This window comes from Alligator mississippiensis, chromosome 6 (assembly GCF_030867095.1).
Source record: "Alligator mississippiensis isolate rAllMis1 chromosome 6, rAllMis1, whole genome shotgun sequence".
Classification (NCBI taxonomy): domain Eukaryota; kingdom Metazoa; phylum Chordata; order Crocodylia; family Alligatoridae; genus Alligator; species Alligator mississippiensis.
In genome coordinates this window covers 17,935,971-18,157,156 of record NC_081829.1, presented here as the reverse complement: position 1 = coordinate 18,157,156, position 221,186 = coordinate 17,935,971, and the positions used below count along the sequence as shown (strand labels likewise).

General features: G+C 45.1%; 2 protein-coding genes across 8 annotated transcripts; one reads left to right on the top strand and one right to left on the bottom strand.

Moving 5' to 3' along the window:
- Positions 1-5,865: 5,865 nt before the first annotated feature.
- GBF1 (golgi brefeldin A resistant guanine nucleotide exchange factor 1) lies at positions 5,866-157,953 on the bottom strand. 7 transcript variants are annotated; one of them, XM_059729675.1, is made up of 41 exons: positions 157,722-157,920; positions 147,318-147,423; positions 145,928-145,994; positions 72,219-72,350; positions 62,295-62,413; positions 61,280-61,388; positions 60,847-60,907; positions 59,093-59,147; positions 56,831-56,929; positions 50,639-50,774; positions 42,745-42,971; positions 41,715-41,883; positions 41,304-41,515; positions 40,257-40,355; positions 39,089-39,283; positions 38,472-38,658; positions 37,497-37,637; positions 35,255-35,343; positions 32,173-32,375; positions 31,476-31,599; positions 31,057-31,182; positions 29,884-29,966; positions 25,262-25,498; positions 23,491-23,584; positions 20,069-20,245; positions 19,492-19,556; positions 19,245-19,368; positions 17,197-17,268; positions 16,505-16,599; positions 15,380-15,533; positions 14,945-15,167; positions 13,073-13,236; positions 12,566-12,812; positions 11,577-11,776; positions 10,475-10,625; positions 9,994-10,124; positions 9,453-9,554; positions 8,702-8,815; positions 8,293-8,470; positions 7,896-8,033; positions 5,866-7,529 (listed from the first exon to the last, which is right to left on the bottom strand). In XM_059729675.1, exons 1-41 carry the CDS (start codon positions 157,727-157,729, stop codon positions 7,249-7,251), a joined length of 5,694 nt encoding a protein of 1,897 aa, XP_059585658.1. In that variant the 5' UTR covers positions 157,730-157,920; the 3' UTR covers positions 5,866-7,248. The 7 variants fall into 7 exon arrangements, with proteins under 7 accessions (XP_059585658.1, XP_059585657.1, XP_019344905.1 ...); XM_059729674.1 differs by lacking the exons at positions 56,831-56,929; positions 157,722-157,920 and adding an exon at positions 157,937-157,953 and having other exon boundaries at positions 42,745-42,974; XM_019489360.2 differs by lacking the exon at positions 56,831-56,929 and having other exon boundaries at positions 42,745-42,974; positions 157,722-157,919.
- A 9,909-nt stretch (positions 157,954-167,862) lies between these two features.
- Positions 167,863-201,875, top strand: PITX3 (paired like homeodomain 3). The gene is made up of 4 exons (XM_014605053.3): positions 167,863-168,132; positions 184,009-184,158; positions 196,192-196,397; positions 199,826-201,875. Exons 2-4 carry the CDS (start codon positions 184,050-184,052, stop codon positions 200,387-200,389), a joined length of 879 nt encoding a protein of 292 aa, XP_014460539.1. The 5' UTR covers positions 167,863-168,132; positions 184,009-184,049; the 3' UTR covers positions 200,390-201,875.
- Positions 201,876-221,186: the final 19,311 nt, after the last annotated feature.

Genomic DNA, 221,186 nt, shown 5'->3' with positions numbered 1-221,186 from the left:
CCTATATTGGGGCTCCATGGATAATTATGCAGCTGCTGATGGATGCAGCATCCTTTGTTGGGGGCTACATTGTTTACAGACAATAGGAAGAACAGTGCAAACTGACCAAGCCTGGTTTTGAAGACGTTAAGGCTTTTATTTGCATGCCCAGGTGGTCTGCAAGAGCTTGGGGTCAGATTTTCAAGATAACTCAGCCCCTATAATTAGAGCCAGATTTTTTTCCAAAAGACCACAGTGGGAGCTACTGGGCAGAGTGCCTTTGAAAATCCCCTCCTGCCCTACCTTGTCCCCAAATTCATGTATACAGAGTGCTTAAATCTAGTCTTACACATAGCATTTTTGTATTAAACATTTTTATGACTACTGCATTCAACTGCCAAAACCCACTGTAGTTAGAGATGCAGTTTTGATTTTATAATAAGCAAAATAGTTTCAGAGCTCTGCAAGTGCTCCTGAGTTCCCACACCTAATTTGATGTGGCAACTGCATTTCAAAGAGGGGCCTCTCCCTCTCCTCCCCTGTGCTATTGGAGGCCAACACTGACAGACAAACAGACTCTATGTGTTGTTAAATCTACAGGCAAAACTAAAAATAATATTTTTTACTATTTCTGTCCTGCTAAATGTTACCTGGACCAACAGTAGGTTGAAAAATTCAAATGCCATTTTAATGCCCTGTGCAGTAATGCTGAGTTTGTAATAAAACTAAGGCCAATACAGTCCAGCCTGAAAAAAATCTATGGTCTGATACTAGTTTGGGTCCTGAATCCTGTTGGTAGCAGCAGCAGACAGCATGCTGTGTTCAGTTTTGCTGTTAGTAAAGCAAAGAACAGTGTGTACAAGTAAACAAAGTACTGGTGCAATGAAGTCACTAGTGTGGCTTCCAACTGATTGCTTTTAAATTGGCCCTTGGACTTCTCCGTGTTTAGACAAATGGCCCAGTTGCAGTGGCGTGTTTCCCACCCTAGATTGTTTTAAAGCAAAATTCCATAAGCCAAGCAGAAAGGATGCAGATATTTTTTCACCTCACTACCATTTGCAATTGTATTCTGAAACAGTTTAAAGCAAGGGCATCACATTCACTTTGTGCTCCAGGCTGGATCCAGACCCTGGGGCTCCTTGCAGGCCAGATTCAGACTGGGACATGAGGAACATGCAGTAGCGGGAGCAGCTCTGGCACCTACCTGGAGCATGCGGTAGCTCCAATTCCAACTTGGCAGCAGCTCCAGCCCCCACTTCATGCCCTGTTGGAGCCAAAGTGGCTGCTGCTGAATGCCCTGTGCTGCGCCAGCAGCTCCAGCTCTGTCTCTGATACGGCGCATACAGTAGGAGCCAGTGGCTGGAGAGGTAAGGCCACAGCAGCACACATGGGCAAATCAGCTAGTGGGTGACCAGGACTGGTGTCAGCCCTTGCTCATGCCACCAATTGCTATGTCTACTGGGGACCTGGATTCTGTAGCAGGTTGTTCCCCCACTGGCCATGCTGGTAATCTAATGGGCCAGACAGAGAAGCTCAATGGGCTAGACTAGAGCCAGCCTGTAAGGACATGTTTAACATCCCTGGTTTAAAGTGTTATTGTTCTCTGTGGACAGAGTTGCATTCAGAATCTCTCCCTTTGGTCTCTTTTTCCATGATCTTTGCAGTCTTGGGTCCATATTGTTTTGTATCCTTATTGTCTGAGTTGAAATATAAAGACCAGAAGAGGGATCAGGTTTATAAAGCACTGCTTAGATTGTAGTGTCCCATAAAGAATAATTCTGAAGTAGCTGGGGAAACAGCAAGGCCACTGGCCTATCATCATTTCAAACAGAAAAATGAATGCACCAAGGCCCACAGGGCAGAAATGCTGAAAGTACTTAAAGACTCCAGGATGATATTCAGGGAGTTCACAGTGTGAATCAAACAAGGCTGCAATGAGGAGTTTGAGAAGATGTGAGAGTGGAGGGGTGGGGGGAGAAAAGCTGAAGACCAGAAGCTGGGACACGATATGGGAAAAAAAATGGGTAGCCAGATTTGGATTGACCAGTGATTCTCAACCAGGCCTTGAAATCCTCTCAAGGGTGCTGCACAAGGTTAGGAGGATCTATGAATCTATATGGTACAACAACCAAGATTTCAAATGGGAAGTTATGGCGTAAACACATTCTTGTGGACTTTCAGTTCTTTGCAACAGAAGAATAGCTCTAGTATTTTTCTGTAATCAAAAAACACAAGTGAAAATGAAGAGCTGGCATATTCGGACAGGTGCCTCAAGCCTAATGAAGGGTGCTTTGAGTCTAAAGAGGTTAAGAACCATTGGATTCAGCGAGAGAGTGGTGAAAAATTTTAGAGGCCATGGTTGGGTGTGAAGTGACTGGGGCATGACCAGAGCTTATAGGCAGGAGGGACAGGGCAGAAAAAGTGGACTTTTATGCCTGTTTTAAAGGAAGAACCAGAAGTACTTGGTAATGGGACTTCTCTGTCCCAATGATCTGAGTTCTCTTCCCCATGTATTCCTCCAGGGTTTCCAAGGCAACATCTACCATTACTCATATCTGGACACACAACTAGTTGTAGGACCTTTCAGGGACCCAAAAGCATCCCGGGCTCCCATCCGTGTGCTGTGAAATTTGCAGGACGTATGTTCCTCCACAGCAGTCCACACTCTTGATCCAAGCTATGAATAGCTGTGTCCTAAACAAGAGGCCAGGAGGAGCTTTCCAGACTCAAAAGTAAGCGTCTTCTCCGACAGATAAAATCTAATGTCAGGAGCCATTTCTCCTTATCCTCTTTACTGGCATTCTCCACTGCAGCCTCTGTCTCAGACAAAATGAGCAGTATCCTTTGGAAGGCTTATTTCTCCAAGGAGAATAGGGCCTCCAATGGCAGGCTTAGTTGCCTATACACTAATGCCAGAAGCATGGGAAACAAGTAGGAGGAACTGGCCCTCCTGCTAGCTAACAACTAATACGACCTAACAGAGATTACGGAGACCTGGTGGGACTCCACCTATGACTGGACCACAGGCATAGAGGGATACACCCCGTATAGGAGGGATTGCACTGGGAAGAAGGGCAGAGGATGGGGAGTTGCTGTCTACATGAAGTAACATTACAACTCCCTAGAAGCGAAGACTGGAAACAAAGAAGGGCAACTTGAGACCCTCTGGGTCAAGAAAATACAGGGAGAGCACAGGGAACTGGATATGACCATAGGAGTTTACTCCAAACCAAGAGGAAAAACTCGACTGGGAAGTCTCTGGAGAACTGGCAGAGGCTGCATGGTCTCAGAGCATGGTCGTCATGGGTGACTTCAGCTACCCAGACATCTTGTGGGATGAGCACTCAGCAAGATCTGGTTGCTCACAAAGCTTCCTCAATTGCATTGAGGAGCTCTGTCTAGCTCAAGAAGTCTATGGGCCAACCAGGGGCAAGGCACTACTAGACTTGGTTCTGGCCAAAGGGGACAACCTAGTGAGCAATGAGGATCAAAGGGAAACTGGGCGACAGTGACCATGAGATGATCACTTTCTCTATCCACTGTAAGTCAGGAAAATCAGTCAGTAGGGCAGAAATCCTTGATTTTATGAAAGCTGAGCTTCACAAGCTCAGGAGATTGATTGGCAAGGCCCTGCAGGACCATGGTCTGATGAAGAAGGGAGTGCAAGGAGAGTGGTCATTCCTCAAGGAAGCGATCCTAAAAGCTCAAAGGAAGTCCATTACCATCATGAAAATAAGAAAGGCAGCAAAAGGGGTGGGAGACTCCCTTGGCTCAATAGGGAAGTCAAGGACCTCTTGAAATCAAAACGAGACGCCTACAAGGGGTGGAAGTCAGGATTAGCTGCCAAAGAGGAGTGCACAGCAATAGCCCGCAGCTGTAGGGAGCTGATCAGGACAGCAAAAGCACAAACAATAAACATTGGCAACCAGAATCAAGGACAACACAAAGTCCTTCTTTAGATGTGTAGGGAGTGGGAGAAATAATAAGGGAAGCATAGGGCCCCTCATGAATGAAATGGGATGGCTGATAACTGACACTCAGGGCAGAGCTGAATTCCTGAATGAATATTTCACATTGGTACTCCACTAATCCAAGAGTGTTAGCCTGCTTAACAGGATACAGGATGATCATGGTGGGGGTGACCACCCTCCCATAGTTGATGTAGATCTTGTGGGGGACTACCTACAAAGACTAAATATTTACAAATCAGCAGGACCAGATGAACTACACCCAAGAATGCTAAAAGAACTGACTGATGTCATCACGCAACCTATGGACAAGTTATTTGAGGATTCATGGCACTCAGGAGAGGTTCCAGAAAACTGGAAGAAGGTCAGTGTGGTGTCTATCTTTAAGAAAGGGAGAAAGGAAGACCCTGGGAATTCCAGGCCAATCAGTTTGACCTCAATCCCAGGTAAAATCCTGGAAAAAATGATCAGAGTCCATCACTAACAGGCTAACAGAAGGTAGTATTCTGAAGGATAGCCAACATGGCTTTGTTACGGGCAGGTCATGCCAGACCAACCTCATCTTCTACCATCAGGTAACTCGGCACCTGCATAGGGGAAATGAGGTTGATGACGTACTTCGATTTCAAAAAGGCCTTCTACCTGGTCTCCCATGATGTCCTCATAGTTAAACTGTAAAAATGTGGCCTCAACTACTTTATGGTCTGGTGGCTAGGTAACTGGCTCCGTGGCAGGACCCAGAGAGTACTGATAGATGGGACTGAGTCATCATGGCGGGAGGTGATCAGTGGTGTCCCTTAGGGCTCAGTACTCAAACCAGTGCTTTTCAACATGTTAATCAGCAATTTGGATTCAGGTATTAAAAGCAAACTGGCAAAGTTCGTTGACAACACCAAACTATGGGAGAGCGTGGCCATGCTCCAGGACAGGCTAGCACTACAGGCTGACCTGGACAGGCTTGCGAGGTGGGCAGACCTCAGCCTGATTGCATTTCTCTGTATTAAATGACAAGTGATCCATCTGGGGAGAAATAACCCACAACACACTTACAGGCTCAGTAGTGCTACGCTTGCTGGCACCACAACTGAAAGAGACCTGGGTGCCATGATAGACAGCAAAATGAACATGAGACACTAATGCGAAGCCGTAGTTGGCAGAACTAATCAAACACTGGGATGCATCTACCAAGGCATCTTGAGCAAGGCTAAAGATGTCATCCTCCCGCTCTACTGGGCCTTTGTGAGACTGCAGCTGGAACACTACATCCAATTCCGGGTGCTGAACTTCAGGAAGGATGTGGAGAAGCTCAAGAGAGTTCAAAGGAGGGCCATGTGCATGATTAGAGGCCTAGAGACCAGGTCATATGAGGAGAGGCTGAATGACTTGGGACTGTTCAGCCTGGAGATAAGAAGACTCAGAGGAGACTTGGTGGCAGCCTGTAAGTATATCAAGGGAGTACATCAGGGCCTGGGGGAGCAACTATTCACCAAGGCCCCCCAGGGGAGGACTAAAAATAATGGGCTGATTGAAGATCACTTCAGACTAGACATAAGGAAAAACTTCTTTACAAGTTGAATACTGAGGGTTTAGAACAGGCTCCCCTCAGAGGTGGTACAGTCACCCACCCTGGCAATCTTCAGAAAGCCTCTTGACAGCCATCTTGCTGTGGTCAGCTGACCACAGCCATCTTTCCTGCCCAAGTGGAGGGAGGCTGGACTCGATGATCTTTAAGGTCCCTTCCAGCCCCTAACAACTATGAAACTATGAATGGGTACCTTACCATAGTGCCTGCTAGGCAGGGACATACCCTTGCTGTCTTGAACAATGGGCAGCACCCTCACAATTATCCCTTATTCTCCCCAAAGCTCACGTATCAGAATCACTGACCCCTGAGAGAAAAGGAACTGCCAGACCACAGTTCATTTATAGGACATTTATTACATAGTAAAAAGTCCATTGGATTTGTAGTCATTTATTCTCTATATACATCACCTGCCCTCTGCAGCTCTCCCACCTGCTCAGTCTGGGTTTCCTGACAATACAGTACAAGCCAGATTGGAGTTGTCCCCCAGTTGCCAATGGGGTTTCTGCAATCAGCATGAAGAATTTATAAAACTAATTCAGAAAATAGGAAGAACTGAGATATGGTATGTTCCAACCAGCTGGCTCTGCTTCGGGCCAGAGGGGATGGCAGAGAAGGGTATTGGCATCCTTGGTGCAGGGAAGAAGCAAAGTGAAACACACTATCAAGGGCTCTGCTCCAAGACTGCAGGGCAGGGAAGGAGGGAAGCTGTGTGCCTTGACTCCTTACAACTAGAATTTGCAATGGGGTGTAGTCTCTGGGGGAGCTCCCAGCAGCAAGGCCACCACAGCACAGCAGAGGTGCTCAGAGCTAGCACTAAGTGCCAGTCATTTCCCAGGTCCTCTTGAAAGCTAGGAAGGACTGTCCAGCCCTAGATGGCTGGAGGAGGCAGCACCTGGTGGTGCTTGGATCAAAAGCCATTTGAACTCAGGGGAAGTAGCTTTGCCGCAGCTACTTTGGAATAGACATCTCTGGGGTCCTGCCCTCAACCGCTTCCTTTTTGCGCTGGCTTCTACCTAGTCTGCCCACCCAGAGATGTCAACCCAGAAAGATTTGGCTATGTATTATGTACAGAGGGAGAAAGGCAGGGTGGCCCCTTCCTCAGCAGTCTTGCCAGACTTTCCCACTTGTTCTGGGGGAGTGCAGTGATGCACTGTACTCCACAGCCCGCTGAGGCAGCCTGCACCTCATAGGCAACAAATTGAGAGGCACAGGGTGGGTGCTGTACATTTCTGAGCAGAGAAATGGAAGTCACAACCCTGCCCTGCTGGGTATGCCCAGGGGCCAGCCAGGCAGTGTGCCAAGACACATGGACAGGAAAACCAGCAGAGAACTGTCTTGGGACCCTGCTGCACTGAATAATCAGAGAACTTGCCCTTTGCTCTCCCAGTGGAGAACTACCATCTTCAACTGCTTGCTCCCTGGTGGCTGAGAGTAAGTTCTGCCTAGCCCCTGAAACTGCAAAGGCAGAAAGGAGATTGGGCAGCAACAGTGATGAACCTCTAAAGAAAGAAAGCCAGGGACTCCTGGGCACAGCCACAAGAAGGGAGCAGAGCCTGACACGGGCCGGGAGGGCGTTAGCAGCTGCCTTGCCAAGTGCCCTGCCACCCTTCCACTCAAACATCTTCTACAGCAAATATGGCAACTACCAGGGAATGTTTGGCCAGCACCCTGCACCTGCAAGCCTTCCTCAGCCAACAGTTCTTGCATGTCTTCAGCCTAGTTGACTTCGGAGGTTGTCATGGGGTCACTAGGTCGTGGAGTAGCCAGGAGAGGAACAGGAGAAGTGGCCTCTATTAGGGCTGGGTTCAGAATGATTGGTAGAGACATAGGCGGCACGCCGACCTGTAGTGGGGAGGCCAGAGGTTGCAGGATGAGTGGTGGCTGTGCTGTAGAAGGTGGTATGTCTGTGACAGGGCTCGTCTTCACTGATACCGGTGTAGAGAAAGAAGGGGATCCAGGGGTGCCAATAATGGCTGGTCCTGGGACTCTCTCAGAATCTGTGGAGGGAAAAAACAGGACACTATTTTACAGTGGCCCTGCCTAAGTCCCTGTACTGTTCCTGTCACTCAGCCAAGAGGGGACTGCAGAGCATCCCCCAGTGCCTTCTTCCAAATACTTAGCTTCCTGAACCAATAGGTGACCTCAGGGCCTTCCTCAGATACTCTCCCTGCTTCCTCCCCACCCTTCTCTCACCTCCCCCCAGCCAAGGTAAGCAAGGGTCAATCACAGGAATTTTCCCCATGGCACAGAGCCTGCCATGGAAGACCCAAAGACTACAGACTAGTTCAGGTTGAGGCCACAAGTGGATCAATTCTACCTAACTGAACCAGTGGGGTGAATGCTTGAGCGTACTGGGGACTCACCACTGGCCCCCAGCTCAGAGGGCTTCTCTGAGGGTACTGGGTGAGCAGCTGGTCTTGCATCCCCCACAGGTGAAACAGGTACAGTGGGGGCCACTGGCTTCTGAGGATGTTGCTCTGCTGACACACTGGGGACAGGGTCTAGACACAAAGAACAAGCAGTGTATTTGCACGCTTCCCCACAACAACATAAAGCCTGCTCCTTCCACCCAGCCTGCCCTGCTCCCAAAACTGCCTTCATGACTTGGGCAAAAGGAGCACCCCACCCCTGGCCTTCAGTCCCATCAACATCCAGGCACATCACTGCCTGGAAGAGGCACTGTCACTGGGGAGCAAAGGACTGGGCCACAATGCAGGGAGTCAGTGCAATGGCAAGGCCATAGCTCAGAGCCCTGCCTACCTTGGATGACTGTCTGCTTGAAGAGCTCGTCCCGCAACCTAGGCAGGAAGCAGTCGATGCGTTCCCAGGTGATCTCCCAGAGATCAGAGTACCCAGTCCGCGAATCGGCACTATGGAATATTCCAGCTGTGTCCATCACAAGCAGCATGTTCTTCAGAGATTCTGGGATGGCCTCCAGCTGCAATAAGAGACACTCCTTATAGCAGAGAGCTGGAGCTGGCAGCGATGGAGCCTCAGACTAGCTAGAGGAAGTTCTTGAAGGACAAGGGAAGACAGGGAGACTGGGGAACATGAGGATCTATTTCATGGCAAGCAAGGGGGGGCGGAAGGAGGAGCACAGGCTAGTTGAGGGAAGCAGCAGCAGCAAATAACACAGAAGAAACATTGTGGAACCCCCTGAGCACATTACCAGCAAGTCACTGGAGCCAGCATGCATGTACTTGTCCATGAAATCCAGGATCGTCAGCCACAGGGCAGCAAATGTTGTCAGTGAGAGGAGGGGGGAGAGATGCTGCAAGAACACCTGAGGCAGAGCAGAACCACAAGTCAAGAGGCCCTGTGAGGTCACAGAACTACCACTCTCAGCCCTGGGGTAAAACCCTCAAGGTGGGAGCCCATCCTTTTCTAGCAGGCTTGGGACAAGTAGGCTTCCAGGCACACAGATCCCCTGCACAAGGAGTCCTGAGCCTGCCCTTCCCCAGGCTTTGAAGGGTTGAACCTAATTTCCTGAAGGTCTCCAGCACAATGGCCCACAATCCTAAACCTTCCTCTCTCCTGGACCTTCAATGCCCACTGTCCCTTGGACACGGACCAAAAGCAGACAGAAGCCTTATCACTTATCAGTGTAAGGAGAGCACCTTGAACTATCCTGCCAATATTCAGAACACTGAGATGAGGGAGAAGGGCCTGAAAAGGACACACTAAAACAGGTGCAGCACATACTGCAGGGGAAATGCCTGATGTCCAGCTCTGAACCTGGCCATAACAGACATGGTAGTCAAACCTCCAAGACCACATCCCTCGGCATCAAATTTGGTCAAAATTCCAGAACAACTTTCATAGCTCTTCCTACAACATACAGAGATGTCCTGAGCCTAGCCCAAGAGGACTTAGAAAATACCCAAACAGAGATAGGATGGAACCACACAATGAACCCTCACCTTGGAGAGCAGTGTTGAGGCTCTCATCCTGGTCTCCTCCATCCCACCAACGTCAGCTGGGCTGATGTTCTCCAGGAGCTTTGTCAGCAAAGGAAACAGTACCTGCAGGAGCAACATCAGAGTGCTTGGAGCTCAAGGAATGTCTGTGGTGATACACAAAGTTCATCTGAGCCTGTCAACCCCACAGGTGTGGGCTGGCTCCCAGTGCTTTGGGAACCAACTTCTAAGCCAGGAAGTACAAAACCAAGCACAGGAAACACTGGAGAAATGGACCCATTTGATATCTGAAAGATACAGCAGAGGGTGGAGGGGGGAACTGGCAAAGAAGTTTCTTTTTCAGAGGGACACAGACTGGAGGCAACAATACCACTCACCCCTCCCAGAGTGGGAGCTGCATATCTGGGGTGCCCCAAGGGAGGACTGCATGAGAAGCCAGTGCCCTCCACCCCCAGATAGCTGAGGGTCTTTGACACTCCCCTCCCCCAACAAGAGCATAGCTAATGTGCCAGCTCCCAAAGGCAGAGCCTAGCTGGAAAGGTACCTTATTGAAACAAGACTCCCATTCGAGAGCATCCAGGGCCTGCAGGTCATGAACCAGGAGAGCACGCTGCAAGTAGGTGAGTGCCTGCATCCGCACTTGGCGCCGGGCATCACAGCACAGCCAAGCAATACCTGCATGTGGAGAGAAGGTTAGAGTTCAACCCCTGCCCGATATGACATCTCTTTCCCCCACTCCCCAGAGACAACTGGAAACCACATGATAATGACAAGCAGCATTTTGCCAAGGTATACAGAGCCTTGGGTGACAAGGACTATAGACAGACAGATGCTAGCCCATCCTCATTCCCTCTTTGCAGCAGAGATATTGGACTTGGGGAACAAAAGTCCTAATGAGCCAAGTCCTAATGAGCTATCCTCCCTCTGCCCTCTAAGAAGCTAATCGATATACCTTTAGTGATTGCTCCAAGCCCCACCTTGACCTTGGAAGTATCCCTCCCATTACCAGCAGCTGGTAGCTTTACCCTGGAGCAAGGGACACCAGCAGTTGGACCACAGTGTGCGGGAGTCGGCTTTAATTTTCTTCCCTGCAGCCTCTAGATGGCGCTGCTCCTCTGCCCAGGAGCTGTAGATGGTGGCTGCTCGGGTGTGCAGGGTGTGCATGAGATCCAGTAACTGCAATTAAAGGCACCAGTCAGTGACATGCACGATGGAGTTCTCAAAGTGATTCTGTCCCTGCCTCCTCTCGCCCTCCCCAGTATGGTTGAAACTCCCACAATGCAGCCCAGTGCATAAATAAGTGGGGGAGAGTGGGAACCACACCCTAAGTGCTAAAGATATCTGCATACTCCATCAGACAGCCTCTCAAGACACAAAGGAAGGAGGACCAAGGCAAGGAAGAGTTGGTCAGGTAGGAAAGAAGGGAGCCATTTCCTGGAACAAAGGAAAGGCATCTCCCATGGTACAAGGAGAAAACTGGAGTTTCAGAGCAGTTGAGCTGAGAAGGGACAACCTGATCTTACCTAAGTGACACCTGTAATGAAGCTCTTGAGCTGTAACATTTGTAAAGGAACTTAAGGTTCTAATAATTCATTCAGTGACTGAACTCCGGGTCTGTGGCCCAATGTTTTTAAATACAACAGTAGGGTTTGAATGGTGTTATAACTGTAAGGGTCCAGGAAATATGAAAGAAGCAAAGTTTTTGGTGATACTTTTTACTGAACCAACAGTATAGTTGGAAGAGATGTCAAACAAGCTTTCAGGCACAAAATGCCCTTCTCTTTTGTAACTCCCTGCTAGCACTCCACATTCCTCCTCACCTCAGCTTCCTTCTCCCTTCCCTCTTCAGTAACTCCAACAAACCCAGATACATTTTAACCTTCTTTATTAAAGAGACCCACCTCCCAGGCCTTCTCTCTCCTGGTCACAGATTCTTTCATAGGCACATCCCACCTTCCCCATAGGTCAGAAACTAACACTAAACACCTGTATCATTGCTAGGTAGCCACTAAGCTGAAGTGTAGCTCAATCCCTTCCACGGGAGTGCCACAGGTATTTCCCCATCAAGGATGGGTGTTGGGGCCCCAAGTATGGGAAAGGAGAGGAGGAAATCCTTGCTATACTTACGTCCTGACTAACCTGTAAAGACACAGTGTGGTAGCTGGCAGGGATGCTCTCATCCTCCTCCTCATCGCTATGGGCATGAGACTGGTGCTGGCTTGAGACCCGCGAACGCCGCGTAGAGTTTTCTTTTGGCTTCTTCTTGAACCGATTGGATTTGCTATCATATTTATGGCTCTTACCCCGCTTCTCCTGGGATTTGTACCCTAGAAAGCAAAGGACAGTAACATACCCTGCTACATGCCACCTATACATACTTACCCACCTGCGGACGTAGTTGTCCTTACTGCAGAGGTTCTCAACTGGGGTGCCATGGCGTGGGCACTGCTGCTGCGGTCAAGTGAAACTGCCCCAACATGCCTCAAGAGAATCCAGGTTAGGAAGCAACTACAGCAGGAGCAAATGTCCCTGCCTGCATTAGGTTTAGCTGGTAACATACTGGGCTTCCAGTGTGAAGAAGGCAAGCAAAGGTTGTGGGCTCAAGTCCTACCAGTCAGATTTCCTACAAATATTTCAATTTTAAACCAGGTAGTAGAATAAAAGTAGTAGAGGGTTCCCTTCCTGCACAAATAATCTCATCTATCTTTTTAAGTGCAGGTTAGACAAACACTTGGCTGGGATGGTTTAGATTGGATGTTCCAAACTTGAGCAGGGGGGGTTGGACTAGATGGCCTGCCAAGGTCTCTCCCAGCCCTGTTCTCCATGATTTGATGCTGACCATACTTCCCTTTCTCCACACCAGACATTCTGCTCCCCTCAAACCCAAGGATAAGGGACAGGAAAGAGCAAGGGAAAGATGTCATAGCTAGCCTGTCACTCCAGCAACCAGTGCAGGACTGTCCCCTACTGAGCCACTTTCCACTGGGCCGAATCTAGTAGAACATCCTCCCCTCTTTCCATAGGAGACAACTGCACAGCCCCAGGCTCATTCACTGCTGTTACTCCATGCACTGTAGCCAAGGCCTCAGCCGTGGTAGTGCCCAATGCCAGCTCACCTCCATTCAGGCTTGCCTCCACAAAGATGCGGATGGTTTTGACACAGAGCTCGAAGTTCTCTGGTGTGACATGGGCAGCATCTCGCACGATGAATGACAAAGACTCCACGCACTTCATGAGAGATTTTGTGTCATGTGGGCCAAGATCCAGTCCCACAGTCAGGCTGTACTGGTTCACAAGAGGAGATGGGCCCTGCCTGTTGAGCACCATGGCAGATTTGGGACTGTCAATGTCATCCTTCCCCACCTGCAGTGCAAAGGAAGAGTAGCATAAGGGCAACATCTTGGCTTGGCACAGAGCACATCATGTGGACCTTAGCCCTTCCCAATGCCTACAGAAGAGCCTTTCCTCTACAGCCATCAGGAGATGTTGCTTTGCTAAGACCCTATTTTGTTTTGTTTTTACCTATCCTTGTCCTGTTCTCCCTTCAACCACTATCCAAACCTTCTGTTACCAGCCTTCCCCACCCTGTGCAGAGGGAAGCAGGGAGTCCTTGCATTACTCACCACCAGCCAGCCACTGTTCACCATGTCCACATCAGTCACTGAGCGGTGCATCTTGCCTTGTTTGTTGTGATCTGTGTACACCTCCGAATCAGAAGTGTAGCCCCGGTCCAGATTCATGTCACTTGGATGGTAGGAGGAGGAGACCTCGCTGTCAGACTGAGCACCTTCATTAAGCAGGACAAGGAAATTAGCTAGAGCCAGAGCAAAACAAGGTCACCAAAGGAAACAGCAGCTGAGAGGCAGTGGCCAGACTAATCTGAGGAAGTCAGAGAGCACCAACTACCGGGGGTGGAGGGCAAGCAAGCAGATCTTTGTAACCATCTCTCCCCTGGAACAGGACTATTGTGCTCTCCTAATACAGGTAGGAATGCCTGCCTATGCCACAGCCACTTCCCATTCAGGCTCCACACTCAGCGTAAGGTGTACAGGGCACTTCTACCTAGCTGCCACAACACTGGCAGCACGCCTGTTGAGAACCAGTGAGGTAGGCTGAGGCACTGCAAAAGCGGTTCTGCTAAATTCAGAAAAGTTATGGAGGCTGCTTGGAGTCTAAAAAGGTTGAGAACCACTGCTCCAGAGGGTACAGAAATTGGCCCCACTCTTTAGGGGAAGGGGGCACGTGACTGAAGTTGTAGTATGAGTATTGTGGATACTAGAGTTAGGAAGAGCAGACCTGTCAACACATTAGAGAATTACATGGGCTAGGTGTGAAGTATTCATCCAGCACCCCTCAGTACAGACTTTATTCTCCACACAGAGAGCAGCCTACATTAGCATGGTGCATTGGGTCAGAAGAACTCCCTTCCCAGCATTCTAGATATTCCACATATTCCAAGTTGAGCAATTCTTGCTAAGGCAGCATTTACAGTCCATTGGGATATTGTTTATTTATAAGCAACCACTAAGTTTTCTCTAGCATCTATCACTGAGTAGACTCCAGCCAGCAGGGATGTAGGTAGAGCCCTGCTGTGAATGAGTGGCTGAACACATGTTTCCTAGAAGATCTGTATCCCCATCACAGATTTCTCATGCAACAAACAGAGAGAAGAACTAGAAAAGAAACTGGAGAGCAGGCCTAAACTGACTGCAGCAAAAGGACAGGGCAAAACAAAACCTGTATTAGATCTCATTCTCCAATTTCTATGAATCTAGGATAATGGAACTTGTCATATCAATGCACACAAACCCCAAGGTCCTACCAAGCAAAATCCAGGGATACAGAGGAGAAAACAAAGCTACTACCTGGAAGGCCTTTTAGGTGGCCCCTTTAAGGCCTATGGCAGCAAACCTGTGAAGGCATAGTCGCATAGGTGGAGGATGACTAACTGGCTTTATCCAACTGGGATGCTCTCTACCATGATTAGGAGTAGTAGTGTAGATGGCGAGGAACCAGTGGGCAGGTTTTGAGAGAGGGCCTAGTGCCCTCCAAACCTAGACAGCTTCAGGTCTGGTTGCAATTTTCCTACACAACACACTGGAACCAGCTAGAAAGGAGCCAGTTACTCTACTTTCCTACCAACTCCTTCAGGTAAGACATAGAAAACAGCTGGGTTTACACTGTACCCCCTGAGAAGGATTAAGCTTATTGCCCAAGACATGAGGCCACAACCAGCAGGAAACGGTTCCAAGAACACAGCAGAGACCCTCAAGCAGCTGTGCCTGCTCAGGGAGCAGAGAGGGAGAGCAAAGCAGAGAAAGGGACAGAGCAGGAGTAAGAGTGAACACCAGGTGCTGGTTTTTAATCTTGCTAATGTAGTTTAATATCAGCTTTGTTTTTCTACAGTCCCCTTTGCTAATTGAAAAGCCTAAGGAAGCAGCTGCTTATCTGGCAAGCAGGCATCAGATTTCCTAGCAGCAGCCGGCCTGTCTTACCTGTGTCATTATCTGCCCTTGTGGTAACCTGCAGGGCTGGGGGCGGCTTCACCCCTGACCCGATACACTCCAAGAGGGTGAAGAGTGTGTACCAGTCATTCCCAGAGTGAATATTAGCAGCGTTGGTTTTCAGGAGCTCATGGAGACCATAGGCAACCTGGTGGCTAACTCTGGACAGCACATTGGACTTCATCATCAACAGGATACGTAGTGAAAGGAGTACCTGGCCAGGGAAGGTGATAGTGAGCACACAAAATCCAGGTATTCCCACTCTCAGCTCTTACCAGAGTCCTTCTCTCCCACTTAGCACTACTTACAGCTGTGGCTTCAGCAGTCAAGGCAAAGCAAGGGATTACAAGGTGAACCCAGCCTTCAGGCAACAGCAGCAGTTCTCTCCCAGGCTGGTGACAGCAGAAACCCCACCTTTCTGCTCACCTGTGCACTGATCTCCTCTCGGCGTAGGAGCCGGATAGCCAGCCTCAGCAACCCCACTACTGCTCTCTCAACAAGGAAGCAGAACTCCACAGCATGGACACACAGGTGGTAGAGGTGGTCTCGCACTGTCTGCCAGACACAGGTTACACGATCCCTGGACAATACGAGAGGGGGAATGGTCAGGATGAAGGCAAATGCCCAATAGGGCCAAAACACTGATTCCAGCACTGTGGAGATCCTGTCATCTCACTGCTTCAAATAAGAAGCTCCTGCAAGAAGATGTGAAGAGCAGATACTCAAGGCAAGGGTGGTCCAGCATCTCAACACTTATTCACAAGCAGTCGGCTGAAGAACAGAACACCTGAAGCTCTGCCTCAGAAGTTTCCATGGGTCCTCCATGCCCCTTTGCATATTCAGCAAACCCCTTCCCCTTCTTCAGTATTCCAGATGCCTGTGGGTTCCCCATACTCCTGCCAAGCCTTGCAACAGCCTCATGCCAAATGTAGGAACAGGCTACCCCACCTCACTCTCTAAATGGGGAATGACCTGTTTGACAGGCATGCCACAAATGAGCCTCACACCTTTTCCAAGTGCTATGCCAATCCCCTTCCCTTGTCTGATCTGCTGCTCTGCTGTCTGCTTCCTTTCCTAGGCTCCCCTGCCTATTTGCTGCTTTACTTTCTGCTTCCTGCCCTATCTGCCCCTGTGCTGCCTGTCCCCTCCCTGATCTGCCATGCGCTACACACAAGTTGCTCCCCATGCCACTTGTGGCACCCGTGCCGCAGTTTGGCCAAGCCTGCTCTAGGAGATGTGTAGGAAGGGTACTTGTTGATTGCAAAGCAAGCTGGTGCTGCAAAACTGTTGCCAACCCCACCTCAGCCAGGTTCCACCTCCCCATCTATTTGGGGTTTCATTTTAGTCAGAGTCCTCCAAGTCTTACTGTACTAAGCAGGGACCTACAGGTGTATGATCCTGCTGCTTAGATACTTCAGTACAACTGCTAAGCCCTACAATTGCATCTACTTGCTACTTCTTGGGGGAAAACCAAGCTTCGAAGGAACTAGGCAGCAGCTACAGTCATCACTGAAGCAGCACAGAACATCTGCATGAATCTCAAGGTCTCACCTGTTCTCCAGCACAATCCTCAGGAGCATCTCTAAGCAGAAGGCAGCATCCTCCTCATCATATGTCTCATCATCAGGTGTCACAGAGATCAGAGCCTGAAAGAGCCAAGAACCAGCTTCAGAAGTCACCACTGGAACAAGATGTGCACCAACCCCTTTTAGAAAGAGGAGTTCATTGGGACCCAGCAACAAACAGATCAACACCTTCACCTCATCAGGAGCTCTGCCTCTCTGTAATGTCTTGTCTTTAAGATACACAGTTCTATACAACTTCTGCCCCTGGTTCAGTAGTTTTAGGAAAGCACAACCACTGGGCTTTCTTCTGACACCTTCATGAGTGCACAACTCTAGCAGGTATTCAGGCACAGTGTATCAATGGGAGGAGAGAAGGCTCCAGGGCAGGGCTACAAGAGTTTGCAGAGCTTTGACAAAAACCCTGCCCCCAAGGTCTTTTAGCAAATCAGTGAACAAATCAACACCTTCCTCTGCTACTACAAAAGCCCTTGCTCAGTTTCTCATTGTTCCTGAAATGCAAATTATAACACAAAAACTAAACTGAGGACTCTTCTTAAACAACCTCAAGACAAAATCACCTAGAGAAGGATCTACAAGGGACATCTATCACAGTATGGGGTAATTTCACATACAGTACACCCCCCTCCAACACAACAATCTGCCTGCAATGGCCCTCACCTTCATGAGCTCCTGCAGGGACTCAAGTTGAAGGAACTTGCTCTCAGTGATCAGCTTCTCAGGGTCACAATGCTGAAGAAAGTCGCAAAGGGGAGAGCATGCTGTTAGTGAGGCCACATGCCAGAGAAACAGTTCATGACTGCCCACCCATGCAGTTATGACCTTGGCTTAAACAGAGTGAATGTGAAGGGAGGTTCAATCCCATTTACACAGCCTCTCTCAAACCAAGGTATTTAACTGAAGACCATTCCTTCCAATGAACCCAGTCTCCCCAACCCGATTTTAGGGGAGAGAATAATTGTCTTACTATCCAACCTGAGCAAGTCAAGTTGTGACAAGGGCAGGTACGAGATTATCAGTCTGGTGTTATAATTTCAAAGGTACTTCTCAGTTCCCCAAGGGCAATGGTGGGCAATTACTTTGGCTGGAGGGCCAAGTAATGACTTTTGGTGAGCTGTCAAGGGCTGCAAGGGTAGCTCTGCCCCTTGACAGTTGCCCCACCCCCCAATTGCCATCTTGGGACTGAAGTCCCACCCCTAACCCTTGCCATCAGAAGTCCCTCCCCTTGCCCCTAGAAGTACTCCGGGGGGGGGGGGGGGGGGGGGGGGGGGGGAGAGGAGAAGGTGCCATCTTGGAATTGGAAAAAAACCCATATCATATACTAAAAATCAAACATCTACTATAACATATTTTAATTTCATTTCAAAAATTATTTTTGTCCTGATTTACGTGTGTGTGCATAGTATATATAGAGGTGATTGCATAATAGCTCAAAATAGTCTTATGCATGTATATTGTGTGTGAGGTTTAGCTGGGGGATAGCTGGGGGGGGAGGAGTGTGCGTAAGATCTGTGGGGGAGGTGTGCATGTGGGGGGGGGTTGTGAAGGGATGTGGAGGGCTCGGATGTGTGAGTGGGCGGGTTTTGGGTTTGTGGGGGGGATAGGTGTGGGAGTGGATGGGGGGGCACCAAATGCCCCATGGAGCACAGCCCCCGCCAGCAGTGGCAGCAGGTGACGAGTCCTCAGGGCACTCATGGCCTCCAGCAGGCAGACCCCCTGGCAGCATGTGGCTCTGTCCTGTGAGCACACACCTTCCAGCAGAACTGGGCTAATTCGCAGCACTGCACGTGGGGGCACCACCGAGCCAGGCCAGGCCAGCTATGTTTCTCCATGTGGAGCTTCCAGCACTCCAGTGGGAAGCCGCACGTCAAGTCATGGAGTCCATCCAGCCTGATGGCGCATGACTCCCCACGACTCCTGGTCCACCTGCCATCAGGCCAGGCAGACTCTGTGCCTCTATGTGTGGCTCTCCACTGGAGTGCTAGAACCCCCACATGGAGGCAGGGAGCCAGCCCAACCCAGCCCAATGGTATGCGGCTCCCACCTGCAGTGCCAGGAGCCCAACGTGATGGCACAGAGCCAGCCCAGTCCAGCTCGGAGGTGCACACCAGCAGGCCGGGCAGGCTCTGTGCTGACATGTTCCCAGGATTCAGCCAGAGCTGCACACTGCCAGAGTGCGCTGCCTGCTGCAAACCATGAGCATCCCAAGGGCCCACTGCCTGCTGGTACTGCTGCTGCCACTGATGGGGGCTATGCACTATGAAGGGGAGCATGAAGGGGGGGGGCCATACCCACCCACAAACCACCCCCCTGCAGGCAGGAGCTCCCCTCCCTATTCATCAGCTGTCCAGTCGCACACCATCATGCTTGGTGCTTCCATGTGGGGCTCCCAGTTGGAACGCGGGGAGCCCCACAGAGGTGGAAGCACAGAGCCCTCCCAGTCCAATGGCACTCAACCTCTGAAAGCGCACCTCACTCCAGTTCCCTATTGTTCGGAACACAATGGGTTTGTTGCTGTCTGCCATTACCAAGCCCTTTGGATCTCTTGTTACCATCAAAGGGGTTTCCCATTCCCATGCATGCATTTATAGGCATGACTCCATTTCCTATTACCTGTGCAGCACTGCCCTTATACACGCACCATCCACACTGCCCCATACTCAATGGACTGTTCTCTGTGTCAGACATTTTTGGGTCCTGTGAATTACCTTAATACATTCCAGAGCCATTCGCTTTGCTTCCTGGTTCTCTGTAGATGGCCCCCTTATGCCAGATTGTTCTGTACCACTGAGGGTGAGCCAGCTAACAAAACTCAGAACTGTGGACTCACCACTACAAACAAAAGATGCACGCATCAGCCAGAGAAGAAACCACACAAACTAAAAAAAAAAAAAAAGGATTTACTGGGTCCTACAAAGAGTCCAGTGGAGAGTGTGATCCTTCCACATCACTCACCGGTTAGATGGTGTCTCCTCACGCTGTAAAGAGATTTTGCCATTGGGATCTACAAAGTCTTCAACCTGGAAGATGAAGAGAGTGTATGTCCCACTGTTCACTTCCTTACACATTCATCCTTCTTCACATCTGTCCTACTTTCCCCCTATCCCTATTATACTGCCCCAGAACACCTACTTACCCTCATATATGGTCCTCCTGCCCTCATCCTCCATTCACACATAACTAATATAATAGAAATGGGCCTTCCTTATTTTTGTGCTGCTCATCCAATACTGTCTTCCCCCATGCCCACCCCCATATGCCTTGCATTTTATTTTAGCAGATGTTTGAGTGTTACAATGTATCAAATACAATAAAAATTAATACCTCCCCCCCACCTAATAAGCTTCAGGTAGCCAGTGTGCTAAGCCCTGCAAGGACCTGGTGGCTGTATATGTACTCAAACATAGTCACTCCTTTGCTAAAAATGCTCCCTTCCTTCCCTTTGAACTGGTACTTTGCAAATCTAGCCCCAGTGTGTGTGTCCCGTCCCCCACCCTCCACCTTTAATTAGCCAGAAGCTGGCTGTCATTACCTCCACCATGGCCTTGGGCAGCAGCTCTGCTCGGAAAAGTTGCAGCATGGCCTCCATGATGTTTTTCCAGCCTTCCCGCAAAATATCACCATGGCGGTGAGCCAAGTGAAACACAGTCTTTGCTGCAATGTGGGCCTTGGGGTTACTTCCAAAAACAGCAGGCAGATTTTCTATAGACTGCAAGTGAGAAGCGGGGCAGTTAGTCAGCAAGAGACATCTTCCTTTCAGTACAGTCCAGGAGAGGCTATTTTGGAACTAGCAGAGGACAGTCACTAGCTCTGGGTAAGAGGCTGTGGAGAAGCTACTGCTCCTCAGTTAGCATTCACTTTGGAAGGACGGGGAGAAGCTGACTTCTCCAATACTTGCTGATTCCTGACGGAATATTTAGACACACTCTTCAAGAGGTACACACAGTTACAGGGAGAGGCTTGCTGAAGATCTGCTAGTGCTAATTAACATGAACTACAGAATCAAAGCTCTTCACAAATACAACATTTAATGTGACCACTACTTCGGGAGGCAAGAATTCTTACATGGTCCTGTTAGGGAGGAAACTTGAGGTACTGAGAAGTCACATGTTTAAAGGTCCCACTTCAACAGTGGCAAGGCTGGGAAGAGAACCCATACATCCCAGGCACTAATCACCAGATCCTAGCCTCTTCATAATGGCAATCCATTCAATATAGACAGTGTTTTTCAAGCACAGATGGGATCTCTTACCACACTTTCTAACTGACCACACGCTGCAAAGTGGAGTAGCTGGGAAAAGCATTACAGCAGCCATATCAGTTGAGATTAAAAAAAAAAAAAAGTCCAATGATTTTTGTGGAGCCTCTGAAACTCACAAAAGCAGCAACAGTACACCAAGAAACTAGCTTTGCTGTTTTTGGTTCACACAGACGAGAGGTGTGTCTAATCCCACTACTATGAGATATACAGAGAAAATAAGGACAGAAGTAGAGCTCACACCTGAAGTCCAATAAAACTGATTTATGTCCATCATTCAACAAATGTCCACTTAAGAACACTAGTACTTGCTTCAGGCTAGGTGCCCTCAAATGCTAGTGACTACAACAGATCTTCGATTCAGAGCTGTGTTGCATTAGCAGTTCTATGCTGGAAATCATAGCACAAATGTTTCAGCTGCCTTTGTTCCATTTCCTATGCCAGGCTCTCTGTTGCTGTGACAGAACCACAGGAACAAACATGTCAGTGAGCTCTTGTCATAATCAGAACTTTGTTATCAGTGCTGGCTTCCTCAGTGCGCTGACAAGCCACATCTAGCTGATCCCAGCAACCTGGAACAGCAAAACACTCAGTGGCTGAACATCTAATTATCAAGATAGTCCACGTAGGTCATACTACTGGAGCCACTGAAATGCAGGGCAGCGTAACTAATTAACTGTTTCCAGAATCCCTTTCCATCTCTTCAGTCCCTGATGCTCTCCAACTTGACCATATGTTTTCCAAAGCACTGCAATCACTATGTACCTTATTACTTCCCTTATCTGTCCAGGGAAATGGCTAACAGATACATTAAAACAAAAACGTTCCCATCCTTACTTTCTAACTGTTGCTCTTTCTTTTGTCTTCAAGGGTTGAGAAGACAACTTCTCCCCACTCAACTATACTGTTCTCAAATATTTGTTCAGTTGTCTTATTGTCTCCAAGCTTTATGGGAATTTAGAACAGCAGAATGTAATTGGTACAGTTGGAATTTAGCCAAAGATAAGAATCATAGTACTTGATTTTACACAACCCAAAGATGCACTTGCTTAGCTAGAATAGAGCTGGGGCTGTTCCACATGCCAGTTTTACAACTAGAAGGGATGCAGCTAGTAATAGCTGGTGACCCTAAGAGCTCAGGTCTAGTAAGCCCAGAGCTCTAAAGCCTGCAATGAAGATCTACACAGCAGCAGCATTTCTTTCAGGGTAGACATTCCACTGTCTGCCTTACCCAGTGATACTTGCAAGGTCTGGTGTGCTTGGAGGATAGCACGTGTTCTGTATTTGTGAAAGAGGATGGAGTCTCAAAGCAACCAGTCAGAACTTTTCTGCCTCTCTAATAACCAAATTGGTAAGGCATCATTGCTACCTCTGCCATGACAGAAGTGCCTCAAACACTTAATCCAACACTTACTCTCCACAAAGATTTATTTTGCCAGGAGGCTGTAATCTCAGTTGTCACACCACTTCTTACTGCAATCCTTCCAGGATGTAGTATTCTGATTGACCCTGCTAATAGCACTTGTGTAGACTTTCTAGGGATTTTGAATTCCAGTTCTAATATTTCTCAAAGGTTTGGGTTTTTTTTAATTTTGTAATTGTTTAAGGCCTTTGTCCCAATTTCAAGCAGCCTAGCCAATCTTCAGCCACAACTCTGTTTTCAGTTGCTCATGCATAAGGTATCCAATCCAAAAATCAGTTCCTTTTCTCAGCTGGAAGACCACTGACAATCCATGAAGCCAAAATTCATTTATTTGCATTAATGCCAGTCACCACACAACAGGATTTCAGAGATCACTGAGATTTGCTCAGTTTCCTAAATTCTTAAATAACTTTCTCCCTCTTTTTATCTGAGCACTCTTCTTTCTGGCGCAGGAAATACATGGGTTCTCAAAGCGGTCTTCATGAGCCTTTTTTTAATATTTTTGTTCCTGGTACTTGAGAAGAAATAAGCTATGACTTCCTTCTTAGCATCCTGGACAGCCTGCCTCTCAAACACAGGATTCCTTGGAAAAACTACAGGGTGAGGCTGCACTGGGCAAGCAGCGATTTTGATTCATGTTATGCTTTGAATGTGAATGGTTTCCTTTATACACCTCCCAATCAGTGGCTTTAGCACTTGCAAATGTTGGGCTGATTCTCCTGATCTTGTCAGACTGTCATCAAGGGACAGTTCAAAGCATACTCACCCATTCCCTTATATTGGGTGGATGCAGAGCCTCTGCCACAGTCCTAAGGCATTTTGGAAATTACTGGGCATTCTTGGCACTAGACTAAGCCTGTATTTTATTTTATTTTGTCAGTTTCACAGTTGCAGGGTCTACTCTAGTTTGGAACTCAGAAGCATCACTTTGTTGATCTAGCCCATATAAAAGGGAAAAAAAAGACTATCATAGGTGGCCCCTTCCTATCCCTCATGAAATACCACATGATTTATGCTTAGAAGTACTCAGTGGGGTAATGGGATATAATGTAATGTGGTAACCTATTTTTTAACGTGGAAATCACATTTCTCCATTCATTTCCCCTTAAGAATTCACCCCAGAGAGCCCTGGACTTGGCCGGTGTGACAGGAAATATAATATGTATCCATAGGTATTATCATCGCTTAAAAGTTAATCTTGTTATACCAGAGACACAGAGACAAACAAAACACACCAGAAGTCTACTTCCTGAACCTCCCTATAAAAACTCACCTCACTGCTGAGAGCTGTAAACTTGCAGAGAGAAATTATGAGATTGTCGAACACATCACTCAGGCCATAGTGAGCAGAAATCATTGCACATTTCCTGAAAGAAAAACAAAAAAACCCAGAAAACGTAACCAAGAGTATAAAACAGGGATTGTCAACCCCCGGCATGCATGCTAGAACATGGCATGTGAGGCCATTTTGCTTGGCATGCCAGAGCCTGGGCCGGCTGTGACAGCTGGCTGGGAGGCTGCAAGGTGATGCACCAAGGTCTGTGGAGCTCCTGCCCAGCTTGTTGCTGGCGGTAGGTCCATGCGTGCCTCCAGGCACAGTGCGGGAGGGGCTGGGGTTGCGCTGCCCAGACCCTTTCCTCACCAGGCACTCCCAGGCACATGTATAGCTGCCACTGATCATGAAGCCAGGGCTCTGGACTCTGGTGCAGCTTTTTGCAGCCTGCCTGCCACCTGCTGCGAGCAGCCTGGATTCTGTGGATGATAGCACCTACATGCAAACCTAGGGGTGTGTGGGAGGGAAGGGACTGGGGCAGCACAACCCAGGCCTCTCCCACGCCATCTGCCCAGAGGCATGTCCACCTGTTGCCAGCAACAAGGATCAGGTCCCTTGCAGCTCCATTGCCATCTGCCCCTGGCACACCAAGTCAAGGCGTGAGTCAAGGTTGGGGTGTTTTTGGCTCTAGCCAAAATCGTTGTCAAACCCTAGTATAGAAAGCTCCCTGTAGAGGACCACATATATGGTTCTCTCTTGGCTGAGACTGTAGGAACTCCTCCCCACATTCACCCTCCCACCATTTTACAGTATAAGCCAATATTCAGAAACCTACTTCTGTCCCTCAGGAAATCAACTCTCTAGCCTACAGTTTCACAGAATGCTGAAACACCATTATTTCCTGGGCTGAGCTAGAAATAAAACCTAGGTAAAAATCCAGGCAGACAAGACTCCTGCACTTGTGTCAAGGTTGCCCGTTCAAAGCTTGGCATGAGGTACAGCTGCTAAAGTTCATTCATAATGTTGAAGGCACAGTTTGAAAAAGACTTTGGCTATAATGGTATAATAAAAGAGCTTTAAAATATGTTTAAATATGGCCTGAACTCAACTGTAACTCACCAGAGCTGGGCCTGGTCTAGGGAAGACCTTCTGCCAAGGCATGGTATTTTGAGACTGGATGGCTTAAAAGCACTCTAGGACTCTCTTCAGCCCCAACTAAGATTTCCTCTGCACCAGAAAAATTTGTTGATGCAGCAATAAATTTAGGGGAGACAGCTTTCAACTAGCAAAAAAAGCTCTTCTGCTGGTATAGCTTCTAAGTCCCTAAACAAAACATTGCTACCCCAGCCAAAGGACTTTCCTGTTAGCAAAACTGTCTACACTTTTTTTTTTTGCCAGAACAGTCAGAAGTATGATTTCTCTCCCCGCTCTACCCCCACTCTTGACAATATCTGTCCCAGAAAAAAAAAAATGAAAAGCGGTATAAATCAGACCTAAATTTAAACTATGCTTAAGCACTTGAACTTATTGTAACATTGCAGACGAGCCACAAATTCATTCAGTGGTACCAACAGAGGACTAAATTAAGGTAAGCCCAAAGAAAAAACATCAGCCAGCAATATGGAAGAGCAGGTTGAGAGTAAAACTCCTCTAATTTTCCAGGAAAGGCAACAGCCATGTTTCCTCCAAGACAAGAGAATAGCCAAAACAAAGATGGTTTACACATGGACTGAAACCCAAGCAGCCCTCTGTGGGAGCAGAAGAGCGTTACCTGAAGCCACAGATAGCCTTCTGGATGATTGTTTCCTCTAAGCTCTTGTCAAAAACATAAGAAAGGGCTGCAATGGTGGGGCCCCAGGTCATGGTGAAGAGATCGTGATCATAGCTGCCAGTAAGCACGTGTAGGAAGATGCCTTCCTCAGTGGCACCACGATGCAATAACACATTCCATACGTAGTTTTCCTTCACCAGGCCTGTCTGCTCATCTGGCATCACTATCTCATCATTTCTAACAGGGATAGAGATGGAAAGGTTAGATTTTTCATTCTACGCCAAACCTAACATTTATATAAGGCCTTTCATTATAAGGGTCCCTAAGCACACACAGTGGGGACACTTGGTTAGCTACTGAAATGAATGCCCCTCACCTTGGAGGCAGAACACAGCATCTGTTAACAGTGCTCAGTGGTGCTATATAACAGCATAGGTCAGGTAGGAAAGAAACCATATGCAACCATACACAAGGGGAATGTAGGGCATACTGCTGTCACCAGACTGGAGTTTTGGCCTGTGTACGATAAGGAACAACACCAAGCAGCCTCCTTTTCCCTATAAAACCCTGTTCATCTTTCACTCAGATAGTTCAAGCATTCCCAACTACAATACTAAATTAATATCCTAGCACAACTGAGATGAGATGCAAGTAATCTAGGGTAAAAAATATTAGAGATAATGTAAGTACACAAAGACCAAGCCTTTTTAACCTCAATTTTGAATTTTTGCATTTAATTTAAGATATCTGAACAGGTTAAGACTTTCAAAACTCTTCTTCAGCCCTGTAATGAGATCATGGAGTAATCATACAATCACAACATGTGTATTGATATAAATCTACAATCCCAAATTAAAAATTAAATGGAGAACAATGGGAGATAGTCCCCATTCTCAAAAGGACCACCTAACTGAAGACAAACTATGGCCATAGTCCTTTTGGGATTTGAGGAGGGAAGCCATTTTGAGTGGAGTCCTCTGAAGAATATTTTTCATATGTAAAAATTTCTTCTTCAGCAGCTAAAGATCAGCAACAAAAAGGGACCATTTAAAAACTATTAAAATGGCCTACATATAAACCATTATTTCCCTTGGTTTCAAATGCATGGAAAGCTTGAAAAGATTAGGGTTGACTGAGATTATTCAGGGGACAAAGGTTTGACACCAAATGATACACTTCTTAAAACTAATAAAAAAAAATGAGTGCTTTAAGACAAATGAACTATTGAATTTTACTTCAAAATTCTCAGTAATTTAGCTTGTGTACCTAGAATAAGCACTGTGATTTTCAAGAGGCCATGTGACATTCACTGTATGTGACAGTTTGAATACCTGTTTTAAAGGCAAGAAATGCCACAAAATTTATAGCAGGGGTGTCAAATATACAGTCCACAGAGCCCTGCTATCCAGCCCTCAGTGCTGCCCCTTGGTCTGATCAGACCCACATGGGGCATGGTACACACCCATGGTGCAGAGCCAGTCCATGGGCTGGATTGGACCCAAGGACCCCCCTCTCCTTCCCCCTTGTTCTTTCCCAGCATACCTGATCTGGCAATCTGAGACTCGTGATGCATGCAACATGGATCCCAGAAAGGCTGGAACAGGTACCACATGTGGCACATTCTGATCAGAGTGGCAGCCACCCTGCATGCAGTACCTGCCCCAGCCGGCCTGTGCAGCACCTGGTGCTTGCTCTGGAACATGTGCTGCATACTGCACCCGCTCCAGGTGGTCTTGGACCCAAGGTGCATGTAGTGTTTGCAGGCACCACATGCAATGCAGTCTCAGAGCTGCTGGGAGTGCCAGCATTGCTGGAGTGCCCACCAGATGAGGTATGCTGAGCGGGAAGGGGAAGAGGAGGGGGTCAGTGGGCCTGATCCAATCTGCAGACTGGTCCCACAGGGCCAAACAAGTTTGACACCCGTGCCTCAGAGTACAAGCATATATAACAACTGCCTCAATATCAAATGATACTGGTATAAACTGTTTACATTGCAATTGTCATAGCTGCATGTAGTAGCCTTAAGAGAGTACCAATCCTTTACAACTTTAATCCTGAATGCAGCTGTTTTAAAAATACCGGGATTTAGCTCATCTGTATCACTATAGGACCATGCAGATTTAACAATCCCATTGTAACAGTATTCACACTCCCAAACTGCTTTGGTGGGGGTGTGGAGCTGCAGTTTGGGAGTGTGAATGCTATTACACAGGGCTGTCATGTCCATCCATGCACACACACATTTAAGTGGCCAGCAATACAGCCAGGCAGTGTGGTGAAGAGCAGCTCCGGCAGCTCCCTGCAGGTGTCTCTGGTGGGGGCATAGGCAACATGTAGGGAAGCAGCCGGAAACATAGGTAACATGTAGGGGGTCACAACTTATGGAAAGACTGAGGTAGCAGCAGCGGCATGATAAGGGAAGGAGTGGGGCAGTGTTGGCAGTTGGGGCTGAGGGCACTGTGCAGCCAAAGTGATGCCGGGGCCAGACCAGGAAGGAACGTGCAGCTGTAGGGCCCTGGCTAGGGACAGAGCCACGGGCAGCTTGTTCCTGGGGTGAAGAGCAGGGAAGCTGGGGAGGGGTTGGATCCACAGGTGATGCATTGGAGGGGCATGTCCACCCAAAGATTTCTGTACCCACAGCAGGGCATGGGGCTGCAGCCTGGCCAGACTGGCACCAGGCAGGAGCTGCCTCCATGGCCCAGTGAGTGAGACCCAGTGGGAGGGTGAAGCAGGGTGGGGAGGTTCAGTGCTGCCACTGGGAGCACAGGGTCATCATGGCAGCCAAGATGAGGCACCGTCACCATAGCGCGAAGTTGTGCCCCCGCCATGTGGTGGCGGGCAGTGGACATGGCACCAAGCTTCCCCATTCCACTCCACTCTCCTGTGGCTGGTCCCACCAGGAAGGCCACAGAGGGGGCTGCTGCCGGTTCCAGTCTAGCCAGGCTGCAGCCCTGTGCCCTCTGGTGGGTGCAGAAATTGTGGGGAAGGCACATGCCCACTCATTCCCCACCAGTGCATCACCTATAGTGTTGCCTATGCCCATATACCCATCCCACACACACAAACCCTGCCCTACATCCCCCTCCCTCACATACCTTCCCCACTTCCCCACACACTGTGGGGCTAGGGCCTGGGGGTTAGGGTACAGAGGCACTGGCAGGGAGGGAGGGAGGGGCTGCAGGTTGGGAGTGAGGGGCAATGGCAGAGGCAGAGCACCAGCATATCAGGGCTGCTCAGCACCACAAAGCAGCAAGGGGCACAGCCACAGCTGAACCCATGTCCTGGTGAGCAAAGGGGCCATGGGGAGCTCTGATTTTCCATGATTAAAAAAACCAAAATCAAAACCCAAAATATATAGGTATTTAGAATTTATTTTATTATAATGATTGAGGCACTGATAGGCTTCCAAATAGCTTTAAAATTGTAAATATATCATAAAACATTGTGTTCAACTGATATACACACACACACATGTATACATATAGTGGTGTTTCATCTTAATTGTGGAAAAACACAGATTTGGGGAGTTTAAATCAGAGAATTTTGGATCTTTTTAATCAGAGAAATCTAGGATCCATGGTTATAAGGTACATTTGCCCATAGCCTTAACTGTGGTGCTGATAGCATCTTTGTAAATAAGAGGCCAGGTATCTTGGCACAGACACAAGACTAGGCTATGGACTGACCACATCAGATGATCCATTGGGGGGGGGGGGGGGTGTTGGAGTTTGGATAGAGGCACTATAGAACAAAAATGCTGAGTAGATTGTCAGAACCCCATCTGAAGCACTGAGAATGCCATTAGGGAAGAATTACTGATGGAAACTACTGAGCTCTCTGGAGGAACTAGGTGCTTAGCCTAGGTGACAACCTGACTCTTTCTAGAGGAGGCTTGAAAGGGAACTCAGCTCTGCTTGCAGACATGTTGCCTGCAACTATGGATTGAAGCCAGCTAAGGATCAGAGCTGCCTCCTCAGGCTGTAATCCCCCTCTGCTTCAAAATGCCTGGGCCTGGATTTACTGAATATGATAGACTTCTAAGCTATTATTAAAACTCTCCACCCACAGCCAGTTATGTGAACAAAAGAGCCCCAACAGTCAGGAATCCCCCCAAGCAGTGGTTTATGGGCCAAGAGCCCTAAGGATAGCAGACCTGATTACTTCATTTGACAAAATAAAGGAAAGGGTCCAAAAGCAGAATTCATGTCCCGGATTGGCCATGCTATCTTGGAATGCCAATGGAGTCTCTGGCATTACTTATATGTTCTAATGTAGTCCCAACCTGACCCAGAGGAAAGAGGTTTCTCAGCTACAACATTTCACACATGCTGCACTCACTCTGCCATTCCTTTGCATGTTGATAGAAGCCATGTATTTTTTTTGTTTACTTTATCTTAAGTTTTGTGAATTAAAATACCATGGCCAGGATCAAAAGATATAAATTTGCAGCAATCATTCTTAAGAGCTCGTTACCATAGTCCCAGGCAGAGCTGGAAGGTAGTCTGAGGCAAACTGGCATCAGATCAGTGAATGGGTCTTGCACTGTCCTCCAAAGGTCTCAGAGAACAAACAACTCTGCTTTGGTCTGAGTACAAGGAGGTGAGAAAGGGCTGAATACTTACTTGATGGCATGATACATGTCTTCCAGAATGTCCTGCTCAAAGTCTTTTCCTCCATTCACCCCCTTCAGGTTCTTCCGGAATTCCTAGAAACATGGCAGTTAGCACCAAAGTGGTTCCCTTAATATGTTAAAAGACCTACCTACCTTGTGTGGGAGTTGCCAACTTAGGAACCCACAAGTTTGCAGACTCATTGGATCTGGATCAATATTCTGCTTGCCTTTCTTGGGACATGCAAGAAACTCTGACCACCATAGTGTTTTCTCTGTGCTGATCAACGTAGCATAACAAGGTGCACTAAATAATCTTATTGGTAGCATAGCTGTGTCCAGCAACCTTCAGCTCACCTGCCAGTGAAAGGGGTCACAGGTGACATTACAAGGGGCTATCACGCTGATGTTATAAGTGATTTATTGCAACCAGACTGGACATCAGGGTGACAAATGTCTTAATTCAATGTCAGGACACAGAGGCTGCTTGCAGACATTAAAAAAAACAAATGGCATTTTGCTTTAAACTTAGCATACTCTTGTGCTGAGCCCAGCACATACCCAGAAGAGGCAGCACCTTAGTTGGACCCAGCTCATCTGACATCTGTATAGATTAGGCTTTTAAGTGGGGCTTGTTTGGCACTTTTATCTAATAGCTAATTGTCTCAGCTTTAGATAAAAGTGCCAAAAAGCCCTGCTGAAGCACCCAATCTATACAGATGCTGTGAAGCCCAAAGTAACACACTGCTTCTCCCAGTAAAGCATGTTTTTTTTAATATTTGCAAGCAGTCAGAGGCATGATTTGAGCTCCCCAACTTACCACCTCTTTATAGGATTGGCATCATTTATTAAATCAATTCATTCTATTTTGCTTCTTTTATTAGGTCTTATGATGACAATATAGGAAGTAAAGAAGTTGTACAAGAGCAACAGTAACTCAAACCTTTGTGCCCAACCCTACATGTTACTACTTAGCTTTCATTTCTTCACACTTCCTCTCTCTTGCATGTATTCAATCTCAAACACTGCTAAGGTATACTAGACAGTGAAGAAGAAAGAGAAAGACAAAATGGAGGAAGGACAGAAAAGCAGAAAGAGCAAGCTGGAAAGATAAAAACAGTTCTTGTTGCTACTAAAAATGGAGAAAAGAAAGGCAATGTAACAGCTTCTGGGAATCGACTCTCACCTCCAGGGTCATTGGGACATTCTGCTTGCGGACATTATGGTTGTGCTGGTCAGTGTTCAGCATAATAACTGCATAGGCCAGTGCAAAGCAGGCATCACTATTAGCAAATGGGGAACCATTTGATTTCTGAAAGTCAAAGGAAATACAATTCAGATCCACTGGGAATATGGACATTCATGACCTGACAAGATCGACTGTCATGCTAGCATTAGACCAATCCATGGGCAAACTGAAAAGAGAACACCAAGCCCCAGGTTATACTGCAGAAATCCCAACTCCTGCCCAACACAGAGGAGAAGCTGATGCACAGCTGCTGTCTGAAGAACACCACAAGCTCTAACACACTCTGTGATGTGGCATGCCAGAGATGGCAGACAACTGTAAAGGATGAAACACAGAGCCTGTTTTCCCATACACACCCGCCAATGTTCTGTGAAGGCTTCTAATAGTCTCTGGATCACAGGTGCCTCTCCTGGTAACCGGAAGGCTTCTAGGTAAAGTCGTAATGCTTCATCCAGTCTTAAACCTTGGAAACTGAAAGTCCTGCAGCAAGAGTGAAAAGCAATGAGAAACCGAAAGGCATGAAGGAGGAGGCAAGAGAAAACAAACAAGACACTGGTGTACTTCACAGACTTACTGACTGGCTGAATGTACGGGAATGAGCCATGCTTACAAGCACAGAGCAGTTAAACAAAGGCCCCCCATTTACTGGGCGGTATGGTGACAAGGAAGGAGGTGATCATACTAGCTGGTGACGCACCTGATCTCCGGAGCCTTTGCCAATATGTTTAAAGAGAAAGCACAGATTGGGGATGATCCCCAGTTCACCAGTATGAATGCCTTTGTGGCAGCACTACTACCCTGAAGGACAGTTCTCCTCTTAGAGGGCCCCTATGGTATGATTACGACTGTCACACAGTTTTAGGCACACATCTCTACAGTAAGTGGGACCTATATGCTACTGACTCTGTCATTCATAACACTGTGAAATCCAAGCAGGTCATATTCAATGGACTATTCTTCCATTTCCCTTAGATATAACAAATCTCCTGACCTAGTTCATCTTTGTGCCCTATACAAGGAACTGAAGGCAGGTGTAAAACAAACAAACCTCACCCCACAAAGCTCTCCAGTAAGTCTATGTTCTTGCGGTCACTCACAAACTCCCCAATCATTTTCTTGTCCAGCCGAGGATTTTCCCGCAGCCACTTGGCCACCTCATTGTTGTCCATGGGGGTAGCCAGAAGGTTTTTCTCCTGCAGGAACTGTATTCCTTTCTTTGGCTTCTGGTTGAACTGTTCTGTGCCAGTTATCAGGAGCTGAAAGAGACACGCTAATGGCTACCAATTTGGCTAACAAACCCTATACACTGAGAACCTCTCTCTATGGAAATGCACTTCCACTTTTACTTAGGTTTGCTTTTGGAATTCAAGAGCCACAGTAAAAAAATCTTTCAAAACACACTGAGCAAAATGAGACTAAATACAGGACAGAACAAAGCTGTTTTCCTTGTGGGATCTCGCAAGAACTCGCATCCAGAGCTAGACCTGCAGCCCCCTGGTCGTAGACACACTAGCCAAAAGAGGACACTAAAAACAGAGCAAGTATAAGCACAAATAGTTTTATAATAACTTTATGTCTCACACAGCATTTCAACTCAGATTCCACGGGGAACCCAGCTCTGCCCTGGTTATGTTATTCAGTGAGAGCAGAGGAAGATGAACTCCAAATGTCGAGCAGGAAATCAGATCTCCTTAGCTACAATAGTAGCTAGGAGATGGAACCACTTTCATCCCATTCTTGGACTATTAGGTATCTTACTCTTTGCTACCAACAGAAGCAGAAGCAACAAGCAGCCTCAGCACTTACAAAGCAGGCACAAGCCAAAGGCACTTTGAGAGCTTACTGGAAAAAAGAACCAGAAAACATTCAGCAGGTGGGCCACAGCAACATGACCATGAAATGCTCCAGCAGGGCAAGATGGGTAAATTGGGTTGAGATTGGTAAAAAATAAAAAGCCTATTACTTTAAAGAGATAATTCAGCTGTTTATACTTATATGATTCTTGTTTTAAGGTATTAAATTATGCAATGTCTACTGTTCAATAAATGCACTTGGTGAAGGAAGGGTTAACTGAAGGTTTCATTTGTGTTAAAAAAACCAAAAGCACAAACAGCTACATGAACTTTACTAAAGCACCAGAATAAATGTCAGTTGCCTGTTAGTTCCCATCACCATGAAACTGCCAGTGATGACCTGTGAACTAAATTTGTGACCATCATGATACTAGCTCCCATGATACTAGCTCAGAGCACACCTCCTCTTTCCTCTCCACTCATAACTGTGCCAGTGTATACTTTCTCAGTGTGCAATGGAACAGGCTGATCCTGCAATGTGGGGTGCAGGGAGGATAAAAATCTAGTGATGTGTCTGCGCACTTCAGAAGCAGTGAAGGGCAAGCACATCCCTACATGGACTAATGCAAAAAAATATTTATAAAGTATTTGGATAAACAGAACAAAAAATAAAAAGGGGGAAAGCGGGAGAGAAGCCTACTATAACCCCAGGAACCCTTGACAGTTAAAAAAATTAAATAAATAAAAAAGGCAAAAGGCTGACTCTTTGATGCACAGCCAATTACATCTCCTAGCAAAAGGGACATGAGCCACCCTTCCTAAAATACTAATCAGTAAAACCAACATTTCCACACCACTAGCCTCCATAAAGAACAGCTGTACAGCAAGATGGGAAGGTCAATACATTTGATTATTCTTAGAGATGAGCAAATTCTAAAGCTGCAGGGTCCTTACAGAGAACATGCTGCCAACAATTCCCTTTCCAATAGTGGAGCAGCACAGTTATATGGGGAAGAAATGGGGATCTGAGCTATTGCATGGTCCATGCCATTTAATGCTTCCTAGGTGAAAAGCAATCCCATAAATTCCACTCAAATCTGTAGGCCACAAAGAGCAGTTTTAACAAGCTACTTACAAGATATTCTGCAAACCTATGTTCTTCAATAGTTTTGAACTCAATTTGGTTCTGAGCAAATTTGAAATATCCCCAGAAAAGCACAGTATTATAACAACAGTGGTATGAACTGTAGGAATGACAGCTGCAGAGAAAAAACATTAGTCTTCTAAATGGAAACTGGAAAAAACCATATTTGGCTACCACTGAAAGCAAACCTCCCAACACAAGTTACAAATACATGCTTCAAGAAATATATTTTCAGCTAATCTGGCTGATTTTCCTGAACTATTATCATTGCCCCTCTTTCACCTGACAGGGACAATTACCCTCAGGTTGAAACTTCTCAGGACATGCTTTCTCATTGGGCCTCTTCACTGACTTGCATACATACTAAGCAAGAGGGAGATGATGGAACCCTCACAGCTCCACTTGACAACATTTCTGAAAGAGGACCACTTGCCCCACACTACCTGTTAGGATCTCTCAGACAGCAGCTTTACCTGGTTTCTAGTTTCCAGTCAACAAGCCTATCAATACCATCTTGTATTTGGTATTGGACAACTTGACAGATCTAACACCTACATGGACATTCAGTCTTCCTCCAGCACTAAATAATGAAACTGATGTAGTCTCTGCACAAAACTAACAGATTAGAATTCAGATTAACAACAGTCAAGAAAACAGAGGTATTTAGTCACTGTAACTGTGGCCTGAACACTATGTTTTCAAACCATAAAGCAAAAGGAGAAGTTAAACACATAATTGGCCAGACTGTCATGTTCAAATGGTGGCTTCTTGAATTAGCTTCACCAACAGCTTTGGTAAAAGTAATAGACAACCTTCGCCTTCACGGGATGTGCTGACCCACTGAGTCCAGTGATTCCCCCAATGGCCTCTTCCAGCCAGGAATGCCATGAACCTCAGAGTCAAGGACAACAACACTATGAGCCCCAAAGTAAGAGTTGTGGCATGAAATTTCCCCAGCATCTCCAGTAATTCAGAACTCAGCCAAACAGAAGGTCAAGTAAATCTCCCTTAAATCACTGCCTCCCTTTATCAGATACAGCTTGGTCTTCAACAAACAACTCCTCAGCTCATACGCACAAAGTTCTGAACTGAACATTCAAACGCTGGAAAGAATCGTGGCAAGCCCAAATGTAAGTAAGTTAGGGAGGAGGAAGAAAGATGTCCAAGCACCCATTTACAGTATGTGAACACCACATACCTTCTTTTTGTTCTTAATTTCCATCAGTTCTTGAGGGCTTGGCAGGAGACAGGAAAAGCGTGTAGGCTTCCTCAAGACATTCTTCTCAGCTATGAAGGAAAGTGACAGCATCATTATAGCCACCCTGTTCTGCACAACACTATACGGTACAAACATTCTCAGTGACATGCTATCCCCTGCCATCAAAGCCCCCTCTAAGTGGAATGATCATGTCTCCTCATTTCACTACCTGACCAGTAGGGCTGTGCCAAGCTTCGGGTGGCGATTCGATTAGGAGGAGGTTCAGCCCAATTCGGTGGCCGAATCTCCGAATCCAAATCGAATGAGGGGATCAATTTAAAAGTCTGAATTGCTTCAAAACTCTCCCAATCTTCAGAAAAAATTTGGAGAGCTCTGATGATTCGGGCAGTCCCTGGTGGCTGCAGCAGGGAGCTGCAGCTGACTCTGAGCTGGTAAGTAGGACTGTGAGAAATTTCGCCAGCCATTTCATTTCAACACTGTTTCAACCAATTTCGAGGTCAAAACATCAAAATTGGAACGAAACGAAGGCCATCAAAATAGCCTCAAAATAAAATGAAGCTGGTCGAAATATTGCGACCATAGGCTGGAGATGGGAAGTCAGTCCAGCTAAGCTAACTTTCCATCCCTAGCACAAGATCTGGTAGGGGGTGGCGAGGCAGCCCAGCTAGGCTGCTGCCCCATCCCCCATGATAGATCACGCAGGGGGCGGGAGGCAGCCCAGGTGGGCTGCATCCCACCCCCAGCACAATCTAGTGGGGATAGAGAAGCAGCCCAGCTGGGCTGCCTTCTGCCCCAGCATGATCTAGTGCGGGGGATGGGACAGCAGCCTAGCTGGGCTGTCTCCTGCCCCCGGTGCTATCCAGCACTGGGGATGGAAAGTCAGCCCAGCTGGGCTGATTCCCCATCCCAAGCGAAACATCGAAACAGTGTCGAAACAGCCTTTATGTTCCAACAGAACGGTATGGAACAGCTGTTTCAACTTGAAATGAAATTCGATACGAAACACTGTTCCATCAAAACATCAAAACTCAAGGCAAAACGGAACGGTGTCATTTTGCACAGCCCTACTGGTAAGTACTAGGGGTAGGGAAGGGGGAGCTGGGGGAGGGGACCATGGGGGGGGACCCCTGCCAGCCCCCCTGACCGCCCTCCACTTCCCTAGCCCCACCATGGCTGCCCCCCATCCACCCCAGCTCGGTACTTTAAAAAAAGCCCCAGTGCTCACCAGCTGCTGCCCGGGGGGTGGGGATCCCCACTGCCTCACACTCCTCATGAGGTGGCCTCAGGGCTTTGGGGGCTCGTGCAGAGCCGCCCCCCACATGGTGCGGGGAAGTGAAGGGCAGCAGGGATTGCCCCCTGCTGGCAGGAGCAGTGAGTCTGGGGGGCTTTTCAGGGTTTTTTTTCTTAACGGGCCGGAGCTGGGCCAGGCGGGACACCCATGGGGGGGGGGGCTGGGAGATTGGGGGAGGGGTTGGGGGGGCTCATGCAGAGCCCCCCACACAGCATGGGCCAGTGGCAGGCAGCAAGGATCACCCCCCGCCTGGCAGCACATGGTGAGTGGCGGCTTTTTTTTTTTTTTTAAGCAAGTGCCAGGAGCTGGGGTGGGCAGGGCAGCCATTGCCGGGGTGGGAGAGCAGGCGGAGGATGGGCCTGGCCTAGCTGATTCGGAGATTCAGATGCTGTCGAATCTCCAAATCAGATTCAGCTGAATCGAACTGGGACAGTGATTCAAAGCACCAAATCTAATTGCTGTCCCCGAATTGGATCAATCCAAAGCGAATACTAGCCGCTTTGCAAAGGTCTACCGACCAGTTGAACACTCCCACTGCTTTCCTGCTTCTCAATGTTCTGTAGCCTCAAGAGCACTTAGACAAACAAAAGCTTTCATCAGCCCTGCTAATTTCACATTTGCAAAGATTTAAAAATTTCTGGCTCCATTTTGCCTATTAAAATCTGAGTGTGAAGATCCCCATGACAGTCCCAGGCAACCTTGGACCATCTACTGAAAATGCTACTTTACAGACAAATCTCATGCATTTTTGTTATTCCATCAAGTCCAGCCCCCTTCCCAGATACAAACACATTTATAGTAGCCATGCTTTGTCATATATAGTACATCTAAAATAATGGAGCATCACTAAGGTGGTAATACCAAATTAAGTCTGAACCACCCCCCCCGCACACACACGTTCTGCAAGAGATGAGGTTCTGCTGTGTTTACCTGCATCACTTCCTCCCTCCAAATCCAAACAACCCTGCTTCATTTGGTCAGCCATAAGGCACCCAGTGGTAGGTGGACAGGCCCCAGATGGTTCATTGGCTGTGCTGGGGGGTTTCCCTTCATTTGGCAATCTGTCATTGTCTGCAGAGAGAGGGGGAAAAATAAATAAAGCAAGCAAGCTAAGTTACCGAAAGATGACAATGAATTATTCTGAAGCTTTTCTCAAACATTAGCTGTTCTTTTTTCTGAGGCCTTTTTTTAACAAGAATCCAGTTGCCCTCTCTCTACCATAACTGCTTGTCTTCAAAGAACACTGAAACTCACAGGAGGGACAGGTTTTAAACACCAAAAATTTGGCTTTTGCCTTTATTGTTGCAGCTACTGAATGGTATGGGGGAAATATACACACGGGGGGGGATCTAGTGTAAAACTAAGTACAGTACCTCACTGTGATTACTGCTACTACTACTGGCACAGTACCCAGAGAAACAGACTGACACTGCAGGGGCTCCATACAGCTGCCATGGGCTCAAAGAAACAACTGAAGGGCAGCTGGACAAGCTCTGCCCTTTACTTATGCACACACAAGTTTTAAGAGAAAATTGTATTTTGTTCTGAAGGATGTCACAGCATCTATGGGGCAGGAAATCACTGCAGAGATGCATCTAGACAGCCTAGTCGATAAGGCCATACCTCCTGTCATCTCCAAATTTTATCTGGGGACAAGCAGTAGGCTTACTCCACTGAACTCACTTGCCATAAAGAAGACTGAGTCCCTCTGATACACTGGTTTTATACCACATTTTTTAGATGCCAAGAGGTGCCTAGCAGAATAGAATAAAGTAGAATAGCATAGCATGTGCCTGGGAGAATAGAAATATACTTTTAAGTTAAGAGAGCTACAAAAAGAAGGCATTAGGTAGCTTTAGCACAAAACTAGGACAGACACGGAGATGTTGAAAGGGATGGTCTTACTATTGCATAGCTCTTTGGTGCTAATGGCAGTTTCTGCACTGGGTTTGGCCACCTCCTTCTCCTGCTGGTGGATGCTGCTCAGCACTTTGGCCTGGCAGTGTGCTTCAGTGCTATCAATCACTGTCAGCAATGCTTCGAGAGACAACAGGTGGGTCGTGTATAGTTGTCCAGAAACTGGAAAGGCATTCTGGGAAATCAAACAACTGAATATAAGATTATTTCAGTTATAAACACCTCCCCAGCCCTGAGGAAAAGTTTCTCTCACTGCTCTGGAAACCCTGACATGCAGCAGCACTCCCCATGACTTTCCATACAAAACTTCCTCACAACCTTTTTTTTTAATCCCTCCTGCACGCTCTGCCAGCATTGTGCAATCTCTTTGACTTTCCCTTAAACTTCCAAATTAAGTGGCCTTCCTTAACTATTTAAATCTATTTAAGGCCAGCCTTTTATCATCCCATGTCAAGACTGGCATTTGCTCCTCTCTCCTTCATACAGACTTAAGAGCCATCCCTTTCCATTTCCCAACTTACACCTCCCTCCCAGTCCTGTTCAATTCCAAGTTCTGGAGTTTACATCCCCAACTGAAAGTGAGGACAAATTAGAGATTTCAGGACCTTGGAGAGCAGCTTAGTGAGGTCCTCAAAGAGGTTAGAGCAGTAGTAGTCACAGTCATAGTTTATATAGAGCTCGGTGACAAAACTGGGGATTCTCCACAGCTGAACAACAGCCTCCAGGGCCATCTCCTTCATCTCATAGGGCATCTTGGGGTTCTCCACAGTGATCATCTCCATCAGCTTCTTTATGTACATCTGGCAGAAACATAGAACAGCTCAGTTTATGGCAAAGAGGAAAGAAAGGACAACAACTAGCTTTCAACAGATGTAGGAGCTCAATGCTCCCACGTGGTTCACAGCATAAAACAGTCCGTATTTAGCAAAGGCTTGCTCTGATGGAAAAATTTATTGTATGTTTCAATAGTATAAGCCAAAAGATGCCTTTTTTGGGGGGGGGCAAAGTAAATCATAGTTCAGAGGTATAACTGGCAAGTATTGTGCCCTGGGCAGCCCTCCATCTCCCCTTCATACTGCACTTGCCCCTTCTCTGCAGTGGTTGCAGCTCTAGCTCAACTGCCAGCAATGAAGCAGTAGTGGTATGCACTGCCAAAGCAACTTAAGCAGCAACTGGCAGTTTTCTGATACTGGGAGAGTTCACATGACCTCCTTTTTTAACTGCTGACATGTCAAGCAGCCAAAACCCGATTTTCAGTGACAAAAAAAGGGGACATGACCTCCTTCAGGAGCAAAAACAACACTTCCTAGAATGCCTCTCACTCTCACAATCCTGAGCTGACACTGCTACTGCTGTTCTGCTCTCCCTTCCTGCTGGCCAGGGCTGCTGCAAGAAAGTTGAGAGAGCAGGGGAGGGAAGAAGAGTATAGGAGGATAAGGCACCTGCCTCACTCCCTCCCAGTGCCTCCTCCCAGCAAAGCAGTGCCTGAGGCTCATGCCCCCTCACCCACCCATCCTTATGCTACTGTCCCAGTGTACTGAACAATGAAACAAATGTAAGAGGAAGGCAAGGCATCAATTCCAAAGGCGTTTTACTATTCTATGGAGACAGGGTTCTAAAGAAGCCCCAAGAATTCCCATACCGCTATTCATGCCTTGCTAGTCAATATCTGGACTGCATCCTATTGAATCAGTCTATACTTCTATCTTCTTTGGCACATCCACAACTCCAGCTGTGTTTTACCGGGGGAATAAGTAATATACGAACACTCACCTCTAGTTGGAATTTCAGATGTTCCCGCATGCTCTCAAAGAGAAGGAAGCATACCCTTAGGGAGGCTGCATACAGATTGAGCCTTTCCACACTCAGCAGCTGAACAAGGAACAAAAATGCAAGGACTGAGAGGTTCAGGTACTCTATTTACATAAGCAGGTGGTGTTATGGCTGCACCAGCCCCCCCACAATTGAAGGGGGAGCTTCCACATAGTGGTTTTAATATTGGAAGAAGCCTTCTGCACTGCCACCAGGCCTTTACTCCTGTATGCATGGACTGCTCCTGGGCAGTACTAATTTGTCCTGAAACTGCTGTACCTGTAGGAAGTAAAGGGCTCTCCCTGTGACTAGAATTCTAGGTGAGACATTGCTTCCAAGCACGGCACTTACAGAATGACTTACTGGTTACTCCCAAGCCTTTGCACGGCTTGTCACTTATAATCTTGAGGAAGACTGGGTTTCTGATAAATCTCTAAGTCAAGACATGAGAGTTGCTATACAGCTTCTGACACACTAGGACAATCCAGTTGCACATTAAAATCACTTCCTCCCTTTCCTCCTTGGTGAAAGGCAACTAAAAGGTTTCCATCTATCAGACTAAGGGAGAGCAAAAGTCAGGGGCCAAGGAAGAAGGGGTTTAAACTTCAGCCTCATTTGGGAGACTGTTGAAGAGAAGTGGGCAGGGCAGTTTAGTGCCTAATCAGGAGTTTGTGGGAAAGGATGAACTAGTAGTGACATCTACTGAATAACTGGGAAAAAGATGGATGACAGTGAATGAACATGTACAGATATCATCCCCTCCCACATGCAAGCAGTAACCTGAGAGATACTTGCATAGATTCTTATAGAGGCCTCTTTCTACCTGACACTCTCTACTCCCACTGCTCTATGGAGCAGCCAGATCTGTGATCCTGGGTGACAACTAACATCACTTCCCCTTCCAAAATGGCAGATCTCAGGGACAATGTACTGGTTATCAAAATTTACACCTGGCACATGGGGAAACTCACTGGCAGCACACGCAGGGGCTCTAGAGGCCAGACTCACTTGAAACAGGTGCCGACATAATTCTTCCTTCACAAGCCCCAGCAGAGATTGACAGTTTGCCACAGGAGCTGACTCCAGAGCAACAGTGAGCAGCTGCAACCCCATGTGGATCATCACCTCCGAGTTATGGCGGTCATGAGGGTTGGTTAGGGAGATAAGGAAGCGGAAGAGCTCACGGATACAAGGCAGACCATAGGGGACCAGTGCTGTTCCTGAAGGGAAAAATAACAGCCAGTGAGACATTAAGAGCCCTCAGTTCTGCTCCCATCTTTTGCAGATACCCATTAGGTAGCAAAGACCAAACCATTACAGATAGTAGTTCAGGAAAAGAAGCTCATTTCCCTCCAGACAAGGGATGAAGTAGGGTAGAGAGACACAGATAAGGACTTGGCAGCATTTCACAACTCTCACCTTCCTTCTGGGAGGACTGTGTAAAACGTACACCTCGGGGATTGACGTAGTCCATGTCATGAACAGAGGCAGAGTCAGAGTGTTCTGCCACAGAGGTGCACTCCTCTAGTACCTCAGGGATAGATTCCACAGAGGCTGATTGGGTCTTCTCCACCCTGAGACTTTCATCCTTCAGTCATACCAGTCATTTGGGAAGCAAGAAATAAAATCAAAGCAAGTGTAAGATAACAGTGCACCAGCAACATGACAGACTCATTCAGTCATTCAGATGGTCATACTGACAACGTGTGAGGGAGCTGAACAGGAGTCAAGACAGAAGAGATGATTTCAGCCATTTGTACTCCATTTCCTCCTAACCAATGCATGCCTCAACCTGGTTTTAAAGCCCTGCCACTGAGGGCATTATAAGAGCTTTACTTGGGAAACGCTTCTGCAGTCTAACAACTCTTACTCCTTGTAAGTTTTTCATATTTATCATATCAGTTCCTACCACATCAGGTCTAGTCATCTGCTCTTGGACTACATTAAACAATTCTTGTCCATCTCTGGCATTGACACCCTGCACAGTATTTGTAGTCTCTCGTCCTCCTACCAGCTTTTTAGTTTCAATGTCATGCTTCCTCAAATCAACCCATCTACTCCTTTGGTTATTTTTATGCCTTAGAGGTACTGAAAACAATAAGCAAGAGATCCTCAGACCACAGTCATGTTTGTCTTTATTAGCTACTCCTTTAATTAAGGCTGCTGTAATGGAAATACTGGAAGTAACAGAGTTTCACAGGAATTGTTGTATTAGACCACAGTTATCCTCTGACAGTGCTAATGACAAATAGTCTTGAAGAAAGCATGAAGACATGATTGTACCAAAATTGTGTAACCCTATACTAAGAAGGAAAATTCTTAAGCTTTCCTTAAGCTCTTTCTTTACCATTGCACAAAGGAAAGCTGCAAAAATAGACACAAGATCTTCAGCAAGAGACCAAACAGCTTGGTTTGGACTTGTCATATCTGCATGGGATTCTGCACATACCTGGGGTTCAGCCTGGGGTAGAAGATCAATGGCCTTGGGATCACCCAAAGGCATGGCAGCGCTAAGTCCCAAAGAGCTGACCTGGTCCAAATCTGTAAGGTCTTCCTTGGATGTGGCCTGGGAAGACAACTCCATGCCACTGTCTGTAGCAGGGCTGACGGCAGATGAGGTATTTTCTGAACTTCCAGAAGAGATGGGAGAAGGAGCATCAATGAAAGTAACTCCAGCTGCTGATGAAAAACAGCAGCAGAGTTAGCATTACTCTTTCCCCCTTTCTCAAGATCAGACAGAGCAGCAAAGAACTCCTTTCACGCTAGTTAGCCTGCAGCACAAACTAACAAATGAACTCCCTTAAAACATCCTAAGATGCACACTGGGGAATTATGCAATTATGTGCCCATGCAATTTTGTGCATAAGATGTATTACCCCGCATAATTGCATAATTTTGCATAGTTTAATCCGGGCAGGCTCTGTACCTCTATCTTTGCAGGGTTCCTGGCACTCCAGCTAGGAGCCTTATCTGGAGGCACTGAGTGTGATGGCACATGACTGGACAGCTGTTGAGTCGAGAGGGGAGCTCCTGCCTGCAATAGGAGGGAATGGGTGGTGGCATGTGGGCTCCCCTGCCACGTGTCCATGCCCCACCTGCCATGGTGCACAGCCCATGCCATCACTGGCGGCAGCAGCTACAGGCAGCTGGCCTTTGGGGTGCTCATGGCCATGGCAGGCAGAGCCCCTGGCAGTGCACAGCTCTGGCTGAGTCTCGGGGGCTGCACATGATGATAGGGAGCTGGCCAGATAGGCTCTGTGCCTCCACCTGGGACTACCAGCATTCCAGTGGGAAACCACACATGGAGGCACGGAGCTGCCTGGCCCAGTGGTGTGTGGCTCCTGCCTGCAGTGCCGTAAGCCCCATGTGCTGGCATGGAGCTAGCCTGGTCTGATCTGAAAGTACATGCCAGTGGGCCAGGTTGGGCTGGCTCCATGCCACCATGTGCAGCCCCAGGCTCAACCAGAGCCACACACTGCCAGGGAGCTCTGTCTGCCACGGCTATGAGCACCCCAAGGGCCCGCTGCCTGCTCCTGACGTCAGCAGCAGGGACTGTGCGCCATGGGAGGGAGGGGGCAAGTGTGGCAGGTGGGCCCACATCCACCCACAAACCCTACACCCACCCAGATGGGGGTTTTGGCACAGATATTAAGGATATAAGATGAAATATAAAAAAAAATAATAATAATTTTGCATAATTTTGATTTTTTCTGCACATAAGTCCCTGGAGTGTACTAAGGCGGCAAAAAATGCAGACCAAAGAACGTTCTGTTTTCCTCCTATCAATAAGCCAAATAGATCAAAGGAAAACAGAGATTAGCAGTTCCTATTATCACATAGTAGCCAGAATTTTACACATCCAGAGACTGGATGAAAAATTAATTCAGGAGAGAATTCGTATACTTAAATAAAAAGGGAGAAAGCAGGCAGGAGTGACTGACAGAATCAGGAAAAAAATGAGACAGAGCAGACAAAACTGCTGATTCTCTGTATGGTATCTGGGGGGGGTTAGAAAAGGACAAAGAATATCACTGTACGTCGAGATCCAAAGTGTTTGGGAGATGGCTGCCTAGCAGCATGTGGTAGGGAAAGGAAAGGTGATAATGGCCATCAGTTGATCTGAGAACCAGAACGGAAGTCATACAAAAACATCTTAGACACACCATGGGTTAGGTAATTAATCCTTTACATTGAAATTCTCTGCTCCCCTGTCCCTTCAGGTCAATGAATGATTACAGTAATTCAACAGTTGGAGAGTTCTCCAGTAAACCTAAATTCAAAGAAACAGAGATTACATGAACTTCAGAAAACAATCCTTTCCCTTTACCTCAAAGCAGTAGTCAGCAACCTTTTCAGGTTTCAGACTGGAATTACCAGGCTGGGACAGAGGCAAGCAGGCACAAGGATCCACTGATTGCCCACCACCCCTTCACAGGGAGAACTCCTGCAGCAGTACAGACAGCAAACACCACCAAAGCCCTGCTGCCAAACACTGCTGCCTCATGTTCATGGGCCAGATCACATGGCTCCACAGGCTGGATCTGGCCTATAGGCTATAAGTTACTAACCCCTGCTTAAGACATCTCAAGTAGTTACAAACAACCTTGCAGAGAGCCAGGGCAGTGAAGACAAATACAACATGTCACAATACAAGGGGTAAATCAAGAGAAGATCCAATTTTAAAGGGTTCAGATGTAGTACGATGACTGACCACAAGCAGAATAACTTCTTCAAAGTATTCTAGAACACCAATAAACTATAAAGAAAAGATTTGCCGGCCTGTCCAGCAAAAGGAAGAAGAAATGTTGACAGTACTAAAGAAGACTGAACAATTAAAAATTAGAGGACTATAAAAGGAGACAAGAACAATATATTAGTATTTTACCAAATGCATATTATATATATGATTATGCAGACAGACATGCTAACTATCCATGCAACAGAAGACCCTGGAGAAGAACTGGACATCCTCATCATTTTCAGCAGTCAAAGAATCATAGAAAATGAGGGTTGGAAGGGATCTCAGGAGGTCATCTAATCCAAAACTCTGCTCAAAGCAAAACCATCCCCAACTAGGTCATTCCAGCCAGAGTTTTGTCAAGCCGACCCTTAAAAACCTCCAAAGATGGAGATTCCACCACCTCTCTACATAACTTGTTCCACTGCTTCACCACCCTCCCAGTGAAAAAGTTTTTCCTAATATTCAACATAAACTTCCCTTGCTGCAACTTCAGACCACTGCTCCTTGTTCTGTTATCTGACACCACTGAGAACAGTCCAGCTCCATCCTCTTTGGACCCACCCTTCAGGTAGTTAAAGGCTGCTATCAAATCCCCTCTCAGTCTTTTCTTCTCCAAACTAAATAAACCCAGTTTCCTCAGCCTCTCCTCATAAGTCATGTGCCCCAGCCCCCTAACCATTTTTGCTGTTCTCCGCTGGACTCTCTCCAAATTGTCCACATCCTTTCTGTAGTGGTGGGCCCAAAACTAGACACAGTACTCCAGATGTGGCCTCACCAGTGCAGAATAGAGCAGAATAATTACTTCCCTCGATCTGCTGGCAACGCTCCTACTAATGCAACCAGTATATGCTGTTAGCTTTCTTGGCAACAAGGGCACACTGTTGGTTTGTATCTAGTTTATTGTCCACTGTAACCCCCAGGTCCTTTTCTGCAGAGCTGCTTAGCCAGTTGGTCCCAACCCTGTAGCGGTGCATTGGATTGTTCCATCCACAGTGCAGGACTTTGCACTTTTTCTTAACAAATCTCGTGAGATTTCTTTTGGTCCAATCCTACAATTTGTCTAGGTCACTCTGCATCCTAGCCCTACCCTCCAGCATAGTTACTACTTCCCCCAGCTTGGTGTCATCCGTGAGCATGCTGAGGGTGCATTCCATCCCATCTTCCAGCTTGTTAATAAAGATATTGAAGAAAACCGGCCCCAGGACTGAGCCCTGGGGCACTCCACTTGATACCAGCTGCCAACTAGACATCAAGCCATTGATTACTACCTGTTAAGCCCAATGATCCAACTAGTTTTCTCTCCATCTTTCAGTCCATTCATCCAACCCCTACTTCCTTAGCTTGCTTGCAAGAATGTTGTGGGAGGCTGTAATCCTTGCTCCATGTTCAGAGAAACTGAACCCCTGCTGACAACATCACCTATGCAGCCATGCACTGATCTGTAGGACATATCCACTCCTGCTGCCCAGCCCTTTCCCCTTAACCGGAAAGATCGAGAACATCACCTGTGCACCCCCATTCCCTTCACCCTTGCACCCAGAGCCTTGTAGTTGATCTGCTCAGGGTCACCCTTGGCAGTACTGTTGGTGCCCACATGGATGAGCAGCATGGGGTAGTAGTCAAATGTTTGGATGAGTCTCGGTAAACCTTCTGTGATATCTTGGATGTGGGCTCCAGGCAAGCAGCAGTCTTCCTGGGTCATCAGGTCAGGCCAGCAGATGGATCCCTCTTGTCCCCCACAGAAGGAAGTCTCCAACCACCACCATCTGTTGCTGCTTCTTTGTGGCAGTGGTCTCATCCTCGCCACTTCGGGGATTCCTGGCCTGGCCTCTTACCAATGGAATTCACTTCTCCTCCTCTGTTGCTAGGTCTCCATATCTGTTCTCCAGGCAAACTGCTGCAGGTGGGGATGACAACTTCTCTATGCTGCCAGAAGTCACAAGCTTCCAGCTTCCACCTTCCTGGGAGTCCATGCCCTCTTCCTTTTCTAGCACCTCCTCTGGCAGTCCTCCTCCACAGTCCCAGAGATTTCTTCCAGCATGGAATCAATAATATTCTCATGGCAGAGGATGCTTTGGAGCCTTGCTACCTCCTCCGGTAGCTCTCTTGCCTGCTCCCTGAGGTACACAATACAAGGATGACAAAAAGCCTGGACAACAGAATCAGGACAAGAAGCAGATAAAACAGATAGGAGGATAAAAAGGAAGAATTAATTTTCATCTTGCTCCACAGGTTCTATAAGATCCTGCAGACATCTCCAACCTTAATGACGTACATTTGCATTGTGAGAAAACTAAGTAGTTTCTTGATTACATGTTTCTATAAATATAAAAAGTTACACCTCATCTGATAAAATATCCTCCTCACCATCAGACTGGGTAGGCAATGGTTGGTACAGATTAAAGCAGTAGTTCTCATGCAACAGCTAAGAAGTGGAAGCAAGTAGAAAAGCAGTGCCTCCACTTTTTTCAGGGCTGGTATTCAGGGCTGTTCATTTGGGGGGTGTGAAATAAATTTGTTGCAGATAGCCTGTTGGTCTAATAAGAGATATCAGATTTACTGAAATAAACTTGTCTGCCTTAGACCTTAGTCTCCTTAGACCAACATGGTTACAACCTATACCACCCTTGTAGATAGTCTGTACACCCAAAAAACAACATCTATGACAACAGATCTAGTACTGCAGTTTATCAACCACTACAAGACTCATGGGCCACATCCACGCAAGTGTGGATGTTTGTTTCCCTGGGGACAACTAGCAGTGGGACATCTTGTGCCACTACTACTTGTCCCCAGGGAACACCTGTGCCACACGCCCTCTGGTGTGTGGCCAGTTACCCCAGATAGGGTAGAGGAGGCTGGGGCCAGCACTGGGCTGGCTAGCACCAGCAGCCTTACCTCAGGTCCTGGGGGCCTCCTGGGGCTGCAGCAGCAGCAGCAATCCTGCCACTCAGAGCCCAGCTGGTAGCTCAAATGTGGCTCCAGCTGGCCAGGCTCCAGTTTTGGGTCATGTGCACCACCCTGCTTTTTTTTTTTTGCACAGGTTTTTTTGACCCCAAGATAAGAGTGATTACATATGAGGCAACTGTAACCACAACACTGCCCTACCAGGCTGGATGTTGGGTGGTCACTTCAAGACTCTTGCTGCATGTTCAAAGCATCTTATCCATGTCTTAAAATATGGATTTGAGAAAAATGGCTGTTTCACTTGGATCTTGATAATTCCTCACTGTGCATAAAGTAAAAGATGTCTACGTTTTTGGATCGTGGTAGAGTCTGTAGTGGTGCAACAGTTAAGCCTGTATTGAGATTTTCATTTAAAGCGGGACTAAGCCCCCTGGTTTAATACTTTGATGGAATACACACCTGAAAGAACAACCACATTTAAGGAAATTTCTTCAATAAATATTTAATCAAAAATTTTGAAAGAGGAATTATTTCAAGGATAAAGGGGAAGTAAATAGAATTATTCTTGTATTTTCTCCTAACCAAAATGAGTTTTAGCAGAAGACAAATGAACATGGAACAGATTCATGGGCACTTATCTCTTATTGTTAGATGCTCCAGAATCTAAACTTTCATTTAAGAGAACCCTACACATTCATAGACCATGCAGTTAAGAAAACCTTGTAAAGATGAAGCTATTACCTAGAGAAAAAAAAAAAAAAAAATCACATTGAGGACATATTATGAATTCACACATTAACCTTTGCTTTGTTTAGTGCTGTGTATTACAGAACTGATAAAACTTTCTGGAAGCCAAAAGGCAAGTTTTGTAAGAAAAGCAACTGAACATGCAAATAATTCTGCATTTCTCCCATCTAGTATGTCAGAAAGCAATACAATTCAAAGTGTGTGCATACACATGCACATAGGGTTATAGCACTGAACTGAAAAGCAATGTTAGAAGGTATTAGCCTGTTGATATAACAAGCATCGTGCTGGGAGCAGGATAAAATCTGGATGTTTGTATATTGGACGTGATATATTTTAACTTCTTATTTCCTTGGCACTGGTATGAGAAAACACCAGGACATCCTCAACGCTAAACCAGATCTCTTTCTTTTGCACACAATATTCATTAAAAGTGTGTACAGTACACAGCTAGTATATCAACCTTCCTGTCCAGTTCCTTCTGTTGTTATTGTTTCTGTCTGTCCCATCAAAATGTAAAGCATCTACAAGAAGAAAGCATACTCCACACCAACAAAACTGATGTACCCAAAATGAAGGTAACAAAAGGTAATCATGCAGTCTATTTTTGTATACCTATGGGCTCTTCTACTTCTCCAGCTCTACTTAGATAAGAGCTTCTAGTATCACAGTACTAGAATGTTACACACACAGTGGTAGCTTCCAAAGGCTGGGCACACAGCATACACCAGGAGCTCCCTCCATTCCTCCAGTTAGGTCCCTATGCACAACTCTCACATCCCTCCTTCATATATTCTCTACCACCCCTTCATCTTCTTCCACATGCCAGAATCTACTTATGTCCCTCATAGGCCCTTTGCCCTATTCCATTACCCACTAGCAGTATTGCCCTCACTCCCTAACCCAACAACAGGGACAGACCCACTTACTTATAGCCTACATGCCCAGTATTTGATCTTGGTGTGCCCCTATCTCCTCATTTCCTGCATTTCCCTTTCCATCTCCATTTCCCCATTCAATATCTCTGTTTTCACACCAACTCACTTGGTCCCAGCCTTCCACATCCCTTATTACCACTACCTCCACCAACCACTGCCTGATAGACTATCACAACAAAGGACTAAAAGAAACCTCTTAGGCAGAGTCCAGTCTCATGCTAATGCAGGCAACCATGTCACATCCCCAGTCCCTGCTTCCTCTTTTCCATTTCCTTCCCATTTTGCCCATTACCACTGCCCCATCCATGGTGCCCTGCTGCTTTTTCCACCCATTTGACTCACCCACCACATTAGATCCCCCAATTCCCTCTCTACAAGCCATCCCTGGAAGATCTATTGAAAACAAGCAGACAAATAGCGTAAAGCTATTGAGATGACAGTGAGGCAGAGGCGTAAATGGCTAGTACCATGCTCTGGGTGACAGTGGTGCACAGTAGCTGGGTTTGCTGCTGCAGGACTGGGGGGTGTCACTTCCTTTTTTGTGGCACCAACATGCATGTCAAGTGGCCAAAAAACCCACCAATTTTTAGCAGCAAAAACAGGAGGTGACATCCCCCACATAGCAGTGAACCTCTGGCTGCTGCTTTTATACTATGTGCCACTGCTGCTGCAGAAAAGGCACACAGGGTGGGGATGGGAGGATGGCAGAGGTAAAGGGGGGGGGCAGGTAAGGTGCCATGCCAGCTCCATTCTGGTGGCCATCTTGAGGTAGTGACCAGGGCTCATGTCCTGCTCATGCAAACTTTGTTACACTACTATAGGACCTTGCTTCACTCAGGTCAACAAGTATTCCCTTCTCCTCACACACTTCCTTCTGGACTTGCAGAGCAGTAGTATGTGTGTTGCTAACATCAACATTTAATACAGAAAACACAAGCGAGAAAAATGAAAAAAAGCAACCAAGTGCAAGATGGACAAGGTCTGTCCTTTGAAAACAGGTTCCTACCTACCTGTGATGTTACTACCATTGGTGGTTGGTGGTTCTGTTCCTGGAGAGACCTTGGTTACATGGCGAGGAGGCCTTGGTGATCTCTTCTGCTTTTTCCATTTCGATGAATCACTCATTCCTCCTGCTCTCATTTTCAACTGAAAATCATAAACACTGAGAATGTCAGCCCAGTAACATTGTACAGAACAGACCACACAGAAACAGCTCAGAAAGTCTCTCTCAGTCAAATGAGACAGCCAACAGTGTCCACAGAATCACACAAACTAACCAGCACCTGAAAATCATGCAAGTTAGCCCCACAGCACCCTACTCCAAGACCCACACTACCCCAGACCCCCTCTTCTGAAATCAGCAGAGTATGAATTTGGCACTCTGCTTTGCATCAATAAATACACAAGCATGAGTCCCACACCCCCATCTGTATTTCCTTGCTTTACACAAAGATCAGTATTCCCTAAGACTGCCCTGAGGGTGCATTTCAGACTCCTTCCATTTTGTTGGAAAGCACAAAGTAATGTTTTAAGTAGCTCTTTAGCAACTCTAGAAAGACACTCAAGTATACATCAATTAAGCTTTCCATTCAAACATTTTAAGGAAATTTCCACAAAAATGACACTGTAGGGTTTAGAATTAAGATCTGGTCATGTACACAATGCCATACAGCTTGCTGTTCTGCTCACCACATCATTACCACTAAGATCTTACTTAACCTGAACTTGAAGCTCTTCTCTCTTTCTGCCTTTGGGAGTCTGGTCCATTATCCAACTGTTTAGTAAGCATTTTACTATCTTATGCGTCCTTATAATTTTTCTAGTTCTTATATTTTTCTACACTGCACAGATCAGGATCTGTAACATTTTACTATTACTTTGGTAGTACTGGAGTGATCCACCTAAACTATGCATTGCATTCAAGAGCTTGTCTAAGTCTATCCCAACCATGCAGTTGATCCAATAAAAGATAATCACCCATGCAAATCCTTGGCTGTCTTACTACTACCTTGCTACTGTAACATTCACTTCACAAACATACATGCTCTAGCACTTCTTCAGCAGCAACATCATACCATGAATGACATTTAGCATGGCCCTAGACAAGTTTCAAAGCAGCTGTTTTCCAAATGAGTGCTCCCCCTTTAGGACAGCCATTTTCTCTAACTGGGCACAGGATTTGCTACTTGTTGGACCAATTTTTTTGTTGTAGTTAATCTTCCAGGTTCTCCAGATCCCTTTACAACTGTGGATCTTTCTGTGCCCAGATTTGGGTGAGCAGGGTATTTTCTCTGTCTCCTGGAAACTATGTAACAAGTCTTAGCAGTGACCCATACATCTCACCATTAATATTTGCCTTCCATCAACAGTACTTTGTAGTATGTTTGTATGCACTTTGTCTATTTATAGTACAGTAGTCTAGTTGAATACCTTATTGAAATGTGAATGAAATCTATCCCACAAAAACCTAAGCCAAGAAAGGTGGGTTTCTGGTTGTAGTTGTGTTGGTCTGAAGACATATCACAGCTACCCAAAGAACCTTGCCTGCATATTTTTTATTAGACCAACAAAGTAGCTGGAATAAAGGTCTTTGCAAGCTTTTGGGAGCAATCACCCTTCTTCAGGCCTACTCTGTTGGTCTAATAAAATATTTCATATCTACCTAAAGAACTTTGCCTGCCTTAGCCAAGAAATGCACTTCAGCAACTCCACTGCTAACACCAGTTACCAATTCAAGGAAATGGTGGGTTGAGGCAGAGAAGCATTGGAACAAAACATGATTGCAATATTTACCACCTGACTGCTAGAATACCCAAGCCACTTGGACTCTTCAACTCTGCAAATACTTTGTCAATGCCAAAGCAGTCAGGTTTTCTAAATTATACCCAGTCATTGTAGAGATCAACCAGAAGCCTGCATAAAGCTCATTACATCATTTGGCAAAATTCTATGACCTGTGAGTAGCAGAAGCAGGCAAAATAGTCTGATTAGTGCTTTCTAACTTTAAAAATAAAGCAATAACGTATGACTCCTAACTATGACTTTTGTCACAATTAGGATCTCTCACCAAATGTTGTATGCGCAAAACCATTTACATATTTAACCTGAGGTTAATGCAACTAAGTTTTAAATAAATCAGATGCATTCATTATGGGTTTCAGTATCTGTATTTTATCAATGGCATGAAAAATCTGGTCTCAGCAGCCCAGGACAGCTGTAGCAACTAGTTTTTCTTCAGTATAAACATCCCTCTGAAATTTGCTGATTCAATGTTACCATCCTTTTGCTTTTTATAAAGTATTCTTACTCTTATACTTAGCCTCCCTTATTTCAAGTTTAAGCTCTTCAATAGCCATCATAGGTCTACTCCTGCCCCCACCCCAACTGCCACAAACAGACAGACACATTTGCTATGTTTTTGCTTCCTATACATTCTTTCTGGGGTGTTCTTTCACCACCCATACATTCAGGGGGGTTTTAACTGTATTTTTGATATAGCATTTAGCCCTGAAGATCCCAGTATTGTTTTCCAATATATCCTCTTCTGTTTCCAAACAAGGCCATAGCCCATATAAATTTCTCATTTCAACAAAGCTTGTGAAAATGTTGTGTCCCAATGTGGTAAACCATTTGTGTAATTTCCCCTTGCACCACAAAGTATTCCTTTGGGAGCTAATCTTCAAGTTTTAGATATGTTATCATTTCCTTTGAGCTAGTTAATTGATAACAGATTCAGAACTGTGTTATCCCCTGCTATTTCTTCTAGTTTTTAGAATAGAGAACTGGCCTTTATGATCCAACTATTTCTTGGATGACAAAAAACAGATCTACAACATGAAATTGAAAAGATCTAATTTTTTTAAAAAGCTCACTTTTAAAAAGATTTTAAAACATTACATTTCTTGTATTCAGTCATTCTGTTTGATCTCATGCTTTGTTTCCAGTTCAGAAAAATAAAATGCTCATCATCTTCCTTGCTGGTTAGTCCTCATGTATTTGTCTGTACTCCAAAACTCAAATACATACTAATGGTGCATTCTGTTACACCTACTCTTGATCTTATCAATAAGACTGAGGTGAGACAATCTCCTCAATGCTGGCCCTCTTCCACCAAGGAATAAAAGGATCCAGGTCTATAGGAAACCTCTGGGTTTCAATGTATAGGGTTTCAAAGAAGTGGCTGGATCAGAAAGAGTACTAGGCACTCTGGAAAACTATAGAACATGAATGAAACATCCTGCTAAGGTCAATTACCTATTTTCAAGGAATAAGCAATGCTTTCCACTAAATTCTCTCTCTCCTGTTCAGGTCACCAACAGAAACATGTACACTGCCATTATTCAAGCCAGCCTGCATCATTCACCAGGATTCACTCTCACTGATCATATGCAAGTAGGTAGCCAGAGAGCCAGGAATACAAAGTTCTCAAAGGGGTTTCTTTAAGATTTAGCTTGACCTCTCAGTCAAGCTTAACAAAAAATAACCCCACAAGCAAGGCACATTTTAAAACTGTTTTAAATAGGGGCACACTGATAGAGATTTTGGGGGCCGATACCAATAGTCAATTTTTAAGGAGGGATATTGGCCAATACCAATCCAATTTCTGATACAGCTGCATGCAGCTGATAAGTCTGTTGTGGTGAAAAGGGAGTGAGGAGGGAAGGGACGTGGGGGGGGGGGTGCAGATCAAGGCCCCTGTGATGGGGGAGAGAGTGGGGCTGAGGCAGGCACTGACCAGGCGGAGCAGGGCAGGGCATGGGACAGAGCTGCGGCTCATCTGGGAGGGACGGCTCTTGCTGCTGCGCACACCCTGGGACGGCACAGGGGGGACAGAGGGGAAGGAGGGGGAGAGGCGTGTGCCCCAGATCTGTGCGGGGCACAGGCTGCAGCTGTGGGCTGGAGCTGGCACCACGGTGGCACTCGGCGGTGCTGGGAGGGGGCTACAGGGGAGGGCTGCAGCCACCCCAAAAAATAGCCATAGCTGCCCCACAGCCAGCCTCCCAGCACCACAGCTGCCTGCCCTGCACAGATCCAAGGGCACATGCCCCCCCGGACAAGCAGTAGGAACAGCAGCAGGAGCCACCGAACAAGCTGCGCACAGCGGTGGGAGCCACCCCCTCCCTTTCCCACTCCCCCCAGACGAGCCACAGCTCCGTCTCATGCCTCACCCCCTGCCCCAGCTGGGCAGCACCTGCCCACCCCAGCCCCACACTCTCCTCACCATGGGAGGCCTTGATCTGCCCTCCAGCACACCCCTCCCCTTTGAACGTTTCAGATTTTCTTTCCACTTAGTGGAAGTCCCATTATATTTCAAATGCATAAGAATTCTTCATTTTAAACAGCAGCTAAAATTCTCTTTTTCTTCAGCTTTCAGTCTCCTGTGAGGTTTTTCCAAACACGAATACCTTTCAAACAGACCAGCCCTGTACTTCTATGGTAAAAGTCAGCAAAATCTGGTCTCTGAAAGGCTTTCCTTATTAAATGAAGAGAAGAGGGTACACAGTCATTTTTTCCCTAATTGGAAGTCAGGCTTCAGACTTGCTGGTTACATTTAGCTGACATCAGGACAGAAGAACTTCCATAAATAAGTGGATTTATTACATCTGGATTTTTATGAAAATCAGGTTTGCTCCCTCCTCCTGCTTTGCCTTCATAGCCACATTCTACATCAGTGCCAGAAATGAGTGTTCAAAGGAGTTCTCTTTGCATAAAGAGAATAAGTGTGTATGCTAAACAGTATCAAAGACCACAAGGTTCCTGCTCCCCCCACTTTGAACTATGAGGCTTTACCGGTAATATCCCAACTCAGGGTTAAGGGTAGGAGGAAGGACAATACTACAAGATTCTACTTAAAGGGTCTGAGAGATCCCATCATTCAGCATGTCACCTTACCTGAACTCGTTTGTTTTTCCATAAGATATTGTAAGCCTCAAGAGAAAAGCGGAGGGCCCAATGATTAGTAACTAATGCAATTAAACTAGCAGGTGAGCTCATTCTAGATGCAGCATGAAACTGGTCAGCACACCAAGTGGCGTTCAAGACACAACAGCATGCAGAGAGAATGCAGCCCATGGTAGAAATCCTTCCCCGCTGGAGACACCAATTGGGTCAGTCATCTCACTTACCCATCCCTTGTAAGGCCTGACAGAAACTGAATTAGGCAACCTTGTCTACACCTTTCAGGCACCCAAGAGCACTTCACCACTTCCTCAATCCTTGGAAAACTCAGAAACAAAGCCATTCCCATTGCTTCTTCAGTGAAGTTCAACTACAATACCCCTTAGCCAGGAGAAAAAGGAATTTGCCTAGTTTCCATTCCTGTACAATTCGATATAAATCCTTCATACACAGAAGGATCTGAAGTCACAGCCTTTCCAAAACATCCTGGTCACAGACCCAAGCTAGGAAATTCTGAAAACCTTTATGTTTTTCCTTTCCATCTCTCTGGCATGAAAGAAGATAGGGCAGACAAACTCATTCTACATAATCTGAGTTTGGACACCTGTAAGGGACTCCAGCTAATACTATTTTTAATGACATGGGGGACCTGTATGGATAAAAGCAAAAGTGCAGACTGGCACTACTTATAAAAAACACTCTTCAAAGAAGAGTATAGGCACTATTTTTTATAATAGTTTGGCCCCACACACATCCAAATGACAGATCAGGTTAGCAGCTGTCATGCTAAATAGGATTCCAAACCCCATTCTTGCATCAATGGAGATAAGGCCAAAGACAGACAATGGCTAATCATGCCCTCCAAATATCTGAAAAATAGATTAATTCAGCATTCCAGAGAATGGTAATGGCTGCTACTACATGGAAAACTTGACTTCAGAGAGCTTACCCAGACTGGAAAACAGAAGGAACCTCTTGCCAACACTGGCAATTGAGAGGATTCATCTCTTGCCCACATCCTCCCATTTCTTTCCTTCATATAACTCAGTGACAGCGTCCTGAATCCTACTTGCCAAGTCATTTAATCCTGTTCAGTGACAACAAGACCATCTCCCCCCAACCAATTCTGTCCTAGGCAGACCCACAACACTGCAAAGCAATTGCTGCATGCATTCTCCCCAAAAGCCATGCTGTGTCAGAAATGGGAGAAGGGGAGATTTGCTATATACAACATAACTATCTCCCAGGTGTTTAAAGAAGGGAAGGAAGGAGGGAGTGAGGGAGGGAGGAAGGGAGAGAGAGACCTTCAAGTTTTTAAAGAGCAGTACCCTCTCTAACTGGTTGAGGGCTTTGGGCTGTTCCCCACTACTTAGTTCCAGTTTGCTGAGGAGACATGGAGAGATCTGTGAAAGACAGGCAAATGCATGGTTTCAACAAAACAAAATAAACCCAAAGAGAAAGAATAACTTGGCAGAGTGCAAGGCCATGGGGGAGAATAAAGGCATGCACAGTGAACAGACAGGACAGAGTGGCTGTATGCATCAGACACTGGACAAGCAGCATTGCCTTAATGAGCTGGGTGCAGCTATTTCCTGGTCACTGGAAAGCTCTGGGGAAGCTTTTTTTTTTTTTTTTTTTTTTTTTTTTTTTTTTTACACAGAAAGCTTCAGTTTCTTTATGGGAGCTTCAGGAGTTCTGGCACTTGCATTATGCCACAGACATACCTCTAACCTTCCCTCTCTTCACTGCCCATCCTACGCTAAGCTAACATCTTGGTTTTCTCTCTATCAGTGGAGGCAGCATGCAAGAACAGCATCATCATGGAGTACAGTGGAAGAAACAGAGCCCCATTTGGTTCAGACCCCTATAACAAACTCAGTGGGAACAGCTTTCTCAGGAAACTGGTCTGTAAAGATCAGTACTGAGAATGAGAGAGCAAGGGAGAAAGAGAGCATGAGAGTATGTGTGTGCACATGTGTATACATGCACATGTGAGAGCATATCCATAAAAGTGTGAGTGAGCAAGTGTGCAAGTATGTATGAGTGAGCACAAGTGCATGTGAGTGCAAGTGAGAGAGAATCTTTGCAATTCTCCATACATCATCCAGAAAAAGGGACGAAAAGATGCATGAAATCTACAAGTCTAGCTTCCTAACATGGGGTGCATCTCTTTTCTGCCCCACTCTATGCCTCTCATCACTAGGACCCCCTATCTTTGATAGTATTCTTTAGACCCCATTCTAGAGTTCAAGTTGTGCCCTCGCCACACAACATTCTTAAACCTAAAAGAGTACCGTACTTTCTTGCATGTCCCCAAGATATGCACCTGGTTTTGGGAAAGGCAGAATGAAGAAAAAAAGATTTTGTTCCTAGAGTTATGGTTAGACAGAGCAAGGACAGAGTTAAACTTCAGTTCACTCACCCTCCCTTTCCTGGTTAATCACAAGCTGAAACCCTAACTGCTGCTAAAGACTGATTTCCACGGGTGGATTTACGATTTTGAAAAGAACTTAAAACAGCCTGCAAGGCTGTGAAATAAGGGAAGAGAGACCAGGAGTAGTTTAAAGACAGTAAAAATACCAGAAGGAGGGTTATCTTGATTAGTGGAACATCAAGACCATTAAAAAGGAGACATGATCATTAACACTTGCAGCATAAACAACAGAGACATTAAGTCAACTGACTCCCTCAGCTGCCTGAATAGAAATGCCACTCTTGCCTTAAGCATGAAACAAAATGAGGGGTTTCTTTTCTGCGCAGCAAATCAGCTTCCCTACTTAAGATACGCACCCCAATACTAGGGGCTGATTTAAAGGAAAAGATGTGTATGATATGCAAGTAAATATGGTATGTTTATGGAATCCACATGCTGAAAATTCACTGGAAAAGCAACTGCCTGTGCAACATGATGCCAAGGAACACACAAAGGCCCTATGGCCTCCTTCAATTCTACAAGCATGTGGAACAGAGGGAGAGAAAGAACATTCTCATGGTTTGGTTACTAACATCCAGGACAGAAGTCCACCTCTGTATTCTGACTTTTATCATAAAAGTTCTCTTCCCTGAAAGCCACCAAAAGCATGTCCACAACAGCAAATCTGAATGGTGGTTACACATTGTCACACCTACCTCATAGAAAGGCTTCCTTTCTAGGCCGGGAGAGCAGGAATAATATTCACTGGGAAAGCAATATTGGCTAATGTAGTGCAAGAAAGGATGAAAAAGAAGCTGAAGAGATGTTAAAAAGAGGGTGCTGGTTTTGAAAGCATCACCATCAGATTCCCAGAGCCTGCAGAAGCTTTTTAGACGAGGAGCAGGTGATTGCTGTTCCAGTCAGACTTCTTAGGCAACAGCGCAACAGACAAAACTCCTAGCTGAATATGCCAGCATAATTCCTTTTAGTTCAATAAACAATGACAGATTGAGTTCTCTTAAGTGTGCTCCTTCACTGATCTAGGGACTTCCAGGAATAAATATAGCCACAGAATGTGAAAGCAAAGAACACAGATGTAAGCAAGCAAGGGGAAGAGAAGGAAGCAGAACAGTGGACACCATACTGGTCTTACCTTCTTCATGTTAGTTCCCATGTAGCTCTTAGGTTCTTCCTTAAACTGAGGCAATCTGAAAAATGAAGAACATGCAGGAATGAATAAAGCCTCCTCAGGATTGGTGGGGAAAGGAGAGAATGACTTCTGGTCTGGCAGCAAACACCAAGGATGAAGGACCCCTAAGAACCCAGACCTCCTCTATGAACTGGCCCTCCACCAATTTCCTTCTCTTCAAGAAAAGAGGATGAGTCTGTTGCTATTCACAAGAGTTCAGTGACAAGGAGTTTACCAGTCTAAATGGCCCTTTGCCTCCAGCAGCCAATTAGACTTGTTCTGAAGAGGTTTTAACTAACACCAAGATTCCCAGCATTGAGATGCAGTTTAGTGCTAGCAGTCTTTTCTCTCACAAACTGTAAGTCAGTTATGGTGGCCCCTCCTGTAAGGTTTTCCCAGTGGGCCATCTGGAAGCTATGTTGTTACTGTCCATGAACTACAGAACTACATTGTCATGAGTCTTCCAGTTTCAGCCATCAGCCACATGCCTTTCACTAAAGAACCCTATCTTTAAGGAAAAGTAGATAGACACCTTTAAACTGAACTTCCAAATGATCTCTGGATTTTACAACTTTATCCCTCCTTTGCTGTTATACTCCTGCCTTCAGCTTCTCAGGGAGGTGCAAGTCTGTGCCACAACTTTGTCTACTTCTCTTTCTGCAAAGCAGGAAGACAGTACTCAAAAGGAAAGGCAAATGAAGAATAAGACCAGTACACCAGAAGCCATCTTTGGATTACTCCTGCATCATTAGTCTCCATAGGCACATACACGTTCATCTGCCTTCTCTCAAAACAGAAAGCAGCGCTTCCAAGGCAAACCGAAAAAAAGTGAGGAGGTGCAGGGAGGGGAAGAGGAGGCACAATGAAATTTGTGACCCACCCACACAGATACACTCACCATAGGGTGTCACCTGCTCTTTGCCTAAAAGAATACAGTTCTCTACCTGCTGGAGACTATAGGTTGGGGAGAGAATCCTAAAGAGGCCACCAGGGATGCAAATAGAGGTGGAAGGATGTGCACATGGGAACAGAGTGTCAAAAGAAATCAGAGGTACTGTATTCCCTAGTCAGTAAGTCTGATTATTGTGGATTTACAACAGTCCTCCTTCCTCAGAATCTCTCTGCCACCCTTTGTTATTTCACTAGTCAGAAAAGACATTTTAGAAATTCTTGGAATAATTAATTCAGTACTGATTTTCAGGAGACAGAGCCCTAATTTCCCACCTCAGAAGATGCTAGATAGGGCATAATATTCATCCAAATTACAAAATGATCCCAATGGCCCAATGACAGTTTACAGTCCCTTCTAGATGAACCCTCTACTAAAATTAAGCATGTGACTATTTTAGATGGTATTTATTTCCTTTTTCAAGGACATTAATTTTTTTAAAGAAATTAAATGGATTCATTCTGTTCTTTGAAGGGAATCTTCCTTCTCTGTCCTGTCAAAGAACTATTCCTTCCTTTAAATCTCCTCACTGCCTGGCTATGAAATTGCCCCAAAGGCCACCTAAAACCATACAACCCAGCCTGCCCCTCTCTCTCACAGCTTTGGTGAGACAGCCCAAGAGAGAAGGGCCAAATGCTCCCGTCTCCACCACCCTTAAATCGTAGTCATATCAGACAGATTTTCAGTAGGCCCCTAAGTGGAATTGTGGAATCTTCCTGTCCTTGGAGGGCCATCTCAGCAATGCTGAGGCAAACACAAGCAGGTTTACCTTGTGAAGAGCAGCTGCACCATGTCGACCAGAGTGTGCTCTGCAGATTTTCTCAATAACTCTGTGAAGACAAAAACAAATAACACAGGTGTCATTACTCAGTCTGATATTATCAAGAGGCTTCTCCAAGCAGACTCCCCTCCGAGCCTTGTTTACAGAGATTACAGCAAATTTATTAAAACCAGCTCCAACTCTGCCTGGCTGCAAAATGGACACATACTCAGAAGGTGGCACCACAGAGCTGGGGAGCCATTGAGCAGAAAGTTGTGCAGTGAATATCAGGCAAAGTTCCAATGAAGCACTGAAGTGCATAATGCAAGGTCAGCATCTTCCCTCAGTTGGATCTCCCACAATGGACACAGATAAAGAGGCCTGGAGAGTCCAGACTGTCTATTAGGAACAACCATCACAGAAACAGGGAGAACAAACTTACCGCTGAGCCTCATTTCAAAACATATACGGAAACAGGACTGCATGATCTCACACACCGATTCATTGGTGAGATGGGCTCCTACTGGAGTGAGCAACAGGGTCCTCAAAACCTGCAAAGAACATGTACATGTCACCTGTAACATGTCACTTTTTTTTTTTTTTTTTTTTTTTTAATATATTCATGTTCCAGGTCAAATCAGCGAAATCATACTGATTGAGCAGAACTCAATCGTTCCAAAAAACATATCAATTGAGCAGGCAAAACTAAACACCGTGTATGGTGCTACAACTAGCAAGCATCCTCCGCCCCAGGCTCTCACCCTAGCACTTCAGATACTCTTAAATTTATCGGCAGGCATCCTACGTGCAGGCCCAAGCCTGGAGGTCTTGGGGTTTGGATGCCCCCACCGAGACACTTGATCTGATCCAAAAGGCCACACAGCACCTATGCCATCCACCTGGGTCAGGGGGTTTCATGGAAGGCCTGCCTGGAACCCAGGCACTGCTACAGGCTTTCCCAATAACTGAGAGTTGTGCTTAAGGGCAGGAAGGTTGGAGAGAAAATAAAAAGGGAGGTGATTTCTTCCTCTCGTCCCACCTAACCTTTGAATACTGCCCAGTGCTTGGGTTTTCTTAGAACCCTCTGCCGAAAAGTAGATGAAGAGAATAAAACCCTGTATTTGCCTCGATGAAGAACTCTCTTCCTTCAAAATAACCTTGTGCAAGCAATATGCTCAGCTTCTCTTTCATTAGCTAAGACTGTGCACAAGCTGGAATTATCAAGGCCACAGTGCATCAAGAACCCAATTTAAAATCAATTCATTTAAGCTTTCAATTATTTTCATTTGGAAAAGCTTTTACCACAGGTACATGAGCCATCTGTTTAAAAATAAAGTCTGTCACTAAGCTCCTGCAGAGTCAAAACACTGTTCTCTCTCCCCTCCACTCCATGTAACAAAATACCCTCCGCACCAGGCAGCACTCATTATGGTAATTACCACTTATTCTCCACTTACCTGCAGGATTTTCATCAAGACAACCTCATCGCTCGCGGGATCAGTGCCCACAAATCGGGCATGCGTGACAGCATCCGCCATGTTCTCCATTCCCTCAGCTGTGCCCTCATGGCTGGGATCTGCGGAACAGAATGCATTCAGTGACAGGGAAAAGCCTTCTGCATCACGTAGCCTCTGCCGAGAGACACTGGCCCAGAGCTGCTTTGCCTACACCTGCAGTCTTTGTTTGCATGGCTCAGGATGCATGCCTCTCGCTATGAACACCAATCAGTATTTTATTCATTGCTAGGAGTTTTCAGATAGGCATGCTGTGTTAGAAAACTAGCTTAGGTTTGTCTCGTTTAAATATCGGCTTCTTGGAAAAGGAAAGAGAAAGAGAAAGGAGTAAGCAATTAAGTTGGTTACTGGCCCCATTTGGTCATTTTTTGTTGGTAAATTATAAGATTACCCTTTTTTCCTCAGTGGTGTAGCCATAATCAGTTGCCAATTGCAAATGGATCTCCTTCTCAGTCAGGAGAGAAGTTTCTAATGCAAAAACCTAAATTCACAGTACAGGGAGACAATTCCAGCCTGGGATTCTCCTAGACAGGACAGGAAGTTGCCCTTTGCCTGCATTCCCTCCCAAGGAGCAGGGAAGAGGGAAGGAAAGGGGCCAGCAAGAATTCCCAGGGGAGAAAGGTGGACACAGACAGGACCATGATTTAGACAGCAGAGCTTCAGGCCTTCCTCTTCAATCATTCATCAAGGCTCCTCTCTCCATTTCAATCTTTTGTAGCTACAAACACGGATGCAGCTGAGAGTTAAAGGCAGGATTGTTGCCAGTAACCATATCTGGTGGCACATTACAGTGGCTTTGGGAAAGCTGCCTCTGGCTTTGATTTCATTCTCACTTAAACAATACTGCACCAAGCAAGAATCTTGTTACCTTCTTAACTAAACAGTCGTTAGAAAAGAAAGGAGATAAACTAAACACTGGTTAATACCTCATTAATTGAGGATGGGGCCCCTTGAACTCCAGTAAAACACCAAGTGACAGGGAAACCCAGTGAAGAGGCCTCATTCTTTGCAAAAAAGCTTTTACAGAGTCCTTCTTGAACTCCAGTTGTGTTCACACCTTAAGGGCTAAGGCTAAGGCTGAGGTACTGAAGGAAATTGCCCTCATTGTGCTCCAGGCCCCAGCACAGAGAGCAACCTCATCATGTTCTGCAGATTTGTACGGACAGTTCCTCACAGAGCTACACAGGGAAGAAATAGCACCACGGTACATAAATGGCCTGTCATTCAGTTGGGCACGAAGGGCAGCAGAGTTTCTCCCTCCCACCGCACATCACAACCTCCCCCAACATGAGCGCAGCCTTAACTTGGGCAGAACTGACCCACCTCTGAAGTCTACCTTTTATATATTTAGCAACTCCTGCATGTTAGTGAAGAATTGTGAGAATCTATCTGGGGAGTTTTGATTGGTTACTTCTAACTCTGACAATTAGTCACATGGGGCAGCACCAGAAAACCTATGCTGAAGGAAGTATGACCTAAAAATAGAATTTCATTTCTTAGGATTATAATGGCTTCTAATCTAACATCTGGACTATGTCTACACTAGCTACTTTGCCCTCCCATTTCCCTGTTATTGCCGCTACCTACTCATCTCTATCACTGGAAAACTAGTAGACAATGTGGCAGCCACTCCAGGGCCATCTTTACACATGCTTGGAGAGGGGGGGCAGACATGGAATACACAAGACTGCAGAGGCTGCGTGCTAATTAGCATGCACCAGCAGACTCAATTAATCCAGTCTGCTCTGCCATGTGTTAATTAGCAGGCATTGGAGCAGGCACTGGGCATGTGTATAGGTGCCCTAGGTGTCTTTTTTCATAGATTCATAGATGTTAGGGCCGGAAGGGACCTCAATAGATCTTCGAGTCCAACCCCCTGCATAGGCAGGAAAGAGTGCTGGGTCTAGATGACCCCAGCTAGATGGTTATCTAACCTCCTCTTGAAGACCCCCCAGGGTAGGGGAGAGCACCACCTCCCTTGGGAGCCCGTTCCAGACCTTGGCCACTCGAACTGTGAAGAAGTTCCTCCTAATGTCCAATCTAAATCTGCTCTTTGCTAGCTTGTGGCCATTATTTCTTGTAACCCCCGGGGGCGCCTTGGTGAATAAATACTCACCAATTCCCTTCTGTGCCCCCGTGATGAACTTATAGGCAGCCACAAGGTCGCCTCTCAACCTTCTCTTGCGGAGGCTGAAAAGGTCCAGGTTCTCTAGTCTCTCCTTGTAGGGCTTGGTCTGCAGGCCCTTAACCATACGAGTGGCCCTTCTCTGGACCCTCTCCAGGTTATCCGCATCCCTCTTGAATTGCGGCGCCCAGAATTGCACGCAGTACTTCAACTGCGGTCTGACCAGCGCCCAATAGAGGGGAAGTATCACCTCCTTGGACCTATTTGTCATGCATCTGCTGATGCACGATAAAGTGCCATTGGCTTTTCTGATGGCTTCGCCACACTGCCGACTCGTGTTCGTCTTGGAGTCCACTAGGACTCCAAGATCCCTTTCCACTTCCGTGCCACCCAGCAGGTCATTCCCTAGGCTGTAGGTGTGCTGGACATTTTTTCTCCCTAGGTGCAGCACTTTGCATTTCTCCTTGTTGAACTGCATTCTGTTGTTTTCTGCCCACTTGTCCAACCTGTCCAGGTCTGCTTGCAGCTGTTCCCTGCCCTCCGGCGTGTCCACTTTTCCCCATAGCTTTGTCTCATCTGCAAACTTGGACAGAGTACATTTGACTCCCTCGTCCAAGTCACTGATGAAGACATTAAAGAGTATCGGTCCAAGGACCGAGCCCTGCGGGACCCCACTGCCCACACCCTTCCAGGTCAAAGCCGACCCATCCACCACAACTCTCTGGGTGCGACCCTCCAGCCAATTTGCCACCCACCGGACTGTGTAGTCATCCAAGTCACAGCCTCTTAACTTGTTCACCAGTATGGGGTGGGATACCGTATCGAAGGCCTTCCTGAAGTCTAAGTATACGACATCCACCCCTCCTCCTGTGTCCAGGGGTTTCATCTACATCAGCATGACAATACAGAAAACAGAGCTGGTTATATCAAGGATGGGAGGAAAATGTCTGCTATAGACAAGACCATCATTTACATTCAATAATCATAATAATTGAGTTACTTCTCAGTTTAACAACCACCTGCAGCAGTCTTAACCTGCTCTGGACTGAGAATACTTTTAAAAATAAGTTGGGAACAAGTTGCCTCTGTGAAAAATAAAGACTATTAGCACTGCCCAGAAACAGATATTGTGCAAAAAGGATGCAATTATGCTTGCCTACGTAGCTGTACCAGTGTCCTTCCATTGCACCCCGTAGGTCACTTGTTACTTTAGGTCTGGATTCTACCCACATCACAGATAGTCTACTTCAGTCCTAATACGCAGCACCTTCAGCTACTTTCATCTTCACTCCCTATCACAGCTCTACCGATTCACCTCAAAACTTGTCATCACAGCTTGTCAGGCCTTGAGTTCAATATTTAAAAATAAAGCAACATGCCCTTTCATAGTAGAAAACCAAGAGGGAGATTAAAGAATATAATGGTTCCTTTTTCCATTTAGATCAGAATTCAAGAGGCTGGGAAGTAGACTGGGGAATAAAGCCACTAATGTCTGCTCTTTTTGATAGAAGGGAAACTGAAGTGAGCAGTAGCTCTGAAAACAGTCACCTGCAACTAACAGAGACTTGGAAACTTAGCATTAAACAGCAAAGATGTCATTACAGGGGCTTCCCTGGCACAGCAGGAAGGAAAGCCAAGGAAAGGGACGCAGAGAATTCAGGCTCTTCATCTTCTGAGGATACTCCTTTGTTGTTGGTACCACTCAGCAAGAATTAAGGGAAATGAAATAAATCAGAACAAGGAGACAGGGATAGAAGAAGGAAAAACAAGCTCAGGCACTGCCAGTAATCCAGCTCTCCTGCTGAAAGAAAAGAAAAAAAAACCCCAAACCAAGCTACAAAAAGGCATGGTTTAAAAGCAAAAGCAAAACTGCAAAATCTGGTAGAAAGTCCACAATACAGTTGCCCTTTTGACTCATCCCCTCCACTGGCGAAAGAATGTGAAAATAGGAACATAATTAGGTTGGCTTTTATTCAGAAAACATGAAAAGCCTGCAGGTAGAGTAGAGCTAAGATCAGGAGAAAAAGCCCCAATGTGTGTCTTATGTGTAGAAAGAAAAGTCCAGCATGCAGTGAGCATGTACCCCAGGACTTGGCTAATTACCAAGTATCATATTTACTTGAATATAAGAGGACTGTGAATATAAGATAACCCCCATTAAATCTATATATAAAAATGTATAAATGGGTTATAAATTTCCAGGTGTAGAATCTAATTATTGGAGGGCTGTCTTGAATTCATCCCTCTTCTACTGCTACAGCAAGAAAAATAGTTTGGGGAGAAAGAGTCAGGTGGCCCCCTTGCTCTACTTCTTCCCCCTGCAGCCTTCCTTCTCCCCCTCTTACTGTCAGATCCTCCCTGAGCAAAACATGGAAAAGAGTGAACTGTACAAGACCATAAGGGGAGAGTGGGGAACACAGGGGAGACCAAAAGCTGCAGGCAACAAGCAGAAGAGTACAGGAGACTGTTGTGGGTCTGGGTCTGACTCTGGCCCTGACTCAGACTCAGAGCCAGAGTCAATACCACAGCAGTTACCTGCTCCCCACCCCGCACCCCCATCCCTCCTTGGTAGTTTGCAATGTCAGGAACTAAAAAATGCTGATTCCACAATAAACATACCCATAGTAATTTGCATATATGCAAGTTACTATGGGTAATTTCATTCAGAATTGATACATTTTAAGTTGCTGCAAACTGCTACAAGTTTTAGCACAGGTATTCCATAAACACACTTCTGAGCTGCAGTTTTGTGCTTGCTTATACATAGTACACACTATGCATGATACTAGTTCAGAGCCAAAAGGTCCATGACTTATCTTACAGTTTAGTGGTACTCTACCTTTTTGGCTGATGGACCAGATAGGCAGTGCCCAGGCCATCCCCGGGTCAGATCAGGGTGATGATCCCAACCCAGCATGAGGCAGTCACAGCACAGCCCCATCCAGCTGCGCAGAGGGGATCAAGGGGCATTCCAGCTCCAACCTGGCCCTGCAGGGGAAGGGAGGGGCTGTGGCCCAGCCTCAAGTGGGAGAATGGGGCTTGAGTGGCCCCAACCCAGCCCCGTGAGGGAAAGGTGGTATAGCCCAGTCCCATCCAGCTCTGAGAGGAAGGGTGTAGCCCAGCCTCCCAGCCATGGGGGTGGGGGAAAAGAGCATGACCAAACCCCAACCTGCTGCATGGGGCCCAGGGTCTGGGATTTTGTTAGCCACCCTCCCCTGCCAACAAATCTCCCAATCCATGGGAAGCCCCATGGGCTGGATACATACGGCTCTGCAGGCCACATTTGGCCCGCAGGCTGGAGGTTGAGTACCCCTGATATAGTTCACTGAGCTGGGCCCCAGCAGAGTCAACAACATTTCAAGCCATGGTGGCCCCACAGCCCAACACTGTTCAGTACAGGCATGTCGCATCTTACACGGGGGTTACGCTCTAAAGGCCGCGCATAAGGCGAAAACCGCGTATAGTAAAATCGCATATTACCGTGCCAGTGGTGACTGCCTCTGCCTCCAAAACCTCCCGCCGCTGCTGCGGAGCCACGCTTAGAGCTGTGCGGGCAGTGGCACAGCACGGGGTGGTGGTGGGGATGGTTGCATGCCACCTGGCCACCACCGCACCCAGTGGCCAGCCACACAGCTCCGGGCACGGCTCCATGGCGGTGGCGGGAGGTTTTGGAGGCAGAGGCAGTCACTGCTGGCAGCATGGTGGTGGCCAGGCCTCCAGGTAAGCGGCAGTGCCGCGTGCAGACTCAAGCCCCGCCCCCCCCCCGCACATAGTTGAATTTGCGCAAGTTAAATGCGCATATGACGCGACATGCCTGTATGTGTTTGTACTCCAGATCCCCTCCACAAAGGATCCATATGCTAATTAGCCCCCACCTGTGTTTTGGAGGGACACTCCAAAAATTTATATGCAGATGAGGCTGCCTGGTCCGTCTCCACCCTATAAAGGGCTGAGCCACATTAATCACATGTGACAGGTTGAAAGAGGAGGCCACAGTCTCTTAGCTACAAAAAAGTTTGATGATATTTGCCAGACATTTAAGTCTCATGAAGAAACAGGAATCAATGGAAATATTCAGCTGTGGGAGTGAAGAGGATGTCAAAATATATTTGATGTAGGGGCTCACCATGACTAGAAAAAGAGTTGGTGCTGAGGGGGACTGAGCACAATGGGCACACTACTTCTCAGATGGACTGCACTAACCTAGCCCGGTAGGAGACTCCTCCCTAGCTTGCTCAGGCAGCCATATGGCTGAGGGCAAGCAAAACTTGGGGCATCCAAACCCCAAGTCTCTGGCTTAGGCCTGCATGTAGGATGCCTGCCAAAAGATCTAGAAGCATCTGAAACCCCGGGGGGTGGAAGATGTTTGCCGGTAATAGGGGTACATTCAGTTCTTGGAATTTGGAATTGATTTGGCTGATTGGACTTGGAACAGACACAAATTTCCTTAAAAAAAAAAGGAATGTGTTTTATGGGCACACTTAGCATGGGCTGCATTCACTCAACTGCATAGCTGGTTTCCATGACTGAGCACATGCTGCTTCTAACAGTAGTTTAATGATAGACAATGTATTTAACTGCAGGGAGGGTGGTTTCCCCCATGCTGATTAGGAGGAAAGCCTTGTTTTGTATTTGAATAAATATGATATTTATTACTGGTCAGACTATTATGCAGGGCTTGCAGCAGCACACTTTTACAATGGAAGAAGAAATTGAACAGAACCTGATCAGAAATGAGGAAATCTTATTGCTACCACAACATAAAAACCAATATAAATCAGTTCCACTATTACAGGAGGCATATATTCCTTCAATCTACACAAAACACACATCATTGGTACATCATGCTGACAGAGCTAAAAGTTGTGGAAGTGTGGACAGTAACTACAGGCATGCTGAGCCTGATGCCTTGAATAGTAAAAATTAGCCTGGCAAGCTGAAATCCAGAGAGCTGCTATGAGCACAATGAAAACAGTGAACTGAGTAAAGCAGATAACATTGCAAACACCAGTCATACCACATTTCTCCATAGTGTGTGTCCTGAAATCATTTCTGCTTCTCTCTGTTTACCCTGTAATAGGCTCACATATTAAGTACAGTGTTAAATTGTACTTATTTTTAGAAACCACCTAGATACTTCTCTGAAGCAGTGGAGCTAAGTTAATATTACAAAATGTAAGGTAAGAATGACAGGGCGTTACTTCAACAATACAGCCCTAGCCAGACATTCAATCAGCACCGTTAATCCCAGCCTTGCTGATGTCTGGAGCAGCACAAAAGGAAGGCCCTTGTGAATGCCACCTAAAGCAACTGCTGAGGATTTAGATTACAGGTCTTGTTCCAAAACAAAATCCAAAAGATGCCCATCTGCTTGAACAGCACATGATGGGTTTCTGCACATACATACACACAAATGTTCATACATGCTATTTTGGGGGCAACCTCCTGCCAAGGGTATCATAATTAGCTGCAGGTCACACAGGAAATTAGCTTTTCATAATTTTCTGTTCAGCTTTTTTGTTTTATTAAAACAAAAAAACACAAACCAAATGTCTTTAGCCATTCATGCAGTCATTCTGCTGATTAAAACTGAGCATGCAGGCTTATTGCTTGTATGTTACGACACAAAGACAGACATTCTGGTCCTACTTCCTAGTTCACAGTCACACACAGGAAGACATCATACTCGTTTCCTACCAGGATGGAACATACTAGCATTGTTGTTTATACATTCAGAGAGGAAGTGTTACAGGGTTCATCTGTTGCTAACGTTTCACTATCACATTAAATTACATTCATATTTTGTATGGTTTCAATCATGTAATCAATGTACTATACACACACACACACACACACACCTTTGCTCAGTAATCACTTCCTCAATACATGAAGGTTACAATCAGACCCATTCAAGGCCTCTCCTACAAGCTCTCTTTCACACTTTGGTTCCAACACACCTCTATTTTCCACATCACTACAATTCATGTGCACACAGCTGTCTAGCTTCCACCAAGTTTATGTTTACCTCCAAAGAAGAAAGAGTTGATAAGGGCAACCGGGTAAAAGCTTCTCAATGCTCATCTTAAGAAAAGAAAAGAACAAGGACCCTAAATGGGACCAGAAAGAAAGATGAGAGAGTCCTGTAGGTGGTGCTAAGCACAAGCACCGGTAGCAACAAACCTCTGCAATCACAGAGTTGTCTTGAAGACTTGTTTAGAAAGTAGCAACAAAGGATTTACACAGAGGAATCAAGGACTACTCCCAACAGAAAGGTACCAACTGCCAGGTCACAAAGATCCAAATAAGCTTAGTGTTTCTTTTCTTAACCCAGGGGATGTGTTTCTTGTGAAACTGAAGTGATTAGAGTTCTCTGTGTGGAAACAAAGCTTTCTAGTTGCATTTTCCTTAAAACAGGAACTGCCATCTGAAGCTCTCACCAGTTTCAGCTGCAGCATATGTGATAGGAGCCCTCAGCCCCACCACTGAATCAAGGTGCAAATTCTTCCAGCTTGAAGCCATCCGTTACCATCTCTCAGAACACACAACTTAGTACATTTAACCACAAGGGGGTGCTACAGAACAATACAAAGCACTACCCTCTACCCCCAAATCCAGTGATGTTCCCAGATCCTACTAGCACATTTTCAGGTCCAAAATGGATTGCCCTTACTCTTCCTAAAGAATACTAGAAATTTACAGATTTAAAACAAACAAAAAAAACCACAGCAACACAACCTGCCCTGCCACATCAACTGAAACACGTTTTCCAAGAGCACAGGATGGGCACCCACCCACCTCAGAATCCAGTCATGGAAATAAAATTATTTGGGAAGTTGTTGAGTTCTATTATGCCCCTTGTGTGCAATCCTATTATCATAACCCTTGTTCCTGTTTGCCATCCCCCACTCCTTTTCTTATGCTCTACCCAGTGCATGCACTAAGCAGTCCAAGGCACAATTTACCTTTATTTTTAAATGCCCTGAAGGGCATATAAAGGTTAACAGAGACTGAAAGCGATAGGGCTATTACTAGGGTGACCATACGTCCCAATTTGGCCTGTTGCAGATTTCATAGGCTAGTCCCAGCCAGCTGGTGAAAACTGGAACAAAAGTGCTGAAATAACATGGGTGTGGGATGCAATCCAGCAGGGAGGCGGAACAGCATAGTGCACCAGGCAGGTGGGCGATCAGGCACCACTGCTGCTGTAAGGGACCAAGGTGGGTAGACTGGAGCAGACACCACCCTGCCCACATGTGCCTGGCCTGGCTCCTCCTGAGCAGCAGTTGAAGGCAGGGAACAGGTTGGGCTTGGCACCACTCCAGTCCACCCATCTTGCTCCCTCACAGAAAAAGTGGTGCCTGTCCACCTGTCAGCCTGGTGAACCATGCTTCTCTGCCTCTCCACTGGACTGCACCCCACATCCTTGTCCACCTGCCTCTGCCTGCAGCAGCGACTGGGGAGGGGGGAGAGACTGGTCAGTGTCCCAGATTTCCTTAAAAATAATATGGTCAACCTAACTATTACTATCCACAACCAGCATACAAAAGTAGTTGTATGGTAATCCCTCTTCCCCTGTTTCCCAAGCATTAAATCAGGATTCTGCCATTCCACATCGCACCACTGCTCAAGGTAGGCTTCAAAACAAAGAAGATCACCAATACATATTACAGCCCTAAACATGCCACTTCAAGAAGATATATCTGGCCACATTTTGGAAGAGGCCAGTGCTCAATATTCCATACCTATTAGTGCATATGAAAGGAACTTGTTCACAGACGTCAGGGCTAACCCAGTAATGGGACCTGTAGTGTCCTCAGACCGGATGACCTCCAGAAAGGGTCGGAGAAAGACATTGGGCTCAATTTCTGTAAGCTCTGTAATAAAACAAACAAAAGTCATCATTAGAGATCTAGCTCACCAACTGCCAGGATACACAAGTAAAAAGCAGTTCCTGTGAATCAAAACCAGTGATTAATAATAAGATTGCCAAGTCTGTGGAACCCTGATGTACAGCTCTGGCCATCTCTTCTTTGATTGGCAGCATGTTTTGCATGTGTAATATTATCTAGCACACCACTGGAGTTTACAAATCACATTAAGTGCTCACATTGCCAATATGCTCATTACATTATAGTCTCATTCATTAGCTTTCATTTAATTTTCCTCTAAGAATCTGCCTCAGCTTAGTCTCCAAGGAAGCCCTGCAAGTTCATTATTTATTTCAGAAGACTAGTGGAAAAGTGGGGGCGTTTCTCTGAAAAAGAGGAGTATGGTAGAGCAAGGAAGGGTTTATGAAGCTCCTTAATTCTTATGCAAATGTAGTGATCTTCCAAACAGCCTTCTGGAGCCTCCTGAATGAGCTCCCATTGTAAGAGCACTATGTAAACACCACAGAGCTGCTGCTCCTTAGATTAATGCTTTAATTAATTGGCAGATATTGCAGCATTTTCCTAGGATGCCTATAAATGAGATCACGTTTGCTGTATTGAAGCAGGATCATTTTCTCCCATACCCCCACAATATCCACTCTTTGTATACAGCATACCCATCCACATGGATAGTGCAAACACATGGACAGTTTTGGTGGTATGTCTGAAGTATTTATATTGAAGCTCAGGTTCTAGACAACCTTCATTCTGTTGGGCAAAACAGAAACTGAGCCAAACAATTTAAAAAGCCTCCTAACTTAAGGGGAAAATAGCAAATTTTTCATTTCCACTTACTGGAGAGACTGACAGACACACAGATCATTTTAAGAAAGAACTTGCAAGTGTTTTACAATGATCAGTGCTAACAGAGAAGAGTAGATAAAACCAAAATGCAGACCAAAATTATGAGGATAGTATATAAGTAAGGAGAGAAGCAAGAACTAGGGAAAAATTTACATACCAAAACAAAACAGAATCAACCATACAGCTCAAGGTACTACAGTTTGAAGTGCTGGAAGAAAAGCCATAAAAGCCAAGGGGGAACACCAGACAATTGGGATTGGTGACATGGATGATCAGGGCACTAGAATTTAATTCAGGTTAACAAACTGAAAGTAAGGCCCCAGCAATACTACACACCACCTCTCCTCCCCGTCAAAATACAGAGACTTGTCTTAAAATTCCTGTACTTTCCAAAACCTCCTTTTTACATTTAGTGAAAGTTAACACAACTAATGGCTCAGCATCACATGAACACTGGCACTCACCTTCCTGCTGATTTGGTATTTTACACATTTGTAATATGAGCTTCTTCAGAAAGAAGATATATCTCTGCAGCCTGAGACAAAGTCTCAGTTTTTATCCTGGCAAGATTTCTGTATAACTTTTCTTCAAGGAAACTGACAGTATGACAAATGAGCGAGATCTAACATAATGACAACTCAAATACAAAGATCAGAAACTAATACGGCTCTAAGTGTGCTAATATAATAGTGAAAATTAATATACATATAAATGTGTGTGTGCATGTGCATCTGTGCACATGCACACACACTTTAAAAAGCAATACAAATCCATGTAAGCCATTACAAAGTGAAACTGAAGCAACTTTTAATTAAATTTTAATCTATTGCCTCCAATAAATATAATTACAAAGGAAACTAACTATGGAGACTGTTACTTCATGTACAGTCTTTTATCTTTAGGCCACCAGTTCAAATCAGGCCAGTACAACTAAAGACGAAGAGCAGTTAAAAGGAACGTGATGATTCAACTTTTTGGCTCAAGGACAAACTCCCCCAGCTTGTCAGATAATATTCTGGTATGACATTACAACTGTGTCACCTCTCACTAACTCATGGAAATGTAGAGATCATGAGACATGCTTTCATCAATGTTTATTTAAGCTTGCTTAACAGAGCACTTATCCATAGCTATAGGCACTTGTACATGTGTGTGTGTGTGCGCGCACACGCAGAAATATTCAGAAATTTTACCATTGTCCCCGAAGCTGATCCAATCTATCAAAGTAGTCAAGCATTTTAAGCAAACCATTGTATACCTGCCAAACCACCTAGCCTTCTTTCAACCCACTCCCTCAAGATCCTTGAAAGACAGATGAGCCCTGCTTTGACTGTTAATCAATGTAGGCGTTATCAGCTATATGTGTATTAAGAGCTCCAGCCTGAGGAACTTTCACAGGAATAATCCTCTTCTACTTCTTTGAAACCAGGGACTGACCACTTAAAATGTTGTTTTCACAAATGCCACAGTATAACACTGAAGAAAAGCTGGTGTCTTAGGAAGCTAGGTTCCATACCACTTAGGCCTCTTAAATTTAGTCTTTTCAACAGAGATAAAAATATTATTCCTGTCCAGTTCAAGAGATGGTCAGGACTTGACCAACCCCAGACCAAGAACCTGAATACACAGGCACCGCCTCAGGACTTGTATAAATCTCTGCCATTTTCCCCATACCTGTCAAGCATCCTCAACATTACTTGAACTGAGCTTTAGTCAGAGATCAATTTAACCATAACAAAACAAGATAAAGAACAGTAGTATTCAACATACTGATGCACCAGTCCATTCTAATATTATAAAAGCCTTTGTCTGTCTGTCTGTCTGTAATGCTTTATTCACACTCTGGCTGTTTCAGACAACCAATCAATCAGAGTGCTCCAACAGCATTCCAGATAGGGGGTGGCGGCAGCAGCATGGCAGAGCACCACCATGACAGCAGGGATGGAGCAGGGTGGGGCCAGGCCAGCGGTGCTGGTCTCGCTCTGTCCCTCCAGCCCTGAGCCCTGCAGGTGGCGACAGCATGGGGTGCTGGCTGAGGGGGACAGAGGGGACAGCAGGGCAAGCTCCCCCTCCCCCCCCCCACACTCCTGGAAGGCGGTGGCAGCGCAGCGTGGTGGGTGGCAGCATTCTGTCCCCACCCGCCCACCCCACCCTCCCATCATTCCTGAAAGGCAGTTGGCTAGTCTCGCTATAAAGAGCTCTAGTATACCTTCCCAGTCTAAATAGGAAAGATGAGTGGACAGAACCACTATGTGCTTGAACAGTGGTATCCAACTTTGCTGGGCCCACAGACTGGATGAGTGGCAAAGGGCCAATCTGTGGGCTGGATCCAGAGTACATCATCTGACCGGCAGGGCTGGATTTTGGTGATAGCTTTGTTAACTGCTGCAGTTTCTGGAGCTACAGCACCTGCCACTCCTCCCACCACCAATTTTTCAGCCCCACGCTGCCACCGCCTACAAAGCTCCATAATCCAGATCCAGCTCATGAGGCTCTCCATGGGCCTGGAAATCTGACACCAGGACAAACAGAGGAAGCATTAATTGCAGCAGCTTCCAGAGCCATGTCAATTGAATGCTACCACCATTCACGACACCACCAAATTTCTGGACCCATGGAGAACCCCATAGGCCAGATGATGTGGCTCCCTTTAGCCCACGTGCTGTATTTTGGTCATTCCCATGCTAGAACATATTACGAGGGTATCATATTACATAGGGTCTTTATCACCCAGTTGGTGTCTGAGCTACATGCGTCTCATCTTCAATTAGGGAAAAAAGTGTCTTTTTACTGATAGTTAAAACCCTTACAAGGACAAGGTAATTTGTAATACGATGCAGTTAAAGACTAGGATTCCCCAAAGTCAAAACTGGCCATCAAGCTGAACAGCCCTGGTACTTCAGTTTATACTTTTAGATCCAGAAGACCCCCACAAACAAGAAAAGAAGTTACATTCACATAATAATACCTGTGGATGGAGGATTCAGACTCTTGGAGACATCTTTGAAAGCACAATTGTTTGTGAACAACTACATCCCTTCCTCCTAGGGACACATTAGTGCCACTGTAGTCTTGATGGTCCAAGAAATATGCAAGAAGTAAGATTTGTGTGGCAATACCTTTATTGGACCAAGTGCATAGATGGGAGAGATTTTAGCCATAATTTTGGGCACATGATGCCCTTCCTCAGGTCCAGTTCGGGACAGCAGACATTTCCAAGAATGCCATAGAATCAATAGCACTACAGGCAGCTGATAGATGAAGGGAGGCAGTGCTACCACCTTTTATAATAAAGGTTTACCCTAGCGTGGTCTGCAAGGTCATGATAAGTGGTCCAAAGATCACCCTGGGACTCCCACAAGCACTTTTCAATGAAAGGCTTGATAAGAATACATGGTAAAAAGGTTTGTGCATTAACAGGGCTCCCCTGGTTCAAAGAAACTGGTAATCGCTTGTTTCAAGCAGTTCTTCAGATGACTAAATGAAATATGTAAGGTTTGAAATTTTGCCTAACTGTATTTATTCAAATCTAAGACAAGATTTTTTTCTCCATTCAGTGGGGTGGGGGCTTCTTGTTAGATCTGAGTACATGCCAGGCAAGCAGCTGCTGCAGCTCCAGACAGAACCAGGGTGGCTCATGTAGCAGATAGGGGGGTGCATGGAGTGAGGGCGAGTATGGGAGAAAGGGGCATGTGGTGCTGGGGAGAGACAGAGCCAGAGCAGCTGCAAAAGGTAAATGGTGGGGATGGGGGGAGAGCAGGCACAAATGGCAGGAGGGACAGCACGAGGTAGGGACAGGACAGACAGCAGGGGGCAGGCATGGGGATGGGGCAGCTGGCAAGGATTATAGAGCAGGCTGCTTGCTCCCCAGCTGCTGCTTTCCTTGTGGTGGGGGTGGGGAAGAGGAGGCTAAATTTAAGAGGACCCTCAAACAACTAGATTCTAGACAGGGAAAATTAATTTCCCATGTCTAGAAGCTAATAAGGGGGGGGGGGGGGGAGGAGTTGTCTTAAATTCAAAATCATCTTGGATTTGGGTAAATATGATAAAAACCCTAATGGTCAGACCATTGTTAAAAACATCATGGAAAATGTGTATGTTCACATGCCTCGGCTCTTTCTTTGCTGGGGTCAGACATCACAACTTTCCAGCAAGGTAGTCATCACTAGCTAGAGGCTTACAAATGTTGATGAGAAGCCTCTCCCAGTACACTTCTCAGGAAAAGATACTTTCCAGTGCACAGGCTCTCAAACACTGGAGGCTCCTCTGTGTAGGCACCTGACTTCACACATGCACTAGAAGCTACAATATCCCCTGTGCCTATGCGTATACACACAGAGGGTGCATCTGCATGAGACAATACTGCACAGTCATTACTGCATGTTTATTTAGTAGTTGTATTAGCAAGTACTAAATAAATGCGCAGTAACTGGTGTTACTGCACAGCAGCCCCAGTGAACATATTTTAAGTGACACTACTGCGCAGTAGCCTACTAATACTGCAGAGTAGCATATTAGCACTGTCCATGCTGTGACACGCTATTGCACAGTATTTTTCAGCTACTGCGCAATCAGCATCTTGTGTAGACATGCCCCCCACACACACTGTAGCAAGCAAGGAGAAAGCAGATCAAAAGATCATCAATGCCTCCCCACCATTTAAGTGCTCTTTCTGTTCAAACTGCTCAAAATGGGGGAAACAATAGTGAACTGGTTTCTAATGATTCATGGAAGGCTTGGGTTTCTTTGGGAAACAGCTTCAGGATACCTCCCCCTCTTCCTCAACAGAAAGTTGGGAGTCCCTCTAATGCAATTACAAGAAAGCAAAACATCAATCATAACAACACAGAGTTAAGCTTCAATGATCCAAAACAGTGCATGGGGGCTAAAGTAGTAGAAAGGGAATATCCTTAATCATTTCAGCAATATATTAGGAAACCAGCTCTTCTGGATTGACTATATTAGCACAAAACTAATTCCTATGATCATTGCTGTTTCACATCCAGGTTATCTGGGCTGCAGTTGCTGATATCCAGATCCACTTACAGATTAAGGCACCTAAATCCCATTGACTTCAAATAGGAATTAGTCACCTAAATCTTTTTGTGAATATGGGCCACGGGCCTTTGAGTTGTAAGCTGTGTTTTTACAGGGCTATAGCCTACTACCCACTCTCTGCAATAGCCACAGAACTAAAGATGCTTATTCCTTGCTGAAAACCGAAATAAAAGCACTTTAATCTCTTCGACTAGAAAAACTAGGAACTACCCCCACCACCATGCAACAGCTAATCAAGATGCGACTGTCCCAGCAGCAATCCCACTCAGCTGCACCCAAAGCCAAGCTGGTAGAAACTGCATCTTAGCAAACAAGGTACATATTATGCTGCTCATTCCCCTTTACTTTTGGTGCATGAGATTGGATCCCTCTCTGAAGAGATTTTATTGCTGATATGCTGTTCGCACATTCCTGATCTAAAATGCTCACATAAGCTGCTTTCCCTGGTAGTTAAACACTTCACTCCTGAGTGACTCTTATCAGGGTCGGCTATGCGTTCCGAATCAGATTAAATGAATGAGAAAAAATTGTTTATGACAAGTTATTTCAACATCATTTGTCCCCAGGACAGGCAACTGCAACTCAAACCACATGACCTGGCCTACTCTTATGCGGCAGCTGTTGCCCTTTGACTCCCAGTCTTAGGGAAGACTGTTTAAACATTATTACACGCATCTCACTGTAACACACACCAACCAATTCAGGGAGCAATGTTTCAAGCATATGATACACCTTTCCCAATTAAGTACTGAATGACATTCAAACAAGCCTTCCACTTTCTTATTTAACTAAGCAACAGATAAAAGCAGCAATATTTGGGACACATACAAAAACCTGTGTCAAAGAAAAGCATTGCCAGGCTCTCCTATGGAAGCTATTTCAATGGAATGCTTTTTTTTTTTCCTTCAGCTAACCCTCAATATTTCAACCACATTCACACAGGCAGCTTTCCTTCTACCTTCATACTACACCAGCACAGTGCAAACTCAGTTCTGTCCTCTCTTGAAATGGTGGGGCATTGCTAGAGGCACATCACTCCCACAGCAAGCTAAAATGTCGCAACAAATAGGATGTTTTTAAAAGAGTCCATTTTATTTGAAAGCAGAGATTTTTTTTTTGTCTGTAATATTCTCTCAACTTTTCAAACACATTACTTATTCTTAAACCTATACAATGTGCTATGACAAACTCAACCAGACAGACATGCAACATGATAATCAGATACAAGCATGGAGTCCTTAAAAATGGTCTGTTGGTTAATTCAGAGATGACTCTAGCAGAACCAGAGTATCTTACTCCACTTTAAATATTCTGCAAAATGTGGATTAGTTTCTGAAGCCAATGATCAGAGCCAAAGAGGTTTAAAAAAAGAGAGAAACTAACAGCCAATGAATTACCATATAGTTGTTCCCGGGCCCCTAACAATACTGACACTTTACAGGACTTCCAGTCAATGGACCAAAATAGCTGAAAGCTTTCCATTTTTTAATCACCTCTGAACACCGGTCACCCAGGCTAACTGTATCTTGTATTTCCAAGTTGCAGAATGACACAAGAGACAAGAAAGTTGTTCCTCATGGGCTTCATCTAAAAGTTGTCTCAAATAACTCCAGCTCCCAGATTCTTAAAGCTAAACCAAAAACACTCCGCATCTAATGGCTCCAGGACATACGTTTTTCCAAGTTGTGCTGCATACCAAGTCTCAGCCACAGGGAAAGAATATCCCAGAACAAATGGGTGTGAAGCATCTGGATTAGCAAATTCAAATTACAAATGTGCCAAAACTTTAGATCTAGAAAAGGCTCCTGAAATCCAAAAAGGCTACTATTTTTATACAGACTGGCTCCCACCTGGCTGCTGCTCCCCTCATCGCTTCAGACAGTGCTGCAGCTGGGGTCTCCAGGCTCCCCCAATTCTCTTTCCAGGGGGCAGGGCAAGGCAGCACAGTGCAGCACAGCCTGGAGTGCAGGGAGAGCCCACAATAAGGAGGTAATGGACTGCCCACCTGTGTATACAATGCAGCATGAGGGGAGCACTCTGCCCACATGGTGCCAGGGGTGTTTGCAGTGAAGGTGAGGTGAGGCTATAACCCCTACTAGTGCTGCCCCCACAGTGTGCAGCCCCTGGCCATTAATAAATTGGACAGTCCTAAACTTGATATTAGTCTGGTCACATAATCCATTAGCCCCAAATGCCTGAAAACAAACAGCAGCAGATCCCAGGTGTACAGCCACCATGTCCAGTCTATCAAGTGTAACTCAAAAAGTTTATAATACAAATCACCATCCCTAACAATTCCCACAAGTTTCCAAACAGGCTCAAGTCTAGCAAAGTGTGCCTTGAGTCTATCAAGGGGTACCCTGAGTCTAAAAAGGTTGAAAAGCACCAGTTTAAAGTCTCTAAAACTGATGCTTTACATTAATACATAGTGACAAAACAGCAGGTTTGTATGAGACGGAGTTAAATGTGGGTCAAAAAAAAAGAAGGCAGTCCCTCCTAATGAGAAAGAGCCAAGAGGTTAATTACCAGTCCTTTTCAGTAAGTCTCTAAAATATACTCTTCAAGACTAATTCCCTGTGAATTAAGTGCAAGCATTCAGGGGCCCTGCCCATGTTACTGAAAGGAAAACAGTGCCATTCACAGCCACACATGAATGCAGAGTTACAATTACAAATGCATTTTGACAGGGGGAACCCAGAGCTGTCAAGCCTGTTCTGTTTGCCTAATTTCATTACAATGGCACAAATGCCTTCATTTGTCACACTGCAGCTTCACATGTTTATCTCCCTTTCACTAAACATGACTTTAACAAATGATTGCTTCATTGTGCTGGGATCTCAAGAGCCACTCAGAACTGAGATTTTATTTTGGGGAGGACAACATAAGGTACATACTGAGAGTCAAACTCCTGATCTGGTCAAGACATCGTTAGCTCATTTAAGGCCCTGACTCCATTATTGAAGCCTGCCACCCTTGCTGAACCATTGCTACAGCTTCACCAGTGTTAACAATTAACAGATTTTAGCTGCTCTGTGTGGCCAGTAGAAAATCCTTTGATATTTCTCCTGATCAAGCATTTGATCAGGTGTCCACAGCCAAAATACCAACACCACTCTCACGGTTATTCAATGTGCCTGCAGTGCTCGACTGCAGAGTTGGACATATTTCAATAGCTACCCTTTTGGAAGGAAAGTAAATATATTAACATCAACAAGCACACTGATGACCAATAACAAATATTCATGGTTCATACTCCAAGGGCTTACAAACACAGGAGGCAAAAGATTAGCAATGCATTTGGAGACCAAGGTGATACAACCACTCATGTCTTTAGATTTGAAGGAGGGAAGTTGGGTGGAACAAACAAGAAATGTGTGTAGGCCATATGGAATCCGTGGGCAATTTTACATGTGCTTGGCGCAAAGGGGGGGGGGGGGGAGGGAGGCTTTCATTAGAGTGGCTCAGAGCCATTTTAATTAATGCCCCCAGAGCATCTCACGTATCAGTGTCCCCGTACTTCAAAATGGCAATGGCGGCACTTCAGCTGAAGTTTGTTGAACAAGCTTTAAACAAAGCACCGACCATCATTTTGAAGCACGAAGACACTGATACACACGAGATGCGGCATTAAAGGAAACTTGATTTGATTCCAGTCTGATAACTCTTCCCCAAATTATAATTAACATTAATTTATTAGTTGGAGGTTATGCCCAACAGGTTCTTCCCCAGAACCAGTGCAGCACTAAAACTCAACTAAATTAAGCAGCTATTTGGCATGGGAAGGTTAAAGGTATTCAGGAAAAAGAATTAATCCTAGACAACTCACTCTCACCCTGTAACCTGAATGCTTCTTCAGCAAGTTACAAGGTTTTCTTCAAGTCAATAATCAATTGCTCCACACTGCATTTGTTCAGTAACGATCTACTAATATCATATAGCAGTGATTCTCAACCAGGGTGCCACGGCCCTGTTAGGTTTGAAAACATGATTCCCAACATAAACCCAGAAGTTTCTAAAAGAAATCTATAGTTATGGTCTTTGAGTTCCCAGCAGCAAAAAACATGCTCTATTATTTTTATACAGTCAAAACAAAAGTGAAAACTAAGAGCTGGCATTTTCCAAAGGCGCCTCGAGGCTAAAAAGGCTGAAAACCGCTGCCATATAGTTTCCATTTTAGACTCCAAGCGGAAAATTTAGAACCTCTAGGGAGCTGCAGTACCTACCCTTCTTAGAATTCAGTTTAAATGTTGACCAAAGATAATTTCCAGAAACCTCCATTACATGCCACATACAGAAAAGAAGCTGTGCATTAAAGCAACTTTCCATAGGACCAATGTAGTTCAAACGTGTTTGACTGGGATACAATGCTGAAAATCTTCATAGACACTCATTGCATACTACTCTACAGACTTCTCAACATCAGTCGTGGAGCTTGTTCCCCAGCAAAAGAAAAGAATTTGGCCAAGCTGATCTTTAAATGTCTGGAGGGCAGCTTGTTTCCTTGCTTTTTCTAAGACTCTACCAACTTTCTATTCTTCAGTTCCCATGGCTCTGGAAAGGCCTTATACCTCATACCCTACTTATGAAGATGGCTTGAAACCTGAACTCCAGGAAACCTTTTTGAAGAACTTTTCTTCAAAGGAGGAAGCTATTTGATAGATTTAAAACTAACCATAGAGTTATAATCATACAGCAGTTCTCAGATCTTACTGTATAAGCCAGTTCCTAAAGTGGGTTCATTACTACTCTCAAAAATAGCCATTTAAGTACAAACTACAGCAGGAGAATTTGCCATGATTAAATATGCTACTTCCTTTGGTTTCACTGTGGTATGTTCTACTGTTATGTATAAAAAGAGCACTGCAATCATATCAAATAGGGTATCACCACACAGCCCATCTATTCTGTTTTATGAGTTATTAATTCAGCCCCAATCTTCTGAAAAAAAACACATCTGTATAAAAATGGAGACCTCAAGAATATTGAGATCTAGAATCCAGACCCTTCAGACAGTAAAAAGAGTAAGTCAGAGGGGGCATCACACCCAAAGCAATTTAGGGCAGTACAACTTTGGAGAGATGACAGCTCTTCAAGTGATTCAGGCTGGTTACCATAAAAGCATCAAGCTGTTTATGCTTCAGGTCTGCAAAATGATCAAGTGAATTACAATCCTCTCAGTACCCTGGTGTCGATGACCCAGATGCACCCATGTCTGTGGGTTTACTTCCATGTTAAAAAAACAAAACAAAGGCCAACTTAAGGGCTCAAATGTGTTAGAGAAACAGCAACTTCAGTTCTCTCAATTAGCTCAGTTAAAGTTCAGAAAAAATTAAAGTAATTATTTAAAAGTAATTATTTAAAATAATTATTTTACTAGTAAAAATAACTAAAGCTACAGGCTCCCACTGATGCATGTCAGTATAATTCACAAGAACCACTGTTGTTTGGTCCAGGGGATAACCATCTCAGCAGTCACGCTGGAATAAGCTGACTGTGATACACAACAATCACAAACACACCTTAAGAGATTTCTAGCAGCTGTTTAAGAGTTCTCTACTCCTTCACCCAAGGACTACAATCAACAGTCACACTAGGTCAATAATGCACATTACTAAAAGGAAAAAAAGCAACATTTTGTAAACTGATTTTCATAAATCGGTACTGAAGACATCCGTAAAGCCTGGTTAAAGCGCACCAAAAGCACAGATAAGCTTCACATTTTGTCTCTACTTCTAACTAACAGAATGTTTTGGGAGATTTCTTTCACAAAATCAACAAACACAAGACAACGGCCAGCCCCTGAGCTGAACTTCCACCAGCTCTAAGCTCCAGTGCCCATGGGCAACCAATCCCCTCTGAGGCAATGACTTTCAACTCCAAATGAAATTACTAAATCAAACTAAATCAAAGCAAAAGCAGCCACCCCATGACAAATTCATCTGTCCATGACCAAACACTGATAGTTATTGATCTTGCTGCTGTTGTGAATTAGGGCCAGGTTTCCCAAGGTTCCCTTCTAATACGAGAACAAGAGAGCGGCCGCTCTAACAAGGCCGGCTGGGCTAAATGAAACCCATAGGGAACTGAATCGCACGCTGCCAAGTCCAGACGATGGACTGATCTGTCCGTCTTACTGACAGCACAAGTTTGATGTGTGTCAACTTTAAGCACTCTTTTTTTCCTTTCTAAAAGAAATTGGCACATGTCGAAGAAAGAGCAATTAGGTTGTAACACACTACAGAACTCTATTCGGTCACCGTACTTACTCCATGGTGGTATTTTATATATGCCTTGAACAAAACCAGGTCCAAACTAAGCAGACAATTTAAAAGCCCAAGAGAAATTAAAAGTTCTTCTGCAGTACTTTAAAGCACAGTAATTCTCCACAGCTTTTTGCAGCTAGCACACTATGAATACCACTCTCATTGCAAATTCACCACGTTTTCAAAAGGAAAGCTCCATTGTTCTTGAGAGTCTGGAGAAAGAGAATTACAGTTTTATCATCAATTAGCTTTCTGGCTGTTAGCCTGTGCTGTTTACCCTCTTCCTCAGGGGAAGCCCTTGAGTGCCGAGGGGGAAAATTAAAGAGAAACAAATCCCAAAAAAGCCATGAAGCTTTCTACTACCAGAGAATCCAAAAAGTATCAGTGAGGAAAACAAAACCCAGAGAGGGGTGTAAGAAAAATGTGATGGTCTCAGAAAGTATCAAGAGACCCCCAGTTTATTTCAGACTCATCACCTTCCTCTGGAAGCTGAATGCACCTTATTGTTACAACTTTCACAAATGTATCATGTATTAATCTACCAGCATACATTCTATATGTTAACTCCTTAAATGACAATTATTATTATAATGAAAATTAAATCCTCCATTACACAATTTCTCCTGTACACCCCCCCCCAGAGAGGTCCTGTGAATCCCCAGGGGTACACGTGCCACAGTTTGGGAGCCCCTAATCTAGCAGGCAGCAACTTGTACACTCCTAAAGCAATATTAAAATTATAAAAGAGTTCAAGAGTCATAGATCACCAGTGATTATTAGTAACCCAGGCATGAAAGAAGGGAAGCAATTCTCATTTTGATTAGATGAAGTGGAGGGTCAGATCAACAGAGCAGTACACTGGTGATCTCTCCATTATTTACTCTTACAATGAAGGACTGCTCCAATGTGTGACCACTTGCATGCTCAGGTCTAGAGACTTCCTTGAAAAAAAAAAAAAAAAAAAAAACTAAAAAAAAAAACCCACAGTTTTCATGGAAGATGGATTACCATTGTATGCTTCACACAGAGGAGCCCAAGGTCAAGGACAACTAAGACTTTAAGTCTTAGTTAAGCCATTTTCTCAGGCAGCTCACCACTGCATGTATCCGATAAATGAAAATACATATCTGGGACAATGTGGTCAAGTTGATCAAGCACTGGGCACCAGCGACTTTGGTTCTATTCCCAGCTTTGCCAATGATAAGCTGTGTGACCTTGAACAAGTTTTGCTCCCACTGTTAGTACTGTCTACTTTCACAGATTCATAGATGTTAGGGTCGGAAGGGACCTCAATAGATCATCAAGTCCGACCCCCTGCATAAGCAGGAAAGAGTGCTGGGTCTAGATGACCCCAGCTAGATACTCGTCTAACCTCCTCCTGAAGACCCCCAGGGTAGGGGAGAGCACCACCTCCCTTGGGAGCCCGTTCCAGACCTTGGCCACTCGAACTGTGAAGAAGTTCCTCCTAATGTCCAATCTAAATCTGCTCTCTGCTAGCTTGTGGCCATTGTTTCTTGTAACCCCCGGGGGCGCCTTGGTGAATAAATCCTCACCAATTCCCTTCTGTGCCCCCGTGATGAACTTATAGGCAGCCACAAGGTCGCCTCTCAACCTTCTCTTGCGGAGGCTGAAAAGGTCCAGTTTCTCTAGTCTCTCCTCGTAGGGCTTGGTCTGCAGGCCCTTGACCATACGAGTTGCCCTTCGCTGTACCCTCTCCAGGTTATCCGCATCCTTCTTGAAGTGTGGCGCCCAGAACTGCACGCAGTACTCCAACTGCGGTCTGACCAACGCCCTATAGAGGGGAAGTATCACCTCCCTGGACCTATTTGTCATGCATCTGCTGATGCACGATAAAGTGCCACTGGCTTTTCTGATGGCTTCGTCACACTGCCGGCTCATGTTCAACTTGGAGTCCACTAGGACTCCAAGATCCCTTTCCACCTCTGTGCCACCCAGCAGGTCATTCCCTAGGCTGTAGGTGTGCTGGACATTTTTCCTCCCTAGGTGCAGCACTTTGCATTTCTCCTTGTTGAACTGCATCCTGTTGTTTTCTGCCCACTTGTCCAGCCTATCCAGGTCTGCCTGCAGCTGTTCCCTGCCCTCCGGCGTGTCCACTTCTCCCCATAGCTTTGTGTCATCTGCAAACTTGGACAGAGTACATTTCACTCCCACGTCCAAGTCGCTGATGAAGACATTAAAGAGTATCGGTCCAAGGACCGAACCCCGCGGGACCCCACTGCCCACACCCTTCCAGGTCGAGACCGACCCATCTACCACGACTCTTTGGGTGCGACCCTCTAGCCAATTCGCCACCCACCGGACTGTGTAGTCATCCACATCACAGCCTCTTAATTTGTTCACCAGTATGGGGTGGGATACCGTATCGAAGGCCTTCCTGAAGTCCAAGTATACGACATCCACCCCTCCTCCTGTGTCCAGGCGTTTCGTAACCTGGTCATAACTTTGTCAGCGATCTCCAGGGCAGGACTAGTACGTACACTCGTAGAATGCCCAGATCTCTTTTGGAGCCTGTAATCACCAATACAACAAAGATAATAAGTGTTCAGGTAGGAAACAGCCCATGTGATCCTACGATACTGTTCCCCCACATCATCAGCTTAATTGGGCAAGCAGGTTCACGTCAGGAATCAGAAAAGCCATCCCATATCTCGTATAACCTAGAGAAAATATATTTGATTAGAAATAATGGTTTAAAAAACAATCACTGTGGGCCACATCTGTTAGGATGCCTTTTTCTGGCTTTATTAAGATCACCACTGGCTGCATAGCACACAATGAGCCTGACCTAAAAGTGACAGCACAGCACAAATTCAGTCACACAAACAAGACCTGTTTATTCAAGCCATCTCCTGATTCACACTTAACATTCCCTTCCCTCTGGGCATGAAGCAGCCTAGCCCTCAAAACACACATTTACCAGACCAACACATACAACACTCTGCTTTAACCTCTCAACCCCAACATTTCTGGTACCACAACCTCAGCTTTAACTTCAACTGACAATTCTTTTCAAATTCTAGTTTAGCCAAAGCCACGAGAGTTTCTAGATTTTTAAGCAAGACACTATAAAACTTTGACTCCAACAGCAATGAAGCTCCTATACAGGAAAGACCTGCAAGACACTGACATGCTTCAGTTCAGGGACTTCAAAATCAGGAACTGGTTGTAGTAGAATCTACCACTTCAACTTCCCACATGATCTTAGGGAGGTCATTTCAATTCTGCTCATTTCCCATGTGAAAAATAAAGACAATTGTCACTGTTAAGTGACCCAGTCAATGAAGTCAGACCAAAATCACCAATTCACTGCTGAGACTACACTGCAGGCTGTCTGAAGAAGCATCCAGGAGCTTGTCCTTAGGTCACCCAGAAACACTTTGGAAGGCATAAAAAATGCTCAACTTTAGCATCTGTTTTTATCTTACTTTTCCCCAACCCTCAGCTTCCTAACTCCAATTTGCTATGTAGTGGGCACATCTACGAGGTGTTACTGCGCAGTGGTTGCTGCGCATTTCTCTCATACTTGTATAAAGCAAATACTAAATAAATGCGCAGTAACTCAAGTTACTGCACAGTAGAGCTGGTGAACACCTTTGTGACGCTACTGCAGAGTAGCCTAATACTACTGCACAGTAGCGTCATGGCAGTTTTTGCCACATGATGCTACTGTGCAGTAGTATCAAGCTAGTGCACAGTCAATGTCTCATGTTTTGCACCCAGTGTTTTGGAAATTTCATATTCAAATTAGGTAAGCACACATGCATTGTAGATTAATTTAACACACAAATACGGCTGAAGCCAATAAAAATCCCAAACCCAGACAAAAAGCCTTTTTAACTTTGAGCTTACTGGAGTGTTTCCAGTCAACAAGATCACCAGGACTTTAATACTTTGGCCACAGAAGAGAAAGATCAAGAAATAACCTGCTTGAGTTTAGCTACTTGCCTTTATAATGTCACCAACCAAACGTGAAAGTACAAAACATTTTTGGTAGGAATAATCTTATATTAAAGAGCAGTAGTCAAATGCTGACAAGCTCTTCTGTCACTGTCACTCTAGAACCTGTGACTTAATTATTTGATTCAACAAATTAATTATTTTAGAATATATTTTTTTCCTATTAGACCCATCCTTAGTGTGGCGGTGAGGCACCCCCACAGGCTCTCGAGGGGGAGAGAGAAGACCCTGCGGGGCCCAGACCCCGAGAGCAAGTCCCAGAAGGGCTAATGTACCTCCCGCAGAGCAGCCGGAGCACGAGCTGCGCCTGCGGCCGCAGTCACACAGACCAGCGTTACACCGGCTGTTTAATCAGCTGTTTCTGGCGCAGGGAACAGCTGAGCCAATCCCAGCGGCTGTACCGGCCTCTGCGGGAAAGTTTAAAAGCCCCGCCGGAGCTAGGGTGGGGGGAGAGCCAGAGAGAGAGAGCATGGGCTGGAAGCGCGTGAGGCGGGCTCCAGCATGGGGAGGAGGTAACCCAGCCTGTGTGGCTTAAGCAGGCAGCACAGGGGAAAGCTTTAAGCCTCCTGCAGGAGGCAAAGCAGGAGCACCCACACAGCCACCGGAAGAAGCTGACACCAAGGAGGCAAGGGAGCTCCCTGCTTACGGTAGGGGAGAGGAGGCATCTGAGACCCCGAGAGGGCGCTGGGATAAGGGAGGCAGCTCTGCAGCCCCTTCTTACTCAGAGGAATATTTTCTTTGAAGTAAAAACTACCCCAAGAGGGGGAAAAGAGTGACTGGAACCTGGTAGACAGGTCCTCGGCCGTCATACAGGGCCAGAAAACATCGTTAATGCATCACCAACCGGCTGGCGAGTGGACAGGGTGTAGGGGAGGCGGAGCCCCATAGAACATCACATCGGACGATCGTAAGTACCGCCATCTATGGGGATGCCTACCCGGGAAAGATCTCCACTGCAGACCCCTCTTAAAGTATGTTTAACATCAAAGTCGTGGCAGGCGAGTTAAAGGGAGGGGCCACACCCCGATAGGCTGGGCGGCCACAGGGGCGCAAGCCCCACGCTTAGACTTCCAAACATAGAATGCATTAAACAGTACTGTCACCGAGACAAGTTCTCCACAAACTCACTGTTTTCTTCCTGGACTGGAAATACTTTTCTTACACTGACTGGCAACACTACTGCTAGGAGATGCGGTCCATTCACCATTCTTTACCTAGTCAAAGAATTGTGCACATAATCAGGGAAGAACAGGGACAAGGAAAAAGGGCAAAGTTTCTTGGGAGTTTTTTCATAGCATGCCCTGTCTTTTCACAATGGATCAACTTGACCTGTATCTAGCTATACCAACTGTTTCAATAATCCAAACTTAACATACTCCCATCACATCCTCAGACTTGCTCTCCAACCACTTCAGTAGGAAATACATACTGAAAAAATGCATTTCAACATTGACTCTAAGCTACTAGCTAAAAGAAAGAATGGGAACAAAAGCAGGAACTAGTCATCCATTTCAATACAGAATTTCTAGTGTTAAAGCATTAAAGCTTAAGATAAGGATGATGACAACATTGACGGAGACAACCATGACCACGATGGCAGTTACAATTAGTGATGAGTCACAGGATTGGGAAATCAGGAGGGGAAGTTGGAAGGGAGGTGGGAGAGATGCGAAGGAGATGCGGAAGTGGTCCTTTGTATGACTGCAACAATTAAAGGTGAAGGTGATGGGCAAGTGGATTCATGGGAGTATGGATGTACAATATGATCACTGTAAAGGGAATAAGGATGGTATAATAATAAAGGTATGTTTTGGACTGTCAAGTGACACACAGGAGTCACAAGAGGTTTGTAGGGACATGGGGGTGTGTGGTGTGTGTGCGCATATTTACTTCTAATTGTGTGTCTATATTTTGCAAAAAAAGAAGTCCTTCAAAAAGACACAAAACTAAAAAGTGGCAAAGGTAAACAAGTGTCAACTGTGGAAACATGAGATCTATAGGAGAGATGGACCTGAACTACTGAGATCACCCATCTCTTTACATAAGCAGCTTGAGTACCAGGTTAAAATGCAGTGCCATACTCTGTTAGGAACAACATGTATAGAGAAGTCAATCTCAGAAAGGGTTTTACTTAGTTTAGGGGCCACTTGCTTAAGCAGAAAGACTGTCTATAGGTAACAGAAGGACTTTGAGGGCCCTTGCAGAAACTTGGGATAATATCCCAAAGCTCTGGAAGAGAAGGCTCAGCACCTGTTTTCCTGAACAGCCCCCTTTTTTTTTTTATGCTGCATACTTTACACAGAAGCTGCATTATTCTGGCAAAGCTGCATTCCAGCCAGAAGTGCACAGTTAATGTTTTTTGCAGCCCCCAGCCTCCCAATGATGGATGACCATTTTATAATGAAATACTTTATGCTCAATCAACTTACAAATAACGGATGTTTTATCACACTGAATTAATCCCCCACCCCTTAGGAAAAAAAGTCACAGACAAGAGGATCAGTGATGAGTAGAAGCAAGAGCTACTCCTGGTAGGAGTGGAAGAGGCATCGCAAGTGATAGTTCACTTTAACTCTTTCTTTGTTTCCCTGTGTTGCCAAAATATTATCCAATACTCCTTAGGAAGGTACCCACCGCTCAATCCTGGTTCACATTAATCTGACACACAAATATGCCACAGATGCACAAGAGCTTTGGTCTATAAGGCGAGGCATCCTAAAAGAAACTTCTGCATCATTCCTAAAAGCTAAAACAAATGACAAGAACCACAAAAAATAAATAAAACCTTCAACAAGATACTTTAAATCTCTTACTCCTTCATCCAGTGCAGCCTCACAAAATCATGGGTTCTCTCCTCCTAAGACTGCACCCATCTTTCACCATTCAGGGATAAAGTGGAAAAACGGAATCACTGCTCACAAAACACTGTCCCATTCTTCCAATTGGTTCAATTTCTAATTACCCCCCCCAAAAAAAATCAGCATTTGTTTGTGAACAATAGTAGTATATGTTCCAGATGGAGAAACCCCACTGATCTAAGATGCAGGGGTTTAGGTTGTAGCCGTGTTGGTCTAAGGACATAGGCAGACAAGGTTCCTTGGGTGAATTTGATATCTTTTATTAGACCAACCCAAATGGTTGGAGAATAGTTATTAAGCAAGCTTTCGGGTTCAAAAACCCTTCATCAAGCTAAGGAAGCGTCAGCAGTTGGTGTGTGCTCTTCCTGGATGGAATGAAAAGTAAACAAGCCAGATCTAAAATCACATTCTCAACCCATCAGTAGTCTCAAACAAGCCTCCAAAAAGCACCCAGTATGTTTTCATACCCCAGAGCAGACCAGTAAAGCCTATCTGGATCCAAGAGAGCCCAGCCAAGGTTGAGATTACAAATTGACTTTCTACCTCCTATTCAGGAGGGTCTTTTCCAACAGGAAGGGAGAGACTGAGGTTCTTTCAATTCTACTCATGCCAGAATTAAAAAGATTTGTGGCACTTTACATAAACAGTGTGGTCATTAGATTATTCACTGAAGTATTTCCCTTCTTGGCCCTATTACTGGTCAATGCCATAAGTGATAAAGTACTAATTTTCCAGCACCACTATCAGAAAGTCATAGTTTTTTAGCAGAACTCCTAAATGTAAGTACCAAACTAACAAAGGATCAAACTTCCCCCAAACCAAGAACCACGCAGGCAGCTTCCCAGACCATGAGGGCTTTGCGATAACTAGGATGAACATGGAGCAAATTGCCTGTGCTCTCATCTTCGAGATGCTGCCTGCAGATATTAGGATCCCCAATGTATAATGTTTCATTCTTGAGTCATGTATCCATGTGTCTACATGCAAGAAGGTGCCATAAAAGAATGTCCACCTGAACTACAAGAAAATTCAATACCATCATCAACTTGTGGAATCTTTATTCTATATTGTGTAAGAGGAATTACAAATATTAACTAGTTCAAGATTTTACTAACAAACATCCCCCACACACTCCTCAGCTGAAGTCTAGCACTCCCTGACTCAGACCAAAGGGAGAATAGGGTTTCCAGCACCTGCTTCTGTTTTTAAGTGTCCGATTCAAACTGCTGCAATCTGGCAGCAGGCAGCTTGATGATGTAGGTTCCCTGCTCTACAAAGGACTGAATGTGAAACAAAAAAGAAGCCAAATGGAGAAATGAGTGAAAAGACCAACAGCAGATAAAGTAGGCCACATGACCTAGCTCCTCCACACAGCTGGGGGAGAGGGATGGGAAACACTGAAGAAGAAAGTACAAACTACAAAATAGCAAGACCCCTCTACAACTCAGTATGTACTCCCTCAGTCCACAGCAGTTTGACAGTGGACGCCACTGAATAAATACTAGTTTCCACACTGGTGATAGCTGCATTGCAACAGCTGGGGAAAGGATTTCTGATTGTGGTTTGTGAAATCACTCTGGAATTTTTCAAAATGGAATGGATCGCCTATGAGGTGTTACTAAGATGGTTTAAGTTAAGTCTGTCTTCCCCAAGAACTATATGGTTCAAACTGAAAGAGACAAATGACATTCCCTCTTCAAGTTTAACATTAGAGAGCAGGGTTATCCCAGCTCTTAATGAAAAGTCCATCCAACACAAATGACTACACTGGTAACACAAAAAACACCTGCCATAAAAAATGCCTTCTCTAAACACACACACCCCCAAAAAATCCCAAAAAACAAACAACCACATTCATGCCTCACTATCAGATGCTTAGCAAGTTACAAAACATCTGTCTGCATCAAATGACAGAAAACGTTACTCTTAGTACAAGGATCCTAACTTCAAGGAGATGCAATGCAAATTCCTTAGCCCTAATCTACATATGGCTTTTATGCCCACCCCCTTTAATGAACTAGTTATAATGGTACAACTACTGTGGACACAGTTATACAGATATAAGCACCTCCATACCAGCATAATGGCATTCACACTATATTTCACTTATAACTACAGCTGTGAAACTACAGCCGTTCTACTTCACAAGCAGTCCAACTTGTGTTTAGACAAGCCCTTAATGTAGGGACAAATGGAAGGCTATAAAAATATGGTACATTATGGTTTACAGAAAGGGAGGGAAAGATGGGAAGGGGAAGAAAAATGTCCATTATTTGAAGAAAATTAAGATTACTTCTAAATTAAGAGGTGCCACCATACCTGTTAAACAACTGTCCACCCACCCCTTAGCCTTCTCCATTTCTTCCAGTATGATAACTGAACTTTAAGCTTCGTTTCTCAAAGCTCCTTTTTGCTTCAGCAGTTTCCCTGACTTGCCCAAATGTCCTGAACTCTCAAAAGAGACACAGAATGCAGAATAGGGAAAGGGTTAATCCACAGCTGGGGAAAGAGTTTCCCTGGAAAATTGGAACACATGCTGTGGCTGTGACTAAATTTCACACTAGTTCTGCTGAGTACAAACATCCACAACTGTGTGCATTTGAGAGAGACAGAAAAAAAGAAAGAAAGAAAAAAAAAGAAGTAGTGATCCTTATGCATTTGCTTCACCTGCTGAGTTCCTTCAGATACATAATGACATGCTCTAGGGAACGACAGAATTCTTCATACTCATTCCACATTTCTTGTAGAGACGGGGTGCCAGAGAAAGGGAGAGAAATGAATGGGGGAAAAATAGATTGCTGCACAATCTTCCTGCAACATATTGTAAAGCCAGTCCTAAAATCTGGAAGAATTTTCACTGGTTAAGATTAATGCCAGGAAAGAAGCTACTGGAGCCAAGGTTAAGGACACACATGTTCCACCCAAGCACATTAAAAGATAACTACCTGGCGAGACAAAGACTGCATCTTGAGTAAGCAAGCAGGTCATATATTTTAAAACAGGTTGATATTTAAAATACTAAACTTAAATGGGTTAACAACGTTTAGCAATTTTAAAAAAAAGTAAGGTGGTTGTGAGAAAAGCCTCTGGATGACCAAGATTGACTAAATAGGGACACAAATTCATGAAACATTCCATATTTTCTCTAACATCTCTCCCAAAGATGTGGTTGATCCAATCAAAGTGAACACCAAAAGAATCCTTGCAAAATTGACTAGCGCTTTTAAACAGGTCACAGCTGCAAGATGGAAATGTTTGAGAATGCTTGGTAGCAAAAGGAGAAGAGGTGACATGCAGAAGAGGAGCCTTAATGATTTATGAGGAGCGGGGAATGGTTACACTCTGCTTTCACCCTCTCTACAGCACACAGGAAAATGACTAGTGCTCGCAGGCAGGATACTTCCACATCTAGAGACCAATGGTTGTAAAGAGGACTACTAGCTTCTCATGAGTTTGGGGCTAAAAGCCACACTATTCACCCTTGTAGGAGACATTTGTTTTCTATCAGTGAGTGGCAGAGAAAGAACTTTAAAAAAACACCCCAAAACAGAGAAACCAAGATGTTTCTCTACATCATAGGACAAGTGAAATCACAAGAGGACAGAAGTATCCCAAGAACTTCCTTGGTTTTCGGTAAGAAATAAAACTATTAAATATAAAAAATAAACTTCCTCTAGCTAACATTATCCACCAAAACACACAGTGGCAGCAGGAAAGCAGGTAGCTTACAGTTCAACATGGAAGCACCATTTCTACCTTTCTATATTTCCAGCATAGCTAAAGCTGTACTGAGAAATGGTCCACGTACTTGCCCTCTGCTCTCTTCGCAGGAAGTTACTATAACTACCCAAACAAGAAAGCTCCTCACCCCCCACCAAAAATATATGTATATTTTAAAAGCAAAGCACATACTAACTCAAATGCAGTCCATCTTAAAGATATCATTTTTAATGACTTGATAGACATTCTTGCAACAAAAAAGCTACTCCCTCCCCCCACTGGATTGCATTTCCCAGACCTCACAAGCCTATTGTCAGATTCATATCCTCTTCTCTGGTGTGCAATGCCAAGGCCAAAATTTGCCTAAACAGCTTATAAATACACTGACGGCATCCAAGTAAATTCCAGCTCTCACTCGCTATCTTAATTTCCTAAATTAGGTTAAAGAGTAGCCTTCACTTTTGCACACCAATACCTAGGCCATCTTTCCCCAACTCCCTCCATCCAGATTATACTATTCAATTGACTTTCATACTCCAAACTCCTACTGATATCCCCTTAGGTTTGCCAGCCTTTTTAATTTCTCCGTTTTCCTAATACATTCCACCACTGGGGAAAATATGACTAAGGAGTAAAATAGACATGATCTATACCCAAGTTACAACAAAATAAAGAGTACTCTGTGGGCTGGTTTCTATTTGCTGGCCAATAAACATTCATTATTTATGCCTATATATTAAGCATTCTGGTAGCAACCTGGGCTATGCATATCAAACACTACGACAACACTCAAGCAACTGTTAGGCACATATTTATAGCTAGCTTTCAAATCTCAACTAAAGAGTACTGAACCAGCTACTGAGAAACTCCCGTGCCTCTCATTCCTTCCTACCTCAAGCAGGAAAGGCTGCTTGTCTTGTACTTCAAGAGGCATTCTCATGCAGGATACTGGGTCTAGAACATCATTTACCAACTAAGGAGCTACTAAACAGTATGTAGTAAGAAAAGATATATATAGTTTTAACGAAAACAATTATACGCTGCCACAAATCCAAAAGAAAGCTCCACTGAAAAATAAACTGAAAAACAAAATCACCATAAATTCTTAAAGAGTCCAAAGAACCACTTTTATTGCACCAACTACCACACACCACATTAGACTCCTTTTGTCTAACTTGCCCTTCAGTAGAAAACTTTAAGTCAGTAACCCTAATTTAATCAACTTATGTGTGTCTGTAGAAAAAGCAAAGTCAGTACTCCACGATACTCCAGGCAAAATTCTGATGAATTGGATATGCAGTGCTGTTGGTGACATGGGTTTTCCAGCAAAGGAGAGAGTTTTGGAGCACTGAGGAAAGGCGACATCCCAGCCCTTCTCCTTTCTAGATCTCCCAGGATTTTAGATTCCCAGCATTTACAGCTCCCTTCGAAACAATGCAAGTGCCTGATCTCCACTTACCCTCAAAACATAGATGTCTGCCAGATCCTTGTGGACAAGTCTTCAAATCAGACCCAATCCAGAGTCATACACAAAGCCTAGCCTGAGAGGTAAGGAGGCTGACAGGCAGTATTAGAATTCCAACTTCCACAATTTTGTTACAAAGACTTGCTACATAAGGTGTATGCCTTTTGTTTGTTTTTTACTTCCAGGTGATATGTGGTGCCTATGCAGAGCTCAACTTTCTATTAGGACTTGATAACCCTCATGTGTGTGGAAGAAAGCCTAAAAACAGGAATCCTAAAGGTTCAAATTAAAAGAACTCACTATTGAAAAAAAGCATCACAATTGAAAAATATCACAATAGAAGATTTCATGTGTGACTCATGATTTTTGAATGCTTGAGGTCAGCATCATTGGAAACAATGGAGCCAGAGAGCTCACTCAGCTGTTCTTGCTGAAGCTACTTAATGTTATGACCTGGTAGGGAAATCTTATCAAATGCTACACTGAAATATGCAGCGTTTAGTGTAGTGTTCATACACATGCATTCTGACCACCAGCTTAGCATAGTAACTTAGCCAGAGCAATCTGAAAAGAAGTTAGATGATTCAGCTGTTAAGATGTTCTCATTTATTAATGTTTCCTGGGGGGGGGAGGGGGGGGGATTTGTAAATTAAGTAGTTAACTGGGTTGAAAGTTAGATGTGGAAGCTACGATGTGAGAGGGAATTTATTTATGCTTCAACTAAAAATCTGAATTGTAAACTTGGAGCTGGTATTAGCACTTCAATGAAGTGCCGCCCCCCCGCCATTCTCTCAATCACTACCATAAGGTGGGAGGCTGCCACTTAAAAAATAAGTTGCACCCTATATTTTCCAGTTGCCCCATTTTAAAGACAAAGCAGATATCCTACATAAAAGGATATTAATGCCCTCAGACTAATAATCTTGGTCCCCAACCCACATTTTGTGAGATAAGAAAAGGTCTGCTTGTTTTCTATCCTTTCCTTTATTTTAGCTGATGTAGTTGGAAAACAAATTACTGCCTGATGACAGACTTCCTGTGCCACACTTTTACTACTTGAGCCTTTGAGAAGGATCAGATCCCCATTCTACTTGGTGCTTTACAAACTGCTAACATAAAGACAGCCTGTCAGAATTCAGTCTACAGTCAGATCTATTGTAACTATACTGATGTGTTACAGTTATCTGCTGGATAGCAAGCAATTTAAAGCCTCCACATGTCATTTTATTTGTTGCAAGATACTCCAAGTTTGATATTAAACTCTGTTCCCAAAGGAATACTTTATTAGAAGACAGGAGAATTCAGGAGTTCTTAATTCCCACTCTCACAGAACCATCATTAGCATATGCAAAATATCAGATACCAGGAAAACATGTGATTGGTGAGGAATGAAACAGTGTCCTTTACAGATTGGAAAGCTCAGAGATATCATCTCATTTAGGCTGAATTTGCAGGGGTGAGCACCTATTTCAGAAAATACTTCTTCGCTAAAGTGCAAGCAATAACCAGTTAAACTGAGAAAAGGGCCTTGCCCTCCAATTTGTTCCTAAGGTGGCTTAGTTTCCACAGTTTCTTTCATCTTGTTCTGCTTTGGTTTAACATTTTTTAAACTGCCCAAAAGTATACCCTATCTAGTTTCTTTATAGATTAGCAGGCTTCCAAATTAGGTGCAAAGCCAGACTAAAGCAGGCTTCAAATGATGCAAAGGACCCTCCTACAGAACAATTGAAAAATTCACTCAGCCAGCTATGTCATGGCATTCTCAGCCTGATCAAGCAGAAAATTATTAATTTACTAACCTCTGAAAACTTGGAAAAGCAAGGGGCATACTGTAAAGTTCCAAAAGCCAATATGGAGTACAGGGCCTGCCCTTGATAAGACCCCATAGATAGATAAATTTAAAAATGCCAGATAAGTTGCCAGATCATTAGTCCTTTGCAGCAAATATCAATGGAAAATCATAACATTTTATATCTGACCACATTTTTTTCTTAACTATTATAACAGAAAGACACCAAAACTACGATGTTGCAGTAAGTTTCACGTCTAGCATATTTTGAATTTCCTTGGCTACAACCAGCTTTGGCCTATCAGAAATTTTATATGGTCTCTGAAGAACTGGTGCATGACCTTGTATAACTTATGAGAAGTCTCAGCTGTATTCCCACATTGACTGATAAAGACAACTGAACAGTAGTGCAAAAAGGCCCATCCTGTTCAAAATGGGCTACATTTCCTTTCACTCATCTCGTTCCTGGAAAATGATATCCACATACCATTGTAACAGAGCTTTTCTAGCTTTCTATTGCTTTCTTCAATACAAAATATTCCATAACTGAACAGTCAGGCAGCTATAAGTCACTGCTCTACCTGACTTTGGGATAACCTAATGTTGTCAGTCTGGTAAGAAGATCCCTCACTGGCAGCCACCTGGAGAGGGATATTAATCTTATGATAAATTTTAAGCACCCCAAAAACATCTCTCAAAAACACTTTAAAATTGAAGATTCAATCCCCCTTTTGTGTCTGTTTTGCCAGAGCTCTGCCCAGGACTGAAGAAAATTATGGGGATGTTGTTTTACTGGTAACAGGAAAAGGATTTAAATTGAAGCAAAGCAGATTTAAGAAGCTTTCCTTCAAATCTGATCTGCCAGAACTGAATTACAATGGAACAGGCTACAGAAGGAAGACAAGGCAACTCCTTGGAGGTTTTCATGAAAAGGCTGAAGAGGTATCTGTCTGGGATAGTTTGGAACAGCAAGCCCTACACCTGTGTGCATGGGGTTGCGTTACACAAACCCTGAGTTCCAACCAGCGTTCCCTTTAAGTTGTGTGGTGTGCGCAGCCATGCAGGCGCGCCTGGCAGCATGGAGTAAGCGTGCCTGCACAGCCGTGCACGCCACACAGCTAAGAGGGAACACTGGTTCCAATACTATGATTTTGAAAAATCAGTTTCAAGTATTTATCTATTGTAGTACAGACAGAGAGGGAAAGCTAGCACATCTGTCATTAGCCTTCCATAAAATAAAACAAGAAGCAGGAAGAATTATAGCCAGCTAACGCCATACATGTATAATAAAACAAGTTGAGATCCAAGGCACACTGCACTTTGACAGCTACCTTATGAACCCTCAGATAGCATCAGTCAAGAGTCTACAAGTATTTCCATGAACAGAAATTCAACCTGAAGAACTATGAACTCTCAAAAAAAAAAAAAAGTATGAATTCTAAAGTTGACCATTATTGCCTTCCATCTGTTCTTGGACTATAAATATAAGCCAGTACCACACAAAACCAGATTCCTACAGTGCAAAAAAAACTTGTCTCCATAATTCCCAAGGCAACAAAAGTGTGCACTCCAGGATTTCACCCAAATACTCCATGAAAATTAAACAAGTATTAATAAAGAAAAGACAAGTTTTATTATACTCTTGTTATTTTATGCTTTTTAATTTTATAATTTTTATTAATAAAGACAACATTTTAAGCTACTTGCAGTCAAAATGCTCATAGATTCTACATACTTTGGTTTTATAAAATATGGATTCTGAAATTTGTTCCTAAACAATTTGTTCCTAGAGACTTTGAAAAGAGCAGTTTCACAGTAGAGCAAGGAGCATGAAAGCCAACCTGGAGGGAATCACAGATTGAGCTAGGTGACAAGAACTGAGGCAGAATGTGCACAAACTTTGGGGTCTAGAGCACAGTGTAAAATCATCTAGGTTTCATTCACTTATTTCTTGTGCCAAGGATTCAGAAATAGTCTAATCTAAGAAGTTTGTTTCTGTACAGAGCCCTCCACCTAAATTGAGCCCTTGAGCCATACAACTTCCTACAAACACAGTCACTACTATTACACCAGAAAAGGTAGATCCTACTGAATTCTGTCATGAGCATCCCTTCCACCCCTGCTTCTTCCCAGCCTGTCCTCCAATTGTGTCCCAATCTGTCAGCATTAACACAAATACACAGAGGTATTTATTTGATGCCTATTCCACCAAGCTGTATTCAGACTAAATCCTCCATGTGTATTTAATAAATCACACTAGTTAGGTGGGCAGGATTAGTTCCAAGTCACCTAATGACTATATCATGAGCTGCAGTATTAAAGGGATTAATATTAATCTTAGCCGTTTCAATTCACCAAGAGAGGCCAGTCCCTGCTCCAACACGAACTGCAGCAGGCAGCACGAGAAATCCTAAACAACAGCAAGAAGATTAACAAGGGTTTCCTCATTCTGCCAGCAGGTCTTCGCCACCAGCATACAGGGCAGTGAATCCCCGGCAAAGACAGGCTCGTAAATAAACACACCACCACAAATATGCTGGACAGCTGAGCCCAGCATAGAGTTGTTTTCACTTACTATCTACTTGGTCTGTAACTCACACCTCTGAGCACACTCTAAAATTTGAAAGGCCTCCACAATACGTTGGCTTGCTTTCTTTCGCATACAAGCAAACACCTCATAAATTAAACATTTTTAAATGGTCTCATTTCTGGAAATAAACTGCTGCAATGAGTAATCAGTACTCAGGGAAAGCTACGGGCCCCTGCTTTGAGTGCAGACATTAAACAGAGCTATGGAATGCGTAGGGACACCTGTGAGTGAGGTTCACTGTACACAGGTTAAAATAATGCTCATACTCCAAGTGATCTGATCCATGTTACTCTCTGCAAGTACAAACATTCAGAGGAGGATGAGGTTTTTTAAAAAACAGTAGCTTTTCCTATGCATTACAGCACCAGAAGGGTAAAACTGCGGCAATTATGAGACTGGCTGTCTATCTGGACAAAGTGTTACTTTTCACTGTAAATTTAGTCCCAGCAAAGCTCCTAGACAAAAGCAAGCTCAGTGATCTGCTAATACCTAATGACATCAGCAGACTGTTTTAGCAGAATTCCTGGTTTATTTACAGACTCAAATATACTCTAGTCTAAGATTATCATACATCCAGGCTTTTCTGGACATGTCCTCTTTTTGGATCCTCCCATCTCTGTCCAGGTGGTTTTTTAAAATATCAACACATGTCCAGGATTTCGCTCTGCTCAGCATGGAAGTTTTTCCCGGCACTTCCTGGCTTGCCCTAACAAGGAGCTGCTTGGGGCTGGGAGGAGCAGGTAGAGAGCGATTGGAGGCAGGGGGCATCACGTGCATCTGTGTGCACACATGCATGCGGCTGGCATGCAGCCAGCCAGGATGGTGGGAGCAGCCCCAACAGCTTGGTGCAGGTAAGTCTATGGGAGGTGGGGGCTGGAGGGTAAGGGCGTGCGTGTGTGTGTGCGTGCGTGTCAGGGGTGTGCAGAGGGGATGGGTATGAGGGAGCAGGTGCCTGCTGGCACTAGAGGAAGCTGTTTGGGCTCTGGACTGTAGCAGGGCGGGGGAGGTAGGGAAGGTACCTGCCCCTCCAGCGAGGGAAGAGGGTTGGGGGGCCTTTGGGGCCAGCAGGGAGCTGCGTGGCCAGGAGATACCGCAGGGCTGGGGAGAGCAGGGGGCTGCAGGTTGTGATTGAGGGGCAGGGGCCTGCAGATTGGGAGTGAGGGGCACTGGGGGACGGGGACGAGGGACGGGACAGGACTGTAGGTTAGGAGCACAGGGCACAGGCAGTGCCAGGGGGCTATGGGTAGGAAGTGAGAGGCACCACTGTGGTCTGGGGGTGGGGGTACTGTGGCTTAGGAGTGAGGGGCAGCAGCAGGGCTGGGGGGTTGGCGGGGCTGTGGCTTGGGAGCGAAGGACAAAAGCAGGGCATGGGCATATCACTGCCCACCCCCCATAATCATAATACACCCTGCCTCCCAACAGGTGTCCTCTATTTAGAAACTGGAAATACAGTAACCCTACTCTAGTCTTGAGGAAGGAGTTAATTTTTAATTCAGTGGGGTAAACTGCAAGAGTTCCTTTGGAAAGACAAGCAGCTGCGTCCTAAGGAAACACTGGGGAAAATTCAAAGAGACAGGAGTTAAACATACAACATTCCCAGCTTTGACTGCAAAACTCAGGCCCTCAATGAAGTCAGAGATGAGATTAAACTGAAGCACAGGCCCACGAAAATCCATTAACAACTCAACAGGTCTTCTCTGCACACCAGAAACCACAGACATTCAGCATGGATATAATATGAAGGTGAATACAGCATATTCACTTTGCAAACTTGTGGCTTACAGCCAATGGAATAAGAAAAAGACTACTACATTAAATAGGACAGAATAAAGTCTTGAACTTTTGTTACACTAACATGTAAGTGATATGAGGGACTGGTGCCAATTTATCTGAATTTATAAACTAACCACCAGCAAACAGGCTGAGAGTAGAGCTGCATCACACACAGCTGAACAGATGGGAAGGGATCCATTAAGTGCATTATCCAACAGTCCTAGAAACAGAGTAAAGAAGAGATGGAATTGACATTTTCTGTATTTGTAAACATTCTACTGCACTTTCACATGAGAAATATCTGGCAGCAAGGAAGGGGCATGGCTCAGAAATTTACCCACTCCTCAACTCTTGCCTTAAAATAGAAAAACTGTATTTTCATCTATGATGCTTGCAACTGCATGCATATGTGGCTGCTGCATGTGCACACAACCGTACAAGTGCAGTAATATAGTCAATTAGTGATGATTTAGCTACTTTAATGCTTTCCCTACTGTTAGCCCTATTCCCACAGGCCCAGCTGCATGGAGATTTGTGAAACCCAAAGTGCATCTGGTCCAGTCTTGTCACAGCCATGATCCTGTCTCACTGAGGCAAGGAATATTAGCTAAAGATCAAAATACACCATCCAGGTTCTCTGGTGCTAAGCAACCGAAACAGTTTCAAACACTTGGGATAACTTTTTGCTTAACTGTTCTTAAACCAAGTTCTGTGGATCAGCCATTCCAGTAGTCAATGTAGCATGTTACATTTGGATCATATGTTATGACATAAGCAGCTCTCAAGAAATTTTCTTCTTTACATAGTCCCAAACTAGGAATAATACAGCTAGCCACAGAAGTAATGTTAACGAGATTCAGCACCACTACTGTTAAGTTAAACAACACAAATCTTGAGGAAGGCCCCAAAAATCACAGGATTATTAATTCTTTTGAATCCCATGATTAAAGATGATGAATGGCACAACCAGGGAGAAGGGGAAGAGGAAGACTAAAGATAGAGAGAGATAATAGTGGAGAGGGACATGAGAGAGGAGTTGGAAGAAGATACGTACGACCAAAGCTGGTGGAGAGCTAGCATCTGCAACAGCAAGCCTGTTTAGACAAGACAAGCAAGGGAAGAAGATGATTGAAGATGACAGTGTCTTGTACTGTCTTCTAGTTAGAGTCTTTATAGAGTTCATTTTAAGCTTTTTCAAAACCATGAGGGCTAGTTTAATAGTAGTATTTTGCCCTCCTCTAATGCCCGTTATTTTGCAAGATACTGGAGTGCTTTTCACACTTATTCATGTAGTTACGCACAAGTATGGGACAGCCAGACAAAGCATTATTAGAGCAGAAGAGGAGGCAACATAGTACATGGTGCAAAGAAGAAAGGAGCTTTGGCCAATGGCTCCAGGGCAGAGTTGTTTATAGCTTCTCTCCATCTCCACATTTACTTTACACAATTCATTCTATTTCAATTCAAAAACATAAGAAAAAGCTCTACAGTAGAGGATGTTTTGAAATTTATTGATGGGTTCTTTTAAAGGCAAAAAGGTTATAAACCAACAATCTTCATCAGATCTCTCAGAGGAACTGAGTAAAAGACACACTCTGTCAAGAGAGTACACTACGCCACTGAGAGAAACTGAACAAGACTAATTATAGTTTCTAATTTTTAAAGACTAAAAATGTGAACTCTTACTTTAGCATTCTTGATCACAACGTTGTATACAATTTCAGCAGGACTACATTTCCTTTTACCTATTCTATTTCAGTGCATTATGTAAAGATATTTTGTTGTATGGCACTCTACAAGAACAAAATAGATTTAAATAGTTTCTACACAGTTGACTTTTTGTAATCCTTGTGATGAAGGCACCACAACTCAGTCCCCCTCACTCTCTGTCCTTAACACTCCTGGGAAACAATCAGCAACATTCACTGTCCTGAACATAAACTAGTGGCTCTTGTCCTTTTTAGACTTGAGACACCCCTCAAAAAAATGCCAGCTCTTCGTTTTCACTGTTGGTTTTTTTTGGTTACAAAAAAATAACACAGCAAATCTTCTGTTGCAAAGAAATCAGAAAGATCACAACATTTCAGAATGTTTTTAATACTATGAATTTGTACTTGAAATTTTTGGGTTTTATCTTGTGAATCATGTTTGAACACTAAAAGCGCATCCAGACGAGCACGGATATTTGTTTCCCCAGGGACCTTGTGCCACTGCTACTTGTTCCCAGGGAATGCTCATGCCATGCACACTCCAGCACACAGGAGGTTACCCTGGGTAGAGTAGGGAAGACTGGGATCAGCAACTGTGCTGGCCCCAGCAGCCTTACCTAGGGTTCTGGGGGGCTTCCGGACCTGCAGCTGTGGCAAGAAGCTTGGCTGGCAACTAGAGTGTGGCTCTGGCCAGCCAAGCTCCTGTTTTGGGCAGCACGGACTGTCACCACATGCGCCACCCCACTTTTTCTGGTGTGGGTTTTTTTGACCCCAGGATCTCCCAGGGTCAAAACCCCACCCCCATGTTACAAAGCAGCAGTGTGGGGAATGCCTGCATGTGAGACATGTGGTGCCGCAGAGTCTGTGGCACCACATAGCACATGTCTGCGCTCATCTGGACATGCCCTAAGAATGCTAACATTGTGTAGCACCCTGCAAAGGATTTCAAGGCACCCTTGGGTGCCACAGCACCCTGGTTATGAATTACTGCATAAACAATATAGCAAAGCCTGCTTACAACTTCAGAAGAGGGGTGGATGGTGGGGGTATTTATAGCATTCTGGCAGAGACAGTTCAGTACCAGACATTCTTGCACTGCTAACAGGCTGCAAAACCCTCATAGGAAAGATGCTATTCAGACTGTATAAATATAGGCGTATGTGAGAACTATTTCTGTGCACGATAGCAAATTTTTCCTCCCCATAAAGTGCTCTATAGATGAAACCATTCTGCCTGCTGCTGTGTCCACAGTCCATTCTGCACACAAGGTCAGGCCCATCCAGTGGGGCTGCATCAGTCTCCTGGAATGCTGAAGTCCACATATTTGCCATTCAACGTGAAAACTGCTTTTCAAGTTCAATCAGCTATAAATGTTGCTTTGTTTTAATTTTCCACTGAACTTCCTGGAACCTATTATCAGACTGTCAGTGATGTATATTTAGCAATGGCAACACAGCCTCTTTGCCACTGCCCCACTGCTCATGTCACCTCCAATAAACAGAAAAACAATCCCCCGGCAAATGACTTCTCTCTCTTTTTTTTTTTTTTTGCAGGCTGTTTACGGCCAGCCATGGATATTGTGTGAAATAGGAAATGCAGAAGGGAGCCCTCATTCCCTCTCCTTTCCACTGCCTCCTATGGAAAAGTGCAACAGAAATAGCAAAGTCGCCTTTTCCTCTTCAGTCCTCAACTGACTAGAGCTGAGGTATGACACAGCATCCAGGCACTTTTAGGCCTAAAAGTGAAAAACTGACTCAGGATAGCAAGAGGCATGCTTCTGGCTTCTAAAACACTTCACATCTCAGAGAGTTCCTTATATTGTCTCAAGTGGGAAAAGGCAAAAGGACAATTTTTACTTCTGGCACATGCTTTTGAGAAGACAGACATACATCATGTGTCTACATTTACAGAAGGGATTCCTGCCCCACAGCATAGAACTGTTTCACTGACAGATCTGTTTGAACAAAGGAGTCAGAAAATGATGTACAATGATAGTAAAATGCAACAAAAGTGAGGTGCAAGTTCTTCCCATAGGTATTTTATGCTGCCACAACAGAAAGGTCATTCATGCTCTTGTGAAAGCTTTACCCTTGTAGAAATGACTTATTTCTAAACGTAACAGGAAACGTCTGTTTGAAAGGATTCTGGTGCGGCATTAGAAAGAAGCCAGTAAACAGTAAGCAGAGTTGACCAGATTCAAGCAAATATAAATGTAACTTTTCCCTCTAAGAAAAAAATAGCAAAGGCAGCTTAAATGATTCAAAATGAAAAAGAAACCTCCCTCTTGCCTCACTTGGGCTAGGAACAGAAGTTACACATAAACCTGTATAAGTGATGAGAAACCAGTTCAAATCTGCAACACAACAGAAGTTCAGTACACATAAACCGCTTTCAAAATGACCAAAACCAGTAAGATAAACCTGGATTCAACTGATTTAGGTTACATCGGTTTATTGAACTTCTGTCCCAGATCCCCTCCAGATTCAAGTTAACTCACAGTCCCCCAGCATCCCAAGATGCTTTGCACCTGTTCGCAACCACCACTTCCACCCTGCAGGATGGGGGGGCGGGCTAGCCTTGGCCCAAGCTGCCTGCTCCAACTGAGCAGGGAGGCATGCTCCAGCACCCCCCACCCTCTGGCCTGGGCAACTGCAGGCATGTGGCTGCATTCCCAGAATCAAAAAGTGAATGTCTCTTCACTTGCTTATTAGTTCAATCTATGCAGCTTAGACTAACCTGCAAAGATTGAATCGATTCACCCTCGGGCTTTTTGACTGTCTGTACTTAGCCTTTTAGTCCCAGGTAGCAACTCTCATGCACGTAGGTAGATTGTTGAAAACCCCCATATAACCAGCAACAACACACAACTAACTGGAGTTTGAATCATCAACTTCACGCTTCTTTCTTCTGTTTATAGCAAATCTTCATCTAAAGCCCAACAGAAACACTGCCTGAAACTTTTGGAGTTTTAGAAACTCAAGCTTCTGGAACCAGCAGTTTAATTTCTATGCTGCTAGAAATTCCTGTCCTCAGACTTTAAGAAATGTAAAGGACATACAAGCCACTAGCAATTTATGTATAACTCCAAGTTTGCCTGGAAACTATAATCTGAATCAAGGGAAAGGTAATAAAAAAAAACTAGAGCCTGACTGAGAAACTCCAACCTCTCTACAAGAAATTAGTATAGTTTGAACAGTGCATTAGTGCACAGATAAATCAAAATCCCTATGGTATTTGGTAAACTTGTTGAATTATGGCTGTAATTGTTGTATTAAGATCCTGAAACAAATTGATTCCTACATAAGTTTATTAATGGAATCTTTCCGAAATAAATTTCCTTCTGACATGCTTTCACTAGTGTTACAAATATTCATGCACTAAAAGGCACATAGCAAGGAGAGGCCATCTGTGCTCAGAAAGAACAAACATGCCCCTCTCATCTCTCCTCCCTCCCTTTCATTTACTGTATATGCCTTCCTCAGGGATCGAGAGTCAGAGAGAGGGGCATGCATTAGCTCTTATTTTGCCTGGGCAGTAGGGACATGTGACAAACTGAAAGAAAAAAAGTTTCAAGTCAAAAGACCAGAGTGAAAAAATGCAAGAGAGAACCAGCTCCCAAGCCTTCAGCCTTCTCAGGAAAAGCCAACTGCAAGACTTAGCTAGTAGCTGTAGCACAAGGACTAGCAAAAGTTTTCCACTATGATGAACCGTAACTAGCTACAAAACTACTTGTCCCTGCTAGCTGAAAAGTAAGCTGTTTTCCTGTTTAGGTTTCCTTCAAACCACAAGACAATTCAATTAGCAAGATAAGGTAGTCATACACAGAAGAGCTTGGTGCAAAATTACGACTTAATGAATTTGAACAGGCATAGCCACTGAATATAGCTTCTGTTCTGTTCTGTTCCTGTGCACTAGCAGTTCCTAAGGTTGCCTATGAACAATTTGGAGTCAGTTGACACTCCCTATTTGTTAACTAGCTTTTCAAAAGAATGAATGGAAACAGCAAACATGAATTCTTGACAATAAGGAAATCAAGAGGGCTCAGCAATGCAAGAAACTAAACTGATCAAAGAATTAAAAAAGAGCTGCAACTTAAAAAATGTACCAGGTAAACTAAGAAGCCAATTAACACTTAAAGACTGAACAGAAAGCTTCTCTGTTTTAGTAATGTTGAAATCCACCTTACTGGAGGCCCATTTCTGTGACCCCCTACAAGAAACTACACAACAAAGTAATTTGTATGTGTTCAGTGGTGTTATCTTCTGATGCAACTGCTTATTTATGCCGAGGGAAGAAACTGAATGCTGTGCCTATGAAACTGCAACTCCAGCTGAATACTGCTGGGGAAGGTGAGGGCACTGAAGAGTGGAGAGGGATTTAGTACTGAATTTTTTCTTACAAAGTGTGTAACTAACAAGATATGAACCTGTGCCACATCCCCTCTCCTCTACCCTTCACACTAGATAATTTAAAAAGACAGTCCCCATTTCCATTTTTGGAAAATATGCATAGTACAACAGAACTACCATAATAGTGCACTCATGATTTTGTATAAAGTTGAAGTAACTCAAAAGACAGAAGGTAGCTAGAGGAAGCATCCTGGTATTATTTATTAATTTTGAAAGATTACTCAGGGTTTAGAGTATATCCCATTGACTTCAGTAGAACTAGTCACATGCTTAACATCGAGTATAAACCCTTCATGGCAGGGCCTATGGCTTTCTTTTGTTTATATAGCACCCAGCAAATGGGGCTTTGATTCTGACTGCAGCAGCATTCAGAGATCCCAATTTAAATACTAGATGCATCCATCAAAAATAACCCAGCATGGTGCACAAAGAACCTAGTAAACATTCAGATCTTGTGTAGCCAGATTAGTAAATGGAAATTCTACATGAACTCGGAGTGGAATCTCTTTCCACCTTTCAAATAATTTATAGCTTAATGTCAGCTAAATATAGTAACTAATCCCACTTGTCCACTGAAAGTAAATTCTTGGCTGCTCTTCCAACGTCATTACAGACATTGTTGTCAATCCCCAAAATGTGGTCTGTCCAATCAAAGTGTCAGCACTTACCTGCTGCTCAACACTATGGACACATGGACTGTCATATCATTCAGTGACTGATCAGGCACAGAAATTAGATAGAACCTTCTCTTGACACCCAGATTTGATTAGAGTCCAAGGCATGCATCAGTCTGAAGACTTAAATGCAGCCCACATTAGCAAAAAGCAGCTTGACTGTTTGTACTGTGAGCTGCTATTAACTTTGCAAACAGTTGGGGAAGCCAGACTAGGGAGAACAGAGACAGTCACAGCAGCCTGAAACAGGCTATTTTAATGCATGTGAAATATGTCCCAGAAACTGAATTCCTCCAAAAATTCACAGAACAGGTAAAAGATAAGCAGAGGCTTGTGTGTGAGAAGCTTGCCCATATCCCACTAAGGAGTCCTTTCTGGAATCAGAAAGATAACTGAGTCTTCCTTCCCACTTTAGTCCCTGTGCTAAGAGGCAAAATGGTACATCAGCTGAAAACCTACAACAGAAATGGGATTTATGACTACTCACTCCAGTTAGGCCACTAAATAGATGATAGGTTAACTTTCAGTAACTTCTGACTTGATCAAGATTCACATCAGAACCTCAGAGCTTAGACTTCACACCTATTTTACAATACTAGCTCCTGAAACCGCTTATTACCAGTTGTTCTTTTTCACATTAGTCGACAGAAAAACAGGCTAAAGGGCAAGGGAGCATGTGCCACTTTCAACTACTCTTTCACTGGTTTCCTTCATATTCAGCATCCCACCTTATATTCCCCAATCTTTACCTGGAGCCACATCCAATAACTTAACACTATATGTTTAAATATATTCAGCATCATGTGTATTATGTACTCCTTTACATGTGCAAAACGAACACCCCAGGGTAGTCATATATATGATACATCCAGTAGAAAGGAGTCACGGCTCTTTTTTCAATCTTGTTGAAAAACGAACCATTGAATTTCTCACTCTCCCGTAGGCCCAAAAGCCTACATAAATGTAAACTAGAAAGTATTATGTGCAGCCACTGCTGATCTAAACCAATTATAGCAAGCAGCACAGCCTCAAGAAAATGGAACAAACTTTATCTGTGTTATGTCAAAGTTTTGCTTCCAAACCTCCTCTTCCTCCCATGAACACAAGCCAATGCCAGGCTGACCTTAGATTTATTTTAGCTTATGAGTCAAGTTTGCCCACTGGTGTCATCTTCTAATACAGCGCATGAGGTTGGCAGCAGGAAATGGCTCTAAAAGCCACAGCTGTTGCAAAGCCCAGTCTTCATCTTCCAGATATGGGAACCACTTTATTTCCTTCTTTGATCAATATGCCCAATGAATCAGAACTAACCTACTAGAAGCAAAAGGAGTTGCTTACAGCCAACCCCAGGAAGCAGAAAACAAGGAAACCTACCTCCCGTACAGCTAAAACCTCCATAGTTTACACACAGACTATAACGGCAAGGGAGAATCAACACCTACCCACCCTCCGGAGAACTTCAAGTGCTCAGCTAACCAGATTTCTCTAGAACCACAGATTCACTGAGCACCAGCAAAACATGCCAAGCCATCCAAAATGCTTATGATAGTACAGACAGCACAAACCACCACAATACAGGAAAGAACCAAGACTGTTCTTGAGAGATGAAACACTTCACACAAGTTACCAATGACTCGCTGTGAAAGAACCAACACTGAACATCCACACTGAAAGATTGATCACATTGGTTTCAAGCCTTCATGGCATCTGAAGTAGCAAAGCCTAATGTCTTGCATATGTATGATCTTTTTGCTCAGTATTCCAAAAAGGGGTATTAAATTCCCCAGCCTATCCTCAGTTCCTTTGTCTATGCTAGTAACTCTCAACCGGGGTGCTACAGCCTTTTAAGGGTGCTGCGCAATGTTAGCCCTGTTAGGTATGCAAACACCTACAAATGATTCTCACAAGAAACTCAGAGATGTCTCATAGGAATCCATAGTGTCAAAAACATTCTCACCTGCTGTGGCCTTTTGGAGTTCTTTGCCACAGAAGAATAGCTCTATTGTTTTTTCATAGTCAAAAAATGAGTGAAAGCTAAGAGCTGCCATTTCCCAAGAGGAGTCTAAGGGAGTTGAGAACCATGTGTTTATGCGGACAAGAGATCACAAACTCAGGGGCTTTCATGGAGTTAGCATGCACCCCTGAAATTCCTGTAAAAGTCTATGCAAGGAAGAAAGTTAAAACACTGTGGGCAAAAAACAGTGGAGAAATCCTTCTGCAATCTGGAATCCATGTGAAAATATCCACTACAAAATAGTAAAGCTAGTCTCGCAGATATGGCATTGGATTAGACACCAGGAGTCCTGAATGCAATTCCTCTGTGACACAGAGCTCCTGCTGAACATTAAGCAGGTTAGTTAACACCTGTACCTTGATTCCCAATCTGCAAACTGAGGGAATAGAATTTCCTCTCTCCTACCCTTTATCTTGTCTATTAAAAGTTACAACCTTTGTGTGTATTTGCTACTTTCAAGCAATGGGCCTCATCCCAAAAAGAACTCTAAGCACTACAAATATTCTTGCATAGCCAATACATTCTCCCTTCTCTAAAAGCAAAATGTGCCGAGGAAGAAATAGTTCTTCAACTATTAACTGACAAATAGTAACCCATGGCCCTTTTTGAGCCCTCAATTCTGGAACCTTGAAGTTAACATAATATGCAAGTTCACACTATGGGCATAAAGGAGAACCTGCAAGCCATAATGTACGCTAAAATGAATTACATACATGGTACTTGTAATTTAGACACCACAGTTATGGGGGAGATGGTGTGTGTGTTGTTGTTTTGATGCTTCACAACTCTACAGGTCTGGGGACATAAGAAATAAACAGATTTGATGCTACCTGGAACATCTAAGACTACATATCTGCATCAAGTTTTCACAGATCTCCCAGAACACAAACCCATTTTTGGCCAGGTATTCTGTCCAAGACCATTTCAAAGCATACTGGGAAGGGCTTGGCCAATGGGCAGTGGGAAAACAGAGGGATCCTTTTCCCAGGAGAAACAGAGTCCCAAACAAAAAAGAAGTGACATCCCAGCTAACACAAGCGTTTTTTGTTCTTTTTTTTCCTCTCTCCATACAAAAGCTAGGAAACAAGGTCTACTTCCATCTTACTGGAACCACAGGGAAAAACCTCAAGGAGAACCAAGAGATGATCCATATCTTCCCCCCAACCTCCATTGTTGAATGATCTGAATCCCTCCTTCTTGCTGTTGGGGAAAGACTAATTGGACGTTCCCAAATCACTGCACTGAGGGGAGCAGGATGAAAGCAGCACACAACTAGCAAAACCACTGCACTCAATATTAGGCTGTCCAACCAAAACATAATTGCAACAGCCAGTCCTCATTAACTTACCATAGCACTACACCTTAGCAACAATTTCCACTCAAGGATCTTAAGCACGTAGGAACTTCTTGACTACGTAAAAGAGGCAGAACAGATTCAGTTACTACTGTCCCTTCACATCAAAAGAAAGGATATATTTTGGACCCTTCATAAACAGAACAGAAATCAGAAGACAGCATTAAGGCTTAGTTCTGCCAAAAGAGTTATAACAGTGAGGGATGTGAAAAGAGCATGGCCTTCAGCCAACATAGCTATACCAGGAAGTCTTTGCCTGGGCACAGCTCTGCCAGAAGAAGACTTACCAACAGAGTTTTATTTGCCCAGAGGACTGGGCGAAAAAAACTCCTTCTACTAGCAAAACTGCATCTACACCAGGGGGCGCTGCTACCATGTTATGGTGACAGCTGCCCTGCAATCGAGATTAAGGCAAAAATACATAAATACTGATGCACAGATCCTTTTCTGTGACCACTGTTTTAAAACTAAGAGGGGAAGAGAACAGAATGGAGAATGAACATGAATGGAGACTATAATATTCCTTGGGGCTTGTCCGCTCATGAAGTTATTCAGGAATAACATTCAGAATGGATTAAGGTAGGTTGTAAATTCAGAGCCCAGTAGTTATTCCTGGATAGCTGTTTATGGTAGGTCATATTACAGAATATGAGTTTCTTATTTGTGTAAGAAACTCATAATAAGAAACTCATATTCTGTAATATGACCTACCATAAACAGCTATCCAAGAATAACTACTGGGCTCTGAATTCACAACCTACCTTAATCCAAATTAACGTTCAAATGCAGACAAGCCTTTACACTGACCACAACACTTGCTTGTAGAAGGACAGAGGGTGAAAGGATGAGACTACCAATAATGCTGCAATAGCACAAAGGTGGTAGGAAGCTGAGGCAGTCTAGATTCTGACAATCTAGGAGCTTGTGGAAGGCTTTAAAACTTCTACCCTTAATTTGCAACACCATGGGACTAAAATCAAAACTGCATTCCACTTTTTTTTGCTGCATGCAGGCAAACCCTCAATTTTGCCAGGCAAAAGCAAAATTAGGAAGGCAACCTTAATCAGTTACAGAATTGCTGGCCCCAACCTCTCCTTTCCTCCACTACACTATGGGTATTATCTAACTGAAAAGGAAAGCATTGATCCTAATGGTTTCTGACACCTGACCAAAAAAAGATACACAAAAGGACCTGGTGATGCATTATTTAACGCATGATTGTTTTAATAGGGCTGTCTAACTTTGTGAAGTACAGAGCCCTCATCCAGTGCCTCTCACAGCAACCCATCAGCTATTTGCCACATTCCATTCAACACATCACATGACTGGGTTATTGGCAGTTCCTGAAGGTTAGTTTAATCAGATTTTAATATACAATAGTTTCCTGGGACAGAAAAGGTTAATTAGTAGTATGACAGATCACTTAATTTGATTTATAGCAACATTATGATTAGGTTGTTCACAAATAGTTCAACCTGCAGTAGCATTAAGGTTTCAATGAAACTAACACATAGCCCTGGATTGGCACTTTTCATCCACAGATCTCAGAGGAGTTTACAGAGGTGGATAAGCATCTCTGGTCTAATTTTACAGATGCAAAAATTAAGACATGCTTAGAAATGAAGCAATTTATCCCGCTTCCCTGGGCAAGATAACAGAAAATCCTCTAACATCACAAAATGCAGATTTAAGGACATGCCTAAATGAGAAAGTTCTAATTTAAAACTGTTTGTTTTTAAATCATGCTTTCAGTTTAAAAAAATCAGTATAAACTCCTGTGTGTGGACATTTATTTTGCTTTAAGACTGACTTAATTTCAGTTTGACTTTGTTTGCAAAAAAAGGTTACACTTTTCATTAAACATACACATCTTGGTTAGAACACAATGTAAGGCTTTAACATTTTTCTTCATCCACATTCCTAGATATCTGACCATGTTAATGAATGATCTGCCTAATTTTAATACATATGGAAGAAGGAATGAATAGAGGAGCAGAAACATATAGCGTAGACCTAAAAAGTCGCTGAATTCTACCCTGTAGTGACATCATGAATGGAAAATAGGAAAAAATAAGTTTTCCAATTTAGGTACACAAACACAAATTATTTTTATTGCAGTTGTGTAAAAGTATTGCATGACATCACTGAAGGGTAGAATTAGGGTTATTGGAATGCTTTAACTCGTCTGGATTTCTTTAAGTGTAACTAGAATTTCCTCAATCTGTAATACTTAGTTTAGGAATAGTTATTTGTTAAATTTACCTTTCAGTTACTGACATATACTGTCAAGTTCCACTGTCTTAATTCAGCTTGTTCAAGAATTTCTTTGGAGATTTCATGTACAACTATAATGTTTAAAAACTGAATACAAATCCCAAGGCATGCCAGACCCTAGGATATTTCAAATTAATTGAAGATATGCATTATCAACTTCAAAATCTTGTTTAATTTTAACTGATAAGAAAAGAGTCATCAGCACACATGTGCAAGGTAAAGCAGCGTAAGGGTACCGGCGAGTCATGCATTTAATTTCTAGTCAATGTATTTGTTTGCAGCATTGTTACAAAAATTAATTTGATCTTAAAGAGAGCATAGGGACCCCACAGGGCAGTGGCAGCCAAACTCTTTGGCAGAAGTGCCACAAATTAAGCCTTGCAAGCCTCCCTAAAGTGCCCCTCCAATCCCCTTCCCCTGCTCAATCTGCTGCTCTGCTTTTCTGCTCCCTGCCCCATTTGCTACTGTGTTCCCTGCTCCCTCCCAAACTGCTGAGTGCCCCATGCAGAGGCTGCCTGTGCTATTTGTGGCGCTCGGACTGCAGGTTAGCCACCTCTGCCACAGGATGTAGGAACCCCTGGGTTCAAGTCTCAAAGCCTGTGCACTTCAAAAGCTCCTGCTTCAGATCCTCCAGAAATGCTGTGCAATGAAGCAGAGACTGCAGTGTTAAAATACCAGTACGTGTCTCAGCTAGAACACAGTAAGAAAGCAATGTATGAGAAAACACAGACTGAATCTCACCTTTTGCGTGAAGTCTGCCCTTATTTAAGGAGTCATAACTGGTACCACCATCATTAAAAACTGAAATTGTAGTTATAGCTGTTTACATGAAAAATCTGGTGAGTCCAAGTCAGGACCAAAACCCGCGGGCAAGAACTTAGAGATGCTGTCATGGCTACTGTCCTTGTCCTGTAGCAAAGGAACTGATTCTGGTTTTAGGGCAGTCAATTTGGCACCTCACATCACCATTAAGTTCACCTCTGACCTACCCTCAAGCCATCTTAATTCAGCCTTCTAGTAACATGGCCAGTAGACGGCACCTGTGCTATTACAATCTCAGACCTCTCAAGCAGAGACTATGATGAATTGCCTGGTAGTTTCCAGGGAAAATCAAAGCATCCCACGGGGACCAGGGCTAGCCCAAGATTTTTCAGCATTGTGGCCCTGCCTTTTTGCTGAAATCCCACATGGTAATCCTGCAGTCTCAGTTTCTCTAGACATTCCTTTCCTGAGGATGAGGAAGAAGAAACAAGACTAACACTAACAGCTGGGAGGTTGCTGTTCCACCAGTATGCCAACACCTATCTCCTTTTTAAGTAGAGGGATTACTTTATCTTGAATGTCATACATAGGACAGCTAAAGTGTGCTACAAGAAAACACAATCCTTATTTCACCATTGCCTCATCTGCCCAAGCATGGATTATGACCATTTTTATAAAAACGACCAAGCTAATGGTCAAGTGCCTGGTGCTCACCCTTTGCAAGCCCTACTGGTCAAGTTAATCCAGAGATACATGGCTGCAGTTGAGCTTGGTTTTGTAAGCGTCTTACACAATGTTTCTGTCAGCACATCAGAGACCCCGAGCTGATTAATTACACTTGTCTGGGACCCACCATGCACTCAGCACATTGTTGAAAGCTGTTGAAGCAGGGCAACAGTTGCACCCTTCTTCACACCAGGCGTAAGCCAAAGCTGTCATTCCCCATTTAAAGCACCATTAACCGGCCAGATTTACAGCTCCTAACCAGCAGCTCATTGTAATGGTTTCTATTAATCACTACAATTCACCCCCAAGCCAGGTGGAGACTTGCATTCTCTTGCTCCTTCCAGTCAGCACTCCTACTGGGTGATGCACACATCAGGACCTTTCCTCCCTGAAGCCAAGTTCACTGCCTAGCCACAAGGTGCCTTAGAGGCCATACAGGCACCAGCACTTGAACATTTGTCTCTGCTTCTAGTAATATGAGCAGCAACAGGAATTCCACTACAATTCCAACCACTTGATTTACACATAGATACACAATATTCGGGCATGTACAAAACTGCACAGACCAATTTTGACAGTGTGACCTTCAACATTACACCAGCAGCTTTCCATTTCAAAGAAACCTCACTACTACCCCTCTTTTACAAAATAATTTCCCTGTTCTGGAAGCCAGAAGCATCACCCTTTTAAAGCTGCACGTCATATAGTGAGAATCTGCTAAATTCTTCTTGTTCACAGGAACTTATTTCTACCAGTAGATGTAGTGACCAAACATAATAAAATGAATAAGCCAGGATGTTCTTCAACTCCTTCCACTGTAGATCAGCTACAGAGAGAGCCATGAGAATGGAACAGGATGAAGCTGATGTGGTAGGCAAGAAATACTCCTCAGCCACTGCCAGTACACCGTTGTGTCAGAACTCCCAGAAAGATATAGCTCGCCTTTCACAAGGTCATACCAACCTGTTATCATTGAGCAATGAACAGCCAAATTGATTTATGAAAGATAAATCAGTGCATGCAATATTCAAATAATCCCATCCCACTTTTTACTGAAGTAAGAGGCTAATCCCTCATGCTTTCACCTAGCAAGATCTCCACGCAGTGATCTCTCTCACAGTTTACTTCAGCCAACATCTGGCCTGCATTATCAGCACAATCAGGATTCGTCAGACCAGGTTACACACACAAAAGGCAATTACCCCTTGTTTTGTTTTAATTTTATTCATGTTTTTTTGGTTAGCTGTTACCTCTGTGCCCTCAAAATGCCCTCCTCCACCAGTTGTCTGAGTCTCCAGGAAGTTGGGTGGAACACATTTAAACTGAACATTCAAAAGGAAAAGAGCAACTAAGATACCAAAGTCTCTTAATGCAATCACCAAAAAGGACAAACTCTGTACGCTTTACTTCCCTTCTCTCTCCAGTTCTGACTGATTAGCCACGACCTTATGTTTAAAATTGCCACGCGGGTCAAACCGTTCTGAAGGCCTGGCTCGTCTAAAAAGCACCAAGGTTAATCTTCAACAGATTCCATTACAGCCCATTCAGCTATTCCAGCAATGCTGTTTGAATGCACTTCCTCCACAAAGCAGGTCTTTTTCCAAGATGGTGTTAGCTGTCTTGTTATTTTGAGAAAGCAGACTGTGTTCTTCACTCCAGCCCCCCTATCCACCCCTGTTGTCCTGGACAATATGGAGCCCAAGGCAGGTTTTCCCACCCCAAGAATGAAGAGTATAAACACAGGCGGTACAGTTACTCAGCACAATGACAAGCAAGCTTCCTTTTGCTGGCGTCAAGCTCAATCTGTCCTTGACTACCGCATTTTTTCGCTCTGCAACTACAAACCTGTTTGCACAGGAGAGGCGATGAGTAACACATTAATACAAGTGGTTGTCAAAATGGAACTTCATTATCCAGCCTTCAAAAGGACCTAATTTGGCGGGCACAGAGAAGACTAAAATAAACCTCATCTTGGGACCACTGCATTTCTATTTCAGAGCATCAAGTTTGAAAGTGGAATTGTATTCCAGCCTTTTGGGGCCAGCGGAATCAAAACCCATGATTTGTTTTGCTAAACAGAAGCCATCAGCCGTGGATCAAGGCCTCACCTTTCTTCAGTCAGTCAACACAAGGTTTGCAAGCAACAGTTGGTCAGTTTGACTGCATGGGCAAGAAGTTTTCTGAGAGTTCACCAACAAACCTTCAGTCTTGTTAGCCAATTCCAGCCTAAAATCAGGAAATCTGAATGACAGGAACATTTGGTAGTTCCAGAATATCTTCAGAAGTCTCTCTGTGACAGCAAAAACTGAAGGGACACATTCCACTTTTAACTTGCTTTAAAAATAAATATTTACTTGCTCACTTAAAAAAAAAAAATTCACATTAGCATTAGTGCTGGTTCAGCTAAATTTCTTAGCTCTGGCAGTAGCCATGCTGCAGACAGAATTCCAGCTGCTTCTGATACTTAGCAGAGTTAAACCTTGTAAACTGGACAAGCAGCATAGATGTTCCCCAACAATGTGTCAGTATATACTGCCCTAGATGGGGGCATAAATCTGTAGTATAAAGCCTTAGTCCAGTGATTCTCAACCTGGGCGTTACTACACCCTGAGGTGCTTTAAGATTCTTTCAACAAAGGTGCTGTGGGGTGCTATGCAACATAAGCACTGTTAGGTGTGCAAACATGGTTCACAAGATAAACTCAAGATATTTTGTATAGGAATCCATAGCATTAAAAACATTTCTGACCTGTTGTAACCTTTCCAAGTTCTTTACAACAAAATAATTGCTCTATTATTTTTCTGTAGTTAAAAAACTGACTGAAAACTAAGAGCTAGTATTTTCCTAGGGGTGCCTCAAGTCTATCAAGTAGTGCCTGGAGTCTAAAAAGGTCTTTAAAAAGGCAATTTTGTACAAAAACAGTCTGAAGGAAGCAAAACAGAAGATGTCCTCACAGAAAATCACAATTTCAGGGTTTAATCCTGAATGAAGTCTATCAGCCTCCCCTCCTATAATCTTCAATGGGAAGGGAGGGGTGTCACCACCCAGCCCTAAGAACAGGCAAGTCTTTAGGCGCTTACCAAAGGTCAAGCTGCACTCCATGTTGCAGAGTAACAGATGCATATAATTGCATTAAGCCAAAATAAAAAAAGTCTACTACAAAATGTGCTGCTTGGAAACTCTTTACTTCACTGACTGGACACAAACAGGCAAGAGGATCAAAAGAAAGTAGCTTGCTGTTTCACAGTGAAGGATCAGAGTTAGAGGAGAGAATGCGTTATACCCAGCTAGGACAACTTGTCTAGCTCAAGCCCTAGCCAGTGAGCCTTCAGACAATATTCAGACTATGCCTATAACTTTTTGGTACTATTTGAATGTCCATTGCTCTGCTAAGCAAACCAACAAATGCATACATGGGAAGGGGTTAATTCTGATTATCCACATCACTCACAAGAGATACCTGCTACCCACCCCTTCCCAGTACAGTCAATAGTTAAAATTCAGATGGCAGATTCAGCCCCAAAGAGATGTGCCTCTGAACTGAATTTAAGTTCACAAGGCCTGTGTTGAGGTTGATCTCCCCCTGAATCCTGGAGTGACTCTTGCTCACTAAACGCCGATATTTGTATGAATAAAAATGAAGGGATTTAGCAAATCTTGTTCCTGCACACAGTTGTCAAAAAATTTGACCTTTACAACAGGAAAAAGAGGGGAGATTTAAAGCTTTAAAGAAGAGACAGTGACTGCCTGATGTATAACAAACCTTTGAAAAATTATGAAGCAGTGAAAATCCCCTACAGGTCCCAACAAAATGTGTCCAATTTGCATTCCGGCAAGTCTTCCATACACACCACTCGGCTCTTGTGTGTACACAGTCAAATAAATCCCTAGGAATAATACAACTGGGACCTGAATCTGATCTCCGATATATTACTGCTCCAGAGCTCCATTCCTGCTTTCACAAACTGACTTTTTTGTTCCAGATAACTAAATCAAAGCAGTCCTGATAAGCTTTCAAAGCAGGGAATGTGAGGAATGGTTTAATGAATGTTACAACTCAACCTATTATAGGCTACAAAGTATTACAGGAGAAGGGAGTAAAAAAAAAAAAAAAAAAAAAAAAAAAAAACCCTTAAGAAAACCACAAAACACTCCATGGCTGAAAGACTGCTAAGTTCAAATTCAGAAGTACCTGCTTCTTCATATAAAGTTCAGCAAAAACTCAGTGCTGACTATGCACAAGAATGCTTAGGATGGGATGAGGCAAGAACCATGTTAGAAAGAAACACAGCATTTGCAACTGAAGAAAATGTTCATGGCTTGGCTGAGTTTAAGCATGAAGGATAGTGAATGAGAACTCATTTCCAAAAAAATTAGGGAGAGATCAGAAGAGAATTAAGGTTATAGGATACAAAATAGCCAAAAAAAAAAACAATTTCTAGGAAAGACTTTCCCTTTTGTGAAGCAAGCTCCATGGAGCTAACAAAGCATGAGCGTACTGAGTCTTCCAAATTGGAACACAAATGCTGTACAATCTATAAAAGAAGTTGAGGCAATTTTGCAATGACTTAAATGTAGAAGTCTGCTCTACATTTTAGAAGAATGGTCTTTCCCCCAAATTTCTGAGCTTTTCCTTAGCCTGCTTTGTTTCCCAGCAACCCCCTCTGCATTTCCTGAGAAAAAAAAAAAGTATGTTGCATTTTCCTATAGCCAGGAACTTTAACCATAGATGGCTTCAATGAACTGCAAAACTGTATTAAGAAAATATCCCAAGTGTTTTTCACAAACAGAATGTAACTGTAATTTGAAAGCAGCAGATATTGTTGAAAAGACTAATGTGACTATCTACTGACTCTTTTATGTCCCCTCTCTGTGACAGCTACTGCCCAGAATTATACCAATAAAAATGATAAGGGATAAAAAATGAACTGGCTGAACCAGACAAATGGAATTTCAACAAGCTGTTCTTCCTTGTGCTGAGCTCTACCTTAAAAGTCTGCTGTTCCAATGTCTGTCCCAGAATTAGTGTTACAGTTATTCTTTTCACTGTAGGCTAAAGCCAAGTCTACATAACAGCATACCAACACAGTTTGACCAGAACAGGCTACTTTCCTCTATGACGTCTGGACAGCTTCTTCATATGGACCAGGGGTAGGCAACATGCAGCCCGCGGGCCAGATGCAGCCTGCCAGGCCATTCTATCCGTCCCACGGGGCCCCTACAAAATTTGGAAAATTAATATTTATCTGCCCCTGGCTGCCTGTCATGTGGCCCTCGATGACCTGCCAAAACTCAGTAAGCAGCCCTCCGCACAAAATAATTGTCCATCCCTGATATGGACAGTATCACAGCATATCAGGTTACTTTTACTCTGGAATAAACGTCCACACAAAGACCTATTCTAGAACAATTGTAGCAGAATAACTTATTCCACTCTGCTGTTCACCTGATAAACAAGACCTAAGAAAACTGAATCTGTTCCAGAACAGCTGAACTCTATATAAAAAGCATAAAGAGTAAATTCCCCCAACCCATCCCTGTTGGAAGGTACATAGCTATACTCCCCCTCTCATCTCACATAGTAAAAATGATCCCCTTTTGCCCACTGCTGAAGCCCTGGCTCCAATGTTTTTCAGCCTCTGATCTATTCAGCTATTATAGAAGAACAGAGGAGCCAACTTTTTTGGCAGGTGCGCCACAAATTAGCCCCATACTCTCCCCAAGTGCCACTCCAACCACCTTTCCCTGCTCAATCTCCTTCTCTCCTTTTTGCTTCGTGCCCATGCTCCCTACCCAATCTGCTGCTCTTCTTCCTGCCCCATCTGCTGCTGTACTGCCTGTCCTGTCCTTGGTCTGCTACATACCACACACAGAGGCTGCCAATGTCACTTGTAGCATACACATGCGCCACAAATTTGCATTACGTGTAATAGAATAAGCCAGGTAAGCACAATTTTAAATCATGGCATACCTTCTATATTTACTGCCCCTTTTACACATCCACTCATCTTGTTGGTTAACAAATTAAAGATGGATGCCTAATTGTACAGTCAATGGATGCTTGGCCATTCTTCTCATCAGTCATGTTCAGAGTCCATTAGTGTTTCTGGGAAATTTAGACTTTGCTAATGTACTGACCTCAGTTGATACAGGTTAGCAACCCCCAAGACTATTTACTGTAGAAAAACTACAATATATACCATTTAGACAGTATATAACAATGGGGAAAGCCTGACTGCCTGTAATATTTCATATATTCTACTGGATTTTGGTTGTGTCAACGATTATTTCAAAAGGGTTAATTCCAGCAGAAGTTGCAGAAAATACATAGGAAAACACAAGTACAGTTAATGACAGGTGAGCAGCAGAGATGGCCAAGAAGCAGACTGAACCTCAGTCCCCAGAGGCTGGGACATACGAGATAAACTAGGCCTGCCTAAGCCATTAGTAAATTAAATGAGTAGACATTGTGTCATGTTGTATTAATGCTACACATTATTCGTACTGTAGGCATTCAACAATCATGTTTGGAAGAGTCTGCTCCTATTTCAAAGGGAAAGAAATGCAGGTGGCCCAACCAGGTCAAAGCTGCTGAGCATTTAAGGTTGGTATACTGGGCACTGAAACCTGCATTTGGTCTAGGAGTAGATGAAGTATGAGATACCTCCAGGACAGGGTTACCATCCAGAGATGGCACTCTGGACTCCGAAGATGACCAGATGTGCACTGAGCCCTAATGTGAGAAAAGCTAAGAAGCTCTGCCAGTCCTTCAAGGTTTTTGTAAGTTTTTACACCTGAGGTTTAGATTTTTGGAGTTCCTAGATGACATAAGCCTGTTACAGCTGTGTACTGTTCCTAGGTAATCACCAGTCCAATTCTGCCTCACTCTTTAGCTTGTTATAACTATTCCCCCTCCCATGGGCGTGTCCAGACAAGCGCACACGTGCCTCTTGCCCAGTCTCAAACCCCTTTGAGGCACGTGCGGGAATGAAAAACTGTTCCCCGTACTGTGACACTGAGGTGTCAAACTCATCTGATTCCACTGACCAGGAACAGTATACAGCTGTAACAGGCAGATGGGCCAGTCTGTGGGGTGGACCAGGACCAGCCCCCTGTGCCATGTTCATGGTGCTGGATCCAGCCAGCATAACGCACGCAGCACATGCTGACTTCAGGGCCTGCTGTGCACGTCAGGCCAGCACAGAGAGTGCACTGCCCACACGGCATGCATGGGCTGGACCCAGCACTGCAGGCAGCACAGGTGGTTGGTCACGGGTGCCATATACACCCTGCACTCCAGGTCCCTGTGCCAGGTGCAGGACTGGGTCCAGCCCACACACCACGGGTAGCAGATGCCCCATGCTGGTGATGCCAGCCCTAAGGCCAGCACATGTTGCACTTAGCACAAGGGGATGGACTGGCTGCACGTGCTGCAAGCAGCACATGGGGCCAGCATGGCCTGATCTGGACCAGCCCTGGAGACAGCGGACAGGACTGGTCCAACGGGACATTGTAGGCAGCATGCACCCAGGACCAAACCTGTGCTGTGTGTAACGCATACAGCGCTGGGTCCAGGCCACGCACCACATGCAGCACACAGAGCCCATGCCAGGGCTGGCATGTGGGGTCAGGCCAGTGACTCAAGGGCTATATATATGACACCAATGGTAACACATGACAATGTTCAACACTTTCTTATGGGGGAGGAGGTAGAGCCAACCATTACTGGTACTGAAGCACACTTATTAGCTTCATTTATCTCCAGGTTTTATTGCTCCACCAGTCAGCAGTATATTGTTACTTTGCTTTCTGTGGCTCACACCTATTAGACTTCACCTTATCATTACAAATTAGAAGCCTATTTTAAAAAAACTAAAATTGGAAGTAGGCTTTTAAATGTCATTTGTTTGGTTGGTAGGATGAACTTGCATTAGGTTTCAAGTTTCTTTCTGTAATTATGATGGCTAAAAACTTAATCTGTTTTCAACAAAAGTGGAAAATTCTCACATATTCCCATAATTCCACATGCTGGAGCTTTGGGAAACAAAAATATTTGGAGGTTCACAATACATGTTAGTAACGCATGATTTTATGATCTCACCAATTAACACTGTCTATGTCAGTGGTGTCGAACCTTCTGGCCCCGCAGGCCAGATGACTGGTGTAGGGCTAGTCTGTGGGCTAGATGGAGCCCTGCACACCAGGATTAGGCTCTGGATCCAGGCACTACTTCCTTCCTGCCCCACAAGACAGGATTGGGCCCCAGAAGCCTACCATTACCCCTCCCACCGCCAAATGCTTGGATTGAGCCCCAGGGGCCTGGCGTTACCCCGCCCATGCCTGCATGCCAGGATCAGGCACCCAATCCACCACGCAGGATCCAAGGCTCCCCGCAGGTCCAGAAAGTTGGCAGCAGGACGGTAGTGCCACCACTTCCCTGCCACCAAATTTCCAGACCTGTGGGGAGCATCATGGGCCAGATGACATGGTGCCACAGGCCAGATCTGGCCTGCAGACTGAGGATTGAGCACTTGTGGTCAATGCAATTAACCTATTCAAGACAATAATGCATCACTACCATCCCCACATCTTAGCTTAATCAAAGGATCTCAACAATTCATTCAACACAGCATGAATCTTCCTCAGACTCCCAATTTCCTCCCACCCTATCAGCTCTCAAACACTTATTGCATACCACTGATTCACCATTTGACACTTTCTTATATCAGCTTTGCAATAATGTTCCCATTATCTTGTTTAATTTTATTATTTTTCCCCATTTGTTCACCCAGCAAGAGCTGCTTTTGTCTTCTTTCAATTAAATGCAAACTAGAATGAAATAACATCAGCATTAATTAAATACCATGGAGTTTTCCAATGCCAGTCCACTTTATCTTGGATCATTCCTACCATATTGAAATGCTCTTATTGATTCCACTACCAATCCCAATCACAGTGGCAAACAGCAACACGTAGAACGTGGTGAGTATGCCAGCCCCTGCCAACTCCTTTTTCATATCAAAAGAAAGAGAAAGTCCCAGAAGTGTAGGAAATTGTTATTTGGATGAGACAGACAACACTTCCTTTCCCAGAACAATCTGTCTCCAGCTCCGACATCCTGTTCCTGCTATATTTACCCAGCCAAAATTTGCCAGTGCTATGCTTCCAGCTGCACTCCAGACACATGTCCCTGTCAATCAGCCTGAGCACAGAGGAATCTGAATAGAGAACAGCTCCTAGCAGTCATTACGTGCTAATCCATTCTTCCTTTGCTGCTTGCCTTTGGAGTAAAAGGAGATAAAATGTGTAAAGCCTTACTCCCTGTTGACTTTGAAAGCAGTTGTGGGGACAAGAGACACTTCATCTGATACAGCTGTTTAGTTCAACTGCTTTCTTGGTGGCCAAAAGGGACACCTGAACAATGAAAAATCTGAAGTATGCATTTAAAAATAACTGGCTGCCCAAATTCATTAATACTAGTTGTCTAGAAAGCATCTCATTCCCCACTACCCAAACCAAGGAGGCTGGACACTCCTGCATTATTCTGTCAAGACAGGACCAACTCTAAAGGCCACTGAGACCCCTGGCACACACTGTAGTTATGGTGTGATTAATGGATTAATAGTAAGTGCCTGATAGCACCATATGTAGGAAGCACTACATGTTCAACCAGTTTATGGCATCATAAAGTGGCAAACCAGACACAAAGCTATTCCCCACTCCCATCCCTCCACAAAAAACCTCACCAAAAAACAAACTTTGGAACATCTCTGTGGCTCATCTGTATGACACCATAAACTGAACATCCATTTTCCCCATGACAATGCTAACAATCAGCTGATTGTCACCATCAGCATAGGAATATGGGGTCAACATCAGGACCAGGATAGCTGTGATCCTGATGCCAAAAAGTCAGCTGCTAGGAGAGTAGGCTGCAAATTATCCAAATTGCACCATTGTTTGAATGCCTGCCAGAGGCCTGAGAAACATATTCAGAAAGTTGCCACCCTAACTGGTGAGAAGAAGCACAGGCCAAACTACAAAGAGCTCTACACGATAGGCAGTTTGAGTTAAACATACAGAGCAGATAAATTTTGAAGTGATGAATCTGATCATACTGCTGCACTTGGTTTTTCTTGTAGTTATTCTCCCTCTAGTTCATCTCCCTCACTGTAGTCAAGATATAACTATTGCTCTTATTCTGAAAAGTTATTTTAGAAAACAGCAGTAACCTTGGCTTACTGCTACAAGCCAGCAATAACTATGGTATTCCATCCTGTTAATTTTTTCCCCCTCATTATGTTTTAAAAGATGCTCTGTAGAAAGGCCTGCCACTGTGGGGCTCCATTCCTGACCTAGATCTTTGGACAGAGCTGCAACTTTTGTTTTTTTTAAGTTAAAACTTTGATATTTCTCTGGGTCCTACTAGGAAGAGGATCACCTTTAGATCCCACTGGAAACTGGTCTAGGGTAGGGATGTGCAAGGTTAAATGATTCATCATTTAACAGGTTGTACTCAAACTGGCGAGATGTGAGCAGTGGGGCTCGGTCCTCGGGCCCGCATTGTTCAACATCTTCATCAGCGACTTGGATGAGGGGGTGGAAAGCACGCTGTCCAAGTTTCCTGATGACACTAAGATGTGGGGCAAGGTGGACACACTTGAAGGGAGAGAAAGGCTGCAACTAGATTTAGACAGACTACAAAAGTGGGCAAATGAGAATAGGATGGGGTTCAACGTAGAAAATGCAGGGTGCTGCACCTTGGGAGAAGGAATCCACAGCATACATACAGGCTGGGGAGTTCCCTTCTTGAAAGCACAGAGGCGGAAAGGGATCTTGGAGTCATCATTGACTCCAAGATCAACATCAGCCGCCAATGTCAGACTGCAGCCAGCAAGGCCAGCCATACCTTGTCATGCATCCAAAGGTGCATCTCAAGCCGATCCAGAGAGGTGATACCCCCCCTCTATGCGATTTTGGTCAGACTGCAGTTGGAGTACTGCATCCAGTACTGGGCGCCGCACTTCAAAAGGGATGTGGCCAGCCTGGAGAGGGATCAGAGGAGGGCCACCCACTTTGTGAGAGGGCAGCAAGACAGGCCCTCCAAGGGGAGTCTGAGGGACCTGAACCTGTTCAGCCTCAGCAAGAGGAGACTGAGAGGAACCTGGTGGCTGCCTACAAGCTCATCAGGGGAGATCAACAGCAAATAGGTAGATCCCTTTTCTCCCCAGCACCACCTGGGGTGACAAGGAACAATAGTAATAAGCTGATGAAGAATACGCTTAGGTTAGAGATCAGAAGGCAATATTTTACAGTTAGGGTGGCCAAAATCTGGAACCAACTTCCCAGGGAAGTGGTCCTCGCCCCTACCTTGGGCAAATTGAAGAGGAGGTTGGATGATCACCTATCTGGGGCCTTGTAAACCCAGCATTCATTCCTGCCTGTGGCAGGGGGTCAGGCTAGATGACCTGTTCAGGTCCCTCCTGACCCTAGCTACTATGAAACTATGAAGTTAGGTTAAGTACAGCGATAACCAGTTAGCTTACCAATTATCCTTTAGCTCGCAGAGGGGCACTGTCTGGCAGGAAAGAGGGGGGAGGGGAGGGGGGAAGGGAAGCCCCAGCAAAAACCAGAAGGCAGCAAGGCAGGCAGGAGGGAGGGAGGGAGAAGGGGGACTAGTACTCATAGCCTAAGAGGAAAACAGCTAAGCAATTTGCTGCTCTTTCACAGGTGCTCCCTCCCTCCCAGGGCAGGGCTTCATGTGGACTGCACTGTCTGGCTGTGCTTGCCTCCTCCACCCCGCCCTCAGTCAAAGGACCCCAGAAGCCTGAAGCAGCTCCTAGCAGCAGCTATGTGTGAGCTGCTGCATTACCCCTTAATTGTTTAACTGGTATCATTGGAAGAGGTTAAATGAATATTTTTTTTTAACAATACTTGTATCCCTAGTCTAGAGAACCCAAAAAAGGTCTTTCCAGTCACCATGAGAGGTGGGAGAGTGATGCATCAGAAAAGAAAGGCAGAAGGAAAAAGAAACAGGAAAAATGGCAAAGAAAAGGAAGGGTTTTCAATTCTAACCTTTCTTCCTTTGGCTCCCTCCTGCCTTCTCCAGCAGACAGGCAGTTTCAACCTTTCTAGTTTATTTAACAAGCTTAACTGAGAGGTCCACTTTTTATTTAAAAAGCTTAATTGTGAGCTGTAAGAAGTTGAAATCAGCTGTGGGTAAATAAAATTAAGGAAAAAAACCCACTCACTGCTAGACAAATTTTATTATTCAAGATGGAGTTAAAAGTCATTGCAACCTTCTTGTAATAGCCTATTGGTCTAACATGGCATCTCCTGTTACTTAGCTGCAAGTGAGTGACACAGAAGGCCATTCTTAACTGTCCTTTGTAACAAAGGACATTCTACTTTTTAAACAAAAATGTTCTTCTGGACCAGAAACATAGTATTTTTAGATTTTAAGTTACCTGCATCATTGTTAAGTCAAGAAAAACAACTGAAGTTAATGCTAAAGAAATTATTCCCTTTTCCTTAAAACCTCCTGCACCATTAGTTTTTCTGGTGTTCTTTTGGCTTTGTCTCACACTAGAACACTAGGCTCACATCCGATTTCTGTAAACCTGAAAACTGCATCATGTGTGGGGAGGCTGGAGTCCACCTCATGCTGGTGCTGAGGAGGGTCAAGCAAAATGTGGTGCAAATTATGAACTGCGTTGCATTTTATAATTTCATAGTGGTCTCCTACAGCTGCTCAAATTCAGGCATCTACTACAGAGATCTGAACAGCTGGTATCGTCACCTGCTGTTCCTATGAAGGGAGAGCTAGCATGCACTGCAGTGGAAGGTCACACAGCACTGGTGTATGCGAACAAGTACCAAGATGGGTTGTGAAACCCAGTACGATTAACAGCAGCTACACAAAAGACAAACTGTAAAACTGAAGGCAGCTGACAGGAGTCTCAAAGTAAAGGTTTTTCAAATGGATTATTAGTAGCATATGAAGGAAAAAAATAACTTGCGACTGTAGTTGATGGTGCCTCTAATGCACAAGAAGTTAATGGTCAATTTCTAAATGACTGCAATAAACATCCCAGAATGCCAGGATAATGGTTGCCCACCATTATGAAATTGGGGGTGCAGGGGGAGTTGTCCAATTATCTATTCCAGTGTAATCTATGTTTCCTGGGCAAATTTCACCTGGATTTCTAGACAATTTAAAAATATTTTTCATGAACTTCCACAAGATTTGTGTAAGTTAACTTGAATGAATTCCTAAGTAATTCAATTCAAGTAAGAACAGGATCATATTAACTCCAGAGTGACTGCCTTGCCAGCTGATCGGCTGAGCTAACTCTAGCTGTAGCCTATATTCCACTGTGCCCCACTAACAAGCCAGTCAACGTGAAAGCAGCATCATGTTTAAGATGGGGAAGAGGGAGGTGGAAGGTATTAGGGGCAACATACATTATAGCTGAATTTAACTCTGTAGTGAAGGCAAGGCTTTAGAGACCTATTAAAGGCATATTCCAGATGGATACGCTTTAATTCACTGATGTAGGTTCCAAATGCCCTGCTGTCAGGACATGTGATTGCAGCACATGTAGACATACCCCAAGTTAGCTTCAATCCAGTTGATCTAGGTACCACTAGTAGCATAACTGTGACAGTGTAGTAGGGCCTGCTGCACAGGCATACCCAGGACCCTGGATAAGCACTTGGGTATCTAGCTCAAGTTAAATTCTGTTCTAGGACTGTAGGTATATAGGTATACTCCCTAGACAGGTCAGTCACAGGTTATCTTGGGCAGTAAACTCCAACCGCTGACTGTAAAAAAGAAGGCAGGGTATATTAGCACCTTATAAACTAGCTAGTCTGCGAGATACAAATTTACCCTGTCTTCTGCCTGACTTTAGCCTAAAACAGCTAACCACGTCTCTCTGAGTATAAGAAAGCCATAGAACAATTTGTTTAGTTCTGAGAGGGGAAAAAAAAAAAACTGGCACGACAGAAGTGTTTGGAAGTTCTCATGGTTTTCCATTTCCTTTCAACGAACACACAGATGCAAGAGAAGCTAGGTTTATTTTGCCTGACTGTAGCAATTTCAGTACCTAGCAACTACCTTCTAAGTCAAGTAATTTTACTGAATGGTGCTTCTGAATTTTCATAGGTTCACAGATGTAGGGTCGAAAGGGACCTGAGCAGATCATTAAGTCCAACCCTCTGCCCTGGGCAGGAATGAATACTGGGCTCATATGACCCCTGGTAAGCTTAAGCTCATATGACCCCAGCTATGTAATCATCAAGCCTCCTTTTAAAGACTCCTAAGGTAAGAGCCAGCATCACTTCCCTTGAAAGTTGGTTCCAGATCCTGGCTGCCCTGACTGTGAAGTAGTGCCTCCTGATGTCTAGCCTGAACCTACTCTCAAATCAAATTGTGGCCATTATTCCTTTTTATTCCGGGAGGTGCTCGGGGGAACAGGGTCTAACCCATTCCCCCTCTGGTCCCCCCTGGTAAGTTTATAGATGGCCACTAGATCCACCCTCAGCCTTCTCTTGTGAAAGCTGAACAAGTTCAGGTCCCATAGCCTCTCTTCGTAGGGTCTGCCCTGCTGCCTTCCGATCATGCAAGTGGCCTTCCTCTGGACCCTCTCACTGCTGGCCACATCCCTCCTGAAGTGCGGCACCCAGAACTGGATGCAGTACTCCAACTGTGGCCTGACCAGTGTTGCAAAGAGGGGGAGAATCACCTCCTTGGACCTGCTCATGATGCGTCTGTGGATACAAGACAAGGTGCAGTTAGCCTTACTGACCGCATCCTAACACTGGCAGCCCATGTTCATTTTAGAATTGATAATGACTCCAAGATCTCTTTCTGCCACTGTGTTTTCAAGAAGGGAGTTCCCCAGCCTATAGGTATGCTTCTGGTTCTTTCTGACCAAGTGCAGTACCCTGTACTTGTCAGTATTGAATCCCATCCTATTCACATTCGCCCAACCCTGTAACCTGTTCAGGTCCAGTTGCATCCTGTCCCTCCCTTCTAGCGTGCCCACCTCGCCCCAAATCTTGGTGTCGTCAGCGAATCTGAACAGGGTGCTAGTCACCCCCTCGTCCTAGTCGCTAATAAAGAAATTGAACAGTAGGGGCCTGAGGACACACATGCTTGCATGAAGCTTTTAAACCCACTTCAATAATAGCTAAGACTTTATTCTGGAGTACTTGTGACCAGTTGCATTTGATCTGCTGCCCTCAGTTTGCATAATATTGCTCACAAAGGCCCCAAGCTTGTGCTGAAATCTGCCCAAGCAGACCCCTGTACACCTGTGGGGACCCCTGGGTCAGCCTAGCCTTGTGTTGCATCTTCCCTGTTATTAACCCAGTTGATTGTGCCTTAGGCTAAACATCATGCTAGCCTATCCTGGGTTCAAACACTCTCACTGGAAAACAGCTGCCAGCATTACATCTTTACTGTTTCCATACTCTCCTATATCTGCCTGGAATCATACCCTGGCTTTCTTTCTGCTGAAATACCCTACAATTCTTTCCCAGTAACCTTAGGACAACCTGTCTGCCCTCTGGGGATAACTGAAAAGAGTACTAGATAACTATTAGCACAGGTGGCTTAACTTGGGTCCCCAAAGCAAAGGCGATAGGTTCTAGCCCAACAGCCAAGTAAACTATCCAGAGTTTAAAGCATATACAAACATATACCTGGGTTTGGGTTTTTTTTTGCAGACAGCCGTGGGAGTTGGGGCTCAAACCCAGGTACCCATCATTAACCCATTAGCCTAAGTTAATGATGCAGCAAAAGACACTCTTGTGCCAGTACAGCCACATCAATAGCGCAGATGACAATCGCAGTCATAGCTGTGCCCCCACTCCCCCAAAATGCCATTAAGTAGATAAGTAAAACAGTCCTTTAACGAGTCGTGTTTATAACATTTGTATCACTGGTATACACTATACTCATACATTCAATGCTTTGCCAGTGTAGACTACATCTCTATTTCAGGATTAGGTCTATATTCCTAGACCAATAACTCCGTTTCAGTGTAGCCAACACCCCAGCAATTTCAAAGGGGCACTAACTGAGCCACAAGAGGTCTTCACACAGATTAAATTAAGAAGAGTCCAAGTTATCAACTCTCACCATCCTTTCCTAGAAGACATTAAAAAGCCACAGTCTTGTCTGTCCTCGCAATAATTGCTGGTAAGGGTGGGGAAGAGAGAGAGACCAAGAGAGGAAAAGCATCACAAATTACATATGAAAGCATCACTAAAGCATCTAGCATGAGATAGATTAGGAGGGAGAATTCACTTAAAAAAAAAAAAAAAAAAAAGTATTTCATTTGAAATGGCAGAAAAAAGGGAACAGAGAGAAATGGTTAGTATCTTGCATTTTGTTTTAACATTTTCTTACATCTTCCAAGTCTGGAAGTCTCACTTTGAGGGACCAAAATAATAGCCATGTCTTTTATTATGTTATTCTGTTTTTTTATTATGTTATTCCAGTGTTGCTGGCATCCTCTGAAGAATAAAAAGGCAACATCCATTTCCCTATCAAGATGCTCCTTTTCCATTTAGCAAACATTGATATTTCTTCCCCTGTGTTACTAATGGAGCAGAAGCCAACAAGACAGGTTTTGCTTAGTTCTCCATTTGTGTAGAGCATCACTGACTAAGTCAACAGAAGCAAGTATGGCTCCAGGGAAAGTGATGTTCCACAGTCCGACTCCTGTTCTACAATGAAAGATTTCCTTGTTATTGGAAATCCTCAAAAAAGGTGCTTTTTCTTCGGTTTCTAAGTGGGACTAGAATCTCTTTAAAAAAAAAAAACCAGCTAACTCCTAAATTTAGCTATCTGCTCTTTTAATGCTACTAAATAGCTGCATAAGTTTATTAAATAGTGTCCCTACTACTAAGCATCAATGTCACTGGAATGGGCAATTCCCAGGATCATCACTTCACTTTTCCTCGGATAAAGTGATGATTTTAGATCTGAAGCATGAATTAACTTTGTGACAAGTTATTCCACTCAGCAAAGGAAAGGCATTTTTGAAGAGAGAAGTGCATTAGAGAGAATTTTTGGAATATTTGCTGCATCCCAGTGCTGAGTAAACATATCTGCACCTCAGACCAAGAAATCTCAGCTGTCTTGTATGCAAGTTGTTAAGTGTTACCAGAAAGAAACAGACTACCCATAAATGACTAATGTAAGAATCTCAGACCAGAGTGGATAATCAACCAGGGACGTCTCCTCCCTTGGTGCCACTGCACCCAGTTCATTTCTAACAGAGTTGAATAATCATAGGCCAATATAAACTGTCTAATCCAGCCCTGAAGAATAGCCAGTCTGGTAAGTGCAGTTAATGAAGCTGCTTACATAAACACTTCTTGTATGATCTAAATGCAGTCAGCTGGGTATTGCCACCACCACTCCTTCAATTTCCAGAGGAAAGCTCCTCCCAGTGCCATACCCAAACCTAGTGGACTCCACACTTTCAGCAGGATCTGGTTAGACCTCAGGGACAGAAGCAGCCATACCTCTGAACTCCATATTCTGTGGTTTAAGAACTTTGTAAACATGAGGTATTGTTTAAATATTAGCCACTTAAGTTCTTTAAAACCGCTAATAAAACAAAAGAATGAGAGCTAAATGGAACCTAATTTTACAGCTTTTTGACAAGCTTCCCCTTGTTATGCATGTCACAAAAAAGACGTTTTCCTGTAACTTCCTAGGACACACACAAAAGTAGCAAACTTCAAAAGATAAACTCCAATGGGATCAAAGGTGAGAAGCACTGGTTTGATAAAGGAAGATACTGTACAGGTTATTTCTTAAGAAGTGTTTAGGATTATGCAAGTGCTTGCACCGCTATGCTGAGCAAAGCAGACAGCTTCTGAAGACTGCTCTGTTTTGTTACTATATCCTAGCAATGTTGACACTGTGGCCTAGGCACAGCACTGGGAACCAGGACCTCTCAAGTGTTAATTTATACTCTGATATATTTCTTGATTACTTTAGGGCTTCAGAGTGAGAGTTAGTTACTTCTACATTAAAAGCAAAGTGTCTAAGCATATGGAATAATATTAGATACCCCTGCTGGTCTCTGACCTTCTGAGGAAAAAATACCTTTTTTCTGAAATAACTGTTCCAATGACAGTACACTCCACTTATGTGTGTACCAGAGAAGTGCCTAATTCACTAAACTGCTACCACAACTCCAATCCTAATTCATGGCCTCGTTCTTACATTGTAATATATTCCATTTATGTATCTGTGGAGGGGTTAAATGCATAAATTGCTTAAGTATGTAGCATCTTTCAGCCCCACTGACTACTTTGTAATTTAAATTTCACTCTGCTTAACACTACAGTAACTAACTCTGCCTAGCACAATAGTAACTAACTGTAACTCTTTTTTTGTAACAAATTATACTCCCTTTAACTACACCAGAAATGCATACAAGAGAAGAAAGAGTCACAGGACTGCCATTAGAAGCCTTCAAAATGGCTGAAGCCAGTCAGTTTCAGGGCTGGTATCTCCCCTCATTCTTAAGGCTTCTAAAAGCCTAAAACCAAGTATTAGAAGCCTTAAAAAGGAAAAGTGCTAGTCAGCTTCAGATCTGCTAATACCACAGCACCGACAAGGCTGGAAACTGCTTGTTCAGTATGCAGCACTGTAGCACTAACATATCCGAGTGTGACTAGCTCCCCTTATTTTCAATTTCTAACAGTAATCTTAGGGGCAGCTATTAAAAGTCTTGCACAGTTTCAGGGATGCTAAAACCACAAGCACTGATAACCTTGCTGACTTACTGATTAGTTACATTAAGTTGAAATACGCATGTACTTTGGGTAAGGCATTCATGGTCTTTGTTCAGTCCCAAGGTTCTGCAGTTTAAACTCAAAAAATGTATATCAAGTGCTCAGGTAGAAATGTATTTTATTCCATGCACTTTTCCATTTCAGTGTATTTACCTACTGCATGGATGTCAAGCTCAACTGGCACACCTCCCCCCGCCCCAACCTCCAGCCAGATCCAGACCACAGGGCTCCTTGCATCCCCAACAGGGCTCTATACACAGGAATTTAGTGGTGGGCCCTGACCCCACTTGCCCTCCTCTGAATTCCTAGCCCTTCCAGGAGCCTACTGGTTCATGTGAAACAGTTACATGGATCTTTAACATCCCTCATCTAGGGCCCCTATGTTAGTTACATGCAGCATCTAATTCAAGGCTTACTGCTCCTTACCGTATTAACACAGCCACAGACTGTGTGTGTATTCCCTAATGCCATTTCCCAACAGATATCTGTAGGAGCACTGGAAAAATATCAGTGTACCTCCCATTTGTCTGCCCTAATGCTGCACTGCCCATCAGAATCGCCTCTCTTCCACCAATAGTCACCCCTATCATACTGCACCATCAGTCCCCACCTTTAAACCACATTACAAAGTGCAAGATGTGCCCAAGACCTGCCATTCTGTGCACCACTTGGAACTCCTGCAAGAGAGGCAGTTTGTTGGAGATACAAGTTATCCTTTCACCAGCTGGGATGCAGTTAGAAAATCATCATCCAGCTGCCTGCTTCCTAGACACAACTCAGGTGGGTTCCTTGTGATCTGTGGCCTGAAAATTATGCAAATGAAATAGACAATCAAGCCAGGAAGTGTTTACAAACTCATCCTGAGGAGGTCTGGTATTCTCTGGAAAGAAATCTCTTTGGGCCCTGCCATTCCCAGGCTATAATTGCAGACTTGGACAACAGACGGGCAAAAAGTCTTGTGAAAATCTACTTCCATCTGTTTAATTAATGATCTCTTGGCTCTTTACATCCAGCTGGCTTTCAACTCACCTCTGAGTCTTTTCCCATTTCTGCCCTCCCTGCTAGCTTGCTCTTGTCTTAGGTAATACATTAGTAGTGATGTAGGGACAACATCCTATCTCAACACTTTCTTTCAGGCTGCCTTTGAACATGGATCACTCTCCTTGGACTGGTCATTAATCCCCTTACCTTTTCCTTTCAAATCCCTCCTCCAAACCCACTTCCTGTTTCAGTCCATGTTAGGGATGAGGCAATGACAGCTAAGTTTAGGGGCTAATAGGATTAACCATTACAAATTCTGAGCATGTATAAGAATTTCATATATTTAACCATTTCTCTCTGCTTCCATCTTTTTTAAGCTATGACCTCTGTATGTTGGTATGGAATGTGGCACAAACAGGGAAAAAATCTTGACTACAACTTCTGGGCTGTATTGAATATACTATGTCCATTTCTGTTAATACAGAGATGTACCTGCAGAAAATCCTTACCTGTGTTACCTGACAGAAGTGTTTCTTCTCAAACTAGTTATCTTTGAATATTTAGGGAAGGGGGGGGGAGGAGGCAGAGTTGAAATTACAAGGGGAGAGTTATGTATTCAATGAACCCCTATTCAAATATTAGGCAATTTCATTAATGTTTCTACTTCTAGAGCATCATAGGTTTCCCCCTGAAGCCTCCTAATCAACCCAAGTCCCATTTAACATCAGCCTCAAGTGATCAAGACAAAGACAGAATGGTCACAAACACCTGAAATAAACCCTCCACTGATGATCTGAGAGGAACCTTTACTTCAGCAGCACATCTGGCACTGCCTTTCTACCAAATCAAACTGCAATTTATTGCCTTCTAATGTACTGTACATTAGGCCATTTCCTTTACGGCCCCCCTTCACAAAGAAGCAGTAACTGAAGGAAATAATGGAGTGCCCAACAAGTGGGCAAGTAATCGCTCAACAAGCGTGGAACAAGGGAGGGTCAGTTGCTTGCTGTGCACATGTGGCAGCTCTTCAGAGGCCAGTCCTATCATGGTAACAGAAGGCTGGTGTTACAGAACAAGCACACTGTGGGAACGCTGCCAAGAAACAGGCAGGAGTGCTTGTCCATCTAAATCCAGAGGGCCCCTAGGGACTAGACGGCAGGAAGCAACCCCCTTCCAACAGCACCACCTCCTGCCTATACCTGCCAGACATTAGGCATGCTTAAATGGAGAAGCAAGAGACAGCAGGGTTAACCCACAGCCACCACTCTTAATTACATCAAATAAAAACCTACATTAAAATAACGACAGACTGGCAAGTCAAAAGCACAAGTTAGAAAAGGCCCAGTGGAAGGCAGCCCGTACAACCTGAGTTCACCTCTTTGTACAATCATTCTTTGTTTACATAATCTTGCACTGTTTAAACTATTTTTCCCAGAGGAGTCCTACCTCAGTGCATAGGATAGAAGCACTCACTAAATGAGCTGCAACCCAATGGATCTGTTTATCTGCATCATTTGATATGGCTCATGCCACATGCCTTTCAAATTCTGCACTAAGGACCAAGTGTTTTTCTTAAGGAGCTTTTTCTTTTTGGTGCTCACTATAGCTTAGAGAGCTTCAATAGCATTAAGGTAGATAAATTCATAATGCCTTCATGAGGTAGGAAGGGAATTCTCCATCTGAAAGATGGGGAGAAAATAGTGGACACTTGACAAGTGTGACATAAGTTGTGGGTACCCTACCTGTGACACTCAAGATCTTGTGTTCCCAAAAGGACTTAGCAGTTGAATGGCTTTTCACACATTCAAGCAGTCTTTACTGACCTCAGGTGGAACTGCAAGTGCTCAACATTTCTAAAAGCCAGACCCCAGGTGTTTCAGGTTGGCTACTCAGAAAACAAGGAATACAGTTAGGGCCCCCTGTGAAGAGTCTGTTCTGCAATTTGCTCACATAGGAGGTCAGAGACACAGGCAGGGACAGAATGCAATTCCCCAGTGCGATATACTATTGCTTTAACCACACCACCATTCTGTCCTGCTGCAACCATTGGCATTATTCATTACAGTAACTGCACCTTTGCAAAAAATGATACAGGGATCACCCAGACAACAGCCTGCTTCACTTTGCAACCCTCATTTGTATTCTGAGCTACATCCATCCTGTATAGCAAAGAAGGAAGAAGGGAGTGTAATGTGGTCAAGTAATTAAGAACACTGAAAAGTATTTCCCTCTCAGGGGAGAGGGCACCATGAATTACTAGCACTGCTCCCACTTTTCCTGTAAGTAGGGTACTCTCATCTGGATGCTACAGAAGTGACACTATCAAACAGTGAAATCTTTCCACAGACCCACGCCATAAAGCAGAGAGTGATTCAGCTGCAAGCCTGCAATCCACAGAATATTTACAATGTGGCACAAGGATTAACACCCACACATTTTACATCTATTAACTTCTCTGGATCTGTCTCTAACTCTTCTACATCAAAATTGTCAAACTCCTTTGGTAGATGGAACAAAATTCCACTTTTCGTTATGCTCTGTGGGCTGGCAGATTAGATTAGTTTAGATTACCCTACTGTATTCACAGCAAAATGTTCACTGACAGCAGTGGGATGTTTGCCAAAAAAAAAAAAAAGAGAGAGAGAGAGTCAGGAGTGAAATATGTGGGCTTTACACAGTATGCAAACTTTGACTTACCATTAAGTACTTTGTCTCATTCAATATCACTGAGCAAGAAGATATGCACCACCTTTGGGCCATCACTTTGTTACTCCCCCCCCACTCCCTTTCTTTTACCATTATTTTTCCATTATTTGCTTCCTTCTTTGCATTTTTTTTCTTTCCTACAACAGTTTCCAGAAGCGTCTTTTCCAGGCTCATCCCCATTCCATTTGCTAGCTGATGCTTGCTCCATGGCGACATGGGAGCTCAGATCTCTTCAAGACATTCTTGGACTAAACTGAATGGGTATTTAGACAATTATTTCTAACCGTTTCGACTCGAAACATATTTTTAAACGTAAGCAACTACTGCTAAATACATCAAGTAATATCATATGGGCTGGACCCAGCTTGTAGCAGGTACATGTGACAACCCTGAATGATATATTTTCAATTACAAGGTAACCCAAAAATATGTAGAAACACACGAAAGAACCACCCCTCTCTGCTGTACTGCAGGGACTTAGTAACAGACTAAACTGTACTACCATCCAAAGTGGGCAGAATTAAGAGAAGGTATTACCTGACTTTCAAGTACTTATCTTTACATTCTTAGCATTCCCTTTAAAATTTCTACACAAAATATAAAACAAAGCAAAGGACTAACCAGGGCCCCTTTTCAAAACAGCTTTTCATCTTCCATCTTCCAGGGTTAACATGTCTTATCCCCTGCTACTCAAAAAAGCAAGTCAGTTTTCACTTGAGGAAAACCCTCAATAGCTAAATGACTGCACTCATCAACAAACCACTCTAATGGAGCTTCCCTCCTGAAATGGACATAAAAAAAAGTAAATGGCTGGGGCTTCACTGGTACTTTAGAACCCATACTCCAAATACTCTAGTACAGAAGTTTAATACAAATAAAGAGAAAAGCACCCCAGCTCACAGGTTAACAGAGACCTGTCATTCAGAAAGAAGTCCAGTCACCTTCAGTGGAAGGTCAAGCTTTAAAACAGTAACAGAATGAGAACTCGCTTGTAACTACAGACTGAAGCCACAACATCAAAAACGCAGCAAGGCCCTAGGAGAGACCATTCATGTAGTCATGTGACCTAATTGCCTAACTCCTACCAGGGTCTCTCTTGCCAATATCTATCACTTCCAACATGCTACAGGTAGCTGCCCATTTTCTGTTTTACAATCCTCCTGCTGTATCAGATATAAAAATAATTTATGGCACAGATCTACATACCCTACTTTTACTGAAGCTGACATTATAGAAAGCATTGTGAAATTCATTCTGAACCAAAATAAGATTCCTACATTGTTTGACATGTACCTCTCTGATCTTCCCCTCACATGTAGGCATTTATGAGTTGCAATGAGAAATGAGCGTGCAGTCAAGTTTCAGAACCAGAAAACTGAGGGCTATGACCACAAATCTACTAGATTAGCACAATATACTGGGAAAAGGGTTTTTATGGTTACAGTCCTTTGACTTTTCAACAGCTCTTAACTGCACCCAGCTAAACCTCTGAAAATAGATATTTTTCAATACCTTCCCTGAAATAAGCTATTAAGTGATTCTTCTGAACTCAGACACGCATTCATTTAAAACGTCATGAATGTGCATGAAGGCAAGAGTGCTTCTTATAGTTTATTTACTGCCTCTGTTTGAATCCCCAGAGAATAACTCACACCTCCCACCACAACACTCCTGGACCTAAAATCCACACAGGCACCTCTTCACAGGTGTGTTTACCCAGTAAAAATATGATGTAAATAGACTCTTGACATACACACTTTCTATAGGCACCTGCTTCTCTCACTTTAGCGCTGACATGCGCACAGTTCTTCAGGGTATCGGAGGTGCACGGAGTCAATTTCTCTCCTAAAGGCATCATCCACTCCATTAGTGTTCCCAGTGCCGTAGCAATTAACACTGCCACCGCTCCCCCATGGGGAACCTCATGGTTCAGATAACATGACTTCATGTATTGAATATCGACAGCAAGCAGGGTGAGATCTAATCCAAAGGGCCAGGCTGGGATGCCAGATCGGACCCACTGACCAACCACATGTGCAGACCCTGGGCTGGATCAAACCCACAAACCAACCCTACATGTGGGATTGGGCCTGAGGTATCAAAAATGCTGATCAGTGGTGCTCAAACATGGGCAGCAAGTCAGGTCATGAAGATCTTGGCTTACTTTGATTTTGGAGGGGCTAAACAAAGCATAGGGACAAGCAAAGCTTTAACATTCAATTTTCCTTGAAGGCCTATAGCTACTCCTGTAGATCAAAGACAATACCATTACTAGGGGAAATCATGCTTCATTTAAACAGAGAAAACATAATACAGAAGCTCCTGCTCTGACTCTGCACAGATGTCACACCTATCACAAGAGTCAACAACTTCAACATACACAGAAGTTGCAGAATAATTAAAATCTTGCTAAAAGAAATTGTACACAAATCTAAGAATGTGTTTTAACGATTCCATTTCCAACTCACTGCAGTTGTGAAAAACCTTTTCATACAGACAACCCTGAATCAACCCAGTGACAAATACTGGCAGCTGGACACCACAGTTCTTAAGTGAGTGCACTGTTCTACTCAGCTCAGGGTTTTAATTTTTACGTCTCCCCAATGCAGACAAGACCTTAAGTTGTCTTTGGGATTTCAAAGAAAAGCCTCCACTAGCTGAGCTGAACCCATGTTAGAATATGCAAGAACCATAGTGTAAACAAGGGTTCAGAATCTGGACACAAAATTTACCAAGGCAGATCTAATTTCAGTTGTGGTACAGCACTCAGAAGCCTTGTCAATACCAGGGCTGACATGCACTCTAACACTCTTCTAGTGCATAGCTTGCTTTTAATTTTGTTAGCATGAAGCAGCCATATGTCACTGTTTACATGATTACTGGTTCAGGACAGAGACCTTGATTATGGCTGCAGTACCTAGAAAACTCAAGGTTCTAACACAGACAAGGATTTATATGAGCATTAATATTTTGTTGGCAATTTTAGTAGAAATATTTAGCTGATTTATCTTACGGTGAACTGCCACTCACATTTCCTCACATGTCAAAAGCCCTGAATGACACTTTCCCACACTTCCAAAACCATTAGTTTCCCTCCCACTTCTTTTGATAGACTTGGGCACCACCACAAAAATCTGACACACCGAACACCAAAAATTAAAACTGAAGCACAAGAACAGCATAAAATGGAATAGTGCAAACACCTCAGGTTCTCTTTTATTCGCTCTCAAATATTAACATTTAAATGAAGCTTTTCGAAAACATAAATGAAATTACCAGAGAATTCATGTTTCAGCACCAGAGCACTGACCACAGAGAATCAGTCCAAAGAGCATGCAGATCATTCACAGAAGAACTTACAGACTTCAGGGGAACACCCCCCCTGCCAACACCAACAAATTCTATTTCCCATTTCACAAATGATCAAGGAGGACTTCTAGAGATGCTGCCACCTAAAGTCTACCTAGACACTGTTCCATCTGAAACTGGTCACCTCAGGAACAGATGGGCTACCACAAATAAAACAGGCAAAGATTTAACTATTTTTGTTGACTTAATGTTATTATGCATTTTACTTACCCCTGAAGGGCAACCCTTTGAAATGAAAATCTTTAGCTGTAGGAGGCAGTACAGTGCATCTTTATACCCCTGACCAGGGTACTTAAGCATTACAGTCATGACAGAGTTAAATACCCACCAGCTCAGAGGAGAACAAAAGGTACTCCACTGCAACATGCCTAACATTTACATTGCCTCTCTCTGCTCATTAAACAGGTTTTGGTTAAATAATGAACAAACTGTATTACAGACTCCGATGAGAATTCCAAAATTATAAATCAACTGGTAAAGCCCAGAGGAGATCGAAGGGAGTGGGAGGGAAGGAAGGATAATATTGACTAATATAAAGGGCGCAGCTTGACAGTGGATATTCCTGCCACACCTGATCAAACATGTTCCATGGGGGGGAGGGGAAAGAGAGAGAAAGAAGGGAGATGGGACAAGGCAGCCTGAAATTTGCATCCGGAACAGATTAAAATGGATTCTTGGGGGATTGAGAAAATACATAATATATATTACTATAAATGCAAAACTGTACTAAAAGCTAACTCAAATGTCAAAGATTACAGCTTGAATAAATTTAAATACAAAAGCTATGTGCTTCCATGAGTTAATGAAAGAGACATGAAAGCAAGGTTTAGGCAAGAACTAAGCTCAGGCCTCACACTGGAAGATGGAGGGCTCAGCAGAGTGGACATCATCCAGCAGGCTCCACAATGTTACAAGATATTGCTTGAGTATCCTTGCATGCCCAAAGCTAAAAGATTAGACACCTCATCTGCCTCCTATTCCAAGAACTTAATTTATAAAGAGCAGTCACAGGGATGAAATTGCCTGCTTACAACAGCACCATGCTTTGGAAACAATGCTCTCCTGTCACACACAACACGGACAACCACTAGGCCATATTCACATAATGATCCTGGAGTTCACAGGATGCTCCTGGATTGCTCAGCACATGGAATTCTCTATGCCATAAGCAGATAGTTTGGTTGCAGTCATTCCAGAGAGCTCTAACCGTAAGTGCTCATTGGCTAGTAAGCTAATGAGCATGCTTACACTGTGTTACTTGAAAGTAGAATCATGAACCTCCAATTGACTTGCTATTGCTTAACACATTTATTTGTCTATATCTTTCACCCTGCCAAGTTCAGGGAAGACCTTCTGGAAGCCCACTGCAGAAGGAATCCCAGTCTCCTTCAAGAGAAAACCACAGCATTAATAAGGTCCAATAAGAGACAATACCTTAAAAAAATATGCTTGCCTCTCACATATTTCCTTGACCATGACAGCTACAACACCACTCCAACAGCTTGGTTCTTACAACCAAGGGATGCCTGAAGCAAGCCTGTCCTTTCAGATGCTAGACATAAAGAAATCCAGGGAACAGTCCCTCCCAAGGCACTTCAAAGGTAGGGCACAGGTACTCTGGGCAAAGAATAACAGAGGTAGAAACCCCTAAAACACAATCTCCTAAGGATCTTGGGGCCAGAGATAGTGCCCCAGATCAAGAAAGTGCCCAGAAGTATACTGTGAAAAAACTACCTATCTAGAGAGAAAGTACTATAATCTGATATGAGATTCCCATTTAAAGCCAAGGAACATTCCCTTGGCATGGAGAAGAACCTGCAGCTAGATAGGAAAAAAGGAAGGAATTACGGCTCTTGGCTGCCATACACTCCAATAACCTCTCTCCAGCGCCAGCAGATAGTGCTCCTGGGGTTTTAACAAACACTACTGTTACATAATTCCCAGCTCAGCACCTACAGGGCAGTGGGCATGGCCAACAAGTGGGAAAGTACAGAGATGACCTTAAATGAGCTGAACTGTTTGTGCTGTTGAACAGTTAGTGCTGGTGCACAGGAATTCAAGGAGCATCACTGCATAATATATAAAAGTGTGTTTCCCTGTGTTCTGTTCAGCCATGAAACACTGAGATCTCATAGGATCTAGCAATGCAACACAGACTTTGGCACAAGGCTTTCCCTCTAACACATGTCCAGCATAGAGTAAGTAGGGTTTGGAATGTTGTTGTTGCCATAAAGACATGAAAAAGGATGCTTTGTCTAACATCTGTTCTAACTATACTGTTGATCCAACAAGAGATACCACCAAAACAAAAAAACCCTTGCTTCTAGAACAGAGTAAAACAGCCATACCCAATGTACCAGAGAAGGCTTCTTTTTTTTTTTGGAGGAAATTATCAAGGGTCCATACTACACAAGGGTGCTGGACAATTTAGTGTGTGCGTAAGATGTGATATTAAATTCAAACCAATCATAATAGGCTATGATTTCTACGTAGCATAGTAACATACAGGTCCCCTCATAAACTAAGGGGAAAAATACTCCATGTAACTTCACATCTAAAAAGTGTGTTGAACAACAGTGAAGGCCTACCAATCATTGCAAGAACATCTGTCACAGCTGCTGCCCTAGAAGACAAGCCTGCCTCCCTTCAGCACAGCCTTGGCACCTAACAAAGAGTTTCATTTCTGAGCCCAAGAGATTTGTATGGAAATTGCAGGCTGGTTTTCATTAGTATCTGACAGCAGGTGACCAAACTGACAAGTCAAAGAGATGGGAGAAATAAGATAGTAGGAGGCTGCTTTCCAAACAGTATTTTCCCATCATTCATGACCCTGATGACATAAACAAAATACATACTGGAGCTTGAACAGAAGGCTGAAATTTCTCCATGCATTGATTCAATGTAATACTACAAACTGTGTTACACTGTAGAGAGAAATCAGGCTGAAAGCAGAGACAGGAAAGGTTTTAATAGAATGCAAAAGTAAGTATAAAGTATTATGAAAACTATGGACAGAGGCAACGTTATGGGCCAGAGGTTCAGAGTATACAAGACAACATTTCCCAGGGACTGTGCAGCCAATGTTAAAGTGTAAAAACAATACCAGTACTTAGGACAAGCAAATACACAATTCACCAAAATTTTTCAGATAGATGAAAATCTAACAATATAGACAGGATGTTTATGTGACTGGTAGAAGCAGATCAATGGCATGCAGTTGTACAGGGAATGGCACATGCATGTGTATAGACAAAAGTCATTACTTCCACTTATGCACTGAATAAGTATATACATTACTTGTGCTTTCACACACAGTATATGTTCTTTACATAAAAAGCACGTGACCAAAAAATGTCACTTCATGCATGGGCACCAAGATACACCACATTTACACATTCTGTTGGATATACATGTGAGCTTACCTGTTATATTATTTAGGACTTCTTTCAAGAGGCTAAAGCTGTGCAGCAGGGGATCCCGTTCTTCATCCTACATGTTTGCACACACAAAGAATGTCATTAATGAGTTCAGTAAATTCCTAAAGGCATACACTAAAAAAAGGGTCCACAAAGGTTTTACCTTTTCAATAGAAACTAAAGAGGGGATGGTAAGTAGGTTAAATTAATTTATTTTAGTCCCCCTCAAGTCCATCAAGAACAAAAGGATGCATTTATGTTGCAAACTTTCTCTGGTCATTCTCTTTGGGGCTATCTATCCTTAGAAGTACTTCTGGCTTGCCTTCCACTGCTCCATAAAATTCAGAGTAGATCTATTTTATGCCACATTTAACACCCATAACAAATCCTTATAAACCAATTTAATCTTCAGAACAATTTAAAGCAGGAAGAGAACTACAAGTGATAGTTGGCACTATTACAATAATTTGAAGAAAGACCCAGTGTGACAAAATTATAAGATTCACTGCACTCTTTATTTTTTGTCTATTTCCAATTCGTCACAAACAGTGTTTCCTCAGAGCTGTGTGCATATGTAGTCACACCTCCCACTGGGAGGCACCCCACACTAATGAAGGAATGCTTGTTAGAAGGGAAAAGAGCCCTGCCCTTTGACAGATTGAAGCCATTTGTGTTGGATTAGAGCCATCTGTGTTTCATGTGCCATTTTGCAGTGTGCCACAGATACACATTAATTACACTGTTGTATGGATAAACCATCCAAGCTGGCTGAGACATCATATGACCTACAAATGTTGCATTAGTGCCTTTAACAAATCAGATTTGACCTATTATCTTGTTTCAGCCAACAGAATAGTTTAAAGGCACATGACAGCCCTAAAACAGCCCCTGTACCACAAAGAGTGAAAGATACCCTGTACATTAGCTTACTCGGTTCCCCAAACTTTCCCTTCCTGGCTTTTCAGATTGTATGACTATCACAGGCAGTAAGACAAAAATACATATAAAACTCATGCTGAAATGAAAGAGACAACACTTTCCAACTCCCTGTGACATCCAAGGTTATTCCCAGACAGGCCTGAATAAAGTGGTAAGGTGAATGCGAGGGTATTTAATAATATCCCCAGGTCAGTTGCTTCTTAACTCAGGGGGGCAACAGATTTCCAACTTCAAATCTCAACACCAGCTAATATTACACATTTGCTTACAAGAGCACACAGTTAAAAGGTCAAAGCTGCTTAGAATAATATACCATGGCAAATTATTCCAATGTTACCTAGAAAGCTATTATAGGGTGCCTTGTTATGAAGGAAGGGAACAGATTGAATCTCCTGAAGGGAACAGTTTCTGCAATCACAATGCCACACACAGATATTGCCTATTCAAGCACACTTACCAAATGAGTATGGGTGCTCCATCGGGCATTGCGCTTTATGGCACCCACCACTGTATTGATTTCACCTTGAACAATGTAAATATTCTTATCCACCATCCTGACAGTCCTAAGAAGAAAGAGAATCCATTAATAATCAGTTGTCCAAAATAAGTACCTTCAATCTGGCCCAGGTCAGGGAAGGAGCCTGTAGCAACAAATATTTTTAGACCATATGTTAGCTAAAGGAGACTTCCCAGTAGAACCATTTAGGAATATTATCTTGTTTTGTGCGTGAAAACAGACAACTCTACCATGAGATAAAGGCTTCACTTTTCCATAAGAAAAGCATTCAAAAGCAACTAGTTATTGAATGTATGTCATGTTATAACAAACAGAAGAAGGGAGCCCCATGCCTTCTCTTCTTTCCCTGGACATTTAAGCAAGGAAACAAAGTATTACAGCAGAATCCAAGGTATTTGTATGAACAAGTGTACCAACTGTACACAATGGGAGGAAGAGTGAGAGCAGATAAAAGCAGAGATGAAGACCAGATTAGCCTGATGCAGTACAGGGCACTGAATGCAAAAGCATTCAATTCAAAGCTATAATTCAATGTACTGAGATAGAAAGCAGAAGAGGGAAAGTATTATGTATATGGTTGGAGCAGCAGCACTTTAAGGCTGTAGCAACAGACAGAAACAAAGCAGCAGGGAGTAGGCAGGGCAGTCTTATAGATATCAGTGCTAGAGGTGACCCAGACCTTGACAAAAATAGAGAAACAGGCATGGAAAGGAACAAGCAAACTGATTATGCCTATGAAAAACAAGAACAGGTAGACTAATATCAGAGAACATCATGTAACAAAACAAGGAAGACTAGAAAGTGTGATGGTAACAATGAAAACTTACAGAAAAACGGAAAGGAAAAAAGAGAGAGGAGTTATATTTGAAAACAGTTGAGTTTGAGATGGCAGCAGAACTTCTACAACAGGATGAGACTCTGAGAAGAGAAGTAAATCTGAGCATTAACAAAGAAACAGAGGAGAAATAGAGGCAGCACTGAACATGAGAACATCAGTGGAGGTGCAACTAGCTACCAAAGGAAGAGGTGAAAGTAGTTTTGGTATAGTCATCCAAAGTTTCAGTCACATTCACACATGTGTAAACCTGGAACAAGAATCCTGTAGACACTAAACCACACTAAGTAACTAAACATGCAAAGGCACTCATATTCAGGAGTCAGGAAAAGCCTATCTTGCTTTAGAGAGACATAATTTTGCAAAAGTAAAATACTGTCATAATCTGCCCAATCAGAAGAAAGTGACAAATTCCATGAGTTTACAGTGTCTGCAATTTGATGAACTCTATAATTAGCTATACCACTGACAGATAAGGGATAATTAAATATATTGAGTGACTTCCTAAATGTTATAGAACAAGTTAATAGCAGAGCTATGAATACAGGGGCATTGCCATATCAGATTAGGCAGATCAACAGTTTATCACACTCAGCATCTTATGTGAAAGTGACTGGTACTAGATATTCCAGAAAAAACACGCACCAAAACTCAGGTTTTGCTTATGTCCTGAAGTACAAAGCTTCATACCCTTATTTGATCTTACACTATGTAATTGTGGATTGTGGATGTCTTATCCTACTTATCCATATGCATAATCTTTTAAGTTCGTCCAGTCTTCTTCAGTACCTTAGGGCAATAAAATCCACGTTAGCCCCGAGTTACTAAATAATTCTTTTTACCGCTATTTTGAGTATATCATGAGTTCATCATGCTTGCTTTGTCCTGATATTACAAGAGGTAAACTACCAGTTTACCATTTGTTATTCTGAGAGTCTATCATATTCCCATTTTGCTAATCTCTTTTCTCAGAAATCCCAATCTTTTCAATTTCTCTACACTGGAAGTCAGAGGTTCCAAGTATATGGTCTATCTGATGCACTTTTGGAGACAGCATGGTATATACAAGTTGTGCAGAACCTAAACTTTCCTTTTTTAGAAGTTTTATTTTTGCTCTTATCATTATAAGGATCACCTTGAGGCTGTAAACTAATGTAGTAATGTCTCAGTCTGCCAAAAACCTGAAATGACAACTAATGTAGAAATACCAAAACACACAGCACACAGATCAAACATGTGGAAGACAAGTAATCACATGATATATACCATGAACCAATGGCTCGGACAACTTTTAAAGCAGGGTGGTCCAACTTTGAAGCAGCCGGGGCCGCATACCAGGCAGACTGCATACCTTGTAGACAAGCCCCTGCTACACCATGTGCCCTTGCCCCCAATGCCCTGCTGCACTACATACCCATGCAGATACCCTGCCCCCACACCGCTGTACAGTACAGCCATGACACCCCCCACCTCCCCACCCACTGCCCCCAGGCTCACCCCATGAACTCAATGTTTTACCTCATTGCATCACACTGTCCCTTCAGGCAGGCCTGGAAAAAAACAGCCTGAGGAGGGAGAGGAAGACCAGAGACTCTGGGGAAGAGCAATGAGTGTGTGTGTGGGGGGGGGGGGGAGGGGAAGAGGGAGGGAAGGGAATCAGCCAGGAAGAAGCCTGGGGTCTGCAACTTAACCCCTTGCAGGACACATGTGGCCCATGGGCTGCCATTTGGACAGCTCTGTTTTAAATCATTGCCTGGGTTCAGCCACCAGGGGCGCAGCTATAAGCTGTGTAGGACAATAGTTTTCAACCTTTGTCATTTGCAGACCCCTATAGAAAGCTTGAATGGAGGTGCGGACCCCTTTGAATGGTAAGTCTGGGTAGTCATATACTTTTAATTGATCACAGTCATCTTTCACAGAGCCCTCAGACAATCTGCAGACCCCCAGAGGTCTGCAGACCACAGGTTGAAAACCACTGGTCTAGGAGTATCTCCAGATCATATTACCTAACATGTTGAGCTAATAGCCAACTGCTCCACATAGGTAATATGATCAAAAGATTCTGGTGTGGTAGGGCTAGTGTGGTGCTGGGTGGGACCAAGACCAGCTGTTTGCTGGTCTCAGCCCCAGGACCACGTCAGAGCCATGAATGGCTCCTATGCTGCGGGGTCTGGGACCAACAAACAGTTGTCACCCACAGTCCCTGCAAGACACAAGGGCCATTCAAGGCTCTTGTGCAATGTTGGGGCTGTTTCTCTGTCCCAGACCCACCCCCACCACCCATCCTCACCCCACCGGAGTCTCCCAATTGTATTATTTTCATGGAGCCCCTGTTAGCTCAATACGTGTTAAGTAATACAAAGTGGCGATAATGGCCACTAGAAAAGTCCTAAATTTGCTACACTAGAATGGCACTTAGCAGATGTTTTACTGCTTGAATGCTCAGATACTAGCATTTTAAGTGCAGTTAATGCATCCTACCAAACTCAAGCCCACTAGGTGCAGGCATTCAAGCTCAAGAGCACTGGTGAAAAGGGGGTCCAGGAAGGGTGGTCATTCCTCAAGGGAGCAATACTATGGGCACAGAAGGAGACAATCCCATTGTGCATAAAAGGGGGCATAGGGGCCAAGAAGCCCTCTTGGCTGAATGGGGAAGTCCAGGAAAGCCTAAGGGCAAAGAAAGAGGTTTACAGGCCGTGGAAACAGGGAGTAGCTACCAAGGAGGAGTACACCTCCCTGACTCGCACTTGCAGGAAAGCAGTTAGGAAGACAGACCAGGATTAGCACTTAGGCTGGTGACAAAAAGTAAGGACAACAAAAAGTCTTTCTTCAGGCATATAGAGAGCAAAAGGAAGACACCGGGGTAGCCTAGGACCCCTACAGGACAAACTAGGGCAATGGGTGACAGAGAGCGGGGGCAAAGCAAAGCTCTGTAATTTGTTCTTTGTATCTGTATTCCTAGACACAGACCAAGACAAATCTCTGAGTTGGATCATAGACAGACACAAGAGGGACACCAGCCCACTAACTGTTAGTGCAGACTTAGTGAAGGGGCACTTGGAAGGGCTGGATGTGTTCAAATCAGCGGGCTCAGATGAACTTCATCCAAGGGTACTGAAGGAATTGGCCAGTGTCATAGCCGAGCCACTATCACAGCTGTTCAAGCACTCATGGTGCTCTGGTCAGGTCCCAGAGGACTGGGAAAAGGCCAATATGGTCCCTATTTTCAAGAAAGGGAGGAGGGAGGAACCTGGAAACTATAAGCCAGTTAGACTCGCCTCTATCCTTGGGAAAACTCTGGAAAAAATCATTAAGGATCACATTTGTGGGAGCCCAGCAGAGGAAATAATGCTGAAAGGAAATCAGCATGGATTCACTGCAGGTAGATCCTGCCTGACTAACCTTGTTTCTTTTTATGACCAGGTCACAAAGTGCTTAGACTCAGGAGTGAAGTTAGATGCCATCTACCTAGACTTTAAGAAGACTTTTGATACAGTATCTCATTCTCTTCTCATAAATAAACTGACAAGCTGTGATGTAGATGATTACACAGTCAGGTGGGTGGCAAACTGGCTTAGGGGTCACACCCAGAGAGTAGTGATGGCCGGGTTGATATTGACCTGGAAAGACGTGGGCAATGGAGTCCTGCAAGACTCAGTCCTTGGACTGGTGCTATTGAATGTCTTCATCAGTGACTTGGGAGACGGCGTGGAGAGCACCTTGTCCAAATTCGAGATAATTCCAAATTATGGGGCAAGTTAACACACTACAGGGTAGGGAGCAGATCCAGGCAGATATGGACAGGTAGGAAAAAATGGGCAGAATGAAATAGGATGCAGTTCAACAAAGACAAGCGCGAAGTGCTGCACCTGGGCAAAAAGAACCATCAACATGCTTACAGGCTGGGGGATGACCTTCTCAGCAGCACAGCAGCGGAAAGGATCTTGTAATCATAGCTGACTCCAAAATGAACATGAGTCATCAGCATAACGAAGTGATCAACAAGGCTAACTGCACTTTATCATGCATTAGCAGGTACATGATGAATAGGTACAAGGAGGTGATGCTTCCCCTCTATGCAGCACTGGTTAGGCCACAGTTGGAGTACTGCGTCCAGTTTGGGGCACTGCACTTCAAGAGGGATGTGGAGAATCTTGAGAGGGTTCAGAGGAGGGCCACTTGTATGGTCAGAGGCCTGCAGGCAAGGCCCTATGAGGAAAGACTGAGGGACCTAGATCTCTTTAACTTTCACAAGAGTAGTCTGAGGTGATCCTGTGGCTGCCTATAAATTCATCAGGGGAGGGCAGAAGCAAATAGGAGATGCTCTATTTACTAGGGCACCTCCTGGAGTAACTAGGAATGGTGGTCACAAATTGACGGAGAGCAGATTCAGATTGGACATTAGAAAGAACTTCTTCACAGTAAGGGTTGTTAGAACCTGGAATGGGCTTCCAAGGGAGGTGGTGCTCTCCCCTACATTGGGGGTCTTCAAGAGGAGACTGGATAAGCACCTAGCTGGGGTTGTCTGACCCCAGTGCTCTTTCCTGCCCAAGGCAGGGGGTTGAGCTCAATGACCTACTGAGGTCCCTTCCGACCCAAACATCTATGAGAGTCCCCAGTGCTCAGCCTTTCCAAACAAGGATGGCTCCATTCATTTAGCAATACAAGAAAGGGGCAGGCACAGAAACCTGAGACACCTGGTATTCCCCCAGGCTGAAATCTGAACTAGAGGACCCATTAAGGCCATGGTGCAAAACATCCACCCTGGTTTATTCAAACCATGCAGAATCTAAGCTTCCTTTTCTTAAGTAAGTTTTCTAGTTTCTAGCATGATTAGCCATTTCATATCTGGAGAGTTCACAATCCAAATGTTTCTTTCCAAGTCTACAGACAACCTTACCCAGTAAGAAAGGGGAACTCCTCTGCCACTCAGTATCTTTGAGATGCCAAGGATAAAACTTAAGGAAAAGACATAAGCAATAACCATTTCACTCACTATGATTTATTCTAGCAGACTTATTGAGATTGTTCATTTTCACCTTGTCCAGTCCCCATAGGACAGGAGTGGGCAATTATCTGGGCCTGGGAGCCACATGGGGAATTTTGATGAGTTATCATAGGCTGGGTCAGCACCCACACCTCCCCCACACAACTCACTAAAACTCCCTATGTGGGATGGGGCTGTGGGTGGGCAGGAAGCAGTGTTTAGGAGCAGGATGGGTGGGCAAGGCCAGGATCACAGGGCAGGGTCGTGGGGTGTTAACAGTGTGGGGCCCGGGCCCGGACCAGAGCCACAATCTAATGCCCAGACGCCCCTGTAATAGGAGGAGGTTCCGCAGGCAAAGGCATACAAGAAGTGGATCGTGGCTCTGCCCTGACCCTGTGCTGTCACTACCTCAAGATCCCAGACCCCGGCCCTGGAGGCAGCTCCCCACCTAGCAATGCACCCTGTTCTTGTGGCTCGCAGCTGGTCTTCACAGAAACCTCAGGATCATGGGGTGGGGACAGCATGGGACTAGGATTGGGATAGAGCCCTGGTTCCATGGGTAGGGATGTGCAGGGCCGGACCAAGGGCCTGGAGCAGAGATGCAATCCACTCCCTGCATGGCCCCGGCCAGGGCAGGGGGAGGAAGGGAGGGGGAATATGCATGTTGAGTGGGGGAACTGCTTAGGTGCTAGGTCCTGGGAGCCAGCTGTGGGGTAGGGAATGGAGGAGAGGACAGGAAGCACGTGCAACAGAGCTTGCCCAGAAAGTGCAGTCTATGGCTGCCCCTGTGGTGCTCAACATGGTGTCAAGCCCCTCCTACTCTCCCCAGTTTCCCTCATTTGCATTCCCTGCAACCTACCCCACTGAATAGATTTTCCACTTGCATACCTTCAACTCTGTTTGGAGTGCAAAACAGACAACTGTTTACACTTCTGATCTTGGTCTAGCTCAGTAGTTCTAAATTGGGTACACATGCCACAGGTGCCACATCGGCTGCACTGTCTCAGGGTAACAGTGGCCCGCATTCCTCTTTTCAGGAGGTAAGTCAGACACGTACTGAGAAGCAGCTGCAGCAGAAAGGCACACCTGTCTGCATTACATTATAAAGGCAGGCACACAGTTTCTGCTTCAGCCATCCCAGTTTTGCACCTCTGTTTTCAGGCGACACTGGGCAGGCTCAGACTGGGAAGGGCTGCAGCAAGAGCACACACTCCCACCACAGCCATTTCCTGATCTGGCTCTGGAAGCAGTGTGTGACAGTTGCACCTGACCACCATGGTGGTAGAAGTGGGATGAATATAATATATTGATCTAAGCTATTAATGACTAATTAATAATATAATTATAAGTTTTGTATCATAATGTTCTTAATATATTTATAATAGTTTTGAAATGGGATATCACTAAATTTTGAAAAGTTTTGAAGGGGTTCCCTAAGTCTCAAAAGGTTGAGAAACACTGGTCTAGTTGCTTCTGTGTAGCAGAAAAAGCTAGTACAAGAACTACAGTAATGTTTGGAAGTTGCAGTGAACAAGTAGTTTAAAAATCTAGAAACACTGTCAGATCAACTGTTAGGTGACACAAGAGGCAATTAAAGAGCTTAATAGACTGGCCAGGATTGGCAGTCAAGTCAAAATGTGAAAGATTTGTCCTACTGAAAAGTGGTTGAAGTTACACCGTCTGAGGTTACAAGAGTACAAATGTTGTATTCTTCTGGAGACACCTCCAAGACTCGGTAGCTGTAGGAAAAGTTTGCAGAACTTGTAACAGTGGACACTGGAACAAGCTATTATAGTGGAGCCACGGTTTCTTAAAGGTTCTGAATCAAGACTGATGCCTTTCTGAAAAATATGCTTTAGTCCAACACATGTTTTAGAGTTTACTACAGGAATGATTGAGTGAAAGTCAATGTTCTGTGCTATACAGAATGTCAGACTAGAAATCTAATGGTTCTTCCTGTACTTACAAATCTAGGAAACCACAAACATTTCATCTGTTTATTTTCAGTTATGTTTAAGCAGCCAAGTTCCTTGTACACAAAGTTAATCCTGCACAAATACATGTATTTCTTTCTGATGAAGGGTTTAGCTGCCTGCTTGAATCTGCAGCCCACTCCACTGTTCCTGCTCCTTCCACAAGCAGCACATTAAAACTTTTCAGAACCCTATAGACAACAGCAAAACTGTTAAGACTCATAACCATATAGAAGAACCCAACATTGAGGATAAGTAGAAAGAAGCATAAGACTGCCTAAGTCAATAAGCTAGGAAGTGGGCAGGGAGGAAAAGATGGAAAAATCCATCCAACTGTTCATACATTGTCTGTATCACTGCAGTACCTGAGTATCAAACTAGATGCTAATTAAATATGTAAAAGAAAGCCTTTGTGTAAAGTACAAGAACAACCTAGCAAAAATCTCCCCCCATACTCCACAACAAGTAATTTGCTTTCCATCCCAGGATGCCACCCTATGTTTTAATCATGCTCTTTACTTTCTTTTTGTATCAACTTCTGGCTACTATATTTAAGTGCCATAGTTTGAATAGATCTGAAATTTTCCACAGGTTTAATGTTACATATTCTTGTCTGCCAAATCCTTACACCAATGGGAAACTTCAGCAACATTCGGTAGCTGCCAACAATCACAAGCCCCAATATGTTGAAAACACTTCAGCGACGTGAAATCAAACATATATGCCATCATCTCACACCTAGACACAACCCTATGCTGCTCAGCAGGGAAGAAGAGCTGCCCAACAGGATATGCAAGTGCACACACAACTACCTATTCCCTGTGAACAGGCATCAAGAGTCATGGGTACTATTATGAGAAATGGCTGTGAATCATTTTGGGAAACTAACTAGCTTTGGAATGTAACGAGCTAATACCAACCTCTTCTAAGCTTTCAGACAGACTCCAAATGAGCTGCTTTTTTTCCAACATCATTTTTGGCCTTCAACAAATACTAATGACCACCACAGACCCAATCCCAAATGAACCCATCAGACCCAAGAGAAATCATGAAAAGGGACATATTCACTATTCAAGCTGCACTCAAAGAAGGAGATCTACTTTGAAAGACAGAATGCTGCTGAGCAGGGCCATCCCTAGTGGGGGAGCGAATTGGGGCAACTGCTCTGGGCCCACACTATGGGAGGCCCCACAGAGCCAGGTAGAGAGGCCACACAGCTGCAGTTTAGCCCAGCCGCCCACCTGGTGGGGTGGACAGCTCTACTTGTTCTGGCCAGAAGTTCCAGCTGTATCTGGTGTGCCAGGACTTTCACTCCCTGGTTAAATGTGCTGTGGGATGGGGAAGGGGGCCCCGCACCCTGCTGGGATTGTCTCTGCTGCATTCACAAGAAAGGAGCAATGTGAAAAGTTTCTGAACTAGATAGCATCATACAAGTTCTACCGCAGCTACACTGACATCAGCATATGGGGCCTCTCGGTCCACAGACCTCAACAAGAACTGCCTTCTTCACAATCAGCCAAGCTACCAAAAAACTTAGTTACTAGTGATAACTCCTGTGCTTGCCTTTCAGTCACCACGGAGGAAGCACGTGAACCTTGATTCCGAGGTGTGATCTGCTTGGACACGTTACATAAATACAACTGAACTGTCACAAGCACATGAAACAGGAAGCTGAAAGAACTCCTCTAAAGGTGAGTTCCCTAAGGATAGACAAAATAAACCAGAAAAATAACCTTATTATGAATCCAAAAAAGCACTGGTTATTATTAACCCAGCTTGACACTACCACCTGCAGCAGTTACATTCCCGAGGCAGCTTTGGGGAGCTCTCAGATGCAAGCAGCAGTCGCACACTATGGTGCAGCCCAGACACCAGAGAAGGAAGACTCCTCCACAGAGATGGGCAGCATCTGAGAAGCAGGAATTTAAGCCGACTCCCACCAGATTCAACTGTCTACTCTGAATAAAATGGACAACTCGCAACACGGCCTGAATATGGGGAAGGAACTTTTCCCCCCTATCTATTAAAACTGAAACATGGGATGTGTTGATGTGCCGCTCTTAATAAGGCCGCAGCACTGGATGCCTCCACCTCCAGCGCTGGCTCTGGATGCGGGCAGTGCTCTTCACTCCCGTTTTCCCTCCATGTTACCGGGAAATGCCAGAAGCTGAGGGCCCCTGGCAGCCCGGTCCCACCCGACTTAGCCAACGCCCCCCGCCACGTGGCTCGCACGGGCTTTCCTAGGGGCAACCTCTGCAATCGCGTAGGCGAGGGGGCACGGGAACGGGACAGGAACCGGCCCACGGTCCGCCCTGCGTCCTCCCTCCCCTGAGCGCCCCCCGCCCGCTCTCAGCCGGGCTGCCCCCCCGCGCGCCGAGCCGCGCTCTGTCCCGGCCCCCCCCTGCTTCTTCCGCCTTGCGGGCGCGGGGGGAGCCGCGAGGAGACCCAAGCCCCGGCGGCAGGGGGGGGTGCTTGGGCCCGAGCCCGCCTCAGCCCCTGCCCGGGCCCCGCGACCGCATCGCGATAGGGTCGCTCCGCCCGTCACTGACCGCCGCATCCAAAATGGCGGCGCCTGCTCCCAGAGGCGGCTGCCGCTTCACATAGCGGGCAGGGGGCGGCGCTGCGAGCCGGGCGCCCGCGGAGGAAGCGCCCCGGGCGGCGGCAGACGCAGTGCGGGTGCAGGGCCGGGACAGCCGCGTCCGGCCGGGAGCGGGCGACAGAAACCGGCTCCACTCCGCTCCCACTGACGTGGAGACAGCCTCACCTGAACCCGCTGCCTGGTTACTGTGCTGACGGGCATGCCCGAGAGCCAACCGGAACACAGCCTGAAGTGACATGGGCGGAGCTACCCAATGAGAACTCGGCTCTGGACAGGGAGGCGGTGCAGCAGGCGGACCCCCAGTGACAGATGAAAAAGAACCAATCGTATGAAAAAAAATCGGATTGGCAGGACTGTTGACCAGTAGAAAAAGGGAAGTTTAGAGGAGGGGGCACGCCAACCAATAACGGCCAATCAAGTATGGTAGAGATGCAGGGGGAGTTGCAATGCACTGTGGGTCCAGAGGATAGCCATGGGGCGGCTGGGCGGGGACGGACGGAGCTAGAGGGGGCGGGGCTTGAGTGGGGGCGGGTCCTACGCGGGTGTGGGCGGGGCGACCCACAAAACGCCTAGTGCAGACAGCCCTAGTGGCTGTAGTAGGCGGGGCAATTCGGCGTAACGCAACCGCAGTACTTTACAGTACAGTACGTGACGTCTGTGATGTGCTTGTTCGCGCATCTCCTTTCCGTGGAGAAACGTGTGTGATGGAGTGTCTTGTTTCAGGAGACTTCCCTTTGCTTCTCGAGGAGGCTTGAAGCAGGCTTAGCTTGCTTGTGCCTTGCATCTGAGGCAGAAGGTGGAGAGGTTCGTATTGGTTTTTAATTCCTGGGAAGATCCATGCCAGAGCATAGCCCAAGGCTTCAAGAAGGCTCCATCCCCTCCACCTGGGTTACCCTTTGGGCATGCCCAGATGGAAAAATTCTCCTGAGTTGAAAGGATGGGGATGGATTTGATAAGCATCAGCTGCTCCTTGGTCACTGCACCATGTGTCTGCTCCTATGATGTGGTAAATGGAAGCAAAACCCTGGTGTCCTTGCCCTGTTTCTATCCCGGTTCACCAGCAGTCCTGCCAGCTCTCCTCTCCATTCCCTGCACTCTGCACCCTCATAGGTCTTTAATAATTATGGTGATTTAAAGGCACAAGGTACAAACTTCTGCTTGTACGTACAAATGTTGATACCTTTGTAATTATTAAAAAAAAATCAGATACCTTTGTAATTATTAAAAAAAAATCACTTATATTTTCCTTTTTTCATCGCCTTTCCCTCTACCTTCCAGCTATCTCTATTGCTTGTATGTCTTATTTTTCCTGTTGTCCCACTCTTTCCCCACCTCATTCTGTGAGCTCTCATTTCTTCCTCCCTCCCAACCCAGGACCACAATGTTGTTTTCAGTTCTTCTCGATGAGCTTCTATTCTATTTAAGATCTCCTCTCCAGGCTGCCTTTCCCTGACAAACCAGTACCTTTTAACCCTGCTATTCTTTTGCTTTCACAAGAACTTTCTGCACTTGGCTCCATGCATTCCAGGTCCCAGAATCCTGACAGTGCTAGTCCCCATGCCCACATGCCCATACTTCCTTCTTTATGTACATACCTCCTCTCTCTCCCATCTTCAGAGATAGCCAGAAGAGGGCAAGAAACAGGTATGCAGAAAGAGCAGAGTTTGCTGCTGGCTGCAAAGATAAGATGGAAAATTAAGGTTTTAAAAACGTGCCTTAGTACTGGCAACCTGCCTCATGGAAGTGGCATGAGTGGGACAGGGAACAGTACCAAATTTTACCACCTTGTAACATCCAGCTGTCATGCTTAAAGGGCAGATTGGGCCTTATACACATTTAGTTCCTCTTGAGTGCATGTGCACTTTGCTTTAAGGGGCACTTTACCAATGAAGCTGTTACCATTTCCTTCTGAGCCCAAATGCCACTTTTCCCAAAACACTTTGGATATCACCTGCTGGGAAATTAAAGAGAGAACTTAAAAGCTGTTGAACATATACCTAGAACCTAAACTTTTGAAAATATTCAGGTTCTGGAAACTCAGGGCCAGAGAACCAGTCTCAGCTTAGACTCCTCTGCTAATACAGAGCATCTCCAAAATGTGTAATGTGTATTGCCCTGTTGTTCAGCTCTGTGATGGGTCCCTGGATGTCAGTGGTAGGAATTCTGACCTTTCACTGGTGTCCACTGAAAGTTCTGTTTCTTGCTTTCTAAGGAAATGAGTCAGCTCTGATAATCAGTATAGCACTCTATTCCTGATAGCTAAAGTACGTACACATTTTGAGAGGCACCCTGTATGTAAACGCCTGCAGAGCTACAAGTATCAGACTCTCAGCTATTACTGCAACAAGCAAGAAGATAATTTGTTTTAAGAAGGTTGTAGAGGCAGCATTTTCTAGCATCTTCTTATGCATGGGCCAGGGAGCCAGGAGCTCCTACTCCTGCTGCCTATATCAATTCCTTCCTTGGCTTTGGCAAGTCACATAGTTTTCTGTATCTCTGGTTCCTGTTCCATGAAACAGACATTAGAACACAGACCTATCTCAAAGGGATGCACAAGTTAATAAGGCAATAAATGATGCTTGCAAGGACATAGGGACAAATCCTGGGTTTTGCTCCTTTCCTTTTGCACCGCTTAAGCAGCACAAAAATACACCCAGGAACATTCTTTAAGAAGCCAGCTTGGGATCCCCCCAGCCCCATGGGAATTCCCAGATGACAAGGCTAGCATGGCCACTTTTTTGCCCTCTGCTTCTACCTTCACCCACCCCCTGTATGGAGGACACGGGAGGGATGCAGCACTCTGCAGTTGTGGCTAGTCTGTTCCAGGAAGCACAAGTTAACATGAGGTGACTGAAGCACCCAGGATCACTGAGCAGGGACTAAAAAAATATTCATGCCCCTCAGCCCTTCAGAGGTAAGCAGCACAGCTCAGATGTAAATGAAGATGTCCTGTGAAGTGTTGAACTGTTGTTTATGGAAGCCTGTCACGGAGCCTGAGACTGAGCCAGCCAGGAGTCTTCAGCATGCATCCAAATACATCTCAAGGCATTAATAAAGAACAAACATTGCAATGTGCTTTGCATTTCTACTTACAATCCAGCACTGCATTGTCTGGAAAGAAAAACAATATAATACGGCACCGTGCTGTCTAGGTAGAAGAAAGTTCATTCACAATATGGTATGGTGTTACCCAGACTGAAGAGTCTTCAGGCATAACCCATCACTGTGCCGTCCTGACAGAAAATTGGGCTGATACAATTGTGCAGCATCTGAAAAAATTCAGCCCTGCACCACCCTCTGAACCTCATCTCAAATGCCTCTGAACCTCATCTTAACCTTAGATATTTGACAGTTAGTTTATCACACTGATCTCAAGCTTTATGGAGGGCTAGAGCATGACATCCTGCACTGTAGTCTTTGGGCGCTGTTTCCCAAATTGCAAGACACAGTCTCTTCAAGTTAGAGCAGCTTCTCAACCAGTGCGCCATGGCACCCTGGGGTGCCTTAAGATCCTTTCAGGGTGTTATGGGGTGCCATACAATGTTTGCACTGTTAGGTATGCAAACATGATTCACAAGAGAAACACAGAATTTTCAAAAGGAATCTGTAGTGTTAAAAATATTGACCTGTTGTAGCCTGTCCAATTTTTTTGCAACAGAAGAGGTGCTCCTGTCTTTTATTGAAGTCCATAAAAAAGTTAAAACTAAGAATTGGTATTTTCTGAGGGGTGTCTCAAGTCTATTGAGGGGTGCCTAGAATCTATCAAGGATTGCCTTGGGTCTAAAAAGGTTGATAGTAATTGAGTCAGATCATTGCTGTCTCCACAGATCACACCTCTACAATAGATGACTGCAAGTTGTTATTTGCCATAGTGGTCATCATTTAGGCCACAATGTCCTGTTTCTCCCTTCTCCACCACTTGGCTCCACCTTACCCCCAACCAGCATAAGACCTGCCCCCCTCAAAGTCTTTGATAGTAATGTTTGTTATACCTCAAATCTACAGCCAGCCATCTCTGCGCCTGTAGCCTGCAATGACAGACAGGACCAACTTTGCAAGTTCTGTTATCCTTGGCAAACAAGCAAATGCCCACTGCCTGCCAGTCTGTGGACACCCTACAAAGAGGTATTGAATGCTTTGCTGCCTTAGTGAACTGCTGCCCTGTCCTACAGCCAATCCTGCTGATGGATAATTACACATGGGTAAGTCATGACTCACCACACTGGCATTATTTAGTTACCAGTTTATTTTGCCATTCAGGAAAAACCTTCAACATAACTTTGTCAGCAGGGCAATGAAGAGGACCATGATGACTAATCAGATGGAGAGTGTGCATAGTCTGTAGTATGGACACTGCTGTCACTTAGCCAGATGTCACTTTCTAGCAATTCTAAACTGAAGTGACAAGGAGGAAGTGCTCCTTAAGAAAGACTAGCCTAGGGGACCACCTTCAGCAGTTGACAAAGTCACAAAAAACCCTACAGTATGTCTAGGATGCAAGAAGCATGTGCGTCTCCTCAAACTACATGCATAACTGTTGTCTCTTATGACATGCTCTCTGCCATTACGCAGTGACACAAGCACAATCTCTGCCATGCTAACACCAGAGGGAACACCATGGACTGAAAAAATTGTTCTTCAGTAAACAGTGACTAAGCAGACTTTGTGAATAGTACAATCTTCTAAAAAGGACAGTCTTGAGCCCATGGTCATGTGTGCCATAGATATGCCACAGCCAGTTAAAAAGTCTGGGATGTCTTGGAACTTTGAGTCATAATCTTCACTTGAAAGTTTTTGATAATCCCCAGAGGGAAAAGCTAGATACTTTGCCTAGGAGTCAACAGGTACCTAGGAAAAGGGCAGCATTCAGGAAATCTCTATCACAGGTCACCAATCCTTGTAGTACCTAGGAACTAACTGTATTCATACATGCCATTTACCTAAGTATCTGAAGAAACCCATCCTGGAAACACTGGTTTCATCCAACTATTCCCTTTCTGAGCAAGTTTCATAGTTTCATAGTTGTTAGGGTCAGAAGGGACCTGAGCAGATCATCAACTCTGACCCCCTGTCATGAGAAGGAAAGAATGCTGGGGTCAAACGACCCCAGCTAGGTAATTATCAAGCCTCATTTTAAAGACCCCCAGGGTAGGAGCAAGCACCACTTCCCTTGGAAGTTGGGTCCAGATCCTAGCTGCCCTGACTGCAAAGTAGTGCTTCCTGATGTCCAGCCTGAACCTACTGTCAGTCAACTTATGGCCGTTATTCCTAGTTACTCCCTGCTCGGGAGAACAGGGACTCTCCCATTCCCCACTGGTCCCCCTTGGTAAGTTTATAGGCAGCCACCAGATCCCCTCTCAGCCTTCTCTTGTGGAGGCTGAACAGGTTCAGGTCTCTTAGCCTCTCCTTGTAGTGTCTGCCCTGCTGCCCCCTGATCATGCGAGTGGCCCTCCTTTGGACCCTCTTGATGCTGTCCACATCCCTCCTGAAGTGCAGTGCCCAGAATTGGACACAGTACTCCAACTGCGGCCTGACCAATATCGCATAGAGGGGAAGGATCACCTCCTTGGACCTGCTTGTGATGCATCTGTGGATGCATGTCAAGGTGCAGTTAGCCTTCCTGACCGCATCCCCACATTGGCGGCCCATGTTCATTTTGGAATCAATAATGACTCCAAGATCCCTTTTTGCCTCTGTGCTGACGAGAAGGGAGTTCCCCAGCCTGTAGGTATGCTGCTGGTTCTTCTTCCCCAGGTGCAGTACCTTGCACTTGTCTGTATTAAAACCCATCCTATTCTCATCCACCCACCCTTATAACCAGTCCAGGTCTAGTTGTAACCTGTCCCTCCCTTCTAACGTGTCCACTTCTCTCTACATCTTAGTGTCATCTGCAAACTTGAACAAGGTGCTTTTCACCCCCTTGTCCAAGTCGCTGATGAAGATGTTGAACAGTGCAGGCCCAACAACCGAGCCCTGGGGAACCCCACTGCCCACATCCCTCCAGGTCGAAAATGACCCATCCACCACCGCTCTCTGGGTGCAGCCCTCCAGCCAATTTGTGACCCATCTGACTGTGTAGGCATCGACACCAGTTGCCTAATTTTTTCACTGAGAACAAATGGCAGTTACAAGCTAGTTTAAGGAAATCTGATACTGTACACCTGGTACAATCTACATGAAGGCCAGGACATGAAATGGCAATTGCTTTTTGATGAAGGATCACCTGTCAATAGAAAAAAAACAATCATCCATTATCACGTTCCTGGACTTCCCTTCAGCATGTGATACTGTAATCCAGGAGATGGTGCTTTCTCACCTGAAAGAGATATCAAAAATCACAAAAAATGTATAAAAATGGTTTGATTTCTTTGTAGCAGAATGCACCAGATGAGTAATGATAGGAAACTCTGCCTTCAAATACAGGACACCTCACAGAGTCACATGAAGATTGTCTTGTGTCCTTTCTAACATCCACATGCAGCCTCTAGGTCAGGGGTAGGCAACCCCCAGCATGGGTGCCAGAGTGTGGCACTCAAATGCATTTTGCTTGGTACACATGCCTCTGGGTGGATATCGGGGAAGGGCCCAGGGCTACACAGCAACAGCAAGGATCGGGCCCCTCATGGCTCCCCCATCATCCACCCCTGGCACACCAACATCTTACAAGTTGAAGTTGTGGGTGTTTTTGGCACTGCACAAAAATGCTGTTGATCCCTGCTCTAGGTGAACTGACCAAATAATGTGGATTCAAGTGCCAGCTGATGCAGACAACATCAGCTCTACGTACCCTTCCTTCCCTGTATATGATTGCCACCAAGTTGACTCAGTGCTTAGATGAAATCAGCTCCCCAGTGCTGATCAACTAGTTGAACCTGAACCTCAGCCACGCATAGGTGATGCTGGTAGGCAAAATAAAGTAGTCTGTCAAATTGCCAAACATCTCACTGTCTCCTTTGTTTGAAGTTGCACATCTATAGATGGTCAGTTCAGCCCATATATTAGGAGGGCTCTGAGATTCCTTGATGTCAATAAAGTCTCACAAAGCAACATCTACAGATTATGCTTGCTATCACCTTTGGATGACTAGAAGACACCATCCCAACCTAGTAGATGATAAGCTGCCTCAGTTATTTATGCTTCTATCTTCTCTTGACTGGAATATGGCAGTGTGACATATGTGGGCATAAAGCCCATGGGGCATAAGTAACCACTACAAAATGCTGCAGCAGGCCTCCTCAGCGACACAGCCTACTGCAGGTGCCTCACACCTGTTCTCCATTCCCTGCTCTGGCTTTCCATACAATACTGAATCATATGCAAGGTTGCAGGCGCTCCGGGTCTTGGGCCCAGGATATCTAAAAGACGAACTACAACTATGGGATGAAGATGATGGTCTCTGGTACAATGGAACTCTTCACCAAGATAAAAAGCTCTTCTGTTAAAGTGGCTTGTTTGGAGCCAGTCTGAAACTGCTACAAGGTATTTTCAAATCAGTGGCAAAGGACACACCATGAAACATTCCAGAGAAACTCCTATGAGACCCAGTCCTGAACTTACTTAGAGTTTGGACCAATTCAGGTCTGAGGATCATCTCATCCAACGGTTCTCAAAATGATGGTCTACAAAGCACTTACCAGTGGTCTATCAAGCTGTGATGCTGGTTCCTAGTTCTAGCTACTAAATTTAAATAGCCAAAATACCATTGTTCCTTTAGTTTTGGGTTTTTTTTTTTCATTTGTTACTGTGTTTTCTGCAGGGGCACAATTCCATTACAAAAAAGGAAGTGACTGGTTGTCCTGTGGACAGTTCCTCTTTTTTACTATCTCCAGTGCCAGTGTGGTCTACACATTTTAAAAAGTGCAGAAGTGGTGCAAGCACTTACTTTTCATACCTTTAAGAAATGTTTGGAGGCTTATCTTCCTGGAGTGATTTGAGCCCAGCTGACTTCCTGTCCCTTGGGCAGGGGGCTGGAGCTGATGATCTCGCGAGGTCCCTTCCAGCCCTAATGTCTATGAAATCTATGTCTATGTATGAGTCCCCAGTCTAGCTCATCTCCATGCACCAAGCAGAATACCTCCCCCAAGGGAGAAGATGTATAGTTCATTAATTATCCCAAATGTGGGCACACCAAAGGTGTCTCTTACCTATGAATTTCCCTCTGTTACCTCAAACCTTATGTCTGAAATTGAGTTTTCCCATGAGATGTAGTAACAAAGTATCACAGATACAGTGGCAGTGCTACTGTTCTTCTCAAAATTGGGGCTGGTATATGTAAAGATAAGTTGGTATTTGAGAAGAAAAAGTGTGATTCAGTGTATTGCCATTCCTGTCGGTTCTTGTTTTGAATTCTGCAAAGGGCAAAAAATTGAACCGAGGGCTCAGGTTTACATTAACAACACATGCTTCCAATGATAAAGTCAATTTGATGATAATTTCCTGGGTTGCCCACTATCATGTGTGGGATACACCTGTTTGTGCATGGTATTGAATTTAAAATCTAAGTCCTTTTAGCACACCTGCTCTTGGCATATTCATATTCCAATAGATATCCATATGTCACATTATACATTTAACAGACTCTCTAAATACAACTCATAAATCACACAATGTTAAATTCATTCCTATTCTCACAATACTACTTCCTAATCTCTAAAACATATCAGTGAGAGAGCTTGAGGGTGACCTTTGCCTTCATAAATCTCAGGAAAGGTTGACATAGAAGTGACCTCAAGGAAATCTGAATGGAAAAATAAGTATTTGACCCATCTAGGCCCACAGATACCTTCCAGTGATAAACCCTACCAGGCAATACACTCCAGACTGGAACATAACAAAAACACTGCTCTGTACCACTTACCCACATGCTTGATTCTATGCATTTGAGTTAGTGGGACTACTGCTATGACAAAAGTTACACACTGATATGCAAACATTTGCAGGATTGGGGCCTAACAGTGCACTTCTGGACAGGAAATGGAGAGCAATACAGTACCACACTCGAGTAAGGGTCTGATTGTGCAACACTAAAGTGAATGGAAGCTTGACCACAGAGTTTAGCAGGAGAAGAATTTGTTCCTAAAGCAACAGAGGGTATTAGGTTGGCAGATGTACATGACTAAACTAGACTATATCCTATATACTGGAATAACTGGCTCTGGCCTTGGAAACGTGACATGTATTAACAGAAGTACAGTATTATTGTACTATTAACCTCCAGTTTGGCAATCAAAAACATGCCACCTGTACAACCAACAGATTGCTCACTGTCACTTGCTTTCCCCAGCAGCTATGCCTTGTGTCCCTGTCTGAAAGATGGAAATAAAAATACTCAACACAGGTGCTAGGGTAGATGAACTCTCTGTCACTAGATCTCAAAGCTCTTTATAAACTATCATTGAAGTGAATGCCTAAGGGGGAAAGGAGAGAGACAAAGGCAGAGGCAAAGATCAAAGTGTAAATGATAATCTAGAAACTAGATTGGTAGGGCACCATGCTAGTAGGATCTCACTATGATGAGGGCACTTGTCAACTGAAGTGAGACTTGTGTTAGGTTGTGCAGCATGGAATCCGTCCTGGCTTCCCAAGGTACCCATAAAGCTGCACACACTGCAGTATCTCACCTGCTGAATCATCAGAGTACCCCAAAGGCCCAAGAAGGAGAATGGCTTGTTTAGCAGAGGGGCCTGCTGACCAACAGGGCCTTATCACTGCTAAGGCCCTGGGGGTGGAATGGAAAGGCACCATCTGCACTGGGGCACCGGCTGGTAGGAGGAAGCAGAGTGGGGGAGAGGTGCAGCTTCCCATGTGCTAGGCTGCCTGGCTGGAGGCGGGCACCAGCCCAGCTCTGGGCGGCCTAACACCGCCCCGAACGCCTCCGAGAGCTGAAGCTTGAGCAGCTGTAATAGGCGGAGAGAAAAGGAGAGGGGCAGGGGTTTGACCACCCTAACAGGCAAGTGCATGGGGAGGGCCTCGGGATGCAAATCGGCCGGGCGAAGAGCGGGCCCTGTGCCGGCGGGGCGGCGCCGAGGGGCTCACAGCTGGAGCGGGGTGGGGCCAGCCCTGGGACGCGCAGCTGGGCAGAGGGCGGGCTGAGTGTGCGGAGCCGGGGAGCAGCTGGCTGGGGGCGCCGGCTGCCTTCCATAAAGTGAATGGCCGCAGTGAATAGGAGTCAGTCGGCGGGGATCGGCCTCCTGCTCCCTCTCCATGTGGCGCAGGCGAGCAGAGAGGCACAGAGCGGCCGGGGAACCAGGGGGACTTACTTTGTGACGGGAGCCCAGGAGCCCGGGCGCAGGTGTGGGGGCAGACGTCTCTCCCGCGCCCAGGATTAAGGCCGCCCGGCAGAGCCGGCATCAAGACCCGCTGTAAGTGCTCGCCTCGCGCCGCCGGCTCCTTCCCCTCGCGCCCTCCCGCACGTCCACAAGGGGCCAGAGGCTGCCGGGCCGGGCAAGCGGGGCCGCCGCCGTGAGGCAGAGCTCGGCCGCTCCCTCCGGGGCCCCGGGCGGGCTCGGTGCAGCGCGGGCGGGCGGGCTTGGGGCTGCGGTGAGGCCTTCCCCGGGGGCCCGAGCGCCCTTTCGCCCCGGGCCGGCCGAACGGCGGCTCCTGCGGCGGCCCGCCCGGGGGGAGCTGCCGTCCAGCACCCGCGTCGGCTCCGCGCGCGGCCCGGGGGGCGAATGAAAGCGCCCCGGGATCAAAGGTAGCTGGCTGCGGCTCCGGCTGCCGGGCTAGCCCCCGTCGACGGCAGGGAGACCGCCCGGTCCTGGAGCCGGAGCCGGTGCGGGGTGTCCGTGCCGCTGGAAGAGCAGCCGGGCCGAACCGCGCTCCGCGGCTCCCGGGCGTCAGCGACAGGCCCCGGCAGCCGCCGCCGCCCTGCGCCCGAGCCCGCGGACTGCCCCGCCGCTCTCCACCCGGCCCGGGCTACCGGCACAGCGGCGCGGAGAGCTGCCCTGGCTGGGGACGCCGCTGCACGCCCCGCGCCCGGCCTCGCGGGTACGGGCAGCCCCGGCCCCGCTGACGGAGCCTGCGGGCGGTGCTGGGCCGGACCCTGCCCCCGGGGTCTCGGGCTCCCCCGGCAGCTCCGACCCGGCCCGGGGGATGGACGCGGAGCCGGGCCCGGGAGGGGCTGCCCCCGCTCCGGGCAGAGCTCCCCTCCCGTCCGCGTCCCATCTCAGCTTCGGGCAGCTGCTACAGCGCCCGCCTCGCGCGCCCTCCGCACCCCGTGGGCCGGGCCGGGCCCCGCACAGTACCGTACCGCACCGCACCTCGCCAGGCGGACGGGCCCGATCCGCGCTCGGAGCTGGCGGGGAGGGAAAGCCGAGGGGGCGCGGGTCGGAAACGAAATCGGCCCCGCCGCGCACCGGCCGCCGCCAGCCGGCCCGGCCCTGCCCTGCCCCGAGCCCTGGACGGCGCATCGCGGGGCACGGCAGGGGCTGCCGCTTCGCTGCCCGCTCGGGGCGAGCGCCAGGCAGCCTCGCCGTCCTGCCCCGGAGCAGCCGCCCGACCAACGCCGCGCGGCCCGCGCCACCCTCCGCGCTGCGGTCCTCGCTGCGCCCCGCTCCGCTCAGGGACAGCCCCTGCTCCCCCGAGGAGCGCGGAGCCGAGAGCAACTGCGGGTTGCAGAAGGGCGAGTCGCGGCTCGCGGCCACGCAGGGTCTTCCCGCCACGGCCGCCTATACAAGCTGCCCCCCTGCACCTAACCACGTTAGGAGCGGGTAGGACTTGAGACCCGGAGCAGTTCGTACGAACAGGGGGTAAAAATGATGCAGTAAGGCAAAGCCCCGTTAATCCCCGTTCTAGTCCTCCCTAAACTACCGCGCGCGTCTCAGCCACTTGACTAGGAAACGAGTGCAGCCACGCCGGAGTCTAAAGCCATTGACTTTATGCCTTTAGCAGATTCACGTGACACGTGTGGCCAGGCTGGGTAAGCCCCGACGGTGGCTTTTTATGTGTGTGTAATGGGGGGAAAGACTCTCAGACGGGTCTGTAGGGTCTTATCGATTTAGCTCAAGCTGATCTATCTGCGAAACTGTTGTCTATGCCTAGCTGCAACCAGGCTCCGCCGGACCTCGGGGGGAGCCAGCGACTCTTACTAACCCGAGTCCTAACTCATCGGATCCTTGAGCTGGGGCAGCCCTAAGCTCGAAGCGCGTTGCTCCCCTCAAGACTGAGAAAATCGGACTGTTTCAGTAATTGTCAAAGTCCCTGCCCCAGGCTCCAGGAGGAAGCTGTTTGAATGAAGCCAGAGCCTTTAAGTGTAAATGCAAGAAGAACAAGGAGGGAGGGTGGCATCAGGGAAAGTTATCCCCACATAGTCCTGTCAGTCCTCTAAAGAGGGAATTCAGCCTCCATACCCCATTGATCTCTAGATCTTTCTACATTTAAATGCCTTAAGGGGTAGGGGACTATTTAATAATTTAAAGTTTTGTAAGAGCATTTTGGTGGGTTGGACACGTGTGTAGTGGGAACAGAAGAGAAGTTCAGAGGCCGTGGCACCCATCAGACAGCAGCAGCATTTGGACACTACGACCTGGGGGGTTGATTTCTACTAGATACTGCATGATCAGTTCCCAACATTCCTCAAAAAGCATCTCTTTCACACAGAAATCCAACAGGAAAGTTTTAACCAGGGTGGCTTTCTCCTGCCACCCACACTCCCTCCTGAGGCTGGGCTGAAGACCATAAAATTGCTACAGCCTAGTCTCCACAAGACCTCATTTACAGGCCTCTACCAGAATTGGTTTTTTGGGGAGTTTTTTTGTTGTTTGTTTTGTTTTTTAATCTTGGGGCACTGATTTCGAACAAGTGCCTTTTCATCTGTCAAAAATAATTGCAAAAAATCTCCTTTACTACTACTACATATTGCACTTATATAGGACTCAGTTCATGTAGCGGGTTTATACATTTAAAAATGCTGAATACATTTCAGCTAGATCAATTGCTATTCCCAGCATAAAATCAACAAAGAGGGAAGATAAAAGAAACTTCTGTTTTGCTAAAGGATGCTGAAGAATATGAGAGAGGGGTGAGCCTGTGTTCAAAGACTGCCTAGGAGAGAGGGAAAAAAAATAGGAAGCTTCTCCTAGAGGAAGATGGAGTCCCAAGACTCCAAGAGGGTTAACCTTGACTTCATTTTTGATGCTGAAAAATTGGTCCTTAAATGGCTGTTCAAGACATATATTGGCAGCAAAAAAGGGAGGCAACATCTGCTGCAGCTGTGAAACCCCAGCTACTGCCCCTGCATTGTGCACTGCCCCTTCGGGGCACAGAACTGGCCCATGACACCTTTGGAGATCAATAATGTTAGTTACTTGGGGCCTGCTTCAAAAGGGTGCCAGGTACCTTTCCCAGGTAGCGGTTTCTGCAGGAGCAGAGGGTGCTTAGCTCTCCACAGGACCAAGCCCTTGAGCTGGGCTCAGTGTAGAGAAAAGGTAGAGAACATGTCTGGCAAACCATTGCATCTTTTCCCTCATTCAGCTCTCCTGTGCCCTGTTTACAAACTGGAGTAGAAGTTAATGCCGAGGCTATTTAGGGACACTCCCCTGTCAACAGGGTGCTCAAATTAGTTGTTTTTCAAGCTGACTGTAAGAGAGGATTCCTGATGACACCAGCTTGGTGCTGGTTTCCCCTCTTCCTCTCTGTGCTCCCCCTCCCCCAGTACCCTTGCCTTCCCTCCCATTTCACCTCTGAATATTAATGCATCTGGCAGATTGGATAATAATGTGACTGGGAATTGAATGAAGCTGGTTATTAGCTGCTGGACTTCTTGGTGCATTTAAGGGAGCCTGTGAACTGTCACAGGAGGATCAACAGCATTCGGGCCAAGATGAGGCCTGAGTTATGGGGTAGCAACTATCCGCTCTAGAGAAGGTGTTGCCTGATATCCGTTTGACCTAAGGGAAATCCTTCTGCAAGGGGATAATATAATGTACCCAGAACAAGTTCCTGTTATATCTTCATATATAGAGCTGTCATTCTACAGTATGTATAGCAATTAAATATTTAAAAGTTGCCTTTCAGTGAGGAAATAAGAGATTCGTTTTTCGGAGCTAATCAGAACTGATCCCGTTGTTAGGCTGTGCACAGAATCCCTGTGTTTGGGGAAGTCTCCCCTTCATTCTTACCTCACCAAGTGTTTGCTGCTTGCATTTCATTTTCCTGCAAATTCCCTGTGCTTCAGTGGAAGAGTAAGAATTTTGCCACTAGTATTAACGGGAATAGGTTTTGTCTTGGACACATTCATTATAACTTGCACTTAAATGCTTCTCTCCCAATCATAGTATTTAGCTTTTTGTCAGCTTTTCAACATTAAGTCTCAGGATGCTTTCCCAAGGAGGACAGCAGCAGCATCTCCACCTGGCAGATGGAAAAATAGAGCCACAGAGAGATGAAGTGGCTTGCCCAACCGATCAATGGCAGAACCTGAAACAGGACCCAAGCTTTCTCGAGCCTCAATTCAGTGCTCTATTCGCTATCTCCAAGTGCTCTGCAGACAATTAAGTTTCACAGCCCATCTCTGAGGTAGACAAGTATATTACCCTTTTCTTGAGGGTGGAGAAAAGTCAGAGATATGGAGGTCAACATTTTCATAAGCAGCCATTTTCTGTAGCCAGGTTTAGACCTCTTGGGCCTGATATATTCCTGTGTTGCTGAACACTCTGCATTTCCCATTGACCTTGGCTGTGTTGGGGGGTACTCAGTATGTAAGACAATTAGGCTTTGTCTGGTCTCAAACTTGACTCCCCAGATCAGTAGCAGAGACTTTCTGAATGAAAGAAACACAAGCTTAAAGCGTGCATCTGTCTGAAAATGTTTACCTAATCCTTTGATCCCAAAAACTGATAGAGGTGTTTCTCCCATCCAGGTTGTTTAACTTCATGTATTCAGTACTGTAGAACGCTTTGTGGACAGAGTGCGTTTTATACCTTCCCTGCAAGACCCTGATCCAACAAACTACTCCATGCAAGCAGACCCTCACATAAATGAGTCTTCACATAAACACAAGTATTTGCTTGCAGCACTGGGGCTACGGTCAGTCTGTTTCTCCAATTTGCGTGGACTTAGAGCAAGGAGGCTGATATTTAAAAATAGGGATGAGCAAGTCTAAAAACAAACACATTTCCTGGGAGCTAGCATGTAGCCTACAACTGTTTTTTGTTTTTGTTTTTTTTTTTTATTTTCTCCCCAATCACATTTCCAACTGAATGTGCCGCCTGTTTATGGCTATGCTTCAGCTACTCCTTCCGTCTCGGGTAATGGTGCCCTTTATACAGTAATAATTGTATTTTTAAGGAATCCTGATATATGGAAATAAAATAAAGTGATTCAACCACAAATGGAGATTACCTGCCTTTTGTGGCTACAGAAAATATCAATTTAATTTTATATTTTAAAACACAATTATTTATCCATCTTTCTAAAATAATGTTGAGATTAGAACATTTTAAAAATCCTTTTTATTTTGTCTTTTTTTTTTTCCAATTTCTGAGTTCAGAAAACGGGGGGAGGGGGAAACAAACGCACATTACTTTTTTTTTTTTTTTGTGTCATCTGTTTTATTTGTGATGCTGCTAAATTTGAGCCTTGGTTACTACAAGGAAAGATTTCTTTTGCTAATTGTTTAATTTTTTGAGGGAGGGTTAATTCTTGAAATGTTTCTGTATGGATTTGATGCTGGCTCTGAAGTCGTATCAAAATGGTAGTTTTAGAAAAGTGAAGTATTGGATCAAATCTTAAATGCAATTTCGGGTTTAAGTTAAATTCACAGTACTGCATCATACCCCTGATTGGAGTATAGAATCCACGCTAAAACAGAAGAAAATTTCACATACACAGTACAGGACTGCACCTTTGTGTCACGTTTAAACGGATACTGTGATTTAATTTTTTGTTGGCAGGTTTATAGACTTGAAAAGCCCTCAGACTCTGATTTAGAGCTCTTCAGTGTATTGGCTCAGATGTGTGTTAACACTAGAACAAACTAGGATTATGCACCCAAGCAAGTGAATGCAGGGTACAAATCCTTAGGAATCTCTACTCTGTGCCACTAAGTTGCATGTTACGTTTAATGGCAGGCAATTACGCTGTCCTGATTTTGATGAGGCCAAAGAATTTCTCACTGCAAAGATTTCAGTCCAAGAAGCAGGAGAAATCACTAAATATTTTGAAGTGTGTGATCTAACCAGACCTGTCTCCTTGCCAATTTATTTAAGACTTCACGAGCCTCTTTCCTGACCTCCTTTTCTTTTTCACTGGGATTGTTTTAGTGACAAATTATATGATGAACTATGGAGCTGAATCTGCATTTCTTGTTCATCCAAAAATCTTCACCAGTTTACTTCCACTGCGTGATGCAACGGAAACTAGACCCAAGAGGGACAACAGCAAAAAATATTCGTGCTGCATTTTGAAGTGTACCGTGTGTGCGTGCGTACCAGAACTTTAGGGCACTGGTTTTATGATTATTTCTGGTGTTAAGTTTACTACCAAATTTGTGAATAGAAAGCTGTCTATTTTTGGTACTAAAAAAATATTTTTAAAGAAATCAAACATTTAGGAAAGATTCACCCTAAACTCCCTCTTCAACCTATGGACTAAAGGATTGAGCTCTATTAGCATATTTTGCATTGGCAGGAAATCTCAGTACATTTTAAGTCTCCCCTTTCTCCTGTGCAGTTTATAAATGTGCCTGAAGGTTTTTTTATGATGGGAACAAACTATGTACTATGTCAGCCAACCAATGGGCTCCATTCTGTAAGCCCTGGGTGTGCTGATCTCCATTGGAAGTCAGCAGGACTGCTGTTCACAGAGGACTTGAAGGATCTGGCCCAACATCAGCTCCTCCCTATTACAAACAATAATCCCCCCCTTGGCCCCTTCAGACAATGCCTGGGTAAACAGACTGACCTTCAGGGCATGTTGCAAGGTCCATAAATGCCAACTCTGTCAGACTGAGAAGTGGGGGAAGCAAGTTCTAGCATCAATCACAGAGACGCCCTACCCCCAGCCATTCAAATCTAGGGACTGTCAGCTGGCGTATATTCCGTCTCCTTTTCCTCCGTACACTATGGTCTGAGATCATCTGCTTGTTTTACTCTTAGACGATCTGTAAAATGCAAAGGCTTTATTTCTAAAGGGGGGGGGATGATTTTTATTTTTTTTTTTTAATCCTAAATTCTCTTTAAAAAAATCCTCAAGAACGCTTGCTGCCAGACAACTGACATAACCCTCTCCATCATTGTGGGTTTGCATTTTAAGGCAATACATCTCCTACAAAGGAAACCAACCTCTTTCGGAATCTTGATTTAACCATTGAAGCCACTCTTTGGCGAAAGGAGTACACGAGGGAATCAAAATTCCAGTGGTGTTTTTCCTTTTTCTCTCTTCTGAACACTGCAAGCAGGACCGTTCCACAGGTTTGTTTTTTTGTGGTTTGGGGTGTTTTTTGGTTTGGTTTGGTTTTGGGGGGGGGGGGGGGGGGGGGGCAGGTTATAACATCCACCCCAACCAACCAAGCTTCTTTCAGGCTGCTCTTGCCTTTGCCAAGTTTCTTCACAGAACAAATGTTTACCATCAAGTCAAACTTCTCCAGAAAAGATTTATAACAGAAATGCTGACAGTCTGTAAACTATAGCAGCTCTATAGCAGTCACTACACCAAGGCTAGAGATATGGAAAGTGCATTACAGACAAATGACATGGCTGATTCTTTCTGACCTTCTCTGCTGTGCATCACTCTTGATTAGGGCTATCTCAAGCTTGTTTACTAATCATAAGGATTCTTTAAGTCTTTGGTAATGTCTGAGTCATATACTGCCCTTCATTTTGCATACAAAACTTGCTGACATCAGCAGAGATTGCACAGCTATAACTAGGGCAATATATATCCTACCTCAAGGTGCGCCTCCACAGAACCTTAATTTGCAGGTATTAACCAGATCAATATAAATATCTTTTACAGTGACTACCATTACATTGATATAGAGCTGGAGCCATTCAGTTATTTCAGTATTAAATTCAAACTTCTTTGCAGAATAGTAATATTAGAATAACAGCATCCTTGTTTAGTCCAGGCCTGTGTCTCTGGAGCCAGTGTGTGGCCCTAAATCTTGGTTCCTTGAGTGGAAGATACAGTTTGTGTCATTCAAGTGAAAACAGGATGCTGGCTCTCTATTCCATGCATGGTTCTGTCTGCAATCTTCCTGTTTGGCTCCACCTCTACAAGGGGGTCACAGTTCCTTGCACATTTTAGCTTCCTCCTTGGTGATTCTTCTATGTAGATACAGCCTTGGGTCCTGAACTTGCATGAGTGTTTTTTTCCAAATCAATATGGAAGAGCTATAGGCTTAGATGAACCATAGGGATACAGAGGTCAGTATGATCTGCACATACAGATCAAACACTGAATCTCTCCATACTCTGAAGTCATTTTAAGTCTCAAGATTTTATCTTGAGAATCATCTTTCCCCCCCTCCCAAACTGAAAGTGACTAAGCCCCTCTAGTTTCCCCATTGTACCCATTCCTTATCCCAGGTTGACCTCTGTGGCACTTTGCCACTGGAGGTGTATGGATACATGATATCAGCAAAGCACTTCCACCATGGACACAACTTCTGCTGGTAGAACAGCACTTTTGCTGGTGCACCTGAACCCAGCTTTTCACCTGCCTTGCTAAGCAAAACGAATTGTATCAGGGAAAACCCATAAAACTACAGCTACCCTATGGTTTGGTGGGATGGCTAAGTCAGTGAGAGGTTTCATCCTTGATGGAGATGGCTGTATTGGCAAATACCTGTACCATAGATAAGGGCCAAAGTATCCAAGTATCGAACAGGAAAAGTATTTTGAATGTAGCAAGACTTATTTTAAGAATCTATAAAGCCTGTTTATAATATAACAACATTTAGGGTAGAAGAGAAGCAGGGGGCTCAAGTTTCTATTGGCTGTTTCATATGGATTTCCTTCCATATTGTAATGAACTCTGCATTTCCTGCTTTTGTTGAATTCAGTGCGTGTTAAAATATGTAAAGCCAAATTAACAGCAGCATGAAAGAGCCTAAAGATGGCACTTTACCTTGAGATATCTATCGTGTCCCATACTAGGGCTGTCTCCTCAGGCCTATGTGGTTCAAAGATTCTTTTATACCCAATACACTTAGCAGTGGATCTGGGATGGTCAGTCCCCTGGAACACCTGACACATCAGTTTGGGAGGAAGATAGTGTGGATGATCTCTTATGCATGAGCCGTTATTACATCACAGTTCATCCCTAGGGGCATAAGAGACACAAAGTGCACCACAGTTCTTCACCCTGGACACAGAACTGTCAATCCTTGTGATATTTCCTATGCAGCCATTAAAATCTACCATAGTGTAGCATTAACCTGTTGTTTACCTTGAACAGAGATATCAAGTTTAGACCTTCTCCCCAAATATATGCTTGTTCTGAAGGGTAAGAAGTAAGATTACCTCCTGTCAGCCTAACGATGAAATATCCAGTGACACCAGACATTTCCCTAGTACTTGTTTAAGAACCTGAAAGTCCTTAAGTGACTTTAGCCTTAGTGTCCTGCCAAATAGATCAGGATCATTAACATTATTTTAGAGATGAGAAATGGAGGCTCAGAACAGTTAAGTCATTTACAGAAATCATAAACCAAGACAGTGGCAGGTTCATATCTCCTGACCCCTCTGGTGTAATGATCACTTTCAGACAACTTTGAGTAGGACATTATAAACAGAATGCAAACTCATTTCTGGACATGCCTTTTCTGTCCTTCTAGCTCTTGAAGGTGCAAGTTTCCTTTGCCAGGGCCCACCGGGTTCCAGTTTAGATGGTGTTTTATGTTCCCAGTGTCAACTCAAAGTGGTGGGGAAATACCTCTGCAAGTGTGAGGAAATTGGCTAGCACTATAACCAGGCAGTTTTTAAACAACAGCCACTGTCACAGAGGGGTTTTGCAGCCCTTACTGAGGACAAGGGGGAAAAAAACAACTATGTTTTAAAAAGAGCTGTCAAAAAAACCAAACACCCAATGGCCACCAAAAACATCATATTGCCAATGGAGAAGCTCAGAAGCTAGTGCCAAATTGCAGCTGGGAATGCAAGAACTAAATCAAGGAAGAGGGTTTATTATAAACTGTGACTCAGCCTCAACTCTGGGGTGGTGATCCATTTAACAGCATGCGCCTGCACATGCTGCTCATCCAGCCCAGTGCTGTGCAGAACCTTATATCTTTGGAGGAAGGTATATTACTCTCCCGTCCTGTAATGGACTTGTACTCTGGGTAACTGGTTTACTGCTGCTGTTTATCTTGCAGTGATTAATGGTCTCTCTTAGTTCCTGTTGCAATTCCATTAAGATTAGAAACTTAGGGAAGTTAAACTGAGACGTTTTGCAGCAGACAACCCTAGGTCTCTTCTTATTTGTATTCCTATATTTTGGAGAAAATGGAGATCAGGATAGGGGCTTATGTCCCTGCCTTTTATTTTCAGTTGGCATGCAACTATAAGAGACTCTAGTATGAAAAGTGCATATTTGCATGAGCTCACATGCAAGACTTTCCTGTTCATGTGTGTTTCTAAGCTGTAGCCAGAGACATTTTAAATCCAGACCTACAGTGCTCTGAACGGTAAAGTCCCAGTCTGAGAATTTGGCTAACTAGCCACTCCTCCTGGAGAAGACTGACAGGAACCTTGGTCCCCCTGTACAGCCCCAGCCTACTCCCCCCCCCCCAACACACACACTTTAACCTGCCAGAGGTGGCAGAGAGAGTGCTATTTTGCCTTAGACCAGGCCCCTCTCTCAGGGACCAAAGTGAAGAGAAACACATTGTCCTCATGAAACTGTGCAATTAAATAAAACCCCAGAATGTTTATCTCTGCTAAAAATAAGCCTGCCCACAGGAGAGAGGTGAATGTGAGTGCAAGGGGGAGTAGAGTCTCTTAGGAGAGAGAGAGAAACTAATCAAGTAAGTTCCAGCAGGAGAAGAGCTATTCCCAGCAGCTTGGTTTCTTGTATGTATTGATAGAGTGAAGGAAGAATAGGAAATCTAATGGGATAACTCACTTGTACCTTGACCCCAGAAGATAACCAAAAGGTGAAACACAGCCACTTTGGGAGCAAGTTTCAGCCTCTACCTAAAAGGCAACTCAGGAGGCAACCTGTAGGTAAAAATCTGCCTAGCTTTGTACTATGGTTTTGTTTTTTAATTGCCTGATGGTAGCACGTGAAAGTATGTGACATGTTTATCAGTCTCAAGTCTACTGTCCTCATTGCAAGAGTCACCATTACAATTAGCTGCAGTTAATTTTGGCTTCAGGTTCTGAGTTTAACCCAAGCAGCCATGGTATATTTGCCATTGTATGACTGAGCGGAGTCACTAGGAATGCAAGTTTTGTGTGTGTGTGTGTTTTTTGAAGAAGGAAAAAGTAAAAGCAAAGACCACACCAAATTAGGCTGGTTCTTCCTGTTTATTTGCTAGGGACTGGAACCCTTGGAGAAGAAGTGAACCTCTTCCCACTATCCAGTCTCAGAGAGGAGGACAATCCAACTTTGAGGGGAAGGAAAAAAAGTCTAAAGAATTAGAATAAGAATGCAAAGCACTTTGAAAGAGTTAATCCTTACTGGGAAACTAGTCAGAACCCAGCAGACTTAGTTATGTACCACAATGGGAGAAGGAAATCCGGCCTTCCAATGTAAAGCATGCTGGGAAAGAAATGGAAAGAATTTGAACTCCTTTACGATGCCAGCTTTCACTCCATTTGGTACATGGCTAATACCAGGACTGGCAAAAGGATTGTGGAAGGAAAAAAAAACAACAACAGAAAACCCCACAAAGCATGTAGGCAGTGGCTTGAATGAAGAGAAGCAGAAGGCATGGTAGATCTACATTGCCTTCTACTAGAAGGAAAGAGCCTATATATGGAGACATATATCTCAAAGCTCTGTGGATTGCTTATCCCAGCTATATCTGCTGGAGAGGTATAAGAACTAGAGTATGTGTTTAAATGTTGTTACCTTTAGCAGAATGCTCCTGGGATGGGTTAAGAGTCTTGCCTCCACTTATTTTGTCGTATGAGAGTTCATAAACCCCAGCTCCTGGAGTCATGTGATGACACGAGAATCTTAGTGTTTACCAAGTCGGTCTTTAGTCCTCATGGTTGTGCAGAAAAGCTTGCAAATGTGAAAGACACAAGCTCAGAAGCCAGAAGACAAACAAAACTGAAGATACTTTTATGAAAGTTCATTATTTCAGTTAGTTTTATGATAGTTTGGAGCTTGAATCCTGTAGGTTTTGAAAGATTGGAGCAGGCAATGCCAGACAAAGCCCAGGCTGCCCTAGGCTTAGTCAAGCCAGCTCTTTCCAACAGTACTAAAATTCAAACAAATGCCAAAGGGACTCCCCACCCCCTTCATAAATAGGGCCCAGCAGCCCTACAGAATAACTTGGAGAAAGGACTTCAGTTTGCCCACATGGAAAAATTATGAGGAAATAGGTTTACTTATTTGTTGTTTTGCTCCCTCTGCTCAGTAAAGATTACAGTACCAATTATTCTGAGGGATCCCAATTTCCAGGGTATGACAAGTTGTTTTCCTCAAGCAACTAGCTCTCAAAGTTTCTACGCTTTTTTCCCTCCTATTTAGCAATACAAGCAGGTGAGTGTGATTGTGGCTCTCAGGTAGAGACATTTTGCCTTAAAATGGACGCTGTTTGGTAGACAAGGTCATGTCAGATGCAGCTGTACAATACCTGCCCAAGTGACACATGCTGTAATAACAAACTTACCCAAGAAGAGAGAAATTACAAAAGAATAAAAGCTTGTCTGAGCCTCATGGTCCATTACAAAAAACACATACATCAGTTTCTGTAAGTAGTTGTACCAAGGGAAGGATGAGACTAACATCACATCTGGCCACTTTTGATTTCTTCACCTGAATGAGCAGGCAGTTGTTTACAGCTAGGGCGATAGAGGGAAGCCTCTAGTCTGTCTCAAACTGACGAACTGTCTTTTTGTGATCTCTTCACCTAAGATGAAATCCACATGAAATTCAAGTAATTAAGCTTTACGGTGGTAAAGCATAGCTATAGCCCCTCTTCGCCAGTTGCGTGAGGTTGTGTTGGGACAACTACATCAACAAAATCATCTTATACTTGCCACATGCACATTCTTTCTGCAACAGGGCTGGGGAATGTGTGCAGACACACCCTAGCCCAATAGTTTGCTTACCTAAAATGCACGTGATTTGGTGCATTTCAGTGGTCTGAAAAGGTTTCCATTGCCATACAAGCAGTTGATTTTTCTTTCTTTCAAACTCTCCAAGCTGTAAACTGAATTAAAACAAAAAACAAAACAAACTTGCCTGTAAAAATGGTTTCAGTCAAACAGGTTTCTCACAATTTTGTAGTAAATGGACCTACTTTTTTTCAAATGGGATTAGTCCAGGTACCTTGCTAAGCATTTTAGTAATTTAAACTGGTTGTACTGCATCTATATAGTCGATTTACCCTTGCTATTGTTAACCTGGAACTGAGTGTAGTTTTAAGCCAGTGAACTGGATTCTCTCCCATCTCATCATTTACATCTGTTCACAGTGGATGGGAAATGCCCCCCTTGCGGCTTGTTAGTGTTTGCACACATTTAAGATGACCACATACACTGCAGAACAGAAGAGGGTGAGGCTGCAGTGCAAGTAGGACCCAATAGGATGGACGTGTCCTTTAGCTACAGACAGGCAGGAGGCTGAATTCCTCCTTAAATCTGGTCCAGTGTGGAGTCAAGCCCTACAAGAGAGGAAATTGTGCTTGACAGATGCAATCATATGCAAATGGCTGTAGAAGAGGGGAAATTATCATCTACAAACATTGGGCAGAAATTCCATCTGCCGCCTTCTCAAGAAGGGCTCTTAATAAATTCTGAGACAGCAAAGTGACACACATCTTAATCAAGACTTAATCCAAGGAATTAATTCACTGCGCGTTTCTGCATAATTCCAAGAGTAATGCTAAAAGCCATGGCAATATCAGCAGCAGATGGACTCCCCCCTTCTCCATGCAAAGGTATTAAAGAAAACACAGCCCCTGTCACATCGCTCCATGTACATACACATGGTGAAAAGCAACAGGGCTGTGTCCTGCTGCTGTCAAGGAGCTTACGCAGTCTGCAGACATCAAAGGCCAGGACTGCAATGAGGTGGAAGTAAGAACCAGCCTCCCAGTGAACAAGTAGCTCCTGCCTCTTCTCCCTGCATAAGGGAACAGAAGCCTTGTGACTTGAAAAAGGGGCAGTGGGGCAACTATGACTATTCTTTAAACAGAAGCCTTACAAAGAAAGAGGAGAGTCAATTCAGAACAATGTCAAGACAAATTTATCAGTACCTAGGAAAGAGAGAGGGGGCAAGGTGTTAAGAAAAAGTGAGAACCGAGGTAGCATGTAGCAAGCATAAAGATGCCTTTGGTTTCATGACTAAGATCTGTCACAAAATATTAAATAAGAATTATCAGAATTAATAAGGCATCCCCCTTCATCTTGCCATGTCTTATATCTTTCACTTTATAGATATTAAAATTGGCTTTTTAAAGATACTCATCTTACCTCTGCCAATTGTATGCAGTAGGAGAGTTTCTTTTTCCCCCAGACCTCAGCTGACTTTGGCTGGGACAGAATAAAGCCAATAATACATTTTCAGAAGTGATCTATGAGGCATCTCACAAGAGTTATAATCCTTTATTTCCACAGGCTAGTCCAAGCCAATAGCCCAATTAGAAGTCCTAATCTCTAATGCACTGAATTTTGGATGTGTAGGAGAGCTTTCAAAGCATCTACATTTCACAATTGATCTAGATTTGCAATGTGCCAAAACTCCATATGCAAGCAGCCAAGACTCTGAAATCCTAACCTGCATCTCAATTTATTGCTTTAGGCCAGTCACTACTACATTTTAGCAAAGCTTGGTTGCTGGCTGTAGAGTAGAAATAATCAGCACACATAAAGGATACTTGAAAATTTGCTGCATATTACTCTTTATGAAATAAGCAGGTCTATGGAACACATCCTCCTCCATGAATGCATCTATATAAAGATCTAGCACTGAGTGACAGCATGGTCACTGATTAAAACCTGAGACCTTACTATATATCCAAGGTAATTCCCCTTTCTAGCAACACATGGCAGGGCACTTAACTCTTAGGGATAGATCCAAAACTGTCTACTTTGTACTTCAGATACCCATAATCAGAATCAAAGCCTCTTTTCCTCCAATTTGACTATTCTTTAATATGCAATATCTGTAGGACATTGATATCCCCTAGGAAAAATGTGACAGAACTGACTTCTCCAGCCTCAGGCTAAGAGGTGGAAGGGAATCTTTAGGGTTTCTATAATCACTGAACAATGCTGACTGCGCTCCAGCTTGGTTGATTTAGGCAATGAGTGGCACAACATGGACCTTTGGGGTCCCTGGAGAGGCACCTGGGAGCTGAAGGCAAAACCCAAAATGTGAATTTGTTTAGAAGTGATCTGCTATTTCACTCAAGATTGTGTAGCCCCCAAGCACCCAAAGACTTTTGTTTAGTGTAGGATTCATCATGGTCATAATGAGTCTATCTTGTTGCTGAAAAAACTGCATTAATTTGCAATATTCTAGGTCAACTTGTATTTTGATAATATTTTGGTGCATGTGTTTCTTGCCTTCCTGTTTGTAACCCTGGTTTCTGTGTACATATATGCTTGTGTATCTGAGCCTATGTTTATACCACTGAAAATCTCTGGTCCTGTCTTTGTCTATCTAACATTATTTATACTCGACCAGCTTGTTAAGAAGCAAAAGGAGAAAGGGGAGGGAAAATATTGCAGCGAAAGATGGGGAGAGCTGGATGTTTGGGGAAGGTGCTAACTACACTTGGCTAGCTGCAGGGCCACTTCCTCAGATCTCCATTACACAGCCTGCTCCTGATGTTGCTATTTAAGTCTGAATGTCACCTATAAATCGGAGGCTGTATCTCTGAAGGCTGCAAATAGAAGCACTGCTAGATGATCTTTGATTTATAGGTTAGCTGAGCACAGAGTTTGGTAAGAACTGCAGCCAGCCTGTCCCCTTTCAGCCAGGAAATTCAGCCTCAGCTGGGGATCTATGCCCACAGGTTGCCTTTACTTTTCCTAGTTCCTCTGTCCCTACTCCGGGTGATGAAGAGAGGAAACAATTTTAGCTTTTCCACCCTACTCACCCTATGCCTGTTTCCACAGATTCCTCCTCCTCCTACATCACCATCCCTCATTTCTACAAAATGGATTTCAACCTGCTGACGGACTCAGAGGCTCGCAGCCCAGCTCTGTCCCTCTCCGATTCTGGGACACCCCAACACGAACACAGCTGCAAGGGGCAAGACCACAGTGGTAAGTACAGTCTCCTCTCTCTAGAGACCATTTCCTTATTTCTAACATTACTGCACAGCATTACTGCCTTTTATGTGCATACACACACACTGGACTTTTCTACTTCACTAGAGGGTAGGCATGGGCCCTTCTCAGGTGGCAGTGCCAGGAGTCTCTGATAAGGACGATTGCTGAGACAGTGCACCAAATCTCTGTACAAAGTGACCATCACCTCTGGTTATACAGACACTAGTCTGATTACATAGGTTCTGCTCAGAAGCCCTGATTTCTGAGCTGGGGCCACATTATGCTAAATGTTGTGTAAGCATGTTATAAATGCAATGGACCTGACAAACATCTCTCAAATTTAACATTGATTTGGACTTAGAATCTGGACTGAGCTCTTTCTTATAAAGAAGTATCCCCCTTGTTCCATGTCCTCAGGGAACTCAGCAACTGACACATCAAGGGGCCACCATCCAGCCTTCATGAGTATCTACAGATGGTCCAAGGCCTCCTGGAGCTGGGTATGGCTGCGACTTCCAGACAGGCAACGGGGAGGAATTAAAGCAGGTTGGAGGGATGCAGGCATCTTAGTGGGTAGATAAGGGCTTTGTTTTAGATGAAAAAACTCAAGTTGGGAGCCTGAAGGCTTCAGATTTTTCCTGAGCTAGCACCTATTTTTTGGTTCTGGAGAAAGGCAAACAAAAAAAGCTGCTTTCTAGGAGATGTAAAAGGAGTGGAATGAGGAGGACTAGCAAAATAGGATAAATATGACCATCTGGTCCTACAAAGAGTGCAGGGAGGAGCAGCTGCATTCAGCCACTTTCTGATTAGTGTGCTGCGTAGCTGTCCTTGGCCTTTCCTCTAGCACCATGTTGACCTGCAGAAGGTATAATACATCCTGGCTAGGGTATTGATTTCTCTCTCACTCCAGGCTCCCTCCTGATTCAGTTAATAGAGATCTGGCTCTTGACTTTGTTGAGGGCAGGATCCAGCCCTCAGAGGCACCTGTGTCCAGGAACTAGGAGAGGCAGGAAACATGGATTCCAACTTTGCTTGTGCCTGGGACTTGCTGGGGGAGTCCTCCCACCAAAGGCTACCTGGGCTGAATGACCAGCTGAGGTAGTTTAAGCCAGAGGCAGGCCTGTGCCAGAGACCCCTCCCTGGGAGGTTCCTAGTGAGCCCAGACCCCTTGCAGATGCCCCCAGTGCCTGTAGGCATGGAGTGCCCAGCACAGCCTGTGTCGGGCTATTTGTAGTGGAGGGTGCTCCCATTACTGCTGCTTCCCCAGACCCCACCCGAGCCCTGCCACCTTCACCGTTTGCTTTTTATAGTGGAGGTGGAAGAGCCTGGTGGGGCTCTGCTCAGATGCTGGAGCCCACCCGTGTCCTGGACTCGATCCGCCCCCCACCACCTCCTTTGTTTTGTGCTTTCATTCCCGCTGGGGGCTTTGCCCGGGGTCATGCAGGAGACCCCCGCCCGGTCGGGCTCTCCCTTCTCAAGCAGGAGGCGCTGGGGATCCCCGCGCCGTCGGGCGCGTCAGCGTCTAGGGCTGCCCCGGCCCGGCGGGACCTGGGGCCGCGGGGTCCTGCCCTGGCTGCGGGCCCGGCCCCGGGACAGTCGCGGGGGCACGGGCCAGGGCTGGTTCCCGACGGGCCGGGAGGACGGGCCGCTCCGCGGGGCTGGGCCAGCTGCCCCCGAAGCCACTCCGCTCCCCTCCGAGCCCGGGCGCCCGCGCCGCGCATCCCCCAGCGGCGCCCGAGGCCGGGCTGCGGCTCCTCGCGAGTCCGGCCCCTCCGCCAGGCACGGGGAAGGGCCGGGTCCCTGCCGCCGAGCCGGCCCCGGAGCACTTGGGGAAGGGGAGGGGTTAATAGATCGGCAGTCTACAAGAGGCCTGGGACCCACAGGTTTGTCTTAATAACAGTCAAACAAAGAGATCTCAGGGCATCATCAAGCAAACTGTTTGCTGGAGACAGGATCATCCCGATCTCACCTTTTCCGGGGGAAGAAAGAAAAAAAAAAAAGGTGCTAAAACTCTTATGCTTGCTCCCAAAACATTCCTCCCCCATCCCCAGGTACCTCCCCTCTAGTTATTGGGATGTAGAGGGTCTAAATGTTCTCCCAAGACCCACAGCTGGCCAGTTCCCTGGAGAAAACTTCAGATTTTAACACTTTTTTCTCCCCACCCCCATTTAGCTCTTAAGGGTGATCATTCCTATTTGAGCTGCACCTGTACAATTAGCTCAAATTAAGTAAAGCTTCTTAGGCATTGGACAGAAAAGGTAGGGGAGAGGACAAGATATAAGCCAAGTGAACCTTATAGCTAAGTCCCAAAGTTAAGTGCAGATGTTGTTGAGGGAGAAAAACCTCACTCCTTCCATCTGCTCAAGTTCACTAACTTGTAGTTTTCCCATTATCCTATGAAGATGCTGCTTTTCCTTATCCCTGATGCTCAATCCAGGTTCAATAAATTGTCATTAGCACCTGGTTTATTTTTTCAGCCCATACCTCCTTATATAATTCACTACCCCAGTCCTTTAAGCTCTCTCAGTTTTCTTAAATATATTCCACTTCAAAGGATTCTTGAATCCCTGGTAAAAGGGAAGTTATTTATATTGGGTCCAGAGGCTCTTGGGGTGAAAGGCATTTATTATGGTTGAAAACAGTCCAAGAGTCTATACTCCCTTCTACTTGTGTGTCAACCTTTTTTTATATATTTAGGTTGTCATCACTAATATAATGCACAGAGCAATTCTATGAAATTTAGCTAACAGGAAGTCAGAAAGCTACAGACTGTCATTCCCCTCCCCACCCCCTTATTTAAATTACTCTGCTTCCAGTTGCTTATATCTGTTTATCCTCATACCTGGGTTGTCATCTCTTCACTTCCACTGCTGCAAGTTGTCTGTTCCCTCCCTATATCTTGCCTAGTTCCATTCAATTTCAGCTGAAAAAATCCTTAGCAACTTCTCCCCAAGGAAATGTGCCCTTTGTCCTTGAAGACAGGTGAATGTTCGTTCTAGGTTAGCCATTTTGTCTAGGGTCTACTAGTTAAAGCAGTGGACTCCAAATTCTGGGTTCTCTTCAGGACTTGGTCACTGATTTGCTTTGACTTCAGGCAGGCTTCTTTCTCTCTGTGCCTTGGTTTCCCTGCCTCTGAAATGGAATTTTATCCTTGTGCTTCAATTTCCTGGGCAGCAGCAAGCTGTAACTAGCATTTGATTAGGGGTTGGATGGAAGCTATTAATTAAATCCCATGTTTCCTTTATGATAGAAAGGATAGCTGGTTACCTGAAAGCAAGAGAAAATGTAACTTGTAGCCTTGTAAAAGGCAGTTTAGGAGATAGGTAAGCTCATGTCAAGCTTTCAATGTCTTTGCTCAGAAAAGACTGTACTGTGGATGCACCACTGCATTACAAAAGGGAGCTGAAGGGGACACCCCCTGAATCACCAAGCTGTAAATATAATTATAGCTAGCACAGGTGGCAGTACAACCTGTAGCTATTAATCTGTTTTAATTTTGCCTCATTTAATTTGTTCAGGCTGAAATTTCCATGTTAAATGTCTGCTCCAGGATTAACCTTTCAAATTTAGCTACTTCCAAGAACAAAGTTGCAAGGAAAAGTTGTGCTCTCATCAAGCAGTCTCTCAGCTGTGTGATGGAAAAGCCCTAGCAAACAAGGATGCAGAGTTTCGCAGGGAGTAGCACTGGTGTCAGAGATGTGCTCGTGTCATCTGGGTAGAAAACCTGTCTCAAACTGGTCTAATTATAAGCCTCTAAAATAGGAAATGTGTGTGCTCAGAGCTGTAAGGGTTTAACAGCTAAATTATCAATATAGTGCATCTGTACTGGGCACACTCCAACCTCTCTCAGTTCCTACATGTGACTGCACTGTGTACATGCCATCCCAGCAGGATGACCAAACATGCCCCAACCTACACCTTCAAGAGATTAAGGACTTTGTCACTGCTTAAACAATTGCAGGGAAAGTACCTGAACTGAAAGCAGAGACATTCTCCTGCTGATATCTCTGAAGGAGGAAGAAGTTATTCTACTAGGAGTGAAGAACAGTAGAGTTGAGGAGTATGGTGTGACGCCTCTACATCACCCTTTTCTGCAGCATCTGGAACTGAACCCATTATTCCTGAGTCCCACTCTTCCTTTGCTGCCTAACAAATACGTATAGGAGAAACCCATTGGTAAAACGTATCTTCACCACCCACTAGTGGCAGATCCATGCATGAAGGGAAAATGTTCTTTTCTGTCACTTACCCTGACAGCTCAACAGGCAGAGGTTCTTTGCTAATGCCCTGTAGATACCAGCTCTGATGATGATTTTCTAGATGGGAGGGCAACATGCTTTTTTAAGTTTATAAAATGTAGAAATTGAAAACATAATGGAGAAAATATAAGGCTGCAGAATCAAGGGTTTAGAGTTAGCAAATGCCAGAATGGCAGTTACCCGTGTGACCCTAATTTCATCCCCCTTGTAACCATGTAAAACACAGTGTGGTCCTTAATGACATGACCACATGCTTTCTTTCTGCAGGACTTGTTCAGTAGGAGTTGCAGGTGCTTATTACCTCTACAAATTAGAGCACTCACATCTAAGCTACAGCTACCTGCTAATGCAGGTGTGACCAGAGTCTATTCATAGGACCAGTGCTGTTTCCTCATGTTTTCATGAGGAAGTTTACTAGTATAACTATACAGCTAAAATTCCCAATTGGTACTTAATGTGTAATATGTGCCCACAAGGAATTATGCTAGTATAGCTAAAATTGGCATAATTATTCAATTAAGTTCCCCTGTGCTGGGCAAATCACTAAACAGAGTGGATTCTATCCCTGCTTTGGGCTGGAAGTATTAATAGTGAAGGATCCTCAAACAGAAGTGAAGTCCCTGCATCTCTGCATATGCTTCTAATTAAGCGACTGAGTTTTTTTTCTTAGCTCTGAGCAGCTAATTTCTGCTAAAACCACAGTAGTTTTATTGAGTGGGGGTAGGGGGAGGAAAGCATGTAAAATATTTCCCATCCTCTTACAGATTATTAGTAGAGGCTTATCCACACACACACACACACAAGTATCTCCAGTTCTTTTTTAAACAGTAATCTAGAAATAAAATTGTCCTTTGAACAGTGACCATTAGCTGGCCCTACTTACATACAGGGCTGATTCTGACTCCCAGTTACAGTGGTACACGGCCCTCCTCTTAGTGAGAGCTAGGCAGGCAAATTTGAGGGTTCAGTTGGTGGATGGGTGGAAGAGGAAACATGCTGTAGTGTAACTACATCTTGGGCTGCTTGACACTAGGAAAGACAGGATTCAATGGCATGTGCTTCCTTGCTTTTCTCAGTAACAGAGCTGGTCTTCCTTGTTCAAACCCCTTAACTTAGAAAGTGAGGAACCTTTGGAAACAGGGCATATGGGCCACTGTTAGCTTTGCCTACATTTTAGCATGTTCCAGTTCACTAAGAAGGAAACTGATTATGCGGTGATCCCCCTTCTGCTATCTTATACCATGGGAGACAAGATAGACCCCGTACAGGGTTTAGGATGGGATGAAGACAGAAAAACCAACCTGCTTCCAAGAACCCTAATGAATTGATGTCCCCCCATATAAAAGTTTATAGGTCAGCAGACTAGAGCAATTTCTTGTTTGTTCAGTTGTATATTTTCATTTCTTAAGACACCCCCTCCAGGTTTCCAGTCTCCTAAGTACCAGCAGCAAATGAAAAAAATGAGTCCCAGTTTGATGACAGAATATGGAGACTTTGCTGTATCACTGGTCTCTACTAGGTTGCTGTGAGCAGACACCTGTTTAGGGCTGTCTGTGGAAGCCTCATAGTACTTAATGATCAGCTCTCCATGTCTATGAATATGTCCCCATCTGCAAAGGAGCCTTGGGTTACATGACCATGGAGACGGAACTAATCTCCCATCCTTAGAAGCAGTTGAGGCAGCATACAGGAAATTATGTTACCACTTTATGGGCTGGTTCTGTTTGAGGGGGCTGGGAGCAACCTGGCATTTCTTCACAGCACAGAGTTCATACGCTAACAAGTATACTAGCTTAGAAGACTAACACAAAGGTCAGCAACCGTTTATAGTGGGCCACTACTTGTGACCCAGCTGTTGATCCCCTCCACAGTCTCCAATGCACCTACTGCCATATCTGTCATGCACCAGTGCCTCTGATGTGCACCACTGATTCCTGTCCCTAACAGCAGTAAACAGGGGCAAATTCAGCAGTGGCAGTAAGAAGAGCCTACAGTAGAGGGCAAGAGGCAGTAGCAGGAAGGGCTGCAGAGAGGTGCACTGCAGAGGGTCAGTGACATAGTGCAAGGTAGAGAAGGGGGATGCTCCAGGATGACCTGCTTGCTGTGGGCTGGCTCAGACTACAGGCTGGATCCAATCACTTTGCAGTTCAGATCTGATCTGCAGCTGTAGGTTGCTGATCCCTGGGTTAGAGGACTGCCCAGAAACAGATATGACAGTAAACACCTCTCTCTTCCTACATGCTTGTTTCACTTATGGTAATATTCTGTACCCATACAAAACAGTCCCCTCTCATTGAAACCCAAACAGAGCTTCTGCTCTCCCCTGTCCCTGGGCAATGGTTTCCAATCTGGAAAATATCACTCATCTTGACAAAGGCTGTTTTGTCACTAACATGACATTTTCCTGCATTGCTCCCCTTGTATACACTTAAGGGGGGGAGGGGGGAGGGCAGTGTTCCCAGCAGTAGTGTACAGGAGGCACTGGAGAATATTCATAATTAAATGATACCACAGAAAAGGGTTTGAGGGTCCCTTGGTAAAGGCAGAAGCTGACAGGGATGGAGACTCGCTTAAGACTGGTATACATTTTCAGAGCCTCTGCTGCTGTACCTGGGGGTTTTACAGGGACAGTGGAGCCCTCTAGTGGAGATGCTGTGTATACCAAGAGAAGTTTTTATGCTGGTAGGGCTGCTGTGCTGTCTCACTGACATAACGTTACCCATCACAGCTACAACTCTACTAGAAACTAAGCCAATGAAAGCACTTGATTGGCACAGTTACATGTACACCATGGTTTTTGCTATCACTGTGGTCTAAAGGGTTTGAAATTTTTCATGGTCCTAGCTCAGGGGTTGACAACCAGAGCATGGCATGTGATAGCATTTTGCTTAGCATTCGTGCCTCAGGGCAGACAGCAGGGAAGGGGCCGGGGCTCCACTGCCACAACACAGGCTCCATGGCAGGTATCAGGGGCCTGGCCCAGACTCTGGGCCAGCTGTGGCGTGCTGCACAGAGGTCTGTGGAGTCCCATCCCAGCTCATTGCTGGTGACAAGTGCATGTGTGGCTTGGGGCGGATAGTGGGGAAGGGACCAGGGCTGTGCTACCATAACAAGGATCAGGCCCCCCGTGGCTTCCCTATGGTTTGCCCCTGACACACCAACATCTTACAAGTTGCGGTTGGGGTGTTTTTGGCACTTGTCCCAAAAACATTGCCAAACCCTGTCTTACCTGACAAAGCCATAGCAGCAAAACCTCACAGTAAAGATCTGACCTGGCTCTTTGAAATGCCCAGTAAAATGGGGTTCCAATCTCAGAGTTTTCAGCTGGTCCTGCAAAGACAATTAACAACACGTATAGCACTTTAAGCACAATTCCTGTTCCAGAAGAAGTAAGGAGAAGATAGGAACACATGAGCACTGATCTCTGTGGCACAGCTGGTTAATGTGTTCAGCTATGAAGCAAAAGAAGTGTGGTTTTCACTCATTCAGGGATGTTGGCTGGGCTGCGTACCCTGTGGTTAAAATTCAAAAGTTAATGCCTAATGTGGAGAGGGACAGTTCTGCCTTGAGAAGGGCAGTTGAAGTAGGTGACCTTTCATGATCCCTTCCAGCCTCATTTTTCTGTGGTTCTATGACCTGGCACTTCCATCTAATCCAGAATCCTGTCCAAGACATTGGCAGAATCAGATGCTCCCAAGGAAGGTGGAAGGAGCCGTTCAGGGGTGGCTCCAGGGGGGTGCAGTGGTGCGCTTGCACCCCACTTTGATTCCTCATTGTCCCAAAGTTTCAAACCAACTGCCTAGCAGTAGTGGAAGCATTTCTAGTCAGGCAGTGCTGAGGGAGTCACTGGACTTCATGGCTTATTATATTTTACTAGCCATGGGATTGTCAACCAGGGGTATGTGTACCCCTAGGGGTACTTAGAAAGGCCATAGGGGGTAACGCGGGCAGGGATGGAGCGTACCCCAGGGAGCGACAGCAATGTCTCCCCTGGCGCGTTCCCATACTTTGCTTCTTACCTGGGGGAGGGGTGCATCGGGTGCTGCCAGCTCCATGCAGTACAGTGCAGTGCCTCCCCACCCACCACCTCAGCTCGCTCTCTGTGCCTGCTCCAAGGAGCAGGGCTGGGGGGGCGAGGGCAGCAGTGCCTCTCTGTGGAGCTGCACATGCACTGCCTAGCCAGCTGGTTTTGTGGGGGGCTTGCATGCAGCAGCCACACTGCCACCATCGCTACCCTGTGCCACCACTGCTGCCGTGCCGCTTTCTCACAGCCGGTCACAAGTGCAGCTCCGTGGGCTGGTGACAGGCAGCTTGTGATTGGCCAGGGGTGAGACCTATCACCAGCCCATGGAGCTGCGTGTGCGACTGGCCGTGAGAAAGCGGCGTAGGGTGTGGCAAAGGCTGCGGTGCGGGGTGGCAATGGTGGAGGTGGCAGCGGCAGCCTCCGTGTGCGAGCCTCCCCCTCCCCACATCTGGTCATCCGTGTGGCCTGCAGATGGGCACCACTGCCATCGCCCCCCTGGCCCTGCTTCTGGGAGTGGTCACAGAGACACTTCCCTCCTCCCTTCTTGATCTGGCCCCACTCTGCCCCTTCCCCCACACACACTTACCTCCGGGGGGAGGGAGGGGGTGTCTGTGTCTGCATCTTTGTGTGTGTGTGTGTGTGTGTGTGTGTGTGTCCCCTGCCCACCTGGTGGCAACAGGCACATGGCATTGCGCAGCTCTTGGGACAGTGGGGTGCAGAGTCCAGCCTGCAGCAGCAGCTGCCTCTGCCCCGTGCACAGATCTGGGGGGCACATGCTCTTTGGGCTTCCAGCAGGGTGCGTACAGTGACCGGAGCTGCACCCCCCCGGTGCCCCCTGGATGACCTGCTCTTGTGGCTGCATCCCGCACTCCGCCCCGGCTGTGCAGTACCTACCCCTGCCCCATGCCTTAAAAACAAGAGAAAAATATAAAGGGGTACACGAGCTGAAACTTTGAGGCAGAAGGGGTACACTTGTTAAAAAAGGTTGAAAACCCCTGTACTAGCCAGTTGCCTGTCAGGAATGATGGGGGAGGGGAGGGCAGGCGGGGACAGAGTGCTGCCACCTACCACCCCACGCCGCCACCGCTTCTGGGGAACAGGGCTGGGGTGAGGGGCCAGGCCCCACTCTGTCCCTGCCATCATGGTGGCACTCTGCTGCACTGCCTCCTGTCCAAAATGCTCCAAGAGCATTACCGACAGACGGACTAAGCCCTTAATTATATTAGAATCATCTGATGCCTTCTAAACCCTTCATTCCACAGGTGTTAAAAACCCTCTCTCCTTTTAATGGTCTTGATGTCCCGCCAATCAGGCCATCCTTTGTTCTGCAATTCTGCTGTCCCTTAGCTGCCCTTGAAGCTCCAATTTCACAGCCCTGCAAATTGTTTTCAACTCATTCCAAGGAAATTATATTTTTATTCCATTTTAAACGGAATAATACAGCCTGAGGCTCCTAGCATATTAGTAAAGCTTCTAGTTTATTTTTAACTGGAGAAAAATATGTGATGTTTTATATGTGATGATGCATCACACCATCTGCCTTTTCAAAATTCTAGATTTGCCTATAGAGTCATTAGTGGGGATCCTAGTTTTCTCTGATTAAAAAAAAATCCCCAATTTTAAGATTAAAAAAAGTAACCCCAAATCTACATTTTTCCATGATTAAAATGAAACACCATAGTGTTTCGTTTTAGTTTTTCCCCAGAGTGTTGTTTCATTTTAATCATGGAAAAATGTGGATTTGGGGTTACTTTTTTAAATCTGAAAATTAGGGAATTTTTTTAAATCGGAGAAAACCAGGATCCCTGGTCATTAGTGAGCAATTAGAGAATAAGACGCCTTAAAAGAAAGAAGCTTCCTTTTGCCCTGAAGGAATGAAGTGTTGTCATTGCTCACAGGAGAAGATTTTTAATGTACAGTATGTTGCTTTTTTCTTCCCCATGTTCTGCTGCTCCCATGGAACGGTTACAATTCCCACAAATGATGCAAAGGTTGATTTTAAGTTACCTCTTGATAGAGATGATTTGATATTCCTGTTCTGTCCTGTTTCGCAAGGCATGCAGTTGCACTGACTGCAATGTAGGGCAGAGGCTGACTGCTGGAATCTTATCTTTGTTGGATTTCTCTACATCAGTGTCACTGAAGTGACTTCAGCATAGTGGAGAGAGATCTGGGTTAACTTTAAACTAGCTTACTTGGGTATCAGTAGCAGTCTAGCCACAGCAGCATGGTTGTTTAAGGCTTGTGCACTGGAAGATGTCTATGAAGATTACATTTTAACTCATGTTTCTGACCAGACTTCCTTACTAGACTTGACTGTGAATACTGGGGTTCAGTTCAACCGAAAGAATTGCTAGAGGGTCATTTCATAGTAAGAAAGATGGTAAGAAAAGGACGTGAACCATAAGGAGGGGATCCAGTGATGAGAAAAAAAATAGGCATGGGAACAACAGGCCATACTTTATGATGACAAAAGCTTAGAAGGGTTGAATGTCACTTTTATCACTTTACTGCCTCTTAAAAATGTCTGTGCCTAAAGAATCCAAATAAGACTTAATGGAGTGACCTTTGCTACTCACATGAATGGCTCCTTCTCCTTGTAGAAGGAGACTATTTGTAATCTCTGACTATGTGGCTTCCCTCTTCTCTCTGTTGGCTGCTATTCCCTAGAAATCCCTGCTAATGAAACTGTAGCATGCAAAGTCATGGTGAAGAAAATAGTTTAACCATATAAATGAAAAATATTTTTATATTGTGAATGTCATCTTTGTGTCCCAATGGTCATTACGTGCATTGTAAAAGCCTGGAAGACTAAAGGACTTAACTCCAGTTCTGTTTTCTCCTGCCCCTTAAACTACAACCATCATCCAAATATCTGAGTGCTTTCCAGAAATGGAATGAACCATGCAACTTACCTTACTTACTCTATTCTCAACCATTTTTTCTGCCTTTTGTGTACCTTTAAAGTGCAACTTCTTTTGGTTTGTCTAGCTGCAGAATTACAGTGGCTGAGCTAAAGGTGGGATTTTAGTTAGGTCAGTGCAAGAAGATGCAGGCATTTTAAAACCTATTTAGCCTGACATGTCAGTTTAACTTAAGTTTGTTAGGAACGGATTTAAACCAAACGGTAATGAACCACACTTAAATTGAAGCAAAAGTAAGGAGAATGTCTATGCAATGTTTTGTGTCAATTTATAAACGAGCTACAAAACCAGGGCATGTTGGGCATGGACAAGAGGGTTTTTGGATGCTTCTGTGCATCAAAGTGGAGGTTTATTGTGTGGCTGCAAGGCTGAGCCAGCGAGAGAAGAGAAACTCAGTCTCAGGGTGTAATGCCCAACACCATCCCTAGGCATGCATTTCTCCTGGATTTGTCTCCCTTAGTAAATTTACTCCATAATAAAGACCAGATCAGCTCACCCAGTGTAGGTCTTTGGTAGGTGCTATTACAGAGCTTAGCCACCAGGCAGCAGGTGAGCCAGGGGAGATGAACCTAGGTGAGCCGTCACTAGAGGTTCTGCATAGCGACTCTCAGGTAATAATGCAAGCTCACTACACGTTTTTCATGGCAAGGGGCCTGCACCTAGATTATGGGGACTGGGAAGATGGTGATATGGCATTAAGATGCACCGATGTCCTGGGAATCGGATGCAGAGGCCAGAAGCCTGCAGGTGCTTGTACCATAATGGTGAGAGGTGCCTCCTGGAAGAGCTATGACAGATTTCCTCCTTTTGCTTTTTGCAGACACAGAGAAGTCCCAGCAGAACCAGACTGATGACTCCAACCCTGAGGATGGCTCCTTGAAGAAGAAACAGCGAAGGCAGAGGACTCACTTTACCAGCCAGCAGCTCCAAGAACTGGAAGCCACCTTCCAGCGCAACCGCTACCCGGACATGAGCACCAGGGAGGAGATAGCAGTCTGGACCAATCTGACTGAGGCACGAGTCCGGGTATGGCCACTCCTCATCTTCCACTCCACGCACCCTCAACACAGCCAGAGCTTGGGGAACTGGATTGAAACTGGATCCCAGCTCTGCAGCCAGCCCCACGCCAGCCCACTAAAGGCTTTGCCAGATTCTGAGATAAACCCCCAGAATCTGCTCCTAGCACTCAGCAGGCCTCAGTCACCAGTTCACAGGAACAACTGCTCACTTCTGCAGGACTTCATGAGGGAGATCTCACCAAGGCTAAAAACATGGGGCGTCTTCTCCCACAAGCAGGAAGCTGCGCCTCCTCCATGCCAACATATTTCCCGGGGGAGGAGTAGTGAGGGAGGGAGGTTCCTCTGCTGCGCAGAGTCCAGGGCCCTTGGGGAAGAAACCCGGTGCCATAACACAATTCATGGAGTTCCTTCCTCTCACACGTGTAACGCTCTGTGCCTTGACTGCTGCCATTGCCCCTGTGATCTTCTCCCTCCCTTTCCCCATCCTCGCTGTCTACGCTTCTGTGCCATCTCTCCTCACCTCTAATTCCCCGTGCCTCTTCCCAGTCTCTTCCATATTGCCTCATAACTTCCCCTGCCTCACAACAGCTTTGCCCAACAGATGAGGTGTTCGCCTAGGATTCAAGAGGTCTATTCCCTATGCTATCACGTGCCTGTTGAGCGATCTTGGACGAGTCACTGCCTTTCTCTGTGCCTTCCTTCCTTGCCCCCTCCTTTATCATGTTGACTGAAATGGGAAGTTCTTTGCAGCAGAATTAATTCATTATATAGGGTCAGGACTCCAGTCTTGCGAGTGCCTTCTGGATGTTACTATAAATACAAGCTAACAGCATCCTTATCTCTCCCTCATCTCATCCCCTAGACCAGTAGTCAGCAACCATTCAAGTGACAGACCAGAATGACCCAGTTCAGGTCAGAGGCAGATCGGCAGGTGCTTGGACCCAGTCATCATTGCCACTTTTCAGTGCAATGACATGGGAAAGCAACTGCCAAAGCCCCATGTCTGTGGGACCGATCAAATGGCTCTGCAGGCTGGATCTTGCCTGTGGTCTATAGTTTGCTGACCGCTGCCCGAGTCTCTCTACACTGCCCGTATCCCAATTTCCCCAAGTGCCAGTTTCTGTCCTGTCCCTATTCTATCCTCTCCCCTTCTTTTTAATCCTTTCAGTTCTTTTTCTCAGTATTTTACTTTGGTCCAGGCTGCAGGTTTCTGTTTCCTGTCAGGATTTAGTTCTCAGAACACAAGGGCTCATTGCTAGCTCATGATTTTTGAATCTCAGGAGATTTTGGTTGTTTAAAGGAAATTCTTACGAATTTCTGGTGACTGTTTTTCCCCTCACAAAAGTTTTACCTTTCTCCAAAATGGCTCCCAGTTGCTGTGACTGTCAATAAGAGTGAAGTCATACATGCCTTAAGAAGATGGCTGACAAGCCTCTAAATTTTAGAGATGAAAAATGAGACTGCCTCAGCAAAGATGGATGCCATTGCCCTTTATTTCTAGTTTTGGCAGAAGCTAAGCTCTGAGGGGAAAGGGCAGCTGATTTGTCATGTTGTGAGGGTTAGGGAAATGTGGAGATCCTGGCAACGGGAGGGAATTAAGCAAGATACATTAGGACTTGGAGTAGGGAGAACAGGAGCAGATGATGGATTACAGGTGAGCAGGAAGGAAGGAGACAGACGGGTACAGGGGAAATCTGAGGTAGTGGTCAGGGAGAAGGTGCTGAGTAAGCAACTGTGACTAGAAAAAGACATTTCATTAGCACTGAGCATTCAGCAGGCGGAGCTGTAGAAGAGAGAGCAATCTACACTGATCATGGGGGGACGCCAGTGCTATACGCTAAGATGATAGAAATGATGATCCCTGAGCTAGATCCCTAAGCCCCTGAATTAGGACCCACTGAGCCCTCTTCAGGTCCACTCATACTGCAAAAGGGAGAGATTTTTGCAGGGCAGGAGATTATAGGGAAGTGCAGAAAGAAAAAAGAAGTGAAGTAGCTTCCAACCCTGGCTAAGGTAGGATTGACAGCTCCTCACAGCTTAGTTGATGTAACCCAATAAGTAGAGTTTACTGCAATCCTTGAGCAGGAAACCTACCTTTAAAACTGAATCTTCAGCCTATTATGATTCTACCCAAGTCTGAAATCTGCAGCTTCCCCTCACTCATGACAAGGCAATATTGTTGCTGTAATTCTTAAAGATCCAAACAAACAACAGCACAGGCCCCAAGCATAAGAACCCAGAAGGAAAACTAATTAGAAATGCATTAGAAACTGATCAGTTGCTTCACCATCCAAACTTGAGGAAAATGCCAAAAGTAAATTGCATTATTGCTTAAGCAAATCATATTTAAAACACAACAACATTTCCAGGCTTCCTAATCCAAGATATTATCATCAATCCAAGAAAAAAATATATAGCCTTTTTATTTTCACCTGGTTCCATTTATAGTTTTTAAAATCAACTTTTATATTCTTCAGGTTTATTATATCTTAGTCTTTATTTAATAATCTTTCACCCTTTTCTGATGAAGGCCAAAGTTAACAAAAAGCCCACAAACCAAGATGATTTTTTTAGATAAAAAAGACAAAAACAGATTTGCAGCCATACTCAAACCTGTACAGTCCTCAGACTGCTCCTCAGAGCACTTGCTCATAGCCTACAAAACCTAGCCAGTCACATGTTAAAGCTTTTCCTTCTGGTTTCCAATCACTAGACCAGTTTGGGGGGAAAAAGGCTAATTAATTGTATAATATTTTGCCCATGTAAACAACTGCTAGACTTGATATATGATGGGGAATGCACAGCAAGGCGGGCGACATGATTGCAAATAAAATCTTTCTATTAAATTGTGGTTCACGCCAGAGCAGAGTTTGAGGTTTTCTGACTTCCTGGGAATCTCCGCTGAAAATTTCCAGCTGGTTCTAGTAGATCTCTATTACAGTCAAAGAATCAGCACAAAACTTGAGAGCCCAGAAGGGGGCATTTTGAAGGAACCTGCTGAATTTTTCACTACTTTGGGGTGAATTCACTCTGTGGGGTATGTATAGAAACTGTAGAGGTGCATGACTAAATTTACACTGTAAATCATGATGGGACTCAAAAGATAGAAAGCACCTTACACAATGACAATGTCCATTTCAAGATTATCCCCTATATTGCAGACTCTGTTGTTTGGTTTTGGGGCTCCTATCCACTTTCATTGGAAGATCATTCCACCACCTAGCAGGACACCACTAAGCAACCTGCCCTGATATAGAATTAGCTTTTACTTTAATTAATTCTACTGAACAACTACCATTTACAACCCCTTCATTCATTTCACTCAATCCCCCTCCCAATGTCCTTGGATCGGTAAAGGAGGGATAAGGGATGAATAAGAAGGTTTCCCTGCCAATAATCACAGTGACCCCCTTCCCCTCTCTCCTTCCTTTGCAGGTCTGGTTTAAGAACCGCAGAGCCAAATGGAGGAAACGAGAAAGGAACCAACAGGCAGAACTTTGCAAGAACAGTTTTGGAGCCCAGTTCAATGGACTGATGCAGCCTTATGATGACATGTATTCTAGCTACTCATATAACAACTGGGCTACCAAGGGGCTTGCCACCAGTCCCTTGTCAGCCAAGAGCTTCCCCTTCTTCAACTCCATGAATGTCAGCCCCCTTTCCTCCCAGCCCATGTTCTCCCCACCCAGTTCCATTGCCTCCATGACCATGCCTTCCTCCATGGTCCCCTCAGCAGTGACTGGAGTACCTGGCTCCAGCCTCAACAACTTGGGAAACATCAACAACCTCAACAGCCCAAGCCTCAACTCTGCTGTTTCATCCAGTGCCTGTCCTTATGCCTCTACTGCCAGCCCCTACATGTACAGGGACACATGCAACTCCAGCCTGGCCAGCTTGAGGCTGAAGGCCAAGCAGCATGCTAACTTCACTTACCCAGCAGTGCAGACGGCAGCTTCCAACTTGAGCCCTTGCCAATATGCTGTGGACAGGCCTGTATGAAGGACTGCCCTCTCTGCCCATCGGGGACTTGACCTAAGCCTGACAAAAGAAGACCGTTTGCCCTAAAAAATGGGGTATGTCATGCAGGAGAGAGACAGGCAGACAGACCTATATGAAGACTTGTCTAACTATCGTATGGTGAATTTTGACCGTCTTTCCCCCCCCGGTAAAACAACCAAAACTGTCCATTGGAAACCCAGTTGGAAACATAGAAACCTATGACATGCAGTTTTCCTAACTCCTGGGCAGCAGGACTGAGCACATTTCAATTTAACCCCCAAGATCTGACACAGTTCTTCACTCCCTTCCCTTGGATCAAAAATTCCTCTTTAAAGCATAGGCAACCAGATGGTACAGCTCCAGGAGGCAGCCGGGGACTGAGGCAAAATAGCACAGCCACTCAGTGCTTGGTTGACCACACAAATGTGTGAGAGCTGTCTGATGTCATATAAAGGCATCTTTCCCACTTATTTATCATGTGGCCAATCCTGCACCCGGCAAGGAAGGCACTGGCTCAGTCAGCATACATTTTTATACTGCAAATATATGCATGGCCATTACAACTTGAAGCCCTTAGGGACTGGGAGTTGTAGGGAATGTAGACTGTGTGTGTGTTTATATTTTATATATATATATATATATATATATATATATATATATACACACACACACACATATACATACACACACACACACACACACACACAAATATATATATATATAAAATATACTTTTTTGTTTTATACATGGAACAATCTCTGAAGTAGACCTTAAGGATGAAAACCCAAGCATGTTCACCAAGGCAGAGCGTTCTGCCTGCCATGCTTTAGCGCATAAGTCATTTCCAGTCTGATAGGAATTCCTTTGCCAATGTACATCCAAAGAATTCCCCCTTCCCTTTCCCCCCGGCCCTTTTGCAACAAACCAACCCCCCTCTTGCACACCTTCCCCTCCTGCAATTCCACTTTGGAAAGAAAATAAAATGAAAGTTGGAGCAATCCCTTTCAGGATCATGTCTGTCTGGTTATTGAGAGCGCAAGCTGATAACATGGGGAAGAAACAGTAAAGCTGATAAAAGTGCAGTGCCCTATGCAGGCCCTGGTCTGAGACCCCTTCCCTTTTGCCCCTTGCTAGGGACTCTAAAAAACCCAATGAAGCTAAACACCAACAGCAGAGTCCAAAACATCTCTCCCAGGCTGTCTCTGTCATCAACTGGCTCCAACCCCTGCCCAGGTTCTTCCATGGAAAAGCTCCAGTTCCTTCTTAATCTCTAACAAAGGAAGAGTTACTTATACCTTCTGCCACTTCCCAGCATGCTATGCCCCTATATTACTCAGCATCCTCTGTAATTTTAACTCCAAGCAAGCCTCCTATTCTGCAGCGTATCTAGACTGATGGCAATACTGGAGCTGAGAATTTGCCTTAAAGGGCCAGCACTGCTGCATACAGTGAACAGAAGAAGAGCTCCCATCTCTTTGGTTGGTGCTGAGAAGAGGGTAGAGAAAATTCCCCCTTCGATCTCAGCTCTGGCTGATATAAAAGCTTTACTTCCTACTTTAATCTGCTTTGAATTTGCATATTCGCTAGGTCTCAGCAGGTTGTTTCTGAAACTTTATTTGCCCTCTGTCTAGCTTCTGTAGGTTCCCTTCTTGCCCGAATACCAGGCCCCACAAAACCAGGCTGAGCTCCACAGGTAAGTACTGGTGTTTGGGAAAAGCCCAGGATCAAATCGTCAGTGACTGGTATTCTCTTCCTTCTCAGTCCACAGGAGAAGGGACTCTATAAAGAAAACTTGGGGGAAAGAGGTATTTGAAATGGAAGGACTAGCTAGCTGTGTTACAGCATGTCAGCACCCAGACCAGATAGCCAACCACATGACACCAATGGCACACAACCAGCTTAGACGTGGCACCAAATTTAGTAACATGACCTCCAAAAAAGATATGCAGATGACAGAGACTAGGAGCTTGGTAAGTAAAGAAAATGACAGGTCACTGCGAGAGAGTGGTCTGGATGACCGAGTAAACTGAGCACAAGCAGCCAATATGGATTGCAGCACAACGTACTGTAAAGTTCTGGGGGCATAGGCAATCTGACCCTTGGAGCAGTTTCAAAAGGGAACTTCACAGCAGCTGTTATATTCCAACAGTTACCTGCGCACAAGCTAGGAGCAAAACAGCTCTAACTTTAACCTTGAACGAAGCACAAAGATTGAAGAATAAAGAACAAAAAGTGAAGGCCATACTGACAGGATGGGGACTCTATCCTGGGAAGTTATGACCCTGAAAAATACTTGGGGGACAGTTAATAGTGGGTAATCAGTGTGACACTAGCTAAATGGACCATTATCAACCTTAGATGATCTTAAGTCAGAGCAGGGAGGTTATATTACAACTGGGTTTGATACCAGTGTGACCGTTTCTGGAATAGCGTCCACAGTTTAAAATGGATGTAGATGTACTGGAGAGAGTCCAGAGAAGAGTCCTGAGAATGACCAGAGAACTTCATCTGCATCTGATAAGGTGAGCTGCAGCTCATGAAAGCTTATGCTACATATACACCTACTTTGGTTAGTTTGTAAGGTGCAAATCTACCCTGCTTTGCAAAGAACTGGAAGACAGGCTTTATAGCAGAAGATTCCAGAAATTCAGCTACTTTGCAGGATCTCAATACTAAATAATCCAAGGAAGTAAATAATGGGCCTTCCAATCTCGCAGAGAAGATATAACAGGGTCCTGTTGGCTGAAAGTTGGAGCTAGACGAATTCACAGTGGTGGTAAATAACCACTGGAACAAATTACCAGGGAAGAGCTGCACCAAAGTTCAAACAAGGATTAATTCAGGGAAGACCAATGACAGTGTTAGGCAGGAGGCCAGATGGGAGATCACAGGGGTCCTCTCTGCCCTTATAATCTACAAACATCAGCTGTGCATGGTAGCCCGGACTCCCTACTCTGTATTTAAACCCACATGAGTCAGTAGTGTCCCTAACAGCTGGCAAATCCTGGATTTATACCTGCATAAAGCAGATCATTCTCTAGACCTCTCATTATTTCTTATGACCCACGCTTCACACCAGTGACCACATCCAAACTCAGGACAGGTAGAAGCCTTTCCTTGAAACCCTTCCAGCATTAGAAGTTCCTCTGAAACTTGCTAATGTACCCATGATAGATTGAGTTACTGCTATTCTGATAAATTAGATTCCTCAAAAAAAGACCACACCAGCACTGCAAATGATACAGGCCTCTAAGGAGGCAGATGTCTCTTAGGAGCTTCCAGCTCTCCTGGATACTGCCTTATCCTGAACATGGGGGTTAACGCAACCTGTCACAGCTTTCTGACCCTTCCAAACTAACATTGTTACCAACCACATCACCAATCTATCTGCCAACCCTTCCTTGCACCCTCCCTAGTGAACAGAGTCACCAATTTTATGGCCACCAGGCAGGAGCAGATCCAGGAGAGCGTGGTGGTGTGATTGCACCCCTCTTTGTGCACTGCATGCATAGTAAGTTCTCTGAGGTCACTGACATGTCAGCTGCTGGAAGCTTGGGCTTGTGCCATGAGATCTGAGCTCACCAGCTGGTCTGTGCAAGATCTGGCTGGAGCCCCTGTTTTCACAGCTCAGGAGCAGCAATCCTTCCCTGCCTCCTTTTCTCAGCAGCCACTGTGAGCTAGTGAGAAAATGACATTCTGGATCAAACCTGCTGAGTTTCTATCTGTGGATGACAGAAACAGACCTGGGCAGGTCCCTCCCCATTTTCACCTTCCAGAGGTGGTTCTCTTGCAAACTTCTTCCTTTGCAGCTGTGGAAGGGGTTGGGACCTGTTCACAAACACTGTGATGTCTGCTTCAGCAGGTGTGGTCCTAGCTGCTTTCCTGCTGTCACAGGAAAATTGTGTGATGTGTCAGACTTGAAAAATTTGTACCACATCAGCAGAATGCAACTCCAGAGCACAGCAGGACCTGAGGCCAGGTGGTAGGCACAGTTCTAAAGAGAAGCAGGAGCCACACCTGTGGAAAAGCACAAACAGTACCTGGCACCCCATCCTGAGGCTGAACAAGAACCTTTCAGATGTGGTCCCATGTAGATTTGGAGCCATTGCAATAGGGCAGGCACTGGAACCTTCTAACTGCTGTGTATGAACAAGCTGAGAATGATTCACATGGAACAAAACTTCTCTAACTTTAATTCTGCTTCATTCAGGGTTAAAGCTGGAGTCATTTTGGATTCTCACATTACAGCACAACTCATAGCTGCTGCCCAGCTGAAACATTCCCCTTTTGAAAGGGTTCCTTCCATAGGCGAATCTAGCTATGGTAAAAATTGATCATGGGCATGAAAAGAGACTGTGGTCTACTTTCAGATGCCATGGCAGACTAGTGGCATCACACTGCTGCCATTGGCCAGACAATAAATCACGTTAGCTCTGCAGAACTTTTTTTAGTTCCCCAAAGCTCACAGGAAAATGGAGAGCTGCAAGTTAAGTAGAGTGTACCCTCCCAGGGAGACAGGGCACTTATAGATGTGCTCCGGGTTGTGGTGGGGGTCTTTAATTAGAGACCTGTGCTAATTAAAAGCACTTGAGTGTCACTTGTGCTGCCCCCTCCCCCCCCACCCCTGTGTTGAAAAAGTGGTGGTGGGGCACTTTGAACTAAAGCTTGTCAAGCAAGCTTTAGTTCAATGTGCCCCACTGCCATTTTTTCAACACCCCACCACCATTTTTCAGTGTAGGGATACTGATACACATGACACTGGAGGCTGCTGGAGTGTGTTAATTTCCACACTCCAGCAGACTCGATTAATCTGAAGCTTGCTAATGTACCCATGATAAATTAAGTTAATGCTATTCTGATAAATTGAACACACACTGGATTTACAACGTGTCAGAGCAGCCTCCCTGCATGTGTGTTAAGTGCCCAATATGAGCACGGGCATTCATTTGATCCTGGCCTCCTGTCACAAAGCAACACTCATGGTTTTCATCCGCTAAGGAAGTCCTGAGAGCAGCAACTACCCTGAGCCAAATTAAAGCTGTGGTTTCTTTCATAAAGTGAGAGGCCTTCTTTACCACTCTACCACTAGCAGAGACCCTGCCCATGCAACAGTCTCTCTGAAACCCCATGTCCAAAATTAACCTTAATGAGGCATGACCTTAGGCCCAACAGTCCCCAAATAAGGGTATCTTACTTACAGTCCCAAAGTAAGGGTACTTTTTTGAATCCTAAAGCAAGCCTACCAGGGGGTCTTCCCCAGCTCATTTGGTGGTAAACAAGTGGGTAGTTCTCCATCCAGTTCCTCTGTTCATACTCTAAAGACTTGACTGTTGCCTCCTTGGTTGACAGTTAAAGCCACAGACCAAATGGGCTATGGAGACCAATACCCTTCTCACCAGCAGCGGCTTTCCCAGAAGAGCAGGGAAGAGCTTGCATTAACGATGCTCACGCCTTCCCAGGGGTCGAGGTATTGAAGACTCCAAAGCTGTTCTGTGGGCAAGGAATGCTCTGCCACAGAGGGGAGCCTGCCACTCCACCACATGTGGAAAGAGGGCTGTGCCCCTAAGGGGATATGAAGTCACAGAGGGACACTAATGAGACTGAAGATAACAGGATCCCAGACAAGGAAAGGAAGGAGTATACATGTCTTCCAGCTAGATTAGTGGGGGAGAAAGAGCATCTCCTGTTGACATGTACCTGGTTGGAGGGCAGCTCCTAGGATGCAGGAGTTATCTGCTCCCCTGTGGCCAGCCCCCTCAGCTAAAGAGAAAGAAACCAGATACGTTCTTCTTACCCAAACCTGTCAGCCCACAGAGATTTTGCAGGACATACAGGTATCTGGTGCTGAGGACAATCGGGGTGGAAATAGTTACGCAGCATTGAATACAATGAAGAGAGCACTTGACAAACACATGGCCTTTTGAGAGCCTCTGATCGCCTGTAAGCACCACATATACCAGAGGTCCCCTCCTCACCAAAATGGACTTTAATAGCGGCCACAAATCCTTGGATCTGATCAGCCTTGGCTTTCCATACACGAGTTCAGTAGACTAGTCTCTGTCCAACAAAACACACACTCTACAGAGACAAGGTGGTGTTTTCCCTTCCCCAATGAGGGCAGCCAGGGCTGAGCTGCATCCCACCCCTCCTCTCCAAGCTATTAATTACTGTGCCTCTTTAAGGATTTCTGTGGGTGGTATCTTTTATTAGAACAACTTCATGGTAGGAATAGACTTGGGCGATTTTCCAATACCAAATACCCTTCCTCAGGTCGCTAAGAAAAAAAGGAGACAGTTTCAGCTACAGCAAATAAAATAATGCCTGTGTAAAACTCCAGTGCAAATAAAAATAAAATGTAAGGGACAGTCAGCTTGCTTTGTGCCCTTTATGATGCCTAGGTAGTGCCAACCCCACCTCTGGTTGGGGGAAGAGGGGGGTTGATATAAAAACAAGTACCATGGTGCCACCTCATGGTTGTTTCTCTGCAGGACAAGTTTCTTCTCCTTCCAGGCTTCTGAATCTCACCAAATCGTTCCCTGCCAGGAATTGTTCTCCAAATAAGTCAAAGCCCAAGACTGCTAGGCCTCCAGAGACTGACTAAAAACACTGCTATCTGGCAATCACCTCCACCAGGTCTCAGCCTCCTTCTTCACTGCATATTCCACCCTGTGTGTCAAGTCAGGACAATGCCAAGGGTTTAGACAGCTAATCCAGCAAAGGATGCAGGAACAAAACATTAGCAAAATACACATGGGCAGGGGGAAAATACCCAAGAGCTTCCCAGTGATTGATAGGTCAATCCCCAAGATTTGGGGTGCAGAGATGCCCCCTGAAGCCCAGGCAGGAGACTTCTACCTTGCCAGGCTCTTCAACTCACCAACATCAGTCACCTATCTGACTAAGGATAGGTTGGTGCCACCTCCAAGCATACTACCTTTTCCTTCAAGCATCTCTCTGAGCTCCCACCCTCCATTCACTGCCTGCTATAGCGAGCCTTCCCTTCTGCTCTTGCCATCTGAGACTTCCTTTTCTCCTCATCCTAGCATCACTCTACATCTATACTTTCTCCACTGGTGTTTTGCCCCCTCTACTTCCCTTCCTTGCAACATGCCTCCTCTGAGTTGTTCCTTCTCACTTCCACTCCTTCTCAGTCCCTCCCTGCCTCCCCTGCTGCTCCAGCAGGTGGCAGCTGGCCACACGGAAGTTTTGCCGGTATCATGTACCACCATGCCTTGTCTTCTGCCTGTCTTCAGACCAACATGGCTAACTACCTCTTTCTCTCTACAGTGAAAAATCTCTGCACAGCCAAAGCAGCAGTAAACTCCAGATGCCCAAGCAACAGTTCCCATCTAAGAGCTGCATCCAATTTGTGTTTCCTTTCCCAGTTGCCAAGAGAATAAAGACAGAAGCTCAGAATGGTCTTTTTTTAATCGGGGCCATTGGCAACTTTTGATCATACAACAGCAGTTTCTAAGGAGACATCCTTCTCCTGCCCTGACCTGAGTCCAATGACTGGAGCCTGCAGGGAAATGCTCTCCCCCTGCTGCGAGGAAGAACAGAGTGGAAGGGTTGTGCCAGCATAATAAGCAAAGCAATTTCTAGATATCCTGGCCTCTTCTTTGGGACTTCCACTCCACATGTGCTGCTGTTGCCCTTCTACTGGCACTTCACAAGGCTGGATTTGTTTGCTGAAAAGCAGAATCAAACTGAGAAGCCCCTGATCATTATTGACAGGCAGGAGCAATCAAAGCCTTTCCAAATGGCTGTAAACTAATGGCTTGATCTAATGTTCTGATAATTTATTTAATTGTAGAAAATTACAGGGCAGAGGGAGGTAAATTCTAATCAGTTTTGCCCATTAACCATTAAGTGCATGTGACAAATCACTAAGCAATGGCAGTGCAGGGAGACATACCTACAGGTAAAGGAGCTACGGACACATACATTTTGAAAGGGTGTCACTGGAATGGTTACCCTGGAGAACTCAATGTGGACCTCGTAAAGGAGGATCACTCAGCAAAATCTGAGCAGTCGCAAAGCTTCCTATCGTGCATGGATGACCTCTACCTGACTCAAGAAGTCTATGGGCCAACGAGAGGTAAAGCGCTGCTCGAACTGGTACTGGCTACTGGGGATGACCTAATCGGCGACCTAGTGATTGATGGGAAGCTGGATGACAGCGACCACGAGCTGATCACCTTCACCATCCACCATAAAGCTGGCAAGTCAGTCAGCAACACTGAAGTCCTTGACTTCAGGAAAGCCGACTTTGACAAGCTCAGGAGGCTTGTCAGTGAGGCCCTAAGGGACCACGACCCCAGGGAGAGGGGAGTCCAGGAAGACTGGTTGCTCCTCAAGGGAGTGATCCTCAATGCACAAGCTAATTCTATTCCATCTCGGACGAAAGGCAGCAAGAGGGCACAACAGCCCCCCTGGCTCTCCAGGGACCTAGCAGACCTCCTGAGGCTAAAAAGAAAGGCCTACAAAGGATGAAGGATGGGATTCACCTCCAAGGAGAAATATTCTGCACTGGTCTGGTCCTGCAGGGAGCAAACCAGGAAAGCCAAGACTACAACTGAACTCCAAATAGCTTCAAGCATCAAGGACAATAAAAAGTCCTTTTTCAGATATGTGGGGAGCCAGAGGAAAAGCAAGGGTAACATTGGACCCCTGCTGAACCAGATGGGACAACTGACAACTGATGCCCAGGTAAAAGCCATCCTATTAAATGGGTAATTTGTGTCGGTCTTTCATCAGTCCCATGGGACGCCCATGTCCGCTACAGGACAGGAAGGTCCGGGTGAGGGAGATCCCTTGCCCTCCATCAATGTGGACCTCGTAAAGGAAGACCTTGAGAGGCTGGATACCTTCAAGTCAGCTGGCCCTGACAATCTACACCCCAGGGTACTCAAGGAGCTGGCGAGCATCATAGCCCAGCCTCTGGCACGCAGCTTTGAAAGCTCCTGGCGCTCTGGTGAAGTGCCCGAAGACTGGAAGAAGGCCAATGTGGTGCCTATCTTCAAGAAAGGGAGGAAAGTGGATCCGACAAACTATAGGCCTATCAGCCTGACTTCTATCCCGGGGAAGATCTTAGAAAAGAGGCCATCCTTAATGGACTGGCTGACGCCAACATCTTGAGGGATAGCCAGCACGAGTTTGTAGCAGGTAGGTCTTGCTTGACCAATCTCATTTCCTTTTATGACCAGGTGACCTATCACCTGGACAAGGGAGAAGAGATTGATGTCATATATCTTGACTTCAAAAAAGCCTTCGATCTGGTATCCCATGATCACCTCTTGGCGAAACTGATCAGTTGTGGCCTTGGGTCCACCACGATCCACTGACTGGGAAATTGGCTCTGTGTTCGGACCCAGAGACTGGTAATTGACAGAAGTAATTCATCATGGTGCCCTGTGAACAGTGGGGTCCCTCAAGGCTCTGTCCTTGGACCCATATTGTTCAACTTCTTCATTAATGATGTGGACACTGGAGTCAGAAGTGGATTGGACAAGTTCGCCGATGATACCAAACTCTGGGGCAAAGCATCCACACCTGAAGACAGGAGGGCGATCCAATCTGACCTGGACAGGCTCAGCAAATGGGTGGATGAGAACCTGATGGTGTTTAACACTGAAAAATGCAAGGTTCTCCACCTTGGGAGGAAAAACCTGCAGCATCCTTATAGGCTTGGCAGTGCTACACTGGCTAGCACTATGGAAGAAAGAGACTTGGTGGTCATCATTGACCACAAGATGATCATGAGCCTTCAATGCGATGCTGAGGCTAGTAAAGTGACCAAAATGCTGACTTGCATCCATAGATGCTTCTCGAGCAAATCCCAGGACATCATTCTCCCATTGTACTCGGCCTTGGTGAGGCCGCAGCTGGAGTACTGCGTCCAGTTTTGGGCCCCACAATTCAAAAAGGATGTGGAGAAGCTTGAGAGAGTCCAGAGAAGAGCCACGCACGTGATCAGAGGTCAGGAAAACAGACCTTACGACAACAGGCTGAGAGCTATGGGGCTCCTTAGCCTGGAAAAGCGCAGTCTCAGGGGTGATCTGATGGCCACCTATAAGTTTATCGGGGTGAACACCAGTATCTGGGGGAACATTTTTTCACCAGAGCGCCCCAAGGGATGACGAGGTTGAATGGCTATAAAGCTACTGCAAGACTGTTTCAGGCTGGACATAAGGTAGAATTTCTTTACTGTCCGAGCCTCCAAGGTCTGGAATAGCCTGCCATCGGAGGTGGTTCAAGCACCTGCATTGAACACCTTCAAGAGTAAATTGGATACTTATCTTGCTGGGATCTTATGACCCCAGCTGACTTCCTGCCCTTCGGGAGGGGGGCTGGACTCAATGATCTTCCGAGGTCCCTTCCAGCCCTGTTGTCTATGAAATCTATTAAATTCTCCTTCTAGGAGTCTCATGCTATATAGCTCAGAACCAGCTGGAAGCCAGACACTGAAGGGAACAGACCTGTGTCAAATGCTTTGCATCAGAGGATTCCTGAACACTACCACATAGTACTTGAAGTAAATTAAAAAAATAAAACCATCTTAAGAGAAAACTGGATCAACTAAAATTTCCACCATGGCTGAAATTCTCTGGCATCTGAAGGACCACCAAGATAGCAGAGGGCAGCTCTGACACCCTAGACATGAATGAAAAAACAAAATCCTACAAGAAGACAAAGACCTGAGGCAGAAAGACATGTAGAGCTAAATGTCAGGGTCAAACAATATTTGCCTGCACATGCTGTGAGAACCAGCAGAAGTCAGGATGCTGGCTGGCACGTGGGGAAAAATGTGAAAAAATACTGAGTGATAGTTTGTTAGTAGCAAAGTTTGAGGCCTCTGCCTTTCTTTACAGTTAAAGAAGCAAACTTTGACTTGTGCACCTTGCACAGTGTGCCTCCTATCACATATCTACTTACCAACCTTTATTTACTCTGCTCTAGAGTGAGTGAACGTCTACACCCCCCACCGCACCCACCCATCCTTAAGCAAGATAGATCTAGTTCTATCTGTCCTTCCATTTATCTAGGCCTCATGGAATATACATTTGCAAGGCTTTTTGGGCTATGGCACATGGCACAGTGCCACTCAGCAGGAAAGATCCTGCCTTTGAAGGCCACTCACTCTCCAGTTCACACTACCAAGGAAGGAGGCTATTCCTATCCTGGCCTACCTCCATATAAAGAGACTTAGTTGCATTTAAAGATACATATATATATATATTTGTCCTTTCCTTAACACTGTAGCCTAACTAGTCACTCTCCAGTCTGTATTTGTGTGTGTGAATATGTTCAATATTCTCCTCCACATCATTGATGAAGATATTAAACAACACTGGACCCCAGACAGACCCCTAAGGGACCCCACTCAATACCTTGTAGCTATTAGACATGGAGCCATTGATGACTATTCTTTGAGTATGGTGATCCAACCAGTTATGTATGCACCTTGCTGCAGTTTCACCTAGACTGGCAACCATTTCAAGCTACAGGCTTTGCACTTGTTCCAGGGCCAGGCAGCTGCCACTTCTCCCAGCTTCCGCCCCCACTTCCTAGCCATGGCATGGGTATAGCTACCACTTGGTGGAGAACTGCACAAGGGCTGGGTAGCTGGAAGCTGCATTTCATAGTTTCATAGTTGGTAGGGTCAGAAGGGACCTGAGGAGACCATCTAGTCCTGCCCTGCCGTGGCAGGAAAGAGTAATGGGGTCAAACAACCCTGGCCAGATGTTCGTCCAGCCTCCTTTTAAAGACCCCCAGGGTAGGAGCCAGCACCACTTCTTTTGGAAGTTGGTTCCAGGTCCTAGCCCTTGATCTGGGTCGCTAGTCCCAGCTCCATTTCCACCTTGGCCTTCCTGACCGCCCCCCTACATTCCCGAGATACTGAGGTATAGCCCTCTCTTGTGATGGCCCCTCTCTTCCAATGGGTGTACGCCTCCTTTTTTGTTTGGAGACATTCCCGGATGCTTTTGGTGAGCCATGGGGGCCTTTGCGCCCTCTTGCCCACTTTGATTCATGTAGGGATTACTTCCCTTTGAGCTTGGGGGATCGTCTCCTTAAGGAGTGACCACACCTCCTGGACACTCAACTCCCTCCAGCTCTGGCACCTCAGTGCTTCCCCCACTAGTTTTCTTACATCGTTAAAGTCCGCCCTCCTGAAGTCGAGGGCTGCTGCCTTGCCAGAGGCTTTTGCCGCCTTGCGCTGGATGGTGAATTCCAGCAGATGATGATCGCTATCGCCCAGGTGGTTGAGCATCCGCAGACCCTGTACCAGGTCGTCACCCGTGGCCAGGACCAAATCCAACAAGGCATCTCCCCTGGTGGGGCTGTGTATCTCCTGGGTTAGATGGAGGTTCTGTATGTCAGTTAAGAACCTGCGTGAGCAGTCAGACTTGGCTGTCTGCTCCTCCCAGCAGATGTCTGGCAAGTTTAGGTCACCCATGATGACCACATCCTTGGACCTAACTATCTCCCTGAGCTGACTTAAGAATTCCTGGTCTCGATCTTCTCCTTGGTTGGGTGGTTTGTAGTAGACCCCCACTGTTAAGTCCCTTTCTCCCCAACCCCCTTGTACTCTAACCCATAGCACTTCCATTTGCTGCTCCTCTGACCCTGTGATACACATTGTGGATGTGTGTTGCTCCTTGACATAGAGCGCCACACCCCCACCCTTCCTACCTGTCCTATTGTTCCTGTAGAGCCTGTAGCCCTTGATATTCACTGCCCAGTCATGAGTTGGGTCCCACCAAGTTTCAATGAGCCCCAGTATGTCTGGGTTGGTGCTGGCTAGCAGGAGGACTAGTTCCTCTTGCTTGTTCCCCATGCTGTGGGCATTAGTATAGAGGCATTTGAGGCCTCCTGAGGATGAATGGACTGCCCCCCTAATCCCAGTGGTACCCAGGCCCATGTCACTTACCTGATTACCTGTTTCTCTTGTCATCGGTTTAGGCTGGGCTGCTCCTGCAGGCGATGCTTGGCTTGCTTGTCTGAGGCTTCCTCTGCCCACGTCATCCCCTTCCCCCAACAAGCCTAGTTTAAAGCCCGCCGGAGGAGATCTGCCAACCTACAAGAGAAAACATGCTTACCTTTGGGGGAAAGGTGCAGCCCATCCCATCCGAGCATGTCCCTTGTCGTGATGTACGGAGAAGCGGGAGAGGCTAGAGAGCAGGGGGAAGCACAGGCACAAATGGAAGTTGCCCAGCTTTGGCCCAGCTGCTTAGTCCCAGCATGGGGGCAGACATAGAGCCCCAGGGCTTTACCTGCAGGCTGCGTTGGGCCTGCAGGCTGTAGGTTGCTGCCCTGACCTAGACTGTAATCTTAGCTTACTAATGAGAATGTCATGGAAGACAATGTTGAAAGTCTTGTGAAAACTGAAATATTTCACATGCACTGCTCCCCATCCATGGAGCCCATAACCTTGTCATAGAAGGAAATCAGGTTGGTCAGGCATGACTTGATTTTGTTGAATCCTGTTCCTAATCGCCATGTTCTCCTCAAGAGACTTCAAAATAGATTCCTTGATGACCTGCTCCATAATTTTTCCAAGTACTGAGGTCAGCCTGACCAGTCTATAATTCCTCAAATGCTTCTTTTTCCTTTTCTTAAAGATTGGCTGACTGCCTCCTCAGTCACTGCTGTACATCCACCACAAAAGTCATTTTCCTACTCCTGAGCACTTAATTATTTTAGAGCCAGAGCCATAAAATGGAAAGAGAACAACTTTTCTTCTTTGACACAGATGGCAGGACATGAAGAAATTAGATATCAGGAAAAAAAACTTCCTTGCTGTTAGGACAGTAAGGCCCTGGAACAGACTGCTGAGAGAAGTTACAGAGGAAAGTTGCAGAATCTCTTTCACTGAAGGTTTTCAAGAAGAGGTTAGATAAACACTGGTCAGGGTTGGTTTAGGAGTAGCAATCCTGCATTTGTACAGAGGTTGGACCAGAAGACCTTTGAGGTCCCTTTCAACCCTGCGGGTCTAAGATTCCAGTGCTGAAGCCTGCCTACATTCAATAGCAGGCAGTTACATTCAAAGTATTGCTTTCACCTGTTCCAGACTGCTGAAGCAGCCACATTTGTATGCCCAAATTTAGCATACTTCATAGCATTTATAGCAAAGTATGGTGGGTAAAACCTGAATAGCTGTACTAATTCACCTGTGTTTTGCCTTTAAAATCAGACCAGTGTCACCACATCCAAGTTTTCAGAAATGTATGAATCAGGTTCCATGTGTTATGAGATTGGCTTAAAAATCAAGAACATAGAAATACATGTAGAGGTTTTTGGACCTCTCAGTTCATGTTATCAGATCCACATTCACAGCATGCAGCAGTAAAGCAAAAGCTGAGTGCTAGCCCAATCTCATGACTCTAAGCTTCAAGAATACCAAATGTGAGACTCAAGACTAGTGGGAAATGGCAGGCTGCTTGCTCCATCCCCCAACTGCAGCTATTTCTTATGTCAGTTTAAGACAGCACTTGGCTAGCCTGGCACTCTGGACATTTGGAAAGAGCCCTACCTGGTGATGGTATCTGCTGCTCCTGTCCTGCTGGCTAGTAAGAAGGGAAGAAATGCTTCCAATACATGGGGCTGGAAGGGATCAGCTATGACACTGAGTCATACAATAATCCCTTTCATAATCTGCTGAAACTCCTTCTTAAAAGCAGGTCCCGCTGCTCAAGCCAGAAAGCTGTTCTAGAACTTGAAGTTTTCTAATCACCAAAGCAATCTAATTTCGAGTTCAGCTTTATCCTTGACCAGTTTATGTCCATCTGTTCTTGGGCCAGAATCATCGTGCAACTCATTAATTTTCCCCATTCAGCAGGGTTTATCCTCATACGTTCAGAGTCAGCAATCCAGCGTGCCTTGCCTCCTGCATTTTGTTTAGCTAAACATGACAACCTCTTCTAGACTCTTCTTGGGCACAGCATGCATAGGGGGAGTAGATGTTCTACTGCCAGACCAAAGCAGAAGTGAAAGTCTGGGGCAAAGCTGATCAGTGTTGGGTAGGCTAACAGCACCTGGCTGAGAAACTTGATGAAGTACCTTAAACAGAAGCCTGTCTTCTACCCAGCTGTCCCATGCAAATTTATGCTGATCAACAGATAAATATATTGTCCTGTTTTTATGCAGAACAGTTAGCAACTCTGACTACTGCTCCGTTTGACGAGCCACCCCCTATGAGAAGAAGCATATTCATAGAGTTGTAGTGTTGGAAGGGACTTCAACAGTCATCTAGTCCAGTGGTTCTCAACCTTTTTCATGCTGGGACCTATTTGCAAAGATTGATGGCTTGTCCCAACCTACACCCTGCTGGCACTGCCAGTGCCTGACCCACAGTGCCATCCTCCCACCCCGTCCGGCCTGCCACAGGCTTGGTGCCCCAGCCACTTTCCCCCACAGCTGGTAGGCACCTGCCTCCCCCACACACCCATCCCCTCCACACACATACACGCACTGCCCTTCCCAACCCAACAGTCCCCAAGCCCTGGCCCTCCAACCCCTGCTCCCCGTACACTTACCTTCATCCAGCTGCCGGGGCTGCTCCCATGATCCTTCCTGACTGCATTCTGGCCATGCCCCAAGCAACCACCTGCAGGCTGGAACTCTGCCAGCCTGCAAGGGGAAACCCCCGCTTTGAACCTTTGTTCTGGCACTTGTTCATGAGCTTTTGAAATATTCTTGTGACTCACAGGATGAGAAATGCTGATCTAGTCCACCCTCTGCACACATGTGGGGTAGGTTATTCCTAACCCATTACAGGCAGATGCCTCTCTAGCTTCTTCTTGCAAACACCCAATGAAGGGGATGCCACAATTTCTTGAGTCAGCATCACTGTCCTGCCCTGCAGCCATTGGGACAAGCCATCAAGTCCAAAGGCAACTCACCCAGTGATTCATACAGTAGGGCTGTGTGAGGCTTTGGACAGAGCTTTGGATCCAGAGAAGCTTCAGATGCTTCAGGGTCCAAAGCAGCACATCCGGGTCAAAGTACTGGCCTTGTTAGGCTCCCTGAAGTGGTTCAGAGCCGCCTCAGAGCCGCCCTGGAGATCTGGCCATAGAGTATAAAGGGGAAACAATAAAATATCTATAACTTTGTTGTTTTTTGTCCAATTTGGATGAAATTTTCAGAGATGGTAGACTCTGCAAAGGTTAAGAAGTCTGCCAAGTTTCAAGATGATTGGTGCAGGGGCTTGGGGGAAACTGCACCCCAAATTCTTGAAAGCAAAACTGTCACATCTATGTGTTACACCACGGTGGGGTGAAAGCTGCAGGGGTGGTAGCCCCTGGTGAGGCCACAAAGCCTGCCAAGTTTCAAGAAGATTGGTGAGGGGTTTGGGGGAAACTACCCCTCAAGCTGTGGACAAGCAAAACTCATGCCATGGGTGACACTGTGTGTGTTAAGGCACAGCGGGATGACAGATGCAGGGATGGTGGCCCTTGCTGTGGCCACGACGCCTGCCAGCTGTTGAGGAGATTGGTGCAGGGGTTCTGGGGCCCTGCGCCCCTAGCTGCTGACAGGCAAAACTCATGACATGGGTGCTTGTGGGACTGACTGTCTCTGTCTTGGGGTGTGGGAGACACTACTGCAGGCCTGGCTGCTTACACTACTGTGTTACCAGTTACCAATCAATCATGATTCACTCAGGGACCAGCTCAATACACAGGACCTAGCTAATGTAGCCAGTTAATTGCCATCAATTAACACCTACAAAACCAGACTAAGGAGAGGAAAGAATCAATACAGACCATCGACTGCCCCAAGGCAGAGACAGTCAGTCCCACAAGCACCCATGTCATGAGTTTTGCCTGTCAGCAGCTAGGGGTGCAGGGCCCCAGAACCCCCCTGCACCGATCTCCTTGACAGCTGGCAGGTGTCGTGGCTGCAGCAGGGGCCACCATCCCTGTAGGTGTCACCCCGCTGTGCCTTAACACACACAGGGTCACCCATGGCAGGAGCTTTGCTTGTCCGCAGCTTGAGGGGCAGTTCCCCCCCCAACCCCTGCTCCTATCTCCTTGAAACTTGGCATGCTTTGTGGCCTCAGTAAGAGCTACCAACCCTGCAGTTTTGACCCCACTGTGGTGTAACACATAGACATTACAGGAGTTTTGCTTTCAAGAATTTGGGGTGCAGTTTCCCCCAAACCCCTGCACCAATCTTCTTGAAACTTGGCAGGCTATGTGGCCTCTGCAGGGGCCACCATCCCTGTAGTTTTCACCCCCCCTGTGGTGTAACACGCAGCCATGACATGAATTTGGCTTTTGAGAATTTGGGGTACAGTTTCCCCCAAACCTCTGCACCAATCTTCTTGAAACCTGGCAGGTTTCATGCTCTCAGCAGAAGCTACCATTCCTGCAAGTTTCATCCAAATCGGACAAGAACAACAAAGTTATAGATATTTCATTCATTGATTCCCCACTATACCCTATGGCCGGATCTCTGAGGAGGCTCCAAAGCTTCGGAGCTGCTTTGGCCGAATCGAGGCAGAAACCCAGTCCAGAGCTTTGGATTGGATTGCAGCCATCTGAAGTGGCCGGATCCGTAGCCAGATTGGATAGCTGCCGACTCGCACAGGCCTATCATACAGCAAACACCCCTGATGACAGATGCTCAGGAATAGAACTACAGCTGGAATCGGCCTCTTGATGCCATGATGTCCTCTCCCAAGCATGGCCAGCTCATAGTACTATCTACCAGCAGCCATATTATTGGGAAGCTGCCGGAGCTCCCGGGGGCTGTTTTCTCAGTTGGGGTTGGGTTTTTTTAAATTGTACTTGGTTACATTTTACTTATGTTAACCCAGATAGCACAGCACTTTTCACCTTGTACTTAATACAATACATAGCTGGATAGAGAGCCCTTTTCCACCTTGGACTGCTGACACTTTTCCTATGTAATGGGCATCAGGCTTTCTATTGTCATTGTGGGTTCAACTATAAAGTGAAGGCATGTCTATCTGCTCCCGGACTGTGCTAGGGAGTGTTGCAGTGAAGTGGCACAGCTGCTCCATGCATTCTAACCCTCAGAATGCAGGTATCTTACCATGACACAAGGCATGAGCCTGTCCAACACAGACAGCTTGTAGGCACAAGCCTGGAGCTGCTCCAAGACAGAAGCATCATGTCAGACTTACCATGTATTGCACACTGGGGTGCTTCCTAACATGGGCCAGAGGCAGTGCAAGTTAGTAGTAGTAGGTGCCTCTTGTACAACACACTGCTCTTTTGTTTTATGAGCTGCAGACTTTTGAAAGGTAACTAGGGAGGGTTTTTGTATTCTCTTTTTTACATATACTACTGCCCCACAAATGTCTCTTGGTTTCAGAATGGGCAAAGACTGCTGTAACCTCTTAATAATGAGGCCATTGTAGAATTTTACTGTGTTTTCTAGTGTATAAGATGTATATGTGTATTTGACACACCACCAAAACAGAATACATTTTTGGGAAGATTTTCAGAGAAGTTGACCACAGTGTGATCAAATGTATTATAATGATTTAAAAAAAAAAAATACATGGGGGGGGGGCAGAGGGAAACCCACCATATACACCAGAAAACATGGTAATTGAGCAGCCAAAGTAACCAATTTTTGAATGTTTTGATAAACCCCCAAGGTTTTGTCATGGACCAGGTATAAGCTTTCTTTTTCTTTACTTTGAGAAGGGTGAACCTACCTTGAAAAACAAAGTTTGTATTCCTCAGCTAACAGCAAGTGAAAGCAACCAATTGTCCCAGATTTTCTGGGACTGTTCCCAGCTGTGCCCACAGAGTCCCTGAAATCTGACTTTTGCACTTGCAGGCTGAAAAGTGGTGATATCTTAGCCAACATTTCCCATCCCTGGAAAGTCAATAGCACCATGCAACACCCTGCTGCATCAGCAGAGCTAAGTACAATTGGTGCATTGCCACACCACTATTTACTGGCATAGACTACTGCTGCCAGTGACCTGTGGCAAGCCCCAGCCCACGTCCTGGATTGTTCTGTGAAAGCTGGTACTTATGTATTGTTGTTACCTGTGTTCCTTCTGTTTCCTAGTCTTCATCTGGTCAAGGCCCGTACTTTCCAGATCAGACTCCTACAGGGCAACAACTAAGTTTTAGTAGACTTAGTACTCTGACAGTAATGGCCATGTGGAGGCTTATTAGGGGCTCCCTCATCACTGCAGCCTTCTTCTTATAGAATCATAGAATCAAAAAGCCCGGAAGGGACCTGTAAGATCATCAAGTCCAGTCCTCTGCTATGGGCAGGAGGTAATTGGGCTCAAATGAGCTCAGTGAGGTGCTTGGACAGCCTCCTCTTGAACACTGACAGGGATGGTGACTGCACCACCTCTACTGAGTATGTGTTCCAGATTCTAGTTACCCAGATGGAAAATAAGTTTTTCCTTATGTCTCACCTAAACTCTTCCTTGACTAGCTTGTTCCCCTTGGACCTCATCCTCCCAAGGGGTGCCTTTCTGAAAAGTTGCTCCCCTAAATCCTGGTGTTCACCCCGACATACGTGTAGGCAGCTATCTACCTTATTGTTATTTTACATGAGTTTTCACCTGTGAGGAATGAGTTTTCACCTGTTACACAGGTGGATCCCTCTTGCACAGGCACTTCACAATTTTCTCTAAAATAGGTCAATGACCTCTGACAGTACAAGGGCTTGCAATCACCTGATACAAAATGGATTAGCACTGCATCAAGGAGAGGTTAAGTGATCTCACATCTACAAAACAGTCTGATTTATCACACCCACTGAACAGTGATTTATCTGAATTAAGCGCCTTATTATATATTGCACTTTGAGCTGCTCAAGTGTTAAGCAGTTCTAGTGCTAGCTGGAGATTGGAGCAGTCACGTCTTAAGTCTAAAAACCACCTCTGACTGGCCCCACCTGCACAGCTGTGATTTGCCACTAGAAGGCTTGTGTAGAGGGGCCTAACCAGGAGCTATAGCTGGGACAAGAAGGGGAATTGGCTTAGTGCCAGAACCATCCCTTGATCCGTAGAGTTCAGGTGGTGGAGAATTTGTCCACACAGAACAGGAGGATGGGAAAGGGGACAAGGCATCCTGGGATGCTGGAGGACTGCAATTTGGACAACTCATCTGTGGGCAGTGGCCACAGATTAATGCAGGGGTGGGCAATTATTTTGGGTGGAGGGCCACTTACTGAGTTTTGGCAAGCCATTGAGGGCTGCATGACAGGCAGCTAGGGGCAGATAAAAATTAATTTTCTAAATTTTTTAGGGGCTCTGCGGGCCAGATTGTGGCCCACCAGGCCATTCTTCCAACCTGCGGGCAGCATTTTGCTCACCCCTGAATTAATGTAACACAAACTGGGTAACATGGATTAGAGATAAACTTGCCCTGGAGTGGCTCAACTTTAAAATGCCCAAAATGTGCTTAAAATTAGTTTCAGACGTTAATGTGTAGATAGTCCAGGGGTTAAGAGCTCCAGTGGCTGCCTAAAATTAATGTGTACTCCCATTCCCACATGGTCTTATACAAATGCAAGATTTTAAGAAATCCTCACCTCTCCCAAAATAAAAGGCTTTGTCCCTAAATCTGTCTTCTAGTAAAAAAATAGGCAACTGGTTTAATTTTAGACCGAGATTAAAAGGGGTGGGACAGTTGTTTACTCATGAGGTTTAAATGGCAATTAATTTGAATTAGGCTATTCCAAGCCCATGTAGGAGTGGAAATCCAATTGGTAAACACTAGCACTTATACACTTGGCAAATACTAGCAAATATTTACAGCCATCTTGCCCTTTTAATATACATCTTTCCAGCAGT

Bases quoted from the DNA above. Each gene is read 5' to 3' on its own strand.
- PITX3 (XM_014605053.3), top strand. From the start codon at position 184,050: ATGGATTTCAACCTGCTGACGGACTCAGAGGCTCGCAGCCCAGCTCTG. The intron at 184,159-196,191 runs GTAAGTACAGTC...TGCTTTTTGCAG, and splicing joins CAAGGGGCAAGACCACAGTG to ACACAGAGAAGTCCCAGCAG. The intron at 196,398-199,825 runs GTATGGCCACTC...CTTCCTTTGCAG, and splicing joins TGACTGAGGCACGAGTCCGG to GTCTGGTTTAAGAACCGCAG.
- GBF1 (XM_059729675.1), bottom strand. The intron at 62,414-72,218 runs GTATGGAATATT...TCTGTTCCGCAG, and splicing joins CCTTTCATATGCACTAATAG to ATCCCAGCCATGAGGGCACA. The intron at 7,530-7,895 runs GTGAGTCCCCAG...TTCCCTCCACAG, and splicing joins CTCTGAGCTGGGGGCCAGTG to ATTCTGAGAGAGTCCCAGGA.